The 288,358-nt window shown below is 43.9% G+C and overlaps 4 protein-coding genes across 8 annotated transcripts; 3 read left to right on the forward strand and 1 right to left on the reverse strand.

Moving 5' to 3' along the window:
• Nucleotides 1-276: 276 nt before the first annotated feature.
• On the reverse strand, nucleotides 277-64,472 carry LRRC63 (leucine rich repeat containing 63). 5 transcript variants are annotated; one of them, XM_044287013.1, is made up of 12 exons: nucleotides 64,415-64,472; nucleotides 41,098-41,171; nucleotides 31,400-31,525; nucleotides 30,251-30,364; nucleotides 28,361-28,858; nucleotides 24,026-24,070; nucleotides 21,847-21,995; nucleotides 20,934-21,032; nucleotides 17,729-17,865; nucleotides 13,151-13,234; nucleotides 1,922-2,161; nucleotides 277-916 (listed from the first exon to the last, which is right to left on the reverse strand). In XM_044287013.1, exons 3-12 carry the CDS (start codon nucleotides 31,521-31,523, stop codon nucleotides 733-735), a joined length of 1,674 nt encoding a protein of 557 aa, XP_044142948.1. In that variant the 5' UTR covers nucleotides 31,524-31,525; nucleotides 41,098-41,171; nucleotides 64,415-64,472; the 3' UTR covers nucleotides 277-732. The 5 variants fall into 5 exon arrangements, with proteins under 5 accessions (XP_044142948.1, XP_044142949.1, XP_044142951.1 ...); XM_044287014.1 differs by lacking the exon at nucleotides 64,415-64,472 and adding an exon at nucleotides 61,341-61,461; XM_044287016.1 differs by lacking the exon at nucleotides 64,415-64,472 and adding an exon at nucleotides 42,638-42,841 and having other exon boundaries at nucleotides 30,251-30,343.
• A 1,609-nt stretch (nucleotides 64,473-66,081) lies between these two features.
• Nucleotides 66,082-122,546, forward strand: LCP1 (lymphocyte cytosolic protein 1). The gene is made up of 16 exons (XM_044285090.1): nucleotides 66,082-66,209; nucleotides 92,856-92,942; nucleotides 94,721-94,884; nucleotides 95,575-95,704; nucleotides 97,274-97,406; nucleotides 97,683-97,764; nucleotides 102,342-102,507; nucleotides 103,941-104,083; nucleotides 110,714-110,809; nucleotides 113,708-113,903; nucleotides 115,367-115,445; nucleotides 115,741-115,855; nucleotides 116,090-116,223; nucleotides 117,046-117,169; nucleotides 119,124-119,248; nucleotides 121,762-122,546. Exons 2-16 carry the CDS (start codon nucleotides 92,879-92,881, stop codon nucleotides 121,889-121,891), a joined length of 1,881 nt encoding a protein of 626 aa, XP_044141025.1. The 5' UTR covers nucleotides 66,082-66,209; nucleotides 92,856-92,878; the 3' UTR covers nucleotides 121,892-122,546.
• A 39,875-nt stretch (nucleotides 122,547-162,421) lies between these two features.
• LOC122931463 (type-2 angiotensin II receptor-like) lies at nucleotides 162,422-163,426 on the forward strand. The gene has a single exon (XM_044285531.1). The coding sequence runs from the start codon at nucleotides 162,422-162,424 to the stop codon at nucleotides 163,424-163,426; it is 1,005 nt and encodes a 334-aa protein (XP_044141466.1).
• A 38,090-nt stretch (nucleotides 163,427-201,516) lies between these two features.
• On the forward strand, nucleotides 201,517-277,312 carry CPB2 (carboxypeptidase B2). Its single transcript, XM_044288051.1, has 12 exons — nucleotides 201,517-201,638; nucleotides 232,624-232,662; nucleotides 234,553-234,637; nucleotides 237,429-237,553; nucleotides 237,980-238,088; nucleotides 238,998-239,099; nucleotides 239,893-239,997; nucleotides 241,942-242,052; nucleotides 246,349-246,439; nucleotides 258,250-258,452; nucleotides 274,434-274,518; nucleotides 276,979-277,312. Exons 1-12 carry the CDS (start codon nucleotides 201,571-201,573, stop codon nucleotides 277,161-277,163), a joined length of 1,308 nt encoding a protein of 435 aa, XP_044143986.1. The 5' UTR covers nucleotides 201,517-201,570; the 3' UTR covers nucleotides 277,164-277,312.
• The last annotated feature ends 11,046 nt before the right edge of the window (nucleotides 277,313-288,358 follow it).

A 288,358-nucleotide genomic window follows, 5' to 3' on the forward strand; every position in this document is an offset into this window, starting at 1 on the left:
GGATTTGAATTGCAGACAGGGCCAGCCGGAGGAGGAGAGCACTCGCTGGACTGTCAAACAGCAGGAGGAGGGGGCGGTTTTTTGAAAGGAGGATGCGGCGGCTACCAGCAAGTAGACGCCCTACTTGCTGGTAGAGAAGTAATTTACATATTATAAAAGTGCCGTTTTTAAATAAACTAGCCAACAGAAAAGGGTAAGAGCCCAATATATTGAAAAATCGCAGTATAAGGATTTTAATTAGCCTTAAAAAAAAAAGACTTTTGGGGGGTGACAGAAGCCCTTTAAGTGAATGTGTTGGATCATGGTTTAATGGAGCAAAAAAAAAAAAAAAAAAAAATGTGTTTCAAATTTACTTATTTATAGATTTTTAATTTCCAGTGACCAACTCTATGTAAAGTCGGTCATGTCATTTTTATGAGATATTATGATGCAGTTGAGTTGAACATGTTTAGGATCACTTTAATGAATCATTTCTGTCTTTATTGTCTTGTCTATAGAGACTGTATTCAGATGCCACTTATGGCTGCCTGTATTCTGCTCTCTCCATGCACATAAGACATGTATTCTGCTGATGTCAGGATCCCAGCTGCGTACGTTTCATTTCCCGACTGCTAGAACTGTAGTAGATGAGTGAAGTAAGCAGATCATTGATTTGTATTGCTTTACTGGCTTTATAAAATGACACCATAATTATCGTTGTGCATCTGCAATTTCAGCTACAAAGAGTGTGCGCTAACTGTCATAGAGCTGATGAGTAAGTGACTCTGTTTGACTCATAAAACTTCTGTAACAAGAGGGTGAGCAGGCGTGAAACATAAACGGCAGCTTGCGGATCCCAAAAATTTTCTCGCAGGGTCTGATAAAGCGAAGTCCTTCCCCTGATAAAACTCCTGGACAACAGTCGCAGACTGTCAAGCTGGATAGAAAAAGAAGTATCATTAAAACGTACATATCATAAGAGCTAACATACACTAAGGTCAGCTGCACACAGGACAGTGCCCTCAAAAACGGCATCAAAGGGGATCCTAAAAGCTAAAAAAAATCTAAAGGAAATACTGCCTCTATATATAAGGGTGCAGTCACACGACCGTATAAATGGATCCGCACCTATTCATTTCAATGGGGCCGCAAAAGATGCGGACAGCACACGGTGTGCTGTCCGCATAAGTTGTTCCGTTCTGTGGCCCCGCAAAAAAGATGGAGCATGTCCTATTCTTGTCCGCAACAGCGGACAAGCTTAGGCATTCTCTTTATAGCGCTGGCCATGTGCGGTCCGCAAATTGCGGAAAGCAAATGTCCGATGTCCGTGTTTTGCGGATCCGCAATTTGCGGACCGCAAAACATTTACGGTCGTGTGAATGCACCCTTAAATGAAGGCTGCGGCTACATCACAAAATTGGTTACTCAGAAAACGGCAACACTGCATCACGCTCATTGTTTTACTATGGGTTTGGCTTTCTGTGATGGTCACAAGGTCATCCACAACTTGTGTAGCCTTGCCTAGATTTATGCATTTCAACAAGACTGGCGGATCTAATGTGTATAGAGGCCTACCAACTGTCCCCTGGTGGCAGATGTTGTACATGGCCTGATTTATGTCTCCCGTCATTTGTGTTTCCACTTCTTGTTTTGGTTAAAATACATACATTAAATACTGCACTGTATGAACCTGCTTCTAGCTGCTCATAGACCTTCTCTGGGGATTTAATATTTTACTTGATTATTTCATTTTCTCTCTGTTCACGGTCTGTATTGTAACTTTCTGTTTCTATTTTACAGTACTATCTTGTTATATGTGGAAATTACATTCATTGGTGTCTGATAATAGACCTATGTACAGTGGCCCTACCCATAAAGTATTGTTAATGCAATTTGTAGCCTAATTTGGAATTGTATTCAGAGACTCCGAACATGGACTTACTTCTGTAGTATGTGTTTCACTTCATTAGGAATAGCTGCAGAATAAGGAAACGTGTTCTTTTTGACAAAGGACATGGCTGCTAAGTCCAGCAGACGTTGTGGCTGAATGTGGGTGGTTTCTCTCCAGAACAGAGGGTGCATCCGATTATTCCCCACACGAAGGTGTTTTAACTTCAGCTTCAGTGCTCCACAGGGTAAGGCAGGCAAGCTATTTCCTTCCACATTCAGGAACTCCAGTGCCCTAGAACCACACAGATTATTTCATTTGCACGTTCCACTATTTTAAATGAACCTCTACTTTTGTGGTGCTGCACAAGCTTAGATTGGGGCTCTCTGCCATACATTGTACCCTATAGATGTATAAAACACTTGAGCCTCATTTCTGTAAATTCCTGGCAAACACCTTTTAATAGTCCCAGCTAAATAGACAGACAGACATCTGGATCCGTTGCATTAACACAATGGCATAGTCCAGAACGATCTGAAAAAACAATGGTCCAGATTTACTAATCCTATACACGGCGTGTATCACAGGGGCTCAGGCTGGATGGTAATTTTGTCTATACCAACCGGCTTACTTTGAGACAGATTGCTTACGCCTAAATTGTAGCACAGTTTTGGCGCAAAATGGTGTATCTTAGATCCACCCCTTTTAATGTGAGGCTCCCCCCTTTCCTCTAAGCTTAGTCCCCTTTTCAAGCATGTCGGAAAAGTGTAGAAACCAAGGTGGGCCACGTTTTTTGGCGCCGATACAGTAGTAAATATGAGCCAATATCATAAATGTATACAGTATATTGAAGTTATAGTCCACTCACTCAAGGAAGACCACTGTCCAGGGAATAGTCCCCTTTTAGATGAGCGATAGAAATTCATACATGTTCTGGACGGTGAACACAAACATGTTTTTAAATGTACCATTTTTCCAATAGACCAATGAGTCTCGCTGGAAAAAAAGAACAAATACAGAACATGCAGCGATTTTCTTGGCGCAGACTGATGGTCCATGTAGAAAATTGTCCAAGTGAAGATCCCCATTCAGTTGAATAGGTCACTGTTAAGCTTGAGTGCTTAACTTGCTAAACTCAGCATCCAAACAAACATTGCCTGTGTAAAAAGCAGCCTTAACCCCTTAAGGACCAGGCCATTTTTAGCAAATCTGACGTGTGGTAATAACTTTAAAAAGCTTTTACGTATCCAGACCATTCTGAGATTGTTTTCTCGTCACATATTGTACTTCATGACAGTGGTAAAATCAAGTAAATTTTTTTTATATTTATTAGCAAATTTCAATTTCTCTACTTATTATAAAAGTAATAACTCCAAAAATAATTATTTACATTCCCCATATGTCTACTTCATGTTTGGATCATTTTGTGAATGCCATTTTATTTGTTGGGGACGTTAGAAGGCTTAGAAGTTTAGAAGCAAATCTTCAAATTTTTCTGAAAATTTCCAAAACCCACTTTTTAAGGACCAGTTCAGGTCTGAAGTCACTTTGTGAGGCTTACTTAATAGAAACCACCCAAAAACGACCCCATTTTAGAAACCACACCCCTCAAGGTTTTCAAAACTAATTTTACAAACTGCGTTAACCCTTTAGGTGTTCCACAAGAATTAATGGAATTTTTTGGGGCAGATTTGTCATTTTAATCAATTTTTTTTCCACTTACAAAGCAAGGGTGAACAGCCAAACAAAACAATATTTATTGCCCTCATTCTGTAGTTTACAGAAACACCCCATATGTGGTCATAAACTGCTGCATGGCCACACGGCAGGGCTTAGAAGGAAAGGAATGCCATATGGTTTTTGGAAGGCAGATTTCACTGGGATAATTATAATCTGCCATGCCACATTTGAAGACCCCCTGATGCACCCCTATAGTAGAAACTCCAAAAAAGTGACCCCATTTTAGAAATTACACCCCTCAAGGTATTCCAAAAACTGATTTTACAAACTTTGTCAACCCTTTAGGTGTTCCACAAGAATTATTGGAAAATGGAGCTGAAATTTCAGAATTTCACTTTTTGGGCAGATTTTCCATTTTAATCCACTTTTTCCAGTAACAAAGCAAGGGTTAACAGCCAAACAAAACTCAATTATTGCCCTCATTCATGACCGCGGCATACAGGGGGTAAATCTTTCGGCATCAATGTTTTCACCGATGCTGGCAGATACAGCAGGGACCTGGCTGTCAGTATAAGCCGGGCCCCTGCTGCTGATCGCGGCAGCAGGTGTGGGGCAGTGCGTTAACCCAAGGACGAGAATGCTCATCCTAGTGCCTGAAGTATCGGTCAGTTAGGACGAGCATTCGCGTCCAAGGTTCTTTTATATGTCAAAGGAAACCTGTCATCACTTTCTAAGCCTATTTATCCACTTTTCTATAAATACTTTTTAATACATTGATAATATTAAAATCAATTCTGAACAAACTATCAGTTCAGAGAAAAACCTAAAATAAATGTTCCCGTTGTATATGTAAATGCACCTTAGATGAGTCCTGTGTCCTCCATGCTTCAGTGATGAGTCCAGCGTTCTCTGACTCTTGGAGTGCAGCCATGCCCACAAACGAGTAAGACACACCCTCTACGATTGCTCATCTCCACCCCTTCTTTTCCAAGTCTCGCAGCTGCGCTGTATACATTATATGATCAGTAGTAGTGTTGAGCGCGAATATTCTAATCACAAATTTTTATTGCGAATATAGGCACTTCGAGAATTCATGAAGATATATAATATAGTGTTATATCTTCGTAATCGCGAATATTCTAGATTTTTTTTATAATTTTTTTATAATTTTTTTTATCAGTGAGTGAGGTGACGGGTTCTGCACATGTTTGGGATGTGAGTTCGGGAGGAGGGTAGGCTCTTTAGATTCTGTCACTCTTATCACGGGAGGTGGGGTTAGGAATGGGAAGTGATGAGGTAAGCATTTAATTTACATAACTTGAAAAAAGCAAAAGTGGACTGTAAAAGAAGTACTTGGAGGTGTATAAAAAAAATAAAAAATTTATGATTGGAGTGGGTAAGAACTATCTCAGTATGCTAATGATTCTTGACCGGTGACAGGTTCCCTTTAATATTGCAGCAAACTTTCAGACGCTAAAAATGTGCATTGCAGACGAGACATTGTCTTCTTGGGAAAGTATAGAGTTAGCACATCAAGTGGTTTCCACCCTGATGTAATCTGCTCCATCTCCTGTATGTTATTTTATTAATAAAAAGAACCAAATGGTTGGTGTCCAACTTCTATTTTTTAGAATCACATAGAAAAGTCTTCTTTGAGATGGCAGAGTGTTTTTTTTTTTTTTTTTTTTTTTGTTAATTTAATTTATTTTCTGCTGCTTCTCACATAAAGTATATCCAAAAATAATCAGGTACGATGTGTGTTGATCACGGACCACTAACAATACCAGCAATCTACATTCAGCTTCCAAACACTTTTTCCACATGCCTGATAATGTACGGTATTTCAGTAATGCGCAAGTAGTTTTTGAATCACACATACTACAATATCTATCCAATTTTATTATACTGCAACACCTATTGACATAACAGGATTTTCCAAAAACTGGCATTTGTGTTTTTTACTCCCTTCCCGAAGCCCAACTTTAAATTTTTTTTTTCATTCACATAGCCATATGGTTCACAAAGCCAGAGGGTTTGTTTGTTCTGGGACAAGATGTACTTTGTAATGGCGCCATTTAATATTGCAAAGTTTTCTGGGTTTTGATTTTACAGCAGTCCCTACACCTTCATTCTCTGGGTCTACAGAGGTGTTTTGGAATATGGCGATGCGTATGATTTTTATTTATTTTGTTTATTCCTAATATGGGGAAAGGGGCTGATTTTAAATTTAATTTTTTTTTTTTTTAAGTGGTTGTTTCACCTCCTCATTTTAGTCCTCAATCTATGGCTCCCTGGGGCACTTCCTGAGCTGTAATGGAGGCGATGTTCTTGCTGTGAATGATGGTGCAGGCAAGCGTTGCTGGGATCCCACCCCTTGCCTATACGTGTGGGCTCTCGAGGCTGCTAGTGTATTAGAATCACTAGCAACCTCAGTGGAGTGGACCTTGTACAGATCGTGACAACCAATAGTAAGTTACTTTTCTCTCTTCCAGCAACTGCCATAGATGTATAGAACAGCTTCAAGGCTGTGGCACAAGCTCTGAGAGGTGGCTGGGAACTAATTAGTGCTCACTCCAGTAATTTCTGGCCAGCAGAAAAGACTGCTTTTTCTCTTGTTGTTCGCAAGCTGCATTGCAGCGGTGTCTGTAATGCCTAGAGATGAGCAGTCTATAAAAAGAAAGAAAATGGAAGATAGATGGGACCAGAGCCATTGCTGCCATTGAAAGTACATTAATACGTTACTTGTATAAACATTACACACAATAAATATAACTTGATGAGGTAAGACCACCTCTGTCCCCCTAGGGGACTTAAACATGTGATCCTTGGATCAATTCTCCCATCCACTGCAATGAATTACCATTAGAGACCATTAGATTCCCTATGTTCCTATAGAGCCCTTCCACTAGCAGGCTCCGTCGGAAGAAAGCTGTGGCATGCCTCAGAGAAGGTCTGAGGCCGCCACAGCAACCAAACGACTCCATCGATTTCAGTTCAGGGGAGCCATTCGGCCCCGGGAGAACAGAGCTCCAGTGGTTTCACTGCTCAGATGCCATGGTCACAATTGACCATGGTATCTGTGGAGTTAATTGTCAGTAGTGGGCATTATCTCTGACTATGGACATTGCCTTTGGGTGTCTCTTGTGTAAACCAGGCTGAGCGGGTGCTTAGATTTAAAGACCGGACTTCCACCATACATATATGGTGGAGGTCTGGAAGGGGTTAAAGGGGTGTGCGGTGATGTCATGTTTATTAATTGCATGACTTAGTTGCAGCTCAGCTGTGCTTGGTAAAGAGGCCACATAGCATCATATATTGTTGTACAGTGCTTGGTATTGCAGCCCTGGCCCATTCATTTCAATGGGACTAAGCTGTAACTAAGGTTACTTTCAGGGCTCTCACAAGCTGTCCAAAACTGATCAGTTTTGCCCTAGTGCATTCTGAATGGAAATGGATACGCTCAGAATGCATCAGTTTGCTGGCTGGAACTGTATTGTTTTTACCCACAAATCCAGATTCTGGTCTGTTTAGGATCCCATGTCAGTCTGGGTAGAGTGTAGGCCACATGGTGAGCGCTGCCTTTGCTGTGGAGGGGGCACACTGTCCCATCTGTTGGTGTGATGATCTGAGGAGCCATCACATAAGAAGGTTGATCACCCCCTAGTAGTGATACAAAGGACCCTAACAGCTCCATGATATGTGCAGGGCATCCTGTGGTCACGTGTTGCCTCTCATGGCCTTCAACTGGCATTTTCCAGTAGGATAATGCTCTGCCACACACTGCAAGGGTTTCCCAGGAATGTCTCTTCCTTGACCTTTCCAATTGCCAAAATTATCGGCAATTGAGCATGTATGGGACTAGCTGGGACACCAGCTTCAGCAATCTACGACTGTGCAGGCTCTACAGGCCCAGTTACATGCAACATTTTGGGGAAAATGTACTGCAGGATACCGTACAGAATCTGTATACCTCCATGCCCAACAGTATCTCATCTTGTATCCAGGCTAGAGGCGATCCAACAGGGTAGCAGATCCTCCTTTCAATTATACAGTTTTCTTCATAAACATATCCTTTTGCTCTAATATTGTAATCACTTACATATATCATTACATTCACAAATAGAAAGTCTTATTCGATTCTGTCTTCTTGGAGCATAATTTTTTTCTCTCAATGAGTGTATTTCCCATTCTTACTGAATCGACTCCTGGCTATGGCTCAAAAAAACTACATCATTAGGCCTCATGCACACGGCCGTTGTTTTGGTCCGCATCCGAGCCGCCATGCGGACCTATTCACTTCAATTGGGCTGCAAAAGATGCGGACAGCACTCCGTGTGCTGTCCGCATCCGTAGCTCCGTTTCGTGGCCCCGCAAAAAAAATAACCTGTCCTATTCTTGTCCACGCTTTGAGGACAAGAATAGGCATTTATATTGAAGGCCATCCGTGTTTTGCGGATTCGTGATTTGCGGACCGCAAAACACACCACGGTCGTGTGCATGAGGCCTAAACCAAATCTGTGATTTTAAACCTGAATAAGGGATCGTGCACACCTGGCTTTTTCAGTGTTTTGCGGTCCATTTTTTGGAGATCCGTTGTTCCGTTTTTTGTTTCCGTTTTCTTTCCTTTTTTCCGTATGCCATATACATTATACAGTAATTACATTGGGCTGGGCATAACATTTTCAATAGATGGTTCAGCAAAAACAGATACGGATGCATTTCCGTATGTGTTCAGTTTTTTTTACGGACCCATTGACTTGAATAGAGCCAAGCACCGTGATTTGCGGACAAGAATAGGACATGTTCTATCTTTTCACAGTACAGAAATACTGAAACGGAATGCACATGGAGACACTTCAGTTTTTTTTTTTGCTGAACCATTGAAATGAATCAGTATATGTACCGCATACTGAACTTAAAAAACGGCCAGTATACTGAACGCAAAATACTGTCGTGTGCACGAGCCCTAAGGCAGCAATGCGGCCTGATAGTTGCTGGATTATGAGATATTGTGGATTACCAGTTGTTGATAAGCATAAATGAGTCCCTCATAACTGTTGAGACCCTTTAGAAAGTTAATAAAGGGGTAAAATATAAACTGCTATTATAATTTACAATCAGAAGAATTTTCGAATTGGTTACTTCTGCTCAGACACATTCTGCATTTGGTCTTGAGAGGCTTCACATTATATTGCAGTTCTACGCCGGAAACAAGCATCAGATAATTAGCAGTCTTTTTGTTAGGATTATTGGATGCCAGATTAAAGACATTTGGCTCTATTTGAGTATTGTCTAATATATACAGGTAGTTGCCTTGGAACAACCTAAACTCATCACTGTAATCTGCATAACCATAGTCACCTAATGTGGCCCCATATACTGCCTCTGTGACTGAATTTCTCCAGAAGGCCTCATGCACACGACCCTTGTTTTGGTTTTCTTTTCTCTGGGATTTTGTACAAATCCATGAGAAAAACAATTGTATACCTGTATGAAATTGAAGACACATGGAGTTACGGTTTGAGCCCATAATAGACAATGAGTGGTGTATTATGGATCCATACACTACCGATCTGTCCATTTGTTCATCCTTTCTCCCTGAAGTCATCTCTGCTTTCCACAGTTGGTTTGCAGGTGGAACGGGGGTGAGTATTGAGTCAGTGGCAGGTGTTCTGTACATGTATTACTGTACTTAATGGGGCCTGCCGGGGTGGCAGAGTCACTTTAATATAATACTTGCATCACTGATGATGTAGACGTTATGCACACTTGTTTCCTGTCTGCCTATTACCTTTTCATTACCCAGGCGCACACTGTTCTTTATCCACTCAATGACAGAACTATTTGCTTTGACACAATTTCCAAGCAGCCTGTTATCTGCACAGCTCAGCTAGATGTGGTAGAGAAAGGTGTTATGTCTGTAATGACTTGGGGTACTGCAGCAAAGATAACCTATCCCTTTAAGATGTGGTATATCAACATCAGATCGGTGGGGGTCTGACTCTTGGCACGCCCGCCGATCAGCAATTTGTCGCACTGGTGAGAGCACCGCGTCCTCTTTATAGATTACCTGTCGATACTGATGCAGGTCTCAACACCTTAAGGAGCTTTATATGTAGTTAAAGAGCACATTTCTCTGTTTTTACAGTTACAATCAATGTTTTGCTCGAATATATTCAATTACACAATATATCTTAATTTTTGCGTGCCCTGTTGAGCCATTCGCCAGGAAATATAACCTCATAGTGAGTGACTAGAGATTTATCCATGTCTGAACAAGTCTAAAGGCTGGAGATTCAGCTGGGGCCAGTCATGTTCACTACTGCCTGGAAGTGTATGTGGGCAAGACCACATTGTGCCCTAAGTTCTGGGGGTCCAGTACCTATGCAGCATTCATGTAGGAGGACATAAGCCACTGACCTGAGCCTAACTAGAAATGACTGGGCCACACAGCAAATTTTTACCGGGCCCCCTCCCCTAGCAACTTCTGAGTCATGTGCAACCCAGTCATGTGAGGGCCCCCCCAGGCTAGTCAAGATCGGGGTCGCCCTTTTCGGGCAGGTGCTCTGTGTAGATGGGCAGAATGCAAACAGTCCCCTTCCCCTTCTTATAGGGCACAGCTCCAAATCGCCTCTACAGACACTACGTCCTCCTATCCGACATCACCCAATTCAAGCGGATAACTCCTCCGTGTTGATCTTAGTCGTCTGTTTGGTCTGGTAAGACTGCTTGCACCCTCACAGGTGGAGCAGATTTTCTTTATTTTACTACCAGCATTGGGGTACCAGGCTTGGACCCCCCCCCTCTATGTTTGTCATGTTGATGCATCTTTGTGGTGTATTTTAACTGCATATTCAATGAAAAGTAATATTTTAATAAGCATATTTTCCCCCCCTCCCTCTCAGTGGGCCACTTTGGTAGTCAAGATCACGCTCTAAGACGAGGCTCGGCAGTCGCTTCGTCCATTTCCTACAGTGTCACTGTATGTAATGTCTTTTAGTCCTCCTCCTAGGTGGGCCCCTTCTGAGTTCCTCTGCTTCATATATATATATATATATATATATATATATATATATATATATATATATAGTACAGACCAAAAGTTTGGACACACCTTCTCATTCAAAGAGTTTTCTTTATTTTCATGACTATGAAAATTGCAGATTCACACTGAAGGCATCAAAACTATGAATTAACACATGTGGAATTATATACATAACAAAAAAGTGTGAAACAACTGAAAATATGTCATATTCTAGGTTCTTCAAAGTAGTCACCTTTTGCTTTGATTACTGCTTTGCACACTCTTGGCATTCTCTTGATGAGCTTCAAGAGGTAGTCACCTGAAATGGTTTTCACTTCACAGGTGTGCCCTGTCAGGTTTAATAAGTGGGATTTCTTGCCTTTTATAAATGGGGTTGGGACCATCAGTTGCGTTGTGGATAAGTCAGGTGGATACACAGCTGATAGTCCTACTGAATAGACTATTAGAATTTGTATTATGGCTAGAAAAAAGCAGCTAAGTAAAGAAAATGAGTGGCCATCATTACTTTAAGAAATGAAGGTCAGTCAGTCTGAAAAATTTGGAAAACTTTGAAAGTGTCCCAAGTGCAGTCACAAAAACCATCAAGCGCTACAAAGAAACTGGCTCACATGCGGACCGCCCCAGGAAAGGAAGACCAAGAGTCACCTCTGCTGCGGAGGATAAGTTCATCCGAGTCACCAGCCTCAGAAATCGCAGGTCAACAGCAGCTCAAATTAGAGACCAGGTCAATGCCACACAGAGTTCTAGCAGCAGACACATCTCTAGAACAACTGTTAAGAGGAGACTGTGTGAATCAGGCCTTCATGGTAGAATATCTGCTAGGAAACCACTGCTAAGGACAGGAAACAAGCAGAAGAGACTTGTTTGGGCTAAAGAACACAAGGAATGGACATTAGACCAGTGGAAATCTGTGCTTTGGTCTGATGAGTCCAAATTTTAGATCTTTGGTTCAAACCACCGTGTCTTTGTGCGACACAGAAAAGGTGAACGGATGGACTCTACATGCCTGGTTCCCACCGTGAAGCATGGAGGAGGTGTGATGGTGTGGGGGTGCTTTGCTGGTGACACTGTTGGGGATTTATTCAAAATTGAAGGCATACTGAACCAGCATGGCTACCACAGCATCTTGCAGCGGCATGCTATTCCATCCGGTTTGCGTTTAGTTGGACCATCATTTATTTTTCAACAGGACAATGACCCCAAACACACCTCCAGGCTGTGTAAGGGCTATTTTACCATGAAGGAGAGTGATGGGGTGCTGCGCCAGATGACCTGGCCTCCACAGTCACCGGGCCTGAAGCCAATCGAGATGGTTTGGGGTGAGCTGGACCGCAGAGTGAAGGCAAATGGGGCCAACAAGTGCTAAGCATCTCTGGGAACTCCTTCAAGACTGTTGGAAGACCATTTCAGGTGACTACCTCTTGAAGCTCATCAAGAGAATGGCAAGAGTGTGCAAAGCAGTAATCAAAGCAAAAGGTGGCTACTTTGAAGAACCTAGAATATGACATATTTTCAGTTGTTTCACACTTTTTTGTTATGTATATAATTCCACATGTGTTAATTCATAGTTTTGATGCCTTCAGTGTGAATCTACAATTTTCATAGTCCTGAAAATAAAGAAAACTCTTTGAATGAGAAGGTGTGTCCAAACTTTTGGTCTGTACTGTGATATATATATATATGCCCCTGGCTCATGTAAAGGAAACATACATTTACTTAAAGCAAGCCCCTCAGTCAGACTGCGCCAGTGCACAAGGTCCTGTAGTGTCCTGTGGGGCACACAGGGTCGTGGGATAGCAGCAAGAGGACCATGAGGACCTTGACTGGAAGCATCACCCATTATCTGAGTGGCACCAGAGTAAGGAGAAGCAGTGCTGGAGGAAAAGGACAAAGGGATGAGCACCAGGACAATTAAATAATGGAGGAGACTGAGTGGGTATATAAGTGGTGACAGGCAAGTTGCTAGCAGAGCACCACACAGTACACTACTCATACTCAAGGAGCACAATAGGTCGTAGTGTATAGGAGTGGGGGCACAGAGGCATCAAAACAGGAGAGTGGACATGGGGGTGGTCTTAGTTTAAAGGATGGGGAACAAGGAAGTTCATATATAGGAGTGGGGGACATTGGGGGCGTCACAGTCTATAGAAGGGGGGCAGAGGAGTGGGTCATAGTTAATAAGGGAGGGAACATGTTGAGGTCATAGTATATTGGGGACACAGGGGGGGTCGTCTCAGCATATTGGTAATATTCGTTTACAGTATAGTCGTTTTTTCAGAATTTCTGTAGTGTTATTTATTCAGCATCAGTATGGTCATGTTTTCTATTCACTGCATGGTAGACGTTGACACCACTGACCACTAGGACCAGGCTGTAAATAAGCAGCAATGCCTTGTCTACATTTCACTATGATCATAATTTATATTAATAATTCTGGCCCCACTCATTAATAAATGAGGGCCCATGTATTGATGTAATGCCACTGGCAGTATAAGAAGTAAATCACCAGCAAAGTTTGAATTCCCTTTATGCAAACAGCAATAATAATTGTTCATTACCTGAGATTAGCTATGTCATTAGGAATCGTAGTAATGTTATTATAGGACACATCCAGCACCTGCAGATTTGGCAATAGAAACAACCTATAGAGAAAGCAAAAATATCACTTGTCAAAGAAACATTGAGACAGGACGCTGATGTAGTGCGGAACAAGACAAGTTAGGTTTTCTGCTTAAAACAATCCAATAATATTATGAAACATATTGTATTTGGCTCATATTATGCACTGTATTAGGCTGAGTTCACAGGGGCGAGATTTCCGCGCGGGTGCAATGCGGGAGGTGATTGCATTGCACCCGCACTGAATCTGGACCCATTCATTTCTATGGGGCTGTGCACATGAGATGTGATTTTCACGCATCACTTATGCGTTGCGTGAAAATCGCAGCATGCTCTATATTGTGCGTTTATCACGCAACGCAGGCCCCATAGAAGTGAATGGGGCTGAGTGAAAATCGCAAGCAAGTGCGGATACGGTGCGATTTTCACGCATGGTTGCTAGGTGACAGTCTATTCACTGTATTATTTTCCCTTATAACATGGTTATAAGGGAAAATAATAGCATTCTGAATACGGAATGCTTAGTAGGTGGTCAATTGAGGGTTAAAAAAAAAAAAATCATTAACTCACCTTCTCCTCTTGATCGCGTAGTTGCCGGCCTCTTTACTTCTTTAATGATGAGCTGCCGGCTAAAGGACCTGTGGTGACGTCAGATCACATGCTCCAATCACATTGTGCCCTAATCTGACGTCACCACAGGTCATTTAGCCGGCAGCTCATCATTAAAGTAGTAAAGAAGAGACTGGCAACTACGCGATCAAGAGAAGGTGAGTTAATTATATATATTTTTTTAACCCTCAATTGACCACCTACTAAGACTTCTGTATTCGGAATGCTATTATTTTCCCTTATAACCATGTTATAAGGGAAAATAATAACATCTACACAACACCGAACCCAAACCTGAACTTCTGTGAAGAAGTTTGGGTCTGGGTACCAGAGTCAGTTTTTTATCACGTGCGTGCAAAACACATTGCACCCGCACGATAAAAACTGAACATCGGAACGCAATCGCAGTCAAAACTGACTGCAATTGCGTACCTACTCGCGCGGGTTTGCCGCAATACACCGGGACGCATCCGGACCTAATCCAGACATGCCCGTGTGAACCCAGCCTTAGGCTTATAATGGTAACCAGTTGTCAAATAAACAGCATATTCATTCTTACATTACTCAACTGCCTCTACATTATAAACATGATTGCTGTATAATAAAAAGAAAACTATTTTATGCAAACATAGAAAGTTATTTAAAATTCAGGCAAAGGTATGATATCTTCCAAAGTCTAGTAGAGGCAAAACAAATATGTTTTGATATTATATATAGTAATACACATATTATACACAGTTGAGTCACATTATTATGTCCAATTCCTACTTTCAACGTTGGCAGCACATAGCTCATGGAGGAAGTCATGTGTTGTGAGCTGGCATGGTGGGTACATAACAGAAAAATAGAAAATAGACATCTGTCCATCCAGTTCAGCCCGTTATCCTGCAAGTTGATCCAGAAGCAAAAAATGAGGTAGAAGCTAATTTTCCTCATTTTAGGGGAAAAAATTTGAAAAGGGATGATTATCGGATTATGGGCCAAGGGTGTCAGTATTTCTAAGACATGCGCAGTTTGGGAACTGTTTTCGTGCAGCTGTAGTGAAAGTAATTTGTGTGAGAGAGGTTTTTATATTAAATGTGTAAATCTGGTATTACTTAAACTTGACCACTAGAGGGCAGCTAATTAGCTATATAAGCCTCATGATCTTTTTCTTTGATCCAAAATCACTGTGGGAGGAGGATGAAAGTTTGCAGCATTTAAATGTACCAATACACTCAGGACTAAAGTTACAGATCTTAGTCAGGGAGCCAATTACCTCTGCCTAAGTAACACCCCTTTTGTCTGTCATACCTGCTATAAAAGAGAATGTATCTTTAATAAAAAACAGGAGTTTTTGCATACAATACCAATGTTCTGGTGTTTATGTGAATCTGTATGAGCGCTTATACTTCTAATTGATTTGGCACCACACAAAGAAGATGAAAATAAATTGCTAGAGTGGCGATGGCCGTATAATAAGAGGAAAAATGGCACCATTGTGAATAAGCAACGTGGAAACTGTGGCCACTGATGGGAGAAGTGAATGTTGGCTATGAAGGTGTGTCAGGATGGACAGACCCGCTACAGTGGAGCAGCTCACCACCAAAATTAACCAGGGAGCTACCAGAAGTGTGTCCAAAACAACAGTACAGAGAACCCTGATGCATATGGGGTGCTGAAACAGATGGGTGGTCCCTGCACCTCCGCTAATGAAGCTGCATTGGCAGAAAAGGCTTCAATTTTCCCGGTAGTATCAGAATTGGATCTCCAGTGATTGCCAAAGAGTTGCCTTCTCTGATGAGTTTTCTCCTTTATCGAATGGAACATGAAACAGAGAACAAACACCCTGCAACCACTGATCAGAACACAAGCTGGCAGTGGCAGCGTTATGGTCTGGGGAATGTTTTCGTGGCATTGCCTGGGCCCACTCATCCATGTGGAAGGCACTCTCAACTGATTTGGGTATGACTTCATCTTTGCAGATCATGTGAACCCAATTAAGCATCTGTGGGACCACCTCGATCATTGTGTTTGCTCTATGGATCTTCCGCCATGCACCCTCCAGCAGCTGTGGGATGCACTGCCGTCAGCATGGCTCCAGATACCCGTGACAACCTACCAGGACCTTATCGAGTCACTCCCAGCCCGTCTAGTTGATGTCTGTGTGGCACATGGCGATTACTCTGGATATTAGCTGGTAGTCAGAATAATGTGACTGGACTGTGGAAAATAGATATTATCCAATAATACATGTACATTAATATTATGTCCCATTGTGTACTATTTTTGTGGGCTACATTCACTGTCAACATGTTATACACACTGGGTGGGGTTTTTAACAATCTCCCCCTACCTACCATTGTTGTACTCATTGGTGGTACTAAACTGCAGCGCTCCAGGAGCATTCCTCAGACGTGGAACTGATCCACCAGAAGTAGGATCTACTGCTTGTCACTTGGTCCCTAAAATTCCAGTTCTTCAATGCTTTACCAATGCATCTTTAGTGTTTTGGAAAATCAGACTTCATATAGTACATGACAATCTCTTTCTAACAAAGCTACAACTAGCCTTGTACCGCACATGGACCCAGAGATCTCCCCATTCGTTGTTTAAAATGCACTGCTAGACTGCGCAGACCGGAAGGAGGGATCCGGCATTCCAGTATTTTTAATCCCGGATCCGGCACTAATACATTTCAATGTAAATTAATGCCGGCAACTGATCCGGAATTTTGGACTGAGAGAATACCGCAGCATGCTGCCGTATTTCCTCCATCCAAAACGCTGTTCAGTGACATACTGATGCATCCTGAACGGATTTCTCTCCATTCAGAATGCATGGGGATGAAACTGATCAGTTCTTTTCTGGTATTGAGCCCCTATGATGGAACTCAGTGCTGGAAAAGAAAAACGCTAGTGTTAAAGTACCCTAACAGTAGATACAGCAGGTGGAAGTTGAAGGATGGCACTGAGCATGTGTGACCACCTCAGCGAGACGTACAGAGAAATAAGGCAGAGAACAAATAGCAGATAGCACTATGCACACAGACTTTGTTGAATAATTGAGTGGCTTTACTAAATGAAATACAAGACAGTTTAGGCTACTTTCACATCTCCGTCATGGATCAGCAAAAACGCTTCCGTTAGGATAATACAACCCGCTGCATCCATTGTATTATTTCTAAAATGACCAAGACGTTTTCTTTTGTGTCTGATAAAAACGCATCCGGCACCACTGACTTAGGCCGAATGCACACGGACGTTGTTCACGGCCGTGAGTGGTCGGTGGAACCGCGGCCTGGATTCCTGCTGAGTGCAGGAGCGCACGGCGTCATGGGTTGCTATGACGCCGTGTGCTTCCTGCTGCCGGCACAGTACAGTAATACACTGGTATAGATCATACCAGTGTATTACTGTACTGTGGCGGCAGCAGGAAGCACACAGCGTCATAGCAACCCATGACGCCGTGCGCTCCTGCACTCAGCAGGAATCCAGGCTGCAGTTCCACCGACCACTCACGGCCGTGAACAACGTCCGTGTGCATTCGGCCTTACTTTGTGTTTCATGCTGGATCTGTCTTGCTTCGTATCCTATGATGCACTTAAAAACGCTGCTTGCAGCACTTATGTGTGCGTCATAAGAATGCAACGAAGTGGAACGGAATGCATTCTGGTGGATTCCGCTCAGTTTTGTCCAATGAATGGAGACAAAACTGAAGAGTTTTCCTCTGGTTTTGAGATCCTTTGATGGATGATCTCAATACTGGAAAGAAAAACGCAGATGTGAAAGTAGCCTTACAAAAGTTTAGATCCAGCTGCTGATGTAGAATATTTTTTGTGGGACAACCCCTTTAAGTGTAGCTATGTGTTCTTTTTTTTAAATACATACAGTAACTATAACCATTTCAAAATTCTGAGAGAATCATACCCAGCAGGAAGAGATGTCAATGAGCAAAATGATACAGTGAAAGTTCGGAGCTTCTTCAGCTTGTGGATACCGTATGGGATCTCCTTGATTGGGTTGTTTCTTAGTTTAAGTGATTCCAAATGTTCAAGATTGTACACCTAAAAACATGGAGGCAAATGATCCACCTTAGACATAGTAAGGGTACGGTCACACGTGGCGAATATGCTGCGGATTTTCCACATTAGAACTAAAATTTAGAAAATCCGAAGCATAGGCAGGAAGCAGGAGTGGTAAAGGCGGCGAGATTTTTAAAAAAAATCACATTCACATACTCTGCAGCATGTCACGTTATACTGCATATTTTGAGGCTGATTTTGCTCGGGTGAAATTCCTGCAGATAAGCGGTGGGTTTTCCACTGTGAAAAATCCTAAGCAGAGGCGTGTGGATGTAGCCTATGAAATAATGCCAAATTTAGAATTTGAACCCCTTGGGAGCCAGCCTATTTTGGGCTTTCAGAACCAATTCTTTTTTTATAAACACATTTCAATAACTTTTTAATTTTTTAGTTGACAAAGACCAGTTGTAGATATTATTGGCACAATTGGGGTACATATTATTTAATTAGTAATTTTTTGGGGGTGGGGTGTGGAAGGGGAAAAAACAGCAATTCTGCCATTGCTTTTTTGTTGAATTTTTTTTATACAAAACTGTGTGATACTGTTTAATGTGTTTTCTTTTTTGTTCTTAAAATTGCAGCAGTATCAAATATCTATTTTTTCTTCTATTTGTAAAATATTAAATATTTTTTTAATGAAAAATAGGCAGTATTGCTTGAGTGTAAAACTCACTCACTGCAGGGGTCACACACTTAGATGCTGCATTAAACCTCATTCACACGTCAGTGTTCCACGGATGTGTGCTGTATGTGTTCTCCACGGACAGCACACGTCCCGATTCATTTTAATGCGTGTGTTCACACATCAGTGTTTTCCGCATGGATGCATGCTCTATTTTGTTCACGAATCCATCACGTCCATTATAGTCTTATCGGTCCGTGAAAACCACGGATGCAACACAGATGCCATCCGTCTTGTATCCGTGTTTCACAGATCATTAGGAAGAGATGCTTTGAAAATTATTTTTCAGCTGTTCAGTGTCAGTGAAACATGGATGGCACACGGACAGCAAAAAACGGACCCAACACGGATAAATCAGGCTTTATCTAGAGGGGTACACCCACACTGCTCACTCCCCAATACTTTGCCAATACTTGCAGTGGGTGTGATTGCAGTGAGAGAAGGGGGAACCATGACACCACTGTCCTGGGCAAATCAGCAGACCCCGAGTCACATCCTGATGGAAAGTGGCACGACTTAGAGAAGGATCATAACTGATTTGGTGATAGAAACTATTCAGTTCTATGGGACACGGTCTGATGCCACAGTGCATCAGTTTTCAGCATTTTCATCATGATCGGTTTTACTACAGGATCAGAAATGATACGCTAGAATGCCAAGCTCCATAAAATGAGCACAGCCTTGATCGACTTACCACCGCTAACCAGATTAGTAAATGCAATGAAATGGAATCAAACTGTGGCTGCAAAGGACAAAACTGATTTTTTAGGGATATGTTAGGATGGTTTTCACATCCCCTTTTCAGAACATATATACATGTCAACATAAAGAGCCATCCTGCAATGTGCAAGTAATGTGTCTATTGATTTTACCATGTTCACATCACTTTTATTGTATACACAGGCGTTATACACAAAGGACTATTCCCCAATGTACACTGTATATCTCCAATGTATGCCACCCTATAGACATACAGTGGCAAACAGGTGAAACTCGAAAAATTAGAATATCGTGCAAAAGTTAATTTATTTCAGTAATGCAACTTAAAAGGTGAAACTAACACATGAGATAGACTCATTACATGCAAAGCGAGATATTTCAAGCCTTTATTTGTTATAATTTGGATGATTATGGCTTACAGCTTATGAAACCCCAAAGTCACAATCTCAGAAAATTAGAATATTACATAAAATCTATTTTAAAAAAACTATGTTAAATAGAAAAATGTCGGACCTCTGAAAAGTATAATCATGCACATGTACTCAGTTTGGGCTCCTTTTGCATCAATTACTGCCTCAGTGCGGCGTGGCATGGATGCTACCAGCCTATGGCACTGCTGAGGTGTTATTGAAGACCAGGACGCTTCACTAGCAGCCTTCAGCTCTCCTGCATTGTTCTGTCTGATGTCTCCATCTTTCTCTTGGCAGTGCCCTATAGATTCTCTATGGGGTCCAGGTCAGGCGAGTTTGCTGGCCAATCAAGCACAGTAATTCCATGGTCATTGATCCGTCTGTGTGTGGTGGCCCTTGATGCACTAACTCCAGCCTCAGTCCACTCCTTGTAAAAGTCCCCAACACTTTTGAATGGCGTTTTCCTGACAATCCTCCCCAGGCTGCGGTCGTCCCTGCTGCTTGTGCACCTTTTTCTTCCACTCTTGTCCCTTTCACATAACTTTCTATTAATGTGCTTTGATACAGCACTTTGGGAACATCCAACTTCTTTTGCAATTACCTTTTGAGGCTTTCCCTCCTTATGGAGGGTGTCAATGATGGGTTTTCTGCACAACTGTCAGGTCAGCAGTCTTTCCCATGATTGTGATTCCTACTGGACCAGACTGAGAGAAAATTTAAAGGCGCAGGTACCCTTTGCTCAGGGGGTATGGATTAATTAGCTGACTAGAGTGTGACACTTTGAGCCTAGAATATTGAACCTTTTCACAATATGCTAATTTTCTGAGATTGTGACTTTGGGGTTTTCATAATCTGTAAGCCAAAATCATCCAAATTATAACAAATAAAGGCTTGAAAGATCTCGCTTTGCATGTATCTCATATGTTAGTTTCACCTTTTAAGTTGCATTACTGAAATAAACTTTTGCACAATATTCAAATTATTCGAGTTTCACTTGTATGTCGGTCACTGGCCACATTGTCAAAAATGCCTCTGTAGGGTCCATGGGGGCTGATGGATAAATTCGGTTTATTCATTGCATCAGAAGCTTTCATGGCGAATACCAAACATGTTCACGTAGTGTGATGCGAAAGGAGGTGGAAGAGATCTGTCAAGTCAATGGTATTTTATTGAGAAACATACAAGTTTTTGTATTGTGAACTGACTACAAGACATGCACATCAAAAACTTCAGCTTACCTCTGTAGGGAACTGCCAAAACTCATTAAAGGAAAGGTTGAGGTAAAATAAAGAATTATACAAAGGTGTCAAATCTGGAAGCTTGGATATAAAGTATGCCTAAAAGAGAAAGATGTGTTTATAGGCGGTGAAAGTTTTATTAAAACTGCATTTTTCTGCAACTGCTGTACTGTCAAACACTCTATATGAGGAATCTTAACATTTTTTGGGCTGTAGACTAAATGATGTTACTAGCATTCAAAATATCTCACAGCGAGGTCTGGAAAAGGCCTCTGCCACCAGCAGTTCGGCACTGCTAGGGTTAACTTTCCCTGGCTCTTTGTGTGCATCTGTTTGTCTTATGTGTTCATTTGCTTTACTATATATTCAGAGTTGTGTGTCCTGCCCCTGTTGGTGCAAAAACATCTGTTTGGATCTGTTTAGATTCTACCTACGTGCTCTGTGTCTAAATTCTGACCTAAGTTCCGTTTGCCATTCCCCAGGGTCTGTTCCATGGATTTGCATGTATTCTGTGTGCCTGACCTTGTCTTGTTTAGGGCAAGTGGTTGCCAGCCTACTTTTCTGCCTTCTCTTCTGTCTATGTGCTTTGCCTGTGCCTCCGATGTGTAGCACGTTGCACTGGAGTCTCTGACCGGGTGTGTCAGCTGCCAACTATACAAGGACTATTCCAATAGGTAGCGGCCTGGTGGCTTCCCTGTACTGAAGACCAGATCTTTGTATTGGGGTTAAAGGGTGAAAACCCTGGGACCACCAGGATAACGCTCTCAGGACTAGCCCTACGTCAAAACGGTTAGTTAGCACAATGGGTCCATAACCATTGTCCGTAACAGATGGACTATTCTAAGGATAGGGCTTCAATATTAGAGGAGTGGCCAGCCCCTTCAGCAGAGACATAGCATATAAGACGTCTTACCTTTAGACTTAAAGCATGTCCTCCATTTACAAGGCACTCCAGCATCGCAAGATCACAGTGAGTTGCTAAGATTCTACTATGCTCATCATATAATGTTTGAGAATTCTGCAACTTCTGGGATCTAAAGAACTGATTAATGGAATCTTCTCCTACAAGAAACACAAGAGTTATATTACTAAAACCACTTGAGCCACCAGTTAGGCCTCGTTCACACGTCCGTGTTCAAATCCGTTAGCAGGTGGTCAATGATGCATCTGTGAAGCTATCCGTGAAGGATCCGTGTGTCCGTTTTTTGCTGCCCGTGTTTCACTGACACTGAACAGCTGAAAAATAATTTTCCAAAAAATCTCTTCTTAATGATTCGTAAAAACACGGATGGCATCTATGGTTTTCACGGACCCATAGACTATAATGGGCGTGATGGATCAGTCAACAAAACACAGCATGCATCTGTGCTAAAATCACTGACCCACGGACCGCGCTAAAACACTGATGTGTGAATACGCACATTAAAATGAATGGGGACGTGTACTGTCCGTGGAGAACACAAACAGCACACGTCCGTGAAACACTGATGTGTGAATGAGGCTTTACACTTTTTTAAATTAATACCTGTTATCAAGAACTTTTTCTTTTATAACAGGTCCACACTACATTTAGTACTACAGGGTTGTACCTGCTGAGAAGATGGTTACTACAGATGAACTAAGGCCCCTTTCACACGAGCATGACGGATTTGGTCCGGATGCGTTCAGTGAAACTCGCACCATTTTGCAAGCAAGTTCAGTCAGTTTTGTCTGCGATTGCGTTTAGTTGTTCAGTTTTTTCCACGCGGGTGCAATGCGTTCTGATGCGTTTTTCATGCCCGTGATAAAAAACTGAAGGTTTACAAACAACATCTCTTAGCAACCATCAGTGAAAAACACATCGCACCCGCACTTGCTTGCATTCACTTCTATGGGGCCAGGGCTGAGTGAAAAATGCAGACTATGGAACATGCTGCAATTTTCACGCAGAACTGATGCGTAAAAAACAACGCTCATGTACACAGACCCATTGAAATGAATGGGTCAGGATTCAGTGCGGGTGCTATGCGTTCAACTGACGCATTACACCCGCACGGAAAACTCGCTCTTGTGAAAGGGACCTAAAAGATGTAAGTCACTACTATACATAGCGATTTAAAGGGTCATCGAGTTTTGGTAAAACTTAGATCTTTCATAGAGACATAATCAAAAGCTTTGAGCCGTGAGACGCCCACCAAATGCTAGAACGAGGAGAGAGAAGCGTTCGTATCTCACACTCTTGCTCTTTGCTGCAGGAGACAAGACGGAAGTCTATGGGCCTGTCTTGATTCTGTCCTCTGCAGCGATATGTGAGCACTTCTCTCTCTCTCTCCTTGTTCTAGAGATCAGGGGGGTCTCAGCACTCACACGCCCCACCAATTAAAACTTTCCCTATGACATATCAAAAGTTTTACCAAAACTCACTGCCCCTTTAAGAACTGTATTGCCTTAAGATGACAGAAAGCACCACGATTCTAGTCCATCTATCTTCAGTTGTGTAATGGAATGACCACATACGGTGCTCCTTCTCTCCCTGGTTATAGATATGTCAGGAACAGTGAGATATAAGTTATATTATAAGAGGTATGGCAACATTATTTAAAGGGGTTGTCCAGGTTCAGAGTTGAACCTGGACACAACCCGATCTGCACCATGAATGAACGCTCAGATGCTCTCCCTTGCCCTGTGCTGAATCGCACAGGACAAGGGCTGTTTGTTTACATTTCAACACTGCTGGGCAGAGGCTTCCACCTAGCAGTGTTCCCGGTCATGTCATCGGCTCTAATGGGCGGTCTTTAGCGCTGCCCTAGCCTGTAAAAATAGGCTAAGGCAGCGCTACAGACTGCCCATTAGAGCCGATGACATCACCGGGAACACTGCTAGGTGGAAGCCTCCTCCTAGCTTACCCATGGAGAGCCCGGTACATGACCGGATTCAGCGCAGGGCAAAAAGGAGCGTAAGAAGCTCTCATGCGCCACTCGATCATGGTGAATGAATGCAGATCGGGTTGTGTCCGAATTCAACTCTGAACCCAGAAAACCCCTTTAATACCGAGTTTACTCAGCTTTCCACTGTTACCTAGTGTTTCATAGTTATAATGGGAGGATACTTACTCATACTTTTGCCTTCTTCCTCTTTTACCATTGCACGCTGCTGTTCTGTTAAGTACAAAAACACAGTATGGATAATTTTCCATGTATAAAAGAACACATTCTAGTAAAACGTGGTGCTGTATAAAGGGATCCTGCCTTCATACAGTATTTGGGGTTCCTAAACCACCAACATAGAATTGTACAGGATTGTAACAGGTTTGTAAAGCTAGAACTCTCTCCAAAGCCCTTTGACAGCATTTTAAGGGCTTCATATGTGGGTTTTCTTTAAGGACTGCACTTTTCCAATTTTCAAGCAAGGATTTTTTCAGTACTCATGTAATGTGTGAATTATGCAAGGGAACTGCTGTTGTGAATCTAAGGGCCAATCCACATTGAGTATCCACGTGGGAAAGAAGCAGCATTCCTTATCTTGGGACAGAATCTCCCAGTGAAATAAATGGGAAGTGTAAAAAAAAAAAAAATTGTGCTGTTTTTGGTGCAGACTCGCGCCATAAATAACAAGCTGAAAAAAAGGAATACAAGAAAAAATGCATGAAAACCATGTGAAAAGATGTGCTGAAAAAAAAAAACACTTGCTGAATTTTGTAGGTGGATTTTCAAAATCCGTCATGTAAACATACCCTAATAGAGTGCCAAGAGGTTGTCTGAGTGCAAAATTACATACTGGCAGGCGTATACATTAAATAAAAACAATATAGTAATCACCAGTTAAACTGCAACCGGCACGCTGCACCCTTCATAAATGCTCCAGTGTCCCCCTGCCGATCCTTGTTTACTTTCCAGGAGCAATGAGGAGCTGTACCAGCATGTAACCGCTGCAGCCAATCATAGGGACGGCACATCATTGCTCTGGAGATGTAAACAAGGATCATCGGGGATTACTGGAGCATAGGTGCTGAAGTGCGTGTGGAATTTAAGAGGTAAGTACAGACAGTATTTTGTATTTATTTTTTTCCCCAATTTTTTTTTTACATCACGGACAACACCATTGAGTCAGTCCTGTACAACAAAAGGCCATCAGTCTAAATAACTGAAGGTGCCTACATGAGTGCTGTGGTGATGTGAACGCTAAAGTGAATAAGGATCCCGGAAGAGGGGTATATCTCACCCAGGTTCCTCAACTGGGTGAGATAAGTAAAGTTCCAGAGTGGTGCTGGCTTCAGCAAGGCACAGTTACTGGAGCTATTTTGTTTAGTATTTAAGGGCTGGATTTTACTTGGTTTGGGAGCTAGGTTGGTAGAGGGAGCTGCCAATTCACCCCTCCCATTCCAGGGCAGATTTTCCCTAGCATGAGGAATCCCCAGGTGTAATCACCTGGGATCATTACTGGGGAGTAAAAGCCCATCCCAGACTGTCAGTTGGGGGCATGGTTACAAACAGAGGCCGGGTGAGGCTCTGGGTGTGTGGTTCCAGCCGGGCTAGGCTGAGAAACCACGAGGCTGGGACATAGCCTGGACTGACCGCGTTACAGCCTGGGAGGCTGGTATATGCTTGGCTGAGAAAGCTGGACGTGACACTGTGTCTGAACAGCACTCTATTGATGAGTCAGGGATTCTACTATATGTTTAGTTAGAGCCTAGCCGGGCAGGTGTTTGTTTTGTATTATGTTTGTTTTCCTGAGGTGCCAAATAAAAGCAATGTTTGGACCTTAAACTTGGTGTCTGGCGAAGATACTTGTGTGAATGACCCCCGGAGAAGAGCTTATCCCCCACAGTGCCCAAGGATCTCCTGACATTGCTGTCAGTGTTTTGGATACCTCCTGAACCTTGACTCTCCAACAGTAGTCCCCCATTGCAGAAGATTGTTTGGAAAGCTATACTATTTATTCTGAGTACAGAATACTCCCTTAATAGGAACCAGATGTTACAGATGTTTCAAACACTTAGGGCTCATGCACACGGCCATATGTATTTTGCAGTCCGCAAAACACGGATCCCCCAAAAAAATACAGATGACGTCCATGTGCATTCAGTATTTTGCGGAACGGAACAGTTGGTCCCTAGAAGAACAGTACTAGCTTTGTCCGTAAGGCCTCTTTCACATAAACATAAGGGCTGCGTGCTTGTTCTGCGGTCAGCAATGCACGGGCACCGAACGTGGGGCAGCTGCATGCGGATTGCAGACCCATTCACTTGAATGGGGTCCACGATCTATCCATACAGCAAAAAGATAGAACAAGTTCTATCTTTTGCGGAACAGAAGCACGGAAAAGAACACCACAGAAGCACTCCGTAGTGCGGACCCACTGAAGTCAATGGGTCCGCATCCGTGATGAGGAATGCACACAGCTGGTGACCCGTGAATTGCGGAACAGCCGTAGGCGGCCCGCAGCACGGGCACGGAGCCCTTATGTTCGTGTGAAAGAGGCCTAATGCAGACAATAAAAGGACATACGGAATGTACACCTGGTAACTTTAGGTTTTTTTGCAGACCTATTGAGATGAATGGTTCCGCATACGGTCCGCAAAAAACAAAACTGAATGGACACGGAAAGAAAATACGTTTGTGTGCATGATCTCTTAGTATGACTATATTAGGGAACCTGTCAGCTATGTTTGCAGCATAGGAATGGATAGAAGAGCCATGGAAGACTCACCACTGGCTTCTCCTGCCCACCTCGGCTTGACTGGCAGGACTAAATACAAACAGAGAGAGGCCTGTCAATCAAGCAGTGCTAGGCGGTGAGAAGCCGGTGGCGACTCTTCGACGCATTCCCTGCTCATTTTAAGGGTCCATTCACACGTCCGTTGTTTCTTTCCTGATCTGTTCCGTTTTTTGTGGAACAGATCTGGACCAGATCTGTACCCATTCATTTTCAATGGGTCCTGAAAAAAAATCTGACATTGTGCTGTCCGATTTTTTTCAGGACCCATTGAAAATGAATGGGTCCAGATCTGTTCAGCAAAAAACGGAACAGTTCAGGAAAGAAACAACAGACGTGTGAATGGACCCTAAAACTATGTTTTCTCTGAAACATGGCAGCGTTTCCGAATAAACCATAGCGGTGTGCAAGCAACTGATCTGAGGACGGCTGAACTTTGTAACTGGGCAACCAGGGAGCCTGTTGAAATGTCATGCTGCCAGTGGTTTACGCCATTGTAGTGAAAAATGAAACTACAACGTAAGCTTCAAAAATCTACAATAACTATTAAATATTCATCTAGAACAAAACACACCAGACAATTGGTTATAGTGAGAGATAAATGAATCCATACAAACTGTTCCTCTCTATCTCGCACTAGATGTTGACACGGACATTGCTACATATTCATCTTCCTGTGGCCAGAAAGCAGAGGAAATGCTAAAGTAAAAAAACGCTCTTACACAGCAGCTTCCCATTCTGACTCATGGTATAGGGTGTATGGGCCGAAGTAGGACATATGGACAGAGCTTCTTTATGAGACAAACCCTTAAAATAAATCGAATTGTTAATCGGCAGGATAGGTGATTAATTACTGATTGCTGGAGGCCCAAATGTTTACAATCACTAGAATTTACTTAGCGAGTAACGAAAGGCTCGCAAATTTCATTCTTGTGATCAGCGAGGCCCCAGTGATCCCACATTTATCACCTATTCTGTAGATCAGGCATGCTCAACCTGCGGCCCTCCAGCTGTTGCAAAACTTTAACTCCCAGCATGCCCGAACAGCCTACAGCAGGCATGCTCAACCTGCGGCCCTCCAGCTGTTGTAAAACTACAACTCCCACAATGCTCTGCTGTAGGCTGATAGCTGTAGGCTGTTCGTGCATGCTGGGAGTTGTAGTTTTGCAACAGCTGGAGGGCCGCAGGTTGAGCATGCCTGGCCCACAGCTATCAGCCTACAGCAGGGCATTGTGGGAGTTGTAGTTTTGCAACAGCTGGAGGGCCGCAGGTTGAGCATGCCTGCTGTAGATAGATGTAATGTTTTTGGAGAGTGGGAGGAAACCAGAGTTGCTGGAGAAAAATCTTCAAAAACATGGGAAAAACTTACATATTTCCATGCAGATTTTGGCCTTGGTAATATTTAAACCAAGGATCCTAGTGCTGCAAAGCATTAATACTAACCACTGAGCTACTACGCTTCCCAGGCTCAAGTGCCTGGCAGATAAAATATAGCTGGTAATGTCTCTCGTACTTTTTAATACTACCAGCAAAAATCGACACTATAATTCGTGGAACGTTGGATTTTTCTCCGGCATCACTTGTAAGCATCCTCCAGTGTATGCTGTCTAATAATGGTAGTCACATGGTCAGTTTTCAGAATTTTTCGGCAGTCGGAATACATAAGTTGGCATTCTCAAATCAAACAAATTCCAATAACATTTTTCCACTATACAATGCCCATAATTTATTACCAAGAGCAAGCTGTAGCCGTGGTGGGATTCGTTTGGCTATCTCAGGTAGGTTATGAGATGACAATACCATGCTGTGAACCTTTTCTTGTGTTTTCTGCTGTGACCTTGCAATGTTGTCCTCCATGATCCTGTAGTGCAATTTGGAGACTGTTTGCTTCCTTAACAAATCACTCACATTTCCTGTCTGGAGATATCCTGTACCTGGTTTTGCAATAATGTCATTAAAGGTAAATTCTGGAATCGGAAGTTGAGAGGGAGGACTTTCCTTTTCATTTGACAGAACATTTACTACTCGCTGTTTGTGGTGTCTCTTTGATAGGAAGTCTGCAGGTCCAGTGTGCATTAAGTCTACATCTTGTGTTTGCTCGGAGATAGCATACTTGTGTGGTCCCTGGTTACGGCTCAATATGCCCACGTTGTCCCAGTGTAATGGATAATCATCGCTCTGTAATCTACTTGCAGCCGGTGTAGGGGCTTGCTGGTCAAGGATCCAATCTGCTAAGTAAAAACACAAGTAATTGCTTAGTTATCACATATTGGTTAATAAGTTAATCATTTCTTATTTAATTTTTGGTTTATTGTACATGCAGCATTCCAAAGATTTCGACACGAGTACTACGATGAATAAAGGGTGGTAATAGGTCTTTTCTACACCGCTCAAAGTTGAAACTGCCATACCAAGACGGAAAAGTCGTGGAATCATGGATATCACAAGATCGGTAGGCATGTTAATGAAATGCAAATGATACAAAAATGGAAATAAAATATTCAAAACATCTAAATTTATTCAGTATTGAGTATGGGCTCCATGTGCAGAAATACACGCATCTACACACTTTGGCATGCTATCAATGAGATTCTTAAAGGGGTTCTGCAGTTTGTTTAAACTGATGATCTATCCTCTGGATAGATCATCAACATCTGACCGGCGGGGGTCCGACACCTGGGACTCCCACCGATCAGCTGTTTGAGAAGTCAGCGGTGCTCCAGCAGCGCCGCGGCCTTCTCACTGTTTACCGCTTCACTTGAATGGAGCTTAGCCCCGCCCATGCTAGTTGATACTAGTTGTGATGTCACTGGGCCAGCAGTAAACAGTGAGAAGGATGCGGTGCTGCTGGAGCGCCACTACCTTCTCAAACAGCTGATGGGTGGAGGTCCTGGGTGTCAGACCCCCGCCGATCAGAAGCTGATGATCTATCCAGAGAATAGATCATCAATTTAAACAAACTGCAGAACCCCTTTAAGGAATTTTCTGTCCAGCTGAATGCACATGGGCACGCAAATCATCAAGATCCGCTGTGGAGCTCTCTTTGCAATTGTCAACCAATGTTGTCCCATATGTTCTTTATGAAGTCAATGGAGCACCTATAGCTGGACATCTGGCTTTTAGCCCAGTGTCATACAAAACACCTTCTGATGTTTTGTATAGACACTGTTTGCCGCCCTAGGCTTGGGATGTGATGTGCAATTTCACTTTCAGTACAGAATGGATTACTAGGTGTCCTTCTAATCAGACGATCCATACGTGCAGAGGTTCACCTCTGTGCACTCCTTGCTGTCATTTCACTTTGTTATTGTTCTCCCTGCCACCGGGAAACACAATGTTGAACAGTGCTGACATCTTGGCCTAGGCACGTAGCAATCTCCTGGAGTGATAAACCAATGTCTCTAAGTTCAAGGATTCTGTCCCTCTCAGTTTGTGACAAGTGGTGACAACTGGCACGTCGGCATCAACAAGGGGCATCACACAATCATCGTACACGACATGATTTGATTTTTGAGTTTTCATGTGGCTAAAAAACTTCACTTTCCATCTGGCTTTTGTGCCTCTCCCACATGCCACAGATTGGAGCTAGGTGCTTGAAAACAGATCTTTAAACAGATACATACTTTCAATGAGTGGGTCCTTCTTTTCCACAGCATAGTTGGATATAATGTTTTCATGATTTGATCTTTGTACCAGTGAGATCTCTGGCTGGTTTTCTGTGTAGAAATGAGGAATTCCTGAATAAAACAAATAAAACAATGTATATGGTTTATTTGTTTAGGTTTTAATGTATGCTTATTCCATTACTTTTTTCTCACGACACTCGAAATTTTCTTTATTAATCTCAAACTACATTTTTAAAGGGAATCCGTCTGCCCCAAAACACCCCCCAAACCACAGTAAATAGTGTATTGTGTAAAGGACTCTATTGTGTAAAGGACCATCTGTGAAATGCATACAGAGGACTCCTGAACGCATGCACATAAAGCAAAGCACTTTAAGGGTCTATTCACACGTCCGTTTTTTCTTTCCTGATCTGTTCCGTTTTTTGCTGAACAGATCTGGACCAGATCTGGACCCATTCATTTTCAATGGGTCCTGAAAAAAAACGGACAGCACAATGTCTGATTTTTTTCCAGGACCCATTGAAAATGAATGGGTCCAGATCTGGTCCAGATCTGTTCAGCAAAAAACGGAACAGATCAGGAAAGAAAAAACGGACGTGTGAATAGACCCTAAGAGGAGTCCTCACTATGTGTCTTACGGACTGTTTGCGGGAGCACAGCGTCGGAAGACCCTGTTAAAATAGGAATCCATTCATGATAGCCGGCGATGCAGGGAGGAAACTAAATTGAATGGTATTAGTGGAACTATGTATCCTTGTAATAAAAACTCTATTTCTAAAACAGCGCTTTATTCCATCAAGTTAAAAATCAATACGAAACATCCACAGAAGTGTTGTTTTTACTTCATCAAGACGAATGCTGGATATGGACTTCTATTTAGACGGCATGTCATGTTCACAGGGTCCAGGAGATATAGGGAGTGGATCCGGTGTTTACACTAAGGATCTCCAAAGGATTAAACAAAGGTTTAATGGTCTTTCTAGTCTCTGACTGCCAGAACAATGTAAATGATGTCTGCAGCAGCCATACCTAAATGAGCCTCATCCCAGCTGATGGTATAGGGCCCCATAGTTACTAGTTACATTCCTGTGTGTGGCACTGGGCAAAACACATACTGGGGTGAACTACGGGCACTATTCACATTACCTGTCTCTTGGATTGGGTTTGGCCGTTTTCCACTGACTGCAGGTAGGATTTTAGGAGGAAGAGGTCTACGTAAGAGCTTTGGTGGTTCCAGCATACTTTTCAGGGGCAAACATGGAAGCTCCATTACTAAGAAGAAACAAGAGCACAGTTTTTAGCGGTTTCATTCTGATCACAGGTTCATAGCAAGCAAACACCTACCAAAATCCTACCTGTGTGACCCAGACACAACAACAAATAAGGAGCATCTGTCACCTCTCCTGACATGCATTTTCCCCATAAGAATTCTGGGGCATAATGAGTATAAAAATGTGCCTTCATGTATCTGTAAATCATAAATGTAATTAAGACTGTACGTAAGTATTAAGATTATGTGGAATCATAGTGCACTCATGTCTGCAAAGGCAGCAAAAATGTTTGGTAGGTGGGTGCAACCTTGCTTGAGCAATGACATGTTACTTCATAGAAGTCAGTGGGGAAGCACTAAACAAATCTCAATTAAAAACTGTTCTAAGATGTTTGTAAAAAATCCTCGAAAAACACCACCAAATTACAAATCTGCTGCCAAAAACAACCTGTTTTCCGCTACTGATTTTAGCCGTGTGAGCACACCCTGAAGGCAGGGCTGCACAATGTGTGGTCCACATAGCCACGGTTTGTGGCCTCTCATGCTGGACAGGAAAAGAGCAGATTGCCTGTGCCATCTGTGTTTCTGCCTTATGTGTACAGAGCAGGATGAAAGCTCCTGTAGGTCAGACCCCGGGCTGTCAGTGCCAGCCAGGGACACCGAGGACAGAAGCGGTTTATTACCACTTCTGCCTCTTCCTTTCTTCGGTGCATAGCGCTTAATGAACTCTATACCGAAAATAAAGGAAGCCGTATCGGCTCTCGCGTGTACAAAGCTCCGGCAGGTGGCTGTTAACCCCTGTTAGAAAAAGTGCAAAATACAAAAAAAAAGCGTCAGGGTCCCCCAGAAATCTTTTAATGAAATCTTGGTGGACATATGTGCTGAAACAAACAAGTAAAAAATATAATAAAATGTAAATAAAAGAAAAAAAACATAACTGCCCACACTAACCAAAACCATCACCGTTATTGCCTTGGGCACATTAACCTATACATGTTATGTATCAAAATGGGCAGTACAAAATAAGAAACCCATTTTAATAATTTACTTTCCTGTCACTTTGCATATTTAAAGGATAAAGAGCTACATTTTTTTTTTTTTTTTTTTATTTTTTTTTATTACTTTTAAAAAAGTTTCCCCTATAGCTAAAACTAGGTAATAAAACATTTAAAAACCCTATATGTCACATTAAAAAAAAATAGCAAAAATCATTCTGGTAGTCCAACAAATGAAAATGTTACAACCATTAAACCACCACATGCGCTAAATCACAAAAATGTTTCAAGCCTGGTCATTAAAGGGTTATCTAATGAGTGCTTACTGGTTATTACAGGGCACCAGTCACACAGATATAACCTATAACCGGGGGGCAGGAGGCAGTAATAACCAATGAGCTCCTTCCTCTGCAGTGATCATTTATGAATAGAAGGCAGGATGGAAGGAAATGTCGCCACTTAAGCCCCTATTTACACTGCGCAATTATCAGGCCAATTAGGGTGGATGGGATCTTCCAGCAAGAAATGTCCAACATTGGTAGGAAGAGCATGACCAAGACCTCCAAGTACAACCCTGGTCCGCAGACTTTAACCCAATTAAGCATATGTGGACCACCTGGATCATCGTGTTCGCTCTGTGGATCCCACCCCCCTCCAGCAGCTGTGCCTCCAGATACCTGTGACAACCTACCAGGACCTTAACGACTCACTCCCAGCCGTCTAGCTGCTGTCTGTGATGCACACTTCTGGTAGCCCCCCTCTTCTGCTCCACTGTAGTGTGTTGGTCTGCCCTTGAGCACCTTCGCAGTTGACATTCACCTCTCCCATCAGTGGCATGTGGTGCTCTGCAGTTTCCACATTGCTTATTCACAATGGCGCCATACACTTTCACCACAGCAGCACACGAACAGTTCACAAACCATAGTTTCAGAAATACTGCCACCCTTGGCCCGAAAGCCAATAATCATCCCTTTTTGCAACTCTGATAAATTGCCTCTTTAACCCATGACAGCAATGAGGGATAAGTGTGCAGACCGCCTATCGCACACCTTATATACCCACCAAGCCAGCTCACCACAGGTGGCCGTCATGAGCTATGAGCTGCCGACATCGAAAGTCGGATGTGGTCATAATAATGTGACCCAACTGTGTATGTTATAGAGTCACTGGTGTCAGGGCGTTCTGCTAGGAATGCATGATTTTGATAACATGCTCTGGCTTATATGTATGTAATCACTGGTGGCAGCGGAGCCTCTGCAGTGGGGAGCGAGCGCTGTACGGGAAGGAGAGAATACTTACCTTTCCATCCTGCCGGCACCTGCGCTCCTCCGCTATGTGTGAAGCAACCAGCAACTCCACTTCCAGGTGGACTGTCCCGCCGGCGGCTTCACACATAGCAGAGGATTGCAACTGCTGGCAGGATGGAAAGGTAAGTGTTCCTACACATCGCTCGCTCCCCTCTGCAGAGGCTCTGCTGCCACCAATGATTGCACACATATAGGCCATAGCAAAACCCACTGACACTAAAAACTCCTTATAATATATGGACGATGAATGACTATTAAGTTGGTCACAGTGCAGGCAGCATTAGACAGGCATATTAGCCCTGTCAATTTAAGGGGAGAGAGAGTGCAATGAGCACTAGGGGCCTAAATGTAGCGGTGCTCAAAGCCCTACAGCCGGCTGCTTGGTGCTCCAACTGCCTGATTTGTATAAAGATAAAAATCCTCATATCTCCTACAAAGATAAATAAGATATCATTTTCATCAGCAATATGCCTGGTTAAATAGGGTTGACCATGCTGACAGAGGCTCTTTAGAAGAACATGGAAACAAACCACATCTGTTATCGATCTCTGTAGTGGAGGGCCATATTAGGAGAGAACTTCTTTTTATTATAAATGAATTATTAGCCTCACGGCAAAAGCAGGCTGGAATATATCAATAGGCAACTTCCTAACCGTCCTTTGCCCAAGTACTCCACAAAGCCGCAGTATGCAAAGCTGGTTATATATTTCCTGTATATTATGTCCTTATAATAATATTATACACTAGCTGAGTATATTTCATCTATTTCATTTAATGTTTGTGTGTGTCGTTAAAATATATCAACAGTATCCACTATAACAGTGACTTCTACAGCACCTCATCCAAAGACCCCCACCCCTGAACACTAACCGCCCCCCACAGTACGCCTTCTTCTTAAAATGGGACCTCCATAGCAGCCCACTCCCTTAACGTTGACCTTTACAGCAGCCTGCCCCCTTAACAGTGAGTTCCACGGCACCCCACCCCTTTAAATCTACAGCACCTGCCCCTTAACACTGACCATAGGTTACAGTCCCCTTAACTTACCTCCACCATTCTCGACCCCCTTAACAGAGACCTCCACAGTGACTGCCCCTTTAACAGTGACTGCCACAGTATCCCGCTTGCTTAACAGTGACCTCCACTATACCCCGCTCCCTTAACAGTGATCTCACAGTACCCCGCTGCCCCTTTAATAGTAGCCTCCACAGTCCCCTCCTCCATTAACAGTGACCTCCACAGCGGCCTGCCCCCTTAACAGTAAAATCCACAGCGCCCTCCCCTTTAACAGTGACCTCCACAACGGCCGCCCCTTTATTAGTGACCTCCACAGTACCCCGTCTCATTAACACCGATTTCCACAATAACCCGCCCCTTTTAACAGTGACCTCCACAAAGCACCGTTCTCTTAAAATGTGACTTCCACAACACCCCACCCCCTTAACAGTGAGCTCTACAGCACCCTGTCCTTTAACACTGACCTCCATAGCGGACCGTCCCCTTAACTGTGACCTCCACGCTTCCCTGCCCCCTTAACAGAGACCTCCACAGTGCCCGTCCCCTCAACAGTGACCTCCACAGCATCCGGCCCGCTTAACAGTGACCTCCACAGCGGCCGCCCCTTAATTAGTGACCTCCATAGTACCCAAATAGGGTGACCACAGGTCCCGGATCGCCCGGGACAGTCCCGCATTTGGAGAGTCTGTTCCGGGTCCTGGTCACCCTCATTCCGGGACAATGCAGTGTCCCGGAATGACCTGAGCCGCCGACCGCTGCTATTGTGACAGCTTAGAGGCCCCCCCCGCGCCGGCCCGCAACTAACTATATAGGCAGGACTGACAGTCACACGGAGATGAGCGCTTCTATCAGAGGCTGGTGCAGGTGGCGTGATGACATCACCGCGCCGCCTGAGCCGTACAGCGCGGGACACAGGCCGGAAGAGGCCTGCATCACATCGCTGCCAAGGAGGTAAGTATAAGTGTTTTTATTTTTGTCAATACTGGTGGCTACTGGCACATGATGGGGGGGCCTATGGCTACTGGGACATGATAGGGGGGCCCTATGGCTACTGGAAAATTATAGGGGGGGGCCTATGGCTACTGGTACATGTTGATGGGGGGGCTCAGGCAGGCTACTGGCACATGATAGGGGGAGCTATGTCTACTAGCACATGATAAGAGGGGCTCTGGCTACTGGAACATTATAGGGGGGCCCTATGGCTACTGGCACATGTTGATGGGGGGGGGGGATCAGGCTACTGGCACATGATGGGGGGCTCTGGCTACTAGCACATGATAGGGGGGCCTATGGCTACTGGCACATGATGGGGGGGCTCAGGCTACTGGAACATGATGGGGGGGGCTCTGGCTACTGGCACATGATGGTGGAGGGGGCTCTGGCTACTGGCACATTATTGGGGGACATCTATGGGGGCACTTATTACTGGCACATTGGGGGCACTTCTTACTGGCACATTATTGGTGGGCACTATAGGGGCATCAACTGAGGCCACAAAGAACAGCTTTTTTATATGGGGGGTCTGTATAGGGGCATTTTATACTGGGACACATTATGGTGGGTACTATGGGGAAGGTGGGAGAGGAGTACTATGGGGTCATCTACGGGGGCACTGAGAAGGGGTATTTTATACTTACAAATTATGGGGGACACTGAGGGCTTCTATTGGGGCACTATATATGGGGCATTTTATACTGGTACATTATGGGGGCACTAGGAGGGAGGGGGGAGAGGAGCACTATGGGGGCATTTACTGGGGGCACTATATAGGGGTATTTTATACTGGCATATTATGGGGGCACTATGGGGACATTAGCTCAACTGGGGGCATTACAAGGGTGTATTTTTTGCACTGTCACATTATAAGGAGAATTATTTCTACTGGGGGAGCATTATGGTGGGCTTTATTACTCTGCCATGGTATGACCCCCTAGTAGCAGCACCAGCCTCTCCCTGCTCTGCTATCCCTCTGTGTCCCTGAATGGCAGTTAGGAAATGTGGTGACCCTACCTTAACAGTGATTTCCACAATACCCACCCCCTTAACACTGACCTCCATAGCAAACCATCCCCTTAACTGTGACCTCCACATCAGCCTGCCCCTAGGGTGGCCAGAGGTCCGGTTTTAGACCTTACAGTCCGGCTTTCAGACTCCCTGTCCTCCTGTCCGGTGCAGGGCCTGGATGGACACAGGGATGTCCTTTTGAACAGCTCACTCTCAGACAGCAGCACTGTGATGTCTGAGTGTGAGCTGCAGGGAGAAAGTCACCCTCCCTCCCACCCCTGCAGCTGACAGAAGTTGATTTTTACCTTCATTTTTCAATCCCTGTCAGCTGTGGAGTGGGTGTGGCCTAACTGGGTTGGGGCATGGTTTAGCAGGACTTGGGGGCAGGGTTAAGTCTGTCTTTTGAGGGTGGCCTGAATGGCCACTCTACCTTCCCCCTTAAGGGTCCATTCAGATGTCCGTAGTGCAATACACCAAGCCGGCACCCCCATAGAACTGCCTATTCTTGTCCGCAATTGTGGACAAGAATAGGACATGTACAATTTTTTGCCGGAGCCGCGGACCGGAAGATCGGGGGAGCGCTCTGGAAATGCGGATGCGGAGAGCACACAGTGTGCTCTCCGCATCCATTCCATCCATATAGAGAATAAATGGGTCCGCACCCATTCCGCAATTTGCGGAACGGATGCGGGCCCATTATATGGACATGTGATGGAGCCTAACTGTGACCTCCACAGCACTCCGCTCCCTTAACAGTGTCATCCACAGCCCCCTGCCCCTTTAAAAGGGTTGTCTCAACATGGACAATGGGGGCATATCGGTAGGATATGCCCCCATTGTCTTATAGGTGCGGGTCCCACCGCTGGGACCCGCACCTATATCGAGAACGGAGCCCCATAAGAGAAGGAGGGCGCACAGCGCAGCCGCCCTCCATTCATTTTCAATGGGGCCGGGGAAAATAGCCGAGTGCTGACTCGGCTATTTCCAGCAGCCCCATAGAAATGAATGGGAGCGGGGGCCGAGCATGCGCGGTACGCTCCCATTCACTTCTATAGGGAGCCGGCTTGGTGGTGGCCGGATCGGAGTCCTCCAGCCACACCTTGTAGGGCTCTGTTCTTGATATACAGTTGCAAAAAAAAGTATGTGAACCCTTTGGAATGATATGGATTTCTGCACAAATTGGCCATAAAATGTTATCTGATCTTCATCTAAGTCACAACAATAGACAATCACAGTCTGCTTAAACTAATAACACACAAAGAATTAAATGTTACCATGTTTTTATTGAACACACCATGTAAACATTTACAGTGCAGGTGGAAAAAGTATGTGAACCCCTAGACTAATGACATCTCCAAGAGCTAATTGGAGTGAAGTGTCAGCCAACTGGAGTCCAATCAATGAGATGAGATTGGAGGTGTTGGTTACAGCTGCCCTGCCCTATAAAAAAAACATACACCAGTTCTAGGTTTGCTTTTACAAGAAGCATTGCCTGATGTGAATGATGCCTCGCACAAAAGAGCTCTCAGAAGACCAATGATTAAGAATTGTTGACTTGCATAAAGCTGGAAAGGGTTATAAAAGTATCTCCAAAAGCCTTGCTGTTCATAAGTCCACAGTAAGACAAATTGTCTATAAATGGAGAAAGTTCAGCACTGCTGCTACTCTCCCTAGGAGTGGCCGTCCTGTAAAGATGACTGCAAGAGCACAGCACAGACTGCTCAATGAGGTGAAGAAGAATCCTAGAGTGTCAGCTAAAGACTTACAAAAGTCTCTGGCATATGCTAACATCCCTGTTAGCGAATCTACGATATGTAAAACACTAAACAAGAGGAAGCCACTGCTGTCCAAAAAAACGTTTACAGTTTGCACAAGAGCACCTGTATGTTCTACAGCAGTACTGGAAAAATATTCTGTGGACAGATGAAACCAAAGTGGAGTTGTTTGGAAGAAACACACAACACTATGTGTGGAGAAAAAGAGGCACAGCACACCAACATCAAAACCTTATCCCAACTGTGAAGTATGGTGGTGGGGGCATCATGGTTTGGGGCTGCTTTGCTGCGTCAGGGCCTGGACGGATTGCTATCATCGAAGGAAAAATGAATTCTCAAGTTTATCAAGACATTTTGCAGAAGAACTTAACGTCATCTGTCCACCAGCTGAAGCTCAACAGAAGATGGGTGTTGTAACAGGACAACGACCCAAAGCATAGAAGTAAATCAACAGAATGGCTTAAACATAAGAAAATACACCTTCTGGAGTGGCCCAGTCAGAGTCCTGACCTCAACCCGATTGAGATGCTGTGGCATGACCTCAAGAAAGCGATTCACACCAGACATCCCAAGAATATTGCTGAACTGAAACAGTCCTGTAAAGAGGAATGGTCAAGAATTACTCCTGACCGTTGTACACGTCTGATCTGCAACTACAGGAAACGTTTGGTTGAAGTTATTGCTGCCAAAAGGAGGTTCAACCAGTTATTAAATCCAAGGGTTCACATACTTTTTCCACCTGCACTGTGAATGTTTACATGGTGTGTTCAATAAAAACATGGTAACATTTAATTCTTGTGTGTTATTAGTTTAAGCAGACTGTGATTGTCTATTGTTGTGACATTTTATGACCAATTTGTGCAGAAATCCATATCATTCCAAAGGGTTCACATACTTTTTCTTGCAACTGTAGAAACATAGAAATCCTAGCGATATGTGACCATGTGTATGGCAGTTGGGATATGAAGAGAAATACCTGCAGGCTCAACATTCACAAATATACATTTCTGACATACAAAACAAAAACAAATCAGTGACCAATATAGCCACCTTTCTTTGCAAGGACACTCAAAAGCCTGCCATCCATGGATTCTGTCAGTGTTTTGATCTGTTCACCATCAACATTGCGTGCAGCAGCAACCACAGCCTCCCAGACACTGTTCAGAGAGGTGTACTGTTTTCCCTCCTTGTAAATCTCACATTTGATGATGGACCACAGGTTCTCAATGGGGTTCAGATCAGGTGAACAAGGAGGCCATGTCATTAGATTTTCTTCTTTTATACCCTTTCTTGCCAGCCACGTTGTGGAGTACTTGGACGCGTGTGATGGAGCATTGTCCTGCATGAAAAAACCTGTTTTTATTACCTTGCAGACTTCTTCCTGTACCACTGCTTGAAGAAGGTGTCTTCCAGAAACTGGCAGTAGGACTGGGAGTTGAGCTTGACTCCATCCTCAACCCAAAAAGGCCCCACAAAGTCATCTTTGATGATACCAGCCCAAACCAGTACTCCACCTCCACCTTGCTGGCGTCTGAGTCGGACTGGAGCTCTCTGCCCTTTACCAATCCAGCCACGGGCCCATCCATCTGGCCCATCAAGACTCACTCTCATTTCATCAGTCCATAAAACCTTAGAAAAATCAGTCTTGAGATATTTCTTGGCCCAGTCTTGACGTTTCAGCTTGTGTGTCTTGTTCAGTGGTGGTCGTCTTTCAGCCTTTCTTACCTTGGCCATGTCTCTGAGTATTGCACACCTTGTGCTTTTGGGCACTCCAGTGATGTTGCAGCTCTGAAATATGGCCAAACTGGTGGCAAGTGGCATCTTGGCAGCTGCACGCTTGACTTTTCTCAGTTCATGGGCAGTTATTTTGCGCCTTGGTTTTTCCACACGCTTCTTGCGACCCTGTTGACTATTTTGAATGAAACGCTTGTGTGTTTGATGATCACGCTTCAGAAGCTTTGCAATTTTAAGAGTGCTGCATCCCTCTGCAAGATATCTCACTATTTTTGACTTTTCTGAGCCTGTCAAGTCCTTCTTTTGACCCATTTTGCCAAAGGAAAGGAAGTTGCCTAATAATTATGCACACCTGATATAGGGTGTTGATGTCATTAGACCACACCCCTTCTCATTACAGAGATGCACATCACCTAATATGCTTAATTGGTAGTAGGCTTTCGAGCCTATACAGCTTGGAGTAAGACAACATGCATAAAGAGGATGATGTGGTCAAAATACTCATTTGCCTAATAATTCTGCACGTAGTGTATTGGCTAATGCAGGTCATGTGATGTGCCATATTAGTATTTTTGGGAATATCTCAGGAACGGTATGTCCTAGAGAGCTAAAACCTTCCCGGACACCTGATGTACCTGTGTGCCAAATTTTGTGATTGTAAATGTGACGGTGCAGATTCCTTTAGCGGTCGTACACACACACATACACTCAGCTTTATATATTAGATAATAAACTGTATTACCTTCTTAAATAGTCCCCTCACTTCTCAGGGTCACGGCGCTGTATTTGCTTGTCACAAGTCATGAACAGTATTTCCTGCAATACAGAAATAGTGATTATGTTAGGCCAGAACACAGGATTTACGCTAAATATATGTATAATCGCAATCGCATGTCTCAAGCAGAAGGAACAGACAAGACATATTCATTCATCTAAGGGTACTTTCACACTAGCTCTGCTAGAATCCGGCAGGCAAATGGAAAGCTTTTTTTTCTGGATCCGTTAGATCACTTGGTACCGGATCCGGCATTAATACATCTCTATAGAAATGCAAGTGAGGTATTGTTCCGGGTGAGCGTGATGATGTCAGCGAAGGTCCTTTTGCAGGTCCCTCAAGAAGAACAAAGAAGAGGATCCCGGATGCGCGATCAAGTGGACGATGTGAGTTATGTTTTTATTATTTTTTAACCCTCAAGTGACATTTGACTTTGCATTCTGTATTAAAGAATGCTAATTTTTTCCATTATAGCCATGTTATAATGGAAAATAATAAAGTAAATGGGGTCCCGGGTCGCTTATCCCTCGTCTCCTTACTATCAGTGAAAATCGCATCGCATCCTCACTTGCTTGCGGATGCCATGCGATTTTCAGGCAGCTCCATTCATTTCAATGAGGCCTGCATTGCATGAAAAAACGCTGAATATAGAACATGCTGCGATTTTCACGCAACGCAGAAGTGATGCGTGAAGAAAAAAACGCTAATCTGAACCAGAGACCTTCCATGGATCCCGAGCGTTCCTCACTCCCATCTGTAGAAATACGGCATAGCATAGGAAATGTTCTAGAATCTGCAGACCGGACACACAGATGTGCGCATGGCCCCACAGGACTGAATGGGTCAGCGCTAGCTGCAAAATATTACACAGGTGTGTACCCCAAAACGGGGCAGTGGAAAAATAGTACACAGCTTGCTGACCGAAAAATAAAAAGGGATGCTAGTTGGAATATGATGACGGAAAAATTTCAAAAAGGCTTGCTTCTTAAAGGGGTTGTCCAGCTTTTTGGACTTTTTTAACATTTACCAGCAGTGCACTGCGCGTATTGAAAAAAAAAAAAAAAAAAACACTCCCCCTGTAAACTTCTGGCCACATACGGTCACGTGCGCCACTGCAGCAAATGGCAGGCCTTGGCCTCTGCGGTGATGTGTCCCCAAGCAGGTTAGGTCCTGCGCCGCATCACTGCTGAGGCCAGTCATGGGCTGCAGCGGCGCACAGAAGCCTGCCCATGCGGAAGTTTGCAGGACAGAGACGGGAAGAACAGTGGAAGCTGCATCTGAGCAGTAAGTACGGATTTTTCAATCCCTTCCAAAAACTGCTGAAGACGTTTAAAAAAGTTCCAAATGCTGTGCAAGCCCTTTAAAGGCACAACATGTCCTGGTCGTTAAAGGGTTAAGGTTTGCACCAAGCAGGTTCCATTATCTGACTCCTGAACAATACAGACCGGACAGCGCTATGTACTAAAGAGCGGTGACTGTGCTCCCCGCGTACAGCCCCATAGCTCACCCTCCGGCGCCCGTCACATGGCCGCAGAGCAGAACTTCTGCAGTTCCCACAAGTCTTCCATTCCGAACCGCTCCGCAGTGTCCATAGCGACCGGCCTTGACAACGCGGGCGCCCAGCGCGCATGCGCAGCACAATCCTGAGGCCGGCCGGGAGTGAGGGCAGCCACCCATTGTTCCTTTCTGCCGCATTATAACTCATTGTTCACTGAAACCGGAACGTCCTCACCCACTGTGTACCATAGCCTGCTCTGCAGCATAGCCTGTTAACCCTTTAATAACCACTGTCCAATAAAAAAAAATATAATGCAACTGTATTAGCTTTATCTACGTTTGGCCGGACAAGCTGTAGGTAGGTTTGCGCTATATATAATTTAGCTTTTATTTATTTTTTACTTTTTCCAAATTTTAGAGCAGACGACATAAAAGAAGGCAAATCTGGCATTCATATTTTACACAGTTTTTTTTTTTGCTGGCATTTTCTGCCCCTTTGCCGTTTTTGCTGCATTTTTTTGTGATAAAATCACCCGCTTCAGATGTTAGCTGAGGTGCTATGAATATATTTTCTCTCCTGGTGTTTTCGTTCATTACCATAGTTGGTGTTTTTTGTCTTTCTGGATTGCTCAAGTTGTAGATCTTGACATTTTTTATGCGTTTTAACATCACTTTGTCTCAGGGGTGGCTAGGTTATTCCATCCTCAGGACAGCGATACAGATGGAAGTGCTGCGGCAGGGCAGGGGAGAGAGAGGAGTCTCCCTTCCCCATTCCTCCGATAGGCTGTCAGAGGCCGATGCAGGCGGCGCGAGGAAGTCATCATGCCGCCTGAGCCGTACAGCGCGGTACGCAGGCCGGAAGAGGCCTGCATCGCATCGCTGCCAGCCTGATGGAGGTAAGAATAAGGCCCCTTTCACACGGGCGAGATTTCCGCGCGGGTGCAATGCGTGAAGTGATTGCATTGCACCCGCACTAAATCCGGACCCATTAATTTCTATGGGGCTGTGCACACGAGCAGTGATTTTCACGCATCACCTGTGCGTTGCGTGAAAATCGCAGCATGCTCTATATTGTGCATTTTCCACGCAAAGCAGGCCCCATAGAAGTAAATAGGGCTGCGTGAAAATCACATAGCATCCAAAAGCAAGTGCGGATGCGGTGCGATTTTCACGCACGGTTGCTAGGAAACGATCGGGATGGGGACCCGATAATTATTAGTTTCCCTTATAACATGGTTATAAGGGAAAATAATAGCATTCTGAATACAGAATGTATAGTACAATAGGGCTGGAGGGGTTCAAAAAAATAAAAAATAATTTAACTCACCTTAATCCACTTGCTCGTGCAGCCGGCATCTCTTCTGTGCTGTGTGCAGGAAAAGGACCTGTGGTGACGTCACTCCAGTCATCAGAAGATCCATCACCATGGTAAAAGATCATGTGATGGACCATGCAATGATCGGAGTGACGTCACCACAGGTCCTTTTCCTGCACACAGCACAGAAGACAGAAGAGATGCCGGCTGCACGAGCAAGTGGATTAAGGTGAGTTAAATTATTTTTAATTTTTTTGAACCCCTCCAGCGCTATTTGACTATGCATTCTGTATTCAGAATGCTATTATTTTCCCTTATAACCATGTTATAAGGGAAAATACAATCTACAGAACCCCAATCCCAAACCTGAACTTCTGTGAAGAAGTTCGGGTTTGGGTACCAAACATGCCAATTTTTCTCATGCGCGTGCAAAACGCATTACAATGTTTTGCACTCGCACGGAAAAATCGCGCATGTTCCCCCAACGCACCTGCACCTTTTCCCGCAACGCCCGTCTGAAAGAGGCCTAAGTGTTTATTTATTTTTTATATGGTACTCTTATTGCCACATGATTGGGGGGCATCTATGGGGGCACCTGTTACTGGCACATGATTGGGGGGCATCTATGGGGGCACCTGTTACTGGCACATGAATGGGGGGCATCTATGGAGGCACCTGTTACTGGCACATGATTGGGGGCATCTATGGAGGCACTTGTTGCTGGCACATGATAGGGGGGCATGTATGGGGGTACTTGTTACTGGCACATGATTGGGGGCATCTATGGGGGTACTTGTTACTGGCACATAATTGTGGGGCATCTATAGGGTCACTTGTTACTGGCACATGATTAGGGGGCATCTATGTGGGTACTTGTTACTAGCCCATGATTGGGGGGCATCTATTGGGGTCACTTGTTACTGGCACATGATTGAGGGCACTTGTTACTGATACATGATTGGGGGGCATCTATGGGGGCACATCTTTCTGGCACATTATTGGGAGGCACTTTTGGGGAACTTCTTCCTGGCACATTATTGGTGGCACTTTTTACTGGCACATTATTGGGTGGCACTATGGGGGCATCTACTAAGGCCACAAAGAAGGGGTATTTTATAGGGGGGGAGAGGAACACTATGGGGGCTTCTACTGAGGCCGCAAAGAAGGGCTATTTTATATGGGGGCTCTGTATAGGGGTATTATATACTGGAGCACATTATGGTGGGTACTATGGGGAAGGGGAGAAATGAGTACTATGGGCTCATCCATGGGGGGCACTAGGAAGGGGTATTTTAGACTTGCAAATTATGGGGGGCACTGAGGGCATCTACTGGGGCACTATATATGGGGCATTTTATACTAGTACATTATGGGGGGCACTAGGAAGAAGGGGAGTGAGTAGCACTATGGGGGCATTTAAAGTGGGTATTTTTTGCACTGGAACATTATAAGGAGAATTATTACTACTGGGGGCATTATGATGGGCTTTATTACTACTAGGGGTCTATGGGGAACATGATTACTAGTATGAGCACTATGGGAGCGTTATTACTTCTGGGGCAAACAACATCTCCTAGCAACCATCAGTGAAAAACGCATTGCACCCACAATTGCTTGCGGATGCAATGCGTTTTCACTGAAGCCCCTATTCACTTCTATGGGGCCAGGGCTGCGTGAAAAATACAGAATATAGAAAATGCTGCGTTTTTTACGCAGCGCAGAACTGATGCGTGAAAAACAACGCTCATGTACACAGACCCATTGAAATTAATGGGTCAGGATTCAGTGCGGATGCTATGCGGTCACGTCATGCATGGCACACGCGGGAAATTCGCTCGTTGGAAAGGGGCCTTATTCCGCCTCTCGCTGTATGCAAATGAGGAGCTTGAAATCAAGCTTATTGCTCCCCTTCCTGTCTGTTCGAATTTGAGGGCCTTGTTTTTTTTCTACTACATGCGTGGCGATGGTTTTGCAGGCGATTCTGCGATTGCTTCCTGTGTGTGCTTTTTCCACACGGATGCAATAATTTTTTATGCCTTTTTAGTTTTTTGTGATTTTTTCTGAACTCAAAGATAGGCCTCATGCACACAACTGTTGTGTGTTTTGAGGTCCACAAATTCCGGATCCACAAAACACGGATGGCGCCTGTATGCGTTCTACAATTTGCGGAACGGCACGGACAGCCATTAATATTACTGCCTATTCTTGTCCGCAAAACGCGGACAAGAATAGGACAGGTTATATATTTTTTGTGGACCACGAAACGGAGCAACGGATGCGGACAGCGCGCGGAGTGCTGTCCGCATCTTTTGCAGACTTATTGAAGTGAATGGGTCCACATCCGAGCCGCCAAAACTGTGGCTCGGATGCGGACCAAAACAACGGTCGTGTGCATGAGGCCATAATGTGTGAAAAAGGATGGGTCAGGATTCAGTCCGGATGTTATGGGTTCACTATACGCATCACATCTGCCCGTGTGAAAGAGGCCTAATGTGCAGATTATGTTAGAGATTTTGGTGCAAGTTTGCTGAAGATTTCACCAATGCATAACTCTTGCAGGCCGCTGATATGTCGCGGATATTTCTACTGCTTCTTACAACCCGTGAAGACGCATCATCAGGCCTCAAGCACACAACTGTATTTTTAGTCCGCATCAGATCCATTGTGTGCTGTCCACATCCGTATGTCCGTTTCATGACCCCACAAAAAAGATAGAACATGTCCTATTGTCCGTTTTGGGGACCGCAAAAAGCATATGGTCATGTTCATGAGGCCTTAAAGGGGTTGTCTCACTTCAGTAAGTGGCATTTATCATGTAGAGAAAGTTAATACAAGGCACCGTTGGAGCGCACATAGGCTGGTGCTTTTTACTATATTGTGCAAGCACGACCACCACTGATGGATTGCAGGGTGGTTATAACCATGGAAACTAGCAGTGTATAATGTGATTGAAAAATGAATCCAGCCAGCAAAGGAAGCAATATGGACAACAACAATACATTAGTAAGTGGCTGGTATTCACTTTCTCTAGTGATGAGCGGCAGGGGCAATATTCGAGTTTGCAATATTTTGTGAATATTTGGCCGAATATTTGCCATAAATTCAAGAATTCGCCATTATTTTCTTGATTTATTGAGATGTAATATGCGTGTATTGCGCGCGCAACACAGGTGTGGGTCACTTTTGCTACATTTTCCAAGCTGCTAGAAGTTTCCTGAGACTGGAGAAAATGGCAGAACATTACAATAGCTTTATATGCAGAGAGAGTGCTCCAATATATTCGCGATTGTGCAAATAGGCAATTAATGATGCACATATTTTGGCGCAATACGTGAAACTTCACATTATAGCAGGTCTGAGTAGATATTACTGATTGGTGCACTATGTATTATTGTGACATCACAGCACTATGTCTGTAGCATGTATGTATGGACAGAAGAACCTATCACACTACCTAACACCCTGCACTGAAATCAGCTACACTATATCACTAACCTACACTGACTATCTCCCACTATCCACTAACTATCTGTATTATATATAAACTAACTAACTTACTATCTAATGTAATGAGTGGAAAGCAGAGAGCGCAGCAATAACACTGCTGTCTCTCTCAGATCTGCAAAATACTGCATACAAGGGCTGCTGGGGAGGTTCTTATATAGTAAGGGGTAGGCAACTTTCCTATTGGTTGCTAGGGATGTTGCTAAGCTCAGACAAAGACATTGCAGCCTTCTCATTGGCCACAAGCAAGAAGGGAGGTTACTGATGAAAAAAAAAAAATCTAGAATATTCACTATATTCTAAATCTTCGCAAAACCAAAGATAAAATCGTTTTTAGAGGAAAAATTGTTAGGAAACATACTTTCCTGTATATTTACTTGTATATAAAGTGCAAGTGCTGCCAAAAATTACAAGGAAGAGACACTCTGATACAACCTGTATATCACATAAAGGAGGGCCTCATTCACATTGTGGTACAATTGTTCAGGTAGTGGGACTCCTACACTCATAAAGCCTATCCACTAAGTGAAAGGGCTGCCAAAACTTACAAGGAACCATCACTCCAATACACCCTTTATTACACATAAAGGAGGGCATCATACACAGCCTTGAAAAATTCTGATTGATGGCCTCAGTGTCCACAAGCCTAAATGGCAACATTTCCAGGGCCAGCAATTTGGAAAGGTGCACATTTAGTGCTATGGCCTGTGGGTGGCTGGGTATTTGCACTTTAGTTCAAAGGCCTGGGGTATAGACATTTGTACGCTGCGCTGGGACACAGAAGTGGATGTGCTAGCTGATGATTCTTGCGAAGGTCCAGGTGCATGGCGGGAGGCATCCGAGACTGCGTCTTGGACAGCGGATTGGCCAGCACGTAACACATGGGAAGAGGAGGCAGTGGTGTGACCCGCAGACACTGATTGTGGACCCAAGCGTTTGGCCTGCCTATTAGGGTGCTTTGATGCCATGTGGCGATCATGCTGGTGGTGGTGAGGTTGCTAGTGTTTACGCCCCTGTTCATTTTGGTACAGCACAGGGTGCAAATGACAATTCTTTTAGCACCGCATTCTTTCCTCAAAAAAGCGCCAGACTGCGGAACACCTACTCCTTGGCAAGGGAGATTGCCGCAAGGGGGTGCTCCGGGGAACAGTTGTGGACCTGTTTGGTGTGGCCCGCCTTCTCCTTTTTGCCACCCCACTGCCTCTTCCAGCCTGTTGCGGTGCTGCGGTTCACTCCCCCTCTGTACAGCTGTCTTCGCTCGGCTTGCCACCTTCCCAGGTTTGGTCAGTGATTTCATCGTCCACCACCTCCTCTTCCACTTCCTCACTCTGGTCATCCTCCTTACTTGTTGACCTAACAATAACCTCACTTATTGACATCCTCATCATCAACCTCTTGAGACACTAATTGCCGTTGACTTATTAGCAACTGTGTCTTATCATCATCATCCACCTTGTGAAACACTAATTGCCAATACCCACAGTTATCTTCTTCTGACTGTGGATGCTCAAGAGTTTGGGAATCAGTGCACAAGATCTCCTCATGTCCCTCTTCAAGCAGGCTTGGCGAGAGGCCCAAATCAAGGAATGGCGCTGAAAAGAGCTCCTCGGAATATCCGAGTGTGGGATCACTTGTTTGTCAACACTCTCCATGGTGGGTGGAAGGAGTATCAGGGTGAGGATTCTGTTGACCAGACTCTTTGGCTACTGAGACTGGACTTTGTGGAAGACAGGGTGGTGCTTAACCGACTGGAAGCATTATCTGCTGCAATCCAACCGACCACCTGGTTGCACTGGTGTGACTTCGAGAGTGGTGTCCTGCGCCGCCCTGCAAACTGGGACATGAAGCTAGCTATTATGGATGAGTGTATTTCTTGCGCTCTGGCAGCAGGCACAGTATCACCACGCCCTTACTGTTCGCCTTGAGCATATTAAATGGTATATATGCTCACAAGTATGTCACACGTACAGTATGCGCAAATAAATTAGATGTCACAGATATTTAGGATGCGCAAACGTTATACAGGAGATGTAGCGCAGGTACTGTCGCTGTCACCAGTGGCCAAACAATTGCGCTGAATGTCAGATATTTAGGATTCGCAAATGTAACACAACAGATGTAGCACAGGTTGTGTCACTGTCAGCAGCGGCCAAACAATTTCACGCAATTTAGTGCAGGTTGCGCTAAAAATATATATTGCAGCCAGATAAAACAATAGTCCTTAAAAGGACTTTTGGGTCTCTAACACCTTTCAACACTAAACAATTGCTGTCCCTACACTCTCTGTCCCTTCTGCTGCAGCTCTCCCTGACTACGACTGAGCCGAACCACGTGTCATCGGGTGCTACATATATGACGTGTTCCGGCCAGCCAATCACTGTAATGCCAGTAACCAACATGGCTACGACATTACAGTGAGGGCCAGTACTTCCTCGCATGTTTATTGGCTGCATAGCAGCCAACAAACGTGCGGGGAGGAGACTCGAGCATCGCGCTCGAGCACACGCAGTGTTCGGCTGAACACCGCAATGTGCTGAGCATCGCGATGCTTGAGTGAAAATGGTGTTGGGCCGAGCATGCTCGCCCAACACTAGCCCTCACACAAGACTACAGCCAGAAAAATATAAAAATAGGGCGCTAAGAAAATGGCAACACAAAAACATGATTTTTTTTCTAATAATGTTTTTATTGTGTAAAATGTAAAAAAAAAAAATATTAACTAGACATATTTGGTATTTTTGCATCCGTAATGACTGGATCTATCAAAATATCACATGATCTACCCCATCAAGTGAATGGTGTAAAAAAAAAAAAAGAACAATTACAACAAACAAATTTTTTGGTGACTTCACCTCCCAAAAAATGATATAAAAAGCAACCAGAAAGCCAAATGTACCCCAAAATTGTGCCAATAAAAACTACAGCTTGTCTTGCACAAAATAAGACATCATGCAGCTCATTCAACAAAAAATAAAAAAAGTTATCACTCTGAAAACCATGACAGAAAGTTCCATGTTAGAAAATCCAGATGCTGCTCCTTCCCTTCTGAGCCCTGGCGTATCCCCAAATAACAGTTTACAACCACAATTGAGGTGTTACTGTATTCAGGTGTCACGCTTGTTTGTGGGAGGAAAACAGCACAGCGAACATAGGAGGGAAAGGGGATACCTGAAAACAAGGGAAGAAAGATGGACACCTCCTAGAGAAAACCCTAACTCCAGTCCTGACAGACTACTAGTATGAACCAGCCCCAAAGGTAGGCAAGTTCATACACCAGAATACCTAGAATCCTGGAACTATAGGACCCTGGAACTAATTTCAGGACTGAGTCTACCTGTTCCTCCAAAGGGATGGACGAACAGGAGTCTCCCTCAGGCCTAATGACAAACAAGAGGGAAAAGGCAATACACACACATATACAGGTCCTTCTCAAAAAATTAGCATATTGTGATAAAGTTCATTATTTTCTGTAATGTACTGATAAACATTAGGCTTTCATATATTTTAGATTCATTACACACCAACTGAAGTAGTTCAAGCCTTTTATTGTTTTAATATTGATGATTTTGGCATACAGCTCATAAAAACCCAAATTTCCTATCTCAAAAAATTAGCATATTTCATCCGACCAATAAAAGAAAAGTGTTTTTAATACAAAAAAAGTCAACCTTCAAATAATTATGTTCAGTTATGCACTCAATACTTGGTCGGGAATCCTTTTGCAGAAATCACTGCTTCAATGCGGCGTGGCATGGAGGCAATCAGCCTGTGGCACTGCTGAGGTGTTATGGAGGCCCAGGATGCTTCGATAGCGGCCTTAAGCTCATCCAGAGTGTTGGGTCTTGCGTCTCTCAACTTTCTCTTCTCATTATCCCACAGATTCTCTATGGGGTTCAGGTCAGGAGAGTTGGCAGGCCAATTGAGCACAGTAATACCATGGTCAGTAAACCATTTACCAGTGGTTTTGGCACTGTGAGCAGGTGCCAAGTCGTGCTGAAAACCATAAAGCTTTTCAGCAGATGGAAGCATGAAGTGCTCCAAAATCTCCTGATAGCTAGCTGCATTGACCCTGCCCTTGATAAAACACAGTGGACCAACACCAGCAGCTGACATGGCACCCCAGACCATCACTGACTGTGGGTACTTGACACTGGACTTCAGGCATTTTGGCATTTCCCTCTTCCCAGTCTTCCTCCAGACTCTGGCACCTTGTTTTCCGAATGACATGCAAAATTTGCTTTCATCCGAAAAAAGCACTTTGGACCACTGAGCAACAGTCCAGTGCTGCTTCTCTGTAGCCCAGGTCAGGCGCTTCTGCCGCTGTTTCTGGTTCAAAAGTGGCTTGACCTGGGGAATGCGGCACCTGTAGCCCATTTCCTGCACACGCCTGTACATGGTGGCTCTGGATGTTTCTACTCCAGACTCAGTCCACTGCTTCCGCAGGTCCCCCAAGGTCTGGAATCAGTCCTTCTCCACAATCTTCCTCAGGGTCCGGTCACCTCTTCTCGTTGTGCAGCGTTTTCTGCCACACTTTTTCCTTCCCACAGACTTCCCACTGAGGTGCCTTGATACAGCACTCTGGGAACAGCCTATTCGTTCAGAAATTTCTTTCTGTGTCTTACCCTCTTGCTTGAGGGTGTCAATGATGGCCTTCTGGACAGCAGTCAGATCGGCAGTCTTACCCATGATTGCGGTTTTGAGTAATGAACCAGGCTGGGAGTTTTTAAAAGCCTCAGGAATCTTTTGCAGGTGTTTAGAGTTAATTAGTTGATTCAGATGATTAGGTTAATAGCTCGTTTAGAGAACCTTTTCATGATATGCTAATTTTTTGAGATAGGAATTTTGGGTTTTCATGAGCTGTATGCCAAAATCATCAATATTAAAACAATAAAAGGCTTGAACTACTTCAGTTGGTGTGTAATGAATCTAAAATATATGAAAGTCTAATGTTTATCAGTACATTACAGAAAATAACGAACTTTATCACAATATGCTAATTTTTTGAGAAGGACCTGTATATAAACAAAATACAAAAAGGGAAAGAAAACACTTATCTTCAATGAAGCTTTGATAGCACCAGGAACTCAGCCGAGAACCAAACACAAGCTAACCACAAGTCGAACAGAAGCTATAAACCGCATAGCATAGTGGGAGAAACAACAATAAATAGAGAAGGTAAAATGACCACAATAGCCACAACTGGGGAAAGAAAGTGTGGCAAGCACCAGAAACAACACAGACATCATTTGATCCAAAAAGGAAAACATGTCAGATCAAACCACATGTTGCCAGCCTCACAGACCTCCTGCCACCTGTCACGGGAACGTCCGTATGTCTCGGTACGTCCGTGACATCAGGATAAAGTGGGTAGCAAATTGTGGGGGATATTTTGTGAAAAAGAACGTTTGGGCTTAAAGCACCGTTTTCTTGTGAAAAAAAATGTAATTTTTCATTTTCACACCCAAGTATTAAAAATTCTACGAAACACCTGTTAAGTTAAGTGCTGGCTACACCCCTTAAAAATTCCTTGGGTAATGTAGTTTACAAAATGTGGTCACTTTTTGGGGGTTTTCACTGTGGGGGTACCTCAGGTTCTCTTCAAATGCAACATGGTGCCCAAAGACCATTCCAGCAAAATCTGCCCGCCAAAAACCATACGGCGCTCCTTACCTTCTGTGCCCTGTCGTGTGCCCAAACAGCGGTATACGACCACAATGGGGTGTTTCTGCAAACTGCAGAATCAAGGTAATAAATATTGAGGTTTGTTTTGTTGTTAACCCTTGATGTGTTCCAGTAAAAAATTTATTAAAATGGAAAATCTGCAAAAAAAGTGAAACTTTGAAATTTTACCTCTATTTTGGATTAATTCTTGTGGAATACCTAAAGGGTTAACAACATTTCTAAAACCAGTTTTGAATAGCTTGAGGGGTGCCGTTTCTAAAATGGGTTATGGGTTGGCTCTATGTAAGCCCCACAAAGTGACTTCAGAACTGAAATGGTCCTTAAAAAAGTAGATTTTCTTAAAAATTTAAAAAATTGCTTTTAAAATTCTAAACCTTCTAACGTCCTAAAAAAAATAAAAAATAAAATTACATTACTAAAATGATACCAACATAAAGATATATGGGGAATGTTAATTAATGAATATTTTATGAGGCATCACTATCTGTCTTAAGCCTCATTCACACGTCAGTTTTCAGTCAGTGATTTCCATCAGTGATTGGGAACCAAAATCAGGATTGGAGCCTCCACAGACATGAGGCATAAGGGAAAGCTCTGCACCTCTTCTGTGTTTAGAGCCGCACCTGGTTTTGGCTCAAAATCACTGATGGAAATCACTGACCGAACACTGACTGTGTGAATGAGGCATTAGGCCTCATGCACACGGACGTTGTTTTGGCAGCTCGGGTGCGGACGCATTCACTTCAATAGGGCCGCAAAAGATGTGGACAGCACTCCGTGTGCTGTCCGCATCCGTTGCTCCGTTCCGTAGCCCCACAAAAAACAATAACCTGTCCTATTCTTGTCCACGCTTTGCGGACAATAGGCAGTTATATTAAAGGCTTTCCGTGCCGTTCTGCAAATTGCAAAACACACATGGACGCCATCCGTGGTTTGCGGACCGCAAAACGCACTACGGTCGTGTGCATGAGGCCTTAAAATCTGAGAGATTCAAATTTAGAAAACAGTGATTTTTTAAATAAATAAAGGTTAAACATATTGACTCAAGTTTACCATTAACATGAAGTACAAAGTTTTACGAGAAAACAGTCTCTGAATGGCTTGGATAAGTAAAGCGTTCCAAAGTTATTACCACATAAAGTGACACGTCAGATTTGCAAAATTAGGCCTGGTCAGGAAGGGGGTAAATGGCCCGGTCTGGAAGTGGTTAACCATCTCTAGTCTCACTAGCTGCCTCAGGAGATCAGTTATCAATCACAGTTGTTTTACAGAAGCTCTTTGGGTGGCTGCAGATTTAAGAGTTTTTGGACGAGGATTTTGGTGCGGATTCCTCACCAAATTGCATTCAATGGGGTGTCTGCATTTTAAACCATACAGTGCCGTTTTTTCCTCATGCGGTTTTAGAAACCGTACTGCAGTAAAAAGATGTGACCAGTCCATTTTTGACGCAGATCCCACATCCAGAATTCCATTGAAAATGTCCAGAATGAAAATTCTTGCCAAAACTGCACCAAAAAAACTGCATTAGGCCGAATGCACACGGCCGTGTTCCGAGAGCGGTCCGTGGTAACACGGCCTGGCATCCTGTTGAGAGCAGGAGTGCACAGCGTCATTGGTTGCTATGTACACTATACGAATGTATTACCGTAGACCAGCGGCGGCATGAAGCGCACGGCGTCATAGCAACCCATGACGCCGTGCGCTCCAGCAGTCAGCAGGAATCCCGGCAGGGTTTTCACAGCCCGCTCTCGGCCACAAACACGGCCGTGTGCATTCGGCCTAAGGCTATGTTCACACAGCAGATTTTGACAATGTTAAAAGCTACACTGAAATAATGCACAGCCCCATGAATGGCGGGGACTCCCTTTAAAAGCAAAGCGTGGATGCCCCATAGTTTTTGGCATGGAATCCGTGCAGAGGTCCATGGCAAAAGTTCACCATGTGAACATGGCCTAATGGTTTTTCTATCAATCTAAAATCTGCCAATAGGTTTTTTTTTTAATTGTAAATGGTTAACACTTGTTACATCTATGATGATAACATTTTAAAATAAAGCACATGCAATTTCCTATAGAAAGCACATTTTCTATGAATTGAATAAAAGAAAAAAAAAAAGAAAAACATGGCTTTATGAATATCATTTTCAAATCATTGTTCCCAAAGTGTTGTATCAGCATTAGTATATGCTATTTAGTAACATAAGGGGCATTTATTTAGGCCTTGTTCATATTTCCATGTCCATTTGATGTCTGTGGAAAATCCGTCCGTGTTTCATCCGTGAAGAGTCCGTGTTTGGTCTGTGTGTTCGTTTTTTGCTCTCCATGTGTCATCTGTATACCACGGACACTGCTCAGCTGAAAATGAATTCCCAGAGCCTCTCCTACTAGTGGTCCATGAAACACTAACAGAACATGGATGCCATCTGTGTTAGTGTTTTTTCACGGACTCATAGACTTCAATGGTCTATATCACGGGCTAAAGTAGTGCATGATGTGAACAAGCACATTAAAGAGGATATCGTAGTACAGATAATGATGACTTATGCTCAGGATAGGTCATCATAATCACATCAGCGGGGGTCCAAATCCTGGCATTAGGGAGTCGCTGTGCTCACCGGAGCTCTGGGTGATGCAGGCTCCCGTCAGCTTTCCATGGACAGCACAGTACATGGTATAGTGACAGTGCTTGGTATTGGAGCTCAGCCCCATTGACTTGAATGGGGCTGAGCTGCAACTAGGCCAGGTGACCGATGTACCGTGATGTCCCTGCCCTAGGAAGAGGCTGCAGCGCTCAAAGCCTCTAATAACAGCTGATTGATGGGGATCCTGGGTGTCACATCCCCGCAGATCTTATACGGATAACCTATCCTGAGGATAAGTCAAATATCTTTTCCTGGATAACTTCTTTAAAATCAATAAATACGTGTGCTCCCTGTAGAAAATGAGGCTAGCACACGTCCACGAAAAAACTGAAATGTGAATGAGGCCTAAGACTGGTGTTTATAAAGTCTGGTGTTATAAACACAATTTATCCCCGACTGGGGTCAGATGTACAGTTGTGTTCAAAATAGTAGCAGTGTGTTTAAAAAAGTGAATAAAGCTCAAAATCCTTCTAATAGCTTTTATTTCCATACACACAAATGCATTGGGAACACTACACATTCTATTACAAATCAAAATATGAAGACAAATATTCTATTCCTCTAAAGAAAATTGAGAAAAGTGAATATTAGACTGTTCAAAAAAATAGCAGTGTTTGTATTCTTCTTTACAAACTAAAACATTCACTATATAAACTGAAAAATATTTGAAGTTTTTGCTTTCCTTTGAATCACTTAACTAATATTTAGTTGTATAACCACTGTTTCTGAGAACTGCTGTACATCTGTGTTGCATGGAGTCAACCAACTTCTGGCCCCTGTGAACAGGTATTCCAACCCAGGATGATTGGACTACATTCCACAGTTCTTCTCTATTTCTTGTTTTCTCCTCAGAAACTGCATTTTTGATGTCACCCCACAAGTTTTCTATTGGATTAAGATCCGGGGATTGTGGCTGGCCACTCTATAACGTCAATCTTGTTGGTCTGGAACCAAGATGTTGCACGTTTACTGGTGTGTTTGGGGCCGTTGTCTTGTTGGAACACTCATTTCAAGGGCATTTCAAGGGAATTCAAGAGGGGCCTGGATGTATTTCTGGAGTGTAATAATATTACAGGCTATAGCTACTAGAGAGTGGTCGTTGATCCAGGGAGTTATTCTGATTGCCTGATTGGAGTCGGGAAGGAATTTTTTATTCCCCTAAAGTGAGGAAAATTGGCTTCTACCTCACAGGGTTTTTTTTTTTTTGCCTTCCTCTGGATCAACTTGCAGGATGACAGGCCGAACTGGATGGACAAATGTCTTTTTTTGGCCTTTTGTACAATGTTACTATGTTATTTCCTCTTCAGCATAAGGCAGCATGACCTCTTCCAATATTCTGATGTATTCAAACTGATCCATGATCCCTGGTATGCAATAAATAGGCCCAACACCTTAGTATGAGAAACATCCCCATATCATGATGCTTGTGCCACCATGCTTCACTGTCTTCACGGTGTACTGTGGCTTGAATTCAGTGTTTGGGGGTCGTCTGACAAACTGTCTCCGGCCACTAGATCTTACTTTCATCAGTCCACAAAATGTCTCTTTAGGCCAGTCAATGTGCTCTTTGGCAAATTGTAACCTCTTCAGCACATGTCTTTTTTTCAACAGTGGGACTTTGCTGGGGCTTCTTGCAGATAGCTTGGCTTCACATAGGCGTCTTCTAATTGTAACAGTACTCACAGGTAACTTTAGACCTTGCCATTTTGGCTATTCTTCTATCCATTCAAATGGTAGTTTTTCGCTTTCTTCAACGTCTTTTAGGTTTTGGTTGCCATTTTAAAGCATTTGCGATCATTTTAGCTGAGCAGCCTATCATTTTCTGCACTTCTTTATATGTTTTCCCCTCTGTAATCAACTTTTTAATCAAGGTACGCTGTTCTTCTGAACAATGTCTGGAACAACTCATTTTCCTCAGAATTTCAGAGAGAAATGCACTGTAACCAGCATGTACAACATTTGCTGCCTTCCTTCCTTAAAGGGAACCTGTCACCGGGATTTTGTGTATAGAGCTGAGGACATGGGTTGCTAGATGGCCGCTAGCACATCAGCAATACCCAGTCCCCATTGCTCTGTGTGCTTTTATTGCGTAAAAAAAAAAGATTTGATAGATATGCAAATTAACCTGAGATGAGTCCTGTCCCTGAGATGAGTCAGGGACAGGACTCATCTCAGGTTAATTTGCATATCTATCAAATTGGGTTTTTTTACACAATAAAGCACACAGAGCTATGGGGACTGGGTATTGCGGATGTGCTAGCGGCCATCCAGCAACCCATGTCCTCAGCTCTATACCCAAAATCCCGGTGACAGGTTCCCTTTAAATAAGGGCAATAATTGCTGTTTTTCAAAGAATGAATGACCTCACTCAATGAACTCGACACTGCTATTATTTTGAACATACCCCTTTCAATAAGTGATTGAATTACAGAGAATCAGCAGCATGCATGTCATGACTGTTGGGTCTGTTGGGTTTCTATTACTCTACTACACCTGCTAGTAAATTATTTGCCATGTAGAAATATAATTTCTACCAAAAACAGTGATTGATCAGGTTAGTGATGTCTGACTGCTATTATTTTGAACACAACTGTACCACAACTATTATGAGGTGCAGGTCTTAATAATTTTGGTGCATCTGAGCAGGTCCATGGGCCTGAACTGAAATCTATGCCAGCAAAGGAGCTGGTTTAGATTTCAGACATAATGTACACCAGTTCCCTGCTGTAGATTATAGTAAACTGAGCAGGTCTGGCTATGTCTTGCATCACCCACTCTTTTGGAAAACGCTCACCACTTTTTGGAAAACGTGCAAAACACCCTGCAAAAAAACTAAACAAAAACAATTGCCAAATTTTGCTGAAGTGGGAGCGTGCTCCAAACTTTGGACTTTGTGACTTTTTGACTAAAGTTTTCTGGGATACACGGGTGAATAAATGTCTACTGTCTCTTTCCACTATGAATTGTTCAGTGCACAGACTAGCTAGTTACTGGTCAGAATGAAAATCCTTGCCAAAACGGCACCAAAAAAACTGCATTAAAGAATACGTCAGCGAAAAAAACGGTAGCATAACCAGTATACCATAGAGTAGACAATTCTATGCATGATTTGTCAGAGAGAGCTCTACTAATGCTATAATGTCTGTCGTGAATGTAGTACCAATAGTTCACAGGCATATACTAGTGAAGTCATGTGTCACACGACACTCAATGTCCACTGCATCAGTCACTTGGCTGCCAGACTCCTGTGTCCCAGGCTGCAAGTGTCTCCTTCTTTGTATGTATTAGTGTCTGTTCATTGAACCTCACCCTTCAGCACTGCAAGGGTTAATTCCCCTTTTGTTCTGGGTTCAGCTGTTTGACTAATGATCTCATCTGCTCTCCTACATATGTTGGGCTGTTTATTCCACCCCTGGCCTGAGCAATAGATTACTTTTGGTTTCATTTGCTTGCTAAGCCCTACAAAAGAGCTATAATCTGTGTGCCTGTCTATGTACCAACTTCTGCTTGTTTCCAGAATCCTGACTGTCTGCCACCTGACCTGACCCGTGCCTGTTCACTTTAGTGACTCTGAGCCGCCTGACCTCTGGACTGTTTCTCGGATTTGCGTGTAGTCTGCCTGCCCTGACTTCTAGGTGCACAAAGAAACGTTATCGTAGGTCCTTCCTACCAGCAGCGGTTAGGATTTATAGCCACCACTGTTCCCAAAAACCCAGTAGTAAATTTTTTAAGTAAATTCAGTGTTATGTTTTCTTGTATTTTTACTCTTTAATTTCTAATTACTCTTATTTTTGCTCCTGTTGTGAATGTGATTGCTGCTGTTATGCCAAAATTTCCCCACTGAGGAACAATAAAGGGCTTTCTTCTCCTTCTTCTCTGCCTGTTTCCTGACTTCATGTATTGCCTGATTCCCCGATGCTTTGCACCAGTGTCTCTGGGCTCAGTGGGTCAGTAGCCAATCATATAGGGATTATTCCAAGAGCTAGCAGCCTGGTGACTCCCCTGCAGCAAAGGCCAGATCCCTGTATAGGGAATAAAGGGTGAAAACCAGGGAACTGCCAGGATAATACCCTCAGGACTAGCCCAAAGGCAAACTGGTGGATCCACACTCACTGCCTATAACATAATGAATATTTTACATGTATTTTATTTGGTTCTAAATATGCATTGAAACCTGTTTTTTGTGTCCATATTCGTATGAAAATATTTTGACATTCAAAATCTGTGTTTAATTACATAATAAAATCTATTAACAATCAGAAACACATTCTAAAATATGTATAAAGTAAGACTGGCAAAGCAGCAGCCTGTTCTTTTAAGTTCTGCAATACTGGCATTTAAGGTTCCTCATTCAGTAATCCCCTGAAAAAACACCAATCTTTACACAATATCTTAGAATAAGGCTACTTTCACACTAGCGTTCGTCGGTCCGCTCGTGAGCTCCGTTTGAAGGGGCTCACGAGCGGACCCGAACGCAGCCGTCCAGCCCTGATGCAGTCTGAATGGAGCGGATCCGCTCAGACTGCATCAGTCTGGCGGCGTTCAGCCTCCGCTCCGCTCGCCTCCGCACGGACAGGCGGACAGCTGAACGCTGCTTGCAGCGTTCGGGTGTCCGCCTGGCCGTGCGGAGGCGTGCGGATCCGTGCGGATCCGTCCAGACTTACAATGTAAGTCAATGGGGACGGATCCGTTTGAAGATGCCACAATATGGCTCAATCTTCAGGCGGATCCGTCCCCCATTGACTTTACATTGAAAGTCTGGACGGATCCGTACGAGGCTATTTTCACACTTAGCTGTTATATGCTAAAAATAATGCAGACGGATCCGTTCTGAACGGAGCCTCCGTCTGCATTATTATGATCGGATCCGTTCAGAACGGATCCGATCGAACGCTAGTGTGAAAGTAGCCTAAATTGTGAAAATGTCCCAACAACACAAGTTAATTTTATTTATTTTTTAAGCTATGCCATCCAACACTCCTCATCTCTTCTTTTTAAATTTGTAACACAAAGAACAAGAAAAAGATTCATTTGTGGTCGGATCGGCTATCAGAAAGGTGTCCCTAACCTATCTAACCCCATCTTGCAACAAGCAGTAGAATTGTGCCATAACTGCTGCGGTAGGGCAGCCTAAAAGGGGGCCACCCTAATATGAAGTGACTGTAAGATGGCGTGGGTGGGTGGGTGAAATCAGCTGAATCGTCGTCAGCCTAGGCCCACAGGAGCCTATAAATAGCCTAGTAACCCACCAGCCTGGGCTCACAGGTGCAAGTAAGAAGCCGTGTAATCACCCTCCCCTCCCACAAATACAGCAAAGTTCTTTGCTTACTACTTGTGGTCGGATCGGCTATCAGAAAGGTGTACCTAACCTATCTAACCCTATCTTACAACAAGCAGTAGAATTGTGCCATAACTGCTGCGGTAGGGCAGCCTAAAGGGGCCAAAAAGCGTAGACCTTGTTTAGAGTAAAACATATACATACCATTACGACACCCGCTTTGAACGCAGAAGACACTACACGATGAAGGTGCGGAATATACCGTACATATCAGAGACTTCTATATACCTTACCTCTTTGTCACGTGCCGTTGTTTTTGGAGGTAGCTAAAGCTGGTAATGGATCAAGTGAAATGTTTAGACTCACCAAACCTGGTAGACCATAAGCACGAATACATGGCTGGTTGAAATTAACAAACTAATGTTGCCTGCAATGAGGACAAAAACGTACCCACTATACTAGCAGTTGTGACAGGAAATAAGCTTAAGGACGTGATAACTATGTATGCTGCGCCTGCAATAATGATGGACTTGTCGTGACCGTAGACGTGACAGCCTACATGTATTGTGCCTTATTATCGTACCTCCCACTGGAAGATGGACCGGTAAGGTGTGACGCCAACCAGGGGCGTAGCTAGAACTGACTGGGCCCCACAGCAAATTTTTGTACTGGGCCCCTCCCTAACTTAATGGACGCACTCACACACACTCGCCACATACATGGACGCACTCACCACATACATGGACGCACTCATACACGCATTCACTACATACATGGACGCACTCATACACGTACTCACCATATACATGGACGCACTCATACAGGCACTCACCATATACATGGACGCACTCATACACGCACTCACTACATACATGGACGCACTCATACACGTACTCACCATATACATGGGCAGACTCACATACGCACTCACCACATATATATATATATATATATATATATATATATATAGACATGAACTTACAAGTAGTTATACACCTATTTCTACAGACAGACACTTACCTTTCCTGTAGACAGCTGATGTCTGGTCCTCACAGGCAGCCTGGAGAAGTAGGTGCCATCACCCCTCTGTGCCATCCAGTGACAACAGTAGTAGGTTTTAGGCGGGACCAGTCTCCCTCCATAGTCCCACTCTCAGTCCCTCCTCCCCACAGCAGGACAGGTAACACCCCCCCCCCCCGGCCTGGCCCCGCCCCCTCCACCGCCTGAGTCCGCCTCCTACTAACTACAGGGACTGGGTGGGAGGACTCAGGAGGCGGACTCAGGCGGTGGAGGGGGCGGGGAAATTCATTCCTTTCCTGCACTGCGGGCGGCGCTGGTGCCAGCCTGGCTCCGCCTCCGCTACGCCCCCGTTCCGGCCCCCTCCACCGCATCCGCCGACCTACTTCATGTTGGACCGCCCGCGCCCCGCCCACTACACTGGGCGGGCGGTCGGCCCTGGCTGCCTGTGAGTGCTGTGATGTTTAAAAATAAAAATAAATGATGCGGTCCGGACGGGCGGGCCCCCAGTGGCGTAGGGCCCCATAGCCACTGCTATGGTTGCTATGGCGATCCCTACGCCACTGACGCCAACACCCTCAGCCCGAGTTTGAGAATGAAGTAAGCATGCCTATAATGAAGACATAATGTACACACAATGCCTACCGCTATGACAGGACGAGCTTAAGGTCATGATAGGCTACGTATGACAGGACTTTGTAATCGCCTGTAGTCGTGACAGGACTTTGTAATCGCCTGTAGTCGTGACAGGACTTTGTAATCGCCTGTAGTCGTGACAGGACTTTGTAATCGCCTGTAGTCGTGACAGGACTACAGGACTTTGTAATCGCCTGTAGTCGTGACAGGCCTTTTGTAATCGCCTGTAGTCGTGACAGGACTTTGTAATCGCCTGTAGTCGTGCCCATGCCTTTGTAATCGCTGTAGTCGTGACAGGACCTTTGTAATCGGCCTGTAGTCGTGACAGGACTTTATAATCGCCTGTCGTCGTGACCAGGACTTTGTAATCGCCTGTAGTACGTGACAGGACCTTTTGTAATCGCCTGTAGTCGTGACAGACTTTGTAATCGCCTGTAGTCGTGACAGGACTTTGTAATCGCCTGTAGTCGTGAAGGACTTTGTAATCGCCTGTAGTATGACAGGACCTTTGTGTAATCGCCTGTAGTCGTGACAGGACTTCGTAATCGCCTGTAGTCGTGACAGGACTTCGTAATCGCGACAGGACTTCGTAATCGCCAGGCACGAGAGACCCTAATGGCGGGGCCAGGCGCCAGTGAGGGAAGAAACGTAAACCTGAAAGAAAGCAGCTATGTTCATCAGGAGAACGGTATCAGAGCGGTGCACTGACTCCCCCTAACCATGATGTAGCAATGAAAAGGAAAATGCAGCCTTAAGTGGAAGCCGAAGTGATGTATGAACAGGTGGGTGAACGCAGCTCTGGATGTGAGTAGTGCCTAAAACATGGTATGGGCCCAGCTGTGAGCATGAAGAGCACGGTATAACGCAGCTGTGAATGCAATCTGAAATGACAGGGTATTAATGTGATGCAACAGCAACGCATGAACGCAGCTCTAGTAGTGAACAGAGTATAAATTGTAAATGCAGACACATGGACATAGCTTTGAAGGTAACGCCTCCACATAATGCTGCAGGCTTTTTTTTTTCTTTTCTCTGGGATGGTCACCACAGCACCACCCAAGAAAACATAAACGTGCATGAACATGAACCTTGATGCAACGCCAATAAATCAACATATAGTGCACCTATACCCTAGCACAGAACAGCTGACACATGCGTGCCCATAACATACAGTTTATAGATAAACCACTCTTACCTACAAGAGCATCAGAACTCAAATGCGGGCGCCTAGACTGATCTGCAGGAATCCCCACAAACAAAACCCCTGATATACATTCCCCAACACCTTGCATGTTTGGCGTTAACTGCGGATGTGCCCCCACATGTTAAAACAGGTAACTTAAAACACACTTTTTTTTTTTGCAGATATAAAAAAAACCTGTGACCATACCTGCTCTAGGCGCATGCTAGGCCCATAACTATATGCAATAGCCCCCAACGAGCCCCTAAACAGCCGGGCATTCACTAGACCGTTAGCACCCCACTCTGCTTTGAACCAGAGTACTGCGAATCGCATACCGCACTGTGGGCACCGTGCCATCAAGTGCAATACTACAGCTTTTTATTTTTACCATTGATACGAAAACACAGCGTGCATGGCTTGAACCAACTAACAACCATCACTCAACCGTTTAGCGCCCGACTCTGCTACATCTCAGAGCGCTACATGTCGCGGACCGCAGCGTTGGTCCCGTGCAAACCACTCCGATCCTACCATGAATACCAGCGCCCTCCTAAGACATTCTGCCATCGCCCAGCCGTAAGGAGCCTCCACACCATGCTGCTGTATCCTAGAGCCGACTCACAGGTAGTGAAATCAGCTGAATCGTCGTCAGCCTTGGCCCACAGGAGCCTATAAATAGCCTAGTACCCACCCAGCCTGGCCTCACAGGTGCAAGTAAGTAGCCGTGTAATGAGCCTCTCCTCTCACAAATACAGCAAAGTTCTTTGCTTAACACTTATTGGAAATTTCTTCATAGATTTACAACACATTTTTATGACTTACTGTATTTTTTTTTACATTAAATCAATGTTTTTATTGCAACACTAAGAGACTAGATATACCTGATAAGACTTTAAATGTTCTATATTGTTGATATTCAACTGATTTTCAAATCTAAGACTGTAGAAGTAGTAATTCCTGAGATAGAGAATCATTATATCGTTTAATACATACTACATGTATGCCACACAGAGACAGAGCCACACCGAGCCACACAGAGACAGAGACACACAGAGCCACACAGAGACAGTCTATGCAGCAGATTATAGAGGTGGTGGCCCTATGTCTCTTTCTTACGCTGGGTTCAGACCTGAGCGTTCGCGATGGAGCGCTCTGTATGCGCGATTGTACTGGCGTTTGCAATCGCGCATACAGAGACAAGCGAACGCCCATTGTCGCGCGTTCCCGCTAAAGTCTATGTACGGGAACGCGCGACAAGACTCCCCAAAGAAGCTCATGTACTTCTTGGGGCGTCGGGCGTTTTACAGCGCGATCGTACGCGCTGTAAAACGCTCAGGTGAGAACCATTCCCATAGGGAATCATTGGTTCTTGCCTGTTGAGCGTTTTACAGCGCGTAGGAACGCGCTGTAAAATGCTCAGGTCTGAACCCAGCCTCATAGATTGTGTAAACTTGCAAAACCCCCTTCACATCAATGCACAATTATAGCAGTGTTATCAATTAACCCAGCTTTAAGGTCATGCTGGCCTTCTCCTACAATGAGAGTAGCGCTAAGGGCAAGAGGCACTGACCTCTACTAGGATGGTGTGGTGTGATGGTATGAACCATCAGCCTAAGGGACCAAATCCAATTTTGGTATGACATCCGTTCTGATCTGTGTAGCATAACCCTGCAATAAGTAGTGACAACATTCACCAACTTGGGCCCACCAGAGAAAATGATGCTGGGAGCTAATCTCCACCTATATATGTCTATTTCTAATTTAATTTTTATTTTAGTTGTTATTATAGAGGACATCTCTTTAATAAGATCTAATAGGCTATTGGTAGATCAAGAAATAATCCCAAGTGGCAAGAGGTTGGCTGCATGGTCATGGGGCTGTCTTCTGCTGGAGCTTTGGGGTATTATTGTATTGGAAACTCATTATCGTGCTACACGTTGGGTCCACAGGAGGATTCTTTGACCCACTGGAGAGTTCTTTGATACTTTGGTGGTCCAGTCTAACCGGGCTTGAAGCTGCTATAATACATAGAGGATGAGTGAGCAGTGCAATGCAAGAGACAGAAAGAGCACCTAGCATTGCTAAAGCACGCCGCTCAACAGGCTAGGAAGTGGGTAATGGTGTTAACATCTTTTTGACTAATTAGGTGGTTCTGGAAATAGAGGAAGGGTTAAACGGTTGACATTTCCTTATAAAGTCATAATTTCAGTCAGTCACTTCCTTCTACTAACCACAAAATAAAGCTTTACTAGCGTTTCTGAGCGCACCAAACTTCTTTAGAGATATCCCTCTTGCATTGCACGTGTCAAGCCACATATTGAAGCAGGTAAGCCTTTGCCTACTGAATTCTGTGAATTATGTATCCAAAAATGATCCTTTTTAATGTATGTATTTATTATAAGCAACCGTCCAAAAGTGGATTATCAAGTATGCCACTCTGATAGTTCATGAAGCTGTAGGCAAAGAGACACAAGCTCTACAACGGCACAGGAAGTTTGTGGTCAGAGCAAACAGTGATCAGAGAGTGAAAAAAAATCACCATTTTAAAACTTTTTAAATCATCCTGTAAAATGAAGTATTGCTTTACAACATTATAAGATTGCCATTGAAGTAACTGAAGCCTTTTGGGTGAAATTTGAAGTTGACCCTCGGAGCTTTTATTAATATTGAGTGAATTGTATTTGAAAACGTGGTTATTTGTGGTCTGGTTGCAGATGTGAAGCGGATGATAAATTATAGTTTTATTAATGAATTATTCATTTAATCATGACTTATATGAGTTTGCCAACTGCATTGTTGGAAACACCAGAAATGTATATATGTGTTTGGAGAACCAAAAAAGCTACAAAAAAACACACGGTATATATATCAAATTATATATATAAAATTATGTCAATACAAATTGGCATATTTTATCTAATGGAGCTAATGGCCATTTCCTAGTGTCGGTCAGGATCATGTCTCACATTATTAGTGCCCAATAAACCTATTTCTCTCACATACTGATGATGTATTCAAAAGAAGCCAAAAAAGTAAAGGCAGGATTTGATAAATTATATTCCTGCTTCCTTATAGGTAGTGAGAATTATGTTTAAATTAATGGAAATAGACGTGTAAATCATTCTGCCATATTCTAGCATATCTTTTGAATGTGGGTTTAGGGACATGATTTCTAAGTGTACATGATATTCCATGTTCCAATAGGTAAAAGTTATCTGCTAATAATTAAGAAAAAAAACGTAACTTTTTATAAAACTTCATAAGCTGCAAAACATGATTGTAAAAGTATAATTCTATGAACAATTATACTCATTGGTGGGAATTTATCAAGAACTGCACTCCAGACTTCTGTCTTCAAAAAGTCACTAAATAAGGCTTTTGTGACTTTTTGAGGTCACTTGCACAAACCTTTCGCAACTTTTTGCATTTTTACACCACTAATTCCAGTTTTGAAAAGTTGGTGTTAAAGTGCTGTGGTTAGCAAATGAAGTTGCAGAAAAGTCCCAACGCCATTCCAGTAGGGGGTGGTGCAGAAAAATGGAGTAGCAAATACGGTATTACTCCCATGATACATTCACCTACTTGCTAAAAAAAAAAATAAAGCCCCATATATCACAAAAAAGGTACACAAAATGATTTACATAACCAAACTGAAAAGTTATGTCTCTCAAAGACACATGTGCTGTAGGAAAAATAAAAAATGAATCTGTTCAGGAAGGGGGTAAATGGCCCCGTCTTAGAACTGATTAAAGGCCCCCTAACATTTGTGGTTCTGTCTGGTGACAGGTGACCTAAAAATTCAGCAATTCATATACTCTGGGTATATTAACCCTTTCAGCTGCAGAAATATTTTCATTTTTTTTTTCTTTTTGCATTTTAGTTTTTCACTACCTGCATTTCTGGGGCCATAACTTTTTTATTTTTCAGTTCACATAGCCGTATGACGGGACAAGTTGCACTTTCTAATTCCACTATTTAATATTGCATACGATGTAGTGGGGAGCTGGATTTTTTTTTTCCAAATAGGGTGAAATTAGAAAAGAAATGCAATTACGCAAATGTTTTTACGTCATTCCTTATATGGTAAAACCAACCTGTTACTTTCATTCTCCAGGTCAGTATGATTAAGGCGACATATGCATAGCTTTTCTTGCATTTTAATACAGAAAAAAATGAAAAACCTTGAAAATTTTTCTTTTCTTTTTGTCGTCATATTCTGACCTCTATAACTTTTTTTGTTATGTGTATGGAGCTGTGTGAGGGCTCATTTTTTGCAGGGCAATCTGTGGGGTGTGTATGACTTTTGGATCACTTTTTTTTTTTTTCTTTTGTGGGAGGTGAAGTGACAAAAACCCCCCACCATTTTGACTTTTTTCCGTTTCACAGTTTACCATAATGGATATTTATTTTTATATTTTAATCGTACGAGCGTTATTGCATGTGGCGATGCCCATGATGCATATTTTTTTATCGTTTTTTTTATTGTTAATGTATTTTTATTTACATTTGAGAGAAGGGGGGATAATTTTAATTTTTATATTTTTTTTTATTTTTCCAAACTTTTTTTACACTTTTTTATAGTTTCCATAGGGAACTTAAAGTGTGTATTAAAACTTCACTTTTAATTCAACATAATGATAAGACGGCTGTGAGCCATAACAAACAATTAAAACACTTTGTTTCCACCCCAAAGAATTGACGACTTAGTTGCTGCCAGGGTGAGGTAGATGTGCACTATCTCCTATTCACCACAACTATATCTGCAGAGTTTGAACATAGGGGGGCAATGTGTGGATAGACTAATGTAAGCAAACTACCTGCAAAAACTGATTAAATGGAGTAGGTGACTGTACTTCTACACACACACATTCACAGCACTGCACACTTGTCTGACACTACATCAGTAGCTGTCAAGACGCATTCACACTCTGCACACACGCTGCTAAGCGCTCCACCTAGCTAAAAAACCTTGCTATATTGAATGAAATGTCCTACACAAGCACTTCTAAGCTAATAAGCAACATTGGAGTGGACAACAACAACTACAAATACCTTTACCCAGGTTAGGTCCCCTCCCATAGGGAAGTATAACAAGAAATCATCATATTGCTCCTCTCATACATTTCAATGCATTAGCATTGGAGTGTATGAGAAATACACTGTATTCCTATGGAGCCCTGCCACATGCAGGGGCTTCATAGGAACTAATGTGCAGCCGCCTCTTGTCATTCAGGAGGACAGAAGCTGCTATACACTGCATCCGGCTCCCCCGATCCTCGCTGGGGAAGCCAGAGGATACCCAAAAGCACCCACTTCCAGGTTTTTGCTTTCACAGAAAGGTTAAAAGTCCACGATTGGCTCTGTTGCGGACATTAGTCCTGGGTCCCTGCAGTTTAAAACAATAGGCACCCAGCAGCTATTCCGCTCGCGAGTGGGCTCCATCTTTAAAGTCCATTGGGGCAGATTGGAAACTAAAAATGGCCCTTCAAAAAAACATAGAAGTGGCCCCATGTAGGCGGAGTCAAACTGGCAGAAGGTGTATCCAAGCCAAGTAGGTGGGATTATTTGTGGGGCAGTTTATAGTTTTTATTGATACCATTTGGGGATATGCCATTTTGATCTATTTTTATGCATTTTTTTGGGAGATGAAGCAACAACAAAAATGGCGAATCCGCAGTTTTGATTTTTTTTTTCATTATAGATACTACTACAGATACATCTCTGTGTACCAGGACACTGGGATAAGAGCAAAAATGTAATGGAGTAAAATAATTAGCCCAAAAACACATTTTATCTCTCTCTCTCTATACAGTACAGACCGAAAGTTTGGACACACCTTCTCATTCAAAGAGTTTTCTTTATTTTCATGACTATGACAATTGTAGATTCACACTGTAGGCATCAAAACTATGAATTAACACATGTGGAATTATATCCATAACAAAAAAGTGTGAAACAACTGAAAATATGTCATATTCTAGGTTCTTCAAAGTAGCCACCTTTTGCTTTGATTACTCTTGGCATTCTCTTGATGAGCTTCAAGAGGTAGTCACCTGAAATGGTCTTCCCAGAGATGCTTAGCACTTGTTGGCCCTTTTGCCTTCACTCTGCGGTCCAGCTCACCCCAAACCATCTCGATTGGGTTCAGGTCCGGTGACTGTGGAGGCCAGGTCATCTGGCGCAGCACCCCCTCACTCTCCTTCATGATCAAATAGCCCTTACACAGCCTGGAGGTGTGTTTGGGGTCATTGTCCTGTTGAAAAATAAATGATGGTCCAACTAAACGCAAACCGGATGGAATAGCATGCCGCTGCAAGATGCTGTGGTAGCCATGCTGTTCAGTATGCCTTCAATTTTGAATAAATCCCCAACAGTGTCACCAGCAAAGCACCCCCACACCATCACACCTCGTCCTCCATGCTTCACGGTGGGAACCAGGCATGTAGAGTCCATCCGTTCACCTTTTCTGCGTCGCACAAAGACACAGTGTTTGGAACCAAAGATCTCAAATTTGGACTCATCAGACCAAAGCACAGATTTCCATTGGTCTAATGTCCATTCCTTGTGTTATTTAGCCCAAACAAGTCTCTTCTGCTTGTTGCCTGTCCTTAGCAGTGGTTTCCTAGCAGATATTCTACCATGAAGGCCTGATTCACACAGTCTCCTCTTAACAGTTGTTCTAGAGATGTGTCTGCTGCTAGAACTCTGTGTGGCATTGACCTGGTCCCTAATCTGAGCTGCTGTTAACCTGCAATTTCTGAGGCTGGTGACTCGGATGAACTTATCCTCCGCAGCAGAGGTGACTCTTGGTCTTCCTTTCCTGGGGTGGTCCGCATGTGAGCCAGTTTCTTTGTAGCGCTTGATGGTTTTTGTGACTGCACTTCGGGACACTTTCAAAGTTTTCCCAATTTTTCGGACTGACTGACCTTTATTTCTTAAAGTAATGATGGCCACTCGTTTTTCTTTACTTAGCTGCTTTTTTCTTGCCATAATACAAATTCTAAAGTCTTTTCAGTAGGACTATCAGCTGTGTATCCACCTGACTTCTCCACAACGCAACTGGTGGTCCCAACCCCATTTATAGGGCAAGAAATCCCACTTATTAAACCTGACAAGGCACACCTGTGAAGTGAAAACTTCAAGAGTGTGCAAAGCAGTAATCAAAGCAAAAGGTGGCTACTTTGAAGAACCTAGAATATGACATATTTTCAGTTGTTTCACACTTTTTTGTTATGTATATAATTCCACATGTGTTAATTCATAGTTTTGATGCCTTCAGTGTGAATCTACAATTGTCATAGTCATGAAAATAAAGAAAACTCTTTGAATGAGAAGGTGTGTCCAAACTTTTGGCCTGTACTATATATATATATATATATATATATATATATATATATACCAGTGCATGGTATATTTATACAAATGAACATTTTTAGCTAGAGAAATTCTTCTCGTAGACAGTGGTGTCCTTTGTAGCACAACTAGTAAGGCTTCTGTCTCTCAAGCAGGAGGGTGTGAGAGAGAACCCCTATGTTACCAGTTTAAAAGTAGAGACAGGAAATGTTTTAAATATATAGGGGTATCCTCATACACTGTCACAATGCTAACAGTGTTTGGTAATACAGGATGACTTACATGTGGAAATAGCCATATCTGGAGTTAAGCAGGGGACTCCAAAGCTGAGCAGGAGTAGATACCAGGTTCTCAATAAAAGAGAATAAAATTCCTGGTAAGTTACATTACCAATCCACCCCTGAGCACTGTACATGTATAGCACTGGTTGGGAAGGGGTTAACAGGTGGCAGATTTATTCCAGGAACATCTGCAATTGTCCCATTCATCTGAATAGGTCTGCAGAACTCTACACACATGGGAGGAGATTTATCAAAACTGGTGCAAAGGAAAACTGAATAAGTTGCACACTTTTCATTTTCCACAAGAGCTCTGAAAATAAAAGGTGGAATCTGATTGGTTGCTATGGGCAACTAAGCCAGTTTACCATTGCAGTCGTTTTGATAAATCTTCCCCCGTGTTGTAGAAAGATCCCCAATTACATGTATGGATGAAACATCTGAAGTCGATTCGCATAAAACTCAGTTTCTAATACTGCTCCGTACAGCATTAGAATGTATTGGCTCAGATGAGGCATATTATTATGGTTTTTTACAGTAGAAATCAATTTATGAAGTTATTATTCTCTCACGAGACTTCGCTAAGTAATAACTTCGGCTCATCTGAAACAATACATTCTAATACTATACGGAGCACTCGCTCCTTACAGTATTGAAACAAACTTTTATGTGAATCGACTTTGGATGTTTCATCCGAAGTCGATTCGCTCATTCCTAGAACTCATGCTTCAGTAACAAAAATGTCTGCAACACTTTTGGTTTTGCTCCCATTTTGCATGAGCTGAACTCAAACATCGGAAACATTTTCTACATACACAAAAGACCCATTACTCTCAAATATTGTTCACAAATCTGTCTAAATCTGTGTTAGTGAGCACTTCTCCTTTGCCGAGATAATCCATCCCACCTCACAGGTGTGGCATATCAAGGTGCTGATTAGACAGCATGAATATTGCACAGGTGTGCCTTAGACTGCCCACAATAAAAGGCCACTCTGAAATGTGCACAGTTTTGCCTTACTGAGGGGGAAGGGGGGGGGGGGGTCACAAAACCAGTCAGTATCTGGTGTGGCCACCATTTGTCTCACACAGTGCAATACATCTCCAGGGCATAGAGTTGATCATGTTGTTGATTGTGGCCTGTGGAATGTTGGTCCACTCCTCTTCAATAGCTGTGCGAAGTTGCAGAATATTGGCAGGAACTGGAACACGCTGTAGTATACGCCGATCCAGAGCATCCCAAACATGCTCAATGGGTGACATGTCCGGTGAGTATGCTGGCCATGCAAGAACTGGGATGTTTTCAGCTTCCAGGAATTGTGTACAAATCCTTTGCAATATGAGTCCGTGCATTATCATGCTGCAACATAAGGTGATGGTCGTGGATGAATGGCACAATAATGGGCCTCAGGATCTCGTATGTCTGTGCATTCAAAATGCCATCAATAAAATGCACCTGTGTTGGTTGTCCATAACATACCCCTGCCCATACCATAACCTCACCGCCACCATGGGCCACTCGATCCACAACGTTGACATCAGCAAACAGCTCACCCACATGACGCCACACACGCTGTCTGCCATCTGCCCTGAACAGTGAAAACCGCGACTCATCCGTGAACAGAACGCCTCTCCAACGTGCCAGACGCCATCGAATGTGAGCATTTGCCCACTCAAGTCGGTTACGACGACGAACTGCAGTCAGGTCCAGACCCTGATGAGGACGACGAGCATGCAGATGAGCTTCCCTGAGACTGTTTCTGACAGTTTGTGCAGAAATTCTTTGGTTATGCAAACTGATTGTTGCTGTTGCTGTCCGGATGATTGGTTTCAGACGATCATGGAGGTGAACATGCTGGATGTGGAGGTCCTGGACTGGGCTGGTTACATGTGATCTGTGGTTGTGAGGCCGGTTGGATGTACTGCCAAATTCTCTGAAACGCCTTTGGAGGCGGCTTTATGGTAGAGAAATGAAGATTCATTGCATGGGAAACAGCTCTGGTAGACATTCCTGCAGTCAACATGCCAATTGCACGCTCCCTCAAACGTTGCGACATCTGTGGCATTGTGCTGTGTGATCAAACTGCACATTTCAGAGTGGACTTTTATTGTGGGAAGTCTAGGGCACACCTGTGCAATATTCATGCTGTCTAATCAGCACCTTGATATGCCACACCTGTGAGGTGGGATGGATTATCTCGGCAAAGGAGAAGTGCTCACTAACACAGATTTAGTCAGGTTTGTGAACAATATTTGAGAGTAGTGGGTCTTTTGTGTATGTAGAAAATGTTTCAGATCTTTGAGTTCAGCTCAAGCAAAAGGGGAGCAAAACCGAAAGTGTTGCATTTATATTTCTGCTCAGTGTATATGTAACTTTAAAATTATTTTCAAAACATGATTTTTTTGCTATGAATTATGAAAAGATGTTTAAAAGATTGTCGCACGTAAGGGTATGTCACATGCTACAGATTTATTGCAGACATTTTTGTGACTGAAGCTAGGGATGAGCGAATCGACTTCAGATGAAACATCCAAATTTGATTCACATAAAAGTTTGTTTCAATACTGTGCCGCACCTGAGGAGTTAATTGTGCTTATCATAGCCCCCTGTAAGAGATCAGGCGCTGCCAGGCAGGAGGGAGCAGACCCCCCTCTTTTCCCAGTTTTAAATTCATTGGTGGCCAGTGCAGCCCCCCTCCCTTCCTACCCAGTATTATATTCATTGGTGGCCAGTGCGGCCCCAACTCCCTCCTCCCTCCTCAGTATTATATTCATTGGTGGCCAGTGCGGCTATAAGCAATGCGCCGCACAGACCTTTCACTTACCAGTAGGAGGAGCGCCCGGCCGGTCACAAACATTGCAGGTAAGTATAATGGTTCTAAAATTGCTAAGTAACCATGGCAACCAGGACTGCAGTAGAGTCTTGGCTGCCATGGTAACCGATCGGAGCCCCAGCGATTAAACTGAGACTCCGATCGGAACTCTCCGCTGCCACCAATGATGGGGGGGGGGTGATTTTAATTAGGGGGGAAGGGGAGAGGGGAGGCCGCACTGGCCACCAATTAATATAATACTGGGGAGGGAGGGTGGACGCATTTGCCACCAATGAATATAATACTGGGGAGGGAGGGAGGCCGCACTGGCCACCAATGAATATAATACTGGGAAGGGAGGGAGGGGGGCCGCACTGGCCACCAATGAATTTAAAACTGGGGAGGGAGGGGGGTCTGGCCCTGAGGGGTTAATTGTGCGGATCACAGCCCCCTGTAAGAGATCAGGTGCTGCCAGGCAGCAGGGGGCAGTTATTACACAGTTCTCAGTATATTCTAACTTGAAGCGTCCCCATCAACATGGGAACGCCTCTGTGTTAGAATATACTGTCGGATCTGAGTTTCACGATCTAACTCAAATCTGATGGTATATTCTAACATAGAGGTGTTCCCATGGTGATGGGGACGCTTCAAGTTAAAATATACCATCGGATTGGAGAAAACTCAGATCCAATGGTATATTAATAGAGACTCCTGACTTTACATTGAAAGTCAATGGGGGACGGATCCATTTGCAATTGCACCATATTGTGTCAACGTCAAACGGATGCGTCCCCATTGACTTGCATTGTAAGTCAGGACGGATCCGTTTGGCTCCGCAAGGCCAGGGGACACCCGAATGCTCCAAGCTGCGTTCGGGTGTCCGCCTGCTGAGCGGAACGGAGGCCAAGCGGTGCCAAACTGAGGCATTCTGAGCGGATCTGCATCCACTCAGAATGCATTGGGGCCGTACGGATCTGTTCGGGGCCGCTTGTGAGAGCCTTCAAACAGAACTCACAAGCGGAACCCCGAATGCAAGTATGAAAGTAGCCTTAGCGAGAGAATAATAACTTCATAAATTGATTCATAGTGAATTCCTCAGACAGACACTCTGCATGCTCCATGTGAAGCCCTGAGCACACTGACAGCTCATAAACACTCATTATAGCTCAATACTTATTAGTTTGATAAGTATTTAGCTATAATGAGTGTTGATTATGAACTGTCAGGAGTTTAGAGATAAGGGCTACAGACCAGGAGCCGTCAGAGCAGTTCCCTGACGGATTCAGTGTAAATCATAAAGCCTGCTACGCTGTGAATACACAGAAAGCGAAAGCTGTGCTGAGTAGATCAAAGTGAGTAAAATGCAATAATAAACAAAAAATTGCCACCAAAGGTGTCCGTAACCTTTAACCTTTCAGTATATGCTGTCACTGGATGCAAGTAAAATAAGCAAATTAAATAAGTGAAACACTGGAACCTTGAGGTGAGTGTACACCAAGCTTTAGACTAGTTGCACACTAGCTTTAAAATCTTATGGCATCTGGCGGTGATTTTGACATTAGCTGAAGAAAAGCGTGGTCTGTACTATTGGGTAGGTGCTCGTGGATAACTTGTCAGTGTTAGGGTCCATTCACACGTCCGTTGTTTCTTTCCTGATCTGTTCCGTTTTTTGCGGAACAGATCTGGACCAGATCTGGACCCATTCATTTTCAATGGGTCCTGAAAAAAATCGGACAGCACAATGTCAGATTTTTTTTCAGGACCCATTGAAAATGAATGGGTACAGATCTGGTCCAGATCTGTTCCGCAAAAAACGGAACAGATCAGGAAAGAAACAACGGACGTGTGAATGGACCCTTACACTACAATTCAAGGAATTTCACGGCACTCAAAAATTGAAGCTCATATCTTATTTAATTATGATTGAAAAATATAGTATGTTCAGAAATTGGTCCACTTAGCGTTCATAGATTTAAGAAACACCACAAAATTTGACAGATAAGGGTACTTTCACACTAGCGTTTTTCTTCTCCGGCGCTGAGTTCCGTCAAAAGGGCTCAATGCCGGAAAAGAACTGATCAGGTATATCCCCATGCATTCTGAATGGAGAGTAATCCATTCAGGATGCATAAGAGAAAACCTTAGCATGCTACGGTTTTATCTCCGGCGAAAAAAACTGAAGACTTGCCTGAATGCCGAAGTTTTGAGAAATCTGATTCGCCCGATTCGCTGAAGTTTGCCAAGAAATTTGATTAGTTACGAATTAATTAGTCACAAATCACTATAAATCAGGTATACCCATTTGTCACGGTGGCTAAGGGAATGTATGGAGTGGGCTGCTGCAGTGAGCCTGCTCCATAAATGGCAGTAACGGTGACAGTAGTGTCCCCATGGCACAGTAGGTTGGGTGTCAGCAGCAGCAGCAGTGATAGACATGGCGATATATCACACCTGCCTTTAATATTGAGGCACAGTAACTGTGTCCTTAACAGAACGGATTAACTATGAACGTCGGTGTACTGCACAGTGATAAACTCTCCCTGCACTCTCCCTGTACTCTCCCTTTACTCTCCCTGCACTCTCCCTGCACTCTCCCTGTACTCTCCCTGTACTCTCCCTTTACTCTCCCTGTACTCTCCCTTTACTCTCCCTGCACTCTCCCTGTACCCTCCCTTTACTCTCCCTGTACTCTCCCTGCACTCTCCCTTTACTCTCCCTGTACTCTCCCTCTCCAAAATTGTCCTATTAACAGTTTCCAACAACACTGTCCCTAGCGTTAGTGCTTGTCACATCTCTTCCTATTCTCAGCTCACAGGACAATGGCGGAGACCACACAGGATGAAGTTTTTATAGGGCTGTGACATCTCAGGTAGAGATGAGCGAATCGGCTTTGGATGAAACATCCAAAGTCGATTCGCATAAAACTTCGCTCTAATACTGTACAAAGCAGGAGCTTTGTACAGTATTAGAATGTATTGGCTCCGATGAGCCGGGTTTGGAAAATGTTTTTTTACAGTATAAATAATTTCTGAGGATAAAAAGCAACAATTTCGGCTAATCGGAGCCAGCCAAATCCCAGCACTAATGCCAGAAACAGGCTAGATCCCTGCCAGGTCCCATTATAGTCAATGCCTGGTGGTGGCTTTTCCAGCTATGCCATATAAGATGAACTCTGGCAGGCTGTTCCGCTGCTGTAAGAGTTTAACGGTAGTGTGAACTAGCCTTACAAAGTGCATGAACTCACAGGAGGTAGCCACCTAGAATGCAGCTACCTGAACAGCCTGGAACACCCATGGGTGCTGAAAACTCTGCACTGAATGCCATTTTCCCTATTCCTGCATCAGTATTTCTCTCACTGTAGAGATCTGCAAACGAAGAGGAAATTGTGGTAGACCAATTGTGTTTACGCTTCTATAGGAATGGGGGGTGATGGAAAATTGGCTAACAGTAGTTATGTGACAATGGCCAAGAATAGCCAGATAAATCAGATGGATCAACAATAGATTGCCAGAAATTTCTATTTAATATAACTGTATATTATACTTTGGGGCATTCTCATGTTGGGGGAAAAAACTCTGGCAACTTTTACCTAGACATTCAAAATTTTCTAGCTGACCATGTCACTGCATGCATAGGCAGTATGACATCTGCAGTCTCCATGTTCTCCTCTTATTTGTATAGGTTTCTTTTGGGTTCTCTGGTTTCTTCCCACAATCCTATTGATAGGGTAGTTGACCTCTAATGAAATTGACCAATGTGTATATGGAAAACCAGATTGTGCATCCCACACTGCAACTATATGTAGTTCTGCAGACCATGCTTTGTATTTATATATATACTATGCGTATCCACAAGTATACAGCAAGTCAAACATGGAGTAATATGAATGCATAAAAGACCGAAACAGCACATATTTGTGAGTCAGAAAAAAAAAGCAGAACTATAAAAGGGAAGTAAGATGGGTCCTAGTGAGGGAAAGACCAGAGCAGAAGCAAGACAGAGAAGTTACATAGGAAATGACTATGTTATACACCAGCATAAAACAAGGAATGTAGCATTATGATTTTTGAAGCCACCATACTATGTAGGGCTGGACAGGGATTACAAAGCAGCCCTTGCACACAAACCCCACCAGCCCACATACAATATTGTATGAAATAGTGGTGTGCAATGCACAATGTGGTAAAAATTGTACTCAGGCATGCCTCTATATAAACAATTAATAAACAACAAGCAAATAAAAGTGGAACAAATAAATGCCTAATCACATGGTCAGAGACATGTTACCTCCCTAATAACAACCTGTACCATGATAAACCTCACAATGCTTCCATAGCAGCATTTGATACCATAGTGCAGCCAAAATACCTCTCAGCAGTGCCAAATAAGTACCACAGTGTAGCACAGAATACCCAGCATCATTGTCCCCTGACCACCTCTTCCCACCTGGCAGTAGTATTGTCCCCTGACCCCCATTTCCCAACTGTCAGCAGTCACATTGTCCCCTGACTACCCCTGGCAGCAGCATTGTCTCCATTTACATTTCTAACCTCTCTTGCAGAGTTATAGGACAGGATAGGAGAAACGAGGTTGGCGTTGGAGGCAAATACTTCTCCTGCAGTTCACGTACCTCGACTATATACCACCTGAACACCCTACAATAGTGAGGGGACATGACCACCGTCTCCCTACACTAGACACGGAGGGAGTCAGGGTCACCTGGGATCCAGCCAACAGAAAATCACAAATAAATGTACAGCACTTATCTTGTAGAAGGCTGGAAAATAAGATCAGCATGCACACACACTCCAGGAAATTGTATAAGCCGCACACTAATGCATTATGGGGAGGAATTTAAAGGGATGCAATCAGTCCAACTACATGACAGCTGAGAGAGGCTAACGAGATGAGGAACTAAAATTCAAAACAAAGAAAACTCAAGGAGGAGGTTCTGAAAGGCTTCTGTCAGAGCTTCTCAGCTGTCTGGTTGTGACACCTAACTGCCGAACTAAAAGTTTTATCAATGCAGGTCATTTATACTAAGGGGTTTGAGGACCCGTGATAATGATTTCATCACACGTCCTTGAGCCCTCGTAGCTCACAGATGCTCCAGGGTTTGCATCATTAGTAAAGTTCTTGTTTAATCATGTCCCCTTGGCCAGACCAGCCCACCGTATGGAAGATTATCAGTCTGGGCCTGATACTATGCCTACATTTAACTATATGTATTATTTCACTATATGCAAATAATGCACTTAATCTATTAAAAAAAACTCCATGTGACACATTATTATACACAGATTAGCTATAACTGTAATATTATGTCTCTGGGTCTGCCTGATAATCCAGTCCTTCTCAAGGACAGCTCTTCTCAAAAACATATTTGCCCTATAATAGAACATGCACTCCTGGTTAGGCTCCTTTTAGCCAAATACCCCCCGAGTTCATAAGTACAGAAAAGGCAACTTTTTAGTATTCCAGCAGCCCTCAAAACCATCCTATAAACATTGCTGGAGCCAACACATCCAACTCTTCATATGTTCCTAGAAAAACTGACATTCCTTCTAAAGGTAGGTTTAGACGGGACGATTCTGTTCCTTCCCGACAGTCCTCTGTTCGTTCAGTGAAGGAGACCGCTATATGTACATGCAGCGATCTCCTTCACTGTATGAGGACAAGGTCGTCCTTTTACAGATTCATGGTTTCTGAGAAGCAGATCACTGTTTATACCACATAATCTGCTGCCCAGAAACTACGATCAGTGGTGCCTGCATGAACAACAGGATCACACGAGCGTTTTGCTGTTTCATCTGGTGATCGGCGGCACAATCTAGCAACATAGTACATAAAGCCAAAAAAAGACATCTGTCCATCCAGTTAGGCCTGTAATCCTGCAAGTTGATCCAGAGGAAGGAAAAAAAAAAACTGTGAGGTACAAGTCAATTTTCCCCACTTTAGGGGAATAAAAAACTCCTTCCCGACTCCAATCAGGCAATCAGAATAAATCCCTGGATCAACGATCCCTCTCTAGTAGCTATAGCCTGTAATATTATTACACTCCAGAAATACATCCAGGCCCCTCTTGAATTCCTTTATTGTACTCACCATCACCACCTCCTCAGGCAGAGAGTTCCATAGTCTCACTGCTCTTACCGTAAAGAATCCTCTTCTATGTTTGTGTACAAACCTTCTTTCCTCCAGACGCAGAGGATGTCCCCTCGTCAGTCACAGTCCTGGGGATAAATAGCTGATGAGATAGATCTCTGTACTGACCCCTGATATATTTATACATAGTTATTAGATCTCCCCTCAGTCGTCTTTTTTCTAAAGTGAATAACCCTAATTTTGATAATCTTTCAGGGTACTGTCGTTGCCCCATTCCAGCTATTACTTTAGTTGCCCTCCTCTGGACCCTCTCCAGCTCTGCTATGTCTGCGTTGTTCACAGGAGCCCAGAACTGTACACAGTACTCCATGTGTGGTCTGACTAGCGATTTGTAAAGTGATAGGACTATGTTCTTATCATGGGCATCTATGCCCCTTTTGATGCAACCCATTATCTTATTGGACTTGGCAGCAGCTGCCTGACACTGGTTTTTGCAGCTAAGTTTGCTGTTTATTAAAATTCCTAGATCCTTTTCCATGTCAGTGTTACCGAGTGTTTTACCATTTAGTATGTACGGGTGACTTGCATTATTCCTTCCCATGTGCATAACTTTACATTTGTCAGTGTTAAACCTAATCTGCCACTTATCTGCCCAAGCCTCCAATCTATCCAGATTCCTCTGTAGTAGTATGCTGTCCTTTTCAGTGTTAATTACTTTACACAGTTTAGTGTCATCTGCGAAAATTTATTTTTTACTATGCAAGCCTTCTACAAGATCATTAATAAATCTATTGAAGAGAATAGGGCCCAATACTGACCCCTGAGGTACCCCACTAGTGACAGTGACCCAATCTGCTACCTAGAAAGAACCATCACAGGTGATGAACCCATGTGATTTAATGCCAACAAACCCATGTGGTCTGAATTTATTGACACACCTCCTTCCTACCTAAACCTTTCCCCTCTTTAGTTCTACATTAATAACTTAGAACAGTAAATCAGAACAGCAAATAACACACCTTGTATATTCTGCTTAGACAAAAGTCATAGTCTTAATCTCTATTCTTACCTCTATTTTGGCTCTCCAGGATCCTGATCTTGCTTATGTCCTGAACCTGAACTTCATCTAAATAATTGACCAAAATTATTGGCCTTTGAAGCCAAACATCCCCAGAACTCATCAACATTGCAAGTTTTCTCCATTCACACCCTATCCCATTTGACATTGTAATGGTCATGTTTATAAATTGTTAGAAAAAAGATTTTGAAAAACAAAAAACATTAGTGTTGTGTAAGTGGCCCTTGTATTGGTACAAAAGCACTGATGTATTTGGACATGGGCACAACAGGACCTCTGAAGGTCTTCTGAAGGTATCTGGGACCAAGACATTAGCAGCAGAAACTTTTAAAGGCACTCCCAGAAAAAAATATTTTTGTCCACAATGTTTGTAAATCCACTGGTATACAATGATCAATTGTGAAAAAAAACCATAGTAAATAATTGATATATTTACACAATTTGCTACTTGTGGCCATCAACCCAAGTGACCCCTGGTGGATCATATAGCTTCTGTTGTGTGGTTTGATAGTCTATTTATTCCTTTGACAGCCTTAATGTCATTTTTATAGAAATTAATATAGAAACTCACCTCCCATCCATAAAACAGATGTTATGGGATCTGCCAAGTCTCACTCTGTGCAATGATCGCAAGTAATGAAAGTTGTGAATGTTGCGATAGCACCTTGGCTGCTGAGGAGCCCAGCATAAATATTATAGCTGATTAGTGTATTTTCAATAATGACATAATAATTTCCAAGCCATCCTTTTCCATGCCTCATAACTTATTTATTTTTTGTTCACGGTTGTTCTTAGACATATACCGTATGTAGCTAAAGATAAACTAGCCTCACAAAAATGTATAGGTATGGTAATATACAGTCCTGATCAAAAGTTTAAGACCACTTGAAAAATGGCAAAAAATCATATTTAGCATGGCTGGATCTTCAACATGCAACAAGAAGAAATGGGAGTGAGACAAAACATTTTTTGAGCATTCAATTTAATGAAAACAACGAATAAACTGAAACAGGCTGTTTTTCAGCTGATCAAAAGTTTAGGACCACACCTCCCAAAAAACTAAACCCCCCCAAAACAGAAATCCAACTTCCAAACATGAACTCAGTAATGATTAGCTCTGCCGTTATTGTTTATCACTTCCAAAATTTATTTTCGGCATGCTTGATGCAAGCGTTTCCATGAGGTGAGTGGGAACATTTCTCCAAGTGGTGAAGACGGCCTCACGAAGGCCATCTACTGTCTGGAACTGTTGTCCATTTTTGTAAACTTCCCTTGCCATCCATCCCCAAAGGTTCTGATTTGGATTTAGATCAGGGGAACACGCAGGATGGGCCTAAAGAGTGATGTTATTCTCCTGTACTGTAGCGTTGTCCTGTTGAAAAACCCAGTCGTTACCACACAGACGAGGGCCCTCAGTCATGAGGAATGCTCTCTGCAACTTCTGGACATAGCCAGCGGCCGTTTGACACCCCTGCACTTCCTGAAGCTCCATTGTTCCACTGAAGGAAAAAGCACCCCAGACCATTATGGCGCCCCCACCACTGTGGCGCGCAGAAAACATCTCAGGTGGGATCTGCTTGTCATGCCAGTAACGTTGGAAACCATCAGGACCATCAAGGTAAAAAAAAAATCTCATCAGAGAATAAAACTTTCTTCCACCTTTGTCCCATGTTTGGTGCTCTCTTGCAAAGTCCAAACGAGTAGTTCTGTGGCGTTCAAGGAGACGAGGTCTTTGAAGACATTTTTTGTTTTTGAAGCCCTTCAGTCTCAGATGCCGTCTGATGGTTGACGGACAGCCAATTGGATCCTCCAGCTCAGTGCTGATGACATTTTTTTGGGGTCTTCCACTTGACTTTTTTGTTCCATAACCCTCAGGATCATTTAAGAAACTCCAAATGACTGTCTTACTGCGTCCCACCTCAGCAGCGATGGCGCAATGTGAGAGACCCTGCTTATGCAGTTCAACAACCCGACCACGTTCAAAAAGGGAGAGTTTTTTTTGCCTTTGCCATCAGAACGTGTGACTACCTGACAGAAAATGACAATGAATCCACTTCTTTGCACAGATTTGGCCTTTTAAAGGCATGTGGTCCTAAAATTTGGATCAGCTGAAAAACAGCCTGTTTCAGTTTAATCGTTATTTTCAATTAATTAACCCCTTAAGGACACAGCCCTATTTCACCTTAAGGACCAGGCCATTTTTTGCAAATCTGACCACTGTCACTTTAAGTGCTGATAACTTTAAAACGCTTTGACTTACCCAGGCCGTTCTGAGATTGTTTTTTCGTCACATATTGTACTTCATGACACTGCTAAAATTGGGTCAAAAAAGTTAATTTTTTTGCATAAAAAAATACCATATTTACCAAAAATTTTGAAAAATTTGCAAATTTCAAAGTTTCAGTTTCTCTACTTCTGTAATACATAGTAATACCCCCAAAAATTGTGATGACTTTACATTCCCCATATGTCTAATTCATGTTTGTAGCATTTTGGGAATGATATTTTATTTTTTGGGGATGTTACAAGGCTTAGAAGTTTAGAAGTAAATTTTGAAATTTTCTGAAATCTTCAAAATCCCACTTTTTATGGACCAGTTCAGGTTTGAAGTCACTTTGTGAGGCTTACATAATAGAAACCACCCAAAAATGACCCCATTCTAGAAACTACACCCCTCAATGTATTCAAAACTGTTTTTACAAACTTTGTTAACCCTTTAGGTCTTCCACAACACTTCATGGCAAATGGACATACATTTTTAGAATTTAGATTTTTTGGAAAATTTTCCAATATAATCAATTTTTTCCAGGAAAAAAACAAGGGTTAACTGCCAAACAAAACTCAAAATGGGTTTCCCTGATTCTGTAGTTTGCAGAAACACCCCATATGTGGTCGTAAACTACTGTTTGGCAAAACGGGAGCACGTAGAAAGAGGGGAACGCCATATGGGTTTTGGAAGGCAGATTTTGCAGGACTGGTTTTGTTTATACCATGTCCCATTTGAAGCCCCCTGTTGCACCCCTAGAATAGAAATTTCAAAAAAGTGACTCCATCTAAGAAAGTACACCCCTCAAGGTATTCAAAACTGGGTTTACAAACTTTGTTAACCCTTTAGGTGTTCCACAATAGTTATTGGCAGATGGAGAAACAATTTAGAAATTTCTATTTTTTGGAAAATTTTCCAATATAATCAATTTTTTCCAGGAGTAAAACAAGGGTTAACTGCCAAACAAAACTCAAAATGGGTTGCCCTGATTCTGTAGTTTGCAAAAACACCCCATATGTGGTCGTAAACTACTGTTTGGCCGAACGGGAGGACATAGAAGGAGGGGAACACCATATGGGTTTTGGAAGGCAGATTTGGCAGGACTGGTTTTGTTTATACCATGTCCCATTTGAAGCCCCCTGTTGTACCCCTAGAATAAAAATTTCAAAAAAGTGACTCCATCTAAGAAAGTACACCCCTCAAGGTATTCAAAACTGGGTTTACAAACTTTGTTAACCCTTTAGGTGTTCCACAAGAGTTAATGGCAGATGGAGAAACAATTTAGAAATTTCTATTTTTTGGAAAATTTTCCATTTTAACCCATTTTTTCCAGCAATAAAGTAAGGGTTAACAGCCAAACAAAACTCAATATGGGTTGCCCTGATTCTGTAGTTTGCAAAAACACCCCATATGTGGTCGTAAACTACTGTTTGGCCAAACGGGAGCACGTAGAAAGAGGGGAACGCCATATGGGTTTTGGAAGGCAGATTTTGCAGGACTGGTTTTGTTTATACCATGTCCCATTTGAAGCCCCCTGTTGCACCCCTAGAATAGAAATTTCAAAAAAGTGACTCCATCTAAGAAAGTACACCCCTCAAGGTATTCAAAACTGGGTTTACAAACTTTGTTAACCCTTTAGGTGTTCCACAAGAGTTAATGGCAGATGGAGAAACAATTTAGAAATTTCTATATTTTGGAAAATTTTCCATTTTAACCCTTACTTTATTACTGAAAAAAATGGGTTAACAGCCAAACAAAACTCAAAATGGGTTGCCCTGATTCTGTAGTTTGCAGAAACACCCCAAATGTGGTCGTAAACTACTATTTGGCTAAACGGCAGGACATAGAAGAAGGGGAACGCCATACGGTTTTTGGAAGGCAGATTTTGCTGGACTGGTTTATTTACACCATGTACCCTTTCAAGCCCCCTGATGCACCCCTAGAGTAGAAACTCCATAAAAGTGACCCCATCTAGGAAACTATGGGATAAGGTGGTTGTTGTTTTGGTACTATTTTAGGGGTAAATATGATTTTTGGTTGCTCTATATTACACTTTTTTGAGGCAAGGTAACAAAAAAATAAAATTCTAAAATTTTTCTACATTTGCTATTTAGTTTTGTGGAACACCTAAAGGGTTAACAAAGTTTATAAAGTAACTTTTGAATACCTTGAGGGGTGTAGTTTCTTAGATGGGGTCACTTTTTTGGAGTTTCTAGTCTAGGCTACATCAGGGGGGGCTTCTAATGGGACATGGTGTCCAAAAAAAAAACTGTCCATCAAAATCTGCCTTCCAGAAACCATATGGAGTTCCCTTCGTTCTATGCCCTGCCGTGCGGCTATATAGCCATTTACGACCACATATGGGGTGTTTCTGCAAACTACAGAATCAGGGCCATAAATATTGAGTTTTTTTTGGCTGTTAACCCTTGCTTTATTACTGGAAAAAAAGGATTCAAATGGAAATTTTGCCCAAAAATGGGTGTTTTGGCACCGTTTTTATTTTATATTTTTAACACCGTTCATCCGAGGGGTTTGGTCAAATGTTATTTTTATAGCGACGACTTTTACGCACGCGACGATGCCCAATATGTATGGCTCTCATACTTTGGAGACACTAAGCAGGCATCCTAAAACTGCGGCCCTCCAGATGTTGTAAAACTACAATTCCCACCATGCCCTGCTGATGGCTGTAGGTTGTCTGGGCATGCTGGGAGTTATAGTTTTACAACATCTGGAGGGCCGCAGTTTGAGGATGCCTGCACTAAAACTAATATTTTTTTGGGGAAAAAAAATTGTTTCTGTGTCTCCAAAGTCTGAGAGACATAGTGTTTTATGTTCTCTAGGGGACTGTTGGAGATTATAAAAATTTAGTACTCCATGGAAGTGTGATACTCCCTGAAGCAATCGATAACGCAGAGGCCCGGATGATCGGGGCAAGTGTCACACTGAGTAGTGGTGTCCTTCCGTATCCCCCTCTTGTGACACACTCTGCATCTTTTTTGGGTTCGTCCCTTCTTTCCAGTATGGGGGACCACACCTGGAAAGTGTTGGCCAGGGACGATCCGGGCGCCTCCAGTTCCCGAGGTACTCCGGCCTGCTCTTTCCCGGTCCGGGGGATGCGGGGGGGGGGGGGGCAAGTGGCAGGGGGGGTCTGGGGTCTGAAAGCTGAAACAAAAAAGTTTAGAATAAATGTGCTTTTTTTTTTTTTTTCTAACTTTTCCCTTCTATCCCTGCCTAAAGGTGCCTCTCCCTCACTGACCCTAACCTACCTGGGTGGCGATGGGTGCAGGAGGGTGATGGATGCCGATTAGGGGGACACAGGAGCTGGTGCTGGACGATGCTGCACGGTCAGGGTGCTGGACAGGAAGAGGAGGGGAGAGAGGAGCACAGGAAGTTTGAATCTCGCGCCTCTCTCCCCTGCACCAATCAGCACCCTGGACAGCGGCGTTCAGCACCAGGGCCAGCTCCGCCTCTGTATAATTACGCCACCGATCGCAGTCTTTTTCCGGTTCATCGGGTCACAGGACACCCGAATGGACCGGAAACGCAGAAAATTGACCAGCGGTTTTCTGCGATCGTCGATGCGGGGGGGTCAAATGACCCCCCCCCTGCATTGTTACAGGATGCCGGCTGAATGATTTCAGCCGGCATCCCGTTCCGATTAACCCCCGCGGCGCCGGCATCGCTATTTAAAGCCATGACGTACCGGTACGTCATGTGTCCTTAAGGACTCGGGAAACATGCCGTACCGGTACGTCATGTGTCCTTAAGGGGTTAAATGCTCAAATTTTTTTTGTTTCACTCTCATTTCTTCTTGTTGCATGTTGAAGCTCTACTTGGAACCTTGTTAAGATCCAACAATGTAAAATAAGATTTTTTGCCATTTTTCAAGTGGTCTTAAACTTTCGATCAGGACTGTATCTTTAGTCTTTACAGAACCAGGCACAATGCAACATTACTCTGCAAACATAGAATATATGAACTACTGCTCAATTCACTATATAAAATGCGTTACTTAGCAAATATATTTTGATCAAAATCATTTATCTCTAGACCACTACTGCTATGTGACCTCTTTTGGGTGGTAACCTATGCTAGATGCTACCTCTTTTGGTGCTAGCAGGCCTTAAGTGAATTTAGGGAAGGCAGACTCCATATATATGCTGCACCGACTCTATATTTTACCTCTGCTTGTGCCAACAGAGCTCAAAAGAATTGAAGGCGAGCACGCTACAGTTTTATACTGCACTAGGTGTACACGATATCTATGTTCTTTACAGCACGCTTTAGATGCAGGAAATAAAGCGCAGTCAAGGCAATGGTTTTAGTGGCTTTCCTATTAGTATATAAAGATACATGAGTTGTTATAGCTGAAACACGCTTCACCTTGCAGTAATAGCATTCTCATACTTCTTAGCATTCATTCTAGCCTTCGCAAAATGAGACTAGGGTTTGGTCTACAAACAGGGATTGCTGGAAGGAGCATTTTATCCTTATGCTGTCTCCATACCTTGATTTGGCAAGCGTACTGACCTCCAATTACTGCACCAATTTCTGCCTGATGGCAATGATTGACCTAGGATGAGTATGGAATATGTCATGAACTTTTCAGAATCTGTCAGACTACATGAGAGCTGAAAATGTTATTTTGTGAAAAGAGATTTTGATACAATTAAACATTTTTATGTTATGTATGTTTTTATTTATACTAAACTAGAAATGTGTCCTACGCTTAAAAAAATTGTAAAGGAAAGAGTTATAGCGCTTCTATTTTTGGATCTCCACTTTTGGATAAAAATAGAGATAAGCAAACTTCTTGAAATTAACTAAGTGTCCATTTCTTTTAAATGAAAATGTTTTTTAATTTGTGGCGAAATCAATTTTATACGAATCAAAAGTGCTCTAGTTTACCTAAAGATTTGTACATGACACTCTGAGATCTCGATTTTTTATATCTTGCCATTTTCTCTTTAAAAAATTTTTTTAACATATTTTTACTCTTTCTCTCGCCCTACCCCCACTGCCCTCTTTAACGTAATGACAGCAATAGCAAATAATCTCAGAATGGCACTGACATATATAGATATGGGTAAATGCATGGTTGTTAGTGTTAAGAAACAACGTGTTTAAAAAAAATGTGCCGTCTCATTTGTTATGCTTTTTAATATCAGAAACATTAAAAAAAATTGTCCTTTATGGCAAATGGTGTTATTGGAAAAAGCTGTGGCTTGTTGGGACCAAGCTTCCATATCCCTGTTTCAGTGTATACACACACATGTTAGTGTCATAAGAAACAGTAGCTTGTTCTGCACAAGCGTCCAAAAATTATGAGTTAACAGAAGCAGAAAACTTTTATTTATACACACACTTGTTAATTGTCAATTGGCTTGCTCTAAAGTCGAACAATTCTAAAAAAAATCTCTCTTTTGTTTGGGAGTAGCAGCAGCAGTAGAGTCTGGATGTGGAATGGGTAATGTGTAGGGGTAATAACTGTCAGCAATAGTAGCAGCAGCAGTAACAGCACAGCATGAAACAGACAAAGAAGTAAATATGTATGTGGAGTAGTAGTAGTGGTGGTTGTGTAGGGCTAATGGTAGTGTTAGTAAGGGTAATGGAAGTGGAAGTAGAGGGATTAGCAGCAGAGAATAGCATTTGTGGCATTAGCATCAACAGCAGCCATACATATGGAAAATTATGGAAGGCAGGCAGACAGCGGCAGTGGCATGATGGGGCTGATAATAAATAGCCACCATCATAAATGGCAGATCTATTCATTGGCCTCAGCCAGAACAGTGTAAATATCCCCCTGGATCCATGCCTCATTCATTTTGACAAAAGTTATGTTTTGTACACTGGCAGAGGACAATTTTGTTCATTTGGTTGTGACGAAACTACTTACCATGGTGAAAACCCCCTGTGAGATGACACTGGAGGCTAAACAAGACATTACAAAGAAGGCCAACTAAGCCAATTCTGGCCACTCTTGTAGTCTGCCTGCCCAGTAGTCCATGGGGTCAGGGAACATGGTATGTGCCGGAGAAAGAGACCACAGTCCAGGTATGACTGAATCTTGTTGTTCAGGTGGTACGTCTCCAATTGCTGATTTTGTGACTGCCTGGTGCAGCACATAAAAAAATTGCTCTATCATGTTTATTATACAAAATTGGCTGCTGCAGCTTCTGTTGCTTGCAGTAGTGGAGATGATGTGTGGCAGGTGACTTGGGATGTGGAGAGGGGCCTCCAGTACATGCAGGTGCAGGCATCTGCTTGCCGAAAGCTGTGGCAACCTGTGAACACAGTGTGTCCTGGTGATAAAACAATTTGGCCTCCCTTTTGGCAGCAGGAAAACATTCCCCTATGTTGCTTTGATAGCAAGGGTCTAAAAGCATGGCTGTGCAGTAATCATCGGGTATAGTAATGACGTTTTTGCTGTAAAATGCATTCACTGATACGGTTTTAGTAATGCAGTTTTTGCAGTAAAATGTTTTTTTGCTGTACCTACATGTTAACTTAAAGAGTACCTAAACCTTTGTGTAAAATTTTAATAAGATGTCCCTAATGCCCTAAAAAAAGTGTTTCTAATATACTTTATTAATTAATTTTGTATTTTTATTATACTTTTTCCTAAAGCGCACCATTCACAGTCACAAACTCAAATTTCTGTACACCGCTGACTGCTCAGCGGTGTACAGAGTCCAGGCTGTATACATTTTATGAATGGGCCTGCAGCAGCAGTTTGTACAGGCAGGAGCACATATTGCTGCTCCTGCCCATGCCCCCTGGAGGTTCACTAACTCCTGTACCCATGTACTATGCCAGGATTAGCTGAGCGGAGCCGGCTCCTGCTTCTGCCTGCTCCTCTAAGCTAAGAGCTGACATGGAGTTCTTGCAGTTCTCTTAGCTTAGCGGAGCAGGCAGAAGCAGGAGCCCACTCCTCTCAGCTAATCCTGGCATAGCACATGGTTACAGAGTGCCCATGTGCTACGCCAGGAGTAAGTATTCCTCCGGGGGGCACTGGCAGGAGCAGCAATATATGCTCCTTGCTCATACTCCCTGCTTATGCGGCCCCATCCATAAACTTCACAGTCCCTACTCCGTACACTGCTGAGCTGTCAGTGGTGTACAGAGAACTCAGTTTTAAGCGCACAGTGAACGGTGGTATTTATAATAAAAATACACAATTAATTAATAAAGAATTTTAGAAAAAGTTTTATTAGGGCATTAGGGACATCATATTAAAATTTTACACAAAGGTTTAGTTACTCTTTAAACTAATACAACACGCTCATTAAAACAGGTATACTCAAGCAGTAAAATACCATTGACATGGTTCACTAATGAAAATTAGTAAGAACTTGCCAGCAAGTATGAAACAACAGACAACTGAGAGTTACTAGTTCCTCACTCTCTATACTCTTTCCCCAATAAAACCCTAAAATGTAACCAATCATATCTCCTTGTAGTGTCTATAGCAGGGATCAGCAACCTTCGGCACTCCAGCTGCTGTGAAACTACGACTCCCAGCATGCTCCATTCACTCCTTTGGGAGTTCTGAGTACAGCCAAGGAGGTGTGCATGCTTGGAGTCGTAGTTTCACCACAGCTGGAGTGCCGAAGGTTGCTGATCCCTGGTCTATAGCATAGCTAGATTGCTGGCTTGTATCTGTAAGGCTACTTTCACACTAGCGGTAAGGAACCCCAGCAGGCTGTTCCGATGGGAGAACAGCCTGTCGGATCCGTGCTGCCGCTACTGCACATGTGCTCCTGGACTACCGCTCCGGCGCTATTGACTATAATGGTGGCGGGCCGGAGTTCCGGCCACAGCACGGCAAACATGCCGAGAGGCGGATGGAATAAAACTCTCTGCATGTTTGCCGTGCTGCCGCCGGAACTCCGGCCCGCCCCCATTATAGTCAATGGGGCCGGAGCAGTAGTTCGAGGGCATGCGTGCACTAGCGGCAACACAGATCCGACAGGCTGTTCACCCGCCGGAACAACCTGCCGGAGTTCCTTGCCGCTAGTGTGAAAGTAGCCTAATGCCCTTTTGTTAGACACAGTCATGACACATGCTTTCAGGTCACAAATTAAACACAGAATAGACCTGCTTGAATCCTGCCCCTGATTGACTGATCAGGCTGTCTATAAGCCTCTCAGGGCAAGCATTCCTCTCCCAGTGTCATGTGATCCTCCATCTTCATCCTTCCTGTCATTTTACCCACCAATTTTCATAGTAAAGTAGCACAGGCGTCATTTTTGCATGTTTTGTCCAAAACAAATCGCCAAAACTTTGAATTTGTTTGGTAATGAATTTTTCGGAAATTCATAACTAATACAATTAATTTAGAATCAATTTGCTCATTTCTAGGTAAAAACGCATATAGAAATTCTCCCAAAATGTACTGTGTGAGCCCAAACTTTTGTTTCATATTTTACATCCTAAAATAATGTATTAATATTTTGTTACTCATTTATACATATTCCTTAGATATGAATGGAGGTTGTCAATCATCACTCACTCTCCTCAGTGGGGTATTTTAATTCCCTATATCAAACACTTTAAGCCTATTAACATCATCATGGGGCACATTTATTAGGACCGTTTTTTTTTACGCGGTCTCAATAAACGCCTGAGCTGGCAGTGGTTCTTCCGAAGTTAAGAATAGGCCTTCTCTTAACTTGGGCGGATCCTCCACCAGTTCTAAATGTAAGACAGCTTCTGAGTTGTCTTACCTTGAGACCTTTTTCTACCCCTAAGGCAGCTGGCCCGTCCCCTTCCCCACCCACACTATGCCCAATTTTTTAGACCTGGCGTGAGTGTGGAGATATCGTAGATTGCGTGCAACTGACTGTTGCGCCATAATCTGTGCCTGAAATATACCTAATATAGGCAGCATCATAAATGCCCCTCGATGTTGTGTGAGAGTACTCAGAGGAAACCCATATGATCATAAGAAGAACATGATGTTGTCTTTAGTTAGATTTCAACCCAAGACCCTGGGGTTGCAAAGATAAAGTGCCAATCACTGACCTACCTTGCTTAGTTATTATAAGAAACAACTAACCATCGTGTATTATATCTAGGGCAGAACTGAATATAAGGCATCATGGAGCCTAGACCAATCACAGATGAGGAAATGGAGGAGCTCAGGGAGGCATTTAGCAAAATCGGTAAGATATTTCTTCACTTGTTTATGAACCACGAAACCACAAATGCTGTGAGAATATTTTTGTAATACAAGACTTCAGTAATACAAAAAATATCTGTGGGCCACCATATTAAACAATGTTCAGTACATATTTATTAGGAGGTTCATCATACATTTTTTATAGCATGGAAAAACTTGATCTGCTGACCTTACGTATTCAAATGTATAAGGACCTACACAATATATAATTGTGTACAATAGGACTCAATGGTCGAGATGTCACAAGTTATGTATATGCAGTGGTTTCTGTAGGAAGTATACTTTGGGAAATGCTCCGGAGGAATACCGACTCCAACAGAAGAATAAAACTTGGTGCGAACTGAACTTTTGAAAGCTGAAATATTGGTCATTATTGATTGAACAGAAAAAACGTTAAAGTATGGCAAACAGTTGCTATTTTTAATTTTAAAGGGGTTGCCTCACTTCAGCAAATGGCATTTATCATGTAGAGAAAGTTAATACAAGACACTTACTAATGTATTGTGATTGCCCATATTGTCTCTGTTGGCTTGATTCATTTTTCCATCACATTGTATACTGCTTTTATCCAGGGGTTACGACCACCCTGCATTCCATCAGTGGTGGCGTGCTTGCACACTATAGGAAAAAGCACCGGCCTCTCTGGTGCTTTTTCTCTATAGTGTGCAAGCATGGCCACTGCTGCTGGATTGTAGGGTGGTTGTAACCCATGGACAAGAGCAGTATATAGTTTGAAGGAAAAATGAATCCAGCCAGCAAAGGAGGCAATATAGATAATAACAGTACATTAGTAAGTGCCTTGTGTTAACTTTCTCTACACGATAAATGCCATTTGCTGAAGTGAGACAATGTCATGCACAAACTATAACGTAGCCACTAACCATTGTCAGTGTTCCTTGACTTTGTCATATCCCATTCACCATCAGGTATTGAAGGGTTTCTTAGGCTCTTGATGGTGATGCCCTATCCTCAGTATGTCATCCATACCTGATCACTGAGGGTCCAATATCCTGCACCATCATGATCAGCTGTTTGCTGCAGCTCACGGCAATGGAACTAGCACTTTAATTGGAACTAGAAGCACATCTCCATTCAAGTGTAGAAGGCATGCCGAGTTACTGCAGATCAGCTCCCATTCACTTTACATACAGCCACTACACTTCGAATAGATATGGGCTTCTGGCTCCAATCAAAGTGCTAAATCTGGCACCATAACCTGTAGGGAACAGCTAATTGATGGGGGAGTGGGTGCAAGAACCTAGCCCATCAGATATTGATGACTTAACCTGAAGAAAGGTCATCAATATCAGGAGTCTGGAACAGTGATGACCAGTTCGCTGTGTTCGCCAACGAACACATGCGGGCTGCCATCTTTAGTAAGGTTAGACTCACCCGTCCGGCGATGCACAGGTAAGCCCTTACCTGTGCCTGTGCCGAGAGCCGGTCTGAAATCAAATACGGTCACCGGGAGCAGGCAGTTCCGAGAACAGCCGCCGGGGGCCCTCATCGGTCTGTTCTCAGAACTCCCTGTTCCGGTGACCGCATTTGATTTTAGACCGGCTCGCGGCACAGGCACAGGTAAGGGCTTACCTGTGCATCGCCGGACGGGTGAGTCTACATTACTAAAGATGGCAGCCTGCAGGTGTTCGTTGGCGAACACTGTGAACTGGCCATCACTGGTCTGGAAAACCCCTTTATAAATATATCCCCCTAGCCAAAACTATGCTCCCTCTTCAGGTAAGGTGTTTGTTTTCTCTTTAGATACTGATGGAAACGGTTACATAAGTCCTAATGAATTAAATGACTTGTTCAAAGCTGCTAGTCTGCCTCTCCCTGGGTATAAACTACGAGAGATAATCCATAGTTTTATGGAAACAGGAGATACCAACAGAGATGGGAAGATTAGTTTCAATGAATTTATCACAGTAAGTACACCCTGAATTATTGGAAAAAATCCATTACCATATTATACAGTATTTCAGTTTTAGTGTTTACAGCAGATGAATAGCTGCTCCTAATTCATGGATTGACTGTGTAAGCACCATCATCAGCCACCTACAGTATGTACCAATTATTATTCAATATTCCTCGTGTAGTCACATGGCATGGCATTGATGCCAAGTCATCTGTTTTTTAGTGGAGACATGTAATTAAAGGGGTTTTCTAAGTTGTTGAAAAATTTGTCCAGAGATAGGTCATCAGAATCTGATCAGTGGGAGTCCGACATCTGTGAAACTAGCCTTACAAATATTGATGAAAAATACGGACTGAATACTGATGACCATATGAAAGTGTCCTTTTTTGTATTGGGCACACAATACCCTTTAGTCATTTTGTTAAAGAAATATGCAAACAGTTTTGGTATGAGGAGAACATCATGGCAGATGTTACTTATACATTTAACTAGATCTGATTTTATATGCACATATCATCACCCCATTTCCTTACATTGATTCAAATGAACAATATATCTTCAATGTAAAGGTCTGTGCTCCTAGGGATATGTGTTTTTGTACTGTTTTTGTAGCACTTTCACATTGTGATTTTTTTTATTGTCTTGGATTTATTCCATTAAATAATAGGTTTACAACAATTTTTTTCTCTTTATTTTGTAGGTTATTCATGACCTCAAGAGCTCAGATGTGGCCAAAACATTCAGAAAGGCCATAAACAAGAAAGAAGGTATTTGTGCACTTGGTGGCACGTCTGAGCAGTCCAGTGTGGGCACCCAGCATTCCTATTCAGGTAGCTGCTTTCACTGATTATTTTCTTATTTTATAAAATTTACCGTACTTAAAGGTATGGCTGCAAAGTAGAATATATTCATTTGTCTAGAGATCTATAACAAACATACAAATTTTTAAGATATTATTTCCCAGGTCATAGTGACAGGAAGTTCCAGCTAAAAAGAGACACCGGATGTGAGCATGAGACTTTTTGAAATGTTTCCACTTTTCTGAACTCCTGGACTTAGAAACATAAAACATAGAAACATAGAATGTATCGGTTGATAAGAACCATTTGGCCCATCTAGTCTGCCCAATATACTGAATACTATGGATAGCCCTTGGCCCTATATTATATGAAGGATGGCCTTATGCCTATCCCATGCATGCTTAAACTCCTCCACTGTATTTGCAGCTACCACTTCTACAGGAAGGCTATTCCATGCATCCACTACTCTCTCAGTAAAGTAATACTTCCTGATATTACTTTTAAACCTTTGCCCCTCTAATTTAAAATGATGTCCCCTTGTAGCAGTTTTTCTTCTTTTAAATATTCTCTCCTCTTTTACCTTGTTGATTCCCTTTATGTATTTAAAAGTTTCTATCATATCCCCTCTGTCTTGTCTTTCTTCCAAGCTATACATGTTAAGGTCCTTTAATCTTTCCTGGTAAGTTTTATCCTGCAATCCATGTACCAGTTTAGCAGCTCTTCTCTGAACTCTCTCCAAAGTATCGATATCCTTCTGGAGATATGGTCTCCAATACTGAGCACAATACTGCAAATAAGGTCTCACTAGTCCCTCTTTCTACTGGTAATTCCTCTCCCTATACACCCAAGCATTCTGCTAGCATTTCCTGCTGCTTTATGACATTGTCTGCCTACCTTTAAGTCTTCTAAAATAATGACCCCTAAATCCCTTTCCTCAGATACTGAGGTTAGGACTGTATCACTGATTTTATATTCTGCTCTTGGGTTTTTACGTCCCAGGTGCATTATCTTGCACTTATCAACATTAAATTTTAGTTGCCAGATTTTTGACCATTCCTCTAGTTTTCCTAAATCCTTTTCCATTTAGTGTATCCCTCCAGGAACATAAACCCACTTACTATAGATGGGTGAGGGTTGACCTGCCTGGATGGACTTCTGCATCTATTTTATACTTGAGACACTGTGCTGCTACCATCAATCTGTTCTCTGCCCTTCTACAGAAAAATGTAACCTGCTCCATACTGCCTTCCCTTTTGTTGCACCTATCAGAACACAGATGGTGATAGAATCCAGTTCATGTAAACTCATAATGAGCTACAGCATAGGCTAAACACACATATAATGCAGTATTTCTTCAGTAGTCTTTTGGTAATGCAACAGATGTACTCCAGAACTTCCTTAGAGATGAATGCACATGCTTGACCTACCACTTTGTTCATTTTGGGGGATCCCCTGGGCTATGGGATCCCTGTCCATAATCAGTGGGGTGGGTGTGCGAGCAGTAATAGGGGATAGTTGATAACGTGCTACACTTGGAATACCACTTTAAGTAAAAAATAATCATATACCGTAGTTTGTATCTTTATTTTCACGTTGCAGAAGAAGAAAAGTATGCCTTTGTAAACTGGATTAATAAGGCCTTAGAAAAAGATCCAGACTGCAAGCATGTGATTTCTATGAACCCAGACACAGATGACCTCTTCAATGCAGTAGGGGATGGGATCGTCCTCTGGTAAGTTTATTTGTTTTCTCTACTTTTATGTGCATTAGTTTAGTTTATTAATTTTAAAAATGTGTCAACTAATTGGAGGTGAAGCCCAAAGACCATAAACATTTTTTGTCTGGCATGTTCAGTATGGAAAAAGATTGAGAGACCATCACTACTTCTGGTAATATTCTAAGCATGTTAGAATATAAGGACAATATTAATATGTCAATTAAATTTAAGAATTCCAGATCCTATCACGTGCATAGGAAGGAACAATCTAACAGTATATCTCTTTTCTAGCAAAATGATCAACCTCTCAGTTCCAGACACAATTGATGAACGAGCCATCAACAAAAAGAAGCTAACTCCTTTCACTATCCAGGTAAAATGGATACATTACCACTAAGGGCACTGTAACACGGGCCAAGGATCAGGGCAAATATGGGGAATGAACATTCCTAATAGGTCTCCATTTCCAATAACTGCCTTTTGTAAAGGTGGTGCCAATTACCAGACAAATGATCAAATGCTTGTTTGGTGGTTGATCGCGTCTTTCATACAGCACCTAAAGTCCTTGTTCGTCAGCAGGACTTTGTCCTGTGTAAACAGGTATGTGCTGCCAAAAAACAAGGAGACTGTATGGGACAAACAATTGTAGTAACGATCATTCATCCCCGTACAATCGTGGCCAAAAGTTTTGAGAATTACATAAATATTGGAAATTGGAAAAGTTGCTGCTTAAGTTTTTATAATAGCAATTTGCATATACTCCAGAATGTTATGAAGAGTGATCAGATGAATTGCATAGTCCTTCTTTGCCATGAAAATTAACTTAATCCCCAAAAAACTTTTCCACTGCATTTCATTGCTGTCATTAAAGGACCTGCTGAGATCATTTCAGTAATCGTCTTGTTAACTCAGGTGAGAATGTTGACGAGCACAAGTCTGGAGATCATTATGTCAGGCTGATTGGGTTAAAATGGCAGACTTGACCTGTTAAAAGGAGGGTGATGCTTGAAATCATTGTTCTTCCATTGTTAACCATGGTGACCTGCAAAGAAACGCGTGCAGCCATCATTGCATTGCATAAAAATGGCTCCACAGGCAAGGATATTGTGGCTACTAAGATTGCACCTCAATCAACAATTTATAGGATCATCAAGAACTTCAAGGAAAGAGGTTAAATTCTTGTTAAGAAGGCTTCAGGGCATCCAAGAAAGTCCAGCAAGCGACAGGATCGTCTCCTAAAGAGAATTTAGCTGCGGGATCGGAGTGCCACCAGTGCAGAGCCCGAAGACTTTTGGAAGATGGCCTGGTGTCAAGAAGGGCTGCAAAGAAGCCACTTCTCTCCCAAAAAAACATCAGGGACAGATTGATCTTCTGCAGAAAATGGAGAATGGACTGCTGAGGACTGGGGCAAAGTCATATTCTCCGATGAAGCCTCTTTCCGATTGTTTGGGGCAGCAGGAAAAAGGCTTGTCCGGAGAAGAAAAGGTGAGCGCTACCATCAGTCCTGTGTCATGCCAACAGTAAAGCATCCTGAGACCATTCATGTGTGGGGTTGCTTCTCATCCAAGGGAGTGGGCTCACTCACAATTTTGCCCCAAAACACAGCCATGAATAAAGAATGGTACCAAAACACCCTCCAACAGCAACTTCTTCCAACAATCCAACAACAGTTTGGTGAAGAACAATGCATTTTCCAGCACGATGGAGCACAGTGCCATAAGGCAAAAGTGATAACTAAGTGGCTCGGGGACCAAAACATTGACATTTTGGGTCCATGGCCTGGAAACTCCCCATATCTTAATCCCATTGAGAACTTGTGGTCAATCCTCAAGAGGGCGGGTGGACAAACAAAAACCCACTAATTCTGACAAACTCCAAGAAGTGATTATTAAAGAATGGGTTGCTATCAGTCAGGAATTGGCCCAGAAGTTGATTGAGAGCATGCCCAGTGCGTGTAATTATATTTTACTACATCACAGAAACAACTGAAACACAGATCTAAAAGCAGTTTAGCAGCAAACTTTGTGAAAACTAATATTTGTGTCATTCTCAAAACTTTTGGCCACCACTGTACATCCTAATCATTCCTACATGTAAATGCAGCTAACAAGCGAGCAATGATCGTGTGTTCCTATGAATGTTCATTCCCTATTGTGGCCCACTATATGGACCAGACATATGAGCAAGGCCATTACCCTTGAATTCATGTGGTTGCAAAAATAATTCTAAACTGTCAATCCATGAGACAGTTTCTGATTCTGGGTAGATCTGTTTGCACATTAGTGGATGATCTCAGTGTCTACCCGCATTTCAGTGCAGTGTGAACCGTGTAGCGCGATATTTGGTAAAAGTATAACATCTATGGCTAAATGAATTTATTACTCAATTCAATGGTACTTTCCGGGAGTTTAATACTGATCGCCTATACTCAGGTTAAGTCATCAGTATATCAGTATCCGATCAGTGGGGGTCCGATATCAGCTGTTTGAAGAGAAAGCAAAGCAGCACTTCCTAAGGCTTACCATATAGCAGGTGTGCTTGGTTTTCCATCCCAGGCCCATTCACTTGAATGGGACTGAACTGCTGTGACTGATGACCGTAACGTCACTGACCTAGGAAGAGGCTGTATCGCTCACTGGAGGGCCTCTTCAAACATTGATGACCTATCCTGAACATGCGTCATCAATATCTTAGGGTACTTTCACACTAGCGTATTTTTTCACTGGCCACCAATGTTCTTATTACAATAGAGGGAGGGGCACACTGTGCCACCAATGTTATTAATACAATAGAGGGAGGGAGGGGGGGGCCGCACTGGCCACCAATGATATTCAAACTGGGGAGGGAGGGGGTCTGCCCCCTGCTGCCTGGCAGCCCCTGATCTCTTACAGGGGGCTATGATAGGCACAATTAACCCCTTCAGGTGCGGCACCTGAGGGGTTAATTGTGCTGATCACGGCCCCCTGTAAGAGATCGGGTGCTGCCAGGCAGCAGGGGGCAGTCATCTACACAGTTTGTAGTATATTCTAACTAGAAGCGTCCCCATCACCATGGGAACGCCTCTGTGTTAGAATATACTGTCGGATATGAGTTTTCACGATGTAACTCATATCCGACAGTATATTCTAACATAGAGGCGTTCCCATGGTGATGGGGACGCTTCAAGTTAAAATATACCATCGGATTGGAGAAAACTCCGATCCGATGGTATAAAAGGGACCCCAGACTTTACATTGAAAGTCAATAGGGACAGATCCGTTTGCAATTGCACCATATTGTGTCAACGTCAAACGGATCCGTCCCAATTGACTTGCATTGTAATTCAGGACGGATCCGTTTGGCTCCGCACGGCCAGGCGGACACCAAACAACTTTTTTTTCATGTCCGTGGATCCTCCAAAAATCAAGGAAGACCCACGGAGGAAAAAACGATCACGGACCAGCGGAACCCCATTTTGCGGACCGCAAAAAAAACGTCCGTGTGCATAAGGCCTTACTGCTGGAAAACTAAGGCTAGAGCTACATGGCAGCTTTGGCTGCGTAACATTAAGATCACAACTTCGAGTTGCTATATCTCAACTAATGGTGATGAATGTAATTGCATTGAAACCAAGTTTCACATTTTGTCCCCTTTTGGTCACGATAACTTGCATTTCGCAATGTGATCACATTCACTATCATTTACTATCATTAGCAATGATGTAGCAGCACAACATTGAGATCTTGCAGATCTAGCCTAACTAGCCTAAACTAGAGCTTTGAAACTGGCAAATGCTTCCTACAACATATTTTTAAATACGTTCCATACGTCAAACTGTTTCTTTACACCTCTCATTAAAATCCTAAGGCTTCTTTCACACAACCTTTGCCTGGCTGGCACAGGACTGGCGCTATATAGAAAATGCCTATTGGGACATGTTCTATATTTTTTGCGGGGCAGCATGCTGTCCGCATCTTTTGCGGCCCCATTGAAATGAAAGGGTCCGCACCCAAATTGCGGAATGCAGGTGGACCCATTCATATGGTCGTGTGAATGTAGCCTAATACTGTATTTACTAACACAAACAAGACTGGATCCCATCATAAAACAGGACTGGATCCCATCATAAAACAGGACTGGATCCCGTTTAAAAAACAAAACACTTCAATCTAATATGAATTTGTTTCCAAGTAAATGCTCTCTTAATTGGTTCAACTGAATGTGTGGAGTCCAAATTCTCTCACCCCCTGTGGTCAGTAGTTATGTCCAGTTTCCTTTCTTGTTGCTTTTTCAGAGGGAAAGGTGAGATCTGATTGGTTGCTATGGGCAAGTAAGCCCATTTTCCTTTACACCAGTTTTGAGAAATCTACCCCTATACTTTGAGCACTGCCCTACATCCAAACAGAGCATGCACTCTGTTTCTTAGCCGTAGAGGTGGAAGGTGGACAAAATGGCAGGGTCAAGTAGTATCTTGCGTTAAATCAAAATTACAATATCAAAATCTATATGCTTATGTACCAGACATACTGTGCCTGTGATATATGTTTTTTTTTTACCATTGTATATGGACTCATAGATATAGTCTTATTATGACCACTTTTGGGGTTATTTATTAAGACCGGCATTTTAGATGCCGGTCTTAATAATCCTGCGCTGGCGCTTGATGCGCCTAAGTTATGCATATGCGCCGATTTACTTAAATCTGCGTCAGCTCGCTTACTGGTATAGATTCAAGTCATTTTCTATTCCAAAAATAGGCGTAGAAAATTATAAATGAGAAGGGCCTGATGCCCCGCCCCCTTCCCCACCCACGCCACACACCCTTTTTTCCCACCACCTCAAAAAACTGGCATGAGCGGGGATAAACTGGCGTACTTCGCTTCATAAACTAACCCCTTTTATCAGTTCTTTAAATCATTTTGTGGTTGAATTGAATTAATAATTAATTTTAGACTTTTATTTGTGTTTCAGGAAAATTTGAATTTGGCTCTGAATTCAGCATCGGCCATTGGTTGTCATGTAGTTAACATTGGTGCAGAAGACTTAAAGGAAGGGAAGCCATACTTGGTGCTGGGACTTCTGTGGCAGGTTATCAAGATTGGCCTGTTTGCAGACATTGAGCTGAGCAGGAATGAAGGTACTAGCTTTTCAGTACATTGTTATTGTGTCCTGGCCTTTTTTTAATGACATTATAAGTATATAAAATAGACAGCTTTTACAAAATGTAAAGTTTACATTAAATTTATAAAGCAAATATAAACATTTTCATGCCAATATCTTGTTTGCCTGAAGGACAGACCAGTTGCATTTTGTAGAAATGTAATGTTAAGGGCAGTACTTGCACCAAAGTCACATATGTCTGAGTGACATTTTTGTGAAATTAGCATTTTACAAATGTTCTGGCCAGAAATGGTTGGATAAATGGCACTTTTAATGAATGTCTCTGTTTATATCATGTTTATACTTGTATTAGATGATTTCCAAGTAGTATAATCCTTTTGTTTGGATTACATGTATGGAATATAGTACATTAGAGGTAATTTAGAGTGTCACCAGCAACCTCCCTATCCAACTGTCTGCATAGACACATAGCTGTAGTTCACACAGTTAAAACACAGTTTTACTTTTGCTGATCCGAGGCTCCTTTCCCAAGTTATGATGCCGTTTCTTAATATGCAAATTAGGAGTTTGGTCAAGGAGGGTGTCACCGTTGCTCTTGTTGCACCCAAGCTTCACTCCTTTCTGTTGTCAGCTCCTCCCCCACTGCTTTGCCACTGCCTGGCCCTGTCAATAAAAGCAGCCAGGGATAGTCTGGCCACAGAAGGTATTGGAGCCTGGGTGCAACAAGAGCAATAGTAATGTCCTCATTGCACCAAAGGCCTAATTTACATCTTTAAAAAAGCATCATAATTCAGGAACGGAGCCTTGAATCAACAAAATAAAGGAGCGTTTTAATCAGATGAACCACAACTATGATCTATGCAAACATTTGGATGGGGAGATCGCTGATTCCCTTTAAGCTGGATATACACTTGAGAGCGCTGCCAGTTGACAGCTATTTCTCCCAGCTCAGCCATACACATGTACACACGACTGTTGAATAAGGTGGGAATAAGCCTTTATCGGGCACCTCTCAATGATCCAATATACCCCATACCTTTCCCCACTTAGGCCTCATGCACACGACTGTTGTTTTGGTCTGCATCCGAGTTGCTGTTTTTGCGGCTCAGATGCGGACCCATTCGCTTTAATTGGGCTGCAAAGATGCGGACAGCACTCCGTGTGCTGTCCGCATCCGTTTCTCTGTTCCGTGGTCCGCAAAAAAAATATAACCTGTCCTATTCTTGTCCGTTTTGTGGACAAGAATAGGCAGTTATATCAATGGCTGTCTGTGCCGTTCCGCAAATTGCGGACCGCAAAACACACAACGGTCGAATGCACGAGGCCTTATACTGTATATCAGAACATTGACTGATTCTGTTGGTATCTGCGGGTGTCTCTCATGTGGCAAGCTCTAGTATCGTAAAGCATTGTCATTCTGTACTAATCTAAATATCTTGTGCTGTCCAGCTTTGATAGCATTGTTACGGGATGGTGAGAGTTTAGAGGATCTCATGAAGCTTTCTCCAGAAGAGCTACTTCTAAGATGGGCCAACTACCACTTAGAGAATGCTGGATGCAGCAAAATTCATAACTTCAGTTCAGATATCAAGGTATGTTCTGTATGGAAGTCATGCAAACAAATGAAGGCTGTTTCTAAAGAAATTCAAATAATGCAAACCAAACCAAATACTTACTAGAAGTGCACAAATAGTCCCACAACATGGAAAGTGACATACCAGAGGGGGATCATTGGCAAAAATTCCCACAAAAAATATGAATTTTAATCAGGGGTCATTTTTATGCATCTCAAAGGGAAACTCTCAAAAATGTGCCCTGCTGGATCCTAGAAAATTTTTATTTTAGGCCACAGGAGTACAAGCCTAAAAAATGAGGCATTCACTTGACAGAAAAGAACTTGTGATGATGTGGCTGGAGGTACATTAGGTGGTCACTGGATAAAAATCTTACTGTAGGCCAGTACAGGCCCCAGAAATTAGGCATTTACCTGATAGAAAAGAACTTGTGATTATGTGGCTGTAGGTACATTAGGCGGTCACTGGATAAAATTTTTACTGTAGGCTACTGGAGTACAGGCCCCTAAAATTAGGCAATCACCTGACAGTAAGGGCCTTTTATGTCGCTGTATATGCATAAGACAAGGACCATTCTTTGTTCTGTGTGGTAGCAGATATGTGTGGGCTTGCAAGAGGAAATTCAATTACAAGTGATCGTCACAGGTGTTGAAATCCTCAGATCCATGCCTCATTCATTTTTAGAAATGTGAGGTATTCCACACTGTCGTGAGCTAGACGAGTGCGCTTATTGGTCACGATCCCCCCTGCTGTGCTGAACGTCCTTTCGGACAGGACACTCGACAAAGGGGCAAGCCAAGAGTTCCATGGCAAATTGTGCCAGCTCTGGCCACAGGTCAAGCCTGCACACCCAGTAGTCCAGGGGTTCCTCGCTTCTCAGAGCATCCACAGCGGCTGTTAACCCGATGTAGTCGGACACCTGTCGGTCTAGGCGTTCCCTGAGGCTGGATCCGGAGGGCAGCTGTCGATGGGTTGGCTGCAAGAATGATTTCATATCCGAAGTGACCAACACATCTTCAAACCGCCCTCTTCTTGCAGGCACGTTAGGATTGGTACCCACACCTGTTTCGCTGTGGGTGGAAATTCCTCTGCCAGAGACCGCAACAGCAGAATGCAGAATCTCTCACAGCAAGGCCTGGAAATGCTGCATTCTGCCAGCTGGTAACATGTCCGCCATTTTGTGTTTGTACCGGTGATCTAAGTAAGTTGCCACCCAGTACTGGTCCTTGCCCTTTATGCTTTTTATACAGGGGTCCCTCTTCAAACACTGGAGCATGAAGGCCCCTATTTGCACTAAATTGGAAGTGGTGGAGTGCCCTGGCTCCTGCTCATCGCCGAGGAGAATGTAGTCCTCCGTCTCCTCCCCCCAGCCACGGATCAGCCACACCAGGGATCTCTGAAAAGTCTCCTGACCAGTTTGGTGATCTCATCGAATATGTTCTGGGGAGCTTGGGGGGCGCAGCATAAGAGGCGGTAGCAGTGGAAAAGGAGGAGTCAGCCGATGAGGAAACGGAGGATGGAGTAGGAGGAGGAGAAGAAGAGGCAGGCCTGCATGCAATCCTTGGCGGTAGTTGATGTGGAGGACAAATGGGAGGAGAGAGGAGAAGGAGAAGAGGCAGGACAGGGAGTGCCGGGAGTGTGGCTTTGTGTGTTCTGATAGTGTTGCTCCCTCTAGGCTCGGTGATGGGAGGCCAGGTGCCTTCTTAAGGCGGTTGTCCCTAGATAGGTGTTGGATTTACAGCGACTTATGTGTTGACAGTACAGGCTGCAGATGGCAACACTATTGTCAGCAGCTGACACTTTAAAAAAAAGCCCACACTGCGGAGCCATGTTCCGGCGTCCTGGGAGCGCCAGAAGTGACTGTGCATAGTGGATGGCTCGCTCCAGATACATTTGCAGTCTGTTTTTTGCCTACTGTGCCCTGCGGGCTCTGCCTGCTTCTCCTCCTTTTCCTCCCTCTCTGCTGCTCCATCTCTCCCTCTGAATTCCCCTCCTCTGACTCTCTTGTGGGCACCCAAGTGATGTCCATCGACACGTCATCATCGTCACCTTCACCCCCACTGACATTTGAGATCCCAGCAACAGCGGGGACCTCCCTTCTTGGGCTGATCTGGGTACTGTCGTCAGACTGCTGGGTGGCGGCCGTTGCTACCTCCTCTTCCTCATCCAATGTCAAGAATGGCTGCGCATTGGTAAGGTCTGGGAATTGATGGGAAAATAATTCCTCTGACTGGAGAGGAGGGGCTATGGTGGTGGTGGTGGTGTATTTTGGAGTGCACAAAGCAGAGAGTGAGGAGGGTGCAGATACAGAAGATGAGGAGAGTACAGAAGTGGGAGGCTGAGTGAGCCACTCAACCAACTCTGGTGCGCCCTTTGAAGTAATCGCACGCGCCTTCTCCAACTTCCCACTTAGGCTCTAGCCTGGTGCACCTGCTCGACCCCTACCACCCCTGCAGAACGGCCTGCCTCTTCTTCTGCCTGTCATTTTCAAAATAACCCTGTGCCTAAGTCCCTATAGAAGAGCAGTATTTGTGGAAGCAGGTATTTCGCAGGTCTCAATCAATATTTGGTGGAAGCAAGTATATCAAACCCATTAATCAGTATTTTGTGGAAGGAGGCATATCGCAGGCCTCTATCAATATTTGGCAGAAGCAGGTATATCAAACCCCTTCAATATTTTGTGGAAGCAGGTATATAGCACCCCTCAATCAATATTTGGTGGAAACAGGTATATCAAACCCCTTAATCAGTATTTTGTGGAAGCAGGTATATAGCACCCCTCAATCAATATTTGGTGGAAACAGGTATATCGAACCCCTTAATCAGTATTTTGTGGAAGCGGGTATATCGCACCCCTCAATCAATATTTGGTGGAAGCAGGTATATCACACCCCTGAATTATTTATTTTTGTCACAAAAGTTATATCACACCACCCTGTTTATTTGGGGCAACAGATATGTCACATCCCTCAATCATTATTTTGTGGAAGAAGGTTTATCACACCCCTCAATCAGTTTTTAGGGGGGCAACTGCTATATCACACCCGTTGCAATTAGTTGTTCCAATAGAATTTGTGCCTTTATATAGCTGCAGTATGGCAGCAGAACCGCACACAACTGCTGCACAATACAAATGCACTATAATATACTTTCTATGTTAGAAAGTATATTATGAGTATATCACACCCCTCAGTGTATCATATCTATCGATAGCTCACCAATATCAGTCCTTAAAAGACCTTTTGTTGCTTTATTAGCTAGCGTTTGGTGTCCCTAACAGCCTATCTCTGCTCCACAAAGCAACCTCTCCCTACACTGGCAAAACACAGAATAAAAATGGATGCCAGATCGGGTTCTTTTATAGGGTAGGGGTGTTTCCATGTGTTAAAACATCTCAATTGGCTGACCTGTCCCACCTGATGGATGTGTCATGGTTCAAAAATTTAGCGCAATGCAAAAGAATATGGCGCTGGCGGACATCGCCATATGTTCGCATGTTCGGCAAATCGCGAACGTGCAAGTTTTGCTGCAAAACGACCGCCGGGCTAACCGCAAGGCCATCTCTACTTGCAGGAGTAAAAGGGGTTTTCTGAGACTTTTCTACTAATGACCTATGAATTCTGACACACTGGGACCCTGCCCATCAGCTGTTTGAAAAAGTAGCAGTGCTCGTAGTAGCACTGAAGCCTTCTCTTTGCTCACCAAACACAGCGCTGTACATTGTATAGTGGCTGTGGAGTCTCAGTTCAGCCTCATTCACTTCATTTGGGCTGAGCTGCACATAGTACATGTGACCGATGAACTTGAAGTCACATGGCCAAGACTAAGCTGAAGCTACTGCCAGCAACTGCCTTCTCAAACAGCTGATCGGCAGGGGTCCCGGGTATTGGACCCCAACCCATCAGAAACCGATGACCTATACATAGTATAGGTCATCAGTAGAAAACTCTCAGAAAACCCCTTAAAGTTTCCACTAGTGGTGACCCACTACATTGTATCCCATATTTAATGGTGGCATTAAAAAGTACAACTTATCCCGCAAAAAATAAGCATTCATACAGCTATGTGCACAGAAAAATAAAAAGGTTATGGCTCCGGGAAAACAGGGAAGAAAAAAGAAAACGCAAAAAACTTGGAGAGGAGGTTGACGCAGCGCTTTACCTCAATTCTCTGAAGTCACTTGTCCTCCTGTGTGATTAGGACAGGTTTTGTGTGTACTGATAGGGCAGCGGCCATTTTATTTCTCCTGATGTTTGCTCCCTAGACAAAATGAGCCATTATAAATAATGAAAGGTATTTGGGAATATACTTATAATAAAGTAACATTTAAAGGGAACCTGTCACCGGGATTTTGTGTATAGAGCTGAGGACATGGGTTGCTAGATGGCGGCTAGCACATCTGCAATACCCAGTCCCCATAGCTCTGTGTGCTTTTATTGTGTAAAAAACCCGATTTGATACATATGCAAATTAACCTGAGATGAGTCCTGTACATGAGATGAGTCAGGGACAGGACTCATCTCAGGTTAATTTGCATGTCCTCAGCTCTATACACAAAATCCCGGTGACAGGTTCCCTTTAAGTATTTTCATTTTCTTAATTCCCGGAGAACCCATGTAAGATATTTGTTGAACTCCATGATGAATATTTCCTTGTGATACAAGACCTTCTAGTATATGATTACTATGTTACTAGGTTCATAAGCTGGACACCTTGTATCTAATGTTTGTTAATAGAAATCACTGTCTGTTAGCCAGGAATGGACATACTGATGAATGGATTTACAATGAGGAATAGTATGAACCTTTTTCCAATATTTGTTCTACACCAGTGCAAATGTTTAGTTTTCTGACACTATGGCTTTGTGTCCAGCGACACATAATGGTTTGTGGTCCTTAAATAAAATAGAACCTGTCACCAAGAAAATGCAGCATAATCTCCAGGCAGCATGTTATAGAGCAGGGAATCTGAGCAGATAGGAATATATAGTTGAAAAAACCGGGCCCATTTATTTTTATTTTTTTCTCTTAATTTTCCAATAGCTATAACTTTTTTAAGTTTCCATTTATATAGCCATTTGAGGGCTTATTTTTTGTGGAATAAGTTGTATTTTTTTAAGGGCACCATTTAATTTACCATATCTAGTCAATCGCTGGCCTTAGTGGTGGCATGGCATTCTTGCAAATGTGACTACTAAGACCAGTGATTGGCTGGACTGGAAGCAGCAGCGAAAAGGACAGCGCTGCGGGAATGGCGGGACTGCAGACAAGTGGGTTGTTTTTATTAACTTGATCACAACTTACCATTGGGGTTGTCAGCTCTTAGGCTGGAAACCACCTTTAATGGCAAATGATTCAGCCATTAATTTTATTCTTTTCAGCCATGTAATTTTATTCTTTTCAATCTCTGCCTTTGATGTATGTTCATTTAAGGTTACCCAAAACCTCTGAGCAGTCAGTAGCTAGGTTTCACTGGTGACATTACCTCAAGATAAAAAATACCATTCACACGTCCATCCACACGTACATGTGTGTTTTGCGGATCCATGGATCCGCGAATCCGCAAAACACGGACATCTGCGATGTGCGTTACACATTTTGCGGACTGCACATCGCCGGAACTTAATAGAAAATGCCTATTCTTGTCCGCAATTGCAGACAAGAATAGGACATGTTCTATTTTTTTTCGGGAACGGAATTGCGGACCCGGAAGTGCGGATCCGCAATTCCAGATCCGGGCATCACATCGTGCTGCCCCATCGAAATGAATGGGTCCGCAATTCCGTTCTGCAAAATACGAAACGAAATTGCGGACGTATGAATGGACCCTAAGTCCGTAAAGGGGGTTAACAGCTTTAGCGCATGCCAGTTAGTGCTGATATTCAGGAGCTTCTGGCTTTCTCCCTGCCACAGATTTTTTTTCCCAGTTGATTCAACAGCAAGGGATAGAGAAAGTTACGGTTTAATTAAATGGCGCCATCAAAAATACAACTTGCCCCCATTTGGCTATGTGAATGGAAATTTTTTATGGCTCTTGGAAGGTGGGGAGGAAAAAAACTAAATTTGTCCTGTTCCTTGAGGGTTTAATACTGATGGAAATTTCCTTTAATGTATGTCCTGTTTAAAATAAATTCTGTTCTGTTAGAGTTATCTTTGTATATCATGACGGGGATTTGAAAAGTCACAGTAATCATTGCTGCTCAATATGGGGTTAAGTGCTTTCATATATTAACAAGAACGTCCCTTGCCCTTTCTCCTCGTGGGTCTCTACTGTCAGTGATCCTAGACACCAACGCTTTGGGTGCTTTCCCCTGTGTGCTCTTGACTGACAGTTTTTATAAGCTTGCATGATATCTGCGGTGGTTCTTGCAATGGCTCATGCCTTGTCTAAGCAGGTTGTAGGGACATTGTAGATGGGGAAGGCATTTTTTCACGAGTAACATAGTGCTTCTGTTTGCTATTCTACCTATATCACTGACTTATGATGAGGGGGTGAGGGAGACAAGCAAAAAGTTTATTGTAGCATCATATACTGCTTGTATACATAGCCAGGAAGGGATATTGTGAAAGAAACCAAATGCCTCATACAGAGTAATCATTACTGAATTACGTTATGGTAGTGATGATTATCTTCGTCTGTTCTTTTTAGGATTCCAAAGCTTATTACAATTTGCTTAATCAAGTTGCTCCCAAAGGCGATGAAGAAGGAGTACCAGCTATTGTCATTGATATCAATGGACTTAGGGTAAAATTTTATTTTCCAACATCATCATATCTTACAGCACTACAGCGAGCACATCATCACATTCAATACGTCTGCCTGTACGATGAGATAATAATTGCAATTATAATAATCTGAAAATATAATTAGAAATATTGTAAATATATTTAAATGAACCATGTGTTGATAAAAGCTGAGGGTACACAAATGAATACTGTCGTATTATCATGATATAGATAAAGAAATCATTGTGTTGTAGAGATACAAGTGGTCCCTTAATATTAATTGGTTCCAGGACAAGCATTGTAAGTTGAAATGAATGTAACTTGAATCCATAAAGGCGGGTTTACATGCTACAATGTACAGACGATTGTCGGGAAGGAAGTGATCCTTTCTGACAGTCGGCCACTGGTTCAGTGAAGGAGACCACTGCATTTACATGTAGCGATCTCCTTTACTGTATGAGGACAAAGGACTCCATACAGCTGCACTTTTTCTGGGCAACAGATCGCTGTTTAGACAGTACAATCTGCTGCCCAGAAACGATATTTGATGTGACTGCATGAACAACAGGATCACCCGATGAACTAGCATTTTGTTCGTTCATTGGGTGATCAGCGGCACATTTACATGGGCAGATTATCGGGAACAAGGGTTCACAGGAGCGTTCGTTCACGTTAATCTGCCCAAAATTCAGGCCATGTAAATTTACCTTTACTCTATGGCCAAAATGTCATTCCACGCTTCAAAATGCCCTCCTAAAATAAAAGCAATTAAGAATTAAGAAAAATAGGCAGACAAGTAGGACAGAAAAAGCAAGCCCTTACATACAATGTCTTGAAAATGTATTGATACCGCTCGAACCTTTCCACAATTTTTTATGTTACACCCACAAACCTAAATGTTTTTTTGGGAATTTTATGTGATAGACCAAAACAAAGTAGCAAATATGTGTGAAGTGCAATTACAGCTGGAAGTCTGCATCAATCACACTGAGTGCGGCGTGCATTTGTGTTTAGCCTCCCTGAGTCAATACTTTGTAGAACCACCTTTCGCTGCAATTACAGCTGCGAGTCTTTTGGTATATGTACCAATTTGCAAAATAGCTCAAGCTCAGTCAGATTGGATGGAGAGTGTCTGTGAACAGCAATTTTCAAGTCTTGTCAGATTCTCAATGGGATTTCGGTCTTGACTTCAACATGGCCATTCTAACACATGCTTAGATCTAAACCATTCTATTGTTGCTCTGACTGTATGTGAACCTCCATCCCAGTCTCAAGTCTTTTGCAGCTTCTCCCGGGTTTTCTTCCAGAATTGCCCTGTATTTAGCACCATCCATCTTTCCATCAACTCTGACCAGCTTCCCTGTCCCTGCTGAAAAAAGATGGTGTGTTCAGGGTAATGTACATTGTTAGTTTTCCGAAACACATAGCGTTTTGAATTTAGGCTAAAAAGATGGGCCTCTAGGCTGCTTCTATGATTAGTGCTCTCCTTGCCTGGGCAGTCAGTTTAGGTGGACGGGCATGTCTTGGTAGGGTTGCAGTTGTGTCATACTCCTTCCATTTTCGGATGATGGGGATTGAACAGTACTCCGTGAAATGATGAGAGCTTGGGATATATTTTTATAACCTAACCCAGCTTTACACCTTTACAACTTTATCCCTGACCTGTCTGGTGTGTTCCTTGGTTTTCAAGATGCTATTTGATCACTAATGTTCTATAACAAACCTCTGAGGCCTTAAGAGAACAGCTGTAATTATAGTGAGAATTACACACAGGTGGACTCTATTTACTAATTAGATGACTTCTGAAGGTAATTGGTCACACTGGATTTTATTTAGGGGTATCAGGGTACAGAACACAAATGCACACCACATTTTTTCAGATTTTTATTTATCAAAAAGCTTGTATCATGTATCATTTTAATTTCACTTCACACATACTTGCTAGTTTATGTTGTTCTATCACATAAAATCCCAATAAAATACATTTGTTTGTGGGTGTAACATGAAAAAATGTGGAAATTTTTAATGGGTATGAATACTTTTTCAAGACACTGTATAACAGGAAGGAATAGATGTAAAGATGTAAACCACATTCTATAATGAGGACAGGAGCTTCTTCAGGGTCTTGTATAATACACAGTATACCACAAAAATAAAATGGATCTGCCCTCATCTGATATCCAAATAAGAAGCTCATCCTGGCACAGATGGTGGTACATAACATGTAATACCCCACTTTACTATAAAGAGGAGCTTTTAGACAACTAATACAGACAACCAATACAGGTGTTTTACCAAAAACATGGCCATGACAATTCGTTGGTTCTGAGTCTGAGGCATTGTATGTTGAGTCTGGTTTCAACTTATGATGGGCCAGGGAAGACTATTGTGTGCTGAAAATATTGTATCCTGAGGCCATTGTATCCTGTATTCATGTGACTACAATGTGGCAATTGCTAACAGATACAGTTGACATTGCAGCTTTATGTAACATTTTTTGTGACTTCAGGCAAAGTGTAGCCACAGCCTTGGAAAACATTCTTATAAAATAACAGTTCAAATAATAATCTAAATTCATTTTAAGGTCCCATGCACACAACTCTATTGTTTATCCATGTGATTTCAGCAATTTTTCCAGCTAACACACTGACAGATTCATTTCTATGTGGCTATGCACACGGCGGTATGTTTTACAGACCCTATGGATGTTCCTCCTGTTCTTGTCTTTATTGGGGATAAGAACAGCCCTTTCTATTGGTGGAACTGAGAAAACTGCCGAGTGCACATGGAAAGTATCTGTACTTTGCGATCTGAAATATAGACACTGCCATGTGCATGGAGCCTAAAAGAGAATCATTTTATACATACGGCTATGTTTTTGCACTGACCTTTCTGTATTCATATTTCCTGGTTACAGGAGAAGGAAGACCTAAAGAGAGCAGAGTGCATGCTGGTACAGGCAGAAAGACTGGGTTGTCGCCAATTTGTGACAGCCACAGATGTCGTGCGAGGGAATCCAAAGCTTAACTTGGCTTTCATTGCAAACTTGTTTAACAAATACCCTGCTCTACAGAAGCCGGAAAACCAGGACATTGACTGGAGCTCAATTGAGGGTAAAATGGCTTTTAATAAAATGTAATTTGAATGAAAACTGTCATTAAAGGGGTGGTCTTACTTCAGCAAATGATCTTTATCATGTAGTCAATGTTAACACAAGGCACTTACTAATGTATTGTGATTGTCCATATTGCCTCCTTTGCTGGCTTGATTCATTTTTCCATCACATTATACACTGCTCGTATCCAGGAGTTGCTATCACCCTACAGTCTAGCAGCAGCAGTGGCCGTGCTGGCACACTACAGGAGAAGGCACCAGAGTATGCGTACTTCCCCTGTTCCAGCCACCAGGGTGGCCAATACTTTTTCTATAGTGTGGAAGCACGGCCATTGCTGCTGGATTACAGGGTGGTCAAAACCTGGATATGGGCAGTGTAAAATTTGATGGGAAAATGAATCAAGCTAGTGAAGAAGGCAATAAGAAGAATCCCAATACATTTGCTGAATTACTGAGTTCGGGCTTTTGCACACAAGCGATATGAAACTCGAGCAAGTTCTGTCAGTGAAAAACTGATGTTTTTCCCTCCATTGTGTGTTTTCTGTCCCTCTGTTACGTTCTTTTCTCTTTTCACTTACCTATTGACTTGAATGGGCAAGTCCCGTGTGAAGAAAAAAAGAAAAAAACAATGCGTTAAATCCCATGGGGTCTTTCTAGAAAACCGCCCATTGACTATTGGGTAATTTTTCACTCCAGTTGCTGTCCGTTTAATACATGTACGGCCCATGTGTGTGTAACTTACTTGTCTACCCTTAAAGGCGTTGTCCGGGTTCAAACTGAACCCGTACACAACCTGATCTGCACTCATTCATGATGTCATCGGGCTCACAGCTAGGTGGAAGCCTCTGCCTAGCTTACCCATGGAGAGCCCGGTACGTCACCAGATCTCAAGAAAATTCCCTTGCCCTGTGCGATTCAGCACAGGGCAAGGTAGCGTATCGGAGCATGAAAAGCTCCGATGCTCCACTCGTTCATGGTGAATGAGTGCAGATCGGGTTGTGTCTGGGTTCAGGTCGGAACCCGGGCAACCCCTTTAATGGCATGATCATGCAGAGGTGGTTTCCCAATAATATATTGGCCATAATTTCTCTGTTAGATTAGGCAAAAGATACATCTCAATGATATTTATTTGATAGCAATTCTTCTGTCTGAACTGCTGTCAGATATGTGTTGTGGCACCCACTGGTGTTTCTTTGATTCCCTCTTAGAATGTCCACCAGATGTGTTCAGTGCTGGTGGTCATACATTCTTAGTAGCACAGTGCTGCTTCCCACATCCTCTTGTACATGGGCAGCAGGGTGATACTCACTATTGTGCAGGCCCGCTAGTACACTAGAAGTGGCTTTTCCTCACCAACACGGGCAATAGAAACAAGCCAGCTAAATTAAAAGTAAAGTGAAATTATGATGAGAACTCTTGTTAAATAGTATTTCACATGCAAGGTATTGAATTATTTGTACAGGTGAAACAAGAGAAGAAAGAACATTCAGGAACTGGATCAACTCACTTGGGGTTAATCCACGAGTTAATCATTTGTATAGGTAAGATCTGCAGAGGAAATAATGGTACCATACACTGCTGGTGAGATCTGTATGAATGTCCAGGCATAAACATTTTAAATGGGTTGTCAAGGATCAGAAAAACATGGCCATTTTGTTCCAAAATCAGCACCACCCCTGTCCACAGGTTGTGTGGGGTGAGCAGCAATAGCAGACACAACCTATGGATAGGTGTGGTGCGTGCTGCTTCTGGAACAAAGCATTTTTCTGATGCTGGACAACAGACAAGTAGCAAGTCATATTGGAGGAGGGATTTTGATATTTTGTCTTTTTACAGTGACCTTTCAGATGCCCTCATAATATTCCAGTTGTATGAGAAGATAAAGGTTCCCGTAGACTGGAGCAAAGTGAATAAGCCACCATACCCTAAACTGGGAGAGAAAATGAAAAAGGTATCATTTGCTACATTTCCCACAGATAGAGTGTGCAGCATTTAAAGTGCATAGTGGAATATTCATACCTAATTTTTCCAATAAAAATCCATTTGCTGTTCGAATGGCCCTAGATTCTCACCTCGCATATTTGAAATACTGGTGGAATAGTGCAGCAAAGTTGTGTCTCCAAATTTTTTGGGAGTATTGGGTTTTAAAATTTTATCTTAATATTTTATCTTAATATTTTTATAGCTTGAAAACTGTAATTATGCCGTAGACCTGGGGAAGAACAAGGCCAAGTTCTCTCTGGTTGGCATAGCTGGACAGGACCTGCATGAGGGAAATCGGACACTCACGCTTGCTTTGATGTGGCAGTTAATGAGAAGGTATGTAGTAAATGTTGGGGGTTCTTTTGTTGGACAGTTTAGTAAAAAAAAACAGGACTGCTGGCAAGTATTCAAGGCTTTAGCTTTTTTACAACATATTCAAAACAGAACGTTCCTCAGATCTCCATGTCATGTATTTGAGTTAAAGGCTATGGACTCCTTTGAGGGCATTTTTTTAATGATTGCATTTAACTAATTTTAGGCTAAAAAGCTTTTATCAATTGACTGATTTTTAACAGTTTTTCCTCTACAGCTTTAACTCTCACTACATCTATAGACTATTGCTCTCTGCCTTACGCTGAATCTGTCAGGGAGTAGCTCTAATGGGTTGATTTGTAGCCCTTATCTCTGAACTCCTGACAACTCATAAACCATCAAATTAATACTAATTTAGCTATAATGATTGGTTATCAGCTGCCAGGAGTTTAGAAATAAAGATTGCAGATCGAGTCATTAGGGCAGCACCCTGACGGATCAGTGTGAGGCAGAGAGAAATTGTTTGTAGATACCCTGAAAATGAAATCTATAGAGTTAAAACTGTTGAACATTTTGAATAAAGGCCAATTGATAAAATGATTTTTAGCCTCAAAATAAGTTAAATGCAATGATGAAAAAATTTCCCCAAAAGGTGCCCATAGCCTAAATTTAAGGTTAGTCTAAGGTTGGGATTGAGGGGAGAAATAGGGCTTATCATTTAATTATGCATATTTTTTATCATATGGGCACTACCACATTAAAAGTTAGAGGAACCTACAAAATAGATGTCTTTGTCAACTAGGATGTTAACAGTTCAGATTATTAACTTCTTACTCTACCTTAAAGATATACATTGAATATGCTGGAGGACATTGGAGGAGGGCAGAAAGTTAATGATGACACAATCATTTCCTGGGTGAATGAAACTCTCCAACAGGCTGGAAAGTCAACGACCATCTCTGGCTTTAAGGTAAATCTTGAATATTATTCACTGAAGGACAAAAGGATAAAAAGTGTAAAATGCAGCACAATAAATCTTAGAGAAATGGGAGCTTATCCTTATGCAGATTCAATACTTATTAGTTCTGTAGCGAGGTGCTCAGGCTTACTATAATTTAGAACTGACTGATGACAAGTTTTAGGGTCACAGATACTGGAGGTGGTAAGATTGTATGAGAGAAAACCTCTCTACAATACATTTTCTGTCTAACTGGTTTGTGCTGTCACAAAGAAATTTCAACTGGACCTGTCACCTCTCCTGATCTGTGTTTTACTAAATAATGTTACTTCTCATGCAATAACGATTCTGGAATATCTATTTCATTAACTCTATGTTGTTCCATTCCTCATTTATTGCTACCAGAAGCTTGCTGACAGTATCAGACTGTGCAGGGACATACCTCCATTGGTAAAACCCAGTGGCAGGTTAATTAATAAACTTCTAGTAGCAATAACTGAGGTACAGAACAAGATAGAGTCATAAGAATAGATGCTGCAAAATTGTCATTACAGGAGAGATGACAGGTCCTCTTTAAAAACGTTAACCGTCTACATTGAAAAAGCTGCAACATTACTGCACTGCAGGAAACGGCGTATAGACCGCTAAAAAGACTGGCCATATATGCAAGCAGCTGTGCCATGTCATGGTGCAGCAAAGGTGCAGCTCTCTGCCACACCAATACTGCGCATGTGCTCCAAGTGATCCGGGAAGTCAGCCTTCTTAAACATTAGGGAACAGCTGCATATGTAGCTCTCATGCCTCATTCACACGTCAGTGACTCACAGACATGTGCTGTATGTGTTGTCCATGGAAAAAAACATGTACCAATTCATTTTAATGTGTGTATTCACACATCCATGTTTTAGCACTGTCTGTGGGTCCATAATTTTAGCACGGAAGCATGCTCTAATTCAGGCATGCTCAAGCTGCGGCCCTCCAGCTGTTGCAAAACTACAACTCCCAGCATGCCCGAACAGCCTACAGCTATCAGCCTACAGCTGGGCATTGTGGGAGTTATAGTTTTACAACAGCTGGAGGGCTGCAGGTTAAGCATGCCTGCTCTAATTTGTCAGTGCTCACAGATCTATCACGCCCATTATAGTCTATGGGTCCATGAAAAACACGGACACAACACGGATGCCATCCGTGTTTCACAGACCATTAGGAGGAGAAGCTAGGAGAATACATTTTTTGCTGAAACACGGATTACACTCAGAGAGCAAAAACCCAAACACGGATCCTTCACAGACATCTTATCACTGACCATCTTATCACGGATTTCATCACGGATGTGTGAATGAGGCTTACTTTGCTGTCATTAATTGAACAGCAAAGATATAATTGTTGGCAGATATATTTTTTTAAATGCAGGCATATTATACAAACCCATGTGAATAGTCCCTTGGATTAATATTAGTTCTATAATCTAAATTATCATAAATGTGTGCTTAAGGCCTCTTGCACACGAACTTGTGCGCCCCGTGGTCGTGCTGTGTCCCGCAAAATGCAGGCCGCAATGCACGAACACCGTCCGTGGGGCAGCCGCAGCAGATTGTGGACCCATTTACTTTAACGGGTCCGCGATCCGGCCGTTCCGCAAAAAGATAGGACATGTACTATCTTTTTGCGAAACGGAAGCACGGGACGAAAACCCCACGGAAGTACTTTGTAGTCCTTCCGTAGAGTTCCGTTCCGTGCTTTCGTTCCACATCTCCGGATTTGCATGGGTCTGCATCCGTGTTGCGGAATGCCCACGGAAAGGTGCCCGTGTATTGCGTATCTGCAAATGCGGTCCACAATACGTCCACAGAATGCACACACAGTTCGTGTGCAAGAGGCCTAATGAAAAATACATTTGTGTAAATGAGGCCTAATGTGTTGCTAAATGTATTAATAATACTAATTGTTATATGCATATAAACAGGATGGTAAAATCAGCACCAGCATGCCAGTCTTGGATTTAATTGATGCTATTCAGCCTGGATCCATTAACTATGAAATTCTGAAAACAGAAGACCTAAATGATGATAAGAAACTCAATAATGCTAAGTATGTACAAGCTGAATGGTTCCATACGCATAGAATTTTTCAAATAAGTTTGAGCCTGTTTTGACTTTTTCTAGTTTTGTGTGGCATATGATTAAATACTATTATTATTATTATTATTATTTAAAGGTACCAATCATTGTATTAAATGTTTGACATAGCATTTTTATTGATGGAGGTCCTGAGACCCCCACCAAGTGCCAAAACTTTTTTAAAGTTACCCTTTAAGTATTCCCTTACCATTATCAAACCTATTGATGGATATCCCATATTAGGGTTAAAGAGAGCAGGGGTCATTTATTAAGACTGGCTTGGTGTACGCCGGTCTTAATTTGTCATGTGCTGGGGTGAGATATGCCACATATATTAAGTCATGCACCTCTTAATAATTGTGGTGCTCATCTGGCTGCCTGTGCTCCAGAACTGAAAATTACTCAGACAAGGAGCTGGAGTAGATTTCTGGTGTAATGTGCATCATTGTCTGGCATACATTTTGTTAAATAGGTCAAGCTGTGCCCCCTCCCACCCACATTTTGGAAACACGGCGAGGGTGTTGGAAAAAGCTAAAAATTTGCAAACTTTGTCTCAAGTCTGCACCAAAATTTGCTACTTTTCTACACCAAAAAACTTTCTCCCATTGTCTTCATTTTAACACATTGTTTTTAGGTTCAAACTTTTGTGCTGATTAATTTCTAAATTCCATTTCTTGGTAGCCATCTATTATCCATGTGCCCTGCACCAGTAGAGGGGGCTTATGGGCTTACTGCATACTGTGTTATTATTGTGTTTAATGTATAATAGTATGCAGCAAGGTTCCCAGCTCCCTCTAGTGGCAGCTGCAAGCAGCCAAAAGGATAGAGTTTACATAGTCATGCAGGAGATGTGGAGGTCTGTATTAGAAAAACATAAATGTAAACCAGCCACTATAATTATTACTGAAATCAGTATCCTCTCATGAATACTATGTGTTGCCTTTTTTCTTTTGTTCATATTCTTTATTAATATAGAGCTGGTGTTGTCACTATTTATATGTTATTGGTTATTTACCACTTTTCTTTCATCCTTTTTTTAAGTTTTTGTGCCCAAACTTGTGCATACTAGAATTCTATAGGGGTTGCATATTATATTGTAATTCAAAGTATTTAACTAGTATACAATTTCCTTTTATAACGTTATAAAAAAGAAAAGAAAAATTGAGTTATAAAGTTTAATATTAAGAAATGAATCAACAAAAATTCTTTGTTGATTTATTTCTTAATATTAAACTTTGGAACTCCATTTTTCTTTTTTTTTGTAACGTTATAAAAAACCCCTATAGAATTCTAGTATGCACAAGTTTGGGCACAAAAGAATTTTCAACCTATTGTATCATTTAAAAAATAATTTACAAGGGCAGGTAGGATTAGGGGATGAAATCTGAAAGAGATATATTTTAATTACGCATATATTGGTATTGTTTCATGAAAATAGAAAGGAGTAATTAATATTACAAAAAAATATTTGAGCATAATGGATGCCAAGAACGTCGGGTTACATTTTAAGCATCAGAATAATTCTCCAGAGAGTAAAAGTGACAATGTTTTGCAGTACTAGTATTATTATAGTCATGCTGCATTTGCATGCAGCGATCGAACACACAATTGTCGGGTAGGAAGCTTTCCTGACAATTGCCTGCTCATTAGCAGAGATGAAGAACAGCACTTACATGCATTATGAGGATGAGTGATGGCTGATGCTATCGCTCGTCCTCATACAGCTGCATTCTTAATGGATCGCAAAGTGCTTTTTAGACCGCACAATCTGCTGCCATGGAATGATAATTTAGGGGTTCACATGAACGACTGTTTCACCCAATGAACAAGAGTTTTGCTCATTTATCGGGGGATCGGCATCACCTTTACACGTTCAGATTTTTGGGAATGAGTGTTCATAGGAACATTCGTCGCTGATAATCTGCTCAATAATCAGGCAATCTTAACCGACCTTTAGTGATTTAGAGGATCTTGTCTATAGATGATCCTTGGTTTACAGAGTTCAAACAAAGGAATACAAGTGTCAATGGGGGTTGCAATGTGACACGTGACATGGTAAAACTGAAATGCGACAGTTGCCAAAGACCCAATACTGTGGGATTTATCGTCCTAAGCTCAAGAGACCACGAGTCCACAAGTTACATGCAGTTTTTTTTTTTAGATAAGGTTGTGTTTTTTCAGCCAAATCTCTAATATGGTTGTGCAACAGCAGTTTTGGTCATGTGAATTTTCTGAGACTTGCTGTCACGCGATACATGTCACCGTGTAGCCCAAGCTGTAATGGATTGTCCAGGTACACCAAGAAATTCGTAAATGCTGAAAGAAAGCTGTAAAATGGAATACTTTCCCTTTTATGACCATAATGTTAATTGTGCAAGGGGAAATTATTACATTGTAAACTCAGATAACCAGCGCAAAAAATATTCTAAAGATCATATGCTGTCATTGTCATGGATTTAACATATTGTTGCCTTTTCAATGCAGATATGCTATATCAATGGCGAGGAAGATTGGTGCAAGAGTTTATGCTTTGCCTGAAGACTTGGTGGAGGTGAAGCCAAAGATGGTCATGACAGTGTTTGCTTGTCTCATGGGGAGAGGACTTAAAGTTTAAAAAGCTAGTGACATACATACTATGCCTAAAGCTGCCTTGTATAAACCAATCGCCTTCATTCCAAACCAACACAGAAAATGTATTTTATTGGAAAAAAAAGAAAATGTAGATATAATATAACATTTGGTGAGATCATCGCTTTTTATACAAAGATATACAGTCCGATTGGTAAGAAAAACAGTAAAGGCCCCTTCACACTGCTCAGTTGAATATACGATTGTTGGGAAGGACGCGTTCCTTCCCGGCCATGGCCTGTTCGTCATTGAAGGAGACCACTGCTATTCCATGCTGCGATCCTCTCTACAGTATAGGGAGGAGCGATCAATAATGCCATCGCTTATCAGAATACAGAATCATTGTTTGCCGGCAGCAAAGCGTGTTTAGACGGCATGATCTGCTGCTGGCAAACAATGATTTAGGTGACTGCATGAAAGTTCGAACTTCCCAATGAACGAGTGGCGCCTTTATTTGCACAGGCAGATCATCGCAACGTGCGCTCCTACGAACCTTTGCTAGCAATGACCTGCACGATGTTTGGGCAGTGTAAAGGAGCCTTAATGCATTCCCGATGTTATTAACAATGGCAGCTCTCATTATCATTACATTTTGTCTCAAAACTAATTCAAGATACATAATAAAAATGATGGTTTTGTTATGTTGTGCTTCTTTTTATCACACTTATATTAACCACTATATACAATCAAAACTGGACAAGTTAAGGGGGTTCTCCAGGCTACAGATAATGATGACCTATCTTGGGGATAGCTTATCAATATCAGATCATTGCTTCGGGCTGATGCGGGACCAGAAACTGACAGTGTATGGAGCTGTGGGCAGACGGTTTCATACACTGTGTAGTGGCTCTTCTAGGGTACTTCAGCATGCAAGAAACTACACAGTGTATGGAGCCTTCTGCTTCTGTTTCCTACCTTGTTAGTTTCAGGCACTGCAGCAGTCTGAAACAGCTGATCGATGGGGTTATTGGAACCCCACCAATTTCATATTGATGACTAGGGTTGAGCGAAGCGGGGTTTGGATTGCTGTATCCGAACTTGATACGTTCTTAAACTTCATTAATAATATGCGATGCGTACATCCTTACTATGTGTTTTGGCTCAGCTGAGGTAATGTTCTTCTCACCACCAGTAATGTGAGACTTGTTTAGTCTCGTGCCTGGCCAGTTATAATTAGTTTCTACGCATACATTAATGTTTCAAAATCTGAATTTGAACTTGGGTTTGTGGCTCATTAAAGAACCCCAGTTTGGATTCACTCAACCCTATTGATGACATATCCTGAGGATATCATCAATAGCTGTAACTCAGAGAACCCCTTTGATACCAGCGACGTGGGCAATAATGCCAATCACAGTCATTAAAACCTTCAGATGCCGTGGTCAAGCGTCTAAATGGTGAAAAACCCAGAAGCACGTGCTTCCCGGTTAAGACTGCCATCCCCCATCGCTTCACGGAGGTGCCGGTCTTTCAATACGGCAAATAACGAAGCGAAAAGAAGTATCAAAATGGTAGATTTGCCATTTTTTCATTGCTTCTCTTACCCCAAAAAACGGAATAAAATGTGATCAAAAAGACACACACACACACACTTTAAAATTGTATCAATAAAAACTACAGATCATCCAGCAAAAAATGACCTCCCATACAGCTCGGTAGGCATAACTATAAAAAAGTTATGGGGGTCAGAATATGGAGATGCAACAAAACATTTTTTTTTTTGTTTTCATTTATTTTTCAGTATTTAAACATATATGGGTTCATTTATCAAACTGGTGTAAAGTAGAACTGGCTTAGGCTACTTTCACACTAGCGTTCGTCGGTCCGCTCGTGAGCTCCGTTTGAAGGGGCTCACGAGCGGACCCGAACGCAGCCGTCCAGCCCTGATGCAGTCTGAATGGAGCGGATCCGCTCAGACTGCATCAGTCTGGCGGCGTTCAGCCTCCGCTCCGCTCGCCTCCGCACGGACAGGCGGACAGCTGAACGCAATATGGCTCAATCTTCAGGCGGATCCGTCCCCCATTGACTTTACATTGAAAGTCTGGACGGATCCGTACGAGGCTATTTTCACACTTAGCTGTTATATGCTAAAAATAATGCAGACGGATCCGTTCTGAACGGAGCCTCCGTCTGCATTATTATGATCGGATCCGTTCAGAACGGATCCGATCGAACGCTAGTGTGAAAGTAGCCTTAGATATCCATAGCAACCAATCAGATTCCTCCTTTCATTTTCCAAAGGAGCTGTCAAAAATGAAAGGTGGAATCTGATTGGTTGCTATGGGCAACTAAGCCATTTCTACTTTACACCAGTTTGATAAATAACCCCAATAAAACCTATACATTTGTGTTAGGGTACTTTCACACTAGCGTTTTTCTTTTCCGGCGCTGAGTTCCGTCCTAGGGGCTCAAATCCGGAAAAGAACTGATCAGTTTTATCCTAATGCATTCTGAATGGAGAGTCAGTCCTTCAGGATGCATCAGGATGTCTTCAGTTCAGTCTTTTTGACTGATCAGGCTTTTCAGAAAAACGTAGCATGCAGTATTTTTACCTCCGGCCAAAAAGCCTGAACACTTTGACTGAACGCCTGATCAGGCTTTTTTCCCATTGACTTGCATTAACGCCGGATCCGGCCCTGTGTGTTCAGTCAAAACGGATCCGGCTTTTGCATGTTAAACCCGAAAAATGTGAAAAAAAGTCAAAGTCCATAAATGGCGGATCCGTTTTTTCCAATGCATTTTTTCATTGTGATCAAAAGCCTGATCAGGATTCAAATGTAATCCGTTTTCACACGTTTTTCCGGATCCGGCGGGCAGTTCCGGTGTCGGAATTGAACGCCGGATTAAAACAACGCTAGTGTGAAAGTAGCCTTATCTTTATAATCGTACTGACCCAGAGAACGAAGAGCACAGGTCAGTTTTGCAGCATAGGGAACGCTGTAGGGACAAAACCTGTAAAACTGTGGAGGAATTGCGTTTTGTTCATCAAATACACCCCATTTTGATTTTTTTTTTAAATGGTGGCATTAGAAAGTACAACTCAGCCCACAAAAAACAAGCCCTCAAATGGATATGTGAATGGAAAAATAAAAAAGTTATCACTCCAGGAAGACAAGGATGAAAACTTCTGCAAAAATGAAAAAACCTCCGGTATCCTAAGGGTTAAAGGCTATGTACTGCTTCGGAGGCAATTGTTTATCAGGTCTGAGAGCAGAGATAAGCAGCCTATCAGCTCCCTGTCTGACGGAGCAGAGTGAAAATTCAGCAGCTCTGCCTGCTGGGGGGCAGAGCTGCTCTGCTAGAACAAAAGAACTTCCCAGACATCACGGAACTGGGAGTTCATAAGAAATAGGGATGAGCGAACTCGAACTGTATAGTTCGGGTTCGTACCGAATTTTGGGGTGTCCGTGACACGGACCCGAACCCGGACATTTTCGTAAAAGTCCGGGTTCGGGTTCGGTGTTCGTCGCTTTCTTGGCGCTTTTGTGACGCTTTCTTGGCGCTTTTTGAAAGGCTGCAAAGCAGCCAATCAACAAGCGTCATACTACTTGCCCCAAGAGGCCATCACAGCCATGCCTACTATTGGCATGGCTGTGATTGGCCAGAGCACCATGTGACCCAGCCTCTATTTAAGCTGGAGTCACATAGCGCCGCCCGTCACTCTGCTCTGATTAGCGTAGGGAGAGGTTGCGGCTGCGACAGTAGGGCGAGATTAGGCAGATTAACTCCTCCAAAGGACTTGATTAACTGATTGATCTGCAGCTGTGGATCATTGAGCTGCTGATCCTCAATTGCTCACTGTTTTTAGGCTGCACAGACCGTTTGTCAGTCTCATTTTTCTGGGGTGATCGGCGGCCATTTTGTGTCTTGTGGTGCGCCAGCACAAGCTGCGACCAAGTGCATTTAACCCTCAATGGTGTGGTTGTTTTTTGGCTAAAGCCTACATCAGGGTGAAGCTGTCACACCAAGTGCATTTAACCAGCAATAGTCTGTTCATTTTTTGGCCATATACAAAATCAGGGGCAAGCTGCGCCTGTCACCAAGTGCATTTAACCCTCAATGGTGTGGTTGTTTTTTGGCTAAAGCCTACATCAGGGTGAAGCTGTGACACCAAGTGCATTTAACCAGCAATAGTCTGTTCATTTTTTGGCCATATACAAAATCAGGGGCAAGCTGCGCCTGTCACCAAGTGCATTTAACCCTCAATGGTGTGGTTGTTTTTTGGCTAAAGCCTACATCAGGGTGAAGCTGTCACACCAAGTGCATTTAACCAGCAATAGTCTGTTCATTTTTTGGCCATATACAAAATCAGGGGCAAGCTGCGCCTGTCACCAAGTGCATTTAACCCTCAATGGTGTGGTTGTTTTTTGGCTAAAGCCTACATCAGGGTGAAGCTGTCACACCAAGTGCATTTAACCAGCAATAGTCTGTTTATTTTTTGGCCATATCCCAGTCTAATTCTGTCACTAAATCCATACCGGTCACCCAGCGCCTAAATACTAGGCCTCAAATTTATATCCAGCTAAATCTGTCCCTAGTGCTGTAGCTGGGCGAGTTATTTAGTGTCCGTTCAAGCACATTTCTTGTTCTGGGTTGAAATACAATTCCCAATTTAGCAATTTCATAATTTAGTGGTTCCTGCTATATCAGAGCTATTTGAAATCTATCCCAAAAAGGGTATATAATATTGAAGGTGCACATTGGGTCATTCAGAATAACTTCACACACACCCGCTACTGTGTATTTCCAAGTCTAATTCTGTCACTAAACCCATACCTGTCACCCAGCGCCTAAATACTAGGCCTCAAATTTAAATCCCTCTAAATCTCTCGTTACCGCTGTACTGTTGTTGCTGGGCAAGATATTAGTGTCCGTCAAAGCACATTTTTTGTTCTGGGTTGAAGTACAATTCCCAATTTAGCAATTTCATAATTTAGTGGTTCCTGCTATATCAGAGCTATTTGGAATCTATCCCTAAAAGGGTATATAATATTGAAGGTGCACATTGGGTCATTCAGAATAACTTCACACACACCCGCTACTGTGTATTTCCAAGTCTAATTCTGTCACTAAACCCATACCTGTCACCCAGCGCCTAAATACTAGGCCTCAAATTTAAATCCCTCTAAATCTCTCGTTACCGCTGTACTGTTGTTGCTGGGCAAGATATTTAGTGTCCGTCAAAGCACATTTTTTGTTCTGGGTTGAAGTACAATTCCCAATTTAGCAATTTCATAATTTAGTGGTTTCTGCTATATCAGAGCTATTTGAAATCTATCCCTAAAAGGGTATATAATATTGAAGGTGCACATAGGGTCATTCAGAATAACTTCACACACACCCGCTACTGTGTATTTCCAAGTCTAATTCTGTCACTAAACCCATACCTGTCACCCAGCGCCTAAATACTAGGCCTCAAATTTAAATCCCTCTAAATCTCTCGTTACCGCTGTACTGTTGTTGCTGGGCAAGATATTTAGTGTCCGTCAAAGCACATTTTTTGTTCTGGGTTGAAGTACAATTCCCAATTTAGCAATTTCATAATTTAGTGGTTTCTGCTATATCAGAGCTATTTGAAATCTATCCCTAAAAGGGTATATAATATTGAAGGTGCACATTGGGTCATTCAGAATAACTTCACACACACGCTTCTGTGCATTTCCAAGTCTAATTCTGTCACTAAATCCATACCGGTGACCCAGCGCCTAAATACTAGGCCTCAAATTTAAATCCCTCTAAATCTCTCGTTACCCACCGCTGTACTGTTGTTGCTGGGCAAGATATTTAGTGTCCGTCAAAGCACATTTTTTGTTCTGGGTTGAAGTACAATTCCCAATTTAGCAATTTCATAATTTAGTGGTTTCTGCTATATCAGAGCTATTTGAAATCTATCCCTAAAAGGGTATATAATATTGAAGGTGCACATAGGGTCATTCAGAATAACTTCACACACACGCTTCTGTGCATTTCCAAGTCTAATTCTGTCACTAAATCCATACCGGTGACCCAGCGCCTAAATACTAGGCCTCAAATTTAAATCCCTCTAAATCTCTCGTTACCCACCGCTGTACTGTTGTTGCTGGGCAAGATATTTAGTGTCCGTCAAAGCACATTTTTTGTTCTGGGTTGAAGTACAATTCCCAATTTAGCAATTTCATAATTTAGTGGTTTCTGCTATATCAGAGCTATTTGAAATCTATCCCTAAAAGGGTATATAATATTGAAGGTGCACATAGGGTCATTCAGAATAACTTCACACACACGCTTCTGTGCATTTCCAAGTCTAATTCTGTCACTAAATCCATACCGGTGACCCAGCGCCTAAATACTAGGCCTCAAATTTAAATCCCTCTAAATCTCTCGTTACCCACCGCTGTACTGTTGTTGCTGGGCAAGATATTTAGTGTCCGTCAAAGCACATTTTTTGTTCTGGGTTGAAGTACAATTCCCAATTTAGCAATTTCATAATTTAGTGGTTTCTGCTATATCAGAGCTATTTGAAATCTATCCCTAAAAGGGTATATAATATTGAAGGTGCACATAGGGTCATTCAGAATAACTTCACACACACGCTTCTGTGCATTTCCAAGTCTAATTCTGTCACTAAATCCATACCGGTGACCCAGCGCCTAAATACTAGGCCTCAAATTTATATCCCGCTAAATCTCTCGTTACCGCTGTACTGTTGTTGCTGGGCAAGATATTTAGTGTCCGTCAAAGCACATTTTTTGTTCTGGGTTGAAGTACAATTCCCAATTTAGCAATTTCATAATTTAGTGGTTCCTGCTATATCAGAGCTATTTGAAATCTATCCCAAAAAGGGTATATAATATTGAAGGTGCACATTGGGTCATTCAGAATAACTTCACACACACCCGCTACTGTGTATTTCCAAGTCTAATTCTGTCACTAAACCCATACCTGTCACCCAGCGCCTAAATACTAGGCCTCAAATTTAAATCCCTCTAAATCTCTCGTTACCGCTGTACTGTTGTTGCTGGGCAAGATATTTAGTGTCCGTCAAAGCACATTTTTTGTTCTGGGTTGAAGTACAATTCCCAATTTAGCAATTTCATAATTTAGTGGTTTCTGCTATATCAGAGCTATTTGAAATCTATCCCTAAAAGGGTATATAATATTGAAGGTGCACATTGGGTCATTCAGAATAACTTCACACACACGCTTCTGTGCATTTCCAAGTCTAATTCTGTCACTAAATCCATACCGGTGACCCAGCGCCTAAATACTAGGCCTCAAATTTAAATCCCTCTAAATCTCTCGTTACCGCTGTACTGTTGTTGCTGGGCAAGATATTTAGTGTCCGTCAAAGCACATTTTTTGTTCTGGGTTGAAGTACAATTCCCAATTTAGCAATTTCATAATTTAGTGGTTCCTGCTATATCAGAGCTATTTGAAATCTATCCCAAAAAGGGTATATAATATTCAAGGTGCACATTGGGTCATTCAGAATAACTTCACACACACGCTTCTGTGCATTTCCAAGTCTAATTCTGTCACTAAATCCATACCGGTCACCCAGCGCCTAAATACTAGGCCTCAAATTTATATCCCGCTGAATTTGAATACAATACATTGGGCCAAATAATATATTTGTTGTTGTGGTGAACCATAACAATGAGAAAAACATCTAGTAAGGGACGCGGACGTGGACATGGTCGTGGTGGTGTTAGTGGACCCTCTGGTGCTGGGAGAGGACGTGGCCGTTCTGCCACATCCACACGTCCTAGTGTACCAACTACCTCAGGTCCCAGTAGCCGCCAGAATTTACAGCGATATATGGTGGGGCCCAATGCCGTTCTAAGGATGGTAAGGCCTGAGCAGGTACAGGCATTAGTCAATTGGGTGGCCGACAGTGGATCCAGCACGTTCACATTATCTCCCACCCAGTCTTCTGCAGAAAGCGCACAGATGGCGCCTGAAAACCAACCCCATCAGTCTGTCACATCACCCCCATGCATACCAGGGAAACTGTCTCAGCCTCAAGTTATGCAGCAGTCTCTTATGCTGTTTGAAGACTCCGCTGGCAGGGTTTCCCAAGGGCATCCACCTAGCCCTTCCCCAGCGGTGAAAGACATAGAATGCACTGACGCACAACCACTTATGTTTCCTGATGATGAGGACATGGGAATACCACCTCAGCATGTCTCTGATGATGACGAAACACAGGTGCCAACTGCTGCGTCTTTCTGCAGTGTGCAGACTGAACAGGAGGTCAGGGATCAAGACTGGGTGGAAGACGATGCAGGGGACGATGAGGTCCTAGACCCCACATGGAATGAAGGTCGTGCCACTGACTTTCACAGTTCGGAGGAAGAGGCAGTGGTGAGACCGAGCCAACAGCGTAGCAAAAGAGGGAGCAGTGGGCAAAAGCAGAACACCCGCCGCCAAGAGACTCCGCCTGCTACTGACCGCCGCCATCTGGGACCGAGCACCCCAAAGGCAGCTTCAAGGAGTTCCCTGGCATGGCACTTCTTCAAACAATGTGCTGACGACAAGACCCGAGTGGTTTGCACGCTGTGCCATCAGAGCCTGAAGCGAGGCATTAACGTTCTGAACCTGAGCACAACCTGCATGACCAGGCACCTGCATGCAAAGCATGAACTGCAGTGGAGTAAACACCTTAAAACCAAGGAAGTCACTCAGGCTCCCCCTGCTACCTCTTCTGCTGCTGCCGCCTCGGCCTATTCTGCTGCTGCCGCCTCGGCCTCTTCCTCCGCCTCTGGAGGAACGTTGGCACCTGCCGCCCAGCAAACAGGGGATGTACCACCAACACCACCACCACCACCTCCGTCACCAAGCGTCTCAACCATGTCACACGCCAGCGTTCAGCTCTCCATCTCACAAACATTTGATAGAAAGCGTAAATTCCCACCTAGCCACCCTCGATCCCTGGCCCTGAATGCCAGCATTTCTAAACTACTGGCCTATGAAATGCTGTCATTTAGGCTGGTGGACACAGACAGCTTCAAACAGCTCATGTCGCTTGCTGTCCCACAGTATGTTGTTCCCAGCCGGCACTACTTCTCCAAGAGAGCCGTGCCTTCCCTGCACAACCAAGTATCCGATAAAATCAAGTGTGCACTGCGCAACGCCATCTGTAGCAAGGTCCACCTAACCACAGATACGTGGACCAGTAAGCACGGCCAGGGACGCTATATCTCCCTAACTGCACACTGGGTAAATGTAGTGGCAGCTGGGCCCCAGGCGGAGAGCTGTTTGGCGCACGTCCTGCCGCCGCCAAGGATCGCAGGGCAACATTCTTTGCCTCCTGTTGCCACCTCCTCCTTCTCGGCTTCCTCCTCCTCTTCTTCCACCTGCTCATCCAGTCAGCCACACACCTTCACCACCAACTTCAGCACAGCCCGGGGTAAACGTCAGCAGGCCATTCTGAAACTCATATGTTTGGGGGACAGGCCCCACACCGCACAGGAGTTGTGGCGGGGTATTGAACAACAGACCGACGAGTGGTTGCTGCCGGTGAGCCTCAAGCCCGGCCTGGTGGTGTGTGATAATGGGCGAAATCTCGTTGCAGCTCTGGGACTAGCCAATTTGACGCACATCCCTTGCTTGGCGCATGTGCTGAATTTGGTGGTGCAGAAGTTCATTCACAACTACCCCGACATGTCAGAGCTGCTGCATAAAGTGCGGGCCGTCTGTTCGCGCTTCCGGCGTTCACATCCTGCCGCTGCTCGCCTGTCTGCGCTACAGCGTAACTTCGGCCTTCCCGCTCACCGCCTCATATGCGACGTGCCCACCAGGTGGAACTCCACCTTGCACATGCTGGACAGACTGTGCGAGCAGCAGCAGGCCATAGTGGAGTTTCAGCTGCAGCACGCACGGGTCAGTCGCACTACAGAACAGCACCACTTCACCACCAATGACTGGGCCTCCATGCGAGACCTGTGTGCCCTGTTGCGCTGTTTCGAGTACTCCACCAACATGGCCAGTGGCGATGACACCGTTATCAGCGTTACAATACCACTTCTATGTCTCCTTGAGAAAACACTTAGGGCGATGATGGAACAGGAGGTGGCCCAGGAGGAGGAGGAGGAGGATGAGGAAGAGGGGTCATTTTTAGCACTTTCAGGCCAGTCTCTTCGAAGTGACTCAGAGGGAGGTTTTTTGCAACAGCAGAGGCCAGGTACAAATGTGGCCAGCCAGGGCCCACTACTGGAGGACGAGGAGGACGAGGATGAGGAGGAGGTGGAGGAGGATGAGGATGAAGCATGGTCACAGCGGGGTGGCACCCAACGCAGCTCGGGTCCATCACTGGTGCGTGGCTGGGGGGAAAGGCAGGACGATGACGATACGCCTCCCACAGAGGACAGCTTGTCCTTACCCCTGGGCAGCCTGGCACACATGAGCGACTACATGCTGCAGTGCCTGCGCAACGACAGCAGAGTTGCCCACATTTTAACCTGTGCGGACTACTGGGTTGCCACCCTGCTGGATCCACGCTACAAAGACAATGTGCCCACCTTACTTCCTGCACTGGAGCGTGATAGGAAGATGCGCGAGTACAAGCGCACGTTGGTAGACGCGCTACTGAGAGCATTCCCAAATGTCACAGGGGAACAAGTGGAAGCCCAAGGCCAAGGCAGAGGAGGAGCAAGAGGTCGCCAAGGCAGCTGTGTCACGGCCAGCTCCTCTGAGGGCAGGGTTAGCATGGCAGAGATGTGGAAAACTTTTGTCAACACGCCACAGCTAACTGCACCACCACCTGATACGCAACGTGTTAGCAGGAGGCAACATTTCACTAACATGGTGGAACAGTACGTGTGCACACCCCTCCACGTACTGACTGATGGTTCGGCCCCATTCAACTTCTGGGTCTCTAAATTGTCCACGTGGCCAGAGCTAGCCTTTTATGCCTTGGAGGTGCTGGCCTGCCCGGCAGCCAGCGTTTTGTCTGAACGTGTATTCAGCACGGCAGGGGGCGTCATTACAGACAAACGCAGCCGCCTGTCTACAGCCAATGTGGACAAGCTGACGTTCATAAAAATGAACCAGGCATGGATCCCACAGGACCTGTCCGTCCCTTGTCCAGATTAGACATTAACTACCTCCCCATAACCATATATTATTGGACTCCAGGGCACTTCCTCATTCAATCCTATTTTTATTTTCATTTTACCATTATATTGCGATGCTACCCAAAGTTGAATGAACCTCTCCTCTGCCTGTGTGCTAGGCCTAAATATATGCCAATGGACTGTTGCAGTGGTGGCTGACATGAAGCCTGATTCTCTGCTATGACATGCAGACTAATTCTCTGCTGACATGAAGCCAGATTGTCTGTTACGGGACCTCTCTCCTCTGCCTGGGTGCTGGGCCTAAATTTATGACAATGGACTGTTGCAGTGGTGGCTGACGTGAAGCCTGATTCTCTGCTATGACATGCAGACTGATTCTCTGCTGACATGAAGCCAGATCCTCTGTTACGGGACCTCTCTCCTCTGCCTGGGTGCTGGGCCTAAATTTATGACAATGGACTGTTGCAGTGGTGGCTGACGTGAAGCCTGATTCTCTGCTATGACATGCAGACTGATTCTCTGCTGTCATGAAGCCAGATTGTCTGTTACGGGACCTTTCTCCTCTACCTGGGTTCTGGGCCTAAATTTATGAAAATTGACTCTTACAGTGGTGGGTGACGTGAAGCCTGATTCTCTGCTATGATATGAAGACTGATTCTCTGCTGACATGAAGCCAGATTGTCTGTTACGGGACCTTTCTCCTCTGCCTGGGTTCTGGGCCTAAATTTATGAAAATTGACTCTTACAGTGGTGGGTGACGTGAAGCCTGATTCTCTGCTATGATATGAAGACTGATTCTCTGCTGACATGAAGCCAGATTGTCTGTTACGGGACCTTTCTCCTCTGCCTGGGTTCTGGGCCTAAATTTATGAAAATTGACTCTTACAGTGGTGGGTGACGTGAAGCCTGATTCTCTGCTATGATATGAAGACTGATTCTCTGCTGACATGAAGCCAGATTGTCTGTTACGGGACCTTTCTCCTCTGCCTGGGTTCTGGGCCTAAATTTATGAAAATTGACTCTTACAGTGGTGGGTGACGTGAAGCCTGATTCTCTGCTATGATATGAAGACTGATTCTCTGCTGACATGAAGCCAGATTCTCTGTTACGGGACCTCTCTCCTCTGCCTGGGTGCTGGGCCTAAATTTATGACAATGGACTGTTGCAGTGGTGGCTGACGTGAAGCCTGATTCTCTGCTATGACATGCAGACTGATTCTCTGCTGACATGAAGCCAGATTCTCTGTTACGGGACCTCTCTCCTCTGCCTGTGTGTGTGCTGGGCCTAAATATATGCCAATGGACTGTTGCAGTGGTGGCTGACGTGAAGCCTCATTCTCTGCTATGACATGCAGACTAATTCTCTGCTGACATGAAGACAGATTCTCTGTTACGGGACCTCTCTCCTCTGCCTGGGTGCCGGGGCCTAAATATCTGAGAATGGACTGTTCCAGTGGTGGGTGACGGGAAGCCAGATTCTCTGCTATGGAACCTCTCTCCAATTGATTTTGGTTAATTTTTATTTATTTAATTTTTATTTTAATTCATTTCCCTATCCACATTTGTTTGCAGGGGATTTACCTACATGTTGCTGCCTTTTGCAGCCCTCTAGCTCTTTCCTGGGCTGTTTTACAGCCTTTTTAGTGCCGAAAAGTTCGGGTCCCCATTGACTTCAATGGGGTTCGGGACGAAGTTCGGATCGGGTTCGGATCCCGAACCCGAACATTTCCGGGATGTTCGGCCGAACTTCTCGAACCCGAACATCCAGGTGTTCGCTCAACTCTAATAAGAAATTATGAAATGACCATACATCTCAGAAATACACCGTTTATATCTTTGAGACCCTGAGACTGAGACGGTCTTCCTTTGCTCATAGTATGCAGGGAAGGGGAGATACAGAGAACTCAGGGTAGAAGGGCAGCAAGAACGCAGTGTTTGGTCTCCAAATGCACCAGCACTCTGGGCAGATCCGTTGGCACCAGAACCATCTCCCTATGACCTTCCAATGAGGAGCTATGATCCATAATTTGTTTCTGGATTTCTAGATGCCAGGCCAAAGGGAGGGGGAGTGGGATCCTCCCAGGGGGAGGAAGGGGCATGACCAACAAAGGGTTAAAGTGCCCGTGCAGGGCAGTAGCCATTGTCTTTCTCTTTGGGGCAACAGGTATATCACACCAGTTGCAATTAGTTATTCCAATTGCGTTTGTACCTCTGTTTACTCGGTAACACTGACATGCAAAAGAACCTAGGAAAACCAGTGTCAGGCAGCTGCTGCCAAGGCCAATAAGATAATGGGTTGCATAAAAAGGGGCATAGATGCCCGTGATGAGAACATAGTCCTACCACTTTACAAATCACTAGTCAGACCACACATGGAGTACTGTGTACAGTTCTGGGCTCCTGTGAACAAGGCAGACATAACAGAGCTGGAGAGGGTTCAGAGGAGGGCAACTAAAGTAATAACTGGAATGGGGCAACTACAGTACCCCAAAAGATTATCAACATTAGGGCTATTCACTTTAGAAAAAAGACGACTGAGGGGAGATCTAATTACTATGTATAAATATATCAGGGGTCAGTACAGAGATGTCTTCCATCATCTATTTATCCCCAGGACTGTGACTGTGACGAGGGGACATCCTCTGCGTCTGGAGGAAAGAAGGTTTGTACACAAACATAGAAGAGGATACTTTACGGTAAGAGCAGTGAGACTATGGAACTCTCTGCCTGAGGAGGTGGTGATGGTGAGTACAATAAAGGAATTCAAGAGGGGCCTGGATGTATTTCTGGAGTGTAATAATATTACAGGCTATAGCTACTAGAGAGGGGTCGTTGATCCAGGGAGTTATTCTGATTGCCTGATTGGAGTCGGAAAGGAATTTTTTCCCCTTAAGTTGGGAAAATTGACTTGTACCTCACAGTTTTTTTTTTGGCCTTCCTCTGGATCAACTTGCAGGATAAGAGGCCAAACTGGATGGACAGATGTCTTTTTTCGGCCTTATATACTATGTTACTATGTATAGCTGTGGTATCTCAGTAGAATCGCACACAAATGCTGCACAATACAAATGCACTATATATATAATATAGTATAGGTATCTCACATCCCTGCCTCAATCAGTTTTTTTGGGGGGCAACTGTTATATCACACAAGTTGCAATTAGTTGTTCCAATAGCATTTGTCCCTTTGTATATGTAGAAATTATATTCTAGGTATATCACACCCCTGCCTCAATCATATTTTTTGGGGGGCAACTGTTATATCACACCAGTTGCAATTAGCTGTTTCAATGACGTTTGTCCCTCTGAATAGCTGCAGTATCTCAGCAGACCCGCACACAAATGCTGAACTATACAAATGCACTATATAGAAATTATATTATAGATATATTGCACTCCTGCCTCAATCAGATTTTTTTTAGGGCAACTGGTATATCACACCAGTTGCAACTAGTTGTTCCAATAGCGTTTGTTCCTCTGTATAGCTGCGGTATCACAGCAGAACCGCACACAACTGCTGCACAATAAAAATGCATTATATAGAAATTATATTATAGGTATGTCATACCCCTGCCCCAATCCCATTTTTTTAGTGGCAACTGGTATAGCACACCAGTTGCAATTAGTTGTTCCAATAGCGTTTGTCCCTCTATATAGCTGCAGTATCGCAGCAGAACCACACACAACTGCTGCACAATACAAATGCACTATAATATACTTTCTCTGTTAGAAAGTATATAATAAGTATATTACACCCCTCAGTAAGTCACACCTATCAATAGCACACCTATACCAGTCCTTAAAAGGACTTTCGTGGCCCTATTAGCTAGCGTTTGGTGTCCCTAACAGTCTGTCCCTGCTCCACACAGCAACCTCTTCCTACACTGGCAAAAGACCGAATGTAAAATGGCGGCCAGATCGGGTTTATACATAGGGTAGGGTGTGTGTCCATGTGCTAAAACGTCTCAATTGGCTGTACTGTCCCACCTGATGGATGTGTCATGGGTCAAAGTTCTGCACAATGCAAAAAATATGGCGCCGGCAAACATCGCCATATGTTCGCCTGTTCGGCGAATGAGCAAAGTTCGCAGCGAAATGACCGCCGGGCGAACCGCAAGGCCATCTCTACTCTACAAGAGCGACATATTTCGTAGAAACTTCCTAAGGGGCGAGGGATACCCCAGACGCTGAAACACCCGTGGGCCCGTTGCACTTCCAGCAGGACAATGAACCTAAACATAGAACCAGAGCTACAATGGAATCCTTTAGATCAAAGCATATTCATCTGTTAGAATGGCCCAGTCCAGACCTAAAGCCCATTGAGAATCAGTGAAAAGACTTGAAAATTGCTGTTCACAGACGCTCTCCATCCAATCTGACTGAGCTTGAGGTATTTTGCAAAAAAAAAGGGCAAACATTTCAGCCACGATGTGCAAAACTGGTTGAGACATACCCCAAAAGAATTGCAGCTGTAATTGCACTTCACACATACACATAAAATCCCAATAAAATACATTTAAGTTTGTGAGTGTAACGTAAAAAATGTGGAAAAGTTCAAGAGGTATGAATACTTATCAGCAGTGGCGTACCTACCATATAGGCAGACCACGCAGCTGCTATGGGGCCCGTGAGGAAGAGGGGCCCGCAGTGGAGGAGAGGCCCCGACCCCTAAATACTTCTGTCTATCTTTTTAAAGCTAATGGACCTTTGATGATGTCATCACAGGTCCTGTAAGGGAATTGCACAGTGTAAAGTGTAGTTCCCAGGTTAGAACAGTGCATCTGCCAGGACCTGTGATGACATCATCTTCAACATCACAGGTCCTGCAGGATGTAGCATAGAAACTTCACCAAAAATGGTGTAGTTCCTAGTTTTGAAAGGTACATCTGCCAGGACCTATGATGACATCATCACAGGTCCTTCAACTCCTAACAGCAAGTATTAGAAGTTCACAATCAGTTCTGCATTGATCCATACAGACTGGAATGGAATGGTAAGAGAGGTCTTCCACTTCTCATCATTTACCCCCCCTCCACGCCCTGTTTTTACTCATTGCTCACTCATGTATAATACTTCAGACAGATACAGTGACCACTACCTCATGTACCTCACACACACAGTGACCATAATGTATAACTGACCACATATTTCTGTAAACAATGCATCTATAGTGTTATATCTTGTATGTCTCACATTAATACACTGCATATATTACACAGTATTATAGATGCAATATGTACAGATGTATAGTATATCCAGCAGTGTACTGATATGTGAGGTACGAGGTATAATAGATGCAGTGTGTACAGGTATATAGTATATGCGGTAGTGTAATATGTGAGGTACGAGGTATAATAGATGCAGTGTGTACAGATATATAGTATCTACAGCAGTGTACTGATATGTGAGGTAGGAGGTATAATAGATGCAGTGTGTACTGATATGTGAGGTACGAGGTATAATAGATGCAGTGTGTACAGATATATAGTATATACAGCAGTGTACTGATATGTGAAGTGGGAGGTATAATAGATGCAGTGTGTATAGATTTATAGTATATACAGCAGAGTACTGATATGTGAGGTACAAGGTATAATATATGAAGTGTGTACAGGTATATAGTATATACAGCAGTGTACTGATATGTGAGGTACGGGGTATAATATATGCAGTGTGTACAGGTATATAGTATATACGGTAGTGTAATATGTGAGGTACGAGGTATAATAGATGCAGTGTGTACAGGTATAGAGTAAATACAGCAGTGTATTGACGTGAGGTATGAGGTATAAATTACAGGTCGTACCTTATATATCAGTCCACTGCTGTATATACTATATATCTGTACACACTGCATCTATTATACCTCGTACCTCACATATCAGTACACTACTGTATATACTATATACCTGTACACACTGCATATATTATACCCCGTACCTCACATATCACTACACTGCTGTATATACTATATACCTGTACACACTGCATCTATTATACCCCGTACCTCACATATCACTACACTGCTGTATATACTATATACCTGTACACACTGCATATATTATACCTCGTACCTCACATAACAGTACACTGCTGTATACTCTATACATCTGTACACACTGCATCTATTATACCTATTTTGTGTGCCAGGGCTGTTTTGTAATCCCAATCCGGCCCTGAAGGCATAAATTATAAAACACAGCAGCAAGAATAGTTCATGGAACAAAGAGAGAGGCCTGGAATGGGTAGTGGGAGGGGCTATAAACGGGGCATGGGGGCCCAATTTTGATTCTTGCTATGGGGCCCAGTGATTTCTATGTACGCCCCTGCTTATCAGCCATTAGTGCTTGGTTGTTTTTTTGCTGACATTTTTGCACAGGACATTGATGGGACAGGGTTTCTTGTGAATTCTTGTTTAGTTGATTATCAGCATGAGTAAAACAGCCTTGAGCTGTCCCCTTGTCACAGTCCTGGGGATAAATAGATGATGGGAGAGGTCTCTGTACTGACCCCTGATATATTTATACATAGTAATTAGATCTCCCCTCAGTGTTCCCATCATTCCAGTACTGTATTCCCATCATTCCAGTTATTACTTTAGTTGCCCTCCTCTTAACCCTCTTCAGCTCTTCTATGTCTGCCTTGTTCACAGGAGCCCAGAACTGTACACAGTACTCCATGTGTGGTCTGACTAGTGATTTGTAAAGTGGTAGGACTATGTTCTCATCACGGGCATCTATGCCCGTTTTGATGCAACCCATTTTCTTATTGGCCTTGGCAGCAGCTGCCTGACACTGGTTTTTACAGCTTAGTTTGCTGTTCACTAAAATTCCTAGGTCCTTTTCCATGTCAGTGTTACCCAGTGTTTTACTATTTAGTATGTACGGGTGACTTGCATTATTCCTTCCTATGTACATAACCTTACATTTGTCAGTGTTAAACCTCATCTGCCACTTCTATCCAGATCCAATCTATCCAGATCCCTCTGTAGTAGTATACTGTCCTCTTCAGTGTCAATTACTTTACACAGTTAAGTGTCATCTGCAAAAATTTATACTTTACTATGCAAGCCTTCTACAAGATCATTAATAAATATATTGAAGAGAATTGGGCCCAATACTGACCCTGAGGTACCCCACTAGTGACAGTGACCCAATCTGAGTGTGTACCGTTAATAGCCACCCTCTGTTTTCTATCATTGAGCCAGTTACTTACCCACATACAGACATTTTCTCCCAGTCCAAGCATTCTCATTTTATATACTAACCTTTTATACGGTACAGTGTCAAATGCTTTGGAGAAGTCCAGATATACGACATCCATTGATTCGCCTCTGTCAAGTCTAGAACTTACCTCCTCATAGAAACTGATTAAATTAGTTTGACATGACCGATCCCTCATAAAGCCATGCTGTTATGGCGTTATTTGCTTATTTCCGTTGAGATGCTCTAAGATAACATCTCTTAGAAAACCTTCAAACAGTTTACCCACGACAGATGTTAAACCTGCCAGCCTACAGTTTCTGGGTTCTGTTTTTGGACCCTTTTTGAGTACTAATACTAATGTCCTTTGGGACTTATTTTTACACCTATTTTTCCCTGCACCTACCAATTGCCTAAGACATAACTTTTAATGTTGTTCAATTTAAAATATTTGGTAGTGCACCGAACACGCTCACAGACTGCCCGAACCCCTGAGGACGCCGTGACACGGCGAAACATGTCGGGGGGCAGCGTGAGGCTCTAATTTTAAACAGGAATCACTGGCGCTTATGCATATGAATGAACTCTAGACACAGTGCCGTGAATAAAGACAGGCAAACGCGGAGCCTGCTATGGCAACATTGTATCTAGACAAAAAGTGAAAAACAAAGGCCAGCGTCACTGGAAATTTTAAAACACAAGTGTTATGTCGGTGCACTACCAAATATTTTAAATTGAACAACATTAAAAGTTATGTCTTAGGCAATTGGTAGGTGCAGGGAAAAATAGGTGTAAAAATAAGTCCCAAAAGACATTAGTATTAGTTAGTTGTTAGCCCAACACACCTTATCCCAGCACCTAAAGGGAAAATATAAATGTTGATGTACTTTTTGAGTATTGGCACCACATTTGTTATGCGCCAATCCTGTGGAACACTCCCTGTCAGTATAGAGTCCTTAAATATCAGAAATAAGGGTGTATGGCATCTGGCACTGGCGATTTGTCTATTTTAATCTTTTTAAGACACCGCTGTACTTCTTCCTGGGTCAGACAAGGCACTTTTAATTGGCAATTAACTTTTACAATCTGCATTTCATCTGACAGTTTATGCTGTCACTTTTGCTCAGTGAATACAGTGGAGAAAAATATATTTAATAGCTTTGCCTTCTCCTCATCGCTCTCTGCAACTCCCCCCTCATCACTCTGTAGAGGGCCGACACCTTCAGATTTATACTTTTTACCATTTATATAATTGAAGAACATTTTAGGGTTAGTTTTGCTCTCTTTGGCAATTAATCTCTTGGTCTCTAGTTTGGCTGCTTTTACTTATTTTTTACATATTCAATTTTTTCCTTATCGTTTTTCAGTGCTTCCTCGCTACCCTCCTGTTTTAGTGATTTAAATGCTTTTTTGTCATTTATTGCTTTCTGTACAGTTGTATTTATCCGCATTGGTTTCTTCTTGTTCCTTAACCTTTTATTCCCATAAATTATGTACCTCTGACAATTAGATTTTATGATGCTTTTAAAAATATCCCATTTTGTGGCTGTATTTTTATTTTTGAGGACTTTGTCCCAGTTAATTAGGCCTATGGCCTCTCTTAGTAGGCTAAATTTAGCTTTTTTGAAGTTTGGTATTTTTGTTCCTCCCTGAAGACTATTTTAAATGATAATTAACAGGAAATATATCTCAATCCTTTTAGCCATTCTGCGGGGAATTTTCTTTGTTATATTTTTTTGGGGGGGTTTATTAGTAGGAAAAAAAATACGTCCTAATTGCTGTTCTGCGGTGAAGTTACATTGTATTACAGCCATTTACAGGGTGTATTAATAGGAAATATATCTTTGTACTATTAGCCATACTGCAGTGAATTTTGATTGTTATTTTTAGGGGGGGAGTGTATTAATAGGAAAAAATATATGTCTTAATTGCCATTCTGCTGTGAAGTTACATTGTACTACAGCCATGTACACGGTGTATTAATCCGTTCGCTACCAGCACCGTACATGTACGCCGCTGGAGCGATGTGTAAGTGCAGCGATCGTCATGACCGGCAGATCTCTGCTGTTTTAAACAGCAGAGACCTGCGGCTAATTACCGTGACTGACAATAATGCCGATCGCTGTAATTAAATGCTTTAGATGCTGTGACCAAGTGAGGTCATGGCATCTAAATGCGCAAAAACCCTGAAGTTTGCGCTTCCAGGCTTCCTACCGATGCCCCGTGTGGCTAATTGGGGCATCGATAGTTAGGCCGAACACTTTCAGCCTCGCTGACGAGGCTGAAAGTGTTCATGCTGCAATTTTTATGACAGGCCAGGATAAGAAATTATCAATATTGAGTTTAAATGGCATTTTAAAAATCCCCGATAGACCAAAATTAAAAAACATTATTTATAGGCTCATATATGAGCCACAAAATCATCACAAAAAAAATAATTTTTGTAAAAAATATATATGAAAAAAAAAAAAAGTTTAAATCACCCCCCTTTTCGTATAATAAAAAAATAAATACCTAAATAACAATAAATATAAACATTATGTGTATCACTGCGACCGAAAACGCCCATACTATTAAAATTGAAAATCAATATTTCCAATACGGCGAATAGCACAACGGAAAAAAGAGTCAAAATGGCTGATTTGCCATTTTTTCATTGCTTCTCTTACCCAAAAAACAGTAATTAAATGTGATCAAAAAGTCACGCACACTCCAAAATGGTATCAATAAAAACAACAGATTGTTCCGCATAAAATTAGCCCCTAAACAGCTCAGTAGACATAAGTTTAAAAAAGTTCTGGGGGTCAGAATATGTTGATGTAAAAAAAAAAAACGTTATCAAAGTTAAAAAAAAAATTTACACAATTTTGTCATAAAGAACCTATATATATGGGGTGGGGTATCTTTGTAATCATACTGACCCAGAGAATGAAGGGCATGGGTCAGTTTTGCCGTAAATGAAACACCGTGGGAACAAAACCCGTAAAATGGTGGAGGAATTGCATTTTTTTCCAATTCCACCCCATTTGGAATTTTTTTTACTGCTTCCCACTACATTGCCATAATTAATGGTGGCATTAGAAAGTAGAACCTGTCCCGCAAAATATAAGCCCTCATACAGCTATGTGACCAGAAATAGAAAAAAGTTATCGCTCAAGGAAAATAGGGAAGAAAAATGAAAACGAAAAAACCTCTGGTATCCCAAGGGTTAATAGGAAATATACATACAGTTAGGTCCATAAATATTGTAAATTTTTTGGCTCTATACACCACCACAATGGATTTGAAATGAAACAAACACGATGTGCTTTAACTGCAGACTGTCAGCTTTAATTTGAGGGTATTTACATCCAAATCAGGTGAACGGTGCAGGAATTACAACAGTTTGCATATGTGTCTCCCACTTGTTAAGGGACCAAAAGTAATGGGACAATTGGCTTCTCAGCTGTTCCATGGCCAGGTGTGTGTTATTCCCTCATTATCCCAATTACAATGAGCAGATAAAAGGTCCAGAGTTAATTTCAAGTGTGCTATTTGTATTTGAAATCTGTTGCTGTCAACTCTCAAGATGAGATCCAAAGAGCTGTCACTATCAGTGAAGCAAGCCATCATTAGGTTGAAAAACAAAACAAGGCCATCAGAGAGATAGCAAAAACATTAGGCGTGGCAAAACTAGTGTTGAGCACGAATATTCGAATATCGAAATTTTTAAGCGAATATCGGCACTTTGCTAATTCGCAAATATTTCGAATATAGTGCTATATATTCGTTTTTTCGAATATTCTTTTATTTTAAATTTTTTTTATTGTTAACCTAGCTTTGTCCAAAAGCAGTACTTTTAAGAGAGGATTCCTTGCTCCCTGCCCGCTCAAGTCAGTGCCCGTTGCCGCCTCTATCTACTTCCTGTGCGCATGGAGTGTCCCCATCACCATGGGAACGCCTCCATGCTAGAATGTACTGTCGGATGTGAGAATCAAGTTCTAATTGCAATGCGAATAATATAACTTGAATAAATCACATAACTATTTTAACTTGTACCTGGTTTACAATGGTTGGCTTTCTTGAATTAGCGAAGATGGAAAATATTTTGTTTTGACTAATAAATATATTCATCATCTTCGCTAATTTAAAGTAATTTAGTAAACCAGGTCTAAGTTGAAATCGCAATGCGATTAATTCAAGTTATATTAATCGCATTGCGATTTAAACTTGTAGCTGCTGCTGGGTCTCTAATGGAATGGTTCAGCTTGATAGAATTAACGAAGTTAACGAATATGGAATCTAGCAGTGCTAATTTGTAATCGCAATGCGATAATATTTTCTATTATTATTAACCGCATTGCGAATCCAACTTTTATAATCCGCTATTCTTAGATATAGAACTATATTCGTTATATTCGACCGTTAATTCTCCCAATACCACCATTATCAAAATCGCCTAAGTTGTAATCGCAATGCAATAATAACTTAAATTGAGGAAAATGTAGAATACTTCGCTATCTTCGTTGATGTAGAACACTTTCCTATCTTCGTTGATGTAGAATACTTCGCTATCTTCGTTAATGTAGAATACTTTGCTATCTTAGTTGTTGTAGAATACTTCGCTATCTTTGTTGTTGTAGAATACTTCGCTATCTTCGTTGTTGTAGAATACTTCGCTATCTTTGTTGTTGTAGAATACTTCGCTATCTTCGTTGATGTAGAATACTTTGCTATCTTTGTTGTAGAATACTTCGCTATCTTTGTTGTTGTAGAATACTTCGCTATCTTCGTTGATGTAGAATACTTCGCTATCTTCGTTGTTGTAGAATACTTCGCTATCTTTGTTGATGTAGAATAAAGAATACTTCGCTATCTTGATTCTTTTATTAACAAATACATCGAATATAGTGCTATATTCGTGTTAAATCTAGATCTCCAAGATTAAAGAATAGGAAAGTTGCCCTATTATTAAGTTATAAGGCAATTAGAAGTTATAATTTATAACTTCTAATTCTAAGCTTAAAAATCGCAATATGCGAATAATTAAATCGCATATTAATCGCAATAAATACAATAATGCCGAATATTCGATTTCGACGAATATAAGACGAATATTCAAGCAAATATTCTCAAAATATCGCAAAATTGAATATGGCACCTCCCGCTCAACACTAGCCAAAACAACTGTTTGGAACATTCTTAAAAAGAAGGAATGCACCGGTGAGCTCAGCAACACCAAAAGACCCGGAAGACCACGGAAAACAACTGTGGTGGATGACCAAAGAATTATTTCCCTGGTGAAGAAAACACCCTTCACAACAGTTGGCCAGATCAAGAACACTCTCCAGGAGGTAGGTGTATGTGTGTCAAAGTCAACAATCAATGTGAAGACTTCACCAGAGTCAATACAGAGGGTTCACCACAAGATGTAAACCATTGGTGAGCCTCAAAAACAGGAAGGCTAGATTAGAGTTTGCCAAACGACATCTAAAAAAGCCTTCACAGTTCTGGAACAACATCCTATGGACAGATAAGACGAAGATCAACTTGTACCAGAGTGATGGGAAGAGAAGAGTATGGAGAAGGAAAGGAACTGCTCATGATCCTAAGCATACCACCTCATCAGTGAAGCATGGTGGTGGCAGTGTCATGGCCTGGGTATGTATGGCTGCCAATGGAACTGTTTTTCTTGTATTTATTGATGAAATGACTGCTGACAAAAGCAGGATGAATTCTGAAGTCTTTCGGGCAATATTATCTGCTCATATTCAGCCAAATGCTTCAGAACTCATTGAACGGCGCTTCACAGTGCAGATGGATAATGACCAAAGGCATACTGCAAAAGCAGCCAAAGAGTTTTTTAAGGGAAAGAAGTGGAATCTTATGCAATGGCCAAGTCAATCACCTGACCTGAATCCGATTGAGCATGCATTTCACTTGCTGAAGACAAAACTGAAGGGAAAATGCCCCAAGAACAAGCAGGAACTGAAGACAGTTGCAGTAGAGGCCTGGCAGAGCATGACCAGGGATGAAACCCAGCATCTGGTGATGTCTATGTGTTCCAGACTTCAGACTGTAATTGACTGCAAGGGATTTGCAACCAAGTAATAAAAAGTGAACGTTTGATTTATGATTATTATTCTGTCCCATTACTTTTGGTTCCTTAAAAAGTGGGAGGCACATATGCAAACTGTTGTAATTCCTACACCGTTCACCTGATTTGGATGTAAATTACCCTCAAATTAAGGCTGACAGTCTGCAGTTAAAGCACATCTTGTTCATTTCATTTCAAATCCATTGTGGTGGTGTATAGAGCCAAAAATGTTAGAATTGTGTCAATGTCCCAATATTTATGGACCTAACTGTATGTCTTATTAGCCAATATGTAGTGAATTTTGAGTGTTATATTTCTTTTTTTTTTTGGTGGGGGGGAGGTGTATTAATAGGAAATATACATACGTCTTATTAGCGGTTCTGCAGTAAATTTTGATTGTTATATATTTTTTGGGGGTGTTTTAATAGGAAAAAATCGTAATTACCGTTCTACGGTGAAGTTACATTGCACTACAGCCATTTACGGGGTGTAGTAATAGGAAATTATTAGGAAAATGAATATGTCTTAATTTCCATTCTGTGGTGAAGTTACATTGTACTACAGCCATTTATGTATAAGCCATTTAATGTATTATATACATTTTCTTTTTTTATACAGTATGTCAGACAGACACGTGACAGGCCCTTCAAAGGGAACGGACAGTGGCCAAAATGTTTCTGTCGTAGGCAAGTAGCAGCAGAAGAAGCGGAGTGGCAGCAAGAGTCGCAGTGAGAGGCCTGAGCTCCCAGTGTCATCTAGCAGTCGTGTCTTGACCAGCAACTCAGCGGTGCTTGAATGGTTGACTCGGTCTTCGACTTCGTCGAAAGTGACATCAGACACCCCCCAGCTAAGAGTCGGTGGGTTCCTCTGACACGACATTTAGTTGGCATGGCCTGTGAGCAGGCCCTGTGCCCCCAACTGTCCTCAACCTGCATTTGTCATTTTCTGTTCCCTCAGTGCGAGAAGCATTATATAGGCTCGGCTCCACTTTGAAGCGAGGACGAGCTACTAGAGGACAGTCAGCAGCTACTGCCCAGCCAAGATCTGGAGGAGACATCTGCCGCTTCCTCCGGTAGGCGGGCAAATAGTAAAGATGAGAGTCATGTGGGAGCAGGTGTTGCGAGCGGTCAGGCTCCTGGCCCTGAGACCGTTGAGGGGGACATCAATGATGTGCAGACAGTAGCGGATGAGGATGATGTAGCCAATCGCACTTGGGAGCTGGGTGAAGAAGGGGCTTCATCATCCTCATCATCATCAGGGTGGCAGCTTGCGAGAGAGGCAGCGGCTGAGCTAGCAGGGTGGTAGCGTGGCTGTGAGTCAGCAGGGTACTGTGAGGCAGCAGTGGGAGGTCGGGAGCCAAACGTGCCCAGGGTAGACCACCCGCTTTGCAGGAGCCTACCTGCCAGTAAAGTAGCGGTGCAGGGGTTCACAGAGGCAGCACTAGCAGGCAGTCAGCGCTGAGTATTGGGGGGAAAATGCCATACTCGGCTGTGTGGCAATTTTTTGTTTAACCGCTGGAGGAGGTGAACATGGCCATTTGCCGAATTTGTTGGCGGAAGGTGAAGCGTGGCTATGGTGCCAATGTTGGTACCACAGCCCTGCGTCAACACATTCAGCATCACCAGAAAGTGGCCTGAGAGAAGCATGGCTCTGATGTTGTGGTCCAGCCTTCAGCAGCAATCGCTGCATCACCCAGTCAAGGCTCCACCACCTCAGCCGACAGGAGCTGTCTGTCTTTCTCATCATCTGCTGGTCCTGATGCTCCTGCTCCTCGTCCTCCTACTCCTTATAAGTCATTTCGTCAGCAATAGATCAACAAAGCAATTGCCAAGAGACAACAGTATGCGTGCACTCATCCAACGGTGCAGAAGCTGAACGTGCTCCTGGCCAAGTTGCTAGTGCTGCAGTCCCTCCCTTTCCAAGTAGTGGACTCTGCACCTTTTAGAGAACTGATGGCTTGTGCCGAGCCAAGGTGGAGAGTCCCAAGCCATCATTTCTTTGCGAAAAAGGCAGTACCAGACCTGCACACATATGTAGAACAGAAGGTGGGCCAGTTTTTGAGCCTGTCGGTGCTTGCCAAAGTGCACGGCAGCACCGACGCGTGAAGCTGTTACTATGGTCAAGGACAATATATGTCCTTTACGGTCCACTGGGTAAATATGGTTCCTGTCCAGCCAGGTGACGACGCTTACGCCTCCACATTCTCATGCCGTTGGTCCTGCAACAATGTCCGCCTCTGCCTCCTCATCCTTCACCGTGTCCTCAGCCTCCACTGCAGGAACAATTCACAGTGCTTCTGCAGGGCACGGCAGTGTCACGCTGTTCTGCACCTAGTTTGCCTAGGCGAACCGAGTCACACAGGGGAGAAACTTCTCCATGTCCTTCGTGAAGAAATGGAATACTGTCTTTCTGCGGTATGCCAGACCTTGCAGGGAAATTATGTGTGAGGTCACGGTGTAAGCAATAGGTGGGCCAAGGTAAATACAGTTTTGGTTACTCACGGTTATGTCGTCCCTGGGCAGGCTCGCATAAGTGAAAAGGAGAATGGCACAAGTATTCTCTGGGGCACATTCTGGTGTAAGGGACACTGGCCAGATGTTGGTTTGAGATGCCCTTGGTGGTCTGTATTAATGTGCCAGTGGCAATGTCCCTTGTAGTCGTGACGCCAGTACCTTTTGTATGGAGGTACAACCATTTACTTTAGTGTTAATAGAGGAACTTGAGTATGAGGCAAGCAGGATTAAACTCAAAATGGAACTTTACTAAAGATGACTTTTGATAACAACACATACAATGCATTAAAACAGTCTCTTGATACAATCCCGCATTAAAGAGGACCTTTCACCAGAATAAAACTTCTAAAGTAACTATACAGGCATGTAGAGCGGCGCCCAGGGACCCCCCTGCACTTACTGTTATACCTGGGCACCGCTCCGTTCTCCCGTTATTGCCTCCGGTATCTTCACAGTTAGGCTCCAGCCAGGGGAACCTGCCGTCGGCTTATTCTCCTATGCTGTAGCGCTGGCCAATCACAGCGCTCAGCTCATAGCCTGAGAGAGAAAAAAGCCTCTCAGGCTATGAGCTGCGCGTTGTGATTGACCAGCGCTGCAGCATGGGAGAAGTAGGCGCCGGCAGGTTCCCCTGGGTGGAGCCTAACTGTGAAGATACTGGAGGCAATTACGGGAGAACGGAGCGGCGCCCAGGTATAACAGTAAGTGCAGGGGGGTCCCTGGGTGCCGCTCTACATGCCTGTATAGTTACTTTAGAAGTTTTATTCTGGTGAAAGGTCCTCTTTAAGCACAATCTCCCATACATATGGGGAAAGGGAAATGCAAATCCTCAATGAAGTACAGGCTCCTGTAATACATAAGAAAGCTACTGCTGAGACTAGGCTTGTAATAATATGAAAGTCTTAGGCCTCTTTCACACTTGTGTTGTCCGGATCCGGCGTGTACTCCACTTGCCGGAATTACACGCCGGATCCGGAAAAACGCGAGTGTACTGAAAGCATTTGAAGACGGATCCGTCTTCAAAATGCTTTCAGTGTTACTATGGCACCCAGGACGCTATTAAAGTCCTGGTTGCCATAGTAGGAGAGGGGAGCGGGGGAGCCATGTGATCACGTCATCCATGTGCGTGGGGCACCCTGATGTCACTCTGGAGTAAGTATGCTGCTCCCCCGCTCCCCGCTACACTTTACCATGGCTGCCAGGACTTTAGCGTCCCGGCAGCCATGGTAACCATGCAGAAAAAGCTAAACGTCGGATCCGGCAATGCGCCGAAACGACGTTTAGCTTAAGGCCGGATCCGGATCAATGCCTTTCAATGGGCATTAATTCCGGATCCAGCCTTGCGGCAAGTCTTCAGGATTTTTGGCCGGAGCAAAAAGCGCAGCATGCTGCGGTATTTTCTCCGGCCAAAAAACGTTCCGTTCCGGAACTGAAGACATCCTGATGCATCCAAAACGGATTTCACTCCATTCAGAATGCATTAGGATAAAACTGATCAGGATTCTTCCGGCATAGAGCCCCGACGACGGAACTCTATGCCGGAAGAAAAGAACGCAGGTGTGAAAGAACCCTTACACTGTTCAAAACTCCAGCCTAATCCTGATCCTTGTTTAAAGGTGCTTTTCTGAATCCTGAAACTTCTATTCCAATGTTGTTCTGACAGTTGGCCTGACTGTCCTCAGGATTTGAACTGGAGGCGTGGATGCTTCTTGCTGTCTCCTACACCTACTACAAAGGTGCCTAATAAGTCCTCAGGTAATGACTATCTTGCTAATCCTTTGTCTTGCATAAATGTGATAATTGAGGTCTGAGCCATTCCCCCTGCATGGCCACGTGTTCAATCTGGTTGTAAAACAGTTCCTGAAGTCTTCACCTCATCTGCAAGACATCCTGAAAATGACCAGGATATTTTACATGCACTTCAGCCACTCATACACCGCAAAGCACACCCACCTTAAGCTGCAGTGGCAGAACGGCATCACCAACATAGGCTGATATGCGACGTTTCCACCTGTTGGAATTCCACCCTCCATTTGTTGGACCGATTATATGAACAGAGAAAGGCCATAAAAGATTTCTTGATGATACCAGCAGACAGAGGTACTCCCCTGTGTAACTTGCTGACACCTGCCGTTTGCTCGGGCCCTTTGAGGAGGCCACTTTATTTGTCAGTCACCAGGATTACGGGATGAACAACGTCATTCCACTGATTCATGTCCTGGAACAGATGCTGCTAAATCTATCTGGCCAGAGGACAGGAGATGTGGCGACTACATCTCATGGTCACGTGAGCCCTGTGGGGCTGAACTATAGGAGGAGGAGGACATTTGAGCACAAGCAATGTGTAGACAAATAGGTTTTTTTTTTTCTACACAGGTGACAGGAGAGGAGGAGCAGAAGCATATGGAGGAGAACAGGGTGATGAGGAAGATGAGGCAGATGACCAGACACCGTGGCAGTATGCAGTGGAGATGGAGGCAGGGAGTCCCTCTGAGTCACTTGCGCAAATGGCCTGATGCATGCTCAGTTGCTTGCATAGTGACAGCCAAATTGTCAGCATTCGGCAGAGGGATGACTACTGGCTCTCCACCATGTTAGACCCTCTCTACCGGTCCAAAATGGGGGCCTTTTTTTCCAGCCAGTGAGAGGGAGGACAAACTGAACTACTATCGAGACATCCTATATAATTAGTTTGCCGCTGCCTATGTGCGCCATCGCCCATCCTCATGTAAGTCTGACTGGTGGGCCCTCTGTGCTCACGTTCCACTGCCATGGCTGCTGGGGGGGGGGGGGGGGGGAGCAGTACCAGCTCCATCAGCAGCAACTTAAGTCCAGAGTCGCTGATGAGCAGTTTTCTTCACCCGCCTACTGAAGAATCTACTCACCAGCAGCAGCAGGTAGAAATAGAGCAGAACCTGAACCAGCAAGTTGTGGCATACTTGGACTGCACTCTGCCACCCCACATCGAAGATCCCCTGGACTACTGGGCAGCCAAACTCAATTTGTGGCCGCAACTGGCTGAGTTTGCCCTGGACAAGCTTTCCTGCCCGGCCAGTAGTGTGGCATCAGAGTGGGTGTTTAGTGCGGCGGGGGCCATAGTTGCCCCAAGGAGAACCTGCCTGTCCACCCAAAATGTGGAGAAACTGACCTTTGTGAAGATGAATCAGGCGTGGGTCAGCCAGGATTTACACACATCAGTTCCTGATGCATTAGACTAGATCATCCATGGTGTCACACCTACACTTTGTCAAAAGAGACATCTTTCTTCTGGCTACCTTCTTCAGCTACTATTCTGATGCTGCTCTTTCATTGGGCCACTCTCTGGACTTCTTCATGACTGGACCACTATTTTGCCTTTTTGGCCTGGTTGATATCATCATTTATTTGACCCTTCTTCTGATCTATCAGAAGGAAGGAAAAATGAGACGCACAACGGATCCTGTTTATGTAGCAGCTGTAAGGCCTGTATGACATGGTCCCTATTTTGCACGAGAATTGGCTTATGATCTGGTAGCCAAAATCAGGAGTAGGTACAAAACACGGAAGACATGCAAATATCCCATTAACATGTCATCTCTGTTTTGGATCCACTCCTGTTTTTTTGGGGTTTAGCAATACTGATGGATTACTGACCAAATGCTGACCGAGTGAAGGCAGATGCTCAACAGACAGGTTCCGTTTTTGGGGGTTATTGTTCTGATGGATCAGAGGAAGGGCAAAATAATCAGTGATGTCAACACAAACTTACTGCTGACACCCTCTCCACTCTGTCAAGGGGGCTCTACTTGTATAAGCACTTAATAGAACAGGTTCTGTAGAAATCTATGTGGAATCAGCTGACGACGGTGTAAAAGGAGTGTGTTTGTCACGGCCCCTCTGGTGACTGATGACTTTCACAGAGCCCATCCTGATAGGGTCGGTCCTGGGTGCTCGGAGGTCACCCGCAGAAGGGGGGGGGGGTACTGTCACAGTCCCTCAGGTGACTGATGTCTGGAAATCAAGGAGACTGGCTGAGCGTGGAGGAATCTAACAGCCTTCTTGATTTCTCTTGATTCAGTGTTGATAGGGTTAATGACCACTTCCCTTTTATCAGCTGTTGCACAGTGGTCATCACTTCTACCCTTTATAGTCTGACCCCACCCTTCTGACTATGCAGTAGATAGCTTTATTTGGGTTTGGCTGAGCTGGTGTGAGGTCGTCTCTGGTGTTCCTGCTCGTCCGTCTCTACAGAAGTTAAGTGGCACGTTTGTTTGTGTGTGTTATCTTCCCTGTTGGGCCTGAGACAGAGACTTCCATTTGTCCATCTGGGGAGGAATGGGTTGTCTCTGGTCCTAACCTATTTATATTGATAGGTAGTTAGGGTTGGTTATGTGGTGACCTGTTTCTTCCCTAGTTTCCAGGCCCAGTTACTGTTCCCCTTCCCTCCTGTGTTCAGTGTGGAGTTTTCCCCCCACACTGATCGTGACAGCGCTCTTTCACGTTATAGTAGGATCTTTGGCTTCTGCACAGTTCTTTATACCTGGCGCTAACATTGACCTGTAAGGCTGAGTTCACACTTGAGCTATTTGGTCAGTTTTGGCCCCATAACTGCCCAAATAAGTGAAGTGTGCAGTGATTCTAAGAGCAATGCCTGTCATCTGCGAAACAATACTGACCCACAGTATTGTTTCACTACCACAGAAGACTCCCTATGCATGTTACTGCAAGGCACAGTGTTCTACACCACTATACAGACTCTCTGCAGCCAGGAAATAGCTGTTTTGTAATGAGATTCGCCACAAATAAATTTGGATCGAATCAAATCTTTGGAAAATTCTGCAAACAGACCAAATTGAATTTTTGAGAAATTTGCTCATCTCTAATCAAGATAACAAAGGACATTTCTGTCCAATGTACAAACTATATAATTAGAAAATAGAGGCCAACAAGCATGCCCAGACTATTGCTGGTCAGTTCTAGGGCACCTTTCAATGGGGGGCAGGGGTGTCTGAACTTAAGTGGTCGCTAACTTTTCACATAACTTTACATACATTTATAGTACAAGTGACCTCAAGAACCTCAAACAGGGGTCAGGCAGCCAATTGTTGGCCATGGACCAAACATAGCTACTCATTGCATCATTAAAATGTTACCTCTGCTCCTGAGTTGTGTGCCACATTCTGATGTGGAAAGCAACTAGATGGTTGTTGTTACACAGGTAGCCCCATGTCTACTGCTTTCCCGGTGTCATGGATGGGCACAGGTGCTGCTCCACTCACCCTGTGTTGTCTGTCATAGTTCAGGCACTGTGGCAGCAGGCTAAGGCATCATTGTCCTGCGTTTGTTAAGACTTGTATTCTTTGAACCTCAGTGTGTAACCCTCCAAGGGTTAATCTTCTCCTGATCTTTAAGCTGCTGTATGGCTGTGTATAATTTCTAATTCTATATATACCTGGCTGTTTCCTTCTGTTTCCTGAGCAATAGGTCTCTATATGTAGATCCTGCCAGGTCCTTTGGTCTGCTTGACCCTGTAAAAGAGCTTGTCTGTTTGTGTACCGACTTCTGCCTGTCTATTGGATTGGGATTCTCTGCTGCCTGACCTGACTCGTGCCTGTTCACAGTGTTTACCCTGAGCCCCCTGCCATGACCACTCCCATGTGTTCTCCTCTGGTCTGAAGACCAGATCCCTGTATAAGGCCGCTTTCACACAGTCAGTTTTTGGTCAGTGATTTCCATTAGTGATTGTGAGCCCAAACCAGGAGTGAAGCCTCCAAAGAGAGAAGGTATAATGAAAAGATTTGCACCTGTTCTGTGTGTTCGACCGGCACCTGATTTTGGCTCACAATCACTGGTGGAAAACACTGACTGTGTGAAAGAGGCCTAAGGGTTAAAGAGTAAAAACCAGGAGAACGATAGGACAAGGCCCTCAAGAATAGTCTAAAGTCAAACCAGTTAGTTGGCACTGTGGGTCCGCAGCCCCACCCATTATTGATATCAGTTAGGATCTTCACAGAATTACATCAGGGGCCACATGTGGCCCCCAGACCAAAGGCTGTGCACCACTGGTTTAGGGTCAAGAGTAGAAATCTCTAATAATGACAGATGCACTGTATTTTGAACACAGTCCATTAAAACTACATTCTGTACAAATTACCTACAAGGATGGTTTATTATTGCTGTAGGCAGACAGATAAACTCCACCCAGATGCTGATAAGACCAGTCATCCATTACAGCATAAAGACAAAGTGGCTGTCAGCTTGCTAGATGTCCTGGAAAATTCTACACTGGTCAAAAATAGAAAGAAGAGAAGGAAGGCAAAGTAGCTCTTCAATAACACTATGGAAAATGCTGGAGATCAACTAGAAATATTGTCTGTATATGTATGGTGGTCATTTGCAAGCAAAGCTCGATGTTCAGCTGTTGTCACACTGTTACAGTACGGTAGGATGTCTGTGATCTGCAGCTAATAACAGGGAACAGCCAAGAACTGATTACCCACAGCACTGATTCTATCTGGTTTGGTAAGTTTTTGCCTTATAAAAACCTGCAGATGTATTATCTTATTTAAAGTGATTTGTTAGGGAGAAATTGTGATGTTATTCATTTGTATACTAATCTGCTAACCAATTTTATGCAGTTGAAGTTTGCACACTGCTGTGGCTAAGGCTTTATGGACAAAAGTGATGAGATGAGAAGAGCGAATTTCTTAAAATTCTATTCAGGTCCAATTCAACTGAATAAGCCGTCTGATTAGATCTGAATAAATTCCACACAAATCGAAAGTGCCCCAATAGCCTGGAAAAGTCTTCCCCTCTTTCTTCTTGATTTTTCCTAATCATGTCACACAACATTCGGATTTGTTAGAATCAGAATATACTGAAAAATGTGGGTCACATTTTAGAATGAATTCTCTCATCTCACGTAAATGTCACTAGTCTAGCTAAATAATTATTATTCTGATATGCCACCTGGGGAAATGTACAAATGGTCAACATCATCTAGAAAACTTATTTTGGATTATGTAATGTTTACTCAAACATGCATGTATCTATTCATCCATGTGTGTCATTTTTAAAGAAACATATGTTAGACTATGTATGACAGTCAGACAGCTTGAAATGGCTCCAGCACAGAGAAATTAAACACTTCTACATTTGAAGATCCTGGGAGCGCTGCGTGTTTTTTGTTGATGGATAGATAGGATAGATAAGCGATAGAGAGATAGATAGACAAGCTAGATAGGAGATAGATAGACAAGCTAGATAGGAGATAGATAGGAGATAGATAATAGATAGATAGATAGATAGATAGATAGATAGATAGATAGATAGGAGATAGAAAATAGATAGACAAGCTAGATAGGAGATAGATAGACAAGCTATATAGGAGATAGATAGGAGATAGATAATAGATAGATAGATAGATAGAAGATAGAAAATAGATAGACAAGCTAGATAGGAGATTGATAGATAGATAGATAGATAGATAGATAGGAGATAGATAAAAGATAGGTAGATACTAAAACACAAAACACAGCAGCACAAGCCAAATATGGAGATGATGGGTGCAGTCCCTCCAGGCTGTGAGTTGGAAGCTACTGGATAGTAATGGAAGAATGAGGCAGCACTCCAGATATGGTGAAAGGGTGGTGAACCTGATTTATTCACCCCTAACACAACCCCTTTCCAGCACAATGAGGCGTTTCTCAAACCAAAAAAGCCAACCCAAGCTAACGTTGTGTTTGGGGTGAATAAAGTGGGTATACCGTCCTTTCACCGTATTTGGAGTGCTGTCTCATTCTTCTATTATAAGATGGATAGATAGATAGATAGATAGATAGATAGATTTAAACTGCATTAAATGGAGCCTGGCACCAGGTTTGGGGCTACAAAACCACCAGCATGTCTGTCACAGACAGATGTTTCACACAATTCTAGCATTTTTGGCTCTATACACCGCAAATTGGGGATCTGTTGTTCCGTTGTCCATTGCCGTTTTTTTGTGTTTCAGTGTGTCTTCCGTTTAACGGACCGCCAAAAATAAAGGAAGGTAAAATAAGTGTAATTTTAATATCCCCACCCAGGATAATGATTCTACAAAAACGGACACGGTCGCGGATGACAGACAGTTGTGCATCCGCATTTTTGCCGGTCCCATTGACTTGAAAAATGGTTCGCGGACAAGAATAGGACAGGTTATCAGAGAATCTGGTCCATTTTCATAAATTTAGGCCCAGCACCCAGGCAGAGGAGAGAGGTCCCGTAACAGACAATCTGGCTTCATGTCAGCAGAGAATCAGTCTTCATGTCATAGCAGAGAATCAGGCTTCACGTCACCCACCACTGTAAGAGTCCATTTTCATAAATTTAGGCCCAGCACCCAGGCAGAGGAGAGAGGTCCCGTAACAGACAATCTGGCTTCATGTCAGCAGAGAATCAGTCTTCATGTCATAGCAGAGAATCAGGCTTCACGTCACCCACCACTGCAACAGTCCATTTTCATAAATTTAGGCCCAGCACCCAGGCAGAGGAGAGAGGTCCCGTAACAGACAATCTGGCTTCATGTCAGCAGAGAATCAGTCTTCATGTCATAGCAGAGAATCAGGCTTCACGTCACCCACCACTGTAAGAGTCCATTTTCATAAATTTAGGCCCAGCACCCAGGCAGAGGAGAGAGGTCCCGTAACAGACAATCTGGCTTCATGTCAGCAGAGAATCAGTCTTCATGTCATAGCAGAGAATCAGGCTTCACGTCACCCACCACTGTAAGAGTCCATTTTCATAAATTTAGGCCCAGCACCCAGGCAGAGGAGCGAGGTCCCGTAACAGACAATCTGGCTTCATGTCAGCAGAGAATCAGTCTTCATGTCATAGCAGAGAATCAGGCTTCACGTCACCCACCACTGCAACAGTCCATTTTTATAAATTTAGGCCCAGCACCCAGGCAGAGGAGAGAGGTCCCGTAACAGAGGATCTGGCTTCATGTCAGCAGAGGATCAGTCTTCATATCATAGCAGAGAATGAGGCTTCACGTCAGCCACCACTGCAACAGTCCATTGGCATATATTTAGGCCCAGCACCCAGGCAGAGGAGAGAGGTCCCGTAACAGAGGATCTGGCTTCATGTCAGCAGAGAATCAGTCTGCATGTCATAGCAGAAAATCAGGCTTCACGTCAGCCACCACTGCAACAGTCCATTGTCAGATATTTAGGCCCAGCACCCAGGCAAAGGAGAGAGGTCCCGTAACAGAGGATCTGGCTTCATGTCAGCAGAGAATTAGTCTGCATGTCATAGCAGAGAATCAGGCTTCACGTCATCCAACATTGGAACAGTCCATTGGCATATATTTAGGCCCTGGCACCCAGACAGAGGAGAGGTTCATTCAACTTTGGGTAGCCTCGCAATATAATGGTAAAATGAAAATAAAAATAGGATTGAATGAGGAAGTGCCCTGGAGTCCAATAATATATGGTTAAGGGGAGGTAGTTAATGTCTAATCTGGACAAGGGACGGACAGGTCCTGTGGGATCCATGCCTGGTTCATTTTTATGAACGTCAGCTTGTCCACATTGGCTGTAGACAGGCGGCTGCGTTTGTCTGTAATGACGCCCCCTGCCGTGCTGAATACACGTTCAGACAAAACGCTGGCCGCCGGGCAGGCCAGCACCTCCAAGGCATAAAAGGCTAGCTCTGGCCACGTGGACAATTTAGAGACCCAGAAGTTGAATGGGGCCGAACCATCAGTCAGTCCGTGGAGGGGTGTGCACATGTACTGTTCCACCATGTTAGTGAAATGTTGCCTCCTGCTAACACGTTGCGTATCAGGTGGTGGTGCAGTTAGCTGTGGCGTGTTGACAAAAGTTTTCCACATCTCTGCCATGCTAACCCTGCCCTCAGAGGAGCTGGCCGTGACACAGCTGCCTTGGCGACCTCTTGCTCCTCCTCTGCCTGGCCTTGGGCTTCCACTTGTTCCCCTGTGACATTTGGGAATGCTCTCAGTAGCGCGTCTACCAACGTGCGCTTGTACTCGCGCATCTTCCTATCACGCTCCAGTGCAGGAAGTAAGGTGGGCACATTGTCTTTGTAGCGTGGATCCAGCAGGGTGGCAACCCAGTAGTCCGCACAGGTTAAAATGTGGGCAACTCTGCTGTCGTTGCGCAGGCACTGCAGCATGTAGTCGCTCATGTGTGCCAGGCTGCCCAGGGGTAAGGACAAGCTGTCCTCTGTGGGAGGCGTATCGTCATCGTCCTGCCTTTCCCCCCAGCCACCCACCAGTGATGGACCCGAGCTGCGTTGGGTGCCACCCCGCTGTGACCATGCTTCATCCTCATCCTCCTCCACCTCCTCCTCATCCTCGTCCTCCTCGTCCTCCAGTAGTGGGCCCTGGCTGGCCACATTTGTACCTGGCCTCTGCTGTTGCCAAAAACCTCCCTCTGAGTCACTTCGAAGAGACTGGCCTGAAAGTGCTAAAAATGACCCCTCTTCCTCCTCCTCCTCCTCCTGGGCCACCTCCTCTTCCATCATCGCCCTAAGTGTTTTCTCAAGAAGACATAGAAGTGGTATTGTAACGCTGATAATGATGATGATTTTTTTGACGGACTGGAACCACGGACCACTGACACGGATAACAAATGGTGGACTATCCGCATTTTCAACGGCTCCATAGAAATGAATGGGTCCGCATCAGAAACGCTAAAATCGGCAGAACAGACGCGGAAACAAACAACGGTCGTATGCATGAGGCCTTAATTTGAGGGTATTTACATCCAAATCAGGTGAACGGTGTAGGAATTACAACAGTTTGCATATGTGCCTCCCACTTGTTAAGGGACCAAAAGTAATGGGACAGAATAATAATCATAAATCAAACTTTCACTTTTTAATACTTGGTTGCAAATCCTTTGCAGTTAATTATAGCCTGAAGTCTGGAACGCATAGACATCACCAGACACTGGGTTTCATCCCTGGTGATGCTCTGCCAGGCCTCTACTGCAACTGTCTTAAGTTCCTGCTTGTTCTTGGGGCATTTTCCCTTCAGTTTTATCTTCAGCAAGTGAAACGTATGGTCAATCAGATTCAGGTCAGGTGATTGACTTGGCCATTGCATAACATTCCACTTCTTTCCCTTAAAAAACTCTTTGGTTGCTTTTGCAGTATGCTTTGGGTCCATCTGCACTGTGAAGTGCCATCCAATGAGTTCTAAAGCATTTTGCTGAATATGAGCAGATAATATTGCCCGAAACACTTCAGAATTCATCCTGTTGCTTTTGTCAGCAGTCACATCATCAATAAATACAATAGAACCAGTTCCATTTGCAGCCATACATGCCCACGCCATGACACTACCACCACCATGCTTAACTGATGAGGTGGTATGCTTAGGATCATGAGCAGTTCCTTTTCTTCTCCATACTTTTCTCTTCCCATCACTCTGGTACAAGTTGATCTTGGTCTCATCTGTCCATAGGATGTTGTTCCAGAACTGTGAAGGCTATTTTAGATGTCGTTTGGCAAACTCTAATCTGGCCTTCCTGTTTTTGAGGCTCACCAATGGTTTACATCTTGTGGTGAACCCTCTGTATTCACTCTGGTGAAGTCTTCTCTTGATTGTTGAATTTGACACACATACACCTACCTCCTGGAGAGTGTGTTCTTGATCTGGCCAACTGTTGTGAAGGGTGTTTTCTTTACCAGGAGAATAATTCTTCGGTCATCCACCACAGTTGTTTTCCGTGGTCTTCCGGCTCTTTTGGTGTTGCTGAGCTCACCGGTGCATTCCTTTTTTTTTTAAGAATGATCCAAACAGTTGTTTTGGCCACACCTAATGTTTTTGCTATCTCTCTGATGGCTTTGTTTTTTTTTTTTCGGCCTAATGATAGCTTGCTTCACTGATAGTGACAGCTCTTTGGATCTCATCTTGAGAGTTGACAGCAACAGATTCCAAATGCAAATAGCACACTTGAAATGAACTCTGAACCTCTGCTCATTGTAATTGGGATAATGAGGGAATAACACACACCTGGCCATGGAACAGGTGAGAAGCCAATTGTCCTATTACTTTTGGTCCCTTAACAAGTGGGAGGCACATATGCAAACTGTTGTAATTCCTACACCGTTCACCTGATTTAGATGTAAATACCCTCAAATTAAAGCTGACAGTCTGCAGTTAAAGCACATCTTGTTCGTTTCATTTCAAATCCATTGTGGTGGTGTATAGAGCCAAAAATGTTAGAATTGTGTCGATGTCCCAATATTTATGGACCTGACTGTATATTACCTGAGTTGTGACAAGGAGAAGAGTCCAGTGTCTTTGGGTATGTGCGCATTGTGCAGAAGAAGACAGTACACCTCTTTCACTGGGTGGATGTTGGATGGAAACCAGTTTGTCTCAGATTACAAAAATTTTAAATCTGTTGTATTGGGACTAATCTGAGAGCATAATAGGCACACAAGGCTCACAGGTGGTTCAGCATATTGCTGCTTGGTTGTCATATAAATCAATGGCTCAATTGCGGACTAAAAGTAGACAGTATGGGGACAGGCATTGTTTATCTATGTAACATTTGAAGGCAAGGCCAAATCTTTGCAGATTCATTTTCAAACCTTATCTACTGCTTTGTTTTACTCTGTAGTGAGAATTTTATCATGTTAAAGAGGTTGTCCAGACGTTTTTAAGTAATGGCCTAGCCTCAGAATTGGCCATCACTATCTGATCGGTGGGGTAACCCTACACCCTTGTTGATTAGCTGTTCTGTGTAGCTACATCACCGGAAGTCAGCGCTGGAGCTACAGAGCACTGTCAACATTGTAGTGGATAGCACTCGTCACTGTGGTGCTGCTCCGGTTGACTTTACTGGCACAGTGTAGTTCCAGCTCCAACTTTCAGTGATGGAGCTACATCTAAACAGCTGATGTGCAGGGGTGTAGGGTGCCAGACCCTTACCAATCAGCTAGTGATGGCCTATTCCAAAAATGGGCCATTACTTCAAAAATGCTGGATAACCTCTTTAAGGATTTTTCGGAAAACACAAGGTATGGAATATTGCAAGGATATAACTTCTCATCCTAGACATTTATGACATATTCAAAGGATCCTAAAAGTTGGGAAAACTATTTTAACATATTGAACGGGGTCTTAACACTTGAATACCCTCAGATCTCCAGAAAGAAGGGACCTCTTTCTTGACAAATCACATGTTAGGCTGTAGAGAGCATGCACACTTTTCTTACACCTAGAACCTTTTGCTGTTGATATCCACCCCTGCTCAATCAGGTGCAAAAATATTGTACCTTTTTGTGGGAAATAACAATATGGTGTCCTTTTGAAATTATGAGTTTTTTTCTGATATATCGTGCTATTATACATTAATTATACCTTTAATTATTACTGTTTATGCTGATGTTTTAATATAACACTAGGTGGTGGGGCCTCATCTTATTCTGCTATGGGGCCCTATGAATTAAAGTTACGCCCCTGTTAATGTACCCATCAAGAATGATTCAAATGGGTATAAGGTATAAATGGCTTATATGAGGTATTTCCTGATCTCTGGTTTGCCATGCCTTGCAAAATATGTTTTTCACATGCAGTATGTGATAGAAACCTGACCATTCCCTGTTATTTACATAAAAATACACACAAATTCACAAACTATATTTCTTTCAGGTTTTGGGACATAATTTCTTCTTCCTGATCATGGATTTATCTTCAAATGCATCAGCTGGATCACTTCATGTTATACTCCAGACTCCTAGTGCTCTTGTCCAGTCAAACTGCTCAAATCTGAAAAATGGTGCTGCCTATCACTTTGTTCTTATCCCCATACTGTACCTGCTCATCTTCATAGTAGGCATCATTGGAAACATGACCATAGTAATGGGTCTGTCATGTTGCCTCCAGAGAAAGTCAGTGGCCAATATCTACATTGTGAACCTGGCTATAGCAGACTTGTTCTTTGTTGCCACACTGCCACTATGGGCAGTGGATCTTTTTGGAAAATACAAGTGGATCTTTGGTCCTACAATGTGCAAATTGTGTGCCGCAATGTCATCAGTGAACATGTACGCCAGCATCTTCCTGCTTACGTGCCTCAGTATAGATCGTTACTTTGGGATTGTACGTCCAATGCAGTCTCTCAAAAAGCGAACTCTTACCAAAGCTAAAATTGTTACTCTTCTAATTTGGGTTTCAGCTTTAGTGATGAGCATCCCATCAATCTACTTTCGACAGACCTACTATTCGTACATTTCTCAGCACATTGTCTGTGGCATGAGATACCCACCGAACAGTTTGTTTTGGCCAATATTTGCAGACTTAATGAAGTATGTGGTTGGCTTTGTGATACCTTTCACGATACAAGGAATCTGTTATTATATGATGTATAAAATCATTCTGGAGTCTGCAAAGAAAAAGGTGAAGAAAACCAAAAGTGACCAAATCCTAAAGGTGGTGGTATCTATGGTGCTTGCTTTCCTGATATGCTGGCTGCCATTGCACATTTTGAACATCTTGAAATGGTTAGCTCGTTTTGGTATCATTAGCAACTGTGGAACCATTCAGAATCTTAATGTGTTAATACCATTTACTATTTGCTTTGCTTTTTTCAATAGTTGCGTCAATCCTATACTTTACTATTTTGCCAGCAACAGATTTCGAACCCAACTTATAAAGGCTATAAAAGAGTCAATATATAGGGCTTAAAGGGTATAGAGGCCACTTATATTTCCAAAATGCCTACAATGAGAGCAAGACTTTTTTCATACCTAGCTACACATTTCGGTGAACATTTTCATGAGACCTCATGTCTCAGCTCTTGAGGTGTTCCATCCTGGTCCCGCACACACAGCTATACTGGTCTCTTCTTCACACCTATTGATTTTGCCATGACCAGCTGACCATCTAAGTTTGTTAGATGTTTGCCCTGCGTTCATCCAGCAAAAGGTGGCGAAAAAAGGATCATGAATTTAGAATTTTACCATGCCTGATGCATTGTTCTTAAGGGGATGTCTGGTAGAGACATATTATCTTTTCCCTATTGAGACCACATGCGCGCTTAGCTGAACCGAACATGAATATGTATAGCAAGATCTAAAGGTATAGCTGTTGAATGAACAAGGGTTTAGCTAACAGCTAGCAAAGGTCCACATCGAACTTTAGTTCTTTACCTGCAATTGGCCACACAAACAATTTTGTCATATATGGCGAGTTCCTATAAGCATGTTTCTATAACAATTTAGTATGCTATAAAATTATTTAATTTTCTTATGTGAATTCAATGTGTTAGTATCCTGTCACAAAAACATGTCTGGTATGTCATCTTTATGTGATTAAAGTAATAATTTTTAGTGTAGTGTGGTGGATCTGCGATAAGAATAGATCTCTGACCCATTCTGCAGTTTCATAGCCATGAGTTAAAGGGAGTCTGTCTCCAAAATCAGTTTTAAAGTAAGCATATCCTTCAAAATATAACATTTCTTGTGGAAATCTGTTCCTCTAGTCCTGAAAGAAATGTCTTGTATTTGTTTTTTTATACAAAAAAGGTTTTTGGTTTCCCGTGCATCCCAGCTACCATCTCTGTAATCTCAGGGACTGTCAATCAAACAAGAGGGGGAGTTGCTGCGCAGCCTTATGGGGGAGCCCTGCCCATAGTACACCAAAAACATTATTTGCATACAAAAGACAAGTTTCTCAGGATCAGAGAACTGGATTTTCAGAAGAAAGGTATGGTTATGTTTCATGGCACCTACTCTACATGGAAGTATGCTTACTGTGAAACTGATTTTGGAGGTGACAGACTCCCTTTACGATGCCCATCTCTAAATGAGCACTTTTTATCTTATATGTAAAGATGTCCCGAACTATTCGCCGGCGAACAGTTCCCGGCAAATATCGCATTCTCACGTTCGCTGCGGCGGGCGAACATATGCGATGTTCGGTCCGCCTCCTATACGTCATCATTGAGCAAACTTTGACACTGTACCTCACAGTCAGCAGACACATTCCAGCCAATCAGCAGCAGACCCTCCCTCCCAGACCCTCCCACCGCCTATCAAAAAACAAGGACAGCATCCATCTTAGATTCATTCTGAAGCTGCAGTGTCACAAAGTTGTAATCGCAATGCGATTAATACAGGTTATATTAATCGCGTTGCGATTACAACTTAGAGCTGGGTTCCTAATGGTTATATTGATAGAATATAACGAAGATTGAGAATATAGTGCTATATTCATTGTCAATTCTAGCAATACAACCATTAGGAACTCAGATCTAAGTTGTAATCGCAATGCGAATAATGCAGGTTATATTAATCGCATTGCGAATTCAAGCTAAGTTCCTAATGGTTGTATTGCTAGAATTGACGAATATAACGAATATAGCACTATATTCTCAATCTTCGTTATATTCTAGCAATACAACCATTAGGAACCCAGCAGCTCTAAGTTGAATTCGCAATGCGATTAATATAACCTGCATTAATCGCATTGCGATTACAACTTTCTCAAATCCGACAGTACATTCTAGCATGGAGCCGTTCCCATGGTGATAGGGACACTCCATGAGCACGGAAGTCAGCAGAAGCTCTAAGTTGAAATCGCAATGCGATTAATTCAAGTTCTATAAATCGCATTGCGATTTCAACAGAACTTCTGCTGACTTCCGTGCTCATGGAGCGTCCCCATCACCATGGGAACGACTCCATGCTAGAATGTACTGTCGGATTTGAGAAAGTTGAAATCGCAATGCGATTAATTCAAGTTCTATAAATCGCATTGCGATTTCAACTTACCACACTCTGCGTCAACTACGTAATTTTCCATGGGAGTTTTGCCATGGATCCCCCTCCGGCATGCCACAGTTCAGGTGTTAATCCCCTTGAAACAACTTTTCCATCACTATTGTGGCCACAAAGAGTCCCTGTGGGTTTTCAAATTCGCCTTCCTATTGAAGTCTATTGCGGTTCGCCCGGTTCGCACGTTCGCGAACATTTGCGTAAATTCATGTTCGCGAACTGAAAATTTTATGTTCGCTACATCACTACTGATATATCACATTATCATATAACTACGGTAGCTGGCTGAGATTCGTTTTTTTCTCCCTGGCTGGGATGCTCTCCGCTGCGATTGAGAAACACTGCTGTCTGCTCCTCCCTGTACCGATAGTATGGATTTACATACCAGACAGGACAGCAGAACAGGGGCACAGCGGGTGAAAATAGTAAGCGATATAACATGCCTTCAGTATGCCCTACACTGCCAGCTATTTACATGATTATGTCAGGACCAGTGATAGGTCCTCTTTAATGCTTTAAAGGGACACTGACAGGGCCAATAAGCATATTGAGGTATATATATGGCAGTACAGGTCTTATAATGGGTATTACAATCATATAAGTGTCCCCCCTGTCCACATTATACATACAGTAAACTTAAGTTTTATAACCTGCTCCAACGGTCTTCAATCTGCCCAAGGGGCGGCGTTTCACCTCTCTTGCACCCAGCCAGCCTCCCCAACTGCCGCTTTGAAGCGCCGCCCAGCTCATGAATATTCAGTTTGCTGGGCGGCTTCTGCGGTCCCCGCTCTGAAGCGCTGCGCTTAACAGTGCCCGGCGCATGCGCCGGATCTTGTGAAGTCCGGTACAGTAAGCGCCGCCCAGCTCATCAATATTCACTTCGCTGGGCGGCGCTTACTGTCCCCGACTTCACAAGATCCGGCGCATGCGCAGGGCACTGTTCAGCGCAGCGCTTCAGAGCGGGGACCGCAGAAGCCGCCCAGCAAACTGAATATTCATGAGCTGGGCGACGCTTCAAAGCGGCAGTTGGGGGAGGCTGGCTGGGCGCAAGAGAGGTGAAACGCCGCCCCTTGGGCAGATTGAAGACCGTTGGAGCAGGTTATAAAACTTAAAGTTTACTGTATGTATAATGTGGACAGGGGGGACACTTATATGATTGTAATACCCATTATAAGACCTGTAGTGCCATATATATACCTCAATATGCTTATTGGCCCTGTCAGTGTCCCTTTAAGCAACTGTTCAGTCAATGTCTACAGAGGATCACTTCACTGATTTTAGATTAACTCCATTAGGAGAGACCTGTGATGTTTGACTACAGCTTAGCTACAGTGCAGGGGTGTAACTAGAAAAGGCTTAGCCCCATAATATTTTTTTTTTGCTATGAACAACTTCCGCGCAACCCACCTCCTGCGGCTAGTCAAGGCCATCCACGGTCACCATACAACCCCCCATCCACTCAGACATACAAAAAATATGAAAATAAAAACAGTATGCTGCCCGAGATCTGTATGCCCCCTTAGTGCCCCATACAGTAGTTATTCCCCTTTAGTGCCCCTTCTCAGAAGAATGCTCCCTTAGTGCCCCTTCACAGTAGTAATAACCCCTTAGTGCCCCCACAGTAGAATGCTCCCTTAGTGCCCCCACACAGTAGATGCCCCTTAGTGCCCCCACACAGTAAATGCCCCTTAGTTCCCCCACACAGTAGTCATGCCTCTATGCAGCAGAATGCCTCCTTTGTGCCCATACACAGTATAATGGCCCCTTAGTTCTTCCACACAGTAGTTATGCCCTTTTAGTGTCGCCCTTACAGTAATGAAGCCCCCATAGTATTAATAAAATAAACAAATACTCACCTAGCGCTGTTCCCATAATGAACAGTGCACATCATGCTCTCCTCAGCAGCAGGGACGATGTAGTTACGTCACCGCACCTGCTGAGATGAGCATGAGAGCCCACAGGGCCATATGTTTGACTAAACGTCAGCCCAGCAGGCGCGATAAGATCACTGCATCACGCCTGCTCCACCGGAGAGAACAGGCCAGAGAACGAGGCCAAGGCTGTAATGTATGACATACACGTCAGACACAGTAATCATTACTGAGTGTGTGTACAGGCAGGCAATGCCAGGGCCATCATGGCTGCTATGGCACACAGGCTCATCAGGATGCTAGTGCATGGAGGAATGATTTCTATTACAGCAAGGGCAGATACAGTAGTTCGAAAATACAGATCAGGATGTGTTCATACTACCGTTATGTCATACCATTATAGGGAATATAACGGAATATAACGGAAGCCTTTAAGAGGCATTCAGTTTTTCTCCGTCCTAATAGAAGTCTAAGGGCAAGCATAACGGATTTGTCTGGTTTCCGTTATGCAGGATGGAAAAATGCATGATGGATTTTTCCATCCTGCATAACGGAAACCAGATCTATCCGTTATGCTTGCCCCTAGACTTCTACTAGAACAGAGCAAAACGGAATGCCTCTTAAAGGCGTCCGTTTTGCATTCCGTCTGGCCATTCCATTATATTCCGTTATAAATGGAACCTACAACGGAATGGCATAACAGTAGTGTGAACCCACCCTTACTGAACCATCAGTGATATATAGATGATTAGCAGGTGTCTGGCCTGCACATATTGAGGTAAATAAGCCATAGTGTCCTTTACATTGTCAGATATTCAGCCCGATACATAATAGCCGCAGTGCAGGATAATTACAGCTTCACACCTCACTTCAAGTCAACAGGAGAAAAACTTTGAACCCTTACAGGGGTTGTCTCACTTCAGAAAATGTTTTCATGTAGAGAAAGTTAATACAAGGCACTTATTAATGTATTGTGATTGTCCATATTGCCTCCGTTGCTGACTTGATTCATTTTTCCATTGCATTATACATTGCTCGTATTCAAGGGTTATTACCACCTTGCAATCCAGAAGTGGTGGTCGTGTTTGCACACTACAGGAAAAGGCACTGGGCTATATGGCAGCCAGGACCAAGGGAGGGCATAGGCACTCGCACATAGCAACTCTTGTCCCGCCAACCTCATATCTGCCCTGAACAGTGGCCATAACCCCTGGAAACAAGCAGTGTATGTGATGGAAAAATAAATGAAGCCAACAAAGGAGACAATATGGACAATTACAATACATTAGTAAGTGCCTTGTATTAACTTTCTCTACATGATAAATGTAATTTGCTGAAGTGAGACAACCCCTTTAAATTTACCTCCCTAAATCATAAATGGGGGTGAGAGGTGAAAGACTGAGCATAATACTCCTCGTGAGCCGACTTTCCAAATCAGAAGTGCTAGAGGGGCACATGTGCCTGTATGGACTTCTACAGGGTTACTGAAGCATAGCAACACACTGCAAATGAAGGTAAGAGCATAGCAATACATCAAATCATATGAACAATAGTTCATTCAATATTTACTGTCCTGTTATAATTGCTGTACATACTGAGTAGCATCAAAAATGTTTGAGGTCTGATTTCTATGTCGAATAAAAGATGGGGTCTAAAAAGATTTGGCAAGTGTCTTCTTTGTGTGCGGTATGGACTGACCGGGCATGTAAGCAGGCGCATGGTGTGGAGCTCCTGGCTAAATCTCCTGTAAATTTTTCCGTTTACCTGCTGTTTTGCTGGACAACTTACCATTAGCCTGTGTGGAACTGCCCCCCCCCCCCCCCCCCGCGACTCAACACCTCCCAGTGACAACATGACACGCCAAAAGTCCAAAGAAAAGGAGGGGAAGGAATGCAGTCTTGCTACGCTGGCCAAACAACATGGCGCCGCGCAAGCGCAGGCGTCTGAACTTAAAGACGCCACTGGGAATGTCAGCTTCTACCCCATACCACTCACAGAGACGGAGGTCAGTGCCGTACTGGACATGGGGGCTGCTCCTGAGATAGAACCCACCATTAAGGATGTCTTTGCAGCGGTGGTGCAATGCAATATGGTGCTTACCTCGTTAAGGAGGACATTTTACTTATCAAACAAGACATGATGCAAGTGAAGGAGCGGATTGGTGAGGTGGAGGGTCGACTAAGTACAATGGCATATCAGGTGCCGCCTGTAAAAAGAGACCTTCAGCGTGTAATATACATTGTCTCACTGCTTATATCTAAATCTGATGATCTTGAGAATAGACTGAGACGTAATAATGTCTGACGTAATAATGTCCGAATAACGACTGAGAGCTCGATGATCTACCCCGCCAGACTGCGTGTGGTGGCAGAGGATACGACGCATATGTTTGATAATCCAGCAGCAGCGTGCCAGTGGCTAGACGCTCACGAGAAGGATCTCCGTGGCAACACTTGAGAACACTGTGGACTCTATGTGGTATTTGAGCTGCGTCCAATACTTTGTGGGTTAGCTGGTTTCATACCAGTTCCTAATAGGACTCTCTGTTGGATAAATGTTGCACTGGGCAGGGGGAGTTTTTTTTATGACCTTCCTTTCAGCCTTGTTTATATTGATCTGTACCGCGGCAGGTTACAATATTGAGCTGTGCCAGGTCCCAACGCCGCAGTAGCACTATTGAAGCAGATTCTATGCTAGATCTGGAATCAGGAATTTCTTTTACCCCAGCTTCTCCACTGCAGGGAGAAATATCTGTTTTGTTAGCGGGTTTGTTTGGGTGGGCTGGAGATGGTTTCTGGAAATGTTTTGATGATGGGTACCCTTAAGATTAATGCTTGGAATGTGCGGGGATTAGGCCAGACTTGCTGTCTTTCACACTTTGCAAATACACCAACCAGCAATCTACTGTCTTTCTGAAACACATCTTACTCCCGACAAAACCCATCTGATTCATAAGGCATGGATGGATATTCTACACATGCGTGAGGAGTTAGTATCCTGGTAGAACTCTTTCCTTTGTTGCTAGAGATACCTGTATTGATAGCGAGGGACGGTTTGTATGTGCTGAATGCTCCATATTTCACTTTAGCCTGATATTGGTGGCGGTGTACATTCCCCCACCGTAATTTAGTGAGATTCTGAAAAAAATTCTAGCATTCGCAGCTAAATTCCCTAATGTACCATTTTGTTGATGGGAGACTTTAATATGTATTTGAACAGGTTCCTTGATAAGTTTGATCCAGCTGCCTGCCGGGTAGCTCCCCCACCTCACTGGCTAGGTTGCTATCGGAGATTGATTTATGTGACCTATGGAGGGTTATGCACCAGGGGGAGCGGCAGTACTCGTGCTACTCCTCCTCACATAACTCACCGTTCAGAATAGACCTGGTGATTGAATTTCCATTCTTAATCGCTATAACTCAGGAGGTCACTTACCTTCCTCGCAGCATCTCTGATCACTCCTCGGTTTTCTTACAGCTGCGTCTTGGGAATTTGGGACACAATCCGAGGCCCCTATGGCATCTGAACCTGTTCTGGCTTAATCTAGTGGACACAGGTACTGCAATTTCTAGTGCCGTTGTAGACTTTGTTAGTCACAATATAAGGTCTGCATCTGAACCCATGAAGGCATATGTTAGAGGATTATATATCAAAAGTATTAGTGTGCACAAGACCAAAAGTAGGGCCCTAACAGTGGAACTCTCTAATAGGGTTTTGTCCACGGAGTGTAAATAAATATATTGAAAATCTGTCACTGGAGAATGCGGCTAGTTAGAAGGAAGCCCAGGGTTTGTTCAAGGAACATTTGCAAGTTAGAGCCGGGGATAAGCAATTTTTTAAGACCCAGAAGTTTTTCACTGAGGGGGAGAGCACTGGTCACTTACTGGCTACTGTCATCAAAGTCCAATCTGGCCCCACCTGTGTGACCTCTATTAGAAATATACAGAGGGACCTGGTTACTGGGATAATTATATCTTGGGAGTGTTCCATGCTCATTTCAAGGATGTATATAGGTCTAAGCTGATGGTTGACTCAACAGACAGATATGATTATTTATCAGCCATATCCATGCCTACTCTCTCTGTGGAGCATAGACAGCTGCTTGATGGGGAAATCTCGCTGGAAGAACTTGAAATGGCATTGAGGTCTTTCCCTAATGAGAAGTGGTGGGGATGGCTTGCCAGGGGAATTTTACAAGAAACACCAAGAGATCTTACTCCCACATCTTCTTAATGTCTTCAATGACTCTCTTCGGACTGGCATTCTTTTCAGCTGGATGAGAGAGGCGATTGTGGTGGTGATCTCAAAACCTGGTAAGGGTCCTAAACAGGTGGATTCTTACCGGCCTATTTCTCTGTTGACAGTAGACAGTAAAGTACTAGCCAAGGTCCTAGCTAATAGGTTATTGAGCGTCATTAATACTGTTATTCACGAAGATCAATCTGGCTTTATGCCTAGGAAATCCACATCCTCAAATCTCAGATGCCTGTTCCTTAACCTTCAGTTGGGGGGAGGCGAGGGGGATGGATGTAGCGCCGTGCTCTCACTTGATGCAGCCAAGGCTTTTGATAGTGTCTAGTGGGAATACCTTTGGGCAGTTATGACAAAAATAGGGTTTGGCCCGGTTTTCCTAAAGTGGGAGAAACTGCTTTATAATGAGCCCGGGGCTAGAGTCCGGGTCAATGGGGGCATGTCCCCAGCGTTGGCCTTAGAGAGAGGGACAAGGCAAGGCTGTTCATTGTCCCCTCTTCTGTTTGCCATTGCCATAGAGCCTCTAGCGTGCCTGCTCAGAACTAGACCACTAATAAATGGCTTTGGAAGGGGAGGTATAGAGGAGCGAGTCTTATTATATGCAGACAATATACTGCTGTATGTAGGGGTTCTGGCCTCATCAATACACCCTATCATATCTCTGATTTCTGAATTTGGCAAGCAATCTGGGTTGCTTATTAATTGGAGCAAATCGGTGATAATGCCATTGTCCCCGCCTCCACAGAGTCTTTGTCTTTGTCATACCAATCTCAAAGTTGTGTCATCTTTTAAATATTTGGGAGTTGATGTGTCTATTAATCCACATAGATACAAACAAGACAATGTAGTGCAGCTACTGGCTAAGTTTAAGATTAAAGCTGCTTCCTGGCATAAGTTGCCACTGTCTAGTAGGCAGGGGAAATCAAGATGGTGCTAATGCTCACCAGTATGGATCCCCATGCATTATTTTTACAAAAACCGATAAACTTTTAATTTTTTGTTGTGGAAGACTAAAGGAAGTAGAATTAGATATCAAACCCTGCAAAGAAACAACAAATAGGGTGGTCTAGCAATGCCCAAACCTTTATTATATTTTCTATTAGCTCAGCTGCAGCGTATTAAAGGGTGGAACACGACTGGAGGAGTGGGAAGAAATGGCAGATTAGTTGAATAGGCATCGGGATGCTCTCCAGCCTTGGAAGGGGGAGTGGATCCAAGATTAGGATCTGCCCCAAAGTGTGGGCTAAGGCTAAAGTGCTTTTTGAGGTCTCAGGACTTCTAAATATGTCTCCCATATGGAATAATCACAGAATAAAGTACCGCACACCGCTATCGCTGGTGCTCGCAAAAGACTTGTTAGTCGTAATCCGTGGTAGAAAAAATTGCTGCACACAGCTAATTCAGTTTGCCATTAATCAGTGAAATTTATTATTCACAACTTATTTCATGTTGCATACATAATCCAGTGAATGCCCATATATCAGAGTCACATTGTGTAAGTACCGAACGTTTCGGCCTATATCGGCCTTCTTCAGCAGTATATGATCTGGCAGTGACGGCGGGCGGGTGCGCTGGACCACAGGTATATACTGCTGAAGAAGGCCGATATAGGCTGAAATGTTCAGTACTTACACAATGTGACTCTGATATATGGGCATTCACTGGATTATGTATGCAACATGAAATAAGTTGTGAATAATACATTTCACTGATTAATGGCAAACTGAATTAGCTGTGTGCAGCAATTTTTTCTATCCCATATGGAATAATTCTGTCTTACCAGAACTTTCCCAACTGAAGGGATTTTCCCTATGGGAAAGGAAAGGGATTTGGAACATTGGACAATTGTACTCACAGAGCCTCCTGAAGCAATTTCAGCAATTGTGCTCTGAGTTTGATCTACCCTCCAGTCATTTCTATAAGTACTTACAGATAAGACATGAATTAGATGCCAAATCCAAAACACTATCACTGCAATATACATCCAATCAGGCGCTTAACTCTGTGGTGGCGGTAGGATCCGTAAGAGGAGCTATCTCGAGAATTTATCAATCATTACATGGGGAGTTTCTGAAGGCCTTTCCTCTTAGGGTAAAGGGAGGCACAATGGGAAAACGATGTTGGGAGTATTACTGATACTCAATGGGAGGAGACGCTGGCATTGACCCCAAACCTATCCCTGAGTGAAGCTGCTAGATTGTCCTAGCTGTTTTTAATCCATAGGGTGTATAAAACCCTGCTATTCATGTTTAAGATTGGATATAGAGGCTCCTGTTGTCCAAAAGCGAGTCAGAGGCTGATCTGTTACATATGCTATGGAGCTGCTGTGCATTAAGAGAATATTGGAGTGAGGTAATACAGCTAATCAATAAAGTGTATAGTGCAGATTTCCCTCTTGATCCTAAAATGTGCCTACTCAGCATTTTTGAATCAACTACAGATGCCTATTATTATAGGAATAAATAGGCACGTAAAACACTGGCAGCCAAGTGGATACAACCACTGCCTCCTGTACATAGCAAGACTGAATGTTGTTATAAGACTGGAAAGGAGAGTCTATCTCAAGCGAAACCGCCTCTCGAAATTTGAGGCTATTTGGGGTCCCTGGATTGATAGATCTGGAATCTGCAGTCCGTGGTTGCCACTTACTAGCGGACTTATGCATCTATAATTGAGGGGGATACTAGGGAACCTAGAGTTATGACATTGTGGTGTATACCTAAATCTAACTAAAGATATGTGCTGATGATTGGGCCTTGCTGCTACCCCGGGGGAGCCCTTTCGCTTCTCTTCAGGGAGCCAACCCTGAATCTTTACTTCTACTCTTCTTCCTTGATCTCTGGCAGACAACTGTTAGGGCTGTTTCACAAGAGCAGATGCTGTGCATGACTGATAATGCTCCGTGTCTTTCTGTGACCTTTTTACTACAAAATCACAATGAGATAAAGTTGTCACTGTAGTTATGTAGTAAAAAGGTCACAGAGAGGCACGGAGCATTATCAATCATGTTACTGCTCCGTGTCTCTGCTGTCCAGAGCGCGACTTGGCTCTCATTCACGCTGCGGATGACACACACGGCATCCGCTCATGTGAAACAGCCCTTACTGTGATTGTCTCGTGAGGGATGGGGGAGTTAGTTGTGGGCTTGCACTTCATTAATACTTATGGGTCAATTATGATTGTTGTGTCAATACTATATGCTATTATGTCTGAACTGTTTTAGACACTGTAAACACGATGTGCAATTTCTTTGTTTTTGGATAAAACTCAAAAAAGGATATCTGATTTAAAAAATGTTGCAGAGTATTATTGCTGGCTGCAGCAGAGTCAATTCAGATCAGACGTGGAGTAACAGGAACTGGCTTTATTGGAACATGTGTGCAATAACAGAAGGTCACCTTACATGCTGAATGTCTCAGACAGGAAAATGAAATCAGTGAGTTCACCTCAATGTACAGGAAATACAACACATCATAGAAATGCATAGAGAGACTCACAAGTGAGCATTTGTAACAGCGACATCTCCTGTTATAACTATGAACTGCAGTCAATACAGCAATGGACTAAGCTGCAAGCTTTTATATCTCCAAAACCAGGGGTCAAGTCCTGGGAAAAAAAGTGTGGGAACTCACCCAAGATCCACTGCAACCCCCCCCCCCCTCCAAAAAAAAAAAAAAAGCACAGAAAATCTAGCACGCTGTAATTTGTGTAGCTGCGGACTGAGCCAAATGTACACATTGTGATCAAAACACAATATCATAGTGCCATCCTCTCCCCCTGTCCCCTAATGTGCCAGTATCAAGTTCCTCTCTCCTACCCCCTTCATGTGCCAGTATCATGGCGCCAATAGCCCGCCTCCCCCGTGGCAGTAAAGTAACAGTCCGGTATTTAAAAAAAAAAAAAAACACTTTTAGAAAAGTTTGTCATGGGATTCGAACTCATGACCCCTACACATCAGAGGCAAGGCATATGCCCTCACAGCTATGAAAGCTGTCTAGCTTATAACTTAAAAAAAATATATATAAGACTTCTACTGTAGGTAACTTTGCCCACTGTGTATGGATGTAGCAGAGCTGGGTGTGTTGGGGCAGCTGTCATATGTATGGTTGTACACTAGGTATCAGTACACTAGGTATCAGTAGGAGTCTTAAAAAAAAAAAACACTTTTAGAAAAGTTTGTCCTGGGATTCAAACTCATGACCTCTACACATCAGAGGCAAGGCATTTACCCCCACAGCCATGAAAGCTGTCTAGGTAGTTGCTTAAAAAAAAAAAAAAAGACTTCTACTTATACCTAGTGTACTGATACCTAGTGTACAACCATACACATGACAGCTGCCCCAACACACCCACCTCTGCTACATCCATACACAGTGGGCAGCTGTCATGTGTATGGTTGTACACTAGGTATCAGTACACTAGGTATAAGTAGAAGTCTTATATTTTTTTTTTTAAGCAACTACCTAGACAGCATTCATGGCTGTGAGGGTAAATGCCTTGCCTCTGATGTGTAGAGGTCATGAGTTCGAATCCCAGGACAACTTTTTCTTAAAGACATTCTAAATGATCTCCTATGTGTCAGCTGCGAAGTGACTGAACATACTCGCAGCGTATTAGGCCGACAGAAGAAGTGAAGGAGATGATGTCAGTAGGGGGCCGGGCGCCATGAGAGGAGTCACAGACAGCTGTGAAGCCGCTTAGCCTGCCCTGCACAGTGCGCTTCACCCCCTGATTTCAGCCTCGTTCTCCTGGCTTGAGGCATGAAAGGGAACGGCGTTCCTGCCATGAAAAAAGTGCAGGAACGTCGTTCCCACGCGTTCCCCCTCCACTCGACCCCTGTCCAAAACCCCTTCTCAACAGCTAAGACTTAGTCCGTTAAACACATCTTCTTTGTAAGCCTTGGGTGCCTTTCAGCGTTCAGGGGCTTTGTAAGAATATCTGCTGTCATCCCCAAGAAAGTGGAACTTTACATCAATGTGCTTGGTTCTCGATTTAACTCTTTCCATCTGCACAAGTACAAGGCATCCTTGATTGTCCTCAAAGGTTTTTGTTGGTCCCCTGTGGTTGACCCAAGTCTGTAAACAGTTGTCTCAGCCATATAACTTCTTGGCTTGCCTGCACTGCTGCACTCTACTTCAGTAGAAGATAGTGGAACAGAGAGCTGCTTTCTGCTAGTCCAACTGATAGCACCTTCTGACAGAAGAAATAAGTAGCCACTGGTAGATTTTCTGTCGCTGGTATCTCTGCCCCACTCAGCATCTACATATCCTGTTAGGGTGCTTTCATCGCTCGCTGGTAACTTTAGCTTGTAGTAAAAAGTCCCTTTAAGGTAGCGAATGATTCACTTTACAGCATTCCAGTCCATCTGACTTGGCATTGGAACCTATCTGCATAGGATTCCAATAGTTGCTGCAATGTTGGGCCTTGTAGCAGTGGTAAAGGTACAGCAATTTCCCTAATGCTTTCCTGTACTGAGTATTAGTTGGTAACGGGGTATCTTAGCTGTTCATCTCCTTCAGGTAGTTGGTTTCCATGGGAGATTTTACAGGTTTGGCATCTTCCATTCCAAATGTTTCAATTATTTCTTGTATTTTGCATTTTTAGTTAAGGAGAAAGCTGCCATCTTCCTCTCTCTCAATCTGGATGCCAAGGTAATTCTTTATGTCGCCAAGATCTTTGGTCTCAAAGTGCTGATTTAGGGTTTGTACTATTTTCACTTACCGTGACCCCAGCATTGAATTTTTTTTAGCAGTGTTGAATTTATGCAATTCTGGGTCGTGGCACACATGTGAGTCACACCGCAACCATTAATTTCTGTGCTGGCACCGCTACGCTGCAATCTCACTGCAATCCTTGAGTGCGACAGCTGTTAAGTGATCAAGATCGAAGAGTAGCCGAAACCTCTATGGAACGTTGATCATTCTTTTCCAAACCACAAAATATCAACTGTGAAGAACCGCACCTCGCAGCCTCATTTGACGTCACTGCACGTTGGCATCACATGGTACGGTTTCGTTACTGGTTACCAAGACGTGATGTTACTCCCTCCCTGGGAGTATGTAAGGTCAGCCTGGCACAGTTTACACTGACACCCACTGTTCACACGGTCACAGGGAGGCACAGGGAGTGAGAGAGAGTGACCCATGGCGTGGCATGACACTCGCTCACAACCCTGACAAGCTGAAAGAGCCCTTTCACTGCCCCAGTGAAACAGAGCACTGCCAGCCCAGTAGACCGCCACCAGTTCCTTGTTTGATATAAGCCTGGTCCGTTAACCGGGTTATATCGGGTCAGAAACCAACCCAGGTAGCATATAATGCAATACTGAGACACAGACATGTGGGATTCGTGGATCAAGACAAAGAACAGCGCAAGATAAAATTATATATTTAATTGCCATAAGGGCACACTAGACATAACACTATATAAAAACAGATCCTATACAATGATCCAACATGCAAATACAGATGATGGTACAATATCTGGTCCTTTAATGCTGTAATCCTTAGTGGTATTCTTGGTTGCTATAGTCACATGGGAGGCGGTGATGTAAGCAGGATTTCCAGGGGCCTCCAAACACATTACACGGTGTGACCTCCCTTCAGAAAAGACCATTGCCACTGCCCTGCACGGGCACTTTAACCCTTAGTCGGTCACTCCCCCTCCCTTTTGCCTGGCAGCTAGAAGTCCAAAAAACGCATTATGGCTTATAGCTCCTCACCAGAAAGTCATAGGGAGATGGTTCTGGTAACAATGTATTCGCCTGGACTGCTGGTGCATTTGGTTCCAACTAGGAGTTCTCTGTATCTCCCCTTGCCTGTGTCCTATAAGCAAACCAAGTGTGGGAGAGCGTCCGTCTCAGTCCCAGGTTCTCAAAAATGTAGACGGTGTATGTCTAAGATGTACGGTCATTTCATAATTCCTTATGAACTACTGGTTCCATTATGTGTAGAGAATTTATTTAAGGTAGATGAGCAGCACATGGTCCCCCACGCGGGGCTTTCCTTCCTCTGCCAGATGACAGCAAAAATCATATCTCCACATACTCCTCACATCAATCTAAAGCAAGAAAAATAAAGATGGATGAAAATCAACTGTGCAGCAAAATACAGCTTAAATCTAAGACACCAAAAATTTGAAAAATGATGCTGTAGAGATCTTCATCCTTCCTGTATGCTCTATACTGAACAAAAAAAAAGAACAGCCAATTAAATGGATTCTCTGAGACGGGGAACCCCTTTTGATATGTGCAAGCTAGGAGCAAGGGTTAAAAAGAAAAACTCACCAGTCACTGGCACTCCAGATCCAGTGCTGGACTCCCGTCTCCTGTGCATGCAGTTCCCGCTGGACTGGAGGTGTGACGTACCATCTATACATGCGTCACCACTGCTGGCCAATCAGTAGAATCAGTGGTAGCAGCAGTCACGTGACATATCTGTGCATGCCCAGCAGGGACTGGAAGGGGGAATGGAGCTCAGTTCTGAAACCGGACCACTGGTGACAGGTGAGTCTTTACTTTTTTAAACCTTGTACTCAGCCTGAACAAATCAAAAGAGGTTCCCAGGCATATTCCACTATACACCAAGCACATAATATGTGTAAAAAGTATGCATAGTGAAAACCATGGTGGTAAGAGTTCTGGGGGGCCTGGGAGCCTCCAGAAGGATTCTGGCTGACATGACCACTGACAGGCAGCTCATGATTTTGCAGCATGTAGGGGACATGTGAGGACAGATAGAGCGCACTCTCTCTGTCTAACCACTCAAATGCCACAGTCGCTATCAACGACAGCATCTAAAGAATTAAATGGCCAGGAATGGAGTCCTCTCCGATTATGGCCAGAGCAGGTGGGTGTCAGCTGTATGACACTGCCGAAACCTGCCATATATAAAAAGACCTCAGCTCAGTACACTCCTAGAGCACATGTGACAGTCATGTCCAGGTGCACAAAAGAGTAAAAATAAATAATGCTGTAGCTCATAGTTAGATTGTATGTATGTATTTTAACAATGTGTTATGTGTCATTTCTGTGAATGTGTTGGATGACCAATAAAATTTGTGCCATTTGCAAAAAATCACGTAATTGAGATTATAATTACAAAACACAAAACTCAGGATGTGGGTGCTGCTGACAAGAAGTGTCCAAACAACTGTTAGCAGTAATGCTTCCTGTAATGGTAATACATGGCAATGTGTTTTTTTTACTGAATTGGCATCTTCCTTATGACCTGGGGAAGATACCTATTCGGTATTGAAATAGTTTCAACACTTCTTGTCAGTGGCGCCACATCCTGAATTTTGTGTTTTGCAATTGTTTATTCAGTAAAGGTGCAAGCTTTATCAGCCACCTGGGAAAGGAGCTGATATTATCAGGGTCGTGCCTACTGCTACAAAGGTGAACTGATCTCTACACCATAAGGCAGGGGCAGACTGGCCACAGAACTTACAAGGAAATTTCCTGGTGGTCCAATGCCAAAGGGAGCCACCCAAGCTCTCTTCAGGGCCACCGGCCAGGTATATAATAAGTAGGGATGAGCAGACCCTTGGATGTTGGGGTTCGCCGGGTTGAACTCGAATCCGATCCCAAACCCCATTGAAGTCAATGGGGAGCCGAACTTTGGTGCACTAAAATGGCTGTAAAATAGTCATAGTAAGGGCTAGAGGGCTGCGAAAGGAAGCAAAATGGGGGTAAGAGCAGAACAATTGCCCTGAAAAGAAATGTGGATAGGGAAATTACTTAAAATAACATACAATATAAAAAAAATTAAAAATAAATAATCTTGAACTAGGAGGCGGAGGTCAAAGTGGAGTGGGAGGTTGAGGAGGCAGTAGACATAGCAGTGTAAGTGGAAGTGGCGGTGGAGGAGGAGATAACCAAGACTGTTTTTTTTTTAGGGTTTTCTTTATTTATTTATTTATTTTTTATAAATTTGGGAAGACCCCAAAACATTGGAAAATGGAAAAGAGAATGCAAAGAGAAAGTTCGCTGGAGTATAACAATGGCTGATGCAGTCGGAATACTTGTCTATTCAGCACAGGGTACGGACAAATCCTGTGAGATACATGCTACATGGTTCATTTTAATGAACGTGAGCTTGTCCACGTTGGCTGTGGACAGGCGTCTGCTCTTGTCTGTGATAACCCCCCTGTCGTGCTAAACACACATTTGGACAATACACTGGCCGCAGGGCAGGCCAGCACCTACAAGGAGAAAAGGGCAAGCTCAGGATATGTGCCTAATTTTGAGACCCACCAGTCAGTACGTTTAGGCGTGTGCACACGTACTGTTCCACCATGTTGCTGAAATGCTGCCTTCTGCTATGACGTTCCATATCAGCTGGTGGTGCTGGTTGTTGTTGCATGCTGACAAAGCTTTTTCACCTTTCAGCCATGCTAACCGTGCCTTCTGAGGTGCTGGCGGTGCCCCAGCTGCGTTGGCGACTTCTTCCTCCTCCTCTGCCTTCACCTTATGCTTCCACTGAGCCCCTGCTGTCAGGTGGGAATGCCATCAGCAGCGTGTCTACCAGTGTGCGCTTGTACTCGCGCATCTTCTGAACACGCTACAGTGACGGAATTAAGGACAGCACGTTGTCCTTGTAGCGGCGACCCAGCAGGGTGGCCACCCAGTAATCAGCACTGGTTAGAACGTGGGCAACTCGGCGGTCGTTGCACAGGCACTGCAGCATGTAGTCGCTCATGTGTGCCAGGCTGCCCAGAGGCAACAACAAACTCTCCTCTATGTGAGGTGTATCGTCTTTGTCCTCTTTATCCCCCCAGCCACACTCCAGTAATGCCTATAAGCTGCTTTGGGTGCCACCCTGCTGTGAACACGGTTCCTCCTCCTCATCATCCTCCAGAACTGTCTCCTGGCTGGACAGTTGTGTACCTGGCCCCTGTTGGTGCAGGAACCCACCCTCCAAGCCACTTGTGAATGACTGGCCTGATAACCGTAGAAATGATCCCTCTTCCTCCTCCTCTTCCTCCTGTGCCACATGCTATTCCATCATCACCTAAAGCGTTTTTTCAAGGAGACATAGAAGTGGGATATTAACACTGAGGATGGCGTCATCAGCACTGGACATGTTGGTGTACTACTCGAAACAGCGCAACACGGCACACACTTCCCGCATGGATGCCATCTCGTTGGTGGTGAAGTGGTGCTGTTCCGCAGAACGACTCACCTGTGCGTGCTGCAGCTGAAACTCCACTATCGCCTGCTGCTGCTCGCACAGTCTCTCCAGCATGTGCAAGGTGGAGTTCCACCTTTTGGGTACGTCGCATATGAGGTGGTGAGTAGGAAAGCCGAAGTTACGCTGCAGCGCAGACAGGCGAGCAGCAGCAGGGTGAGAATGCTGAAAGTGCACACAGACGGCCCACACTTTATGCAGCAGCTCTAACATATCAGGGTAATTTTCCAGGATCCTCTGCACCACCAAATTCAGCACATGCGCCAGGCAAGGGATGTGCATCAAACCAGCTAGGCCCAGAGCTGCTACGAGATTTCGCCCGTTATCGCACACCACTAGGCCAGGCTTGAGGCTCAGTGGCACCAACCACTGATCGGTCTGTTGTTCCATGCCCGTCCACAGCTCCTGCACGGTGTGAGGTTTTCCCCCAAATAGATGAGTTTCAAAACAGCCTGCTGTCGTTTTCCCCTGTCTGTGCTGAAGTTGGTGGTGAAGGTGTTACGCTGACCAGATGAGGAGGCGGTAGAGGAGGAAGCGGAGTAGGAGCAAGAGGCAACAGGAGGCAATGAGAAACGTCCTGCAATCCTCGGTAGCGGAAGGACATGCGCTAAACTGCTATACGCCTCAGGCCCAGTCGCCACTGCATTTACCCAGAGTGCAGTTAGGGAGATATAACGTCCCTGCCCATGATTACTGGTCCATGTATTGGTGGTTATGTGGACCTTGCCACAGTTGGCGTTGTATAGTGCACACCTGATTTTGTCTGCCACTTGGTTCTGCAGGGCAGGAATAGCTCGCCTGAAAAAGTTGTGGGAGCTGGGAACCACGTACTGTGGGACAGCCACCGCCATCAGGTTTTTAAAAGTCTCTGTCTCCACTAGACGGAATGACAGCATTTCAAAAGCCAGGAATTTTGAAATGCTGGCATTTAGAGCCAGGGATCGTGGGTGGGTAGGGGGGTACTTCCTCTTTCTCTCCAGTGTTTGGGGGATGGACAGTTGAACGCTTCAATGGGACAGTGTGGAGATCCTTGGTGACGGTGGTGTTGCTGCCACATCATCTGTTTGCGGGGTGGCAGGTGCCATTGTCACTCTAGAGGGGGAGGCTGAGACTGCAGCAGAGGAGGAAGCAGGAGGAGTGTAAGATCTTTCGTGATTTTGGAGGTGTCTACTCCACTGCAGCTCGTGCTTTGCACTTAGATGCCTGGTCATGCAGGTGGTGCTCAGGTTTTAGAACATTTATGCCTCGCTGCAGGCTCAGATTGCACAGCATGCAAACCACTCGCGTCTCGTCGTCAGCACATTATCTGAAGAACTGCCATGCCAGGGAACTCCTTGGAGCTGGATTTGGTGTGCTCAGTCCCTGGGTGAGGTGGGCAGTAGCAGAGGTACTGGCTAGGGGATGACCACTCTGCTTTTGCACCCTGCTCCCTCTTTGCTGTGCGGCTGGCGCTGTGTGACCACCTCTTCCTCCGAACTGCACACATCACTCACATGACCTTGATTCTGAGTGGGGTCTAGGACCTCATCATCATCCACATCATCTTCCACCCATTCCTCACACCTGCCCTCCTTGCCAGTCTGCACACTGCAGAAAGACGCGGCAGTTGACACCTGCGTTTCATCATCATCAGCAGAGACATGCTGCGGTGGTCCTCCCATGTACTCATCCTGAAACATAAGTGGTTGGGCATCAGTGCACTCAATCTCTTCCACTACTGGGGCAGGGGTAGGTGGATGGCCCACGGAAACCCTGCTAGCAGAGTCATCAAGAAGCAGAAGAGACTGCTTTTCTTAAAGACATTCTAAATGATCTCCTATGTGTCAGCTGCGAAGTGACTGAACATACTCGCAGCGTATTAGGCCGACAGAAGAAGTGAAGGAGATGATGTCAGTAGGGGGCCGGGCGCCATGAGAGGAGTCACAGACAGCTGTGAAGCCGCTTAGCCTGCCCTGCACAGTGCGCTTCACCCCCTGATTTCAGCCTCGTTCTCCTGGCTTGAGGCATGAAAGGGAACGGCGTTCCTGCCATGAAAAAAGTGCAGGAACGTCGTTCCCACGCGTTCCCCCTCCACTCGACCCCTGTCCAAAACCCCTTCTCAACAGCTAAGACTTAGTCCGTTAAACACATCTTCTTTGTAAGCCTTGGGTGCCTTTCAGCGTTCAGGGGCTTTGTAAGAATATCTGCTGTCATCCCCAAGAAAGTGGAACTTTACATCAATGTGCTTGGTTCTCGATTTAACTCTTTCCATCTGCACAAGTACAAGGCATCCTTGATTGTCCTCAAAGGTTTTTGTTGGTCCCCTGTGGTTGACCCAAGTCTGTAAACAGTTGTCTCAGCCATATAACTTCTTGGCTTGCCTGCACTGCTGCACTCTACTTCAGTAGAAGATAGTGGAACAGAGAGCTGCTTTCTGCTAGTCCAACTGATAGCACCTTCTGACAGAAGAAATAAGTAGCCACTGGTAGATTTTCTGTCGCTGGTATCTCTGCCCCACTCAGCATCTACATATCCTGTTAGGGTGCTTTCATCGCTCGCTGGTAACTTTAGCTTGTAGTAAAAAGTCCCTTTAAGGTAGCGAATGATTCACTTTACAGCATTCCAGTCCATCTGACTTGGCATTGGAACCTATCTGCATAGGATTCCAATAGTTGCTGCAATGTTGGGCCTTGTAGCAGTGGTAAAGGTACAGCAATTTCCCTAATGCTTTCCTGTACTGAGTATTAGTTGGTAACGGGGTATCTTAGCTGTTCATCTCCTTCAGGTAGTTGGTTTCCATGGGAGATTTTACAGGTTTGGCATCTTCCATTCCAAATGTTTCAATTATTTCTTGTATTTTGCATTTTTAGTTAAGGAGAAAGCTGCCATCTTCCTCTCTCTCAATCTGGATGCCAAGGTAATTCTTTATGTCGCCAAGATCTTTGGTCTCAAAGTGCTGATTTAGGGTTTGTACTATTTTCACTTACCGTGACCCCAGCATTGAATTTTTTTTAGCAGTGTTGAATTTATGCAATTCTGGGTCGTGGCACACATGTGAGTCACACCGCAACCATTAATTTCTGTGCTGGCACCGCTACGCTGCAATCTCACTGCAATCCTTGAGTGCGACAGCTGTTAAGTGATCAAGATCGAAGAGTAGCCGAAACCTCTATGGAACGTTGATCATTCTTTTCCAAACCACAAAATATCAACTGTGAAGAACCGCACCTCGCAGCCTCATTTGACGTCACTGCACGTTGGCATCACATGGTACGGTTTCGTTACTGGTTACCAAGACGTGATGTTACTCCCTCCCTGGGAGTATGTAAGGTCAGCCTGGCACAGTTTACACTGACACCCACTGTTCACACGGTCACAGGGAGGCACAGGGAGTGAGAGAGAGTGACCCATGGCGTGGCATGACACTCGCTCACAACCCTGACAAGCTGAAAGAGCCCTTTCACTGCCCCAGTGAAACAGAGCACTGCCAGCCCAGTAGACCGCCACCAGTTCCTTGTTTGATATAAGCCTGGTCCGTTAACCGGGTTATATCGGGTCAGAAACCAACCCAGGTAGCATATAATGCAATACTGAGACACAGACATGTGGGATTCGTGGATCAAGACAAAGAACAGCGCAAGATAAAATTATATATTTAATTGCCATAAGGGCACACTAGACATAACACTATATAAAAACAGATCCTATACAATGATCCAACATGCAAATACAGATGATGGTACAATATCTGGTCCTTTAATGCTGTAATCCTTAGTGGTATTCTTGGTTGCTATAGTCACATGGGAGGCGGTGATGTAAGCAGGATTTCCAGGGGCCTCCAAACACATTACACGGTGTGACCTCCCTTCAGAAAAGACCATTGCCACTGCCCTGCACGGGCACTTTAACCCTTAGTCGGTCACTCCCCCTCCCTTTTGCCTGGCAGCTAGAAGTCCAAAAAACGCATTATGGCTTATAGCTCCTCACCAGAAAGTCATAGGGAGATGGTTCTGGTAACAATGTATTCGCCTGGACTGCTGGTGCATTTGGTTCCAACTAGGAGTTCTCTGTATCTCCCCTTGCCTGTGTCCTATAAGCAAACCAAGTGTGGGAGAGCGTCCGTCTCAGTCCCAGGTTCTCAAAAATGTAGACGGTGTATGTCTAAGATGTACGGTCATTTCATAATTCCTTATGAACTACTGGTTCCATTATGTGTAGAGAATTTATTTAAGGTAGATGAGCAGCACATGGTCCCCCACGCGGGGCTTTCCTTCCTCTGCCAGATGACAGCAAAAATCATATCTCCACATACTCCTCACATCAATCTAAAGCAAGAAAAATAAAGATGGATGAAAATCAACTGTGCAGCAAAATACAGCTTAAATCTAAGACACCAAAAATTTGAAAAATGATGCTGTAGAGATCTTCATCCTTCCTGTATGCTCTATACTGAACAAAAAAAAAGAACAGCCAATTAAATGGATTCTCTGAGACGGGGAACCCCTTTTGATATGTGCAAGCTAGGAGCAAGGGTTAAAAAGAAAAACTCACCAGTCACTGGCACTCCAGATCCAGTGCTGGACTCCCGTCTCCTGTGCATGCAGTTCCCGCTGGACTGGAGGTGTGACGTACCATCTATACATGCGTCACCACTGCTGGCCAATCAGTAGAATCAGTGGTAGCAGCAGTCACGTGACATATCTGTGCATGCCCAGCAGGGACTGGAAGGGGGAATGGAGCTCAGTTCTGAAACCGGACCACTGGTGACAGGTGAGTCTTTACTTTTTTAAACCTTGTACTCAGCCTGAACAAATCAAAAGAGGTTCCCAGGCATATTCCACTATACACCAAGCACATAATATGTGTAAAAAGTATGCATAGTGAAAACCATGGTGGTAAGAGTTCTGGGGGGCCTGGGAGCCTCCAGAAGGATTCTGGCTGACATGACCACTGACAGGCAGCTCATGATTTTGCAGCATGTAGGGGACATGTGAGGACAGATAGAGCGCACTCTCTCTGTCTAACCACTCAAATGCCACAGTCGCTATCAACGACAGCATCTAAAGAATTAAATGGCCAGGAATGGAGTCCTCTCCGATTATGGCCAGAGCAGGTGGGTGTCAGCTGTATGACACTGCCGAAACCTGCCATATATAAAAAGACCTCAGCTCAGTACACTCCTAGAGCACATGTGACAGTCATGTCCAGGTGCACAAAAGAGTAAAAATAAATAATGCTGTAGCTCATAGTTAGATTGTATGTATGTATTTTAACAATGTGTTATGTGTCATTTCTGTGAATGTGTTGGATGACCAATAAAATTTGTGCCATTTGCAAAAAATCACGTAATTGAGATTATAATTACAAAACACAAAACTCAGGATGTGGGTGCTGCTGACAAGAAGTGTCCAAACAACTGTTAGCAGTAATGCTTCCTGTAATGGTAATACATGGCAATGTGTTTTTTTTACTGAATTGGCATCTTCCTTATGACCTGGGGAAGATACCTATTCGGTATTGAAATAGTTTCAACACTTCTTGTCAGTGGCGCCACATCCTGAATTTTGTGTTTTGCAATTGTTTATTCAGTAAAGGTGCAAGCTTTATCAGCCACCTGGGAAAGGAGCTGATATTATCAGGGTCGTGCCTACTGCTACAAAGGTGAACTGATCTCTACACCATAAGGCAGGGGCAGACTGGCCACAGAACTTACAAGGAAATTTCCTGGTGGTCCAATGCCAAAGGGAGCCACCCAAGCTCTCTTCAGGGCCACCGGCCAGGTATATAATAAGTAGGGATGAGCAGACCCTTGGATGTTGGGGTTCGCCGGGTTGAACTCGAATCCGATCCCAAACCCCATTGAAGTCAATGGGGAGCCGAACTTTGGTGCACTAAAATGGCTGTAAAATAGTCATAGTAAGGGCTAGAGGGCTGCGAAAGGAAGCAAAATGGGGGTAAGAGCAGAACAATTGCCCTGAAAAGAAATGTGGATAGGGAAATTACTTAAAATAACATACAATATAAAAAAAATTAAAAATAAATAATCTTGAACTAGGAGGCGGAGGTCAAAGTGGAGTGGGAGGTTGAGGAGGCAGTAGACATAGCAGTGTAAGTGGAAGTGGCGGTGGAGGAGGAGATAACCAAGACTGTTTTTTTTTTAGGGTTTTCTTTATTTATTTATTTATTTTTTATAAATTTGGGAAGACCCCAAAACATTGGAAAATGGAAAAGAGAATGCAAAGAGAAAGTTCGCTGGAGTATAACAATGGCTGATGCAGTCGGAATACTTGTCTATTCAGCACAGGGTACGGACAAATCCTGTGAGATACATGCTACATGGTTCATTTTAATGAACGTGAGCTTGTCCACGTTGGCTGTGGACAGGCGTCTGCTCTTGTCTGTGATAACCCCCCTGTCGTGCTAAACACACATTTGGACAATACACTGGCCGCAGGGCAGGCCAGCACCTACAAGGAGAAAAGGGCAAGCTCAGGATATGTGCCTAATTTTGAGACCCACCAGTCAGTACGTTTAGGCGTGTGCACACGTACTGTTCCACCATGTTGCTGAAATGCTGCCTTCTGCTATGACGTTCCATATCAGCTGGTGGTGCTGGTTGTTGTTGCATGCTGACAAAGCTTTTTCACCTTTCAGCCATGCTAACCGTGCCTTCTGAGGTGCTGGCGGTGCCCCAGCTGCGTTGGCGACTTCTTCCTCCTCCTCTGCCTTCACCTTATGCTTCCACTGAGCCCCTGCTGTCAGGTGGGAATGCCATCAGCAGCGTGTCTACCAGTGTGCGCTTGTACTCGCGCATCTTCTGAACACGCTACAGTGACGGAATTAAGGACAGCACGTTGTCCTTGTAGCGGCGACCCAGCAGGGTGGCCACCCAGTAATCAGCACTGGTTAGAACGTGGGCAACTCGGCGGTCGTTGCACAGGCACTGCAGCATGTAGTCGCTCATGTGTGCCAGGCTGCCCAGAGGCAACAACAAACTCTCCTCTATGTGAGGTGTATCGTCTTTGTCCTCTTTATCCCCCCAGCCACACTCCAGTAATGCCTATAAGCTGCTTTGGGTGCCACCCTGCTGTGAACACGGTTCCTCCTCCTCATCATCCTCCAGAACTGTCTCCTGGCTGGACAGTTGTGTACCTGGCCCCTGTTGGTGCAGGAACCCACCCTCCAAGCCACTTGTGAATGACTGGCCTGATAACCGTAGAAATGATCCCTCTTCCTCCTCCTCTTCCTCCTGTGCCACATGCTATTCCATCATCACCTAAAGCGTTTTTTCAAGGAGACATAGAAGTGGGATATTAACACTGAGGATGGCGTCATCAGCACTGGACATGTTGGTGTACTACTCGAAACAGCGCAACACGGCACACACTTCCCGCATGGATGCCATCTCGTTGGTGGTGAAGTGGTGCTGTTCCGCAGAACGACTCACCTGTGCGTGCTGCAGCTGAAACTCCACTATCGCCTGCTGCTGCTCGCACAGTCTCTCCAGCATGTGCAAGGTGGAGTTCCACCTTTTGGGTACGTCGCATATGAGGTGGTGAGTAGGAAAGCCGAAGTTACGCTGCAGCGCAGACAGGCGAGCAGCAGCAGGGTGAGAATGCTGAAAGTGCACACAGACGGCCCACACTTTATGCAGCAGCTCTAACATATCAGGGTAATTTTCCAGGATCCTCTGCACCACCAAATTCAGCACATGCGCCAGGCAAGGGATGTGCATCAAACCAGCTAGGCCCAGAGCTGCTACGAGATTTCGCCCGTTATCGCACACCACTAGGCCAGGCTTGAGGCTCAGTGGCACCAACCACTGATCGGTCTGTTGTTCCATGCCCGTCCACAGCTCCTGCACGGTGTGAGGTTTTCCCCCAAATAGATGAGTTTCAAAACAGCCTGCTGTCGTTTTCCCCTGTCTGTGCTGAAGTTGGTGGTGAAGGTGTTACGCTGACCAGATGAGGAGGCGGTAGAGGAGGAAGCGGAGTAGGAGCAAGAGGCAACAGGAGGCAATGAGAAACGTCCTGCAATCCTCGGTAGCGGAAGGACATGCGCTAAACTGCTATACGCCTCAGGCCCAGTCGCCACTGCATTTACCCAGAGTGCAGTTAGGGAGATATAACGTCCCTGCCCATGATTACTGGTCCATGTATTGGTGGTTATGTGGACCTTGCCACAGTTGGCGTTGTATAGTGCACACCTGATTTTGTCTGCCACTTGGTTCTGCAGGGCAGGAATAGCTCGCCTGAAAAAGTTGTGGGAGCTGGGAACCACGTACTGTGGGACAGCCACCGCCATCAGGTTTTTAAAAGTCTCTGTCTCCACTAGACGGAATGACAGCATTTCAAAAGCCAGGAATTTTGAAATGCTGGCATTTAGAGCCAGGGATCGTGGGTGGGTAGGGGGGTACTTCCTCTTTCTCTCCAGTGTTTGGGGGATGGACAGTTGAACGCTTCAATGGGACAGTGTGGAGATCCTTGGTGACGGTGGTGTTGCTGCCACATCATCTGTTTGCGGGGTGGCAGGTGCCATTGTCACTCTAGAGGGGGAGGCTGAGACTGCAGCAGAGGAGGAAGCAGGAGGAGTGTAAGATCTTTCGTGATTTTGGAGGTGTCTACTCCACTGCAGCTCGTGCTTTGCACTTAGATGCCTGGTCATGCAGGTGGTGCTCAGGTTTTAGAACATTTATGCCTCGCTGCAGGCTCAGATTGCACAGCATGCAAACCACTCGCGTCTCGTCGTCAGCACATTATCTGAAGAACTGCCATGCCAGGGAACTCCTTGGAGCTGGATTTGGTGTGCTCAGTCCCTGGGTGAGGTGGGCAGTAGCAGAGGTACTGGCTAGGGGATGACCACTCTGCTTTTGCACCCTGCTCCCTCTTTGCTGTGCGGCTGGCGCTGTGTGACCACCTCTTCCTCCGAACTGCACACATCACTCACATGACCTTGATTCTGAGTGGGGTCTAGGACCTCATCATCATCCACATCATCTTCCACCCATTCCTCACACCTGCCCTCCTTGCCAGTCTGCACACTGCAGAAAGACGCGGCAGTTGACACCTGCGTTTCATCATCATCAGCAGAGACATGCTGCGGTGGTCCTCCCATGTACTCATCCTGAAACATAAGTGGTTGGGCATCAGTGCACTCAATCTCTTCCACTACTGGGGCAGGGGTAGGTGGATGGCCCACGGAAACCCTGCTAGCAGAGTCATCAAGAAGCAGAAGAGACTGCTGCATGACTTGGGGCTCAGACTGCTTGCCTGATTTTCAAGGAGGTGAAGTGAAAGACAGAATCCCATGCAGGTGCGCTTTCAGCAGGGGACCGGGTGGGAGACAATGTGAAGGAACTGGAGGCACTGTCAACCACTCAATTTACTACTGCCTCTACTTGTTCCGGCCTCACCATTCATACACCAGTATTCGGGCCTACAAAATAGCGCTGAACGTTCTGTCGCCTACGTGCACCTGAGGAAGGTGTTTCATTTGGGCGTGTAGCTGGCACAGATTGACCACGTCCTCTCCCTGCAACAGGAGCTCCACCAGGGACTATGATGTTGCTGACCCTGCCTAATTGTGTTGCCTCACCTTCTGTCAATTTGGACTCGTCTACAACATGGGGCCAATTTATTTTTATTTTTTTCAGGGCCACTTTAAATTCCCAGCCAGTCCCTGCCTTAAAGCACTTGTAATGTTAACTACAGAGATCCCTAACCAGAACCAATAAATTCTCTGGGAACTGATGCAATGTAAAAAATGGGGCCCCAAAGTAAATGGAATGCAAGCTGCATACTCAAAGCACCCCTCAATTCACTGCTAAGAGACTTTCGAAAATAGCTGAGCACTGGCTCGGTTATATTCAGAAGTCCCATACCAGTGAACTTAGAGGATGCAGTGCATGCATGTAGTAGGGATGCCATACTAAGCTTATTACATAAATACAACACAAAAACCAAACATGCTACATAAATACAACACCAAAACTAAGCACATTACATAAATACAGCACCAGAACCAGACTCACGGCACCGAAACCAAGCATGGTACATAAATACAGCACCAGAACCAAGTTCATTACATAAATACAGCTCTAGGCTCATTACGTAACCAGGCTCATTACATAGATACAACACCATAACCAAGCTCATTACATAAATACAGCTCTAGGCTCATTACGTAACCAGGCTCATTACATAGATACAACACCATAACCAAGCTCATTACATAAATACAGCTCTAGGCTCATTACGTAACCAGGCTCATTACATAGATACAACACCATAACCAAGCTTATTATAAGTACAGGACCAAAACCAAGCATGGTACATATATACAGCACCAGAACCAAGTACTGTACAAAAATACAGCACTAGAAGCAATCGCATTACATAAGTACAGCACCAAACCAAGTATGCTCCAATGCTAACATCAGGGGGCTGCCTGGGTGAAATTATGGGTATGTCCTGGTTCAGTATAAGGGTTCATGCACACAGCCATGCCCTGTTATGCTGTCCACAAATCACGGATCGACAAATCACGTATACCGGCTGTGTGCATTATGTATTTTGCAGAATAGAACAGCTGGCCCCAAATTGAACAGTCCTATCCTTGTCCATAATTCAGACAATGTGTGTATAGACTATCATTATAAAAATTGTCGCGTGACATTGGACAAAATGTTGTGCCCTATGCGTCGCGCGACACATGTCGTCGTGTAGACCTAGCCTTAGGCCCCTTTCACCCTTTCACACGGGTGAGTTTTCCGAGCAGGTGCAATGCGTGAGGTGAACGCATTGCACTAGCACTGAATCTGGACCCATTCACTTCAATGGGGCTGTTCAGATGAGCAGTGATTTTCACGCATGGTTCCTAGAAGATGATAGGGATGAGCAACCCCAGACCTCATTAAAGTAAATTCACTGTATAATTTTCCCTTATAACATGGTTATAAAGGAACATAATAGCATTCTTAATACTAAAATGTCGATTGAGGGGTTAAAAAAAAAATACAATTAACTCACCTTATCCACTTGATCGCGAAGCCGGCATTGTCTTCTTTCTTCTTCTTTCAGGACCTGCAAAAAGAACCTTTGATGACGTAATCGCGCTCACCACGTGGTGAGTGTGGTGACGTCAGCGCAGGTTCTGCTGAATAGAGATAGAAAATTACGTCATCAAAGGTCCTTTGGTAGGTCCTGAAAGAAAACGATGCCGGCTGAGCGAACAAGAGGATGAGGTGAGTTCATTTATTTTATTTTTTAACCTCTCAATCGACATTTTAGTAAGCATTTTGTATTCAGAATGCTATTATGTTCCCTTATAACCATGTGATAAGGGAAAATAATAAAATCTACAGAACACCGATCCCAAGCCCGAACTTCTGTGAAGAAGTCCGGGTTCGGGTCTGGGTACCACATAAATTTTTTTATCACGCGCGTGCAAAACTCATTGCACCCACGCAATAAAAACTGAATGACGCAACGCAATCGAAGTAAAAACTGACTGAAATTGCGTGCACACTCGCGCGGGTTTCCCACAATGAACACGCGACGCATCCGGAGCAAATCCAGGACGCCCGTGTGAAAGAGGCTTTAGAGGACCCAACGATTTTCTTATTTTGCTTTTGTTTTTCACTTCCTGCCTTCCCAGAGCTGTAACCTTTTTTATTTTTCCGTTCACATAGCCATATGAAGGCTTGTTTGGGGGGGACAAATTCTACTTTCTAGTGGCACCATTTAATATTGCATATGCTATAGTGGAGAGCTGTAAAATTAATTTCTATGGTGCTGTGTGGGGGCTAATTTTTTGCAGGGCAAGCTGTACTTTTCATTGATACTATTTTGGGGTGTGTAAGACTTTTTGAACACTTTTGGCAATTAGATTTTTTTTCCCATTACGCCTTTCGTCGTATGGGCTAAATATTTTTATATTTTATTACTAAGGGCTTTTTTTGGATGCAGCGACGCCAGAGGTTGTCAAGGGGTTAAGGTAGTTTAGGCTGAGTTTATGGCTGATCTAATTTATTGGTTGATTCTTTGAATGCAGAGTTAGGGCTCATTCACATGGCCGTATGAAAGGAACCGCACCCGTTCCCCAATTTTGCGGAAGGTCTGCGGATCCATTCATTTCTTTGGGCCCTCAAAAGATGCGGACAGCACACCGTGTGCTGTCCGCATCCATTATTCCGTACCGTGGCTCCGCAAAAAAGATAGAACATGTCCTATTCTTGTCCGCAATCAAGAATTGGCATTTTCTATTATGGTTGTGCCCATGTGCGGTCCGCAAATTGCGGAACGCACATGGCCGGCATCCGTGTTTTGTGGATCCGCAAAGCACTATGGCTGTCTGAATAGGCCTTCATTATGTATATAGTTTTGGTTTAAAAATATATGGAAAGCTGTAAAGTTGGCTGTGACTTAAAGGGGTTGTCTGAGATTTTCATACTGATGACCTATCCTCTGACCTATCCTATCACTGATAGCATAAGGCCTCTTGCACACAAATGTTTTTTTTTCCATTTGCGTTCTGTTTTTGAATGGATCCGCAAAAATAGCGGAAGGTACTCCGTATGCTTTCTGTTTCTGTATTTCCGCTTTTCAGTTCCGTTCAAAGATAGAACATGTCCTATTATTGTCTGCATAACGGACAAGGATAGGACTGTTCTATCAGGGGCCAGCAGTTCCATTCTGCAAAAAACTGAATGCCGACGGACGTCATCCATATTTTTTGCGGACCGCAAAATACTGAAAAATCCATACAGTCGTGTGCAAGAGGCCTAAGGGTCAGTGAATGGTGGTATGGAAATGACCAGGCAACTGCAACTCACTGTTATATGTAATACCGTATTATGATGATATATATAGTCTCGATGGCCACATTAAACGTCATGATATCAGAAAATGGAAATGATGTGAAGGACACAATAGCAGTCCTGGGCCCATTAGTGGACGATGCTGCTTTACATTATCATACGACAAAGCCAAAGCCTTTTATGACATAGACCTACAGTGTGTCAATATGAATCCCCTAGATTTCTATTGACTTTGCATTATTGCCATGTACTTTATTTAATCACAGTAGGAAATTATATTGTGACATTGTATCATATTTCATGTATTTGTTCATTACTCTAATCTAAATGGTTCCCTGTAACTGCTGATCTAGTTCAATTACCGCTCATACTGGAAAACTAATACAGGCTGTTTTCCTATTATTTTCATAAAATACAGCATGTCAGAAAATAATTTGAAATCCAGATTCATACAGTATATTTTTACATTTGTTTTGTCCCAAGTATATACGTTTCTATAAGCTGTTTAGAGTTTAGTTTGTGATATCAGTTCAGAATGAGTCCACATTCCAGTATCGTTCCTGTAACATTAAAAAAGAGGCTTTAACATGAATTTAACATGGTTTACATCAGGCATCTCAAACTGCAGCCCTCCAGCTGTTGCAAAACTACAACTCCCACAATGCCCTGCTGTAGGCTGATACCTGTAGGCTGTCCGGGCATGCTGGGAGTTGTAGTTTTGCAACAGCTGGAGGGTCGCAGTTTGAGATTCCTGGTTTACATGAAGATCTATCAATTATTAATGTATGGTTTGTAAGCCAGTCTCACATACAGTCACATGGCCATGCTTCTGGTGTTTATTTCCTGCTTGTGTGATGTTCTGTACACTGAAAGCTCGTTTATCTCCCCCTTCCCACTCCCTGATGTATGGGTAATCACACATCACATAACTGGTATCCTCATTTCTCTCTGGCTCTATGTTTTGGGGGGGATTGTACTTATCATACTTAATTAATGCTTAATAGCTAAATAGAGGCAATGTCTGTGAGAATGGAGAGGAATCATGGTAATGAAGTTCTTTACATGGTAATTCCACCCACTGCAAGCCCTAGCGGCATTTAAACAAATGTGCAGCAGAGAGCTGGGCAAATTAATAAAATTGTACTACTTGTGATCTATATTAAGGCTTCTTTTGCTGTTAACCCTTCCTGTTTTTTTTTTTTTTTTTAATGTCTCCATTTTACTTCAATTCATCTGGAACATCTAAAGGGCTAAAAAAGTTTCTAAATTCAGTTTTGAATAGTTTGAGGGGTGTAATCTCTGAAATACAGTAATTTATGGGTGGTTACAATTATGTAAACTCTTCAGTCGCTCTTCATCATTTCAGAACGGAATTGATCCTTAAAAAAGTTGGTTTTTGAATTTGAAAAATTGCTTCTAAAAGTATAAGCCTTCTAATGTCCTAAAAAATATGAAATGTAACTAAAACAAAGCACACATCTATAAATGGAGCACACCAAGAGAAAAATAATTAAAATCATATGGATTTTATTGGTACCATAAAAAGAAAGCCACGAACAACTGACATTTAAAAATACTTACTAATCAAGGATTGCACGGTGGGTTTCAATGTGTACAAGACAAGTCCCCAACCATAGTACAAGGCCCCTGATAAGGCAAATAGAAAAGTGAGGCTGCAACATACTGAAAATTGCCTATAAAATTGGCAAAAAAGTATGGAGTTACCCAAAAATGCTGAAAATAACAGAAATAACAGTGCTGCTGACAGACTGTCTATTGGATTGTGACAGGGGGATCTAATACCGGCCAGGATATGGCGGGCTTGGTGTCCTTCAGAACCCCCTTAGTTGCCACGACAGTACTCAGCACAATTAATCTCTCGGATGCCACTGTTGCTATTGACTATGGCATCTAAGAGGGGTTTGACTGCTGGGATTGGCTTTATCTCTGATCCCAGCAATGAGAGATAATACAGCTGGCTCCTTCAAGCAGTGGCACAGGCCCAGCACCTGAGCCCCCACCATCGCTGTGATGTACTATTACGGCACAGAGTGTTAACTGCCTACGCTCTGTGCCCTAACAGTACGTGACAGAGTGTGAATATGCACAAATTGCTCATACTAAGCAACCTGGGACACTTTATTATGTAATCCATCATACAAAATCTACTTCACTAATAGCTGATGAGATGTCCTGTCTAATTTCTGCTTTCTATCAAAACAAAGCAAAGCTCTTTGTTATATGGAAATATGCTCACCTGGTGGTAACGTGCAAGCTAAAGAGTGCAAAGATCAATTTGCAGGCAAACATTTGCTTAAGATGACCTTTCTAAGTGTCCCTCTGCCAAAAACCGTGATTGGCACTGACTCAGAAATGAAAAATACATTTTAATTTACTTGTTATCACATCACGAGTGTAACAAATTTATTGGAAATTGTCTTGGATTCAGTCTTGGATTGGAGTCAGTGTTGTCCAGTGGAGCAATACCAAGCCTATATAGGAAATACAAAATATATCCACCTAGTGGCTAATATCTATTCATTGAAGTGGGAGAAAATACAGACCATCCTTATTTTGATGTGAGTGAATGTATTTGACGCTTATGCAATGACTAGTTAAGATGACCAAACACATTAGAATAAGGTCAGCCAAACCTGGACTGGTTACCGTCTAATGTGCATCAGATGCTTGACCAATGTTAATTTAGCAGATCTTTTTGCTCTGAAAGGAGATTTTGGCGTTACAGGCCGACTACCTAATGTGTATAGGTTCCTTCAAACTCTCTGTGAACAGCAGATTTCAAGTGAGAGAAGGATCAGGCTGCTAAATTTCAACATGTAAGACACATCCAGGGGAGTCCGGAAGCTGTTTCCTCTACCCTCCCTATTGAAAATACAGCATAGGGTGGATTCACACTAGCGTTAGGGATTCCGTTATGGCTTTCCGTTATAACTTGGTTAACGAAATGTAATAGAAAATAGTCCAAGTAGCACTGCGTTTAACTTCCTCCGCCGCACTGGCTATGTCACTTTTTGCAAGTAGGGTATAAACTCTAGCAAGCTGGCGGTGCTCTGCCCAAAAGTAAACTTGAAAACATACAAAAAGAAAATGTGTATGCGGCACTCACCAATTGGCGCAATCTTCTTTTATTTCCTCCAGAGCTGGGTACATCATAGCTGAATACATCATTGCTGAATACACCAGCCTGTGTGATGTCACCAGCGGCGCCGAAGTGTGGCGCCCGCTGACGACATCACCACAAGCCCAGCATTTTTTACCGTGTTACAAAACACGCAATTTTAAAAACAAAACCCTGCATTATGACATACTAAGTACTATAGAAACACACCCATATAATTTTTTTCATTTAACCCTAGGGCGCCCATTGTGCATGAGCGCAGAATACACTTGCTCTCTATCCTGAGAAGCTCTTTATGTCTGTCTCCCCCTTGTGGGGGGTGCAGTAAAATTTCTATGCCTGCGAACTTTAACACATCACTGTTTCCTCCATGTTCAATATTGACATGGTTAATACGGTGTGGACACCCCTTTCCTGTAGCAATTGAATTTATGTGTTCTCGAATTCTTTCATGCAGACATCTAATAGTTTTCCCTATATAAAATCTACCGCATATACAGTACGCAATATCAGGTAAACCACAAATTTGCTTTTACATGTGATCAAAGTGTTGACATGGTGTTGTAACCCACCAAAGGACAGAACTTTCCACTGAGGTTTAAACTTACAACAAGAGCAATTGCCACACTGACGATTTCCTTGTGGTCGCCAGCCTTCTAGCCATGTATTGGTTTTACTCTCTGTAAAACGGCTCCGGACCAACCTATGTTTTAATGTGTGACATCTCCTGAATGCTATTATAGGACGGGTCCCTTTTATATCTCTGGGGTTATCATCACTTTCCAATATATCCCAATTATCTCTGACTATTTTTTTTTATTTGATCAGCCATGGTGCTAAATTTAAAGGAAAACACAAAGAGTGGTAAATTGGCCTGCTGATGTCCCATCTTACTATCCCTCACTCTGACTGTTTTTTTTTTGTTGACCGAGGTTTGTGGCCGTTGTCATTGCATCATTTAATAGGTTTGTGGGATAACCCCTGGACAATAGGCGTCCCTTTAAGTCTAGGGCCTGCCTCCTAAAATCCTCCTCTATTTTGTTAATACATCTCAGTCTCACAAACTGACCATATAGAACCGCTTTTTTAACGCTATATGGGTGATAGCTGGAATAGTGTAATAACGAGTTGGTGGCTGTGGGCTTACGAAACCCCTCAGTCACTAGCTCATCATCCCTCACTGTTATTAATACTGTTCACGTATAAATTTGTACTTCTTCACAGAAGTTCAGGTTTAGGTTAGGTGTTGTGTAGATTGTATTATTTTCCCTTATAACATGGTTATAAGGGAAAATAATAGCATTCTTAATACAGAATGCTTAGTAAAATAGGGCTGGAGGGGTTAAAAAATAAATACAAATTTAACTCACCTTAATCCACTTGTTCGCGCAGCCCGGCTTCTCTTCTGTCTTCATCTTTGCTGTGCAGTAGGAATAGGACCTGTGATGACATCACTGTGCTCATCACATGGTCCATCACATGATCCATCACCAGGGTGTCAGAGAGACATTCCCTCACTTCTTCCTCCGATACGGGAGTCAATAAAGCGTCTTTCTCCGAGACTGTGAGGCGAGGGACTGGGACTGTCTCTAGAAAGGAGTCAATCTTCTGTTGAAGATCTGTAGGGTTGTCTGTCTGTAGATTATAGAGAGATGAGTAAAAGGAAGCCAATTCTTCAGCTATTGCTGGGGTTGTCGTGAGGGAGCCCTTTTTATCAGACTTAATACATGCTATGTGAGTCTTAACCCTCTGTCCCTTAATCAAGCGAGAGAGTAATCTTGAACTGAACTGAAAACTTGCATTTGAGGTGCCCCATACTTATCAATTTTTTACAGAATTGCTCAGGATATCGAAGAAATTAGAAAACTTAGAAAAAAATAAGGGAAAAATGCTCTTGGGATATTATTATTATTATCATTTTAAAGCACCATTAATTCCAGGGTGGGTTTTAATACATAACATAGAATAAAAAATAAAAAAAGTACAATAAACATGCCTAAATTAGTGATAGACTGGTAGAGAGGGTGACCTGTGAGAGTTTACAATCTACAGGGGAAGGGGGAAGAAGACAGTACTGTAGGTAGGAGCTGCTTAGATAATAGTGTAGTGGCAGCAGATTGTTCTTGCTTTTAAATGTAAAAGGTAAGGTAAAGGAGAGCATACCTCCCAACTTTAGAAAAGCCCAAGGAGGGCAATTTTTTTTCTAACCCTAAGCCATGCCTCAAACACCACCCAATGCCTTTCTATAGGCGCCCAATCCCCCAGTCCCCTTTGTGCCCCCACACAGTTGTTATGTCCCCTTTAGCATAGAATGATCCCTTAGTGCCCCCTTCACAGTAGTGATACCCCCTTACTACCGCCAAACAGTAGTTATGCCTTCTTGGTGCCCCCAAACAAAAGTAATGCCCATACAGCAGAATGACCCTTTCACAGTAGAATGCTCTCTTACTGCTCCCTTCACACACCCCTTAGTGCCCCCACACACTAGAATGCTCCCTTTGTGCCCCTTTAATAGTAGTGATGACACCTTTGTTCCCTACACAGTAGTTATGCCCCCTTAATGCCCCACACAATAGTTATGCCCCCTCATTGCCCAAACACAGTAGAATACCCTTATAGTGCCCCCGCAGAGTAGCTATGCCCCTTATGTCCCCCACACAATAGTTATACCCCCCTTATAGTAGTGCTGCCCCTGTCCTGTAACAAAATCAAATAGTAATACTCGCCTAGCCCCATTTTCCAGATGAACGGAGCACATCATGCTCTCCCCAGCAGAAGGCAGAATGCAGTGACGTGATCTTGCCTGCTGAGCACGAAAGACCACAAGCCAGGGAATAGTTGGGCAGGGAGCTGACAGCTCTCTGCTTTGTCATTTTATTCAATTGTATCTGTGTACTCAGGACGCAGAAGGATCCAGGATGATTGGGAGGTATGGGAAAAAACTGATTTGTTGAGCCAATTTCAAAATATGGGGGATGCACAGCAGAAGTCTTCGAGGCAGATGTGTGAAAAGCAGAGAAAGGAAAACAAAGATTTTATCTATAGAAGGGAGTTTTGAGAGAAGGACCATACCCCTGACTAAGGTTAATGAGTGGTTGGGCAGGCCTTTCCTAACTTTTTTTGCAAGTCAAGCCAGGACAAGAAGTGCAGGGCAGCCGGGACTGGAGCAGCAGTGGTATGACAGAAGTGAAGGATCGGAGGAGGTAAGTAATAATTCCAGGGTCAGACTGGGGTTCCTTGGGCCCACCAGAGGAAACTATTCTTGGCACCCAAGCCCCATATTATCCATAAAGTCTAATAAGTTTTGGTTCAAAGAAATAGACCCTGGTGGCATGTAATTGTCTCCAAAGGCATCTCCAAAAGTATTTTTTCTCCTGGACCTTTGGAGCAGAACAGAGCGTGGATCCACCAGAGAATACCGTGGTACTCTGGTGGGCCAGTCGACTGAATGATTCCTTCTTATTCTTATCATGTTCTGTCCTGTTTTTTTCATATCTCCTCGAAACACCCTTTTAACAGTCTTTTGCTTAGAAATCTGTAAGCTTTGCCAATGGGATTTAAACCTTTGTTTTTAAAAATCAGTGATTGTTCAGTATCACATACTTCATCTATGTCTCATTGTGTTGAGGCAACAATGTGAAAGTCTGAAAAGGCAAGTTTTCTAAAATAAATGACTGGTGTAGCAATGTGGACACTGCACTTTAAAGTTTAACTGAAGAGTAAACACTCCCACAAGTGTGAGCTGGAAGAAGCTTGTGATCTGCCAACATTCGAGCTTCTGACCTTAAACATATTCACATCTTGCTGGAAATGAAGACCTATTTATTAATATTTGTGTTTGGCTTTTTCCTTGGAAAGAATTATGTGGCCACTTTCAGGTAATATATATTTATAATTACCATTACATAATGTCATATGATGCCAAGCAATCAAATAATTTGCAATGTTTAATCTTTAGCATCTTCAAATGCTTTGTCCACTAGGCTTTTCGGAACCCCAAAAAACATAGTATACGTTCAGTCAATAAGTTCAGGTGATTTAAAATTTATAGAAACATATAGACATAATTGCATTGTATGCAGCTCGATGTATGCATCAAAACATATTGTCAAACAGGTGCAACTGTATTTCATTAAGTGATGAACAGTTCTCAGGATAGGCCATCGCTAACTGACCTTTATCCCACATACCCGCCGATCAACTGCTTAGGCGTAGCTTTGCCACCGTAAGTCGGCACTGGAAGTACACAGCACTGCCATCTGTGTAGTGGAGGGGGGTTCATTACTACAGCACTGCTCCAACTGATAGAGATAGTAGGTATCTGATTCCCATTAATCACAAGAACAGGGGTCCCTGGGTCCCCCAAGCGGATGGAGCATCATTTCTGCATATACATTGTTGCTCTATTCATATCTATGTAATTGCTGAAGAAAAATCAAGCACTTGCAAATCTCCAGCAGTCCCATAGAGATGCATGCATGATCGTATCTCAGTTGACTCAGGCTCCTGACTAGCCTGTCTGCCCCATAGGTTGATTTTAATTAGTTTAAGTGTAAAGTTGTGGCCTTCTCTCACTTCATTCATTGGAAGCCGTCTGGCACCAAGAGAGGTATGGAGTGGGCTTGGCATGCATATTGGTATCTGCATCCCTTGGAAGTAATGGAGGCCATTATGGCACCAAAAATGGTAAAAGGAAGAGTGAACCCAGCATGTATGTGGAACCAACACTTCCTGAACTTTATGGCGGCCATTATGGCACATAACAGGTAGTATTTAGTGTTACGTTTCCGTCTTACAGAGATCGCCTTGACGTTTGGCAGACGGGCCCAAGTGGTTTTGTACAAAATGCATTTGCCAAGCATCTCACTTTATAAAATAAGTGTAGCGTTAGCACCTGAATATTTTTTAAACCTATGGCATTATTGTACTTTATTTGGTTTGCAGAGTGCTGTTGCATTGTCTTTTTTCTCTGAGTTGACTCAGGAGACTAAGGTACCCCCATTCTCATGATAGATGGAGGTCCCAGTGTTCAGACCTCCATTGTTCAGATACTTTTTAGTTCTGGACCATCATACTGAGTATAATGTAGAATCAGTGCGAGAATAAAGAATGGAGCCAAAATTGTGAATAGACACCCTTTGTTGCTCCCAGCGGTGTCCACCCTGACACCGCACCAAAAAAGCACACGTCTTTTCCTGGCTCACTCACGGCTTTAAACCGCCAGCTGTGCAAATGGCAGTATGGCCAATGAATCCATTGGAAGGCAGATTCTATGCGGCCCCTGGTGGCTTTTTGGTGCAGAATCCATTCCAAAATTCTGGCATCAAAAGACGCTGTGTGTGAACAGCCCTTTCTCTTATCTGTTAGACTGTTTCAAACATTTACTAGATACTCAAAATAGCTAGGTAAACACAATCTGTACGTCCCCTGCCCTTTCCTATACTCAGTGCTCCTTCAAATCTTACACGGGTTGTCCAAGTTAAGTTAAAACACTGGCAGCAGCTGTAAATGTGCTAAAATAATAAAAGGAGTTATACACACCACTTTTCACCTGTTTGTTCCCTGCTGCGCTCCAGTCCTCCCATACCGGTGTTTTTTTCCTAGGTGAAGCAGTGACGTCCCGTACACACTACGTCACTACTGCAGGCAATCAGTACCAGCTGCACAGTGACCTAGTGTGACCTGGACATCACCGCTGCAGCCAGGAACATGACAACATCACTGTAGGAAAATGGTGAGCAGCACTTTTTTTTTAACTTTAACTTAAGTCGGACGACCCCTTTACGTGTACTTTGGTTAAGTTGTAAAGAGGTCAGAAATATCAAGCCTACTTATTACTAAACCATACTTACCAACAAATAAAAATTGGGCATTTAGGCTCCACCTCTTCAACCTCCCAGGAACACCACAAAATACACACTTCGGACCAAGGAGATTAGTGGGACTGTCCCAGGACTGTCTTCTAGTCTCTTGTTTTATTAATCTGTCAGGTTTTATGAATTTCATACTCATGCTCACGGCAGACCCTTGTGCTCAGAGCCTGCATTCTTCCTATACAGAGCTGCTGTATAGGCCCTACAATGAGGTAAAGCTTTTAGGGGAGAATTCCTCCATAAATATGGAATCCGATGGAACATGTCAAGATGGAAACTGTCATACATCTGTCAGCAAAAAACTCTTAAATCATAAGTATTGGGAGGTACAGTAGAGTGCTCATATGTCTTCTTCTGTCTTATTAAAGGGGTTTTTGAGGAGTACAATATTGATGACCTAACCTCAGGATAGATCATCAATGTCTGATCAGTGGGGGTCCAACATCTGGCCCCTCAAGCTGTTTGAAGAAACCGTGGTACTCCAGTGAGCACCACAACCTCGTCCTAGGCCGGTGATGTCAAGTTCATTGGTCACATGGCTTATGTGCAGGTGAATGGACCTGGGCTGCAACACCAAGCACCGCCACTATACGGTTGATGGCACTCGGTATGCTGTAAACATGCCACGGTGCTGCACCGGAGCACAGTGGCTTCTTCAAACACCTGATCGGGAATCGAACTCCCACCAATAAGATTCTGATGACTTCTCCTGAGAGTAGGCTATAAATATTGTACTACTGGAAAACCTCTTTAAAAGGGATATTCCCATCACAAACAATGGGGGCATATCTCTAGGACAGGGCTCATCAACCATCGGCACTCCAGCTGTTGTGAAACTACAATTCCCAGCATGCTCCATTCATTCCTGTGAGAGTTCTGAGAAGGTGAGAGGAAGTATGCATGCTGGGAATTGTAGTTTCACAGCAGCTGCAGTGCCCGAGGTTGCCTACCCCTGCTCTAGGATATTCCCTCATTGTCCGATAGGTGCAGGTCCCACCTCTGGGACCCACACCTACACCGAGAACGGAGTTGGGAAAGGTGGTGAAGGGCGCACTGTGCATGCGCAGCCGCCCTGAGCCCTCCATTAATTTCTATGTGGCTGCCGAAAATTTCCATCAGCCCCATAGAAATGAATGGGAGCGGTGACTGCGCAAGCGTGGTGCGCTCCCATTTACTTGCATGGGGAGAGCGCTTTGTGGTTTCCTGGGGTCCTCCAGCCACCACTCTCCACGCTCCATTCTCGGTGTAGGTGCAGGTCCCAGAGGTGGGACCAGCACATATCAGACAATGGGGGCATATCCTAGCTAAAATACCTCTTTAAGGCTCTGTATAAAATACTGCTGTGATACAGCAGTATACATGATTAGCTAGGTGTGGAGGAGCTGATAGGTATATGCAGTAAAAAGAAATCTGCAATGGTAAAGTGATAACAGGATTTTTAATCTTTTGGGTCGAAAACTGTGGTAGATCTACTATGAGTAGCAGCAAACATGTAGCTTTTGTCCGGCATTGTGCTGTGCAGCTGTGAACCATGTGGCAAACCCAAACACAGTTTTCTCAAGAGATTGCAGTGGTTTTGAGATGCATTATTCAGTTAGGCATCTTGTACAAGCTGAGCTGCCAAAAACTGTATTACAAAACTATGATTCAGTTTTGCATGTTGTTCTTGAACACACAACATGTTCTGTATGGGCACATTAAATCTGAGTATTTTTGGGTGGGGTTGTAACACCCAGAGAAACTTTTAGACTCAGTTCTTAATAGGCCCCTGCATTGGTATTGGATATGCCAAAATTATGTAGATGCACCGGACCCGTTCCCTTCCCCATCCATCGCAATCTGCGCCAGAAATTCCCCCATTAAGGTGTATTTCTGGATAGTAAGACCCCATAAAAATCCTGAAAACTGTGGTGGAATTGTGTTTTATTTCCAGCTTCCCACTACATTTATGCAATATTAAGTGGTGCTATTAGAAAGTAAAACCTGTCCCGCAAAAAACAAGCTCTCGGCTTTGTGATCAGAAAAATAAAAAAGTTATAGATTCGGGAAGGCAGGAAGTAAAAAATGGAAATGCAAAAATGAAAAATCCTCTGGGGCTGAAAGGTTTAAAGGCTTGCATCATTCTCAAAGTGCAGAATTTCTAAGTGCACTAGAGATATTCAAGAGATACTCAGGAGGTAATCTGGAGGTGGATACAATCTAAAAAGTAAGATTTGTTTGTTTAAACTCTTTCCCCTCTTTGAAATGGCAGATCTGGTTCAGTGCAGGAATTGTTGTGCTTTTCTTTCATGTTCCACTCTTCGGAGGTTTGGATGCTGTCTGATCTGTAGACAGCTCTCCATAATGCAGCAGGAAATATCATTTTTGAAATCTGAGATTTGTAAATTAACTGTTAAACAAACTCAGGCTGGGAATGTTGCAATGCCACTGCCACAGAGGCCTCCTAGAAATGGAAGATGGGTTACTGCAAGTTCTGGTAGACTTAGAGTTGTTGATAGAAGACATGTCCCACAGTCTGTGGCACTCCATAATTCATTTGCAGCCCTTTCAGAGTGCAAGAGCCACATGGAGGATGACTCAGGCACAGTGGGTGAGGAACAATCATCTCCTATGAGTAAGGTATGCAAGACTGCAGCCAAAGGCAAAAAGGATAAGGTGAGGGCTGAAAGTAAGCAGCTGTTGGTGGGCGATTCTATCATAAGAGGTGTGAAATTTGAGGAAAATGGTTTTGTGAAATGTCTCCCTAGTGCTACCACTAACAGGGACAGACGACATATCCTTAATATTGTTAGGCAAGCAAAGCAGGAAAGGGAGGTGGATGTTATTGTCCATCTTGGGACAAATGATCTGGCTTGCAATGAGGTTTCAAAGGTGAAGGAAGCTTTTCACACACTTGGTAATAATATACGGGAGGTTGCATTGACTTTTTCATTCTCTGCAGTTTTGCCTGTGCATAACCTTCAGCATGACAGGCAGATAAGCATTAAGAAATGATGAATGGTGTCGGAACCAAGGATTTGGCTTTGTGTCTCATGTTAGATCTAGTTGGAACAGAAAAGAACTGTACAAGAAAGATGGTTTGCATCTTTCTCTCAAGGGAACGAATGTCCTCAGTAAACAGTTAAAAGTATTTGCTAAAGAGCATTTAAACTAGGAAAGGGGGACAAAAGAGGGATAATCCATCAGTCCGACTGCCCCCCGGAACAATGCCAGAAGATGCCAGTAGCACATAGGTTAAGAAATGACAAGCTCAGAGTCTTGTCTACAAATGCTTAGAGAATAAGATCAATGAACTTGAGTCTATAATGGCATCTGAGAATACAGATTTAGTTCCTGTTACTGAGACATGGTTCAATGAGAGTAATGACTGGGATATAACAATGCAAGGGTTCTCTCTATATAGGAAAGACAGAGAAGGCAAGAAAGGGGGAGGGGTGGCCCTGTATGTGAAAGATAGCATATAATCTAATACAATACAAGTTAGCGAGACCAATTTAGAGTCAGTTTGCGTTACGCTGCAGCTTAATAATCATAAGGTAACTTGTGTAGGTGTGATATATAGACCCTGTCATGGAACCATGAACCAGACGTACAACAAGAGATAAGTGGAAAATAAGAAGGTTTTATTGAAGAGCAAGCCGTAGCAAAGTCCGAACGGATGGCTAAACCGAAGCAGGGTCTTGCGGAGACAGAGGTCAGGAACCAGAAGGGTAGTCAGACGAAGCCAGGAACAGGAACCAACGGGGTAGTCAGACGAAGCCGGAATCAGGAACCAACGGGGTAGTCAGACGAAGCCGGAATCAGGAACCAACGGGGTAGTCAGACGAGGCCAGGATCAGGAACCAGAAGCAGCAGCAGTCTTGGAAGCATGTGAACACAGGAGGACCAAGCAAGGAACTGAAGCCACAGACCACCTATATATATGAGCTAGGCATCCAGCTCCTCCCAGTGGGAAGGAGGAGCCGCAGGGTGGGAGGCTACAAGAAAACCCAGAAACCAAGATGGCCGCCAGCACATGTCAAACGAAGGGAACAGAAAGGAGGTAAGACCATGACAGTACCTCCCCCTCAAGGGCCCCTCCTCCGCGGAGTACGGAACGGTTTCTGAGGGAAGCGTGCGTGGAAGGCTCGGAGCAAGACAGGAGCATGGACATCTGCGGAGGGAACCCAGGAACGCTCCTCTGGACCATAACCACGCCAATGGACCAAAAACTGCACCCGGCCGCGGACCAGGCGTGAGTCCAGGATATTGCTCACCTCATACTCCTCACGATTGCCCACTTGGACCGGACGAGGCCGAGGAATCGAGGAAGTGAAACGATTACACACCAGTGGCTTCAACAGGGAGACATGAAACACGTTGGAGATCCGCATGCCAGGAGGAAGCGCAAGGGCATAGGCTACCGGGTTTACCCTGCGAAGCACTCGGAAGGGACCAACAAAGCGAGGCGCCAGCTTGGGAGTGGGCACTCGAAGGTTGAGGTTGCGGGTGGACAACCATACGCGGTCTCCGACCTGGTAGGAAGGAGCGGGCGCTCGTCTGCGATCAGCCTGGAGTTTCTGGCGCTGCGCAGAGACCTCAAGGGACCTCTGGATCTGTACCCAAGAAGCACGTAGGACGGAAAGGTGATCCTCCACAGCCGGAATATCCTGGGGAGAGAATACCTCCGGTAACACGGCAGGTTGGAACCCATAATTGGCCATGAAGGGAGACGTCCCAGAGGAAGAGTTCACCGCCGTGTTCCTGGCAAACTCAGCCCAAGGCAGGAGGTCAACCCAATTGTCTTGGTGATCGGAGACATAGCAACGAAGGAATTGCTCCAAGGCCTGATTGGATCGTTCTGCGGCCCCATTGGACTGAGGGTGGTAGGCCGAGGAGAAAGATAGATGAATCCCCAACTGGGAGCAAAAGGCGCGCCAGAACCTGGACACAAACTGACTCCCCCGATCCGACACAATCTCCTTGGGCAAACCGTGCAACCGGAAGACCTCCCTGGCAAAAATTGAGGCCAACTCTTGTGCAGAGGGTAACTTCTTGAGAGGAACACAGTGGCACATTTTGGAAAACCGATCCACAATCATGAGAATGACCGTATGGCCTCGGGATGCAGGGAGGTCCACAATGAAATCCATCCCCAGGTGTGACCATGGACGCTCCCCGGTGGCTATGGGTTGCAAAAGACCCAACGGAAGGTGCCGAGGGGACTTACTCTGGGCACAAACGGAGCATGCCGCTACATATGCGGCGATGTCGGAACGTAGAGAAGGCCACCAGAACAGACGTGAAACCGCCCAGGACAGCTGATTCTTTCCAGGGTGCCCCGCGGCCTTGGAGTTATGGTAGGTTCGCAACAACCGAGTGCGCAACTCCTCAGGCACAAAACATCTGCCGTTGGGTCTCCCAGAGGGAGCACCAGATTGAGCCGCCAAAATCTGCTCACCCAGAGGAGAAGTCAGGCTGGTGCGAATAGCGGCCAGGATCTGATTCGGGGGTATGACCGTAGTCGGAATCGACTCCTCCCCGGACAGCTCGGAGTACTGCCGTGATAAGGCATCTGCTCTGATGTTCTTGGAGCCGGGTAGGTAGGAGACCACGTAATTAAAACGTGACAAGAACAGAGCCCATCTGGCCTGACGTGGTGTCAATCTCTTGGCCTCAGAGAGGTAGGTCAGATTCTTGTGGTCCGTCAGGATGAGAACCGGAACCACCGAGCCCTCGAGCAAGTGCCTCCATTCTTTAAGGGCCTGCACGATGGCCAATAACTCCCTGTCACCAATCTGATAGTTGCACTCCGCGGAAGACAGTTTCCGGGAGTAAAACCCACAAGGAAGCAGAGGACCCTCTGGTGTTCTACGCTGAGACAGGAGGGCGCCTACTCCCGTCTCAGACGCGTCCACCTCGAGGACAAAAGGCAACCCAGGGTTGGGATGCGACAGAATCGGAGCCGACACAAAGGCGGACTTTAGAGCCTCAAAAGCTCGGATGGCCTCGAGCGGCCAGACCTGAGGATTACTGCCCTTCCTGGTCAGATCCGTGAGAGGCTTGGCTAGCATGGAAAAGTCCCTGATGAACTTCCGATAATAATTGGCGAAGCCCAAAAAGCGCTGCAGGGCACGAAGCCCACTGGGCTGGGGCCACTGTAAGACAGCCGAAACCTTCTCAGGATCCATGGAGAACCCCTCGGCGGAAATGATGTAACCTAAGAAGGTTACCTGGGATCGGTGAAATTCGCATTTCTCAAGCTTACCGAACAGCTTGTTCTCTCGTAAGCGTTGCAACACTCGTCTGACATCCAGAATGTGGGCCTCCATGGATGCAGAATATACCAAGATGTCATCCAAATAGACCACCACACACTGCTGCAACAGGTCACGGAAAACATCGTTGATGAATTCCTGGAAGACTGCGGGCGCATTGCACAACCCAAAGGGCATAACCAAGGATTCATAATGACCGGTCCTGGTGTTAAACGCGGTCTTCCACTCATCGCCCGCCTTGATCCTTACCAGGTTATATGCCGCCCTCAGGTCGAGTTTGGTAAAGACCGTGGCCCCTTTGAGGCGATCGAACAGCTCGGAAATCAAGGGTATCGGGTAAGCGTTCTTGATCGTGATGCGATTGAGACCCCTGTAATCGATGCAAGGCCTCAACTCGCCGCCCTTCTTTTTCACAAAGAAAAATCCAGCCCCTGCCGGGGACGAGGATTTGCGAATGTGTCCGCGTGAAAGCGCCTCCCTCACGTACTCCTCCATGGCCTCATTCTCCGCTACCGACAGTGGATAGACTTTGCCACGAGGAGGAACGGCACCGGATTGTAACTCTATGGCACAATCGTATGGGCGGTGCGGAGGTAGGGCAACCGCGCGCACCTTATCGAATACATCCCGGTACTCTTCGTATTCAGGAGGCAACAGAGAGTCCGAGGAAGTACACAGCAACTTGACAGGCCCATGGATGCAACTAGCCCCACACTGCGGTTCGAAAGTCGGATTATGCTTCTGGAGCCAGGGGTACCCCAAGACCACCGAGTAGTGTGGAGACGAAATAACCTGGAGACAGACCGACTCTCTGTGAACGGCACCAATGGCCATCCCCACTGGAAGGGTCTCATGAGTCACGTGTGGCGGCAGAAGGGGTCTGCCGTCTATCGCCTCAAGAGCCAGTGGGGAACCTCGAGGCTGCAGAGGAATGGAATTGGCGGCAACGAACACTCTATCAATGAACAAACCACCAGCACCAGAGTCCACCAACGCCTGGGTCGTCACCGAGCCCCCGACCCAGGAGAGGACAACCGTGATCAGTGGTTTGTCAACACGGGAAACCGGGGACGAGGAGACTCCACCCAAGATCTGCCCCCGACAGGACCTCAGGTGCGAGCGTTCTCCCGGACGGTTCGGACATGCCAACCGAAAATGCCCACCGAGACCACAGTACATGCATCGGCCCTCGCGTCTCCGGAGTACCCTCTCCCCCTCAGACAGGCGAGCAAACCCCCGCTGCATGGGTTCACCCCCAGACAAGTCATCCCCAGGAGGCGTGGGAGGAGAGGGAGGCACGGGTGGGACAGCAAACGTAGGCGCCAATCTGTTAGGAGACCTCCGCAGGCTCTCCTTAAAGGAAGGTCTCTCCCTGAGTCTGGTGTCAATCAAAATCAGGAAAGAAATAAGAGACTCGAGCTCCACTGGTAGGTCCTTAGCTGCAACCTCATCCTTCAAGGCATCCGAGAGACCATGAGAGAAAGCAGCGACCAGAGCCTCATTATTCCAGCCCACCTCTGCTGCCAGGGTACGAAACTCAATGGCGTATTCAGCTACGGATCGTGAACCCTGTCTGATGGACATAAGGAGCTTCGCAGCAGAGGCAGCACGAGCCGGCACATCGAATACCTTCCGAAGAGAAGCAACAAAACCGGAAAACTCGGCAACCACCGGATTGTTGTTCTCCCATAAAGGGCTGGCCCAGGCCAAGGCCTTGTCCGAGAGCAGCGAGATCAAGAAGCCCACCCTTGATCTCTCAGTAGGAAAGGCATGTGGCAGCAACTCGAAGTAAATGCCCACCTGGTTAAGGAAACCTCGGCACTGAGTTGGCTCTCCCCCAAAGCGCTGTGGAAGGGGGGCAGAACCGGTCATACCCTGAAACACCACAGGCGCAGCAACAGGTGTCAGGGTAGACTCTGGCGCAACAACCGGAGCGGCAGTAGGAGCGGGCCCAGGAGCGACTACCGACCCATCGGCAACGGAAGCTAAATGAGCCGTGCATTCAAGCAGGGTTTGCAACGCCACAGCGAACCGACCCAACAGGTGATCCTGCTGATCAAGTCTGGCAACCAGCGTAGGTAGCGAGGGTGGCCCTGTACCGTCAGAATTCATGGCTTGGTCCTAATGTCATGGAACCATGAACCAGACGTACAACAAGAGATAAGTGGAAAATAAGAAGGTTTTATTGAAGAGCAAGCCGTAGCAAAGTCCGAACGGATGGCTAAACCGAAGCAGGGTCTTGCGGAGACAGAGGTCAGGAACCAGAAGGGTAGTCAGACGAAGCCAGGAACAGGAACCAACGGGGTAGTCAGACGAAGCCGGAATCAGGAACCAACGGGGTAGTCAGACGAAGCCGGAATCAGGAACCAACGGGGTAGTCAGACGAGGCCAGGATCAGGAACCAGAAGCAGCAGCAGTCTTGGAAGCATGTGAACACAGGAGGACCAAGCAAGGAACTGAAGCCACAGACCTCCTATATATATGAGCTAGGCATCCAGCTCCTCCCAGTGGGAAGGAGGAGCCGCAGGGTGGGAGGCTACAAGAAAACCCAGAAACCAAGATGGCCGCCAGCACATGTCAAACGAAGGGAACAGCAAGGAGGTAAGACCATGACAGACCCCCTGGCCAAGTCAAAGAATTAGATGATCTACTAGTTGAGGAAATATCTAAAATGACATTGAAAGGGGAAGTTATCATTATGGGAGACTTTAATCTTCCTGATGTAAACTGGAAAACCAAAATAGCTAGTTCTGCAAGGAGTACAGATATTCTAAATTCACTACTGGGATTATCTCTACAGCGAGTAGTTGAGGAGCCAACCCAGAAGGAGGCAATTTTAGATTTAGTATTCACAAATGGGAATTTGGTATCTGATATTACTGTAGGAGAAAGCTTGGGATCTAGTGATCACCAGTCCGTGTGGTTTACTATAAGTACAGTGACTGAGTCACACCACACAAAAACAAAAGTTTTAGATTTTTAAAAAACAGACTTTTCTAAAATTAGATTAGTGGTATACGAGTCTCTATCAGACAGGAACAGTTTAAATGGAGTCCAGGAGAAATGGGACTACTTAATAGTGGCACTATTGAAGGCAACAGATAATTGCATTAGGCTTGTCAGTAAAAGCAAAAAAAGGAAGAGACCACTGTGGCACTCAGCATAAGTGGCCAAAATCATTAAAAACTAAAAGATAGCATTTAGTAATTAGAAAAAAAAAACGAGGATGACAGGGAGATTAGGCAGAGAGAGAGAGAGGTTAAGCAAGTTATAAGAGCTTCTAAAGCACAGGCAGAAGAGAAATTAGCTCAGTCAGTGAAAAAAGGAAATTAAAACAAGGAATTTCCAAATTAAAAACAAGAAGGAAGGTATATGGAAGAAGATAAAGAACTAGCTGACTGCCTCAATGAATACTTCTGTTCAGTTTTTACAAAGGAAAATGAAGGAAAAGGACCTCAGTTAGGGAGGAAGACTAATGAATCATTTGATGCATGTGTCTTTACAGAGGAAGAGGTTCTAAGTCAACTGTCTAAAATTAATACAAATAAGTCACAGGGGCCTGATGGGATACACCCAAAGCTATTAAAAGAGCTTAGCGGTGTACTAGCAAAAACATTAACAGATTTATTTAACCAATCACTGGTAACAGGAGTCGTCCCAGAAGATTGTAAATTAGTAAATGTTGTGCCCATTCACAAGAAAGATAGTAGGGAGGAATCGGACAACTATAGGCCAGTAAGCCTGACATCAATAGTAGGGAAATTAATGGAAGCCATACTTAAGGAGAGGATTGTGGAACATCTAAAATCCCATGGATTGAAAGATGAAAAACAGCATGGGTTTACTTCAGGGAGATCATGTCAAACTAATATTATAGATTTTTTTGATTGGTTGACTAAAATAATAGATGGCAGAGGTGTAGTAGACATCGCTTATCTAGACTATAGTAAGGCTTTTGATACTGTCCCACATAGAAGGCTTATCAATAAACTGCAGTCTTTGAGCTTGGACTCCCATATTGTTGAATGGATTAGGCAGTGGCCGAGGGACAGACAACAGAGGGTTGTAGTCAAGGGAGTATATTCAGACCATGGTCTTGTTACCAGTGGGGTACCTCAGGGATCTGTTCTGGGACCCATATTGTTTAATATCTTTATCAGTGAAATTGCAGAAGGCCTCGATGGTAAGGTGTGTCTTTTTGCTGATGACACAAAGATTTGTAACAGGGTTGATGTTCCTGGAGGGCTACACCAAATGGAAAAGGATTTGGGAAAACTAGAGGAATGGTCAAAAATCTGGCAACTAAAATTTTATGTTGATAGGTGCAGGATAACGCACCTGGGGCGTAAAAACCAAAGAGCAGAATCAGTGATACAGTCCTAACCTCAGTATCCGAGGAAAGGGATTTAGGGGTCATTATTTCAGAAGACTTAAAGGTAGGCAGACAATGTCATAGAGCAGCAGGAAATCCTAGCAGAATGCTTGGGTGTATAGGGAGAGGAATTACCAGTAGAAAGAGGGAGGTGCTCATGCCGCTCTACAGAGCACTAGTGAGACCTCATTTGGAGTATTGTGCTCAGTACTGGAGACCATATCTCCAGAAGGATATTGATACTTTGGAGAGAGTTCAGAGAAGAGCTACTAAACTAGTACATGGATTGCAGGATAAAACTTACCAGGAAAGATTAAAGGACCTTAACATGTATAGCTTGGAAGAAAGACGAGACAGAGGGGATATGATAGAAACTTTAAGATATATAGAGGGAATCAACCAGGTAAAAGAGGAGAGAATATTTAAAGGAAGAAAAACAGCAAGAGGACATCATTTTAAATTAGAGGGGCAAAGGTTTAAAAGTAATATCAGGAAGTATTACTTTACTGAGAGAGTAGTGGATGCATGGAATAGCCTTCCTGCAGAAGTGGTAACTGAAAATACAGTGAAGGAGTTTAAGCATGCATGGTATAGGCATAAGGCCATCCTTCATATAAGATAGGGCCAGGGGCTATCCATAGTATTCAGTATATTGGACAGACTAGATGGGCCAAATGGTTCTTATCTGCCAACACAGTCTATGTTTCTACGTTTCTATATCCAACTTTAAAACTTTTTTTTACCAGAATCTTCAGAGTAGACGGACCCGTGGTGATGTTCATACTTACCTGGTCCCCGCTGCTGGGTTCCGGCTCCATTATTGCTTCTGCACGTCCCAGGTCTCTGGGAATCAACATCCTGTTAACGAGGCCGCACATAATTGCTGCAGCCAATCAGTGGCTGCAGCAGTGACGTGTCATTCATGTCCCTGGGTCACTGGCTACACTCTGAAGGCTTCCACACTGAAAGGTGAAAGCCCAAACCAGGAATAAATTAAAAAAAGAGGAGGCATGATATCTGTCCTTTGTATTTCCTCTCCTTTTAAGATCCACTCCTGATATTTTGCTTTCAAAACTACATCAGGAAACCTGACCGTGTGACTGTACTCTTAGTGTCATCCACCCATCCATGTTACCCATCCACCTGCAACGTTACAGAGTAACTTTAATGCGGAAGCCAAATAACCTTTTACTTTGGCACATGACTAGAAAACCAAACTATATACATATAGGATACGGCTCTTTCAGGTATACAGATCCACATGGCAGTACTGTGTATACAGATCCACATGGCAGTGCCCAGACTGCAGTATCGGTTTGTGGTATGGATCCATAGTGAACGCTCTACGCTGTCAAGTGGTGCTCTTGTAAGGAGCAGACGTTCTCCTAGAGGCAGTACATACAGTACAGACATGCCTCAGATAACGGTAGAAAAACTCAGCGTGCCTCAGTGTGAAATAATCAGCACACGGAGATACAGGGTGGACCCAGTAAATGCTATCACTGCTGTATCGGGATGACGAATGCGGCTGTGGGAAATTTTGGTTTTGCCCAAATTGTGTCTTTTATGCACATATTGTCTATTCCAATAAGTTGACAGATCAAATCTGGCACAATTGGTTGAAGAATTTCACAGAACTGTGAAATGCTGTAAAAATACATAGTAAGATGCAACCATGGGCATAACTACCAGGGTAGAAGGCATAGCAGCTGCTATGGAGCCCAATAACTAAGGGGGCCCATCTGCATATGTACAGTTAGTGATGTATATGAATATATATAACAATATATGTATCATCATGCCTATCATACTATTGTATTATCACTGTGAGCCTTATGGCTGTGACATCATTGTACGCATTATTCCTGTGCTGTAACTTCACCCTGCACATTATCCCACTATTGTGACATCACTATGTGCATTAGAGACGTCAAATAATCATAACCTTCTCATGTCCTGGATTAAAGTGGGGCCCCATTCCATGTTTTTTTTTAGGGGGCCTATGTGTCCTTGTTACGCTCCTGGATGCAACATTTTAGTTATTATTCACTAGATGAATATGCAAGGTGGATTTGCTATACAAACAATGAACATACGTGATGTGCGAGCTTTGACATTAACTGCTATCCTTTATTTAACCACTTCAGTACCAGAGGATTGATCCCCTTGATTACCACGCCAATTTATCAATTTTAGCCATGGGCCTATTTAATTGCGAGTAACTATTTGAAGAGATTATTAAGAAGGATTCTCACACCAGTAACAAATGTACAATTTTTCCAAGTGTATTTAATACTGCCTATAAACCTCTTAGAAAAGACTCAAAACACATACACATGATAAGATAAATCACTTAATCAATGATTCCCCACAAATCTAAAATACTTATATTACAAAGACATTAAAATCATAGAAATGAATACAAAGTTATAGTAGTATATTCAGTCGTGGCTGAAAGTGTTGGCACCCCTGACATTTTTCCAGAAAATAAATTATTTCTCCCAGAAAATTATTGCAATTACACATATTTTGTTACATGTTTATTTCCTTTGCATGTACTGGAGCAACACTTAAAAAACTGAGGGGGAAAAAAAGGTAAATTAAACATACGGTAGTTTCACACAAAACTCCAAAAATGGGCTGGACAAAATTGTTGGTAAACAACTTTGTTTCAAGCATGTGATGCTTATTCAAACTCACCTGGGGCAAGTAATAGGTGTGAACAATATAAAAAAAAAAATACCTAAAAAGGGGAGAAATTGACTCAATCTTTGCATTGTGTGTCTGTATGTGCCACACCAGGGCCGGCCTTAGGTGTTCAGGCGCCCTGTGTGAGCTAACCTTGTGGCGCCCTGTAGATGACCCCATAGTACTCCTCTCCCCCCTTCCCCATAGTATGTGTCCCAGTATAAATTTGTACTGTACAGAGAGCTCATATAAAATACCCCTTCTTTGTGGCCTCAGTAGATGCCCCTATAGTGCCCCCAATCATGTGCCAGTATTAACAGCCCCCCATGTGCCAGTAATAATAGCCCCCTATGCCAGTAATAGCAGCCCCCCTGTGCCAGTAATAGCAGCCCCCAGTAATAACAGCCCCCCTGTGCCAGTAATAACAGCTCCCAGTAATAAGAGCCCCTCTGTGCCAGTAATAACAGCCCCCAGTAATAAGAGCCCCTCTGTGCCAGAAATAACAGCCCCCAGTAATAAGAGCCCCTCTGTGCCAGTAATAACAGCCCCCAGTAATAAGAGCCCCTCTGTGTCAGTAATAACAGCCCCTCTGTGCCAGTAATAACAGCCCCCGCCAGTAATAACAGCCCCCCCTTTGCCAGTAATAACAGACCCCCTTTGCCAGTAATAACAGCCCCCCCCTTTGCCAGTAATAACAGCCCCCCCTTTGCCAGTAATAACAGCCCCCCCTTTGCCATTAATAACAGCCCCCCCTTTGCCAGTAATAACAGCCCCCCCTTTGCCAGTAATAACAGCCCCCCCTTTGCCAGTAATAACAGCCCCCCCCTTTGCCAGTAATAACAGCCCCCCCCCTTTGCCAGTAATAACAGCCCCCCTTTGCCAGTAATAACAGCCCCCCCCTTTGCCAGTAATAACAGCCCCCCCTTTGCCAGTAATAACAGCCCCCCCTTTGCCAGTAATAACAGCCTCCCCCTTTTCCAGTAATAACAGCCCCCCCTTTGCCAGTAATAACAGCCCCCCCCCTTTGCCAGTAATAACAGCCCCCCCTTTGCCAGTAATAACAGTCCCCCCCCTTTGCCAGTAATAACAGCCTCCCCCTTTGCCAGTAATAACAGCCCCCCCCCCCCCTTTGCCAGTAATAGCATTGTACATAATAAAAAAAAAAAAAAAAAAAAAATACTTACCTCCATGTCAGTGATGTGATGCAGGCCTCTTCTGGCCTGTGTCCCACGCTGTATGGCTCAGGCGGCGCGATGCCGTCATCGCGCCGCCTGCGCCGGCCTCTGATAGGCTGCCAGCCTAGTGCCTGCAGCCTATCAGAAGAAGGGAAAGGGACACGCCTCTCCCTCCCCTACCGCAGCACAGGCAGGCATCTGTATCGCTGTCCTAAGGACGGCGATACAGATGACTGGAGATGAGCGCTTCCACAATGGAAGCGCTCATCTCCCTGTGCCCAGCCGCCGCCGCGAGCTCGCTCGCCTGCCGCATATTACACTGTGAGCTGTCGGCCGTCGGCGCCCCTGTTGCTATGGCGCCCTGTGCGGCCGCACAGCCCGCCCACCCCAAAGGCCGGCCCTGTGCCACACTAAGCATGGAGAACAGAAAGAGGAGAAGAGAACTGTCTGAGGACTTGAGAACCTAAATTGTGGAAACATATCCACAATCTCAAGGTTACAAGTCCATCTCCAGAGATCTAGGTTTGCCTTTGTCCACAGTGCACAACATTATCAAGAAGTTTGCAACCAATGGCACTGTTGCTAATCTCACTGGGCGTGGACGGAAGAGAAAATTTGAATAAAGATTGCAACACAGCATAGTCCAGATGGCTGATAAGCAGCCCCAGTCAAGTTCCAGGAGGACCCCCACTTCTGACACAGAGACATAAAAAAGGTAGACTGCAGTTTGCCAAAATGTATGTGAGTAATCCAAAATTCTTCTGGGAAAACATCTTGGGGACAGATGAGACAAAGATAGACCTTTTTGATAAAGCACATCATTCTACTATTTACTAGTGTTGAGCGCAAATATTCGAAAAGCGTTTTTTTTAATCTCGAATATCGCCACTTCGGAGAATTCGCGAATATTTAAAATATAGTGCTATATATTCGTTATATTGAATATTTGTCATTTTTTCCATCTGAACACATTATTCCTCCCTGATTCTTGCTTGTGGGCCAATGAGTAATTGGCCCACAAGCAACTTAAGCAGGGAGGAATCATGACTTCAGATGGAAAAAAATTACGAATAGTCTAAAAAACAAATATATAGCACTATATTCAATATAGTGCTATATATTAGTTTTTTAGAATTTTGTGCCCTCACGTAACCACTGCCCCCAACATGCTCATCTGGTGAGGTTGAATATATATCCCAGCTTGCAATATATATTTCATTGTGCTTGATATAAACTTTGGCATAAACTTTGTCACAACTACATCTCAGCATGCAATATATCTATCCCATTGTGTTCGATATAAACTTTGTCCTAATCAACTATCCCACTGCAAAACACGGGATCCATATACAGGAAATCAACACACCTATTTATATCGCTCCAGAGGGATCTTTTTTTTTTTTTCAGTTTCCGAGATATGGGACTTTAAGGATCCAGTTATTAACATCAGGTGTATGGTTAGACAAGCCACTTCTGTATCCACTCTCATATCCACCGGTATATTAAGAAACATCTCAATACATAGAGGTGTATGTAGCTGTTTTTTAGCCTATACAATACTGTATATGTTTGCTTACGCTTTTATGTATATATATATATATATATATATATATATATAAAAATTAATTGTTTTTATGTACAACATCCTATTTATTCTTCAAAATGACCATCCTGTTTGTCTCAAACTCTGTGAACTGGGCAAAATGTCTTTGAGTAAATTATTGAGCCATGTCTAGAAGTCTATGATCTCTCACCAAGAGGTACTCTACTTAAAAGTAGTATCTGAGAACCTTTATATAGGGCAGCAGGGGAAACACTCTTAAGCCCTCTTGAGTTATTTGGCAATTCAACATATTTATCTGGGTGCATTATTTTTTTGTCAATCGACATACATATGGTGAACAAACATCCAATGTATGCCCTCTAAAGCCTCACATAAATCACATACAGTGACCGTGCTAACCTGGATTAGTCATGGACGTATCCATAATCACAACATATACATAATATTGGCCACAATGAATAAATGTGGCAGTTTGTACTGACTTAGCTATAATAAAGTAATGTTCAGACCCCAATGAATACAGTACAATGCTGTAGCAGTATACATTAACACAACTGTAGTAAAGTGCTGTTCAGCTACATTCTGCAAGAATAGATTACATGTGGTGATCAAAGAGACTATATGAACTCCATCACATACAGTGACCATACTTACATTGATTGGTCATGTTCATATCCATATTTGACTACAACAAATACATGATCCAGACTAGTTATCTCCTTATATCCTCCACTTCATCCTCCAATGAACATTTCACCTTGTGCTCCTTTTGGGACTGGTAATTAAATACGGATATGGACATGAATAATCCGGGTTTGTACAGTCACTGTAGGTGATTTATTATGAGGCCGTGAAGTGCATATAGTCAGTCTCTCTTTGTTCAGCACATGCACTGCATATTATTCTTTATTCTGTATAATTTATTTGAATAGCAGTTTATTCTAGGTGTTTCAGTATATACTATTATAACAAAGTGTTAATTGCGGTCATATTGAGCATGCTGTATTAAATACTGCATAGTTACAATTATAACAATTTTGTAATGTGGATGATTCCTCCTCCTTTTTATGACTTTGAAATGTCTTTGTGATATATGTATACTCATTGACAAAAAAAATTATACAGCCAGATAGAAATGTCGGATTACTGCAAAACTCACCATCAGGGCTGAACTGAGATTACAAACCAGCCTACTTGTGATTAGTGGTCTGTAATCCACGCCCTATGGATACCATCAATACACAAAAGCATATAAAAGTGGAACACATACATGCCTAATCACATAGTCAGAGACATATGTTGCCTCTTCAATAGCACCACATACCATGATAAAGCTCAAAATACCTACCAGCAGCATCCAATACCACCATGCAGCATAAATTACCTCCCCAACAGCACCAAGTAAATACCACTGTGCAGCATAAAATACCCTACATCATTGTCACTTGCCTGACCACGCTTTCCCCACTGGCAGCAGTATTGTCCTCTGGCCACCCCTCTCCCATAGAGAGTAACATTGTCCACTGATCACAACTGGCAGCAGTCATATTCCCTCCCCACCCTTTTCCCATGGGCAGCAGCATTCACCCCTCCCACATGTCACAGTCTCTACTGGGACAGGGGTCAGAAGATCTAGGAGACTGGCTGCACGTGATGTATGCTGACAACCTCTTTGGTTTCACTCTTCTATGTTGTTGCTGGGTTTGACCACACCTCTGGTCTCAGGTGTAGCTTAAGTGGTAATTCCTACTCCTCTATTAAGTCTGACCTCACCCATCATGCTATGCGGTTGACAGCTCCTTTTGCTGTGAAAGCGCTGGTGTTGGTTCTTCAGTGAGTTCCAGCTCGTCCGCATAATTTGGAGTTAAGTGTCTATTTTTCCTATTGTTAGTTTGTGGTTTTCCCCTTCCTTTTGGTATTAGGCCTGAGGGGGTCTCCTGTTCCTTTAGCTTGGAAGGAACAGGCATCCGTTGTCCTGACACTATCTCCAGGGCACTGTTAGGGTGAGATAGGGCCTAGGTTACGGCGTATGAACACTCCTACCATCGAAGTCTGTTCATACTGCTAGTAGTCAAGGCACGGATTAGGGACTCACTAGGGGGTGACCATCCCCCTCTCTAGTTTCCAGGCCTAGTACCTTTCCCCCTTCCCTCCTGTGTTCGGTGTGGAGTGTTTTCCCCACACGCACCGTGACACCCCACTGGCAGTAACACAGTATGGGCTCATGCACACAACTGTATGCCTTCCGAGACATACGATCCGTGAACAGGCCATATGCGCTGGAGTGGCATACATCGTGCGCATGGGAGTACACAGCATCATAGGTTACTATGATGCCTTGCACATACCGGTATGGCCGCCTACAGGGCTATTGTCCCGCACTCATAATATCATAGGCGTGCGGGACAATAGCCTTGCGGGCAGCCCGATGCACACACCATCATAGTAACCTGTGATGCTGTGTACTCCCGTGCGCATGATGTATGCCGTTCCAAGACATATGGCCAGCTCACAGACCATATGTCTCGGAGGGCATATGGTTGTGTGCATGAGCCCTAACATTGTTACTCCTGACCATACCCCCCCCCCCCTTCCCCACTGGCAGCATCACAATCACCATTTACATTTCTCACCTCTCTTGCAGACTGGCAGAACAGCTTAGGAGCAGTGAGGCAGGAGTTGGAGGGACAGTGCTTCTCCGGCAGTTCTCCACCATACCTTCAGGGGGTGTATCATCAATGCAGTTCCTGTTTAATCATGTCAGGCAGCCCACTGACAGACCACTGAGAATCTGCGCAGTTGGGCACAATACTAGTCTGGACCTGCTTGGCATGCAATTATGTCTCATGGAGATATGTAAATTATTACAGGTGGAGTCTAATTAGACAATGGGTCTTGCCACAAGAGGGTGTAAAAATGCTTTCCCAATACCCTATAAAAAGGATCGCATAAGCTACTTTTGGTTAGTGTACATCTTGGTGAGAAACTGTTGACTGATAGACATGCTCTCAAAGATATTTTGCCTAGATGACAGACTTTGAGAGGGGGTGCATCACTGGAGTGAGAAAAGCAGAATGGTTGTTTTTCGAAGAATTGCCTGCAATTTAGGCTGTTCAGACCTAACTGTTAGAAGGTGTTATAAATAGTGGTTATGTGAGGGCATGTACACATGGCAAACATACTCTGGATGGCACAGACAGACCACCAATAGGGAGGATTGTTTGGTCTGCGAACAAGCATGAGCAGCTTCCACAGTTTTGTTGTCCTTTATCCAGACATAGTTAGCACCTTCATTACACACCCCTGCCTCTACAATTTCCAGGTCCTTAGCCAAAGGAAATGTGATGTCATAGCTCCCATTAGGTGTCCTGCCATTGACAGCGAGCTACTGTTGCCTTCATTTGCAATGATGTTCTGAATCTGGACTGCTACAGATTGGAACTGTATTGTCTTTAGCAATGAATCCACATTATGTTTGGGATGGGATGATATTTGGGTTTTGAGTATGGAGGCCTGGTGGTGAGTACTTCAATCCTGCCATTGCGGTGGCGTGACACACTGCCCCAACTACTGGTGTGATGATCTGGGGAGCCATCACATACTACACTCAGTCACAGCTAGTAGTGATATGAGGGACACTAAGAGCTCAGAAATATGTGCAGGACATCCTACAGCCAAGTGTTACCTCTCATAGCAGGGCTTCCAACTGCCATACTTCAGCAGAATAATGCTGTCCCACACGCAGCAAGGGTTTCCCAGGTATGTCTCTGCCATATTGCAACATTTGCTTGGCCTGGTAGCTAGATTGATTGCCAATCGAGAATTTATGGGACTAGCTTGGATGCCATCTTTGACAACCTACAAGGGCCCAGGATCTACAGGTACATGTGCTGCAGGATACCATAGGCCACAAGCCCCTGAGGAGCAGCGTAAAGGAGTGGGAGTGGCCCTGGCTGTAATAGTCAATCACAGTGGCAATCCTTACACCAATGCTCTCTAGAGCCAAAGCAAAATTAGAGGCAATCCTTACACCAATGCTCTCTAGAGCCAAAGCAAAATTAGAGGCAATCCTCACACCAATGCTCTCTAGAGCCAGGGCAAAATTAGGTTAGGTTGCCTTTGGTGTTGTGGTCTGGTGCAAGGCAGGAGCTGTAGGGTACAATGGCCGGCGCATGGTCCGGGAGTCAGTAACCAGGCCAGTTGTAGAAAGTAAAAGTCTTTCTTTACTAAAGTGCAGAATGGAAGTTGCAATGTATCCATTGTTATCAAAACACAATTGCAAATAATTCACAGTATTCTCCCAGATAGCAGAATCTGTAGCTGGCAATATTACTCTTGCAATAGTGGCTGTAATTCCCAACTGAAGGGTACAGGGTTTAAGAAATGTATGGCTTGAACCATGTCTGAGTGTGAAGGGTGTTTTAACAATGTCCCTCCCACTGTAGTAAAGTCTTTAGCAGCTTTAAACAGCAAAATATCTTACTGATTACAATGCTTGGCCATGTAGATTTTGGACCTTCTTGGTTCTTTTCTTTATCTCTCTCTCTCTTTTTGGGGTACTGTAAAAATGGTAAGGTCTTTCACTTGAGTAGACAATTCTCTGGTCTAGTCCTGTGAGGAGTGGAGCACAAGTCAAAGCTCTCACTTTCTGTGCTAACACACTATTCTCTAGACTAACTGACTGAGCTTGGGGCGGACCTAGGCCCACACCTAACTTACTGCAGTGGTTAAGACAGGATCATTTACCCCAACAGATCTATACAAAAGCTATACTTGGTATATTACAAAGCATTAACAGATGAGATAGCATTAAATATCATTAAATAACAAGATCAGTTTTCTCAAATGGAACCTGTATGCCTTCATGCCCAAATGTATCTCATCTTTTATCCAGGCCAGAGGTACAGTTTTGCCTAATAAACTTATCCTAATAAATGTATCCTTTCTCTCTAGTATTGTAATCACTTACATGTGTATATATATCTTCATTACTGTGTACAGATCTAGGCTCCGGTGAACAAGGCAGACATAGCAGAGCTGGAGAGGATTCAGAGGGGGACAACTAAAGTAATAACTGGAATGGGGGGATTACAGTACCCTGAAAGATTATCCACATTAGGGTTATTCACTTTAGAAAAAAGACGACTGAGGGGAGATCTAATAACTATGTATAAATATATCAGGGTTCAGTGACAATATGTGTCATCAGTATATGTAAGCCAACACCAGGAGTGGGCCCAATACACAGAATAGGTACAAATATCTCCATTGTATTGTCTCTGCAAGTTCCACTCTTGGTTTTGGCTTACAAATACTGATGAGAAATACTGACCAAATACTGAGCGTGTGAAAGTAGCCGTCCGCTTTGTAGTGGTGGTCCAGGGTAATCACACCAGTTCCAGGGGCGGATTAAGTGCATGATAGGCCTGGGGCTGTCTAACCAACTTGGCCCCCCCCCCTTCCCCATTTTAGTTTAGTTTTTTTTTTGTATGAAGAGGCTGCGGTGCTTCATGAGCGCCACAGTCTCTTCTTAGGCCATAGTGTTAAGTTTTGGAGTACCGCACTCCGTTTGTTGGGTTTGCTGGTGCCTGCAAGGACTTATTCAGTCACGTACAATTAATAGAGTAATTGCAGCACACAGCGAGACATCTTGAGACAAAAAAAAATACCCCAAATTGTGTCCTAAACTGAAAAATTTGGTCGCCAAATTTAAAATACATATAATTAGAATAAAAAAGACATGGAGGAGAATACAGCACCACATACCTCTTACATCCAGTGACTCTCCTGTCATGTAGACCTTCTCTTTCCTCTTCTCCTCCATTTGACCCAGACCTCCATGGCAAATTCTTTCAGCCGCATCTCGTCTCTACAGTTTGTAACACAGACACGTTAGATTTCTTAATTTTTCCATCAACCTCCTCATCCTAGTGTCCCCACGGTGTCATCCTGCTGCCACTCCCAATACTGTGCCCGTTTTGCTCCCCAATGTCCAAGGTACTATACTGCTTAAAAAATAGTGACCCTAAAACATAATTGGAGTCATTTATCAAACTGGTGTAAAGTAGAACTGGATTTCCAAAACAGCTGTCAAATATAAAAGGTGGAATCTGATTGGTTGCTATGGGCAACTAAGCCAGTTCTACTTTACACCAGTTTGATAAATTACCCCAAATGTTCCTATAGTGTCCACAGCAGTTATAATGTCCCCTAGAGCAGGGTTCCTCAACTCCAGTCCTCAGGGCCCACCTGTCGGTCATGTTTTCAGGATTTCCTTAGTATTGAGGAGGTGATATAATTAGTGTCAGTAAATCAGGATTTACCACAGGTTCTGCAAGCAAATGTGGATAGGGAAATTACTTAAAATAACATAAAATACGTAAAAATAAAAAATAATAATCTTGATCTAGGAGGAGGAGGTCCATATGGAGTAGGAGGTTGAGGAGGCGGTGGATGTGGCGGTGTTGGTGGAAGCGAAGGTGGAGGAGGAGGAGGTAGCCATAGCCAACACTGCTTTTTATTTTTTTTTATATATTTTTTTAAAATTTGGGTAGACCCCAAAACATTGGGAAATATAAAAAATAAAACAAAGAGAAAGTTCGCTGGAATATAACAATGGCTGGGTGAGGCCGGTATACATGTCTATTCTGCACAAGGTGTGCACAAGTCCTGTGGGATCCCTACCTGGTTCATTTTAATGAACGTGAGCTTGTCCACACTGGCTGTGGACAGGCGGCTGCGCATGTCTGTGATGACGCCCCCTGCTGTGCTAAACACACCTTTAGACAATACACTGGCTGCAGGGCAGGCCAGCACCTCCAAGGTGTAAAGGGCAAGCTCAGGCCATGTGCCCAATTTGGAGACCCAGAAGTTGAAGGGGGCAGACCCGTCATTCAGTACGTGTAGGCGTGTGCACTGTTCCACCATGTTGCTGAAATGCTGCCTCCTGCTAAGACGTTCCATATCAGCTGGTGGTGCTGGTTGTAGCGTGCTGACAAAGCTTTTCCACATTTAGGCCATGCTAACCCTCCCTTCTGAGGTGCTGGCAGTGCCCCAGCTGCGTTGACGACCTCTTCCTCCTCCTCTGCCTTCGCCTTGTGCTTCCACTGTGCCCCCGGTGTCAGGTGGGAATGCCACCAGCAGTGCGTCTACCAGCGTGTGCTTATACTCGCGCATCTTCCGATCAGTAACAGACGTTTTTACTAAATTTAGTTTGTCTGTCTGTCTGTCAGCAATGCAGAGCAGGGGTTTTTCACTGGCAAAAATGGATTAATCTCAACCATCATTGTAACAGACGAATTTTTGAAATTTAGGTCCCTGTCACCTATGCAGAGCAAGGGTTTGTATACGGCAAAAATGGTAAAATGTCACCCAAGAATGTAACAGACAATATTTAGAAATTTAGGTCCCTGTCTCCTATGCAGAGCAGGGGTTTATTCATGGCAAAAATGGTAAAATGTCACCTGACAATGTAGCAGACACTTTTGCACCCTGCTCCCTCTTTTGCTGTGCTGGTGCCTCTGTGCGACCACCACCTCTTCCTCCAAACTGCACACGTCACTCGCATGACCTTGATTCCATGTGGGGTCTAGTACCTCATCATCCTCCACATCATCTTCCACCCACTCTTTACCCCTGCCCTCCTTGTCAGTCTGCACACTGCAGAAAGCCACATCAGAGACGTGCTGCGGTGGTCTTCCAATGTCTCATCCTGAAACATAAGTGGTTGGGCATCGGTGTACACAATCTCTTCCACTTCTGGTGCAGGGCTATGTGGATGCCCACGGAAACCCTGCCAGCAGAATCATCAAAAAGCAGAAGAGACTGCTACATGACTTGGGGCTCAGACTGCTTGGCTGATTTGCCAAGGGGTGAGGTGAAAGACTGATGGACATGGACTGCAGGTGCCAACTCTAAGCTTTCAGCAAGAGACTGGGTGGAAGACAATGTGAAGGAACTGGAGGCACTGTCATCCCCCCAATCTACCATCGCCTGTACTTGTTCAGGCCTCACCATTCCTAGAGCAGCATTAGGTCCGACCAAATATCGCTGCAGGTTTTGTCGCCTACTCGCACCTGAGGAAGGTGTTTCACTTGGGTGTGTAGCTGGCACAGATCGACCATGTCCTCTCCCTGCAACAGGAGCTCCACCAACACCAGCAGCACCACCACCAGGGCCACGTCCCTTATTTGACACTCTCCTCATTCTTTGCGTTCACCCACCAAACTAACAGATGGTTTATGTCAGGCGACAATGTAACCGCCAATAGTCAACAATTAAGTTCACTAAGTAAGCCTGTGCCGGTGTCATAAAGAGAAAACATTTCTTAAGGTCACACAACAGTGTGACAGGCGAATTTACTGTATATTCCTGCGTATAAGACTACTTTCTAACACATGAAAATCTTCTCAAAAGTCGGGGGTCGTCTTATACGCCGGGTGTCGTCCCATATGCCGGTATACAGCGTGCTGAAACTTACTTCCTAGCTAGACTGGAGAAGCTGTCCTTCTCCAGCTTCAGGGACAGGCGCCCTCTAGCTGAGCCACCGTGTGCTGCATCCCGGCCAGCCGCTCCTGAAGCAGCCCCCTCTTCCTGCTCTCAGTGGTTTTCTCATGCCGGCAGTATCACATTGCGTACTACCGCTCAGATCGTCTTGAAGACAAGGAGTGCTGGGCAGGCAGGGAGAGCTGACCCACCCAATCCAAGCAGGCTTTGTATGCAGTGTGCACAGAAAATACCGGTACATCGCTTGCTGTGATTGGCTGGTTGTTGTATACTGGGTTGGATTGGCGATTCTGAGGGAAGGCGGGGGGGGAGCAGGAGCATCTGCACTTCAGCCAATTCTAATGTTGGCGTATCTCTAATGAAGTTTGGTGTGCATCTTATCTGTGGTGAAAAAACTGAGTCTATCTGGGGAGCAGATACATGTGGTGGTGAATACAGTACAACACCAGTATCTGTACCTGTACATACAGTACAGCACCAGTATCTGCATCGGTTAATACAGTATAGCACCAGTACATACAGTACAGTATACAAATGGCTAGCAGTCAAGACCCCATCATGGCTCTACCAGCAAGAAGAAAGAAATATGTTTCAAATTTAAAGTTGTAAACTTTGCCATGGAACATAATAACTGCGCTGCTGCAAGACAATATGGAGTAACAGAAAAGATGGTTTGCGACTGGAAAGCAAATTAAAAGCATTAAAGAGTATGCCAAGGGGTAAGTGTGCATTAAGGAGAGGCACCCCACATTGGCCAGAACTCGAAAAACATGTAGCAGACATGGTGAATGAGCATCGCCAAAACGGTTATGTAGTGACACAAAATAAAATACGTTTGTTGGCACTTCAGTGGCCAAATCTAACCCAGATCACAGCAACAGATTTAAGGCCACTGTATCCTGGTGTACTAGATTCTTGGAAAGGCAAAGTATGGTACTGAGGCAAAAGATGAAAATTGCACAACAATTACCTGCAGATCTTGATGCCAAAGTAAATGTTGTTGGAGGGGTAGTCTTATACGGCGAGTATAGCCCAAACCCTATATTTCAACTGGAAAAGTTGGGGGTCGTCTTATACGCCGGAATATACGGTAATACAAATACTTCACTGTCAAAAATGTTTTGAATTTGTCAAACACCAATGTAACAGCAGTATTTACTGGTTTTATTTGACTGTCAGATATGCAGCGCCGGTGTCAGAAAGAGGAAAAAAAAAAATCGCTTTAGGTCACACAAATATGTGACAGACTAATGTAATTGAATTATTTTTACTGGCAGGTATGCACTGCAGGCCGCAGGGGTACTTGACCGCCAAAAAAAAGGGAATGTGTCCCCCTAGAATCTAACAGTTGGATTTAATGAATAGATTTTCCCTGTCAGATATTAAGCACAGGGGTACTTCACAGAAAAAAATTTGAATATGTCCCCCCCCCCCCGGGCCCTGAAGTCACAGACAGATTACCTATATTATTTTCCCTTCCCGTGGCACATATGCGGTGCAGGTGTCCTTAAAAAATGCCTAGATGTCGCCCACTGAGCTACTAGAACAGGATTAAAGTAATGTCCATGGCACACATGCAGTTGCAAAAATGGTCGTCGATGCCGACCTAACAAATAGACTGATTAAAGGGAACCGGTCACCGGGATTTTGTGTATAGAGCTGAGGACATGGGTTGCTAGATGGCGGCTAGCACATCTGCAATACCCAAGCCCCATAGCTCTGTGTGCTTTTATTGTGTAAAAAAACACACGATTTGATACATATGCAAATTAACCTGAGATGAGTCCTGTCCCTGACTCCTCTCACGTACAGGACACATCTCAGGTTAGTTTGCATATGTATCAAATCGTTTTTTTTTTACAATAAAAGCACACAGAGCTATGGGGACTGGGTATTCGGCATCCAGCAACCCATGTCCTCAGCTCTATACACAAAATCCCGGTGATAGGTTCCCTTTAAAGCTCATTCCTCTGTGGCACTGGGCTCAGGGGTACAAAAATGTAGCATAGCACCCACAAAAATAATCGCTGTAGTTTGCAGATTTAACACCAAGAACACCAGAATTGTTTCCTATTCTCTCCCTCACAGCAGCAGCAGAATCCTCTCCCTCCACTAGTAATAGCAGAGTGACGTGCAGCGCTAGGTGACTCCAGCTTATATAGAGGCTGGGTCACATGCTGCACTGGCCAATCACAGCCATGCCATTAGTAGGCATGGCTGTGATGGCTTCAAAGGGCACAGAGTTAAACGCTTGCTGATTGGCTGCCCTTAAATCGCTAAACACTGAACTCAAACCCAAACTTTTACTGAAATGTTCGGGTCCAGGGTCAAAAAATCGTAAAGTTTGATACGAACCCGAACTTTACAGTTTGGGTTTGCTCAACCCTATTCACAACTGAACTGGTCCTTAAAAAAGTGAGTTTTGGAAATTTTCGAGAAAACATTTACATTTAAGAATCGCGCTCCGTGTGAGGGAGGGATTGTGCGGTCTGGACTACGGAAGCACCCGGCATTATTATGATTGATAATGCTGTGTGCCTCTGCCTGACTTTTCTGTATCACATTCATACTGACAGCTTTATGTCAGTATGATTCTGTAGAAGGTCAGGTAGAGGCACACAGCATTACCAATCATAATAGTGCAGGGTGCTTCAGTAGTCCAGACCGCACAATCCCTCCCTCACATGGAGCGCGATTCCTGAAAGGGACATGCTCGTGTGAAAGCTCTAAGCCTTCTAATGTCCTAAAAAAATAATAATGTTATTATCAAAATGATACAAGCATAAAACATACATGTGGCAAATGTAGAGCAATAACTATCACTATCTGCCTTAAAAGCAGAGAAATAGAAATTTCGAAAAATTGTTAATTTTTCTTAATTTTCTGTAAATTTTGGATTTTTTTTAAAATTAAATAAAGGAAAAACATACTGACTCAAATTTATCACTAACATATAGTACAATGAGTCAGGAGGAAACAACCCCAGAAAAGCTTGCATAAGTAAAAGCACCCAGAGTTTTCACCACATAAAAAGACACATCACATTTGCAAAAATAGGCCTGGGATTTAAGTGAAAAGTGGCTTGGTACTGAAAGGGTTAGTAGGAGTAGAAGCTGTAATTACACTGCACCGCCACTACAAACTAGACCGTGGGGCTCATGCACGATTTTCTTTCCGTGTCTGTTTTTTTTTTTTTTGCATACTGTATACGGAACCATTCACTCCGTGTGCATTCCGTGTCCTTATGTCCGCATGTCTGTTCTGCAAAAAAATAGAACATGTCCTATTATTGCCCACATAACGGACAAGGATAGGACTGTTCTATTCTGTGACACAAAATACGGAATGCACACGGACGTCATCTGCATTTTTTTGCGTGTGTTGACCGCAAAATACAAATGGTCCTGTGCATGAGGCCTTGTGCAGATAAACACTGAAGAAGATGCTGCGCTCACACGAGCACCTCAGCCTTCTCAAGCAGCTGATCAGTGGAGGTGCCCGCATCTCCTGCTGAAATTTGCAGTTGGAAGTAGTGGATGATGCATACAGATGTAGCAGCGGTTGCCATGTCAGCTGCAGTGCACTGATAGGAGATGCTCTGGAAATTAATTTTCAGATGAGCTGCGTCCTTGGAATATGGATGACACAGGGCAAAAGCGGACACACGGACCAAACATGGATCCTTCACGGACATCTTCAAGGATAAAAAAACTGACTAATTCTTTCACGGATATCAAATGGGCACGGAAAGATGAACGAGACCTCATGACCATTTACAATACTGACCATCTAAACAGTGTGGTCTTCATCAGCTTAATTTAGAGCTCACTGTGGCAAAACTGTAGCGTGGCCGCATGGCAACCATGGTCATACCCTAATAGTGAAACGGGACTACAATAATTTTATGTTTGTTTTTATTTGTGTGGCAATTTTGGGTTATTTCTTGTCCTCTCCATTCATATACATAGTTACCTTCCAAATTCCAGTCTTTATCTTCAGTCACAATAGTGACCTAAAAGCTTGTAACTGTAAGGATCATCTAGGCTCCTACAAGGCAATGGTCTTAGGAACAGGAAACCAGTAGACTTTTGTATTTAATGGAGGATTAATATAATATGGCAGAAAATTGGTACAAAAAAACAAAACAAAGCAAAGCAAGCAGTATTGTTGAGTTTGACTGTATCATTCGTATTGTATTTGGCCAGAAGGTGGCAGTATTTACCACAGCTTGTGAACACTTTCTGCTGTATACTTGAGGTAAAGAAATACCAAGTTCTCTGCTTTCTATATGTGACAAACTGCGATCTGTACGTTACTTTTATGCCTTTAATAAAGCATTTTTCTTCCCTTAATTTACAAAACAGAAGAGCAAATTGTGATTTTTGTGTGCATGTGAGTGGATAAGTCTAACATAAATTTGTCATTTCAGATTTCCAGAGACTCCAACTACACCTTCGGCTGTGGAACCGTAAATATGGTTTCCTTACTGTTAATTGGGGAGAAAGGAAATGATTGAATGGGGTTCATTAGGCTTGGGCTACACGATAAGGGCTCATGCACACGGCTGTACCATGTTTTGCGGTCTGCAAATTGCAGATCTGCAAAACACAGATACCAGCGGAATGGGACAGCTGGCCCCTAATAGAACAGCCTTATCTTTGTTCTGTTTTTTTTTTTTGTGGCCCCGTTGAATTGAATAGTTCCGCATACTGCAAAAAACAAAACAAAAAAACGGAATGGACGCAGAAAAAAAAAGACGTTTGTGTGCATGAGCCCTGACTCAAATTGTGTAGAAATCATGTTCACAAGGCAACTCCCTGTGGGAATAATTGTTACTATTGTGACTACGTGAGTTTTGATGTGCGTGCAGACTTGTAGGCTAGCTAGGGCTACACGGCGATAAAAAGGGAACAACTGTCGCACAACATTCTTGTCGCACCAATGTCGCACAACATTTTTTGTAATGATAGGTAATGGTGTAGCACTCTGACATGCGACATGCTGAGACTGGGACCCGACAGTCGCAAATAATCCATCCAAGTTGGATGACTATATATACAATAAATGTCACACAACATTGGTGAGACATGAATATCGCCGTGTAGCCCTAACCTTCTCCGTAGGGTACAGATGAACGTACATCACAATCGTGTTTTTACCATGGTTTGTCACCTTGTAGACCCAGCCTTAAAGGGGTTGTTCTGGATTACAAAAACATGGCTGCTTTATTCCAAAAACAGCACCACCCCTGTTCACGGGTTGTCTCTGGTATTGCAGCTCAGCTCCACTGACCTGAATATGACTGAGCAGTAATACCACAACCAACCTGTGCAAAGTAGGGGTGCTGCTTTTAGAAGAACACTGCCATGTTTTTCTAATCCTGGACAATCCCTTTAATTAACCATTGCTACATTTGTAGGTTGCTTTACTATCCATATCTGCTTTATAAGTTGCTGTTTTGAAACTTCTGTATTTTTTAAATGACCCGTTAACTCATACTCTCTGAACATCGAGGCGTGTTTGTTGCCCTGGTTCAGTATTAATGATTCAGGCAAAAAGTCTCGGCGGACCACCATTCTCAGGATACTACATGTAGGTCCTACCATTATTATCAGAGAGCTTTTTTAATTTAGTGTCTGAGATTATACCCCTTATAGCAATGTACAACACCTCTCAGGGACAACATGTGGCAGCACGCAAAGAGGCAGATTTATCAAAACTCCTGTAAAGGAAAACTGGCTTAGTTGCCCATAGCAACCAATCAGATTCCACCTTTTGTTTCCCAAAGGAGCTGTGAAAAATGAAAGGTGAAATCTGATTGGGCAACTAAGCCAGTTTTCCTTTACACCAGTTTTGATAAATCTGCCCAAAGTCCTTACCGCTTTAAAAACCAGTCTCATAGGGGCGCTATGTGCTAACATATAGAATCAGTGCACATTGAATTTCCATGTGCATTAGGCCTCAGTCAATTTTTTTGGGGAAAACTAAAGAACCGATTTTACCGGACTATTTCTAGAATTCACATAGTAATTAAAGGGGTATTCCTAATACTCCACAGCAATATACCATAAACATTGGTGGGTTCCATTTGCGGCAGCTAGCACCCATCTCATTAGGTGGGTTGGGTGTTGAGCGACTCCCATGTTGTATGCATAGGTGCAGCTCCCAGAGGTGGAACCTGCATCTGACATGTATAGCATATCCTCTGGACATGACATAAATGTCTAGGCTGGGAATACCACTTTACCTATTATTTTAGCTTGGCTACTATTATCAATTGACAAGGTAGACCTATAAGTATCCAGTGCCTACTGCATTTATATATACTGTATCGATATATGTATATATTGTTTTACAGCCAGAACCAGGTGATATATGTCCTACCCCGTAGTGACCGCCAAGCTCTGATTCTTCAGAATATCACGTCTTCATTTGATGAGATGGTAATGAGATTTATATCTTGCCTAAATTACTGAAAATACTTACATGGCCCATCCAAACTCTTTCATTCCAAGACTCAAACATCTTCCTGTTTCCTGGAATCACCCAGGCAATTTTGGTGACAGTATTTGATTCCGTTTTTAAGCACATGAGTGGATACAAAAGACAGAATAGGTATGTCTTTCCTTTATAGTTTTTACTCTTTTGGGATCCATCAATTACAATAGAATAATCCAGAGGCCTTGAAAAAGCGTCAGTAGATGAGAAACAGCCGTAGGCCGGTTGCCATCTTCCCCACTGCTGATTTCCCGACGCATCGTGCACTTTTTGTATTACAATAAATGAATTAAAAAGAAGATCGGTGAGTGCCGTGGACTATTCTGTTGTAATTGATGGACATTTGGGGTAATTTATCACACTGGTGTAAAGTAGAACTGGTTTAGTTGCCCATAGCAACCAATCAGATTCCACTTTTTGAAATGTAGAATCTGATTGGTTGCTATGGGTAACTAAGCCAGTTCTACTTTACACCAGTTTGATAAATGACCCCACTTGTTTTTACCTTGGTACCTCTGAGCACCACTGAGCGTTATAGCTCATTGACCCACTGGTAGGCCTGTGATGGCTAACTTCCGGCACTCCAGCTGTGGTAAAACTACAACTCCCAAGATGCACACCTGCTTGGCTGTTCTCAGAACTCCATAGAAATAAATGGAGCATGCTGGGAGTCTTATTTTCACCACCGCTGGAGTGCCGGAGGTTAGCCACCACTGGTATAGGCTCTCTTTTGGGATCCACTTCTGGCTTTGGCTAAAATTGCATGTGTGATTCCTGCCCTTTGGTTATTTGCAAGTCGTTCATTTAGATTTATGAAAACGGATGCAAAAGTAAAGCAGATGTGTTCTGCACAGTAACTAATCAAATCGAACCTGCACCGTGTCACTTGGTGTGATTTATTATGTTAATGCACAAAATGTTAACTAAATTACTCTATACAGGGCATGAATAGTGCTTTTCCAGAGGCACTTTTATGGGAGAGCAATCATAGCATTAATTTTTAGTGCTGATCAAGATAACACTACTGAGGTTTGCTTATGTCTACCTTAAAGGGGATCTGTCACCACAAAATGCAGTGCAGTCTGCTTGAAGCATGTTATAGAGCAGGAGGAGCTGAGCAGATTCATATATAGTTTTATGGGAAAAGATTCAGTAAAACTTGTAATTTATACATTTATATTTCTGCTGTTTCTGACTTCACTTGTACATGGGGGAGGTGCATCAATAGTTGAGAACATTCGCTGTCTAAGGGCTCATGCAGACAAACGTGTGCCGTCTGTGCCGTGCATTGAGGATCCGTCTGCACTACAAAAAAAATAGATAGATGGATGTCTTTGTTCAGCCTTACAAACTATGTTATTAGAGTTTTTTTTTTTTACTATTACACTGATTTTTGTCTTATAAACACTAAATATAAATACCGTACTATAGGGTCTCTCATAAATAATTGACTGATGAGCATCGGACTGATGGGACCCTCACAAATACTGAAAACAGGCATCTTATATTCCTTCATTAGCAAGAAAGAGGTGGTTGCTGTTATAGTTAGTGCTGATGCATACGACCGCGTGCCGGCCGTTCCGTGCATCGGAGACCGCAATTTGCGGTCCCCAATGCACGGCAACATATGTGCGGCTGCAGCAGACAGATTCAACTTGAATGAGTCCGTGATCTGTCCGCACCGCAAAGAAGTAGTGCATGCGGAGGCACATACAGTAAACCCACAGAAGCACAGTGTAGGGCTTACGATCCGAGCCTCCATTCTGCATCTCCTGGATCACAGACCCATTGAAGTGAATGGATGCACACGGCCGGTGCCCATTTATTGCGGACACACCGTATGTGGGCCGCAATACGGAAAAGACCGGCACACGGTCGCGTGCATGAGCCCCTAATGCGAGATACGGAAATAACTCAGCATTCTAAGAGTGGCCATATCTTTGCACCATACAGGGTACACAAAGCTTGGGCCCACATTTATTAAGAATTAAATAATTTCTATATAAATCCAACCTGCTAAGTTTATCAAAAGGTCACACATCCTTAGTAAATACTATGCATTTTGCCCAATTTAGCATAGCAACATCATGGATGATAAATGCATATGTTCCATTCTAATTTTAACTCTCGCCTGTCTATAATTTCCTTTTTACACATCATCTCCTTTATGAATGTGTCGCACTTCACACTTAATTGCAAATTACACACCTTTTGCTTGTCATTTTCCATTTTTGTCATGAATGCATAAAAAGGTAGTGAAACTGGCACCTTGCAGGCAGCGCTGGGGTCCTAGATTCGAATCTGACCAAGGAGAACATTTGCATGGAGTTTGTATGTTCTCCCTGTGTTTGCGTGGGTTTCCTCCCACACTCCAAAGACATACTGATAGGGACCTTACATTGGAATTCCCACTGGGGGACAGTGTGATGCTAATGTCTGTGAAGCGCTGCGGAATATAGTACTGCTATATAAGTTCATAAAATAAATAAAGAGTAATAACTTTGGTCCACAACATTACACTAGGTAAAATGTTTCAACTTTTTGATGCAAACACCAAGATAAATGTGAGCCACAGAGTGTGATGATGTGTGGTCCTGAGGTGGGTCTTGACTCCATATCTGAAGCCCCCAAAGTGTGTTATAGTCTATTTTGGGCCTGAAAGAATTTACTTGGGAGGTCTTAGGTCTCATATTAAAGGTGAATGATTAATATTTGTACATGTGGAACAAATTGTAGATTGTCCTCTGGAAGCCAGACTCACCTGAGCATATACAGAAGAATAAAGAAGTCCACTTCTATGTAAATGCTTCTGTGGTAGATGAGGTGAAGGCTAAGCTGAAGGAATCTGCCATTACATATACGTGAGTAAAACAAGGCTAATAGTATGTTGGAAATGATCTTTTCTAAGGCCTCCTGCACACTAACGTGTGCGCTCCGTGGTCGTATTGCGGACCGCATTTGCAGATCCGCAACACACGGGCGCCGTTCCGTGGGCATTACGCATCATGGAGTGCTTCCGTGGGGCTTCGTCCCGTACTTCCGTTCTGCAAAAAGATAGAACATGTCCTATCTTTTTGCCGGACGGGCAGACCGCGGACCCATTAAAGTGAACGGGTCCGCGATCCGATGCGGCTGCCCCACGGTCAGTGTTCGTGCATTGCGGCCCGCATTTTTCTGGCCGCAGCATGGCCACGGGGCACACACGTTCGTGTGCAGGAGGCCTAAGGCTCACATTTCACGTTTATTCTGATATCCCTCCTAATTGTATGTTCATCTCTTTTACTTAGTGTTTTGGTGGAGAATACCCAGAGCCTTATTGATCAGCAAACATACAATGACACTTCTGGTCAACGAAGCACCACTTCTTACTATGAACAGTATCATTCCCTAGATGATGTAAATCTTTTTCTTATTTTTAGTATTATTTATAGTAATTGTATGCTCCAAATAGTACAACAATATTCTCATTACATCACCATGTATGTGAATAAGGCTCTATTCACATCATGTTTTAAAACTTTTATTTTATAGGGCCCATTGACCCAATGTATGTTGTTGTGTCTTTTTTTTATACAGTATGTGGTTGAAGTTTGCATTGGCATTCCTTTCTATTCTACTGTATGAAATAACGTATACTATTCAATACAGAAGTATGTGTACCGAACATGTACCTAAATACCTAAGTACGATATCACTGTTCCAGATTATGTTAGTAACCATGATCATTGGTATGTTTTCCAATATGTCATGATCTAGATACTAAAAATATGAAATACAAATGTATTGTTCTCATCCACAACTTTTATGGCATATCAACGGGATATGAATACTCTTTAGGATCCATTCACATAATGGCAAAAAATATATATTATATATATATATATATATATATATATATATATATATATATATATTAAAAAGCAGATGAATTTCATTGGCTTTTGTTTAAATCCCAATCATTGAATTCCCCTCAGTATATGCTGTATTATGCCCTCCTTAGTGCCCCCAGTATCTATAATAGCCCCCATAGTGCTCCCTGTATATTCTCATAGTGCCCTCTGTAGTGGCCATAATAATGCCCTCACACCCCGTTAGTAGCAACAAATCGGGCCCATTGATTTTAATGGAGTCCATTTGGCCATTAAAAAAACAGCCATGTGAATAACCTTATAGACTTTAATTGGTTCTAAGAACAGCCGTTACAAAAATGGCCATCACGCGTACTTTTTTTAATGTGTGAATTAGCTCTTAATATGAGCTATATTGATTCAACAAAGTCATTTTCAATCTATATTTACTTATTAGATATACTTCTGGATGGAACAAATGGTGGAGTCATATCCTGATATGCTGGAGAAAATTAACATTGGAAATTCATTTGAAAAGCGGCCTCTCTACGTTCTGAAGGTAAAGTTACAATACGTGAAGAACCCCACCATTATCTTTTAAAAATTTGGTCTGGGTTTCTGGAGCCAGGGAAACCATACATATAATTTGACAGCAGCTGGTGACACAGAGGTATCTTCTTTGTTCAGTCTCGTAATTTAGTGTGCGGCGTTTGATCATTAAAGAGTGACCAGTTTAAGGAGACTCCATGGGTTAGCAATACAGATGAGCAAATAGATCCAGCATAAATTATTTTTGTTCCGCATTTTCCAAAGGTTTTAGATTTCAATAAATCTGAAACTTTTGAAACTTGTCCCACATGGATTACTCAACATGGCGGCCGCTAGAGAAGAAGGATCACATTACCTCAAGGGGTGGCTCGGTGGGCTCCCCCATAATGCAGACTTCCAGGCATCCCCCCCTCTAGCATGGCCAATCAGGAAATGCTGATGCAGGGATAGAAGAGAGAGGACGCCTGACAGAGCGAGATAGTTTTGTGTCAGTTAGTGTGTTCCATAGTGAGAAGAAGATAATAGCTTTTCAATAAAATGATAGAGATTTATTACCAGGACATGCTCTGTACCCAGCTCGCCAGAGTTTTCACCAAGCAGACACCTGCCGACCACATGAGCTCTCTCTCCACTTCCCGCTGAGTCACTGCTCCACTGCCTCTGCCAGCGCTACCACTACAACATGTAGCAGAAGCAGCAGCTGAACATATTGGAATAGAGATGTGCAGCTGTGTAGGGGTTGTAGCCACAAATTTGCTAAAATATTAGACATCATGTTTTTTCCACCTTTGATTGTTTCTTAGATGACGGGGAAAGAGAAGAAAGCAACAAACGCAATATGGATTGACTGTGGTATACACGCCAGGGAGTGGATTTCTCCAGCATTCTGCTTGTGGTTTGTTGGACATGTGAGCATCGGCCAGCATCTGCTAAGATATCTTATTACATGATCAGTAACAGTGTATTACTAGAAGTAAACATAAAGCATTATAATAGTGGACTTTATGTCAAATCACATTTTTATATACACCATATACAAGGTGTACCTTACACAGGTGCAATAAGCTTCACATAAGGCCTCTTTCACACTACAGTATGTCCATTTCAGTGTTTTGCAGTCCATTTTTCACGGATCCGTTGTTCCGTTTTTTGCTTCCGTTGTGGTTCCGTTTCCGTTCCGTTGTTCCGTTCCGTTTTTCCGTATGGCATATACAGTATACAGTAATTACATAGAAAAAATTGGGCTGGGCATAACATTTTCAATTGATGGTTCCGCAAAAAACGGAACGGATACGGAAGACATACGGATGCATTTCCGTATTTGTTCCGTTTTTTTTGCGGACCCATTGACTTGAATGGAGCCACGGACTGTGATTTGCGGCCAAATATAGGACATGTTCTATCTTTTCAACGGAACGGAAAAATGGAAATACGGAAACGGAATGCATACGGAACACATTCCGTTTTTTTGCGGAACCATTCAAATGAATGGTTCCTTATACGGACCGTATACGGAACGCAAAAAACGGACCGCAAAACGGAAAAAAAAAACGGTAGTGTGAAAGAGGCCTTACATTGTAAATTGAAAATTCAATTTGATTTGATATTAGCATAAAGTTAAATGAGTCATTTGACAGGGATGCAAATTCCCTGCAAAGACATACGGGGAGATTGATCAAACTGGTGTAAAAGAAAACTGGCCTAGTTGCCCATAGCAACCAATCAGATTCCACCCTTCATTTTCCCTGAAATATGAAAGGTGAAATCTGACTGGTTGCTCTTGGCAAATAAGCCAGTTTCCTTTATACCAGTTTTGATAAATCTTCCCTATAGAGTTAAATGGCTTATCCAAGACTAAACTTTTTTAACAGACCTCTTTGAGTGGCTGGACCTGCAGTGGGGTTCAAGCTTAACTGGTCCCCACTGCTAGATTCTGGCTGCATTGCTCCACAGCTGCCCCCCACAGGTCTCTGGGAATCAACAGCGGCAGAGATGGGGGCTTGAGTGGCCCCCTGAGCATCGGCCCACCGGGAAATTTCCCTGTAAGGTCTATGGCCAAACCGCCCCTGCCCTCAGTACAGGCTCGGACGGGCCCACAGGGGTACAGGGGAATTTACTTTTCCAAATCTTACCCTTATATCAGAGATGAGCAAAGTTTAGAAAATTTGAATTCGCCAGCTTTACCAAATTTCGACAAGAAATTTGATTTGTTATGAATTAATTTGTCACTAATCGCTTTTCATTATATGGTGCGGGCACAATGATCATACTGCCCCTGTCATTTAACCCCTCGGATGCTGCATTCAACGCTGATTGCGGCATCTGAGGCTCATGTTCAGGTGCTCAGGGGGTTAATCCCGGGTTAAATAAAAATTATACTCACTTCATCCACTTGATTTTTCGGAGAGGCCGTCCACTCCTGTCTTGATTGAAGAAAACCCGCCAAAGGAACTGCTGCGAGCATGAAGACGTCACCACATGATCATTTGGTGACATCACGACATCACCGTGCGCAGCCAGCATGATCACGCGGTGACTTCTTCACACTCGCCGCAGGTCCTTTGGCGGGTTTTCTTCAATCAAGACAGAAGTGGACGGTCTCTCCACGATCAAGTGGATGAAGTGAGTATAACTTTTTTTATTTTCAGCCAACATTTTAGTAAAAATTTATTTGTTACCATGAATCGCGAGGAAATTCAGGTTCATGGCAAATCAAATTTTTCCTCAACTCGGATTGAATTCCACTTCGGATGCTTCGATTCGCTCAGCAATACCTTATAATAAATAGTTCTAATAATAAATAGTAATAATACATAGTTATCTAACATTGCACTCTGTTGCTTACTGTCTAGGCTGTCGGATTCTATGGTGCAGACGAGTATATGACAAATCTATTGAAATATATTGACTTCTACATCTTACCAGTCATGAATGTAGATGGATATGACTATACATGGACCTCAGTAAGTATGCAATTTCTACAGCACTTATTACAAGTAGTGGTTTATAGCTCCTTCAGCTATATCAAGTCACTCAGGTCCAGAAGTGATGTATCATGCCCACATCATCGCACTACACCACATCCAATGTTCTTTTTGTGGAATGCTGTATAAAATCTATGACAAAAGTTCTGCTTTTGACTAATTGCTCCACCGAACATTGTCTGAAAATTCTTGAGCAGTCAACAAATCATTTTATGCAAGCGTGGGACTAAAAATGACGCTCTTGTAGGTTAGAAGGTGCGTTTGCCTTGCAACTGCTGTAGGGGTCATCAAGCAAGTGAAGCCTGCAGTTCATTATAATTGCCTAGGTTTTTCCTGGGGTTTTTCTATAATTTTTATGCATTTTTTTATTTTTTGGTTTTTATTTTTTACACCTAGGAAAACGTAAATTGAAAGTAAAAATAATTTTGTTCAATTTTTTTTCATTAGCATAAAGGGCAAATAAAATACACTTTTAAATTGTGCTCCTTTCTGTTATAATCATTTAGTTCACTGTGGGTGGGTCTTGTAGCTGTCTGTGAGGCTTGTAGTATTCTTTTATGACTTTTATTATTTAAATTTTATTTTATTTAGTCTTTTTTTTTTTTTTTTGCACCTTGTGCCCTACATGAGGTCATAGAAGACTTTATGTTCTATTATTTCTTATGTTTCCAGTAACTGGGGCTGATCGTGTAGATTGCAAGCCCTCACGGGCAGGGCCCTCTCTCCTTCTGTACCAGTTTGTAATCCGTCTTGTGTATGATTAGTGCAATTGTCTGTATTATGTATGTATACCTCTTCTCATATGTACAGCGCTATGGAATGCATGGCGCTTTAATAATAAATAATAATAATATTTTAGCCCCCAGTTACTGGCAGGATACAGCCTCCTGGGATGCAGTACAGAGCTGATCTGGGTCTGCTACAATCCAGCAGCGTGTGCATTTACCCTGGGCCTGGCAATTACACGATCACTGGGACCGAAGCATGAAGCAGCATGGCCACTTCCTGATCTGCATACACAGTGCTCATTGAGCACTTTGTATACAGCAATGGAGAAGGCAGGAATGGTAATAAACTGTGTCTGCCTTCTCAATGGGGAACATATCTATCACTGACAACACCTTAAGTTGCCATCTCTACAAGACCTTCCGAAACATCCACATAGAGATAGATGCGGACCACCCGGATATTTAAAAGCTATGTACACCTTTGGGGGTATTTTTTATTTATTTATTATTGCATTGTTCTTATTTGAGGTGAAAAAGATTTTTTTATTTGGTCTCTATAAAAAATATGGAGTCCTTTTTTCTGTACAGAGCTGACATGCTCTAGAAGCACCCTTTGGATTATCTGTTTTTCAGACCAGGAGCAGAGAGACTCCTTATCTTTGCTCTCTGGCATTATAAACACTCCTTCTAGCTCAGCTCTTATCTTACTGATATGAATGTGGCTTAAATAAGTGTTTATGACCTCTTAGTCGTTTAGAGATAAGGTTTATTAGTGAAAGTACCAGTCACACAGCTAGAAAAACAGTTAACCCTTTGTGACAGAACAGCTCAATACTTTTAATAAGGGCCAATTGAAAAATTATTATTAGCCAAAAATGAGTAACATGCAATCATAAAAAATAAAAAAAATTGCCTCCGAAGGTGTACATAGCCTTTAAAGTCTATGTACTATAGCAGGTATGCTCAACCTGCGGCCATCTAGCTGTAGAAAACTATAACTCCTATAATTCCCGGACAGCCTACAGCTATCAGCCTACAAAAGGGCATGGTGGGAGTTGTAGTTTTACAACAGCTGGAGGGCCGCAGGTTGAGCATCCCTGTACTATAGCATAACCATAAAAAAAAAAATGGCAAGGATTCACTAAAGTGTCTGTAGCAAAAATCTGTCTAAAAGTGGCGCAAATTGGCACAATTTGGTGCATCTAGGGTTTCTACAGTTTCCTGACATCACCTGACAAAGGGTTAGGACTTAGCTGAATGGGTCAGGCCTAAGATGCCCAAAATTGCACAATTCTAGCATAAAAAGCAGTAAGCAAACCAATAGCTGGTATAGAGTCAGAGAAAAGTGTCTATCCCTTCCCCAGATTAATCATCCAGCCTAAGCCCTGTGAAAAAACTGGTGCAGGTCTATAGGATTAGTAAATCTGGGCCAATGTGTTCCAGGTAAGAACTCTAAATTTCTATTTTGTATCTTAAAAGTAATGTTGAGCGAATTGAGTTTCGGATCATAGATCCAAAGTCAATTCACTCATAACATCGTTTGCATGCAGTACAGAGATTCGTCTCTGTACAGCATTCAAATGTATGGGCTCCGGCGAGAGAAATTAATTAGTCTTGCCGGACTTCGGTGAATAACTTTGGACTTCGATTTTAGAACTTGAAAACCATTTTAAAACTTCGATCCGAAGTTGGTTTCGGTACCAAGGTCCCAGCCGGTACCGAAGCCGAATTCTGATTCCTTGGTTTTCAAGTTTAAAAATCAAATGCCGAAGTTATTCACCGAAGTCTCTCGAGGCGATACATTTTAAGGGCTCATGCGCACAAACGTATTTTCTTTCCGTGTCCGTTCCATTTTTTTTTTGCAGCCCGTATGTGGAACCATTCAATTCAATGGGTCCGGAAAAAAAACTGAATTGACTCTGTGTGCATTGCGTTTACTTATGTCCACAATTGATCTGCAAAAGAAAAGAATGCAACATGGATGTCACACAAATGTCATCCGTTTTTTGCTCGATTATCTAAACAATACTTAAAGGGGTTGTCCGGGATCAGAGCTGAACCGAGACATACCCATACTTTCACCCCATGCTCCGATGCACTCCCTTGCCCTGTGCTGGATAACGCAGGGCAAGAGCTCTTTTATTTACAATAACACACTGCCGGGTGGAGGCTTCCACCCAGCAGTGTGTTCGGTGACGTCACCGGCTCTGATGGGCGGGCTTTAGCTCTGCCCTAGCCGTTTTACAGGCTAGGGCAGCGCTAAAGCCCGCCCATCAGTGCCAGTGACGTCACCGAGCTCACTACTGCACAGAAGCCTCTGCCTGGCAGCCCCATGGAGGGCCCGGTACATCACCGGATCTCCAAAAAATACCTTTGCCCTGCGCGATTTAGCACAGGGCAAAGGAGAGCATCGGAGCATGAATTGCTCCTATGCTCAAGTCAGGGGGGCTGCCTTGGTGAAAATGGGAATATGTCCGGGTTCAGTTTTGAACCCGGTCAATCCCTTTAAAGGCTATGGACACCTGACCTGCCACTGGGGTGATGGTTAACTTATTCCCGCCGTTGGATCCGGTCTCAAAGGCTGCAATGGTGACTTGCTCCCCTTGCGTCACGCGTGACATCACATGTGACGCAGGGGGATCAGGTTACCTCTGTGGCCTGTGATTGGCTGCAGAGGTCACATGTGCCACCGTCAACAGATGTTTTCCTCGGCGCACGTGAGAGTGGAACTGCCTGCCCAAGAGGCCAAGAAACCGCATCCAGCGGTGGGGATCAGGTGAACATCACCCCCCACCCTGGGTCGGGCAGGTCTGGGCCACTCTTTTAGTGTTGGATAACCCCTTTAAATGAGTGTTTATGAGTGGTAAGGAAAGTAGAGATAAGACTACAGAAGGAACAAGAACAGCTTTCTAATGGATTTCAGTCAGAATGAGAAAGAACAGTTTGTAGAATCAGTGAAAACCAGGAAGCTACAGAGGACAAACTTGAAATTTTTAAAGGTGTATTCCCATCTGAGACAATGGGGGCATATCGCTAGGCTTTCCCCGGGTCCAGCCACCACCAAGCGCTCTCCCCATAGAAGTGAATGGGAGCGCACCGCTCTTATGCGACCACCGCTCCCAAACATTTCTATGGGGCCGATGGAAATAGCCGAGCCAACGCTCAGCTATTTTGGGCAGCCTTGGGATTTTGCCAGGTGCATTTATGAGATAGGTGTAGTAGTTGTGATGAATATTTTTCAGTACTCTTAAATTAGAAATACTAGACGGTTTAAACATTTTCCTTCTGAAATGTTCAGGTTTGACTGGTATGAGCTATTTAGCATACTTTTCATAGAGCATTGCCAGAAGAATTAATTATCCATACACCACAATACCTCTTCAATGAAGAACAGTACCTCCCCAGAAATGTTAAAATAAAATCCAAGAACAGGTATTAGCGTCTTGTAGTATTAGCAACATTTATATCCATGTAATTAAATACAAAACATAAGAGATTTTCTAATATGTAACTATACAATATATTTTATGCTATTTAACTATAACAGAATAGAATGTGGAGGAAGAATCGATCTACGCAGCCAAACAATAACTGCTATGGGACTGACCTTAATAGGAACTTTGATGCTGGGTGGTGTGGTAAGTTATTTTTTCCTCTTATGATATAATTAATAGAAAATAAATTGTACAATATTACCAGGGTATTAGTGGTTACTTTTGTTGTTTCAACCTCCTAACAGTCCCATTAAAATTGGAAAAACCCTACCAGAAATGTCACTTTTTTATTGCAGATTTTTATGTGTGTCTGCAGTAAATCTTGTTGGTGCCCCTTAGTGACATAATACATTTTAGACTTAAGGACCAATATTTCCCCCCTTTATGTTCTAGCAGTCATAACATTTAAATTTTTTCTGCTATATTTTTATTTATTTTGCAGGATTAGTTGTAGTTTTTTTTTTAGGAACCATTCTGGAGTATAAATAGTGGATTAAATAACTTATTTTATTTTTAGGGGGAAAGATAAAAACACAGCACAGGAAAGGAGAATTGACTAACCCTTACACTTGCCCTATCAAGCTATAGGCCCTTCCTAGCAAAACGGAATGGCCGCCCCATTTTGCTAGGCAAGGCCTATAGCTTGATAGGGCAAGTGTGAAGGTGAGTCAATTCTCCTTTCCTTGTCCTGTCCAGCCTCTTTGTTAATTGCTTTTTAAGGGCACAAATTAGGTGATTTTTAATGCTCATCAGTAAAGGTTACGTTTTACACTGGTGAAGGTACTCTGTGATTACATTATAATTAAGTTATACTAGTGACTACCCGACATCTCATGTCTATATCTATCAGAACTGTGAAACATTTTTGATCTTTTTGATAATATCCACAAGGAATATCTTAAATCCTGGTGGAAAACACAATCTCTTAATAATTACATAAAAAATTATATTGTTTCAAAGGGGTTAGGTATTTATATTCGTCCAGCTATGAGGGTGTCCACTCCTGAATTTGTCAATAAGTGGAAAGCCACAGAGAGTTCCATACAATTTATGAGAGAAGACAGCTTACATTAATCCCCAACAGACCAATATAGGGTTTAATATTGAAACCTCTATATCTGAAGCAGGTAGCCTAGACCTCCACACCCCTAAATCACAATATACTAGGAGTGTAAGAGGCGGTTACAGAATATGTGGTCATGTCAAAGGGGGTAGGAGGTACCAAAAGGGAGATAGGAAAAGAAACAGCAACATTTTCCCTAGTATCCCTACATCCAACTATACTAATCAAGAGACATGGAGACACCAATACACCAGACCATCTTTACTAGGGAAGTCCACATTGGGAGGTTCCAATTTATCTTTTTGTTCCTCTACCTCCTCTTTTTCTCACAATGCCTCAAACCTGTCATCACCCTCTACTTTTTTAGGGCAAAGTCTACAACCGAACTCTTACACCCTACAATAACGGACACAAATCCAAAGCGAAAAAATAAAAATTTGGGTTATGACCCCTCATTGATTTTGATGCTATTGGGTACTACACTAACAGACTCTGAACTAAAAATGATATCTAAAGGACAATCGTTTGTACCTACCACTAGGTTTAAAGCTCTGGACCCGCAGGGCAAAGGCATCTTCTGAAGTTCTGGTGACATACCGGGCTCTCCATAGGGCTGCCAGGCATAAAATGTTCACACAAACAAACAGTAAAAAATGTTTAGAATTCGGAATAGAACTCGAGGATCTTTAGGGTGTAGGGGATCTTGCCAAGTTGATCGAAGAAAATTATATAGAGAGAGGCAAGGGACCATTTTCCACTCTGAGGAATAAAAATTGAAAGATGCCACCTAAAGGGTCAGATCATCACATGGATCTATTTTTAAACTCAGTAATTAGAGATCCGGAACATTTGGATCAATGTGTTGATACCCCACATCATCCTAAAAATTACTCTACCAGTGAGATGGCAGGTCTAAAAAATCTCAATGAAAAAAAGGATTATTATTATTAATAATTATTTAAGGATTATATATTATTAAATCATCAGATAAGGGGGGGGGGGGGGATCATGATATTGAACTGTAAACATCCTTTCGGATAATAAAAAGTTATGAACTATTGGTGCGGAATCCTATCACTCAGTATCAACTGCAACTGTCGATTCTACTAAAGGAAGCGTTAGACAATCATTGGCTAGATCGGAATAAGTATGAATTTCTATTCCCCCAACATCCAAAAATTGCTACCTTTTATGGACTTCCTAAGTCCATAAGGAGTCACATCCCCTAAAAGGGAGGCCAATTGTCTCCAGGGTTGGAAATCTGACTCAAAATGCTGGTATCTACATAGATAGAATTCTACGTCCCTTTGTCCTATCCCTTACTTCGTACATACGAGATACGATGGATCTGCTCAATAAGCTCGAGGGTATAGTGGTTGAGGCTGAGGTGTGGCTGGCCTTGATTGATGTTGAAGCCCTCTATACATCCATCCCACACCAAATGGGATTGAGGGCTACCAAGTATTTCCTTAATACCAATAGCAATCACTATCAGGGCCATAATAGTTTTGTTCTACTTTTGCTAGAATTCATCTGGACTCATAACTATTTTGTATTCAACTCTAAGTACTACCACCAGCTCAGGGGCACCGCTATGGGGAGTCCTTTTGCCCCAACTTATGCTAACTTGCTTCTGGGCTGGTGGGAGGATACAATAGTTTTTTCTGACCAATATGCCAACTGGGTCTCGCATATTTTATTGTGGGTACGCTATATCGACAATATTTTTATACTGTGGTCAGGTGAGAAATGAAAATTTCAGTTATTTGTCGAGGCACCTAATCAGAACAAAATTGGGTTATTTTTTACTTATGAGATACAGAAAGATTTTATTGCTTTTCTAGATATTCAATTCACTGCAAAGAATGCACCAAAATTATACGCAACTGACAATACTAGCCAATTCCGAAAGGCCGATGTTAAAAGCTGAGAACTTTGCCAATATCTTCCAGTCAGGAACATATCGGAGCCCCTCATGCACCATGGGGTGTCTCAGCATGCATGGGGTCCTACCACTAAACTGCCCGTGGTGTGTGAACAGGGTCTGAACAAACTCACAGCCAGACTCTCACATGCCTCCATAGTGGTATCACTAATGCACTGTGAGGTAAACTAAAGCTGTGAGCCGCACCCACAGCAGACCATGTGACACAGAAGCTACCAGGTGCAAAAGAACGTTACCAACAAAATAAAGTGGCACATTCCATACACATAAGAAAGAAAAAAAATTCGCTGAAAAAAGTGGCCTAAACGGGTGAAAATGCTCCAAACCCAGACACTGTAGCTTGTCTATAACCGGGGGAGCAATTCCTCTGCATGCAGTCCGCAGACAACGGCAATCCCCAGCAAAATGCGTACAATGGAGGATGCCGGGGCGGACCGCATGCACCACAAGGACATCTTACACAAAATAATACAATGTGCAGATGAAAAAATATACTAACAAAAATCACTGCAAAAAATGCACCAAAATGATACACAACTGACAATACTAGCTAATTACTCAGGCCGATGTTAAAAGCTGAGAACTTCGCCAATATCCTCCTTTTCTAGATATTCGGCTATGGATAAAGATAATATGATTCAGACATCCCTACATTATAAAGATACCTCCACTAACAGTTTTTTGCCATGGGGGAGTTTTCATCCTGTTCCATTAAAGAAGGGGATCCCAAAAGGGACAGTTCCTTAGAATACGGAGTAACTGTACAAGGGATGAGGATTTTGAGAAAGAGGGTACCATTCTGTATCAGAGATTTCAAGAAAAAGGTTACCCGAGAAAAATGTTAAATCAGGCATGGGAATTTGCACGGAAATGCGATAGAACTAAGTTATTAACCCCCAAAAGCAGGCAACAAGATGTCACAACCAGACAGCTGAGAAGCTCTGCCAGAAGCCTTTCAGAACCTCCTCCTTGAGTTTTCTTTGTTTTGAATTTCAGTTCCTCATCTCGTTAGCCTCTCTCAGCTGTCATGTAGTTGGACTGATTGCATCCCTTTAAATTCCTCCCCATAATGCATTAGTGTGCGGCTTATACAACTTCCTGGAGTGTGTGTGCATGCTGATCCTATTTTACAGACTTCTACAAGATAAGTGCTGTACATTTATTTGTGATTTTCTGTTTGCTGGATCTCAGGTGACCCTGACTCCCTCCGTGTCTAGTGTAGGGAGCCGGTGGTCGTGTCCCCTCACTATTGTAGGGTGTTCAGGTGGTATATAGTCGAGGTACGTGGATATGCGATCATCCACCATTGGGATTTTTGCATAGGCTGAGCAAGCAGGGAGAGTGCCAGGTCTTATGCAGGTGTCTCCCTTTTGTTCCTTAGTTTTGGATCCAGTGAGTCATATATTCATTTTGCATTGTCTTGTTTCCTGTACACCTTCCATGACACAAGAGTATAAAACTATACGTATTATTGGAACTTTTGATTCATTGGCACAGGAAGTGAGAAATGTACTGTCACGGACAGTGTACAGGAAACAAGACAAAGCAACATGCATATATGACTGAGTGGATCCAAAGCTAAGGAACCAAAAGGGAGACCCCTGCACAAGACCTGAGACTTTCCCTGGCTGCTCAGCCTATGCAAAGATCCCAGAGGTGGATGGTTGCATATCCACGTACCTCGACTATATAACCCCTGAACACCCTACAATAGTGAGGGGACACGACCGCCGGCTCCCTACACCAGACACGGAGGGAGTCAGGGTCACCTGGGATAAACAGATAAATGTTCAGCACTTGTAGCAGACTGGAAAACAAGATCAGCATGCACACACACTCCAGGAAGTAGTATAAGTCGCCCAGTAAGGCACCATGGGGAGGAATTTAAAGGGAAGCAATCAGTCCAACTAGATGACAGCTGAGAGAGGCTAACGAGATGAGGAACTGAACAGCACAACAAAGAGAACTCAAGGAGGAGGTTCTGAAAGGCTTCTGTCAGAGCTTCTCAGCTGTCTGGTTGTGACAGTACCCCTCCCTCTACGAGTGGACCCTGGACACTCAGAGCCCACCTTCTCAGGATGGGACCTATGGAAAGCCCTGATGAGATGAGAGGCCTTAATGTCCGTCACTGGGACCCACATCCTCTCCTCAGGACCATAACCCTCCCAATGAACAAGGTACTGAAGAGAACCGCGGACGAGACGAGAATCCACAATCCTAGAGACCTGAAATTCAAGATTCCCATCAACCATAATCGGAGGAGGAGGCAAAGGCGAGGGTACAATGGGTTGAACATAAGGTTTCAATAAGGACTTATGAAAAACATTATGGATCTTCCAAGTCTGAGGAAGATCAAGACGGTAGGCAACAGGATTGATGACAGACAGGATTTTGTAAGGTCCAATAAACCTAGGACCCAACTTCCAGGAGGGAACCTTCAATTTGATATTCTTGGTAGACAACCACACCAGATCACCAACATTCAGGTCCGGACCAAGCACACGTCTCTTATCTGCCACACGCTTATATCTCTCACTCATGATCTTTAGATTATCCTGAATCTTTTGCAAATTAGATGACAAAGACAAGGAGAATCTGTCCTCATCAGGTAAACCAGAAGACCCCTCTCCCGAGAAAGTCCCAAACTGCGGATGTAACCCATATGCACCAAAAAATGGTGCCTTATCAGAGGACTCCTAACGACGGTTATTTAAAGCAAACTCAGCAAGGGACAGAAAAGAACACCAATCCTCTTGATTCTCCACCACAAAACAGCGCAGATATGTCTCCAGATTCTGATTGACGCGCTCTGTCTGGCCATTCGACTGCGGGTGGAAATCAGAAGAGAATGACAACCGAACCCCCAAGCGAGAACAGAAAGCCTTCCAGAATCTGGAAACAAACTGCGTGCCCCTATCAGAGACTATGTCTGAAGGAATACCGTGCAATTTGACAATGTGATCAATAAATGCCTGCGCCAGCGTCTTAGCATTGGGCAAACCAGGAAAAGGGATGAAATGCACCATTTTGCTAAAACGGTCCACCACCACCAGAATCACAGTCTTCCCCGAGGAACGAGGCAGGTCCGTTATAAAGTCCATGGACAGATGTGTCCAAGGACGGGAAGGAATGGATAAGGGAAGGAGAGGACCTGATAGCCGTGAATGAGGGACTTTGGCACGAGCGCAAGTCTCGCAGGCTGCCACAAAACCCTGAACCGACTTACGAAGCGCAGGCCACCAGAATCTCCGAGCGATGAGATCCAGTGTGGCTCTTGCCCCCGGGTGCCCAGCAAGGACCGTATCGTGGTGTTCCTTAAAAATCTTGTGTCTTAAATCGAGAGGCACAAAAAACCTCCCAGGAGGACAAAGATCAGGAGCCTCTGACTGGGCTGCCTGCACCTCTGCCTCCAATTCAGGACAAAGAGCAGAGACCACCACACCTTCAGCCAAAATGGGACCCGGGTCTTCAAAATTCCCGCCTCCCGGAAAACAACGTGACAGGGCATCTGCCTTCACATTCTTAACTCCAGGGCGGAACGTGACAACAAAATTAAACCTAGAAAAGAACAAAGACCATCTGGCCTGTCTCGGGTTCAGACGCTTGGCTGATTCCAAGTAGGCCAGATTTTTATGGTCAGTAAATACGGTAATAGGGTGTCTGGCTCCCTCTAGCCAATGGGGCCATTCCTCAAAAGCCAACTTGATGGCCAACAATTCCCACATCCAACTAGATGACAGCTGAGAGAGGCTAACGAGATGAGGAACTGAACAGCACAACAAAGAGAACTCAAGGAGGAGGTTCTGAAAGGCCTCTGTCAGAGCTTCTCAGCTGTCTGGTTGTGACATGTACTTGGTAAATATTGGTCACTCCTAAAAAACCGATCCGGATATTTCTGGATTTATTCCAGATTTTCCAGCAATTATGTGGTCGCAATTTAAGAGATACCTTGGCTTACAGTCACTTTGAAATGGTTAAAAAAAAGACATGGCTGACCAATAGACAGACTGGTACCTTTCATTGCGGCCACTGTAAAGCTTGCCAATTTATTGATAGAGGGTCTCAATTCTCAGATTCTGGTGGACACAGGGTATACTATACCAGCTCTTTTGCTAATTGCAATATTGAGGGTGTAATATATCTATGTAAATGCACCTGCAATTTGATGTATGCAGGTGAAACAGGCTGCGCATTTAATTGATGTATGTAGGTGAAACAGGCTGCGCATTTAAGAGATGGATTTTGGAACATGTGGGGGATGTGAGAAACAAACGTTATAAACCTGTCTCCGGACATGTGACCTTGAACATAATGGTGATGTCAGAGTTCTGACCTTTTGTGTGCTAGAGACGATCAGGACAGGCATTAGAGGGGGAGATCTTAACACCATTTTGAAACAAAAAGAAGCTAGATGGACATATAGGTTGAACACCATTACCCCTTGTGGTCTTAATGAATATATTGATTTTGCATGCTTTATTTAGATAATTACGCGTTTGGATTGGCCCGTCTGTTGTTATTATTTGTATCTATGGGTGAGGAAGGGTACTATTTATTATTAAAATTTTGCACCTAATATTCATCTTATGAGGGATAGTAACTTCCCTATCATTTTACCTCCCCATCCCCTGTCCGCTAAGCTGATTTGAAGTGACAATGATATATGGCAAAATGCTGTTTTCAATAGTCAAATAATCTTCTTGTAGTAAGAGGGCATAGTGGCTGCCCATCTGTACAATTATATTTATGCGCAATAGTTTCTTTTTTCTGTATTATCAGTAATAGCTGCGATTTCTTTCCTGTATTTGCGTTCCACCATGAGGTCCACCGCCGACTTCCGGTCATGTGACCTCCAGTTTTCGGCGCGCAGGTATTTAGAGCGACGCTGATTGCATGCTGATATGGACAGAGACCAGACTTTCCATCAAGATGGCCACCACTGCACCACCAATGCTCCAGTGCTGACCCAGACTGATCCCTTATCGTAACCTCTCCAGGCTTGGCATCTCATTTGGGATTTAGGGGAGTACAATCATGTCCTCCCCTTTCTGTCATAGCGATGTGTCATGTTGATTGGCCTATCCTGCTGTTATTTCGATTTTATTGAAAGCCATACTTTGATTACCAGTATTTAAATGGTGCGTGGTAGATTTTTTAAAAGGGTCTCAGTAGTAGCAGCACTGTGGACATTTGGTATGTGATACAGATGCATTATATTTGGTCCCAAATATGTGGGAATTGTCTTTCTTTATGGCCATGAGATTTACCATTATCATTTGGGCATTACTACAAGATGATAATCTGATTCACACACATATTATGGCCTCTATTCCGGTATTGTTTGTTTTTTGGAGTCTTTTTGTTATATGTGGTCCCCTGATGAACGCGTTGGGCCAAAGTTTGCATTCCTGGGACATATGGTATGTTCTCCCTTCTTTTCCACTGGTGATCAAAACCTGGACGGCACTGGTTTATTTTGGAGCATATATGTATTATGTGCGATTATTTTTGTTGTAACTTTCTTATTTTCTGATGCATGCATTGACTTATGACATTACTATTGTAGTCATATTAGGCTACTTTCACACTTGCGGCAGAGAGATCCGGCAAGCAGTTCCGTTGCCGGAACTGCCTGCCGGATCAGGCAAAATGTATGCTAACTGATCAGTCTTAAAAATGCCTGATCAGTCTTAAAAATGCCTGATCAGTCGAAAAAAATGCATTGAAATGCCGGATCCGTCGTTCCGGTGTCATCCAGCAAAACTGATCCGGCATTTATTTCTTTCACCTTTTTTTCAGTCTGTGCATGCGCATAACGGAACGACGTATCCGGCATTCCGGTATTCTGAACGCCGGATCCGGCACTAATACATCCCTATGGGAAAAAATGCCGGATCCGGCATTCAGGCAAGTCTTCAGTTTTTTTTGCCGGAGATAAAACCGTAGCATGCTGCGGTTTTCTCTTTTGCCTGATCAGTCAAAACGACTGAACTGAAGACATCCTGATGCAAACTGAATGGATTACTCTCCATTCAGAATGCATGGGGATATACCTAAGGCCTCTTTCACACTTGCGTTGTCCGGATCCGGCATGTACTCCACTTGCCGGAATTACACGCCGGATCCGGAAAAACGCAAGTGTACTGAAAGCATTTGAAGACGGATCCGTCTTCAAAATGCTTTCAGTGTTACTATGGCACCCAGGACGCTATTAAAGTCCTGGTTGCCATAGTAGGAGCGGGGAGCGGGGGAGCGGTATACTTACCATCCGTGCGGCTCCCGGGGCGCTCCAGAATGACGTCAGAGCGCCCCATGCGCATGGATGACGTGCCATGCGATCACGTCATCCATGCGCCTGGGGCGCCCTGACGTCACTCTGGAGCACCCCAGGAGCCGCACGGACGGTAAGTATCCTGCTCCCCCGCTCCCCGCTACACTTTACCATGGCTGCCAGGACTTTAGCGTCCCGGCAGCCATGGTAACCACTCTAAAAAAGCTAAACGTCGGATCCGGCAATGCGCCAAAACGACGTTTAGCTTAAGGCCGGATCTGGATCAATGCCTTTCAATGGGCATTCATTCCGGATCCGGCCTTGCGGCAAGTCTTCAGTTTTTTTGGCCGGAGCAAAAAGCGCAGCATGCTGCGCTATTTTCTCCGGCCAAAAAAAACGTTCCGTTCCGGAACTGAAGACATCCTGATGCATCCTGAACGGATTTCTCTCCATTCAGAATGCATTAGGATAAAACTGATCAGGATTCTTCCGGCATAGAGCCCCAAAAACGGAACTCTATGCCGGAACAAAAGAACGCAGGTGTGAAAGAGCCCTTAGGTCTCTTCTCGGGTGGCGGTATCTATCCCTTGTCAGGGACATATAGGGCCTATCAGGAGGCGGCCTTCCGTTTTGCTAGGCAGGGCCTATAGCTTCATAGGGCAAGTGTGGGGATGAGTCAATTCTCCTTTCCTTGCCCTGCCCAGCCTCTTTGTTAATTGCTTTTTAAGGGCACAAATTGGGTGATTTTTAATGATCGTCAGGAAAGGTTGCGTTTTACACTGGTGAAGGTACTGTGATTACAGGATGCAGAGAACAAGGGAAGGAAATCACAGACATATAACACAAGCACTTGGGGCAGAACTTATCAGTGTTTAAGGTCCTGAATGTAAGTTAGAAAAAAAAAAATATTATGGGATCAGGAAAACCTTTCAAGGTCTAACTTTCTTAATACGTCTTTATGGCAGTGGTTGCCCCCTTTTTTTTTATAGAGGGCTTTACATCCCCTGCATAGCCTTAGGGTGCATCTACATGTACCAGAAAAGTTGGAGATTTTCCATAAGGATTTGTGCATGGAAATTCTATAGTGGATTACAGTATTACTGACGTGGATCAGATTGTTTTCTGCATGTAGTAGGAAATCACTGTGCAGAAATTGATCTATGGTGCAAAGTTTTAAATCTGAAAGGTGTCAATTTCTGTCACAAACTGACTGCAGATTTGTTGTGGATGTTCCCCATGGGGTTCAATAGGGAAGTCACAATCTGCAACAAAACCCAACAATTGTGGATTTTGCTCTGAATTATCCACAGATCTGCAGCAAAATCTGAACATACAGATTTCAAAAATATTGATAGGTGACTGTGAATGTAACCTGTGAGTTAAATGATAAAGTTCTATCTGCCTGCAGCAGCCACTAGGGGGAGCTTAGAAACTCACTGCATACTATTTTACCATAGTCTTTATGCAGTAAGCTCCTAAGCTTGCCATAGCATTGTGAATGTATTCAGATTAAAGAAGCACTCCAGGATTTTTTGCCTATATAGTGCAGGATATGCCACTATTAAAGCAAAATATAGAGGCTCTAGTGTATTTCTTGTGTATACCTTATATGTGAGGTGTAATTTGTAGGTTGCCTGCCATCTTGATTCCTTCACCCCCTGTGATACAGTATGTTTTTCCTAATGCCTGGCTTTGCCCATAGGAGTCTCACCACGCTGCACTGCTCTGAGTCCTGTGTAAGGGCAGCCATGACAGATCAGTGACATAAAGTGCTGTCATGTGATATAGAATCAAAGGAAAGGAGCGTGGGGTTGATGGGATTTGTTTTTATTATTTGTATAATTTTATACAAGATTTAAGAAAACTGGTTTAGTTGTCCATTTCACTGCTCCTTTAAAGAATAAAAGGTGGAATCTGATTGGTTGCTAGAGGAAGCTAAGCCAGTTTTCTTTACAGCAGTTTTGATAAATCTGTTCCCTAAAACAAACAAAAATGTATAAGCACAAAACAGCAGACAACGCCCGTGGGAGCTGGTATATCAACCAAATTGGTTGTCACTGATGTGATATTAGACAGTGGCCCAGATTTACTAATCCTAAACATGGCGTAAACCTAGGCTGCATCAGATTTATCACAGGGAATCAGGTTGGATGATAGCTATGGTACATGGCTAGACACTTTTGCCTAGCTGTCTACCATCTAATGGTCGGCTTATGTCTTATTCACAGTCAGTGTTCGGTCTGTGGAGGCTCCAATCCTGGTTTTGGCTCACAATCACTGATAGAAAACACTGACCAAACACTGACTGTGTGAATAAGGCCTTACTCTGAGACAGAATTTTTCGCAATTTTTGGCCAGAATTGTGGTGCAATTATCGCACAAAATGATGCATCTTAGGTAAGTCCCCAAGCAAGTTAGAAATAAGTACAGAAACCCTAGTAGCATCAAATTGAGCTAAACTGTGCCAATTTGTCCCACTTTTTAGACAGATTTTAGGCACCAGCACATGAGTAAGTCATGGTCATTGCTGTGGCTTATGTATGGTGCAAGCATCCTAAAATGGTGCCTATACGTTAACGCAGTATAAATCCAGTCATCAGCAATATATAGCTCTATGTATCCTCTTCTAATAACCACTGTGCAGATATAATGCATATTATTACATTATGTCCTAGGACCGGGAGCCTCCAGTAATCCTTGCAAAGACACATACTGTGGACCTTTCCCAGAATCTGAACCAGAAGTGGCTGCAGTGGCTAACTTTATCAGACAGCACAAAGATACCATTAAAGGCTACATAACAATGCATTCTTACTCCCAGATGGTGCTTTTTCCGTATTCATATACGACAGAGAAATCAAAAGATCATGAAGAACTGGTAAGATTCAATCTATATTATTATGGAAAATGTAAGAAAAAAACTAAAACCGATAATGTCATAGACGGAAGTGATCTTGGTTTACAGTGGATGGTGTACATCATAGGTTCTGAACCTGAGACACTTGAATCTAAAGGGGTACAGGCCATGTCTCTAGGGAGTACTCACACACTGCTCAGGTAGTGCTTTTAACAATCTGTGTAGTGTATGACTGGCTGATAGAGTACTTGGCATAGGGCCTGTCACCTCTTCTGACATATTTTAGGAAATAATTGTATTCCACATGCAATAACAAATTTGCATCATCTTTTATTATAACTCTATGTTGTGCCAGTGTTGAAGTTGATTTAATTACAGCATTTAAGATACACTCTAGTGCTTCAAATCAGGGTACCCCAAGGAGTTAATATTAGTGTTGATCGAGCACCAAAATGCTCGGGTGCTCGAGTAAAACACCTCTGGATGTTCGTGTGCTCTACCTATTTTGGTTGAGGGTCTGCAAACATTAGGGGTGAGGGCCTGCTGCTGATCTGACCATGGAAAAAAGTATGGGCAAGGGCCTGATGCTGAGCTGACCATTGAAAAAATGATGGTTGAGGGTCTTGTTAATATGATAGAGGAGGACGAGAAAAGGAAGATTGAACCATATACCCTTTTTTGTGGTGGAAGGGGTGCCTGGGAATACAGTGTATTCAATACACCATAAAAGCCACATTTAAAGTGCCTTTATGTTCAGCCGCTTTCCTCTGGTGGAGTAGAGAAGTCAGGGGCAATCCAGGCCTTGTTCATTTTGATAAGAGTCAACCGGTCAGCATTTTCAGTTGACAGGCGGATGCGCTTATCAGTTATTATGCCCCCAGCAGCACTAAATACCCCCCCTGACAAAATGCTGGCGGCAGGGCAGGCTAGCGCCTCCAAGGCGTAGAGCGGCAGTTAGTGCCACGTGTCCAGCTTGGACACTCAATAGTTGTAAGGCACAGAGGGATCATTGAGGACACAGACACGGTCTGCTACGTACTCCTTCACCATCTTCCAAATTTTTTGTCTCCTTGTGAAAGTAGGCCGCGCATCAAGGTGAGGGTGCTGGCAGGGTGTCATGAAACTGTCCCAGGCCTTGGAGAGTGTTGCCCTGCCTCTGTCGGAACTGCTGTGTGTTCCTCTCATCTCCCCTCCTCGGTTACCCAAGGAACTACATACTCTGCCGCCAGCGTTGTCAGCTGGAAATATTTGGAGCAATTTTTCCACAAGGACTTTCTGGTTTTGCACCATTTTGCTAGTCCTCTCCGCCACAGGAATGAGAGATGAGAAGTTCTCTTTATAGTGGCAGTCGAGAAGGGAGATCAACCAGTAATCGGTGTTGGACAAAATGTGTACAACGCGAGGGTCACAGCACGGGAAAGGCAGCATAACATAAAGTCAGCCATGTGTGCCAGAGTCCCAACAGACAAGACTTCGCTGTCCTCATCAGGAGGATGACTCTCAATGTCCTCATCCTCTTCCTCCTCTTTTGCCCATCCACGCTGAACAGATGGAATAAACCTTCAACCGTCTCCTGCTCCTCCTCCATCTTCTCATCATCATCCAATTCACGCTGAGAAGACAAAATTAGGGTGGTCTGGCTATGACCCAGTGTACTGTCTTCTCCCTTTTCCACCTCTTCCACATGCAAAGCGTCTGCCTTCATTGTGGGATGGTTACGCTGATAATAACGGCATTGCCGCTCACCATCTGTGTTGATTCCTCAATGTTACGTAACACCTCACAGAGGTCAGACATCCATGCCCACTCGTCGCTTGTGAAGAGTGGAAGCTGACTGGAAAGGTGACGACCATGTTGCAGCTGGTATTCCACTACTGCCCTCTGCTGCTCACAAAGCCTGACCAACATGTGGAACGTGGAGTTCCAGCGCATGCTCACGTCGCACAACAGTCAGTGAGCTGGCAATTGCAAATGCTGCTGCAGCGTTACCAGACCAGCGGCAGCTGTAGATGACTTTCGGAAATGGGCACACACGTGCCGCACCTTCAGCAGTAGCTCCGGCAAATTGGGTTTAGGTTTTCAGAAACCGCTGAACCACTAAGTTTAACACATGGGCTAGGAGTGTGTGACCTTACCGAGCTCCAAAGCCGCCACCAAGTTACAGCTCCTGCTCATTTTGGTATGGCACAGGTTGCAAATGACAATTCTTTTATCTACCGCACTTTCCTCAAAAAAGCGCCAGACTGCGGAACACCTACCCCTTGGCAAGGGAGATTGCTGCAAGTGGGTGCTCCGGAGAACAGTTGCAGGCCTGTTTGGTGTGGCCTGCCTTCTCCCTTTAGCCACCTCACTGCATCTTTCAGCCTCTTGCAGTGCTGCGGATCCCTCCCCCTCTGTACTGATGTCCTCGCTTGGCTTGCCACCTTCCCAGGTTGGGTCAGTGATTTCATCGTCCACCACCTCCTCTTCCACTTCCTCACTCTGGTAATGCTCCTGACTTGTTGACCTAACAAGAACCTCACTTATTGACAACTTTGTCTCATTCTAATCATAAACCTCTTGAGACACTAATTGCGGTTGACTTATTGGCAACTGTGTCTCATCATCATCATCCACCTCGTGAAACACTAATTGCCGTTCCCCACTGTCATCTTTTTCTGACTGTGGATGCTCAAGAGTTTGGGAATCAGGGCACAAGATCTCCCCATGTCCCTCTTCAAGCGGCCTTGGCAAGAGGGCCAAATCAAGGAATGGCACTGAAAAGAGCTCCTTGGAATATCTGAGTGTGGGATCACTTGTCTGCCAAGACTCTCCATGGTGGGAGGAAGGAGGATCAGGGTGAGGATTCTGTTGACCAGACTCTTGGCTACTGAGACTGAACTTTGTGGAAGACAGGTGCTTAACCGACTGGAAGCATTATCTGCTGCTATCCAACCGACCAGTGTCCTGCGCCGCCCTGCAAACTGGGACATGAAGCTATGTATCGTGTGTTTCTTGTGCTCTGGCAGCAGGCACAGTTTCACCGCGCACACGGCCAGGCCTCTGCATGCACCATCAGCAGCACGGCCACATCCCCGTCCCTTACCGCTCGCCTTCCACATATTAAATGGTATATATACTTGCAAGTATGTCACACGTACAGTAGCCCAGGTTTTGTAAGTGTATGCGCAAATAAATTAGACTAAATGTCACTGATATTTAGGATGGGCAAACGTTATATAGGAGATGTAGCACAGGTAATGTCGCTGCCACCAGCAGCGAAAAAATTACAGTGAATGTCACTGATATTTAGGATACGCTAACGTTATACTGGAGATGTAGCGCAGATACTGTCACGGCGGTAATGCAGCATCCAAACAATAGCACGCATTTTAGCGCCGGTTGCGCTAAAAATATATTTTGCTGCCAGATACAACAATAGTCCTTTGAAGGGACTTCTGGGTCTCTAACACCAACCCTGCCTAACCAAAAAATAAAATTCAATTGAATTAATTCCCTACACTATCTGTCCCTTCTACAGCACAGCTATCCCTGACTAACACTGAGCCGAACCACGTGTCATCGGGTGCTTTATAGCACCCAGTGACACGATCCGGGCAGCCAATCACTGTAATGCCAGTAACCAACATGGCTACTGGCTACATTAGAGTGAAGGGCAGTACTTACCTGCACATTTATTGGCTACATAGCAGCCAACAAACGTGCGGGGAGGAGACTCGAGCATCGTGCTTGAGCACATGCGGTATTCAGCTTGATCGACAATAGTTATATCCACGTACGGCAGAGAGACTAGACGCTGACGCAAGCTGGTCAAATACAATCTCTTTTTTATTACAATGAGTAAAGCCGTTTTACATCTTCGGGGGGAGGGGGGTCCCCCTTTAAAGATCTTGCCATTATTTCATTGGCTAAGAAGGAAAAAGAGATAAGAAATTAGATAACACATGGAGTCTGCGCAGTGTGCACTTACAAACTTTGGTATGTGAGCTAAATATAAGCATCTGTGCATCGGCACCATATTATAATGGAGTCTTACTAACATTAATACTGCTTACATCATATATGACACTTTAAGGAGGTGCTTTTTTATAGGCACTGTGAAACAATGAGAGGTTTGGTCTGGGAAAACAGGTGTTTTCCTCCCAGCATGTGCTGCTGGGCTGATTTACAGCCAGGTGAGGTCAAATACTGGACCGGATTTTAAATGCCGTTCCGATCCTTAAATAGGCAGCTGGGCTCAGAAGCCATGTCTCTGTGTTGGGTTCTGGGAGCCTTGTGTCCGGATGAAGGCTTGCTACCTGCTTGGCGTAAAAACAGGTTGGTGCTGCTATAAGCAAGGACTCTTTGAGGCAGAATTGCTGCATAGTGCGAATTACCACCAACACAGCAAGGTGAGGATGAGGACCCAGTATTATGACTTACTCCACCTCTTGCAAAAGTTGCTACAGCCTGATGTTCTGACTCCCCCGGCTATGCTGGATAGACTATTAGCCGATATGTTCTGGAGGGCTTTTCCATACCCTCTTCAGCACTGGAACGGTCAGGTGTCTCATGGCAATGCTCTTGAGATGGTGAACCTGGTGGAACGCTATGAAGCTACTAGGAATCTAAAGGAGCGTTCTGTCGGGAGGGGGGTCGGCAAACCCCAGAAATCTCCACCCCAGGCCCGGAGATTTGAGCCGATAAAACCCGCCCGGGATGTACCCACGGCAGACCTGACTCCGATATTCTGCTGGCGGTGTCAGGAGCCTGGCATGTAAGGGCTGACTGTCTCTATCGGATTGAGCCCATGGACACTAACTATGGCTACCATCAGTCGCTATATGCCAGGAGGCTGTGTACAACAGGTACCCCAGAGTCTCTAGATCATTTGTGCCAGGTGGAAGTGGGAGACACTCTGGCGGAGGCTCTGCTGGACTCAGGGAGTCTGGTGACCCTAGTAAGGGCTACCCTGGTGCAGGCAGGCCAGAATTGCTGCATGGTGTGAATTACCACCAACACCCCAAGGTGACTTTTAGTTTGAATATGACTGCTTGGGGAAGTCAGATGATCTTTCCCTAATTCACGCTGATGTCATATGGGGGAGACTGGAGGTCATCAGTGCTTCTGATTTTCCTGGATCGAAGTCTTCATACAACTCTCCCATCATCATCTCTGGTACGGCCTCGTCAACTACCTTGCTGAACAATTTCTTTACACAGGGAATAATACGATGGTGATATAAATTCTCTAGCCCTTCTGCCCATTCACTATTGTGAACATAAGAACTATTAATCCTGAGAATCTTTGGGCAATACTATCAATGGATCATTGGGCTAGAAGTATCGGACTGTAACAACTTTGTTCTTCCTTTTGCACAACTTCTTCACGGCCCAGAAACCTATTTTTACTATCTCATTTAAAATCCATATTTACGGCATACATATTAGGACATCGTCAGACATCATCCACAACTCCATCCTCCGTCAGGCAAAACTCCATCAGCCCTCAGACATCAGACAAAACTCCATCCTCCGTCAGGCAAAACTCCATCAGACCTCAGACATCAGACAAAACTCCGTCCTCCGTCACCCAAAACTCCATCAGACCTCAGACATCAGACAAAACTCCGTCCTCCATCAGGCAAAACTCCATCAGACCTCAGACATCAGACAAAACTCCGTCCTCCGTCAGGCAAAACTCCATCAGACCTCAGACATCAGACAAAACTCCGTCCTCCGTCACCCAAAACTCCATCAGACCTCAGACATCAGACAAAACTCCGTCCTCCATCAGGCAAAAACTCCATCAGACATCAGACAAAACTCCGTCCTCCGTCAGGCAAAACTCCATCAGACCTCAGACATCAGAGAAAACTCCGTCCTCCGTCAGGCAAAACTCCATCAGACCTCAGACATCAGACAAAACTCCGTCCTCCGTCAGGCAAAACTCCATCAGACCTCAGACATCAGACAAAACTCCGTCCTCCATCAGGCATCAGCCAAAACTCCGTCCTCCCTAACTCAAAATACGCCCTACTACACACACTCTTCACCTGACGGAGCTGCTAGCTGCTGGAGAGGCAAAGGACCTGTGATGACGTCATGACCATGTGACGAGTCACGTGTGTGGGAGGGGTCAGATGTGCACAGCAGCTGGTAGAGTGTACAGAACAGTAGCCATCAAATAGAGCTCTGTACTAGAGATGTGTGTGTAACCTGCATGTAGCAGTGCTGTGTACTGTGTTACAGAGATGTGTGTGTAACCTGCATGTAGCAGAGCTGTGTACTGTGTTTTAGAGTTGTATGTGTAACCTGCAGGTAGCAGATCTGTATGTGTAACCTGCAGGTAGCAGAGCTGTGTACTGTGTTAGAGATGTATGTGTAACCTGCAGGTAGCAGAGCTGTGTACTGTGTTACAGAGATGTATGTGTAACCTGCATGTAGCAGAGCTGTGTACTGTGTTACAGAGATGTATGTGTAACCTGCAGGTAGCAGATCTGTATGTGTAACCTGCAGGTAGCAGAGCTGTGTACTGTGTTAGAGATGTATGTGTAACCTGCAGGTAGCAGAGCTGTGTACTGTGTTACAGAGATGTATGTGTAACCTGCATGTAGCAGAGCTGTGTACTGTGTTACAGAGATGTATGTGTAACCTGCATGTAGCAGAGCTGTGTACTGTGTTACAGAGATGTATGTGTAACCTGCAGGTAGCAGATCTGTATGTGTAACCTGCAGGTAGCAGAGCTGTGTACTGTGTTACAGAGATGTATGTGTAACCTGCAGGTAGCAGATCCGTATGTGTAACCTGCATGTAGCAGAGCTGTGTACTGTGTTACAAAGATGTATGTGTAACCTGCAGGTAGCAGATCTGTATGTGTAACCTGCAGGTAGCAGAGCTGTGTACTGTGTTACAGAGATGTATGTGTAACCTGCAGGTAGCAGAGCTGTGTACTGTGTAGCAGATCTGTATGTGTAACCTGCAGGTAGCAGAGCTGTGTACTGTGTAGCAGATCTGTATGTGTAACCTGCAGGTAGCAGAGCTGTGTACTGTGTAGTAGATCTGTATGTGTAACCTGCATGTAGCAGAGCTGTGTACTGTGTTACAGAGATGTATGTGTAACCTGCAGGTAGCAGATCTGTATGTGTAACCTGCATGTAGCAGAGCTGTGTACTGTGTTACAGAGATGTATGTGTAACCTGCAGGTAGCAGATCTGTATGTGTAACCTGCAGGTAGCAGAGCTGTGTACTGTGTTACAGAGATGTATGTGTAACCTGCAGGTAGCAGAGCTGTGTACTGTGTAGCAGATCTGTATGTGTAACCTGCAGGTAGCAGAGCTGTGTACTGTGTAGCAGATCTGTATGTGTAACCTGCAGGTAGCAGAGCTGTGTACTGTGTAGTAGATCTGTATGTGTAACCTGCATGTAGCAGAGCTGTGTACTGTGTTACAGAGATGTATGTGTAACCTGCAGGTAGCAGATCTGTATGTGTAACCTGCATGTAGCAGAGCTGTGTACTGTGTTACAGAGATGTATGTGTAACCTGCAGGTAGCAGATCTGTATGTGTAACCTGCAGGTAGCAGAGCTGTGTACTGTGTTACAGAGATGTATGTGTAACCTGCAGGTAGCAGAGCTGTGTACTGTGTAGCAGATCTGTATGTGTAACCTGCAGGTAGCAGAGCTGTGTACTGTGTAGCAGATCTGTATGTGTAACCTGCAGGTAGCAGAGCTGTGTACTGTGTAGTAGATCTGTATGTGTAACCTGCATGTAGCAGAGCTGTGTACTGTGTTACAGAGATGTATGTGTAACCTGCAGGTAGCAGATCTGTATGTGTAACCTGCATGTAGCAGAGCTGTGTACTGTGTTACAGAGATGTATGTGTAACCTGCAGGTAGCAGATCTGTATGTGTAACCTGCAGGTAGCAGAGCTGTGTACTGTGTTACAGAGATGTATGTGTAACCTGCAGGTAGCAGAGCTGTGTACTGTGTTACAGAGATGTATGTGTAACCTGCATGTAGCAGAGCTGTGTACTGTGTTACAGAGATGTATGTGTAACCTGCATGTAGCAGAGCTGTGTACTGTGTTACAGAGATGTATGTGTAACCTGCAGGTAGCAGAGCTGTGTACTGTGTAGCAGAACTGTATGTGTAACCTGCAGGTAGCAGAGCTGTGTACTGTTTAGCAGATCTGTATGTGTAACCTGCAGGTAGCAGAGCGGTGTACTGTGTAGTAGATCTGTATGTGTAACCTGCATGTAGCAGAGCTGTGTACTGTGTTACAGAGATGTATGTGTAACCTGCAGGTAGCAGAGCTGTGTACTGTGTAGCAGATCTGTATGTGTAACCTGCATGTAGCAGAGCTGTGTACTGTGTAGCAGAGCTGTATGTGTAACCTGCATGTAGCACAGCTGTGTACTGTGTGCCAGTGCTGTATGTGTAACCTGCATGTAGCAGTGCTGTGTACTGTGTAGCAGAGCTGTATGTGTAACCTGCATGTAGCAGAGCTGTGTACTGTGTAGCAGAGCTGTATGTGTAACCTGCATGTAGCAGTGCTGTGTACTGTGTAGCAGAGCTGTATTTGTAACCTGAATGTAGCAGAGCTGTGTACTGTGTAGCAGAGCTGTATGTGTAATCTGCATGTATCAGAGCTGTGTGCTGTGTAGCGGAGCTGTATGTGTAACCTGCATGTAGCAGGCTGTGTACTGTGTTACAGGGATGTATGTGCAACCTGCATGTAGCAGTGCTGTGTACTGTGTTACAGAGATGTGTGTGTAACCGCATGTAGCAGAGCTTTTTACTGTGTAACAGAGATGTGTGTGTAACCTGGGAACTATAAAAAAGTGTAAAAAAAAACATAAAAATTCAGATCACCCCCCTTTTCCCAAAATGAAAATAAAAGAACTAAAAAAATACACATCATGGGTGTCGCAATGTGTAAAAACACCCATTGTATAAAAATATATTCCCCATACGGCAAACGGCAAAACAGAAGAAAAAAAAGAGTCCAAATGTCCGATTCGCCGTTTTTGGTCACTTCATTTGCTACAAAAATGTAAATAAAAAGTAATCAAAAAGTCTTAAACACCCCAGAATGGTATCAGTGAAAAGTTCAGATTGCCCCGCAAAAAATGAGCCCCCATCCAGCTCCGTACACATAATTACAAAAAAGTTATAGAGCTCAAAATATGACGACAAAAAAAAAAGTCACTCCGAGTTACTCAGAATTGGTAACCCTAATTAATAAATACATGCAACATGAATGCATATATGCCGCTTCACACAGATCACAAGTGTTAGGCCTCTTGGACATGAACGTTGTTGGTCCATTCCGTGCATTGGGGACAGCAATTTGCAGTCCCCAATGCACGGGCAACGTGCGTGCATCGGCCGGGACAGATCCAGACCTATTCAACTTGAATGGGTCCGTGAATATGTTCTACTTTTTTGCTGTGCGGAGGCACGGCCAGAAACACCACGGAACCAGCACTCTGTAGTGCTTCTGTGGGGATCCGATCCGTGTTTCTGTTCCGTTCAAGTGAATGGGTCGACATCACGGATGCGGGATGCACACGGCTGGTGCCCTGTGTATTGCGGAACCGCCGTATGTGGTCCACAATTCGACCACAGGCACACAGCGACCATGTGCAAGAGGCCTTACAAAGATGGGATTTAAGGTGCACATCCTCTTGTGCTTCCCATATTCCACAGATTTATATCACACAGCTACTTACAGTTGTGCTGATAAGTTTACATACCCTTGCAGAATTTATGATTTCTTAAAGGGGTATTCTCATCTTCCCTTTTTCATACTTACCTTCCTTGAGCGTGATGTTCACTTCCTGTATTCTTCTCCCGCGCAATGTCCTGAACGCGCACAGCGCCGCGCATGTGCCATGGTGACTTATTCCTGGCCTGTATAGTACAGAGTCGGCGTGCGCATTCGCAGCTCTGTACTATACTGGCCAGGAAGAAGTCATCATGGCGCATGTGCAGCGGCATGCGCGTTCAGGACATTGCGCGGCCCAGCCGGGAGAGAATTTTCCGTCTTCTGCGCAAGCGTGGCCCGGCTGGATTCGACAGGAGAGGTGGCCGTGACCAGGGGAGACCAAAGACAACATCAGGTAAGAGGGGACTTATTTTCTAAAAAAGGATGGGAATTGGGTAATAAAATGTATTTAGAAAAATTATCACTGTCAAATCATTACCAGATTTACCAGTGATCATTAAGATGAGAATACCCCTTTAACCATTGTTTAGAGAATATGATTGATAACACGGACACTTCTCTCTCGCTCGTGGTTAGTTGTCGGCTGAAGCCATTTATGTCAAACAACGGTGTTTACTCTTTATAAATCATAATCACAACACAAACTCCCCAAATGACCCTGATCAGAAGTTTACACGCCCCAGTTATTAATAACATGTATTGCCCCCTTTAACATCAATGACAGCTTGAAGTCTTTTGTAGTAGTTGTGGATGAGGCTCTTTATTTTCTCAGATGGTAAAACTGCCCATTCTTCCTGTTGAAAAAAAAAGCAATTCCACCACAGTTTTACGTGATTTTTATTTACGACATTCGATGTGCGATAAAACTGACTGATTACTTTTATTCTACAGGTCAGATGGAATCCGGCAATACCTTATATGTATAGTTTTTCTTGCGTTTTAATAGTGATAAAAAAAAAAATATATATCCGATTTTTTTTGTCGCCATATTTTGAGCCCCATAACCTTTTTGTAATTATGTGTACAGAGCTGGATGGTGGCTCATTTTTTGCGGGGCAATCTAAACTTTTTACTGATAGCATTCTGGAGTGTTTAAGACTTTTTGATCACTTTTTATTTACATTTTTGTAGCAAATGAAGTGACCAAAAACGGCGAATCGGACATTTGGACTCTTTTTTTTTTTCTGTTTTGCTGTTTGCCGTATAGGGAATATATTTTTATACAATGGGCGTTTTTACACATTGCGACACCCATGATGTGTCTTTTATTTTAATTTTGGGAAAAGGGGGGTGATCTGAATATTTATGGGTTTTTTTTACACTTTTTTATAGTTCCCAGGTTACACACACATCTCTGTAACACAGTACACAGCTCTGCTACATGCGGTTAGACAAACTGCTCTATATACACAATACACAGCTCTGCTACATGCAGGTTGCACATACATCCCTGTAGCACAGTACACAGCTCTGCTACATGCAGGTTACACATACAGCACCGCTACACAGCACACAGCTCTGCTACATGCAGATTACACATACAGCTCTGCTACACAGTACACAGCTCTGCTACATTCAGGTTACACATACAGCTCTGCTACACAGTACACAGCACTGCTACATGCAGGTTACACACACATCTCTGTAACACAGTACACAGCTCTGCTACATGCGGTTAGACAAACTGCTCTATATACACAGTACACAGCTCTGCTACATGCAGGTTGCACATACATCCCTGTAACACAGTACACAGCCTGCTACATGCAGGTTACACATACATCTCTGTAACACAGTACACAGCTCTGCTACATGCAGGTTACACATACATCTCTGTAACACAGTACACAGCTCTGCTACATGCAGGTTACACATACAGCTCTGCTACACAGTACACAGCACTTCTACATGCAGGTTACACACACATCTCTGTAACACAGTACACAGCTCTGCTACATGCTGTTACACACACTGCTCTATATACACAGTACACAGCTCTGCTACATGCAGGCTACACACACATCTCTGTAACACAGTACACATCTCTGCTACACAGTACACAACACTGCTACCTGCAGGTTGCACATACATCCCTGTAACACAGTACACAGCTCTGCTACATGCAGGTTACACATACAGCTCTGCTACACAGTACACAGCACTGCTACATGCAGGTTACACATACAGCTCTGCTACACAGTTCACAGCTCTGCTACATGCAGGTTACACATACAGCTCTGCTACACAGTACACAGCTCTGCTACATGCAGGTTACACATACAGATCTGCTACACAGTACACAGCTCTGCTACCTGCAGGTTACACGTACATCTCTGTAACACAGTACACAGCTCTGCTACATGCAGGTTACACATACATCTCTGTAACACAGTACACAGCTCTGCTACCTGCAGGTTACACATACAGATCTGCTACCTGCAGTTTACACATACATCTCTGTAACACAGTACACAGCTCTGCTACCTGCAGGTTACACATACATCTCTGTAACACAGTACACAGCTCTGCTACATGCAGGTTACACATACATCTCTGTAACACAGTACACAGCCTGCAACATGCAGGTTACACACACATCTCTAGTACAGAGCTCTATTTGATGGCTACTGTTCTGTACACTCTACCAGCTGCTGTGCACATCTGACCCCTCCCACACACGTGACTCGTCACATGGTCATGACGTCATCACAGGTCCTTTGCCTCTCCAGCAGCTAGCAGCTCCGTCAGGTGAAGAGTGTGTGTAGTAGGGCGTATTTTGAGTTAGGGAGGACGGAGTTTTGTCTGATGTCTGAGGTCTGACGGAGTTTTAGCTGATGTCTGAGGTCTGATGGAGTTTTGCCTGACGGAGGACGGAGTTTTGTCTGATGTCTGAGGTCTGATGGAGTTTTGCCTGATGGAGGACGGAGTTTTGTCTGATGTCTGAGGTCTGATGGAGTTTTGCCTGACGGAGGACGGAGTTTTGTCTGATGTCTGAGGTCTGATGGAGTTTTGGGTGACGGAGGACAGAGTTTTGTCTGATGTCTGAGGTCTGATGGAGTTTTGGGTGATGGAGGACAGAGTTTTGTCTGATGTCTGAGGTCTGATGGAGTTTTGGGGGACGGAGGACGGAATTTTGTCTGATGTCTGAGGTCTGATGGAGTTTTGCCTGACGGAGGACAGAGTTTTGTCTGATGTCTGATGGAGTTTTGCCTGACGGAGGACGGAGTTTTGTCTGATGTCTGAGGTCTGATGGAGTTTTGCCTGACGGAGGACGGAGTTTTGTCTGATGTCTGAGGTCTGATGGAGTTTTGCCTGATGGAGGACGGAGTTTTGTCTGATGTCTGAGGTCTGATGGAGTTTTGGGTGACGGAGGACGGAGTTTTGTCTGATGTCTGAGGTCTGATGGAGTTTTGCCTGATGGAGGACGGAGTTTTGTCTGATGTCTGAGGTCTGATGGAGTTTTGGGTGACGGAGGACGGAGTTTTGTCTGATGTCTGAGGGCTGATGGAGTTTTGTCTGACGGAGGACGGAGTTTTGTCTGATGTCTGATGGAGCTTTGCCTGACGGAGGACGGAGTTTTGTCTGATGTCTGAGGGCTGATGGAGTTTTGCCTGACGGAGGATGGAGTTGTGGATGATGTCTGACGATGTCCTAATATGTATGCCGTACATATTCTTTTGAGTCAGGATCAGCAGTCACACAAGGGGAACAAGAAACATCATCCTTTCAAGTCTACAGACTTAACACTTTCTTGAAATTACTCCAATTATGCTTTCCTTGAGCTTCACTGTGTTTATGATCAGCAACACTCGGAATGGACCATCAAACCAGGGTTTGAGGACTTTTCTGACGTGTCTTTCTACTACTACCCAATCTGCAGACACAAGTGAGTGCCTGGTACGTTATCAAGATCTGGAAGTGAAGCAAAAACTCGAGAATATATTTTAATCAAATGCTTGTGCAAACTGATCACATAAACTGTCAGACAACCATGTTGCATCTGGAGCTGCTGTGCAAAATACAATCCTGTCAAAGGGCCTGACCCAAAAAGGACCTTATAGGAACTAAGGCCTGTCTTACGGTTAGGGGTATACCTTACTGAAAAGAGGGCTACCAGCAGGCACTCTGTTCCTAACTTTTTGAATCTTTAACTTTAGTGTTCCATTCAGTTCCTTTTTCCCTACCCTGCCGCTGCTTTGTGGATGGTACGAAGCATATAAGACCTGTTCTACACCCAAAGCCTTCATCGTCTCCTGCATCACTTCACCTGTGAAGTGAATACCTCTGTTACTTTTAATGGTCTCAGGTACCCCTTACCTGCACACAACTTTAATCTTCTTTGCTTCTTCGGGTATGCTTCTGGCCATCCTGAAAACAAGTCATCACACATCAATACATACTCATACATGCCCACCTTGGGTAGTTGAAGGTAGACTGCAAGCGTTGAATCAGATACAAAGGACAACATGTGTTTCTGGGATACCTTAACCACCTTGCCCACATTGTTCTGGGCACAAATCATACATCCTTGAGTATATCTGGCTGCTACAGTGCTGAACCCTGGGGTGTATCATGCGCTATGTACAGTCGTGGCCAAAAGTTTTGAGAATGACACAAATATTAGTTTTCACAAAGTTTGCTGCTAAACTGCTTTTAGATCTTTGTTTCAGTTGTTTCTGTGATGTAGTGAAATATAATTACACGCACTTCATACGTTTCAAAGGCTTTTATCGACAATTACATGACATTTGTGCAAAAAGTCAGTATTTGCAGTGTTGGCCCTTCTTTTTCAGGACCTCTGCAATTTGACTGGGCATGCTCTCAATCAACTTCTGGGCCAATTCCTGACTGTTAGCAACCCATTCTTTCATAATCACTTCTTGGAGTTTGTCAGAATTAGTGGGTTTTTGTTTGTCTACCCGCCTCTTGAGGATTGACCATAAATTCTCAATGGGATTAAGGTCTGGGGAGTTTCCAGGCCATGGACCCAAAATGTCAACGTTTTGGTCCCCGAGCCACTTAGTTATCACTTTTGCCTTATGGCACGGTGCTCCTTCAACATAATGATCTCCAGCCTTGTGCTCGTCAACATTCTCACCTGAGTTAACAAGACGATTATTGAAATGATCTCAGCAGGTCCTTTAATGACAGCAATGAAATGCAGTGGAAAGGTTTTTTGGGGATTAAGTTAAGAAGGACTATGCAATTCATCTGATCACTCTTCATAACATTCTGGAGTATATGCAAATTGCTATTATAAAAAATTAAGCAGCAACTTTTCCAATATTTATGTAATTCTCAAAACTTTTGGCCACGACTGTACTAAATCACACATAGCAGTTTTTGTCTGGTGCGTCACTCCATGGGTTGCCTGTGCCATCGTGAGGTAGATGGACCTGGGAAGGCAGAGTTTCGCTTGCAACGGTATTAGGCCTTCCTCATTTGTAGTTCCTCCCTTTTTCCATCCACCAGTCTCTTTCCTCCTTCCCCCACATGGTTCTGTAAGGTCTTAAGAACTTCCATGAGACAGGAGGCGTTATTTCAGGGACCTGAACTGTGGCCACTTAAGACAGAGGTCTGCCTAGGCAATTTGGTAGCCTTTTTTGCCGCCTGATCTGCTGTGGCTTTTCCCTGTGGCTTCTCTGAGTCTGTTTTACAGTGACCTTTTGCTGTTATCACCGCCACTCAAGTTAGTGACATAAGGACTTCCATCAGAGACCGTTCTGGCTCTGGGAGCACAGTGCTCCTGGGGAAAAGCCTCTCAGATGCAGTGGTCACAATTCACCACCGCATCTAAGGAGTTACAAGTCTGTAATTGGTTTTAATGCCAATCACAGATTTAAGCCCCGGGTGTCTGCTGTTTTAAACAACAGAAACCACGTGGGCATGGCACCCGCCGCACTAGAGGGGGCGCCATCTTTAAAGACCTGCTGAGGTCAGGAACGGGTTAAAGAGGTGACAATGAGTGACATTTTGAGAAATGCATCACTAATTATGGTAATATTACCTCCAGCAAAACTTCAGAAATACTGTACATCTAACATTGCCCCCATAGTCGTTTTATATCTTATGTGACATTTTTGATACAGGAATACCATGATATGTATATGTAAAGGAAACCATAAATCTACATGTTTGGAACAGGCACGTTCATTATCTTAAGTTATTATGAACCCTGTCTTTGAAACAAGTCTTGTACATTAGGTTTGATTCTGGTTAGTTTTGCCTGTAAACACAGATAACTAAATGTACTTTTGTTAAGTTGCATAAAAAAAAAGTGATTTTTCAATTGCAGTCTCGGCTTGCAAATAAAGTTGCAGATCACATAAAGTCAAAAAACAGAAGCAGATATGTATCAGGACCAGGAGCAGACACTATATGTAAGTGACTCCAATTCCACACAAAACTATTTGCCAGCTGCCTGTAGAGTAATGTGATTTTAGGGACTATGATGGCCTGCAAAATTGATAGGATACATTGCAACCATATTGGTAACTATATATGATGATGATCTCCAATACTGCTAGAAGATTGCTTTGTAAATTATGTCTCTTTCCCAAAAAAGAAAATAAACCTGGGCCTTTGGTGCCACCAGACGTAAGGTGGCTATCCCATAAATCAGTGTTGGACTTTTTAAACACAAAGAAAAAAAACACAATACAACAGCACTCTGCAAACCAAATAAAGTACAATAATGCTATAGTAATAGAAAGTATTCTGATGCGGTGCTAATGCTATGCTTATTTTGTAAATTTGAGATTCCTGGCAAATACATTTTGTAAAGACTCACCAAATGTTTGAACACACACATATAATATAAAGACATAATTTAATTAATAGAGTTTCATAGTTTATTCATAGAAATTCATACAAAACATAATACATAACATCATTACAAATAGCATCAATACACGAGGTACTGTGACAAAAAGTATTCCCCCATCGTCAACCGGGTCACATATTTATAAATTGGAACCAGGTATACAGTACGCTAGATAAACTAATTGACCAAAAATGTTAATATTTGTGTCACCCATACATTTAGTCACCCTGGTTCTATCTCAAAGTATTATATGCCCCAATATAATTCATCTCCATATCCGACAACAAATAAACTGCTAATGCAAAATAGTCCCTAAATAGGGCTCAAAATAATTGGTGTTGGATATGAAAAACATAATAAACAACATAAACCGGTGGCAAGAAAATGACATACAGACTCAGGACCTGGAGGGAACACCAACCCCGACGCTCGTTTCGCCTAGCTTCAGGGAGTGCAGGTTCCACATGCATGCTGGGTCCACTCTGCTTTGGAACCTGCACTCCCTAAATTTTATGGTGGCCGTTATGGCACATAACAGGTAGCATTTAGCGTTAGGTTCCTGTCTTACAGAGATCGCGTTGACGTGTGGCAGACGGGCCCAAATAATTTTGTACAAAATGTATTTGCCAAGAATCTCAAATTTACAAAATAAGTGTAGCATTAGCACCAGAATATTTTCTATTACTATGGCATTATTGTACTTTATTTGGTTTGCAGAGTGCTGTTGCATTGTGTTTATTTCTTTGTGTTTCTAGCCATGGCAGCGCGCACCTGCGCATTGGGATGTGCTGACTGACCCCCATTTTCTTTGATCTTTTAAACAGGCCTTGAGACATAGTTTAGGATTATAGCCAAGCCAGTACCTCATTTGCAGACAGCTGTTGATTTCCCCTCTTCAGCAGTGATGGCCAGTTTGCAGTGTTCGCCAGCGAACACATGCGGGCTGCCATCTTTAGTAAGGTTAGACTCCCCCAGCCGGCGATTCACAGGTAAGCCCTTACCTGTGCCGCGAGCCGGTCTGAAATCAAATGTGCTCACCGGGAGCAGGCAGTTCCGAGAACAGCCCAATAAAGGCCCCTGGCGGCTGTTCTCGGAACTGCCTGCTCCCGGTGAGCGCATTTGATTTCAGACCGGCTCGCGGCACAGGCACAGGTAAGGGCTTACCTGTGCATCGCCGGCTGGGTGAGTCTAACCTTACTAAAGATGGCAGCCCGCAAGTGTTCGCTGGCGAACACTGCGAACTGACCATCACTGCTCTTCAGTACTTTCCACATCTGTATGTCAGTTCGCAAACAATAGAACATGTCCTATTCTCGTCTCCAAATGCAGACTATGGACCCATTGAAATCAATGGATCATCTACACTGATGCAATATAGACATCATCCATATTTTGCGGAATGCCTCTTTAGCTGGGTGAGAGGCCTTTGCTGGGGATCCGGAGGGTACTGTTCCTCCTTGTGGACAGAGCCTAGTAGGAGTGAAGAGTCTTATAGAATATTTCTAGGTTGTGTATGAGGCAGGAGTTGGAACCTAACTTTATAAATTGCATCATGGGATTTAGGGGCACAGCACTCTTTGCCCCCACATTACAGTCCATTTAAAGGGGTTATCCAACAGTATAACACCCCCATTCCTATGGAAGATACTTACCCGATCCCAACACTCGTGTCCCTCCGGATCCCTGTGCGGCATCTCTCCATCGCACGGATCAAAACAAACAAATCACATGGTTGGGTGTGCAGCCAATAGCAGGCTGCACCTTCCCGTCGCCGGATGTTTTGATCCGCGTGACAGGGAGATGCAGCGGTGGCCATTTAGGGATCCAGAGGGATGCGGGTGTCGGGTACCAGGTAAGTATCTTTCATAGAAGGGGCTCGGGCATTGTTGGGGGGCATTTATACTGTTGGATAACCCCACTAAGTAGCCATGTAGTCTGTATGGGGTACTTCATTCTTTCATGTAATCACCTCTCTGGATGAAATGAGATGACGATTGTATCTGTTACATTTTTGCAGATCTGGCTCCAGGAGGATCGGATGATTGGGCCTATGATTTGGGTATTAAGTATTCTTTTACTTTTGAACTTCGTGATAAAGGGACCTACGGATTTCTACTACCTCCTAATTTGATCAAACCAACGTGCAGTGAAGCTCTGACTGGAATCAAAATTATAGCTGCACATATTGTGAAAAATATGTAATAAAATAAAAAAAAACGAATTCTTGTTACTCGACATAACAATGCATACAATAAAGCATAAACCAGTGCATTTTATATCTCTAATGATCACCATCAGTCCTTTGTGTCAATATATCTTACATCTGTAAAGAATAAATCAAGGCAACTGGACGTACTGTAGATTTCTTGAAAACATTTCACTCGTTCTACCAACGAGCCTTCTCAATTCTGAGTGACTGTACAAGAATTCTGGGAATAAATATGTAACTGAATCCACATCTGGTGATTATACCCAGCATGGGGTCAGAGGTCATTATACCCAGCATGGGGTCAGAGGTGTTGATTCCATTATCCTAATTACAGATATACCATGACCTGGATAAATGAGAACCTTCACAGACAATATATTTACTATATTGCTAATAAATCCTTTAATGCAACATAATGTGATTTTGAAACTTGCAAAACCTGAAAAGAGGATGAAAATGATCATATTATTAATTTACATTGCTCCAGCATATTCTGCAGCGCTGTACAAAGATCATCATGACTCATGTCGGTTTAGGGCTCACAATTAGAGTTGAGTGAACACCTGGATGTTCGGGTTCGAGAAGTTCGGCCGAACTTCCCGAAAATGTTCGGGTTCGAGATCCGAACCCGATCCGAACTTCGTCCCGAACCCCATTGAAGTCAATGGGGACCCGAACTTTTCGGCACTAAAACGGCTGTAAAACAGCCCAGGAAAGGGCTAGAGGGCTGCAAAAGGCAGCAACATGTAGGTAAATCCCCTGCAAACAAATGTGGATAGGGAAATGAATTAAAATAAAAATTAAATAAATAAAAATTAACCAAAATCAATTGGAGAGAGGTCCCATAGCAGAGAATCTGGCTTCCCGTCACCCACCACTGGAACAGTCCATTCTCAGATATTTAGGCCCCGGCACCCAGGCAGAGGAGAGAGGTGCCGTAACAGACAATCTGGCTTCATGTCAGCAGAGAATCAGTCTTCATGTCATAGCAGAGAATCAGGCTTCACGTCACCCACCACTGCAACAGTCCATTTTCATAAATTTAGGCCCAGCACCCAGGCAGAGGAGAGAGGTCCCGTAACAGAGGATCTGGCTTCATGTCAGCAGAGAATCAGTCTTCATATCATAGCAGAGAATCAGGCTTCACGTCACCCACCACTGCAACAGTCCATTGTCATAAATTTAGGCCCAGCACCCAGGCAGAGGAGAGAGGTCCCGTAACAGACAATCTGGCTTCATGTCAGCAGAGAATCAGTCTTCATGTCATAGCAGAGAATCAGGCTTCACGTCACCCACCACTGTAAGAGTCCATTTTCATAAATTTAGGCCCAGCACCCAGGCAGAGGAGAGAGGTCCCGTAACAGACAATCTGGCTTCATGTCAGCAGAGAATTAGTCTGCATGTCATAGCAGAGAATCAGGCTTCACGTCAGCCACCAATGCAACAGTCCATTGTCAGATATTTAGGCCCAGCACCCAGGCAGAGGAGAGAGGTCCCGTAACAGAGGATCTGGCTTCATGTCAGCAGAGAATCAGTCTTCATATCATAGCAGAGAATCAGGCTTCACGTCACCCACCGCTGCAACAGTCCATTTTCATAAATTTAGGCCCAGCACCCAGGCAGAGGAGAGAGGTCCCGTAACAGAGGATCTGGCTTCATGTCAGCAGAGAATCAGTCTGCATGTCATAGCAGAGAATCAGGCTTCACGTCAGCCACCACTGCAACAGTCCATTGTCATAAATTTAGGCCCAGCACCCAGGCAGAGGAGAGAGGTCCCGTAACAGACAATCTGGCTTCATGTCAGCAGAGAATCAGTCTTCATGTCATAGCAGAGAATCAGTCTTCATGTCATAGCAGAGAATCAGGCTTCACGTCACCCACCACTGTAAGAGTCCATTGTCATAAATTTAGGCCCAGCACCCAGGCAGAGGAGAGAGTTCCCGTAACAGACAATCTGGCTTCATGTCAGCAGAGAATCAGTCTTCATGTCATAGCAGAGAATCAGGCTTCACGTCACCCACCACTGCAACAGTCCATTTTCATAAATTTAGGCCCAGCACCCAGGCAGAGGAGAGAGGTCCCGTAACAGACAATCTGGCTTCATGTCAGCAGAGAATCAGTCTTCATGTCATAGCAGAGAATCAGGCTTCACGTCACCCACCACTGTAAGAGTCCATTTTCATAAATTTAGGCCCAGCACCCAGGCAGAGGAGAGAGGTCCCGTAACAGACAATCTGGCTTCATGTCAGCAGAGAATTAGTCTGCATGTCATAGCAGAGAATCAGGCTTCACGTCAGCCACCAATGCAACAGTCCATTGACAGATATTTAGGCCCAGCACCCAGGCAGAGGAGAGAGGTCCCGTAAAAGAGGATCTGGCTTCATGTCAGCAGAGAATTAGTCTGCATGTTATAGCAGAGAATCAGGCTTCACGTCACCCAACATTGGAACAGTCCATTGGCATATATTTAGGCCCTGGCACCCAGACAGAGGAGAGGTTCATTCAACTTTGGGTAGCCTCGCAATATAATGGTAAAATGAAAATAAAAATAGGATTGAATGAGGAAGTGCCCTGGAGTCCAATAATATATGGTTAAGGGGAGGTAGTTAATGTCTAATCTGGACAAGGGACGGACAGGTCCTGTGGGATCCATGCCTGGTTCATTTTTATGAACGTCAGCTTGTCCACATTGGCTGTAGACAGGCGGCTGCGTTTGTCTGTAATGACGCCCCCTGCCGTGCTGAATACACGTTCAGACAAAACGCTGGCCGCCGGGCAGGCCAGCACCTCCAAGGCATAAAAGGCTAGCTCTGGCCACGTGGACAATTTAGAGACCCAGAAGTTGAATGGGGCCGAACCATCAGTCAGTACGTGGAGGGGTGTGCACATGTACTGTTCCACCATGTTAGTGAAATGTTGCCTCCTGCTAACACGTTGCGTATCAGGTGGTGGTGCAGTTAGCTGTGGCGTGTTGACAAAAGTTTTCCACATCTCTGCCATGCTAACCCTGCCCTCAGAGGAGCTGGCCGTGACACAGCTGCCTTGGCGACCTCTTGCTCCTCCTCTGCCTTGGCCTTGGGCTTCCACTTGTTCCCCTGTGACATTTGGGAATGCTCTCAGTAGCGCGTCTACCAACGTGCGCTTGTACTCGCGCATCTTCCTATCACGCTCCAGTGCAGGAAGTAAGGTGGGCACATTGTCTTTGTACCGTGGATCCAGCAGGGTGGCAACCCAGTAGTCCGCACACGTTAAAATGTGGGCAACTCTGCTGTCGTTGCGCAGGCACTGCAGCATGTAGTCGCTCATGTGTGCCAGGCTGCCCAGGGGTAAGGACAAGCTGTCCTCTGTGGGAGGCGTATCGTCATCGTCCTGCCTTTCCCCCCAGCCACGCACCAGTGATGGACCCGAGCTGCGTTGGGTGCCATCCCGCTGTGACCATGCTTCATCCTCATCCTCCTCCACCTCCTCCTCATCCTCGTCCTCCTCGTCCTCCAGTAGTGGGCCCTGGCTGGCCACATTTGTACCTGGCCTCTGCTGTTGCCAAAAACCTCCCTCTGAGTCACTTCGAAGAGACTGGCCTGAAAGTGCTAAAAATGGCCCCTCTTCCTCCTCCTCCTCCTCCTCCTCCTGGGCCACCTCCTCTTCCATCATCGCCCTAAGTGTTTTCTCAAGGAGACATAGAAGTGGTATTGTAACGCTGATAACGGCGTCATGGACACTGACCATGTTGGTGGAGTACTCGAAACAGCGCAACAGGGCACACAGGTCTCGCATGGAGGCCCAGTCATTGGTGGTGAAGTGGTGCTGTTCTGTAGTGCGACTGACCCGTGCGTGCTGCAGCTGAAACTCCACTATGGCCTGCTGCTGCTCACACAGTCTGTCCAGCATGTGCAAGGTGGAGTTCCACCTGGTGGGCACGTCGCATATGAGGCGGTGAGCGGGAAGGCGAAGTTACGCTGTAGCGCAGACAGGCGAGCAGCAGCAGGATGTGAACGCCGGAAGCGCGAACAGACGGCCCGCACTTTATGCAGCAGCTCTGACATGTCGGGGTAGTTGTGAATGAACTTTTGCAACACCAAATTCAGCACATGCGCCAAGCAAGGGATGTGCGTCAAATTGGCTAGTCCCAGAGCTGCAACGAGATTTCGCCCATTATCACACACCACCAGGCCGGGCTTGAGGCTCACCGGCAGCAACCACTCGTCGGTCTGTTGTTCTATACCCCGCCACAACTCCTGTGCGGTGTGGGGCCTGTCCCCCAAACATATGAGTTTCAGAATGGCCTGCTGACATTTACCCCGGGCTGTGCTGAAGTTGGTGGTGAAGGTGTGTGGCTGACTGGATGAGCAGGTGGAAGAAGAGGAGGAGGAAGCCGAGAAGGAGGAGGTGGCAACAGGAGGCAAAGAATGTTGCCCTGCGATCCTTGGCGGCGGAAGGACGTGCGCCAAACAGCTCTCCACCTGGGGCCCAGCTGCCACTACATTTACCCAGTGTGCAGTTAGGGAGATATAGCGTCCCTGGCCGTGCTTACTGGTCCACGTATCTGTGGTTAGGTGGACCTTGCTACAGATGGCGTTGCGCAGTGCACACTTGATTTTATCGGATACTTGGTTGTGCAGGGAAGGCACGGCTATCTTGGAGAAGTAGTGGCGGCTGGGAACAACATACTGTGGGACAGCAAGCGACATGAGCTGTTTGAAGCTGTCTGTGTCCACCAGCCTAAATGACAGCATTTCATAGGCCAGTAGTTTAGAAATGCTGGCATTCAGGGCCAGGGATCGAGGGTGGCTAGGTGGGAATTTACGCTTTCTCTCAAATGTTTGTGAGATGGAGAGCTGAACGCTGCCGTGTGACATGGTTGAGACGCTTGGTGACGGAGGTGGTGGTGGTGTTGGTGGTACATCCCCTGTTTGCTGGGCGGCAGGTGCCAACGTTCCTCCAGAGGCGGAGGAAGAGGCCGAGGCGGCAGCAGCAGAAGAGGCCGAGGCGGCAGCAGCAGAAGAGGTAGCAGGGGGAGCCTGAGTGACTTCCTTGGTTTTAAGGTGTTTACTCCACTGCAGTTCATGCTTTGCATGCAGGTGCCTGGTCATGCAGGTTGTGCTCAGGTTCAGAACGTTAATGCCTCGCTTCAGGCTCTGATGGCACAGCGTGCAAACCACTCGGGTCTTGTCGTCAGCACATTGTTTGAAGAAGTGCCATGCCAGGGAACTCCTTGAAGCTGCCTTTGGGGTGCTCGATCCCAGATGGCGGCGGTCAGTAGCAGGCGGAGTCTCTTGGCGGCGGGTGTTCTGCTTTTGCCCACTGCTCCCTCTTTTGCTACGCTGTTGGCTCGGTCTCACCACTGCCTCTTCCTCCGAACTGTGAAAGTCAGTGGCACGACCTTCATTCCATGTGGGGTCTAGGACCTCATCGTCCCCTGCATCGTCCTCCACCCAGTCTTGATCCCTGACCTCCTGTTCAGTCTGCACACTGCAGAAAGACGCAGCAGTTGGCACCTGTGTTTCGTCATCATCAGAGACATGCTGAGGTGGTATTCCCATGTCCTCATCATCAGGAAACATAAGTGGTTGTGCGTCAGTGCAGTCTATGTCTTCCACCGCTGGGGAAGGGCTAGGTGGATGCCCTTGGGAAACCCTGCCAGCAGAGTCTTCAAACAGCATAAGAGACTGCTGCATAACTTGAGGCTCAGACAGTTTCCCTGATATGCATGGGGGTGATGTGACAGACTGATGGGGTTGGTTTTCAGGCGCCATCTGTGCGCTTTCTGCAGAAGACTGGGTGGGAGATAATGTGAACGTGCTGGATCCACTGTCGGCCACCCAATTGACTAATGCCTGTACCTGCTCAGGCCTTACCATCCTTAGAACGGCATTGGGCCCCACCATATATCGCTGTAAATTCTGGCGGCTACTGGGACCTGAGGTAGTTGGTACACTAGGACGTGTGGATGTGGCAGAACGGCCACGTCCTCTCCCAGCACCAGAGGGTCCACTAACACCACCACGACCATGTCCACGTCCGCGTCCCTTACTAGATGTTTTCCTCATTGTTATGGTTCACCACAACAACAAAAATATTATTTGGCCCAATGTATTGTATTCAAATTCAGCGGGATATAAATTTGAGGCCTAGTATTTAGGCGCTGGGTCACCGGTATGGATTTAGTGACAGAATTAGACTTGGAAATGCACAGTAGCGTGTGTGTGAAGTTATTCTGAATGACCCTATGTGCACCTTGAATATTATATACCCTTTTAGGGATAGATTTCAAATAGCTCTGATATAGCAGAAACCACTAAATTATGAAATTGCTAAATTGGGAATTGTATTTCAACCCAGAACAAAAAATGTGCTTTGACAGACACTAAATAACTTGCCCATCCACAACAGTACAGCGGTAACGACAGATTTAGCGGGATATAAATTTGAGGCCTAGTATTTAGGCGCTGGGTGACCGGTATGAATTTAGTGACAGAATTAGACTTGGAAATGCACAGTAGCGTGTGTGTGAAGTTATTCTGAATGACCCTATGTGCACCTTGAATATTATATACCCTTTTAGGAATAGATTTCAAATAGCTCTGATATAGCAGAAACCACTAAATTATGAAATTGCTAAATTGGGAATTGTATTTCAACCCTGAACAAAAACTGTGCTTGGACGGACACTAAATAACTTGCCCAGCCACAACAGTACAGCGGTAACGACAGATTTAGCAAGATATAAATTTGAGGCCTAGTATTTAGGCGCTGGGTGACCGGTATGGATTTACTAACAGAATTAGACTTGGAAATGCACAGTAGCGTGTGTGTGAAGTTATTCTGAATGACCCTATGTGCACCTTGAATATTATATACCCTTTTAGGGATAGATTTCAAATAGCTCTGATATAGCAGAAACCACTAAATTATGAAATTGCTAAATTGGGAATTGTATTTCAACCCAGAACAAAAAATGTGCTTTGACGGACACTAAATAACTTGCCCATCCACAACAGGACAGCGGTAACGACAGATTTAGCGGGATATAAATTTGAGGCCTAGTATTTAGGCGCTGGGTGACCGGTATGGATTTAGTGACAGAATTAGACTTGGAAATGCACAGTAGCGTGTGTGTGAAGTTATTCTGAATGACCCTATGTGCACCTTGAATATTATATACCCTTTTAGGGATAGATTTCAAATAGCTCTGATATAGCAGAAACCACTAAATTATGAAATTGCTAAATTGGGAATTGTATTTCAACCCAGAACAAAAAATGTGCTTTGACGGACACTAAATAACTTTCCCAGCCACAACAGTACAGCGGTAACGACAGATTTAGCGGGATATAAATTTGAGGCCTAGTATTTAGGCGCTGGGTGACCGGTATGGATTTATTGACAGAATTAGACTTGGAAATGCACAGTAGCGTGTGTGTGAAGTTATTCTGAATGACCCTATGTGCACCTTGAATATTATATACCCTTTTAGGGATAGATTTCAAATAGCTCTGATATAGCAGAAACCACTAAATTATGAAATTGCTAAATTGGGAATTGTATTTCAACCCTGAACAAAAAATGTGCTTTGACGGACACTAAATAACTTGCCCAGCCACAACAGTACAGCGGTAACGACAGATTTAGCGGGATATAAATTTGAGGCCTAGTATTTAGGCGCTGGGTGACCGGTATGGATTTACTAACAGAATTAGACTTGGAAATGCACAGTAGCGTGTGTGTGAAGTTATTCTGAATGACCCTATGTGCACCTTGAATATTATATACCCTTTTAGGGATAGATTTCAAATAGCTCTGATATAGCAGAAACCACTAAATTATGAAATTGCTAAATTGGGAATTGTATTTCAACCCAGAACAAAAAATGTGCTTTGACGGACACTAAATAACTTGCCCAGCCACAACAGTACAGCGGTAACGACAGATTTAGCGGGATATAAATTTGAGGCCTAGTATTTAGGCGCTGGGTGACCGGTATGGATTTAGTGACAGAATTAGACTGGGATATGGCCAAAAAATAACCACACTATTGCTGGTTAAATGCACTTGGTGTGACAGCTTGACCAACCACACTACTGAGGGTTAAATGCACTTGGTGACGGGCGCAGCTTGCCCCTGATGTAGTATATGGCCAAAAAATGAACAGACTATTGCTGGTTAAATGCACTTGGTGTGACAGCTTCACCCTGATGTAGGCTTTAGCCAAAAAACAACCACACCATTGAGGGTTAAATGCACTTGGTGACAGGCGCAGCTTGCCCCTGATGTAGTATATGGCCAAAAAATGAACAGACTATTGCTGGTTAAATGCACTTGGTGTGACAGCTTGACCAACCACACTACTGAGGGTTAAATGCACTTGGTGACGGGAGCAGCTTGCCCCTGATGTAGTATATGGCCAAAAAATGAACAGACTATTGCTGGTTAAATGCACTTGGTGTGGCAGCTTGACCAACCACACTACTGAGGGTTAAATGCACTTGGTGACGGGCGCAGCTTGCCCCTGATTTAGAATATGGCCAAAAAATTAACAGACTATTGCTGGTTAAATGCACTTGGTGTGACAGCTTCACCCTGATGTAGGCTTTAGCCAAAAAATAACCACACCATTGAGGGTTAAATGCACTTGGTGACAGGCGCAGCTTGCCCCTGATGTAGTATATGGCCAAAAAATAAACAGACTATTGCTGGTTAAATGCACTTGGTGTGACAGCTTCACCCTGATGTAGGCTTTAGCCAAAAAACAACCACACCATTGAGGGTTAAATGCACTTGGTGACAGGCGCAGCTTGCCCCTGATGTAGTATATGGCCAAAAAATAAACAGACTATTGCTGGTTAAATGCACTTGGTGTGACAGCTTCACCCTGATGTAGGCTTTAGCCAAAAAACAACCACACCATTGAGGGTTAAATGCACTTGGTCGCAGCTTGGATGCACTTGGTCGCAGCACCGCACAAGACACAAAATGGCCGCCGATCACCCCAGAAAAAAGTGACTGACAAACGGTCTGGGCAGCCTAAAAACAGTGAGCAACTGAATTTCAGCAGCTCAATGATGCACAGCTGCAGATCGATCGATTAATCAAGTCCTTTGGAGGAGTTAATTTGCCTAATCTCGCCCTACTGTCGCAGCCGCAACCTCTCCCTACGCTAATCAGAGCAGAGTGACGGGCGGCGCTATGTGACTCCAGCTTAAATAGAGGCTGGGTCACATGGTGCTCTGGCCAATCACAGCCATGCCAATAGTAGGCATGGCTGTGACGGCCTCTTGGGGCAAGTAGTATGACGCTTGTTGATTGGCTGCTTTGCAGCCTTTCAAAAAGCGCCAAGAAAGCGCCACAAAAGCGCCAAGAAAGCGACGAACACCGAACCCGAACCCGGACTTTTACGAAAATGTCCGGGTTCGGGTCCGTGTCACGGACACCCCAAAATTTGGTACGAACCCGAACTATACAGTTCGAGTTCGCTCATCCCTACTCACAATCTAAATACTAAATTAACCCATCAGTAAGTTTTTTTTTGCAGTGTGGAAGGAAACCAAGACAAGCATGGGGAAGCACTACTGAGTGTTCATGTTCTATCTTTTTGCGGAATGGCCGGATCGCGGACCCATAAAAGTGAATGGATCTGCGATCCGCTGCGGCTGCCCCACGGACTGTGCTCATGCATTGAGGCCCGCATTTTGCAGGCCGCAGGACGACCACGGTGCGCACACGCCCGTGTAAAAGAGGCCTTACTGTGTGTGGTACTGCGGAGTACGGCACTCGGCTATCTCCGGCAGTCACACAGAAGTGAATGGAGCGGTGATCACCTATGTGCACGACCACTACATTCACAGAGGGGACAGGGTTTTTATTAACGGCTATCCTGTAGATAGGTGGTAAATGGTAATTGTGGGTCACCCCTTTAAGAATGAGTGATGATTCTGATTATAAACAGTGTGAGGTTCATACAGATCCCATTTATTTAGTTGAAAATTGTATTTTATTAGCTTGTATCTGTCATTAATAGTTCCAAGTAGGAAAAATAAAAAGGGGTTAAGGGGCGATAATATAAGGGTACGACTGTGTTAAAACTAGATAAAAGCATAAAAATGCTATGCGTTTCGAAGGGGACACCCCCTTCTTTATCAGACCTATCTCATATACTGTATCATAGATAGTTCCATCATGATAATTTTTTTCTTGTCATGGAGGGGGATGAATGTACAACCTGATGTTAGGGCTCATGCACACGGTCGTTTCCATTTTTGCAGTCTGCAAATTGTGGATCTGCAAAACACTAATACCGGCTGTGTGCATTCTGCAGAACGGAACATCCTGCCATCTGGAGTACGGTCCCATCCTTGTCCACAAAGCGGACAAGAATAGGACATCTATTTTTATTTTTTTGCAGGGCCACGAAACGGACATATGGATGCATCTTTTGTGGCCCCTTTAAAGGGCAAAGAATAGGACTCATGGACACTACCGTAATCAAAATCCATATGGAGCTGTAATAAGGCAACAATATGGTGCCTCGTTACAGCACAGAGTGCCGATAGCTCCGAATCACAGAACTGTACGGACTCTACGTGCTATTGCACAGGCTCCTTTCATATGGCGTTAAGATCCTTCTACTATAAGCTCTATATTTTGGGATATGCATTCATTTACATTGTGTTGTACTGGTTTGTGGGGGATCTCTACCTTTCGTTGGGGTGCACACAGATTTCACTGCTTGAAGTAAAATATGGACATAATGGATATAAATTACACATTTAGAGCACATTCAGTTCACAAGTAATACTAAGGGGTACTTTATGATTAGTGTGGACTAAGCTTTGGGACCCCCATGAGACATAAGACTGAAGGGGCTGTTTCAAAAGGGGTTGTTCAGCAGTCGCCAAAACTAGCATTGCAGCCTTCATTCTCAGGATCAATGGAAACCTCAAAAATCAGACCCCTCTGACCATAGTGATATGTCATACCTTGACAAAATGGGAATACCCTGCTGAAGCGCTCCAGGACTGCCATTACTTTCTTCTTAGGTCCTTTCACACTGGCGTTTTTGCTTTCCGTTTGTGAGATCCGCTCAGGGCTCTCACAAGCGGTCCAAAACGGATCAGTTTTGCCCTAATGCATTCTGAATGGAAAAGGATCCGCTCAGAATGCATCAGTTTGCCTCCGATCAGTCTCCATTCCG

Source organism: Bufo gargarizans, chromosome 3 (assembly GCF_014858855.1).
Source record: "Bufo gargarizans isolate SCDJY-AF-19 chromosome 3, ASM1485885v1, whole genome shotgun sequence".
NCBI lineage: Eukaryota > Metazoa > Chordata > Amphibia > Anura > Bufonidae > Bufo > Bufo gargarizans.

Coding starts and splice junctions, on each gene's coding strand:
- LRRC63 (XM_044287013.1), bottom strand. CDS start 31,523: ATGGAGCTTCCATGTTTGCCCCTGAAAAGTATGCTGGAACCACCAAAG. Junction 30,365..31,399: donor AAACCCAATCCAAGAGACAG/GTAATGTGAATA, acceptor TGTTTTATTCAG/GAATTCCTCATTTCTACACA. Junction 21,996..24,025: donor GGAAGAAGGCAAAAGTATGA/GTAAGTATCCTC, acceptor TGTTTCTTGTAG/GAGAAGATTCCATTAATCAG.
- LCP1 (XM_044285090.1), top strand. CDS start 92,879: ATGGAGCCTAGACCAATCACAGATGAGGAAATGGAGGAGCTCAGGGAG. Junction 95,705..97,273: donor CACCCAGCATTCCTATTCAG/GTAGCTGCTTTC, acceptor TTCACGTTGCAG/AAGAAGAAAAGTATGCCTTT. Junction 97,765..102,341: donor TAACTCCTTTCACTATCCAG/GTAAAATGGATA, acceptor TTTGTGTTTCAG/GAAAATTTGAATTTGGCTCT.
- LOC122931463 (XM_044285531.1), top strand. CDS start 162,422: ATGGATTTATCTTCAAATGCATCAGCTGGATCACTTCATGTTATACTC.
- CPB2 (XM_044288051.1), top strand. CDS start 201,571: ATGAAGACCTATTTATTAATATTTGTGTTTGGCTTTTTCCTTGGAAAG. Junction 239,100..239,892: donor GGCCTCTCTACGTTCTGAAG/GTAAAGTTACAA, acceptor ATTGTTTCTTAG/ATGACGGGGAAAGAGAAGAA. Junction 242,053..246,348: donor ATGACTATACATGGACCTCA/GTAAGTATGCAA, acceptor TAACTATAACAG/AATAGAATGTGGAGGAAGAA.